The 248773-nt window shown below is 41.3% G+C and overlaps 1 protein-coding gene and 1 long non-coding RNA gene across 8 annotated transcripts; one reads left to right on the top strand and one right to left on the bottom strand.

Annotated features, from left to right (window-relative positions):
• Positions 1-5453: 5453 nt before the first annotated feature.
• Positions 5454-131935, bottom strand: SEMA6A (semaphorin 6A). Of its 7 annotated transcripts, none has more exons than XM_055699135.1 (20): positions 131317-131935; positions 80771-80908; positions 77989-78106; positions 72786-72846; positions 71267-71329; positions 70318-70419; positions 67664-67754; positions 66366-66485; positions 65187-65275; positions 64064-64281; positions 61095-61226; positions 58142-58297; positions 56530-56706; positions 55667-55807; positions 55491-55571; positions 53468-53526; positions 51640-51660; positions 51457-51507; positions 44354-44518; positions 5454-5773 (listed from the first exon to the last, which is right to left on the bottom strand). In XM_055699135.1, the coding sequence occupies exons 2-20, from the start codon at positions 80868-80870 to the stop codon at positions 5673-5675; spliced, it is 2046 nt and encodes a 681-aa protein (XP_055555110.1). In that variant the 5' UTR covers positions 80871-80908; positions 131317-131935; the 3' UTR covers positions 5454-5672. The 7 variants fall into 7 exon arrangements, with proteins under 7 accessions (XP_055555110.1, XP_005433004.1, XP_027667748.1 ...); XM_005432947.3 differs by lacking the exon at positions 5454-5773 and adding an exon at positions 18119-22240 and having other exon boundaries at positions 131317-131931; XM_027811947.2 differs by lacking the exons at positions 5454-5773; positions 131317-131935 and adding exons at positions 18119-22240; positions 129424-129985.
• Positions 131936-132115: 180 nt separating this feature from the next.
• Positions 132116-140452, top strand: LOC114017132 (uncharacterized). The gene is made up of 4 exons (XR_008730365.1): positions 132116-132270; positions 133115-133173; positions 138117-138226; positions 140301-140452. It is a non-coding gene; the product is annotated as an uncharacterized LOC114017132 (long non-coding RNA).
• The last annotated feature ends 108321 nt before the right edge of the window (positions 140453-248773 follow it).

Genomic DNA, 248773 nt, shown 5'->3' with positions numbered 1-248773 from the left:
TAAGTCACATCTGACCCATAATTTTGGTCTAACAGGAAAGATTCAGTTGATTTAACAAAGAGCTAATTCAAGATATTTGTGAAGTGCAACAAACTAGGAACAAAAGTACAGCTGTTTCATGGAAGTTTTCAAAAGCATTGGTTTTTTCTTCAACTTTTATCTGAATGTTGGCTGAAATGTTTCAGGAATAGGTTAAACACTGTTTAAAATGTCCCTTTTTAAAGCTTTCCATCCCCTAGGTTTTTACTGTCATGTCTTTAAATGAACACAGCTTCTGCTCCCTCAGTACATGAGATGTCTTTGAACTGCTCTTGTTGTGTGGTTTGTTTGTGTACTTTCGGAGGTTAAAAGCTGCCTGCATTCACATCTAACTGTGCTGGAAGTGTATTATTTTCCCTGAAATAAGCTTAGACAAATGCTTTCTGTCCTTCCAAGCCTGCAGTCCCTCAGGTATTTTATTCTTTAAATAATCCCTCCCAGTGGATGAAAAATGCTTTGTAGTTTCCCAGCTGGGAGCGCAGGTGAGATCATCTGGTGGGACACAGGCACAGGAGTTTTGCCTCAGCCTGCACCCCATCTCTACCACCCTTGGGTCCCCAAGGACGGGGAGGACTGTGTCCTGGCACTTTGTATAAACCACTGCCAATGTCATGCGGTTTTGAGCACCTCCACTGTGTGTGTTTAGACAACCTCCTCCTCTCCATCTTCTGCTTTGTTTTTCTGCTTACACTGGGACACCCACCTCAAAAGGCAGGTGATGGGCCTTCCCATGACCCCAGCTGCTTGGCAGGGGGGTCCCCATGGTCTTTGCAGCCCCTGACCTTCTCTGTCCCTCTGGTGTTCACAGTGAGTAGCTGTACAAAGGGTTTCCCTCCAGCGCAGCCTGCAAGGAGAGGTCAGGCTGCAAGCCTGTCTGGGCAGGTGGCAAAACGCACCCAGCAAAATGCATTCAAGCCCTCTGGGGACCAGAGATCTGGTTACAAGAACCACATAAATCCCAGGTTTTCTTATCAGGAGCCTGGCGGCAGCTGCTGGTGCCGGCTCTCCCTGTTCCCCCCCACCTCCCTGTGGGACGTGGGGAAGAAGAGATGTGAAGCAGGGCGGTGGGGGTCTGTGAGCCCGCATGTGCCTGCCCATGCGTGTGATGGTGGGGGCCAGCACGGGGATGAGACCCATTAACAGCATGGCTGCTGTGTGGAGGGCTTTACTTTTCCAGTGATTTAGCCCAGACAGTGTGATTTGACGCAGAAAGCTGTGCCTCACCTAGCTGATGCTTTATTAGGCACTTTCCAAGCTTGGCTTTGCATGGTTAAACAGACTTTGAACCCTGTTACGTGACCTCTCGGGTCCTTGCCTGTCAATTGAGTTGCTTCCCACATGCTGCTCTCCCCATTTACAGCTATCACCAGACCTTGCCCTCTTCGGAAAGCATCGTGTGAGTGTGACCTGCTGCTATTTTAAGTGAAATGCGGCTGTTACCAGTTATTCCTACCCATACTCCTCCTCTACTGACAGAGCAGGCAAAAACAGACGTGATCATAACCTACATTTTTCCCTTCCCCAAAGTGGTCTGAAACCCAAACCTTGGATTTATTTCCTCACACATATGCATACAGAGAAAGAGACACTATTGTTTCCAAATTGGTCCTACCCTGTTTAGTTTGGCTTGCACCAGTGTGCAGCACCCTGTTGAGCACTATCTAAATTCAAGGCCATGTGTGCAGGCTGGCTGGGACAGAAAAGGGACATTTATCCCCATATCTGTCCCTGGGATCTTCAGGCCATAGGTGTTTTCTCCCAATGTGCAAAGGCATGGAAAGAAGAAAGGAACCAGCTAGCAGACTTCTGGGGCCCCACTTTCCTCTCCTTGAGTAGTGTCCCCTTGCTTCGGCTGTCTCCAGTGCCCCAGTGCCAGGAATCACGCCAGGAATCACGCACTGATTGTACACTTTGCATTTCTGAAGGGCTGATGTTTGCATTATAAGGTCCTTTATGCCCTACTGCAATTTGCATGTTAAATAGTAATAAGATAATGAATTAATGATGCTTATTCTTCCTATTACATGCAAACAATCATTCAAAAAGACCTAAGCAAATAAAGCCCTTTAATGTGAGAAAATTATAATTACATCAATGTTTGAAGTGAATTGTGCTCTTTTCAGTGAGTCTGGAAAAGGAGTCTGAGAGTATTTTAGGTAAAGATAGGTTTTACCTCTGAAAAGTAGAATGAACAAACCCCACAGTCACGTTTATTGCTTTTTTTGCACAGCTATAAGGTGTTAATGGTGAATGAAAATACCGTTGATTTGAAAACATACAGGAACATTTTTTCTGTTCATTTGAGATGTACAACAAATGCCAAAATAAAGTAATTTTTCATTAGGGAAGTTCCTGTTGAGGGATCTGCAGTATCTAATCTTTCGACCACAATCACTGTTTGTACTCGTGCATGACACAAAAGAAAGTCAACAGCATTTTCCCATACTGCTCTGACATACAGCACCACCTGTCCACCCCACAAAATGTTTCGTGTGTCAGATGGATGCAGCTGTCCCACTCTGGGATCCCCTCGGCATTGTTCCCGTGGAGGAAATCCTGCATGGTGAAAGCAGATGACATGGGCGTTTACATCACTGTGCTATTTACTGCCTTATGTTCCTGTGATGAAAAAAAGTCCAGGCTTAACCTGTACATCAGTGCTGTCACAAATGTCTTCTAAAGGATGCCATTTTTTTCCTTTTTCTTTTTTTTTTTTCCTTTTTTTTTTTTTTCAGGTGCATGTTTGGGAAGGGGGAACATGAATGATATGGCTCCTTTGGTTGTGCAATGCTGCAGTGCACTGCCAGCCCTTTTGGCAGGCACTGCTGCCACAGCTGGGGACTGTAGCTGCAGCTTTCTGTGTTTAGAGAAGCTCCTCCTGTCCAAGGCAGAAGATTAGGCCTCCGCCTTATTTTAAATGAGCTGGCACAGTAGGCCTGTGTGCATGAAGAAGCTGCAAATTTAAAACTTTCCATATTAAAAAAAAATTAAGAAAAAAAATAAAGAGCAATCCTTTTAATGGCAAAGGTAACCTTGACTAGCAAATGAAGAATTGCTTTACAAGTTGCTGAAAACTACCATTATATCTAAGAAACCCACTTGATCACATAGACTTCATTAAAAGCTGGTTTTCTGTTCCAGTGCCACTGCTGCAAGGTCAAAGGCTCAGCCTGGGTGCAAGGCTGGGGGCAGGGGAAGTGGTTTCTGCGCTCGGCTTGGACATTAATGAGATCTAAAACCTTAGCTAAATCCCTTCATCTCTGTTTTGCTTTCCAGCTCCTTGGATTTCTGACCTTGGTGGGTGCAGCTTTGATATAAGCAACAACATCTCAGCAAGGCCCCGCAGTTTAAGTAATGAGGATTGAGTAATCTCAGCCTGGCCCCTGGTAAATCACAGGCTATTAAGTTGTCTGGTGGCCCCACTGCATGTCCTACAGGCAGAGGTTTTAGCCAGGCTGAGCTATCACACACCCCAGAGGCCACATTCCAGCAGCCAAGAAGCATGCAGCCCAGGCTCTGCACGACGCAGAAGTGTTGGGACACAGCTGTGGCATCCCTGGCAGCTGAGCCCTTCATTCAGCAAGGCCAAAAATCACCCCACTCCCTCTCTTGCACGCACTTGCACTGATCACCACTGTGTTTTCCTACGCAGACATGGCTCCCGCTAGCTCCCTTCAAGGTGGGGTGCAGACGGAGGCCGTATGACACATGGGAGCCAGTCTTCCCCTACATCCTGCCTGAATTACCCCACTGGGGCGGCAGGTTCCCGCATACCAGAAAATTTGTTGAAATGTGGCATTCAGTGCAGCTCAGCGAGCAGCCACAATCCATTCCTGCTCTCTGCTCAGTGCTGGGCACCAATACAGCATCTGCAGACACCGCTGTCGGAGATTCTGTATCATCTTTTGGAATATTGATTAAAAACAATTTAAATAATGTTGGCACAAGTCTTAGTCCTATGAGAACACTGCTGGATCCAGATCCATTAGTAACCATAATTTAGGATCTACCAGAGAGCCAGTTTGTCATTTACCTTCATGCACAATTAATGCAATATTGCATTGAAACTGGAACGTCCATGTCTAGACTTTACTGGTGTTTGAAAAACCTGGAGGACAACGTCTGCAGATGGGAACTTCAGCATAAATCAGAACCTGGTCTCAAGGCAAGACCTCTTTTCAGTACTTTTACTGCTCTACCACAAAGGTAATGTGATGTAAGCAGGGTGAGTGGCCATATCAGGTCTGCTAACAGTCACAATGGTCTGTGCTGTGGTTAAATGAAGGCTAACTAACAGAGGGAAAAGTTCAACGCTTCTAACATTTTCCCACAAACAATCGTTTTCCTCCAGGCTACTCTTTGGTATCTTGGTCTGATCTAAGAAATGCTGAAAGCTTGAACAATACTGATGTAAGCCCTACCAGGGACATTCAAGATGTGAAGTGTGTTGCCTGTGTCTGTGGGCAGGGTGAGCAAGGCAGTGGAGACTGTGGGGCTGTGGGGGCACGTACAAGCAGGGGGACACGCACAGGGGTGGCAGGAGCCTGCGGACGGTGTAAGAGAAGTGCAGGAAGAGGAATGTGCACCTTCCTTGCCTGTCTTATGCTTACAGCGTAATTAGGACCACATAAATGCCAGTGCTGTTAACAACCACAGTGATGACTGTTGTATCAGAAAAATCCCCCTACCGCCTGCCTCCCAGGTGTTTGCACTTACATATCACTTCCCATTAAAATGGCCTGAAGCAAGTGTTGGGGGTGTCAGAGCTGGGTGATGGAATTGAATTAGTTTGAATAACTGAATAAGTTTTAGATCTTGGATTGACAGCTTGTTCATATACATTTTAAATGCCCAGCAGCGGCTGCATAATTTGCATTACCCAGACACGGCTGTTCACAGCGGTACAGCAGGGCTGTACAGGGCTGCTACTTGCTTTTCACCTTGCTGCCTTCAAGATCCCTTCCTTATGGGGTGCTCTGAAAGATACAGACTCAAATGGTGTAACTCTAAATAATGAGTATATACATTTCTTTCTCTTTCTCTCTTTCTCTCATTTTTTTATGATTTATTTTATTTATTTATTTATTTATTATTTTTAGAGAATTGAGGCCTGTGAAGTTTCTCAGGTACAGGTGGCTTCAGGTCGCCTGGGAAGTGTCTCTGCTGTGCCTTGCAGAAAATGGCCTATATTCTGGCTTATTCTGATTGCCTTGTTCTGGACAGAACAGGCACAATAGCAAGGAGGGGAGAGTTTCATAAAGCCCCTTTGTGTATCTCACTCTGAAGTCTGGTATCAGTAGATGAAATGAAGACCAAGCAAGAAGATTTTGAAGAAACATTTAATAATTTATGATGTACTTGGCACTTGCACAGCACCTTTCATCCCTGGTTCTTAAAAGACTTCAGAGAAGTCAATAAGTGATACAAACATAATAATGTCTTATTATAATAAGGCCATTTTGCATGTCCATAAACAGGAAGAAAATGCATTCCTAGCAAGATGAATTGTTTTATCTATAAACAAAAAAGGGATTCTGTAAGAAAAAATGGTACATAAAAGCAGAAATCTTTGCTTCCATCTCTTCCTGGTAAACTTTTTGAGCAAATTCATAGCTTTAGGCACAAGAATTATTTCATACTTTACCAAAAATAACTTCTTGATTGGCATTCATTATCCAATGGTGCTTGTAAGGCTTCCTACAGATGGTGGATGCTTGCCCTCCTCCTTGGTAGCCTGCCAGCAGAAAGTAGTGATGTGAAACCTCTGTCTCTGCGATTAGGGTTATCTGCAAATATTTTCTTTTATATGTTACCAATAAATAAGATATTGTCTGTAAAGTCTTTCTCCCCCAAATGCAAAACAGGTAATGGACAGACATGAAAATCAGAGAGCCACTGTAAACTCATTGTCCCCTGGAGTCTTCGTTTATTTTAAAGATTGCATTAGTTCTCTATGTCATCTGAAGTATGTATGGGCAAGTATTTCAGGTTTTGAACCCACAATTTCCAACAGGTTTTTCAACTTTACAGACAGGAGTTTAGGCTTTAATAAGATGTAAAGCAATGCAAAGGAAGGAAGGCTGAGGCTCAGTGCATGTTACCACCCTGCATCATGCACTGCCCAGAGCAACTGGTCTCATTCACTTGGTGCTGCTGTATCCTATAAAAATGTCCTTTGACTGATGGCAAGTTCAACAGCAGTTCATCAAGTGTCAATGTGGTGAATGTAGCTATGGAGGTGATTTCAGAAAAGGTCTAAAAATTTCCAAATGGCCTTCAGTGAGATTTTGAGACTGTTTTACTGTAATCCTTTACCCTAAGTGGAGGGTAATAAGAACACCTGACTGTGGCTTGTGCATACTTCTACCACACACAGAATTAAATGAAAATGCAGAAGTTAAATGGAAGTATTCAGAATGACAATTCCTTAATGCACAAAGGTCTTCGAGTGAGAATGCTACATGCAGTACTTGCCATTAAAAACACTGTTATTCGTCAGTGCTTACCACACAGTGGCATCTGAGATGTTATTCTGATAAGCTATTCTAAACAGACGGATTAACTGTGGTCTCTTCAAAAATGCAAGGTTTTTAATTGCAGTAATATTACCTGCATTAATGGACATGGTAGGATGTGGGTGAATATTTACTTGTACATAAGGCTGCCCAACATTTTCCACTGCAAGAGGCTGTTTGCTACTGTTCGTAGTATCACCAGGATTTGTCCAGCAGGAACGCAGCGGCCTCAGCTAGGTGGGTGCTTCAAAGCAATGCTGCCACGTACCAAAAGCAATAGTTTGTGCAGCCATGATGAGGTGGCTTCTCTGTGCCCCATCTGAACACCTCTAATTCCTTCTCACTTTGAAGTTTCAGACATGCTTTGCAATAGTGCAAGCTTTTGAAAAGTAGTGAGGGATTAGGGTGGTGTTAGCCCAGTGAAAATCCTTTTCACTCTGAAACACACACTTTAGGAGGTATGTAAATATATGGCCTGAGGAAGTTTGTTAGCATCTGACAACAAATCTTCTTGATGATCTCATATGCAGACAGAAAAGCTAACTGTATTTTACCATGTAGCTTTGCATTTCACTTTGCTTTCCTGGAAGTTTTCCTCTCTCTTCCTTTATGTATTATTTGGATCATTTTTTGCTTCAGTTACAGAAGCCCTCTTTTATTTTTCTATTAAACATAGGGTATTAAAAAAATATGTATAAATATACAAATTCCTGATGGGAGGGATCCAGGCTCTTCTCAGTGGTATGCAGGGACAGGACAAGTGGCAATGGGCACACACTGAAATACAGGAACCCTTTTATTGCTGTGGAGGTGATCTAATGCTGGAACAGATTGCCAAGACAAGCTGTGGTGTCTCCATCTGTGGAGATACTTGAAACCCAAGTGGACATGCTCCTGGGCAGCCTCCTCTATCTGACACTGCTTGAGCAGGGGGATTGGATGAGATTGGCCTCTGGAGATGCCTGCCAGCCTCAGTTGTTCTATGAACCTGTGAATACATCTGGATTCTGTAACATGCACAAATATACATTAAAAAATGATGACTTCATGATATGGTCCAGGGACCTGGGCTTATCTCTACCAGCTCACACTGCTGCCTAGCAGAGCTTGCCCAGCCTGTATGGTGGTGTTACAACCCTCCAGTGCTTCCTCTCTGGCACAGCCAGGGTCACAGTGGGGACCAAAAACATCCTGAGATGAGAGGAAGGAGGAAAAGGATGTGGTCCAGCTCCAAGTTGCTGGGACTGAAGATCTTCCAGGCCTCCTTGGCAGACCTGCCAGTCAGGGATAGCAGGGATAGCAGGAGTCCACTGCCCCAGCACTGAGGCACAAAGCTCACCACCACACGGAGCAGCAAGGAGAGAAGGAAAAGAAAGGCACTGCTATGTGCATCATGCCAGTCATGCAGACAGCCGGCTGGCACTTCATCTGCAGGACCTTCCCAGCCCTCTCTAGCTGGGAACACAGAACAGCCCTGGGAAAGGGACAGCAGCTGAAATCGCTGTGCATGGTAGGTAGCCCTTTCATTCTGGCACTAACTTCCACTTAAAGTAAAAATAAACCCATACAAAACCTCCATAAATAAACAAAGAGAAAGGCTAAGTGAAGACCATCCAAGCTATTTGACAGCAGCAGTACAGCTGATGACTGATTAGAGAGGTAACTCACCAAAGCCCAATTATAATCCAGTGTTTAATTGCTCCTGGCCAGCACCAGCCCCCTGGGCAGGAGGCAGCTGGCTGCCTGCAGTCCTCATTCTCCGGAGAAGGGGAAAAAACTTTGCTGGCTTTGTGGGATTTTTGTCTTTGGCACAATTTGGAAACAAATCACTCATCATTTTTATTGCTGTAAATGTTACACTGTTTTTTCTTTTTCGTTTACGTGAGGCAACCTTTAATTAGCTGCACGAGTAAGACCACACCATCTCTGTTAAATTACTTAAATTCTAGCCTCATAAGGTTATTTCTTTTGTGGGAAGCAAGCAGTTTGATCAGCCCCATCTACTCCTACCGTCCTCATAGAAAAGGCTGCTGCTGCGCCCTGTTCCCCAACACTGCTTCCTTCTGTGGCTGTGACTTATACACTTCCTTTCTGTGGGAGAGGTGAGGTCTCTGAGACCCCCCGGGCACCCTGCTGTGCCTTGCCCCAGCAACAATGCTGCTCCTTGGGGAGGGAACCCCCTCCATGCACCTGCCACCCTCAGGCTGCAGCGCTGGGGCAGGTCCCTGCTGCCCCACACACAAGCAGCCCTTTGCTTTCCTGGTAAAGCCATGTGGAGCCAAAAAAGTTGCAAAGGGCTACTTTCTGCCAGATTTTCTAGAGCTAACAAACCTCAGTTTTGAAGGGATCAGGAGAGGAGGGGGAAAGAATTGTTGATCATCAGCTCTTGAAAAATAGCCTTCATAAATTACCCCTGCTACAAGCAAGTTGCTATACCAAGAAAGGAATAAAAGCAGTTTATTGTTGTATGCTATCAAGTTGAGTATTGTTTTTAATGTACATGAAAGACATGTAATATAAATGCAATATATTATATATGTGATTTATGTAGATAAATGTATATGTATATTATAATATAAATTATGTGTATGTGTATATATATTGGTAAAGTTCAAGTTTCATGGTCAAACTGCTGTTGGATGGTTTCTGACAGCAGAAATCCCATGATGCTGGAGGCATCTCCTTTACCTGCCCATCCCTTGGCAGCTGGCTGTGCTGTGAGCATCCAGGCAGTGCCAAGGGCAAGGCAGGAGCCACGGGGCACATGGGGGCTGGTGTGAGCTGGTGGTTTGGCTGGTGCCCAGCCCATCACCCACAGATGGAAACACACCTCCCCTGGCAAGGCAATGAGGTGCTCTGCAGATACCCCCCCTTGGAGTGACCCACAGCTCTTGCCCCCCAGGGCAGAATGCTGTTTTTCTTCCCTGCTTTCATAACAGCAACTTGCCTTTTTGATTTTATTTCACACTGTGGGAAGAGACATTTTTGTTCCTGGCTCCTTTGGCTTGAAACAGGAATACGCATGTGCCTGCCCTATTTGGAAATTCTTGACAAAAGAGAATACTTTTCCTTTCAGGCCCCCTTTTCCCCCCCCTTTGTTTCTGCCACCTGAATCTGCAGGCTCTGGAGCTGTGCCTTTCCTCAAACTTGCCGGTTAAACTGGGCAATTCAGAGGAGCACATATATAACAGCTATCTAGGACCTTGTGACTGTCCCTTGTCCCTGCTGGTGGTTTGCAGGCAGCCTGGGACAAAATGGCTTCAGTTCTTACTTTTCCTTCACATAAAATGGGTCAGCCAGCCTGTTCTCTGGCATCAGAGTAGTGCCAGTTGGGCAGGTAGCAAGATGAGAGGGAAAGGAGAGAGCAAAAGAGGATTTAAAAAGGAACAGCCTGACTCAAACCCTTTTTGAAATAGATGAACATTCCCTGCATTCTCCAAATAGTGTTGAAAGCACCTGTGGATGCCCACAGCCTTCCAGGACGGAAGGGAGTAAAAGCCACTTTTGTGCAACCACCGCAGAGGACTGTGAGCATCCTTGCCAGTGGCTGATCCTTGCACCCACAGCCATCCCCCTCCCTACAGCACTGAAGCCACAGGAGCAGCGGTGGTTCTCAGGCCTTCCCTGTCTCATGGGCTGAAGGTCCCACAGACGTGCCAAATCCTGTGGGTCATGACTGCAGTATTGGCAATGCGTAGAACTCAGGAAAGGCATTGCACTAGAGCACTGCCTGAGTGATCGGTGTTAATGGGGCAGCTTTTCATTTCCACTTTTAAAGCAATGAAGAAAGGCCACACACATCTTTATCTAGATTGGGAGGAGTTTATCCTTTTGCTTATATGATATAGTCACAGAATCCAAATATGATATATTGTTTTTTATTGCTTTTAGGCCAACTCTAATTATGAGTCAAGTCCTTCCCTGCATTGTAACACCCAGTAGCTTGATCTTCAGGTACACTTGTTTTTCTTACTTTCATTGACAAATTAAGATGAACAAAAAACCTACCAAGGTGCATTTATTCTACAAAATGACATGTTCATTTAAAAGCAAATATTCTGGAGACTACTTAGGTTTCTGCCAGTTAGCCTAATGCACTTCATATTCTGTGTTCCAGCATCACAAGAAGATCTTGTATCATCTGTGATAATGGGTGAGACTAGCTTCTGGATAGTCTAAATAAACTGTATGGTGAGCTGGTTACACAGGGAGACAGAACCAAAGCCCCAGCATCTCAGGCTGACTAACTCATGACTTCTCCATCTCAGAAAGTCCCTGCCTGAAAAGCAGGTTTCCCTGCATTGACTAATATTTAGTATGACTTACTCATATCAGTAAATGTGTTTGCCTGTATAGGGTTTTTAATCTCTAAATGCAGATGTACTGCAGTTAGGAGATACTTAAACACACAAGTTACACTAAAGGAGAGCTGATTGGATGTAGATGTGAATTATTTAAATCTTCAGTAACTGCAAATCCAGAATAAACAGTTTAGGACAGTAGGGAAGTGAGATGCATTTCTACTCAGAAAGTGTTTATATAACCATAGCACATCTCTGTGGGCTCGATTACCTGCTGATCTTAAAGATGACATCTCATTTAAATGCTTTTTAGTCTTATTAGTATAACAGAGCCAGTACAGCAGAGGGTGCAAAAACAGTGTTACAGGGTGCAATAGCCTAGCTGGTGTTTCTGACATGCCCCTGAGGAGAGATGGTGAGTACTGCACATCGTAACTGGTATGTCCACACAGAGTTAGTGGGAGATGAGCAAGGACAGTAGAAGGAAATCCTGAGTCTGCAATTTACCTTCATTGGCACAGTACTGCTTTACGCCCATTCAGCTCTGTTGGGTAACTCCATGAGATTTCCTGGCTTGAAGGGTGGTTGTTCTCATGGAGGGAGCAATGCATATGGGTGTCTCCTCTGGGTTGGTTTGGAAGAAGATCGTTCTTAATGTGGTTAGCATGCTTTCTTCAGGAGCTGCCCTGCTCAGAAAAGTGGTGGTTTGGGCCCAGTTTTAACATGGAAGCTCACTGGGTGAAATCATGCTTAAAGTTAAGTGTTTCCCTGGGTCAGCAGCTGTGTTGCCAGAGAAATGCGCTCCAGCTCTTCCAGGATACACATCTGGATCCAAGGGCTGCTCTCTCCCTTACCCACTGATCACCCTGCTAAATTCAGCCGTTCCCCAAAGTTCACATCTCTGCACTGACAGTAAACACCAGCCCTTAATCCACCTGCTGCTTGGGCCATGCTGTGCTTGTAAAGGTGAGCTAACACCTCAGGACTTTCTTCTGTGATTTCCCCTCTGCTCCCCACCTGTCTGTCAGTTACCTGCAGCACAGAAATACTCCAGGAACCTTCCCCAGAAGCAGATCTGGACACATCACCATGCATGCTCCAGCTTGCCACTGTCGCAGGCTCTGCTTGAGGCACGAAGGACCATCCACGGCAACAAGGTGGTAACATCTAGCAGTTGGGATGGGAAGGCAGCACAAGGGATCGGTACATGAGGTGTGTGCTTCTGAGACACAGCCCAGTTGACTTGGGGAGGTTCACTGGCTGAGGCTGCCTGGGACAGCCAGTGCTGCTCTGTCACCTATGAATGATGCTCTGCTTAAACTAAATGCTATTATTTCTGAAATACTGGATAGCCCTATTTCCAAAACAGGTGAAGGGAGTCCTAAAACCCAGTTCCTATCCCCAGCCCTGTTCAAATCTTTTATCCAGTGGTAGTCTATTGCAAAGCAACTTCTTGTATCTTGCAAGAAATTAGGTGTGCCCTCACTGCTAGCTATGCTGAGGCTTGGGCCCTGTTGCTCTGGCTTTGTGGCCTTGTGTGTACTGTCACAGTACTTCTGCAGTTGGGCCAGCATGCTTTTTCAACTGGATATAGTGCTGGGCAGACCTGCATGGGTCTGGGTGCCCAGGTCACAGCTAGAGGATGAAGGATGTGTGAGCAGCACTGCACAGGGGTCATGTATTGTCTGCCTAAGGACTTCACCATATCGAGGTCCTGAGAACAGTCGGGGCTGGGGGAAAGGGTTTTATGCACCAGTATTTCTGCAGCCTTTTAACATGCATAGGAAGTGCACCTAATGCTATGTCACTATTATCTGTGAGAGCAGTACAATTAATGAAAGAGGCACACAGCTGGGTAAATTCAGACATGGCTATCTCTTGTTTGGATGAACAGCTGAGCTGTTCCAGTTAGAAAGTTTGTGTTTCTGGGGTCACACTGCTTGCACATAGGGAGGGGCAAAGTCCTTCTCTCAGGTGGGCAGATTGTTAGGCTTTAAGTAAAAGGAAGATCTGGACATGTTTCTGGTCTTTCTGTAACACGTGTCCAGATCTCTGATTAGCATTGCGGGCTATTGGTTTCTGCTTTACTCCCATCAATTTATGTTGTGTAGTGTAGGCTCCATACAGACAAGAAAATGCACTGGATCAGGCACAAGAACTGTCTGAAACCTGAAATTTAGCTCACAATTTTCAGTCATTGTTTTTTCCTTATTCTGAAACCATGGTGCTATAGATGAAAGGACTTGGTTTCAATCAAATTTTTTTTCTGCTTACAGAAGACATTTGATTATCAAAGAGAGAAATGTCCTTCAGGTTGTGGGTTGCTGTGGTGCGGGGTTGTTCTGTTCTTGTGGTACTGTCGAAAGGTAAAACTGGCCAGCAATACCATACACCACAGTTAAAAAAAAAAAAAAAAAAAAAAAAGGGTCAGGAGAAGCACATGCTAGCATACACAAGTCCTTGAACTTCCGCAAAGAGATATTACATTACATTTTGCAGTGTTTCCAAGGAAACCATTTTAGTGTAAAAGGAACTCTTTGTCTCCTCTTTGCAAAACTGTTTCAACCACCATATCTCATAAAAGGTTGCTTCACAGGCAATTTATGCAGCATTAAAAAAAGCTCAGTCTGCAGTTTGCTGCACCATCACAGGCAATACCTCCATCAGCAGCCTGAATACTTAACAGTGTATTTGTTGAGAATTGGCAAGATTATATCATAATTTTTAAAAGTCAGAGAAATAAAGGTCTTGTTTCCTTTATTTTTTTCCCTTTTTAAATTTTTTTTCTTTCTCTTTTTTCTTCCTCTCTTTTCTTTTCCAACATGGAGTCAATTTAAAAAAGACAAGGGCAGAAAGTGTTTTTGGAAGCACTTATCAGCTCCTTTTTAGTAGCATGTTGGCTGAGGCAAAGGTGCATTTTGGTTTTTTTCCCTTTGACCACAGAAGAGGCTGAAACAGGATTTCCGCAAGCATGGCTCTTACACCCTGGTGCTAGCTGTCACATGGCTGTGCCCACACGCTGGTGCCACCTGCCAGGCCAGATACAAAGGACTCATCAGCCTTGCATCATCTGTGCCCTTCACTCCCGTGGGCTGAGCCCTCCATCTGTGCAAGGTGCTTCCCCAAACCAGGGCAGTTTCTCAAGGGTGGCAGCTCTGCCCCACCTGGGTGGCAACCTGGCCCGGCAGCCTCACTGCCCTGGGGGGTACAGCCACCCCAGTCCTGGCTGCACGTGGCGGGTAAGTCCTCCATGGGGCTGAATACTAGGGCAGAGCTTGCAGGTCAGAGAAAGATCTGGGCTTCCAGCAAGCTCCTTGCCAGTTACCTTACGTTATTTATCATCTTCCTTTAAATCCAGCACTAGACATCTGCTGTTTCATCTTAAGGAGGATGAATGTGAGGGCATGCAGTGCCTGTACTGCTGCTGGCAGGTTGGCCTGTGCTTCCCCTGCACTTTGCTTAAAGAGCTGACCTAATGAGTTTTGTTCCCTTCTGTAGTCCCTGTCATTTATAGTTGTTATAATTTCCTGTCATAGCTACTTTTTTCCTCCCCTTCTTGTGATATTGCAGGGTTCAGTTATATGACTGTTGTGCTCTGACTGCAGCCTGCTAGATTCATCTTCGTCTTAATATATTATTTATGATGCTATTATTCCTTGCAGCGGACTGCCAGCCACACTCTGCATACAGTTGCTGGTCTTCCAAATGCATCATGGCCAGCAAAGGAAAACACTAATCTAATTGAATTAACAGTGGTGCTGTTAGCCTTAATAGAGTTTGTCATGAAACACTAAGCAGATGTGACAATGATCTTGGTTAGTCATATTTTTGTCCCTACTCCCAGACATGGCAACTGTTAGCCAGATCAGTGGGGAGGATAATTCTCCCTTGCTGATCAGTAATTGTGCTTACCTAGACATGTGGCAATTGCTTTGGACTGACGGTTGAAGTAAACTAAGGACTTGAATAGCAGAAAGTTTTATATTCTGATAATAAACTTGGCTAATTAAAACAAGATGCAGATGGCACTGCCACCTAGCAATTTTCACCTCACTTACTCTGACTCCAATTATAGCCTTTCCCTACTGACTTACACTGTTTAAATTACAAAGTCAGGGGAGAGATGACTATTTACCTGTTTCTATTCATACAAAGAAGTCTAACACATCATCGTTCTCCTACACAAGGCATGTGATGATGGTCTTAGTACTTACTCTGACAAGACAAGTATCTCCACTCTTTAAAAAAAGAGGGAAAAAGGTAAAAAAAGACTACTTAGAGACTCATTAGCAGACACACGCATCAGCAGGAAGCATATGAATATTACACACACAATGTGTTTCTCTAACACTTGTTGGTTGGAGCAGGTGCCATACTTCTGGGAAATTAACTTTAATTGGATAAATAGAAAACTGGCCTTAACTAAGGCAGTCCAACCCACTTTCTTAGCCTATTATTTTCTTTAGGCACTCTGAGACACTTGACATTGATCCCTTGGGTGACTTTTGCTTCTTCCCAAAGTAAAACATGTTTACAAGGAGAGGTTAGACAACTGGCCACCAAGAATGGGCTAGGCTTGCTTGATCCTGCCTCATTGCAGTGGGGTAGACAAGACTACCATTTGAGGTCCTCCACGTTGCTTTATACAAGCTCTATAAGCAAACTTTAAGGAGCAAGAATCCATGTCCAGCCCTGCGAGAGAGCACGGAGTAGTCCTGTTAACTCTGTGACACAAGAATGATCTGGAATTCCATCCCAGAAATTACTCTGGCTGTCAGCTCGACCACTGTGTTGTTTCCAGTTCTGGCACTTTATTCTGGCATGCCCTTTCATGCCGAATCAGCCCTGTGTATTGCCTTCCTGCTGGCAGTAAGGTGCAGTGAACTGCCCATGCTTTTCCTGATTGCCTACATTTCTTTCATGCGAGGAGCTTTCAGGTGCAAAATATTCTTTGCTGTAGGAGCTACAATGGGGCAGGATTTGCAGTTACCTTTGGAACTACACTCCTGTGTAATTTGTAAAGGTATGCTTATTGGAGGGAGAGGGGAGGAACAAGGTGGTGGACCAGGCTGTATTTATGGAGACCTGGTTTTTTGAGTCATTTGGCTGGGTTCCATGTTGTGTAAAAATATGTATGCAAATTATTGCTGATTGGAAAGCAACCTCCATGCCTCCTCGATGACATGCTAAATGAGGTCAACATGAGTACAATTAATATGATGAATAAGGTGACACTAACTTGACTGAAGTGCTCAAAGCACCCCTGCTTTCTCCTGGTATCTTCTTTGCCCTGTTCACCCCAGGGAGTTTCTGCAGAGTGGCAGAAGCAGTCCCTGCAGGGGACAGATCTCATGATTCAAATAGACAGTGGATAGCTCAGAGGTCTCCTCTGTCAAAAGCCACCATACTGGAGGCCAAGGGCATCGCCTCTTTTGAGGAGGGAACTGTGGGTGCTCAGTGGAGGGACCTTTGCTTGGTGGGGTGCTGATGTGGGTGCCTGCACTGTGCTTGTCTGGCCAGGGAGTCTGATGCACACTGTGTCCTTCACTCCTCTCCTGGTCGTATCTGCACAGCAGCATGGTAGGACAAGTCTGTTAAGAGACAATGTGCGTGCCAGTGCAGAGGTGCACGTTCGGGGAGGTGGTGTGAGGGAAAATTGCTTTAAGGAGCTTGGTTCACACCTTCCCTTGGGCAGCAGTGTGTGGCCACACAAGCAGAGCAGCTGCAGACCCCATATGGCTCATGGGTCTGGGCATCCTCCTTACCGCCCTTCCTCCTTCATGCCCGTACTTAAATGGACCGTCCTTTCACTGGCAGCAGAAGGAGCTCTGCAAAGGAGGCAGCCAGTGCTGCTACCAGAGGCATTCTCGCACCCTGTCCTCCAGGCAGCAGCCTACAGTTGTTCATAGAAGAATACTAATATTAATGTTAACATAGAGGTGTATTAATCTTTGAATAGCTTCCCTAAATGCTGCTTATATGAAGCATTTCAAACAAAGCTGGAAAAGGTCCAGCTGCAGGACAGGTCTTTAAGCACCTGCAGAACTTTCGCTTTCCCATTTGCTGCAACTCTAGGAGCACGCAAGTCAAGTGTAGCAGTGTGGAACACTGTGTAACCATGCAGCACCCCCGGTCCCTAGACTGGGGGACCCTTAGCATCACTCAGGAGACCCTGCCAGGAAGCTCGCACCCGATAACAAACCAGAGACATGTATGTGGGCAAGGCACTGAAAAATGATGTTTGCAATGCTCTGCTCTTGCAGATGTGCTGCTGCTATGCCAAGGCCACCACCTTCGGAGCCCTGCTGTCCTTCAGGGTGGAGACGGGGAGATGCAGCTGTAGAGAGGCCTGATGCTTTCCACCAAGGAAAGTGTGCCAAGGCTTTGTGACCTTTTTTAAAAAATCCATCATGTCTCACTCCTGGAGGAAAGCTAATACTTCACCACTTTAAGCAGAGCCTGAGTCAGGGCCATCCATGTTGTGAGATGGGGAAGCAGCACATATTGGTAAGGCTCTAGATTCAGAACAGGGTGCCCTGGCATGGCAGGAAAGCCTGAGTATGACCTGAGCAAGGGTAAATTACTGGACACCTCGTTTCTACAGGGTCATAGGGAACTCCTGTCACAAAACGAAATCACTAAGCCCAGTAACGAACATAACCAAGTGTTTACCTGTACTGTAATGGCTGTGTGTAGGTGATCCCCATCTACACAAAATCAATGTGGAGAATGCAGGTGTTTTTTAATGACTCCCCTGACTAGGAAGATCACATACTCTTCTGTTTTTTATCTGTTTACTACCATTTCCTTGCAGAATTAGTCTCAGGCAACATCCTCTAAATCAGGCCTATGAAACACAATAGATTTATGCCTGCTAAAAGAAAACACAGGCTCCTCTGTTATTAATATGTAAAGCCTGGAGATGAAGTCACATCTGTATGATGATCTATTTTGGTGGACCACGCATGCTTAAATCCCAGCCTTGATCTTTTAAACTATCAAGTCTGCCATAAATATTTGATGATGAACAAGCTCATAAAAAGAAAATGCAGAATATGAATAGAGGGAGAACAAATGTGTGATTCAATTTTTAATTGCCATCACCTTACTCTAAAGTCAAGTTCATCTTCTGTAAGAGACAGAAAGTAACAAATGTATTTCTCACCATAACCTGATCTAAATGATCAGCATCACATTTGTTTGTATTTTTTTTATGGAGAAGGATAAATCATCACAGGAACACAAGGACCAGGACACAAGAAATAAAGTAGAACAGTCTGGTTTATTACCATATGTAATCAAGAGCTTTTATTTCCCCTTTTCTCCTCCTTCTTTCTTTCTTATTCTTTCTTGCCTTTTTTTTTAATTTTTTTTTTCAACATACATTAAGTTGTGAATCAGATGTTAGGGGGATGTGGAAATGAAGGGAAACTGGTGACATCACAATACTTTACAACTTTACAACAAATGAGAGTCTGAATTTGTTGCATCTACCAGTGTATAGCAAGGGTGGAAAGCAAAGGCACACATAGGTTCATGAACCCCTCGAAACAGAGGGTGGAAGGGAACCAGGGGTGGGAAAGGACAAAAAACAGAAGACCCACCAAGTACAAAATGCATGTTTCAAAGTCAGCCCAGTAACTGATGCGGTGTACATCAAGAAGGCAGACTGCTGCAGGAGCTGTTGCCATAATGACTCATCTCTACATTTTGGGAGAATGCTTTGTGGGGTAATATCAAGGGGACCTGCACATTTAGCGCTCCAGGGGTTTGGAGCTTCGTAAAAGGGTTGTGAGTTGGTTGTTTTAAAAAAAGATGACCTTGCTACCTACTGTTTTCAAAGGGTTTTCTGTTTGTTTTTATTAAAACAACAACATTGCTTTGGATACAGATCTATCTACTCCAGTCTGCATAGTTCACTATGGGTGAACAAAACTGTTTCATAAAGAAGCCATGATGAAGTGAAAGAACATGCAAGCACCCTTGTTACACACTTTGGTCTAGACCATCCAGACTTTATATATACCATCTATAAGCTAATGGACTTAAAATCTGTCTTTTCAATCATTCAGAAACAAAACCAAAACCCTGAAAAACAAATGGAAGTATAAAATTTTAAAAAACAAATTGAAACAGAAACAACCACCTTACTCAAACATACTGTTCAGTAGATATATATATATATATATATATAAAAAGCTTAGAAGCGATCCCCATCATTTTTCTACAGTATGTTGACACAGTTATTGTAACAGATTAAAAACACATCTAAGTTTTTGCATAAACTGAAAGACTGGAAAGGAACTTACACACCTGCGCGCACACACACACACACACGCACACACCTGTGCGCGCACACACTCCCACGCTAGCTACATGCACAGTCACACAAAAGAAACAAAGGAAAAAAAATTACATTTTTCCCCAAAGAAGTATATGCAGCATCCTTCTGGAGCAGCAGGTAGCTACAGCAGGAGCCCGCCTGCCTGTCCTAGCTCCATGTGCCCTGCATGCTGCAGGACGTGTGACTGGGCTATCTGCAGGTCTTGGCCCCTCTCGCCAGTACTCATCCCCAGCCGGGGTACACACTAGTCCCGTGGACAAGGGTGTTGGTCACTTCGCTGCTGCCCAGTGAGAACAATCGCCATACTGATGTGTGGTAAAGGAGGAGCAGGAGGAGGGGAAAGGCAGAACCCCTAGCATGGTGCCTTGGGAGCATTGCTGCTTGTAGGTGGTTTTGAGAGAGGACTTGGCACAGCTATAAAGTCAAATTGAAGTGGAGGGTATGACGCTAGCCTAATTTCTTGAGGGACATGGGGTTATGACAATAACCACCACTTTCTTCTTTCAATGTCTTTACTTCAGTTCTTGAAGGGGCTTGGAGGAGGAAGGATCAATAAATATTTGCATTACTCAAAGGGGAAAAAGAAAAAGGTTTTACATACTACAGCTCACAAGTATACACAACTGAGGGTGTAAGGCACAAATTTACATGTGGAAGAAAACAGGCTATTCACAGATATATTCCCACGAAAAACCCGTGTGATAAGACCATAATTTATGCATGGTAACAGCCGGCATATTAACTAGCTCACACTGTTTGAGGATTTTGTTTGCCGTCTCACATGCAAGGTGAAATGAGATGGCACATCACAAGCTGGTGCCTTCACAGAAAGTATTAGCTACTGACAAAGCCATGTTGATAGCAATGGTGCACAAATGTGCGGCTTTTTAGAGTTTCTCTTGCAGTTGCTTTAGAAGTTATGAACTTGTGGTATTTGTTGCTGTCTTAGGTCATAGGCCCAGCAGCTAATTAGCTGAGAGACTTAAATAGATATCCCCTTTTTTTTCAGCTAATCAGGCAGTCCAGGCACAAAGTTCAGAATTCCAGCTCCAACTTACCTAACTCAGTGAATTTATTGGAAAAATAAAAGAGTTTTAATTACTCCAGTTAATGAGTTTCACGTTAAATATGTATAACTTTCAAGGTACTTCTCTGAAGAGCTGCTCACAGGATGATATGCAGAAGTCATTTCTTTAGGAAAAACGAAAGCTGAACAATAAATAAGAGGAGTTACTTGCGTTAGCAGTCACATGTTATTTATTAAAAGAGAAGGGTAGCAGAAATCTATGACATAGTTTGCCCAACATGGCATTTAACTGCTGTAACCAAATGGCTGTAACACTGATGGGCATCATTTCACAGTACTTGCACATAGTAAACTTCTGCCATTGTTAAGTCAGAGTTAGCTTTATCAGTGGATTCTTTTTTCCTTCTTTTTTTTTTTTCTTTTTTAAATTTGTTCATTTTTGTAGTTATTTGTTTTGCTTTTCAGAGCACTCTTTCCCAGTTCAGGAATGCGTTGTGCATTTGGGGGTGGGGGGTGAAATGTCATAGTCATTTTTCACCTGTGTGCTTTTGGCTCAATGTTTGTGATCGAGGGTTAGTCTTTTGAGCAAAGAACTGGTGGGTTGTAGGGGCGAGTCCTGCAATTGCAAACCTTCAACCATGGGTCATATGGCTCGGGTTTAAAAAAAATATTCCACTTTTCCCAGAAAGCAGAAATCCAACACATTTTCAGCTTGCAACAACCATCTTCTCAGAGGAGCAAGTGATAACAGTTGTAGAACACTGGATTTCAAGCGCAACCTCTGCTTAATTGCCGTCCTCCACCCCCCTACCCCCACCCCCCAATTATGTACATGCATCATTGGGCTTCATGGATGCAGAGAGTGGAGCAAAGGAAGGTTTGGGAGGTACATCAGGCTTTAGCGAGGGCGTACGTTTCAACCCTGACCTCGTCAGTGAGTTGTAGGTGGTGAGACTCGGCTGCCGAGATACAGTCACAGCCTGCGCCTGAGCAGCATGGACTTGTATGGAGTCCACTCGCTGCGGGGCCGGTGGTGGGTTGTCACCCCGGCTGAAGCTCTGATTGCGGGAAAGGTGGGAAGAGTTAGAGGAGTTAGTGTTGTTTCTTTTGAGGGTCGACGTCTGGTGACTTCTTGTGAGAGAGTTTGTAGGGTAGCTTCTCTTGTAGTCCACGTTGTAAGCAGAAGAATGCATCTCCAGCCGCTTGCTCAGGCCACTCTGTGACAGCGAGGCGCTCGGGGGCCCAAGGGAAGCTTCCCGCTGGGGTACTTTTGGTGGCATGCTGTCAAGACTTTCCACCAGGTTAACTCCGTGGCTGGGGCTTTTGCTACTGAGATGGTCTTTGATAGTTTTGTACTCAAGGGTGGCATTCTGGTCCTCCACAGACATCTGAGCCCCATCGCTCATTTTTGGCTGGTCGACATATTCGTGCTGGTAGCCTTGCTGGGCTATGGGCAGGACCACAACACTGGGAATGTGGCTAGGAGAAGCCCTAAGCGGTAGGTCGGTTGGGATTACAGGCGAGGCCATCGGGGGTATATCCTTTGTGCAGGCATTGATAAGGTTCTGGTTTCTCTCCCATTCCCTGCTGCCACGGCTGGGCTTTCTCTTCTGTTGCAGGGTTGGGGTGGACTCAGGGGTTGGCAGAGCGGCCAGGTCCAGATGGTGCTGGTCAGCTTTGATTAGCATCTTGGCAGTGCTGCCTGGGGTAGCCAGCTTGCCGTTATGCATCAGAGGCGTGAGGATAGCTTCAGGCTTTGGCTCCTTGGACTGAGCATCCCCAAAGAGGCCACTGAGCTTGGTAACGCTGCTCATGGAACCACGTCGGGAGTGGGTCAGCTCCTTCTCCTTCCTCTGCGCAACAGCCACGTCTCTGCGGCGATGGTCACAGATGCAATACACTATGATTCCCGAAAAGACAGCCCCCATGACAAAAGCAAGAATAACAGCAATGGCCAACAGGGTGACCGGCACCAGCTGATCATGACCTTTCAGGTAACTTTCACGGATCACTCCTGCAATAAACAGCATACAGTGGTTAAACAAACTAAGGATGGGGAAAAACAACTAATCATTGACTACTTTGTTCAAAGGCACACCCTTTGAGGTAGACTTGTGTTTTGCAAGGTGATTTTTGATCAGCTTGCCCAAATTTGGAGACCTGCAAGCTGCATTTTGCACATGCAGCCTTGGGCTTTCAGTATAGCTTTCAGATCTGGAGTTGAAGGCTACAAAGTTCAGGAGGGGAGAAGGAATTTACTTGTAGGGCAAGTGCAACTGGTTTGAAATCTTGGCCCTGGGCAACTCACGCTGACTTCAGCATGTCAGAGCTATTATTTCTCCTCCTCTGACATACTGCTCATTCCTCCCCTCCCTCCATCCGATCTCTCCTCAGCTAATACCATCTTATTTTTACTATGGTAAACATTCTCATTGAAAAACTTTTAAAAGGAGACAGAAGCTCTGCAAATACCAGAGAAGTGCATCCCACATTGTTTAAGGCTTTTCTTTCTGCCCTTCATTCTTGTCAGGCTGGGGCTGCTCCTTGTTAAGCACTAAGAACAAAACCAGAACTGAAAAAACCCAAACTTTGTCATGTGTTTTAAAAGTCAGTGTCACACGCTTAAGCTTCAGGAGGATGCTTAAATAACTATGAAAAATAGAGCACAGTGCTGAAATCTGTTGAGCTTGGTAGATGACTGTCCTTGTTATTTTAATTTCAAAAGCTCTCTCTTGTTCTGAACACATTAATAGGTTGACCTTTGTGCTGAAGCCTGTGCCTTCTCATTTGAAAGCCCTGATTCTGAGGGCCTTATCCTGTAGTCCTGTGCTGCGGTGAGAGATCATTATCAAATCTTACTTGGCCCTCCATGTGCCTACTCTCAGAGAAAGCATCTTTGGCAGAGTGTACCTCCTCTATCTGAAGTCCCTAATATAGCATTAATCAATACCCTGAATTTCTGAAGAAAATAGTTTTTTTTTCTGACATAGCTGGGAACCAAGGCAGCAGCACAAATGAAACACAAGCACAGAGCCTCGAGTCTGCTTTTTTTTTGCATTTTTTATTTTGTTCGTAGTGCTTAACAAGGAGCAGCCACAGCCTGACAAGGACCTGAAGGAACATCTCTCCCCACCTCTTTGTCCAGAGAGTGTCCAAGTGCCAGGGCCAGGGCACTAAAAGCCCCACATGCTCTAAGGAAATGTAATCCTTGTCCTTATTACAGGAGAGACAGCAAGACAGAAAAAGTACCTCCAAGGTTCTCCTGAGACTCCGTGAATATACAAAACTTTCATGTTGTAAATCAACTCCTAGAGTAATGTTTTTTTCATGTGTTCGGTAGAGAAGGTATTGGTGACACAGAATCAGAACCAAATGCAAAATATCCTCAGTAAAGTATTTTAAAAGAGCATTGGAAAGTTGCTACTATCTCACAGAAACCTTTGATAAGTATTCTAGGTACATACAGTATTGCTTCTATAGCATATATTTTTCTGTCCCCATTTAATTGCAACTTCTAGGTGGACAACGGCTATTTGCTTACAAGATATGAACATCATATTTAAAAGTTCTTTAAAACGTAAGTCCCTGAGACCGATGTCACAACTGGTTCCCACAGAAATTATTGTGCTGTGACAAATAGAGGATTATGACTTGATAAGGAGAATAAATAGCAAGAGCTCATGATCACTTAGGAAAGTAAGATCCAGCATTCATATAAATATCTTAATTGTAAAAAAAGTTAGGAGAAGTAAAGTAGATCTTGGAAAACAATATACGATTAGAAACAATCTTCAAATTGTTTCTCAGTGAATCCTCTTCTAAAGCCCAGCAGCTTTTTAAGATGCATTTTTTTCTATTCTTTGTCATCACCACTTAACAAGCAGCAGTAGAACCTAGCTCTGTAATTCAAATCCACATACAAAATTGCTGTATGTAGACCAGAAGCACAGTCCAGTGGCTACAGCACAGTCAGCAGTAACTATGTATCACTACAAAGTTGCTGGTTTTCTGTGGACCTTCACCTGATGATATTACATGCTAGACTCTGCAGCATTTTGAGCCCAAATTTACTTACACAAACTGTCTCCAGTCATTAACTGGAGAATCAGAAATACAGAGTCTTAAATGGGTGGGAAGTATAGCCAGAGAAGCGTTCAGTCTTATCCAGAAATGCGTTGCTGGGTGGGAAGTTAAGAAAAGCTTAAACTTCAAAAGCCTAATTTCATGGTCACGATCCATGCACAAGCTTTGCAGAGGTATGCTCCTTTAAGCACTTAAGTCCAATTTTTTTGCATGAAAAAGACTAGAAATCCCTGCTCAGTGCCCACCTAAGGGTGTAAGCACCTACAGTCAAAGCCAGCATGGGTTCATGAAGGGAAAGTCATGCTTTACTAACAATATCCTTTTATATGTAGACTAGGGGACAAGAGGCTGGAATGCAGTCCTGCAGAAACAGGTTTGGTGGTTTTGATTGATTACGGTAAGCTCAAGACGAGTCAGCAATGGGCCCTGGTGGCCAGAAGGGCCAACCATATAAAAGTATTAGAATGTGTCCAAGGGCGGGCAACAAAGATGGTGAAAAGACTACAGGGCATGACTGATGAGGAGCAGCTGAAGGTGCTTGGTTTGTTCAGCTTTGAGAAGAGGAGATCTCACTGCCATCTAAAACTTCCTCATGATGAGGAGTGGAGAGGGAAGTGTTGACCTCTCTCTCAGGTGTCTGGTGATCAGACACGAGGGAATGCCTGACACTTCCTACTGGCCAAGTGAGGTTGTTCATTGCCCTCAGCCTCCTGCTTTAGGCTAAATCCTACTCTGTGAAGATAGCCTTAAGCACAAACCAGCATCACTGCATACAAAAGCAAGATGAAATCTTCACTTTTACATTACCAACAGATATTGAATCACTACAACTCACGTTACAAAATTACCACACAGTTCAGACTGAGTGACCATGTGTGTTCAAGAAAGAGGTAGCTGAAATGATGTCACTCATGCTGCAGGTGTTTTATCAGCAGAAATTTATGAGGGCCTTAAAACAGCCTGATTCCAGCTAGTTACTCTTGAGTTCAAACCTCCCTGAGGTTTATTATGTTTTCTCTACTAGATTTAAAGGATATTTAAATTAGTGGCTTTGCTCTAGGCAGGTGGATCTACTCTGGACACAATGCCAGGTTAATGACATAATTTATTTTTTATCATGGATCACATACATGTGTCTTTAGTTACGCAGGCAATCCCAATAATTTTAATTAACTTAAATGAGATAAACTGGGAAGGATTTGTCCCTGCATTAATGTTTATGGAATAGATACAATTAAGTAATGAAAAAGTATTAGGAGTGTTCAGCATCCTACTGTCATGACCACAGAGACAGAAGATCTGATACAAAATAGGCTGATAATTGCAGTCACCGTCAATCAACATCTCAAGTCCCTAGCATCAGTACTAACTGCCTTCACAGACTGGGATGAATAAGTGAGTATGCGATCCTAACTATGTCCCCAAAACAAGCCAGTTTGAAAGCAAACAGGATAGTGTTCGTGCCACTTTACAAACTGCATTGTGTTCCTGCAGTTCTTGAAGAACAACACATTCCCCAAGGCTCGGTTCAGCATCACCCATTAGCACTTATTATTCAAAGAATTAAAATAGATGGAGAAAATAACCAGAAAAATGTAGGGCCTGTATTTTTGAAAGTCAAGTAAAGCACTGGGACTCCCAGCTTTGAGGAAATAACTGCTGTTGAAAAGTCTTATAGCTATGTATTATCTGACAGTATTCTAAGACATTATGTACTGGAAAACTGTCTGGGCTGGCTGCATAAAATGCTATGGAACCAGACTGTAAAATATGTTTGATATTAAATATCACTATAGAAAAGAACAGGTATTCTAAATAAAATACTTTCACTTTTAAAATACTATGTCTAGTACTTTCCTGTTTGCAGTATATTCTTGCCAAATATGAAAATACATTGCTTATTTCATGTGGTTGAACTGCTCATCCATACTCTTGATTGTTTTCTGCAATACATGGAGACCTATCACCATGACTAATGACCAGCTATTCTTTGGAAAGCAATATTGCTGACATAGTTACCTGTATCAACGTTACACTTGGGAGGGGTCCGGTGGTAAAAATACTAGTGAAATTGAAAAAAACTTCAGAGACATAGATGAGGTTAAATATCTGCACCTTCAAGGATCAGACCGTACACGCTTCTAATGCCAGAGACATGCTGACACTTATCTGTCTCCCTTAACTCTTCCAGTTAAGTCAGACTGTCCATTGTAAATCACAAAGAGGCTTAAGAATTTAATGTCTTCCCATGTGTGATGTACTGTCGTTTCCGGCTACTAAACCAGCCAGGCTAGTCACCTGATATCCTCCACTTTTCATGGCCATTCTGATTCCTGTAGACAACCTGATCCTTCCTCCTCCACTAACTTTCTGTAATTTCATCCCATGTCCTTTTGTCTGCACCTCCTAACATCACCATTCATTTTCTCAGTCAGTATGCTCTGTACAGTAGTAGTCTGGAACATGAAAAATCACCTTTTCTTACTCATCTAATGAGAGAGAAGACGTGGTATGGTATTGTATTATTCTACTATATAATTAATTCTTTCTTCCAGCAGAGCTTGCAGGTAAGGTACACAGTATTGGTTGGCTGGGTGGTTAAGAAGACATTAAGAAAAATGTTTTCAAACCTTCAAAATGTTTCAATTCTGAAATAAGCTAGTGCTTAGATAAATCACATGAGTAGAGTATTGATCCTGCTTGTTCACTAAAGGTAGGGGGGGGGAAAGCAATGAGCCATTACATTTTATGTCAATAATACATATAATCTTTCTGAAGTTCTGGAGAATGTGAGAAGCAGACTTGTTGAATGTCTTTGGGTGAAAATAAGAGAGAAAAGAAAATGAGGTGTTACAAGGATCTACTGTATCTACTGGATACTAGATCATCATAAGCAGGAAGGTGGTAAGGCTCATTCTTTTCACCAATTTACAAAAGTATTTTGTTAAGGGTTAGGACTGACTACCTCTATACCTGCTAAAAAACAAGTTTAAAAGCAAGATGTGCACAGTGCTGAAAGTATTATTTTAGGAAAAAGCTGATGAACTTATTCTGGGCATGTTCTGCTCCTTCTAATTCTAATAGGAAAGAACTTCCAAGGGCAGAAATGTAATTAGGATGAAATATTTACAAAGGAATAGATTTCATCATTCCAAAGAATACATGGCATGAGCATAACTGAGTAAGAATAACAAGTATCAGTACAACAAACTTCAGTAAAGGAGGACAGATAAGCAAAGACATGGAGACTGAAGCATTTACTCCTTTTCCTGCTTTACTTTTCAGCAAAAATCCCCACTCTGATCTGTGATCAGAAATTTAACAAATCCAAGGCATGTGTCAACCGTGACAGAAGGAAGAGCTAGAAATATTTAGGTAATGTAGATGCTTTCAAATTCTCTAAAGGAATTCATCCCTGACTGCTAAAGGAGCTAGCCAAAGCTATTTCTAGTCACTGTGGAGTATCTTGGAGAACACTGGAGGAAGTATGAGCCCCAAGAGCTCTAGAAAAGGACAAGCATATCACCTGCCTTTAAGATGAGCCAAAGGGAGGACCTAACAAAAGACGGACCTGCCAGCACAATTTGCAGAATGGGAATGACACTAAAACAAGTGATGAAACAATCAATTTCACAGGCATTCAAAGGATGATGAAGTAACTTTAAAAAAAAAAAGGCCAAAGCAAGTTTCCCAAGAATAAACTACATTAAATCTGACAAACTTCCTTTCTTGACAGGATAAATGGCTTACTTTTTATTGGGAAACATTAAGCATGATACCCTTTGACTTCTGTAAAATCTTTTGACTAACCTTCTCAGAAACAAATGAAAGTGAGCTAAAACCTGCTGAAAAGCTGCAGCTGAAAAGTACTGATCAAAGGTCTACTGGGGAAGAGATCTGAAGAAAGGAGTCTGTCTCAGGAGAACAGCAATGAACAGACATCTGCAGAAAGGAGACCTCAGCTCCAGAGGCCCAGTAAAAGCTGTGTCCTTTTAGCATGTACAGGATAAAAAGAAACGTCCCATGATGAAGCCTAAATTCCTTTGTCTCACCTGTGATCAGGGACAGGGATGGCATAACATCAAGAAAAGCCTCACCATTACATTCCTCTAAGTCTAGGTTCTGGCATACAGTTCCAGTGAGCACAAACTCAAATTCTACCTTATAACCCTCCCAACTGCTTGATGAATGAAACCAAACAGCAAATGACTTCCCAGTTTGAATAGCTTAATGTGAGGCTGGTTTAGTGATACAACAGTCCAGGTGCTCCCTTCTTTCATAACCAAGCCCAATTCAGTGAAAATAATTCATGAGGCAGACAGCAATACCTGGTCCCCTAACTACAAGTTCCCATGTGCAAATAACCTAGTTAGCTGTCACCAAAAATAACACCTTTCAGCCTGAGCACTACAGTTAGCTGTGGCGTGGAGGCAAAGACAACTCTGTCCCAGGAATGAATTATGGCTGCGAGAGGCGTACACTGGACAACAAGATGACCACATGCCACGTGCACCAAAGATGCTCTGTGATCACCTCTGCAGGGAGCTGTCACTTTCCAAAGCTGCCTGCAACAGATGGTAAACTAATAACCCAAAATGGTGGCACACAAAAAAACTGAAACACAGAAGCGTGAAATGAAGAATGATGTTTTGGCAGGTAAGTGCAGTAATAACTATCAGGGAATAAGGTAATATTTAAGTCTAGACCACACATTAACAGCAGTCAGGGAGTGAGTGTCACTGGTGTCTTAAACTTCACTTTCTAGCTGAATGGGAATGAGCCCACTTCTATCTCCAGTATCTACAAAATCACTTGAGACTTTCCACAGAACAAGTCATTGTTCCAGAAAGGCACAATGATTTCTTTGCTGTTGTTATTTAAGGGGAAAATCTTGCAGTTAATTTCATTCTTCAGTGCGAGCTTCTCTGTCAGACGTACATCTCCTCCTGCTTAGACTTGCAAGAAGTGCTGGTATAGACTCATTATGAATGGAAGTTTTTATGGGCTTTTGAATATCTTTTAAAAATACCACTGAAAAAGTTTTCAACGTGTCTTCAAGTGTTAGAACTCTGTTTACAGGCAGTCTCATGCTGCTAAAATACTATTTCAGCCTGGAAAATCCCTGCAGGTATTAACAAGCTTTCTTCCTCCTTTATAGCCAGCAGTAGTAGGAACAAACAAAAAAAATCAGACTAATTTAGACTGGACACCCAGATTTAAAGTGACAGCAAACTGAGGAGCGACCAGAGTCTACCATGCATTTCTGAGATTGTCTCTCTAATTTTTCTTGAAAGAATCATTTCAAGGTTTGACATAACCAACCACTTTATAATCCCGATGATGTGATGTTTGCCCTTTTATTGGAGGGGCTTTGATGAAAAAAGTAAGCTTTCTCCTTCATCTTCCTTCTGTCCACAAGGACCTGTGCTGCTGACTCAGTGCAATTCTACCCAGTATCTGTTTTTCTCCGTGTCACCAGCTAGAAAAAAAAGAGCTCAAACATTCATAGTTAAAGCTGCTGGCAAATGCTTTTTTGCCCTCCCTTCGCAGTACAGCTGGATTGTTGATTTGAATGACTGTGCTGAGGAGAGCAATCCATCTCTCCCCAGATTCCACCCCATGGTTCTCAAAGCCAGTTGCCCAAGCTAGCAGTCTGAGATATCCAGCCAACAAAAAGCAGATGCATGTGCTTGGAGAGAAGAATGAATCTGGTAAAGAAAAAAACTTCACTTACAAGAGGCCTGAGGATCACTGGAGGTATGAGGAGAAATCGTACTTAAAAATTAGGAAAAGAAAATCAATACATAATGTGCCTGAGGTAACATGTAACAAAGCCTTGAAGAGGATCTAAACAATCAGATCAGCCATAGTAGCCTGTGTCAGGGCGGGGGCTGGCCCTTAATCAGACCTATTTCAGAAGCAATCCCTCCAGGATAGGTTTATCTATTGATCTCTAAGGGTGGTTTTATTTCTCCTTTCAGCTGGTCAAAATGATATCACTTCTTTCCACTTCTGATGAATGACTGTCAACATGACTACAGAAAAAAGATCATTGTAACTTACTAAAAGAGCGGAGATCAACAGGTGGCTTTGCTCTCAATGCGAATACAGAAAACTTTCATTCTTGTGTTTTTTTAAGTTAGAAAAGTAAGAAAGGTGAGAGAAATGACTCCACCATGTCCACGAGATAACCCATGAGTGTTGTAGTAATATTTTCATAGTGGATTTCAGTTATCTGGTTTTAGTTTGATTATGAGCCTGCAATCAAGTTCTTCTGCATACCACAGTGGCCATACAAAACCTACACCATGGCCACACTCAGGAATTTTGAGAAATTAGAAAAAAGCAGCTCTTTTTTTTGAAAGGGATCATTACAGATGGAAATTACAAGATCTGAACTAGCAAATTCATGCTTAGACAACTCCCACCCCCACTAAAACAAAGGGGAGACAGATCTGAAAAAGACTGGAATAGCAAGCTCTTAGAGCTTTTTTAATTGTATTGCTTCTAAGCTGTATCTCTGTAAATAAACCAGTTTATTAAGTTTGCAGGCATGGGAGAAGGTTTGAGATACACAGCCTCCTGATCTATAATATAATGATGAAAATCATTACAGTCCTGAAGCCAGCCCAATTTTATTTGTCCCAGAGGCTAGGCTCAAGGCCAGCTCTTGCACTAGAAAGCACTCGATAACCTTTCTTCCACTGGCAGGTGGTATGCAGTTGCTAATCATTTAGAACTTTCCTGATTTAAGTACTTTCATTTACCTCTCAAGCTTTCCTAGTAAGCAATAATTTTAGATGCCTCTGTGTGTTGGGGAATAAGCAAAAATAGAAGGTCCTTCAAAAAAGTAAAACAGGCATTCACAGTAGTTAAAATGAGACGTAGAAAGTCCAAATGTCAAGGAAAATTAATTCTTTTGTAGCTTGTCACGGCAGAAGAAAACTTTCTGCTGCTTTGCATCTTAAAACACAAGTTTCCTTTAAAGTCTGCTGCATTTCCTCTACTGACGTAAAAAAAGCTCAGTGCACATTCTGGGACCTTTCTACTATGCCTGGGATGAGCTTAAACATATCCAGCTGCTCTTTATTAGTTTACTTCAGGGGATCTTTCACAGCTGGGTTAAACCAGATTTACATATGTTTGGCTGAATATGCATGAATTCAGGGCTCCAGAGAAGTTGTTGTAGCCTGCAAAGTGATTCTCTCATCTTCACAGTTCCCATTGCCTGCATGGAGCTCCTCTGATGGCACAGAACAAATGCTGGGTGTTTCTTTGTTTCTTTTTTTTTTCTTTTTTTTCTTTTTTTTTTTCTTCCCCTGCTGTGGGCATTATGTATTCTGGGCAGCCCAGTGCCTTTCTGGAAGCAGTTTTTATGAACAGTGTCAAGGAAAGAGAAGCTGTCACTGAGAAATTCTGTGGCTTTTCCTCTGCTTTTTTACAGCCTGTTTTGAACTATGGCCTTTGCGCACAACAGGGAAAACCGAAGTTTGCTGAGTATCAACATAAGCAGATCTGCTTAGCCGGCTGAAGCTCAAAGCAGCCTTATGGAAGAACTGGGGTTAAATTTCAAACACTGCATATGACCTAAAAGAAAAAATTGTTTCTTCATCAGCTCTGATCTTTAAAGACACAAAAATGGAAATGCTAGTTTTGAGCTACTAGTGCAACTGACCACATCACAGCTGAACTAACAAAGGAGCCATCTGTTAAATATCCATGACATTTAAATAGTACGACTGTACCCTATATATCCTATTCCTTGAGATCCCTGGAAATGATTATTTAACTGTTGAACAACTATGTGACCAAGCCAAGGATGTTTACTTGTGCACAAAGAATGTATTTCTTAGTGATAGTGTTTCTGCACACAGCTGGGTTGCTGGTGCACATTAGGAACATGGCTGGAGCCCATGTTAGGTCTGCTCTTACATAGAGGAAGGCTAAAAACTCTTCTTTAATTAAAACACCAGCACCATATATTCTGTGACAGAAAGCAAACACAGTGGATTAACTCTTCATTTCTACACTCATGAACACTGCAGGTGTAGTCAAAAGACCTGGATTTAAGAATTAAAACATGCCCCCAGTGATCAGTAAAGACAAGACTGCTTTTTCTAGAAATATTTGCAGGGCTGGTGCTGTAGGCAACAAACAGCTTATACACATCTCATGTTAGGTTTATCATTTCCCTCTGTATTGCAGTCCCATACCATCAACTGCCTTTGAATACATTAAGTGACTGAGGAATTGCAATGAGTTTGAAACACTGGCCATAACAGTCAGCAAGACTAATTTTACTGCCGGTTCTTTTTCTGTACCTCATTACTCTTCCAGTATAAATACCAGAAGCCGCCTTTCCACTCAGCTACATTCATTTGAATCCACAGTATCTCCAGTAAAGCACGCATACTTACTCCAGCCACAACCTGAGCGTTTCCCTGATGGACTTCTTGTCCTGATGCGGCTATGATTTCTCTCTCACTTACTTCATTTTTTATCTTCAGTGATGGCTTCTTTCATGCATTTTTTTCTGACTGTCAGATTTATAGTTCTCTGCATTTTCTTACCTAACTTTTTTTATCACCTCCCCACCTTGCAGGCACTGCATGTACACTTGTGCTTTGATGCCATAACTGCACTGGTATTTCCTATCTGTGCAATTAACATGCTCAGTGATTACTATGGCCAGTCTGTTTCCCTGGGTAAGGTGAAACTGTAGCTTCATCTCAGAGGATATACTCTGACAAGCATGTACCTGTCCCAGCTCCAAGAAAGCTGCCCTGGGGCCAGCAGCAATCTAACCACAGCAGTATGTGCAAACCAGTGTCTTCTCCAACATACATTCAAAGCCCATCCAGACATCCTCTTTGACTGTCCAGTGGCAGGCCAGGCAAATGTACCTGTGTATTTGCTTTATCGCACGTCTCACAAACAGCATGTTTCTGGAATACAGCAACTCCCCCAGCCTTCCACTCATTTCTGGTACTGGACCAAACCCCAAGTTTCCGGATTTTTCTGTAGTGTTTGTTCAGTTTCTGCTCAGGCTCTTTCTTTAAGCCAGTATTTTGCACTGCTGCAGATAAACCAGGCAGCTTGCACAGCTAGTTAATCAACATGAAAGTAGCTGTTGTGACAAGGAACATGACTGGCTTTTTTGTATCTGTAGACTAGTTCTCAAGATATGTTTACTGATCTAGAGATTTACAAACTTCCATGTGAGAGGTTAAAGCCTCATTTTTTCCTAGCATTGGGACCCTAACAAATTTTATCACAATCTCTTTTCTCTCAGTGATATAAATTTATTCTCTCTCCTCCTTTCTAAACACAGTGTAGGTGAGACCCAACCTTTCAGGGAAGCACAGCTGATGTTATCAAGTCATCTTGCCATGAGCAAGCAGAGATAAACTGTATTGTCTCCAGGTCTTGATGCTGGGTATACGAAAGTAGCTGCTGGTTTGATATTAGTAATTTAGTTCAATGATTAAGGACTGCACACTGAGATACACAAATCCCCCTGGGTATGGAAAATTAATTGGTCTTACTGGACGAGTGCCTCAGGGCACTGTCTGTAGTTTGGTCACATTTAAACAAAAAGTATATAAAGTGCTGCAGGACTGTAAGACCTCTTTAAGACACTGAATAGAGACTAGTGTTTTGTAGAGATAAAGCTGAACGCTATCTGCAAAAAAAGCAGTGCTCTTTATGTTCTTTATTATGAGCTGTGATTGCCCCAACCTCTGGGCAGGCTCTGTGGTGAATGGAAGAGGTTCAGTGGGGAGAGCAGACAGAAGGGACAGAGGGCACTCCTGCTCTGTGCCCTCCTTTGAGAGCCCCTGATTGGGACTCATTCAGTCACGAATACACACAGAGAATTGTTGAACAGTTTGATGGGAGCTATAAGCTGGTGGCAGGAATTAAATTTCTCCAGTGCTGACCACAGGCTCAAAGAAACTAGCAACGGCCTTTTCTGCACCACACGACAAGACCACTTCTGTTAGCTTCTTTAAAAACAAGCAGCACTGTTTACTCAGCGTTATGGCTTCTGTCTCACTCACCCTGCTTGCTTCCAAACAGGAACTCATTGTAGTTTTATGATTTCAAGAATAAGGAAACACCTGGAAAATATGTGCTTCTCAAAAGACTTTTGGAATTATTTTAATGAAAGCTTCAGTGTGCTGCTGTTCAGGAGGTGTTTCTGTGAACAGTTATATTCCCTGTCTGTGCTGGTACTGTTTGTGTTTAGTAATTGCAGATCTTTCAGGCTCTCCAAAACCCCCACTCCGTTTCTTTCTACAAGAACATGATAGAGAATAACAGTAGCTTTGTAGGGCTTCAAAAATGTGCCTGCTCCCCAACCCCCCCCCCCCTTTTTTTTTTAACAGCTGTTCTTTTATATTCTGTAGCAATTGTGGGTAAGATGGGATTGAGCATGAACAAGATGGCGTATTATTGACAGCATGCAGCTGGTGTTATTTTCCAATTAAAAAAAATTCTTGTTGGGCATATGAAAGAACTGTCTAGTTTATGTCCAGTTGTGACAATGCTATCAAGCTGTACCTTCATCTGAGATTTTATTTCATAGTAGATAGCAATCTTCGGCTGCTGGTGGGAGAACTAGAGTTTAATATCCAGGGCTAACCACTTTGATAGACATGGGAGGCTGGAACTGCTCTGGAGGCTATCCACTGGGACTCACTGTTTCAGAGTATTACAGGTATTCTTCCCAGCCAATATCAAGTTGGTGACGAATGTGCTGCTAGCCATTTCCAAATGTTTGCTGTATTGTACAGCTCTGCCAGAAATGTCTCTTAATGCTTCGTGATCAACTTCTCTACAAACTGCCCTAAGCTCTTCTAATGCCAATGGAGCTGTTAAAATCTACTTCAGCAGGGACTCTTGACTTATGCTGCTCTGCTGGGGCATGGAAAGCTGTCAAGACTATCAGCTGGTGGCTAACGTGCTTATCAGTCACAGCACCAATGCTCAATGTACACACAGTTGTCTGTGTATTTAGTTGCCTAACTGTGACAAGTGTCTTCCGGGCATGAGGGACTGAGATTTTTCAAAAACTTATAGCTTGGCCAGTGAAGCTCTTTCTTCCCTCACAGGGATGTCAGGATGCACATTTTTGACATAATGGTAAAATTGGACTATCTGCTTCAAAACTCAATATAATGCCCTTAAGACTCTTTTTTTTTTTTTTTTTTTTTTTTTTTTAACATGAGAACAACAACATTATTTTTCCCTATCCTCTTTCTCAGCTACAGAAAATCTTGGAACACGTGATTAAAATCTAGCAAAAGTCATAGCAACAGTAATTGGACACCAGAGACTATAGTGTCTCACTAAATGACTATTAAAGAGCTTGAAGTAACACCTGCCTAAACACCTGACTAAACTAAGGCTATTCATAGGAACAACTACTTCCCAAACATGATGGCATTTGTTATCTGTATTTAATGTTCAATGAAATTAACATGGCAAAATCTAAATTATGCCCTCTCCAGGTTTTTCTGTTTTTAATTAACTGCATGCTGTTAATCAGTAAGCAAAAAGCCATCCTGATATAAAGAATTAAGCTTGCCTTTTTTACAGTCTTAAAGAAAACAAAGAAAAAAAGGAAAAGAGACAGTCAGGATCCTTCCTACATATTGAAGGGGATGTTGATACCATTTGCTAAAATGTTATCTATATAAGAAGAATGTAGATGGTGTTTTGTACAGAGGCATGTAATTAAACAGTTCACAGTCCACAGATCATATTAAAAGTGCTCTGAACCAGGACTGCCAATGTTTAGGTTGTTGTAAAATTACTACAGGACATCTTGCGTATTAATTAATACAATTATTGAAACTAGGCACATCCTATATGAGAAAAATGAATTATTCAAATATCTTTAACAGCATATTGACATTTTAATTGTACACTGGCATTAACACCAAAAGGCACTTTAAGAGTCTTCCAGCTACTAGGCTTTCTGCTCTTAAATCCCTTCAGATTTCAAAGCAGTTTCAGAAATCTCTTATTTAAAAGGGCTAGGTTGCCCTCCCAATTCAGCATCTTTGTACAGCACCACATCTCCCTATACTCAATATAAATGCCAAAAAAAAGAAACTGGGTGTTACTTAACATCCTGTCCACCAATTAGACTTTGCTACTTCCAGACAGAGTAGTAGCCCTATGGGGCCAGCATACCCTACAGGGAATTCCTAGTTCTTGATAAATATGTCAGTGCTACATGGGTCAAACAAGAGCACGAGGCAGCCTGTGCTCCTCCACCGAGCTGTCCTCACCGGGTGACTGTGGATGAATGCAGCTGGGAATCTAGTCCATCACACAATAGCTCTAATGCCCTGAACGCTCAGCAGCTGCTTTGACAAATTAGATGTGGCCTCTTCTATTGAAAAAGCAGACCAAGGTCCTGGGGCAATGACAGTTTTTCCCTGGTTTAGTAAGACAAGCTTCTATTGCTCATTGCAGCCTGGAAATGGATAGCCTGGCTTTAAATCTATGCAGGTGGACAATTACAGGTCAAGGATACCTGCTGTTTCCTGCAGCCATGTTTGACATTTGATGAGCTCTATTTTAAACTTAACCCTTCTTGTATTTGTAGGATCCACTACTTTTCTGAGGACAGAAAAGCTCTGTTGATAGTTTTCATAACCAGGGGTTGCACATGGACACAACCTCTTCTATTAGTAATGATTTTTTTTTTTGGCTATTAAATGGCAAATGGCTCTTGGTTCTAATCATGTTACTCACATTTCCATTTCTGCTAGTTAAAGCCGAAATCCATACTGTTAGTGAAACATAGAAACATTTTGATTTCTGAAAATTTTAAGTTAGTGCCAGGGCTGAAGTATAGGCATATCTTTAGGTGTGGCATAGGCAGCTGGTATATGTTAGAATATACCCCCTCCATTATTTTGATTTCCTCATCCTTACCCATCTTTTGCAGTGAAAACTGCTCTTCCTCTTAACTTTTCAGAAGGTTACTAAAGAAAATCTGTGACTAAATGAGCTGAGGCTTTTTTACATAAGGTTTGAAATGAAGACTTAGTCACAGAGAATACACACTAAATCACTGCACTGTATTCCATTACAATCCCCACGTTTGATTAAAATTAGTTTAAGGATGTGGCTCTGCCCAGGGACTTGGTTTCTGTCATCTTTTCTGCATGCCTTGTCTCCTCTCTGTCTCTTTGCTCTTGTTCTCATAGAAGCTTACAAAAACATAATGAAAACAAGTTGAATAAAGTCTGATGTCAGAAACATCCTTCCAGCATTCTTCTTTCATCAGTTTTATATATAATTTCCATTTTATTAATTAGCACCTAGTTTTCTACTGCCAGTGTTTGAACTTGAGGATGCAATCTGAGATGATTAGCTGTCTCTAGGCCTGCAAGTAGACAGCTTGTACACACAAGACAGAACGGAAGAAAAATCAGTGTCATTCCTCTGGACAAGTCTGATGTGTCCCTTTAATCCTGACTGCACAGCCCGCAGGTGCATGTCACAGGATACCAGCAACACTGGCATGGTGAGGTTATTAATATTCTGCCATGTTTGCTAGTTACTAGCCTAGTCTGGTGACACAGGTATCTGGCTATTAAAAACTGCTGAGAAATTTGGTCCCATTTAACTGCTAACAATGACTTTCTGGTATTCATCTGATACAGAGCTAAAATAGTGCTTCACAGCAAGTATGCCATGATTAGTGTCTGAGACATTCAGTTGCTGGACAAGTTGCTCATTAGAGCCACTCTAAACAAATACAGGGTTGGTTGGTTGTTTAAAAAAAATATTTTTTTTTTTAGTATTTCACTCAAGTAGCTAGTATATGTGACAAATGTAAATAAGCACACACACCCCACCCCATGATATTTACAGTAAGCTGATGCTAATTTACCTAAGAGCATTTTAGAAAAAAATCTGTAGGGCTTTGTTTAGCATACACTCATCCAACCAACCTCTGCTTAACTCCTAATGGGAAAAGTAAGTAAATTTTAATCTAGACGTGTTAGCTATAAAAGTTTAAATGGACTAAGTCCCATATAATCTTGTCTTGTGTAGGTGAAATCCCTTTGTGAAGCATTACAGATCCAAGTAACCACACCTCTCATATCAAATCTCAGCCAAATGCCACACAATCATAGACAGAGTCAGGGTAAATGCCCTGCTGTCTTTCTCACAACACTCATTTACTAGATAGTAGGCAAAAGTCTTGAAAGTATAGTAAGTGAATGATCTGGTCCAATTGGATCTTCATTGTTCCTCAACACTTGAAATCGTTAGTGAACTGTGAAGTACTTGCAATCTGCTTTACATTTGTGTGTATAACAATTTGAGACAGGAAAGAATAGAAATGTTTGTGTAGCTTCCTCCCAGGTACATGTTTGGAATTTACATCTCTGCCCAAACCCTATCCAGGCAGAATTGACTATTGTACAATTACTTCTCCCATTAGCCTAACACTTTTTTTAGGATCAGCCAGTTCCTTCTGACAGTGCCAGGATGATGATACAGATCAAATACAGAGTATTTGCTTCACCTTGAAAGTTCAAGCCCTCTCCCTTAGACCTGCAAACACTAACTCAAAAGATAAGTTCTGACAAATTTTGTTCCACTCTATATATCCTCTTCTGAATTATTACATAATGCCAGCAAGATAGTAACAACTTCTCCCGGCTTCCTCAGATAAAAAACACTTTGAATCTTTTAGATCCTCGCACATATTAGCATATAGCAATATTTTTGTGTGAAAACCTACTCTGCAAATGTACTTCCTGGTGCAAAACTGAGCCCTCCCATGCTGAACACCAGTTGTTTAATTTATGCAAAAAAGAGTCTGAATGTTTTCTTTGCCAGATTTTTTCCCTCTCATTTCATGTCTACTTGTAAAGTATCTTGTTAAATCAGCACTTTACATTCTTTATCACAACTGTACCTGAAGTTTCATACAATTCTGTCTCACTGCAGCACAACCTGCCTGAACACTCGCAGACTCTCCGGAGACTAGCATTGTCAGCATTTGGCAAACCTTTCAAGTAGCGATAATCAGAAAAATTTAGTAGCACTGCCACTTATGTACAATATGAAATATCTTCTAGAGTCAGGTTTTGAAATGAACAACCCTTGGACTCCTCAATAGTACAGCCTTCTCCAAATAGAGGAGTTGGCTGTTGCTAATGATGTCTAATTCTGTACCAAAGGCAGGGCTGCAGTTATTAATAATAATATAGATTCTACAATCTATAAATAATAGGTGCTACCACATACTGTATCTACAGGAATATTCTTGACACCCAAATACACCAGCAATTCTTAACTCTGTAAACTGTGTCCATCACATCCCACTTCTTTTTACCATCAGCTTTTTACCATCGTTACATGGATATTGACAAAAGGCTTGTTAAGGAAAGGAGATACCGCGTCACAATCTTCACTTAATGAGTGTTGAGATAAGTAAGAACACAAACATCAAGCCTGCTAACAGCAACACTACACTTTTGTCATTCCGTGCTCAGCTCAGCCACATCCACCTGAATGCTGTGGAGAAGCTGCAGCAGAACCATGAAACTTTAAGCTGGATTTGCAACCAATTTATCAAAACTGTGATTAAAAGGCAGGCTCCAGGCATTTAGGGAGCGAGTGAGAAAACAGAGCAGTGGGCTGCATTTGCGCTAATGAATCCAGGACTTTAAAAGCATGAGGCATTTCTGAAGGGAGGCAGGAAGGACAGGAGGCAGTAGAGAAGGGCAGCAGGGTAATGAGGTGCAGGGCCAAGGGCCAGGGCCAGCTGCTCCTGAAGAAAAACACTGTTTTCTTCACATATGCCTCTCTACCAGTGGTGTCTCCTTGCCCTTTCGTTAGTAGGATGACTACAGAGACACAGTGCTACAGCACTACTGGGGTGTAGAGGGTAAAGCCTTGGAGCGCTCCACAGGAGGAACTTCATGACTGCAGAGGGAGGAAGACCAAGTACAATGGCAGCAGGGGGGAAGGTTAGACGGCAAGGTTAGGGAAACTGTTTCAACAAAGGTGAGAAACACACAATTAAATTAACACTAAAACACAGCAAGAAAGGAAACAAAACGTAAACATACTCTAGAACATCGTTTTGTTTGTTTGGGTTTTGGGTTTTTTTTGGTTTGCTTTTTTTTTTTTTTTTTTCCCTGGAGAGGATATGGAGGAGAAGAGGAAAGGGGTGCAGTTTGCCCAATCAGAGCTGGCTTTTTTGTTCCTCAGTAGGAACATCAGATTCCTTAATGGCCAAAATGAAAATGCCAGTGGGATGGCAACGCATAGTTCCCACTCTATGGGTTGCACTACACATTTTCATCTTGGCAAGAAATGTGATGTAGCTCAGAAACAACAATCCCAGAGTATATTTAGCTACTAAAGCTGTGGCACACAAATGTCACATTCCCATGAGTCAACCCTTTTAAAGAACCCCCTCTTCACGCCCCCACAGATATTCCCCAAGATGCCTGCACTGAATTAAAAGTGAAGCATATGGATGGATGTGACATCATCAAAGCACCCGTGTTACAGAAAAGAAAGCAGCAAGTGGATTCTGTACAGTTAGTACAATCAGTAAGAAGCCATTTGTGAGCACAGGAAAAGAAAGAAAACACTGTCCAAAGGATTAGACACAACCAATGAAGAACACAAAGCACCTTGCAAAACAAAGAGAAAATGTTAAAAAAAAAAAAAAGAGTATTTTTTCATTGTGAATGTGTGAAAGTAAAAGAAATCACAGCAAAAGTGAAAACAAAACCTTGATAAAAGGATAGTACACGTAATATTTTCTGATTTAATTTTGTGTAAGAACTCTTTCCTTTGCCCTTTTAAAACAACAAATCAATATTAATTTTGGAGACAACTGGCTCTGACTGGGCAAGGCAAGGAGTAACAACACACAAGTAGATGGTAATGGTAAACAACCATGCGGTCACCTCTGCCGCCATTGTTTTGATTGCATGTAGACTGCTTCCAGCTTTGTCAATATTCATAATTACGCACCAAAGAATACATGATATTTAAATGACTCTGTCAAGTGCTAATAAGACTCTTTGGTAACCTCACTCCCTGGGGAGGGAACTATAGAATGTAAGCCACCTCATCAGTCGGTGAATTGAAGTGAAAATTATTATAAACCAACAGCTATACATTTATTAATATTTTCACTGCATGCTCTTCTGAAAGCTGCCACTGGCATACAAGATGCTTTTAAGAGCTAGCTTTCCATCTATTAAGCATTGCTTCACAAAACATTTGTGAAGTAGGGACCCACACATAACAAATAGTGCCATTAAAATGCATATACCTCTCTGCATTCCTCCAGGTACATAAAGGGCCAGATCTTCCACTATCAGTGGTTTCTGACACTGCTCCTCTGTCTGACGCCAGCAGAAGAGCTGGGTTCAAGAGTCTCTTCCTTCCTTACTTCCTCATCAAATCTGCTTAATGATATCCCCTCCTCTCAGGGTGGAGGGGAGAAAGATGCCACTTACTCTCAGAAGCAGGAACACTGGATTTTCTAAGAAATGTCCTCTCACCTGAAGCATTTTGAATACCAGGTGTTACTAACAGACTAGACAGAAAAAGAAAAAAGCCTTATTTTTTGACTGTCAGTATTACCACTGATTTACTCCTGAGAGGAAACATGAGTGCTAGGCAAATCACATGCCATGTTTAGAAGGGCATGCAGGTTTATCTGCCTTGCCTCCTCTACATAAGTGATACCCAGAAATCACTTTTTCTGAATTGCCCTTCTACAGCAGAAAAGCAAGGGCTGAGGAACTAAAAAAATGAGGATGATATCTCAAACTGAGCTTAAATAGGAATTAGGAATCTGAGTTTTCACCTTCAGCACCCTCAGTTCCTTGCACCCTAAGTTCAGGGTTTGAGTTCGAGTATTGCAGCTGCCTGAAATTCCTCCTCTGCCAAGGCTCAGCAGCCCACAGGTCTGCAGGGTGCAGAGGAACCCCATGCTTAACTCACATGTAAGCCTGATCAGGCTCTAGAAATTCACCTTTTATGCTTTAGATTTCCAGTTATTTTCCCCGAATGTCTACAGGATCAAGCCCTGAAAAAAAATGTTCAAACAGGGGCCAATTCTAAAACCCAGTTGAAGAAAGAGGAGAAAATGGCAGTTTTTCCTTTTTTATAGGAAAAGCTGATTGCTGGGAGGTGGGAGACAAGTCTGCATCCTCTGCCTGAGGGAATTCAATCTCCATATTCCATTTCCTGCCATCAAGCCTAAAAGCCAAGGCTACTAGATTAATATTTGCCATGGCATCTCAGGAAATTTTACTGCATCTCCTGCCTAATTTGACCAGCCTCCTCAGCTGGAAAAGTGCTTCAGGCTTTGTCTCTGCTGGGCCAGCCAGGTGACGCCCACTGCCTTCATGGCTAGAAACCGTGAAGGCTCTTAGAGGTCAATCCCAGGCAGTTCAGTGAGAAATCCAGTATATCCCAGGGCTGTGGGAGGCACTGTGTATCTGGGGTTGTTGTGAGTAACAGGCACCAAATTCAGTCTGGGTCCAGACTGCTGCCAGCTGTTTGTGCAGCTCTGCTGAAGACTGTTCTGTGATGTTAACGTGCTCATCACCCCTTGCTGAAAGTTGAAAGTCTCCATGGCCAATGCAGAGAATTCAAGATTCACTGGGTCAGATGGAGGGGAAGGAATACGATTTATTAACCTACTAGTTTGGGCAGACACTGCAAAGCAGCAGGTCTGGCATGCCAGTAGCTTCTCAGGAACAGCTGATGCTTTTGTCTAATGAGTTTTTCATGTAAAATGCATGAACAATAGAGACTGGAATCCACATTTCAATTAATATTTTAAGTGTTTTATATCAAGTATTCATAGCAGAAAGGACTGAAGCTCATGTGTGTTCCTGCCCCTGGTGAGTCCCCTAACCACTCAGCGAGTTTTGCCCATACCCATTGTCCTTCTGGCCCACTGACTACTTAATTAGTCCACAAAGAGTGAAACATCTTCAACAGAGAAGAGATTGAAAGAAGTGATCTAAGAACACCCTGGAGAAGAATAACAAGGACTCAGACCTCTCTAGACAGTGGAGCTATTTGAACCTAAGTCCCCTATTTACAAAGGAACCATTTTAACCTCTTTGAGACACAGACTGAAAGGAGCTGGAAGAACAATGGAGGGCCAAGATGGAATGAGAGGGCACCCCCATCCTTACATATGAGAAAAGCTTCTCCTCTAAGCATGTTCAAGTGGCAAATTTAGGCAATTCTCTGCCTAATTCTCTGTATGTATAGCAAAGGAGGACTGAAGGCCAAGGGACAGGGCTGTCATTTTTATTAAACCCAAGCGTGCTTCAGCACAGGGCTGAACCCTGTGAAATGACACCTAAGTCCCAACCTTCTGGTGCTTTAGAAATGCAACACAGAATCTCTCCCCATGAGCAGACATCTCCTTATCTTTTAGAATACGCTAATGACCTCCTCAGCCCCCACTCTCAAAGGTATTTGATGCTCAGGTCTCACTGGAGACAGCAGGGCTTAGGCCCAGCGGCCAGGACTACCATCAGTTTTACTTCAGTAGTTAAACTAGAGCACACCTTCAGTACCTCCGTCAGTTGTCATGAAACAGAAATAACATGAAATTAGTTGAGATTTGATGTGCTGCCCTGGGAATTCAGACAAAAGGGTAGTATAAAAGTGCACCCTTCAGAACAATGGGAAGCCATGGATCCTCCTCTGCCAGAAAACACGGTAGATCAAGTTTAAAGAGAGCTAAATCCCCATGGCTTCCTTCCTTCCCATACACATGCACAACACACTCTGCACAGGCATACACTTCTGTTTGTTTTGTGTGGTTTCCTCAGGCAGTGAATTATCTAGGACTGACTCTGAGATTGGCTGTTTAGTTTCAGGCTTTACGATAAGCTTTTAATTATAGCACAGGAGTTTCATTACATGTTACTCCGAGCCAGCTGGAAGCAGTTACACTTTAGTCCTCCCCCCCTCCCCTCCTCACCACAGGACGTCATTTCCAAGGCCTTACCCTTCTTGTCTTGATGGTTATGGGATGAAACTGCCACATATGGATCTGTATTTTCAGATGAACCGAGCGGATCCTTCCAATCCAGCATGCGTCCCCTAGCATCATAACCCTGTCGAGCGCGAGAGTCAGAAGTGGTGGTGCTTGGGATTAGGGAACTGGAGTGTCCTGTTTACATTATAAATACAGGTAGGGAAGACAAGTCTCATTAGTCACTTACCACACGACCTCCCCATGCTCAGGAACACACGCACTGCTTTGCTTCCGTGATGGGCAAACATCTTGTCTTAGGCTTAGCAATGTTTCAAAAGTCCTTCAAAGCATGGCCCCAAGGAAACAGGGGATTTGAATCTTCCTGATCAGGGTGTTAAGAGTTGCACACACACCTCAGGCTCCCGCTGAGCTGGCGGTTGTGTGCTGTTACTCAGCAGAGTTAAATGTGTTGTAAGAGGCTGAGCACACTTCATCTGAGTCAAGCATCCTTTGGCTGGATTCAGTACACATGCCTGACCAACACTGAAGTGTCGGTCCATGCTGTCTGGTACTGCTTAGTTAAAAAGCATTTAAAAAACCAGATTAAAATGGAACAACTTCTAATATGGCTGAAACTGAAGGGGAATGACAGATGAGCTACAAAACGGTGACATCAGTGGCTCTCTGCCTCGTGCCCCCGGGGGAATGAAGGCCTGCTCAGCACTGGTGTGCTCGAACTGCAGCAACACCCTACACATGAGAAATGTGCAGGGCCCATCAGCTGCTGAAGCCTGCACACACCTTCACCATTGGTCCTGTCTGAGCTGAGGGTCCAAAATGGCTCTGAGATAAGCATGAAACTGAACATGGTTTCTGCTCAGAGTGGCAGTGAAGACAACGCCTTACTACATGGATCTGCCCAAGGACCTGTGACTCCAGCAGCTGCTGGAGAGGTCTTGCCATGGCTTTTTTCCATTACAACTACTCTAGACATTGTTACTGTTGTCCTGAGTAAGGCTGACGAGCTCCTCACCTATCAAATACACCCCAGCAAGCAACATGTTCACAGGACATGCCGTGCTGAAAATACCACACCATTTCAACAGCAGTGTGGCTGTGGCTGAGAGGTGTTTGTAGACTCATACATACATTCTTTGCAGCTAGATCCTGGGAAGTATATCAGCACCCAAAATGCTTGTAGTCTACCATCTCTGACAGAGGGCAAGTGGCTCAGGCTACGCCATCACTGCTGGGGAGAGGGCACCAAAACACCATCCACACCAGAACATTCTGAACTCAAACCTGTACAAGTCTCTGAAAGTTCCCTTTTGGCATGTGCACCAAAATGAATTATTTTCAGCAGGACTCAAGGTGCTCTAGGCCTGGTTAATTTGATGTGGAGTAACCATATTTCCCCTTGCTTACTCTCCTGGAAGAGCCTGTCAAAAGAGGGTTTTTTGAAACATGCTCAAACACAAACTAGTAGAATCAGATTATTCAGACAGAATGGCAGATAACACTTTCTTTTCAGATAATGCTGGACCGACTGACAGCAGCCCTCCTTTCTCCTGCCTCCTTTTTTAAAAGCCCAGAAAATGAATTTTCCTTCTTTACATGTGAGTCTCCCTTGGAGAGGAGTCCAATCACCAGGCTACACTGCTTTAGCATGGACCCTCTCCCCACTCCTTGCCTTGATGTTGTTTCACTGCTCAGAAAAAAATATTGAGACTCACTGGGGCAGAGACAGAGAAACACAAGCAGCACAAATTTAAAGCCTCATGGACAGAGAAGGCACAAGAGACAGGCAGGTAAAGACTGTGCTCGTGTAGTTCATTTTAAACAGTCACTGGATAAGCACAAAGCTTTCAGAAGCTGCATATGAACAAGGCTGCTTTAAATGGCTTCTAAAGAGATGGCTTTAGCTCTCAGAAGTGCAGAGAGAGCTGATGAACCTAGGTCCCCAATTCCACTCCAGCAATCAAAAATCTAAATGTTGGCCACCAATGCTCCCAAGCTTTTTGATTCACCCATGCGTTTTGCTTTATCTAGCCCCTTCACCAGCTTCATGGGGTAGAACTACTGATAAAGTCAGCAAAATAGCTGTAACTTCTATTAAGATGCTTCTGTGACTTAAAGAACTGCTGAATATTAATGGTCTTGGAGGAAGAAAATGTCTGTGCTCCTCTGTATATTTTTGAGGAGCCCTTTTGATTTACTGCATAGGACTATATATGGCAGTACTTTGGATTGTGTTTTGCATGGGAGAGGGACACAACTAACTCCTGTAACTGGTACACTTAGCAGGGGAAATTGGTCAGATTTACCGTATTCTCACCAGGAAGCCAACCTTCAGCTACTGCAGCTAATCATTAATGCAATTTAGCTCTGGACCTCAGGCTAATGACTTATACTGACAAGGGCACTGGATTGTTTTTTACCTCTCATGATAGGAAGTGTAGTTTCTCCCCACTGCCTGTCTTTAACATGGCAAATTAGAGGCTGTATTTTGTTGAAGACAGAGCTTTTAATGTCGGTCAAATAGAAAAGAGAAGCCAAACATTATCCACTTCTAAAAGGTTTCCATAAGCCACAGAATGGCTGGGAGCATTGGTAACACAGTTAGATGGATGATGGACTCTGACCCGAAAGTGCTGCCTACTGCACAGCAATCCAGCAGCAGGGCTGCTTGTTTCCAAAAGGACAGGTAGAGGTCCAGCAACTGAAAACACATGACCTCTTGAAGCAAGAATTATGCTGGAGTGTGAAAGTGTTCACCCCTACACCATTTTATGCTTGTCAACTCCTGTGCTCATCTCCAAGAAATAAGAGAAACAATGGGACAGAGAACAGGCCATAAAATGGAAATTATGAGATTTCTATCTTCTTTTCTCTAAGGACTAAACCACAGTGCCAGCATTCATGGGGTTCCAGTCTACAAGTTAATACTCCAGTCAGCAACCACGATAATGTGTACAATACTTGGTCAGCCTACAAATAGTGATGCACTCAACATAAGAAAGCAATTAGTCATAGCTTGATAAGGAGGTAAAAGAGAAGAAAAACTTGCCAAGTAGCAATCATATTTTATGCCTGTGTTTGATATGCATTTATATGCCCACATCTCTGTCCAGACACTTGCACTTTAAGTGTGCTTAAAGGGGGAATTCTAAGGAAAAGCTGTAAGTATGGTTAAAGAAAAACTTTTCTTAATACAGTAATCTAGAGGAAATATATGCCTAAGGGACACATTTTCCGAAAGAAGAAAAAAAAAAAAAAAAAAAGATTTCCTGAACCATATGCTGCAAATACATAGAGAACTTCTTCGTAATGGAAAGCTAAGGCTTTGTGAAGATATTAATGTGTACCAGATGGTCATTAGGTAGAGAAGTGTTTCACACAAATGTAAGAAATCAGTCTATTCGCTTTGTTACTAATGTGTTAGTCTAGGACACACTGAGAAACAACCTTCCACACGTAATCGAGATAAACTTTCTTCCAGCTGATTTTGAGGAAGCAATGGAGGAGCAAATTAGATCTTAATAGCTTGTCCCACTTGTGTCAGAGCTGTATTCTGCAAACACTTACTACTGGGCAGCGGCTGCTCCCGTAAGCAGTATCATTGTGTCCTGTAACTGCCTCAATAGCCAGTCCCACTGGGTGAATTTCGTCTCTGAGCAGAGTGGCACTACAAATGTATAAGCTAGTTAAGCTTCCCTCATAAACAGAGAAAAGACTGAAGTGGTAGGCAATCCAGTCCTGGCCCTCTCACACACAGCCATTATTAAACCTTTACGATGTGCTGTACAGTTTGCAACGTGTACGTAGTAGACCTTTTTTTTTCCCCATTACACCATTTTTACCGTACTGACTGTGTAAATAGGCTTTGCTGCAATTTAAACAGGCTTTAGCATATCTGACATGTGGCCAATACCTCTATGTTAGTATCAGTTAATACCTAAACATCTAAAAAACAATTCTGCCTTTGTTTTAAAACAAACCATCTGAAATTCAGACACAGTGCTTTCCAAACTTCTTTGTTTAGAGCAAACATGTAAAAATCAAAATAGATTTTTAAAAAAACTGTTTCAGGTGCTTCCATATTTGCAAAAACTTTTCATTTGGAGTGCTGTAATCAAGTAATGGAGAGTAAAAGCACTTAGTGTCTACAGGCACAGACAATGATTCAGAAGGGCTGCACTTCTGTAACTATAGCTCATTCTGAAGTGCACTTGTAAAATATAAGGAGTTTTTTTTCAGGTTTAAAACAAAGACAGGTATTCAATACGTATTTGATAGTCGCTCTAATATGCACAGGTCATTAGGATCTAAGAGGTTAAGCTATCTGCACACTAGCCTATTAATAGCTATAGCAACCTAATTAGACAATTAGAGGGAAAGGCTAAATCAATACTACAGAGGGAGAAAGGACTATGGCTAGGGGGTAAAATAAGGGCCCAATTCACTAAGAATTGATGTTTCCAAAGGTAATTGAAGCTGCTAACAATTTTGCAGAGGAATCTAGCCTCATCTCCTTGTTTTAATATGTATCCCTTGCATCATTTCTCTCTGACCTTCTGCAGCCAGACCTTCAGACTGCTACCTTCTCCGTGGGTGTCAAAAGGGATGAACTTGAAAGTGCACTTTGTACTTGTTTACAACTCATCATGTGAGACTGCCCCAGAAAAGGGAGCCCACCTGCCAAATTCAGGAGGCTGATGCCAAGAACACAGACATTAAGGACTTGGTTCTCCTTTCATTCACACTGCTGCAGACTGGCAGTAAGTCTGCTGAAGTGAGGTGATTTATAGCGTAGTAAATCACGGGAATCAGGCCTTAAGACTTCTTTTGCAACTGGAGTTTCAGATGCCTTTGGATATATGTAGCCCACGATCCAAAAGCACCCTGATCACTCACTTGGTTGGTATTCCGGTATATTGCTGCATTCTGAGGTTTAATCTATTATGAAGTATCATTTGCTTATACATTTAACTGTACCCAATAACATTAAAATGTACCATTTATAAAATTCTCATTTTCTAAAAAAAAATTACTCAGAGCAGTCACTACCCTTAGCAAACAAGCATGTTTACTGAGACTGGCTTACTACCTCATGGTGGAATTTTTTTACACGCCTCGTATGGAAGATCAATAGAGATGGCTAGCACATTTCCTTTCATACTTTGCTATGGCAGGTGAAAAGAAAGCCTGGCTGCAGTAATATCAGAAGGGGAATTTATACTGAACTCATAAAAGGAAGAGCTGACTTGCCTATAGGACATGTTACCAGGACGTACCTGAGGAGGGCCAATGAAACAATCTGTGAAAGATGAGGCATGAATGGGAACAAGTGTTAATGTCGGGTCAGCATTTCTCTACTGCATCTGGCTGCAGGGTCCTACATTAAGAGCTGGGCTAATTCATGTAGTCTCTCTTTGGTCTTGACATGCCTGGACACTAGAACGGACTCCCCTTTGTCACCCGTACTCCTTGGGACAGCAGCTTTTTTCATTCTGTTTCTCACTTGAATCACTTTTCTGCTTTCTTGGTCAGATTAAAATACCAGTTTTACTGAAGTCTCTACTAAAATGGTAGCTGATGGGATCCAGAATGACAGTCCCACAGCTATAACTGTGCAGCCTATGAATGCACTTAGAAGCAGGAAACCTAGAACATTTCTGGCACATCAGCACTGTGCCCAACCGTTTTCTTTATCTTTACATTCAGCAGTACAGATTTTATTATTACTGTTCTTCAATCACTGTTCTGTGCATTGGAAATATAATAATTTTGAAATGAAAGGAAGTACAAGCTGTATATGCAGATGAAACCATGAGTCTTCCACACATTATGAAGTCTCAACTTGTCTTTGATTTTGTACATTCCCTTCACTGGTTTTCATTATCATACTTTCAAACAAGTTTCACCTGCACATTTTCCATTTCCTGGTAATAAACAAGATGGTAAATTTGATTTTATTTTTACAAATGTTGAACAGCATTACTATGCCTCCTGTTATTTATATCCTGCTGTATCGATTCTGTTTTCTACCTACATATTTTGCAGGTATAAGATGAAAAGATCAATTAAATGTTCATCACAGCTGCACACTAACCTACCTCTTGCTACATTCAGCCACACATACAGTGAATTTTACCAGCTCTGATGAACTGCTAGTCTTGTACACCCTGAAAGCAACTTCACAAGCAAGCTCCCATACCACATGGAAATTTGCCATTGAGTTCACTTGGAGCAATACCACACGTCCTAGCTTGTGAGTACTTGTCTTTGTTCAGGATGTCTATAAAGAACAAATATTGCAATATAAGTCTAGGTTTGAATTTAAAGCGATTATTCTGAAGTAATTCCTCATGAAGACATTTATTTTGCACTCCAAGTACCAGCATAATCCACTTCCAAATATAAAGAACAAAGCGGTGGAAAGTACCGTGAGCACAGATTAACAGCTGCCTCATGGGAAACTGCTATTCTAGGCTTGCAGAAATGCTCCTCTTCAGCTCAAGACATTTAATTTGCTGTGCAAATCACCCTTTTTTTTTACAGACCAGAGCCCATCTAGGAATAAAGATACTGCAAGGGTGGACAGCATAAAAAACTCACCCTGGAAGTGACAGGAACCTTCAGGAATTGAGGCATAACCCAGTTTCAACTCGCATGGGTAACAGATTATTTTTCCTTATGAGACATCTTTCTGTAACTCAGGGATTGTTCTGCTCTTTTCCCTAAGGTATCTCTGACTGGCTGCTGTAGCCTGGACGACTCATGAGTGGGATATGAACTACTATCTTGTTTTCCCTCGTGAACAGATAAGATGCATCACTGTACCTTTGTCTGAGTGTTCAGATGAAGTATGCTCTTAAGCATATCTGCTGTCATACCATTAAAATAGGCTGTATCTGACTTTCATTCAATGGAGACAGCTTTGAGGGAGGACTAGAAAAGAGGGATTGAAAATCAAGAGGTATGACTTGATCCTAGCTATGATTAGTGAATCAGGCCCTCAAAACCACGACAAAACAAGTGAAAAAGGGTAAGGGTAATGGCTATTTGAGTACAGGAATTAGTAGCTAACACAAGGATCTGGGGAGAATTTTTAAAAACACCCATAAACTGACCATACACTGTGTCGTAAGACATTTCATGATCAGGTGAAGCAGTTGAAATGTCTATGAACGAAATAAATTGGGAAGAAACATTAAATAAAACAAAAGTATGAAAATACTTAAAAGTTTAGTAAAAAGTGATTCCTCCAAAATGGATTTGCTGTCAGTAAATAACGAATCTAAGAACTTCCTTACCATTCAGGGCTACGAAGGAATCTGAAAGACAAATAACAGGGGAAAAATCATTATTTCTCTCTCATTTTTTCTTTTTCTTTTTTGCTGCTAAAAACTTTTTATGCTTCAGCTGAATTTATATGTATGTGATTGGTAACCTAGGGACCCAGGCAAAACTAATATTCAGACATACCTGAAAACAATATCTGGCTTTGAAAGCGTTCATGACCAGCAGCCCTGTGCAAGGGAAACCAGGTGGGAAGGCCAGTGTCCTCCCTGCCATGTCTTTCTTTGCAAGATCAAGTCCTAATCTAATGCAAGGCATGACAAGTGATGCAACTAGCAACATGAGTCAATGAGGACAAAACTCACATGATGCAAGAGCACATGAAGTAATAAGATCAGCTGGGTTAGCAGGGAGAGAAATCTACCCCTGTGCAGTATCAAGGTGCAATGCATTATTCAGGGATAAAGAGGAATGTAAGCTGGACATGGGCTTTGTTGCTCTCTGCACAGGAGCATATCTCTCTCCATGAACACAATGTGCTGTTTCTGAATATTTCCTACCCTTCTTTTATACTTAACTGATAACAGGTACACTCCACTCCTGTCTAACCTACTCGCCCAAAGACAGCAGGACTGGCTGAAAAGGGCAAAGCTGCACCAGCTAAGAACTGACCTGATTTTGGTGCTAACCCATTTCATGGGGAGTACAGGAGGTACTATGTGTACACCTCCTTCAAAAAACTTAAGAGACAGTGTACATAACCATACCTTAGGACAGAGACAGAGGGAGATGTGGGGCATGCAGAGGCTGAAATCCTTGTACACTTTCAAGCATAGTGATCACAGTAATAAATGGCTCTTGAACAAGGATGCACAAGGCATGAGAAAGAAGGCTCTGGCTTTTTCCAGAGCAGCTGGCCTGCACTGTATCCCATGGCGCACTCTAGCCCTCTGTTATTTTGCGCTATGCCAGAAGTAATAAGTCTCTCACTGTACATTACTTCCTTAGCTTCAGCAGTTTTATTGCAAATTGCACTGAAAAGAATGTGATTCTTGATTTCATAAGGTTTATAAATAAAATTTGGGTCTTAGAATTAAACCAACCTTAGCAAGAACATTTGGAATGAGAGCTGTCCTAAACACAGATGTTGGTATTCCTGAAGGCTTAGAAATCAGCACGCAAGGTTTCCTTGCATGCAGTGCAAGCTGTGCACTTTTAAGCACCTCAGTGCAAAATGTAATTTTTTAAAGACTGTTTAAGCTTCCAACTCATGCTGTCAGTACCTAACGTTCACTATTAAAATTTTTTAGGCAGGGTCAGTAGCACCTGACCCTTAATATCAACCACTATGTTGTCCAGCCTGTGAGCAAAATCCACTAAGTTTAACAAAGTAGTTGCCACTTTTTGATCCAGATCCAAAAGCTGAAGATGTATTTCATTGTCTGCCTGTCCTGCATTGGAATGTAGTCCAAGCCACAGTTTACACCAAGAAACCAAGCCACTTCTGTACATCTACATAAACAACCAAACCACTATGGCTAATAAAGACAATGAACACTCAATTTATTATGTCACTGCTACAATCAATATCCTCTAGAACTGAGGTTTTCTCACTACATAAATGTTTTGAAGTCTGCTGTTTTTATAAATCACACCAACGGGGCTATTTTCTTTTAATACATTTAAACAACCGTTTCTTTTCTGAACCTGCATTGTTAGCCACACTTGCTGCCCCTGTGGCTTCAATTGCTACAAAAGAATGCCCGACAGGTAATGGTGATTTGAGGCATTCAGAAGGACGCTGTGACACATGGTAAATAGAGGGTAAAAAGCTTTGCTTACTTTGGCAGTCACCCAGGCCATCTGTATTGCCATGTTCTATGTCCTGTTCAAATGCCAGTCTAAATAATAGAAAGAAACAAAACAGCATGAGTAACAAAAGTCACAGGCACCACCAGAAAGAAATTATCACATGTGCAACTGAAATAAAGTCCCATCACGAAAGTGGCCATTTCTTTGCAACTTCCACAATAAGGCTGAAAACTTGCAACATATACATTCAAGTTATTCATCATTGCTTAATGATTCCTTGGCTTCTGATGATGCTTTTTCTTTTTATTATTACATTTTTTTAAAAATCCACTGCATGCCTTGTTGTCAAAGGAGGCAAACAGTTTCATATTTTTTAAACTGTTAACTCTGTAATATATAATGTTATCAGGAGTAAATACTCTCACTTGTCCATACAGTAGACAAAGTGCACCAACACTTTGATGTGAGAAGGAAGCTAACCCATCGGGTGGGTGCTGTGCTAGGAGAAGGCAACCTGCATTTCAGCAATAATTTAGGTACTGCGCTGGACAAGGCAGCAAGGTGTAACGTCCAGTCCACAGAAGGCATTCCACTGAACTCAAGGGGTTCTACTGGAAAACGCTCACAGGCTTTTCTAGATGACATGATTAGTTTAGGCTCCTATCCTCTGACTATGATTCTGGATAACTAGTGAAGCTGTTCTCCCAGCTTCCTGAATGGTCAAAGGTGAATGACAAGAGCCTTGTAAAACTTCCAGTGCAAGCCCTAGTCTGCATTAGGACCCTGCCCTTGAGGCGTAATTACCTTTGCAGGGACCTCATTCCCAGCTCCGTGTTCTTAAAACTCCTGCTGAAACTGTCACCTACTCCAGGAGGGCACCTAACATCTCTGTCTCCTGTTGGCTAGTTTAGAAGTCCACCACACATCTTCACAGGTGATCTGGATCCCCTTCCTAAGTGCTATGTGCCGGACACAGAGCGACCTGCCTTGCTCATCTCTGGACTGAGCTGCCACAAGATGTGCTGCTTCTGTCTCGGTGGAGCTATTGATAAACATGGGAGCTGCCTCTAAGAGTAAGGTATGGAAGTCCCCTACAACTTGCCATGGAAGTGCAAAAAGACTCAAGCTCTTTGGGAATGCTGAGAAAACCTGACAAGGACATAGGCACATTTTAACATTATCCTACCAAATGTCCACTCAGGAACAGTCCACACTGTTGTAGTAAAGCATATACAGATACAGCATCCCCCCCCCCCCCCCCCCGAAGAAAACAATTCTAATTGAAATAGCAAATTAATAACAAGACACAAGCACAGGGATGGTAACTCATCCATTAAATACTGAAGACCTGTAGACCAGCAGGGTTAAGTGGGGCAGCTGAGGTCTGTGTGATGTTTGCACTGTATTTCCACTGCTACCTGGAGGAGGTTTAGCTGTTCCTCAGGGCAGGCAAGCATGAGGGTGTGCCAGATGTGGCCAAGAAATCAAGAGGTCTGAAGTGGGTCTGCCCCTTGCAAAGAGGCTTTAGTAACCACATTTAAACCTTCACCGACTTTTATGATTATAAAATAATTAAATTCTACTGCTAAGCATGGGGAGTTCCAGCACTTCTCTGAATCTGCTTTAAGCTTTTACTGGGCTCTGTGATTCCTCTTAGTAATGCACAGTAAATTAGAAGGACTGGTTTTGTTTTCAGTGGACAAATTGCTTCAGTAATTTAATTTGGATTCTATTGCCTCTTTAATCAGCTGTGATGGCTCCAGTGTGGGCTGGTCCAGACATACTCATCCAGTTCCCTCCTTTCAATAACATGTGGACCTTAGTACAGCTCTTTCATTTTCTTCTTTCTTCTCTTTCAGCAGTTACCAATCAGCTGAGAGTTCACATAAAAAAATGTGTGTGACATTTCAGAGGTGAATGCAAATAAGGTAGAAACAAACTTTTCCCACATTTTTCCTTCCCTAAGAGCCCCATGTTTCAAACAGCTCTGCCCAAGACCCCCTGGCGCCACTGCCAGAGCTTCATGGCCCATCCAGCCAGAGCCATTACTCACTTGGAGCCAAGGACCAGCTGTGTGCACGCCCCACTCTCCTTCACCCATCCGCAGTAAGGGTCTCTTGATGCTATGCAGGCCCTTGAGAAAGAAGAGCACAAGGTGGCATTCATAAGCACTCCCACCTTCCCCACACCTTGTGCGTAGCCTTCTGACAACCACCATAAAACACATACTTTTTGCATTTGCCGTGACGCTCGCAACGTCCCAGGGGAACCTTGATGACACAGGTGGAGAAGGCAACGTACAGGGCACTGCTGGGCTTGTCAAGCTGCATGCCCACAATCCGCTTGTCCTCAACCCCTTCATAGCTGCACCTAATTTGGAAAAAAGTGAGATAAGGTTGTAAATGAGTTCTGCTGGGAAACCAGATGAAAACTTAGTGATCCCTCGGGCTGAACTGCCCCCACAGCTGCCCAGCCCTCCTCTCCCCCTCAAACCTCAGAGAGAATTGAACAAACCAAGGAAAAAGAACAGACAATAGCCACGAAAAACACTGACAGACATATAAACAAGTATTAAAAATGCACGGGACAGGGGAACAAGAAGTGGAGAGAGACAGCACACCAGGCAAGCTTTCTGAGTGCCCTTCACTTTCTGTGTTTATTCTTCTCCAGCACTCAAAGTAGCTGAAATTTCTGCATGATTGTGGCCCACTTCAAAGGCCCCTTAGGCATATTTGAGGAAGGCTGGAATGCAGGAAATTTCCCTTGGAGAGTGGCTTGCTGGTTGTTGAGTTACTTGGAGAGGAATCTTCTTTTTTTTTATAGGATTAGAAAATTAATCTTCTTTTGCAGAATTTCACTTTTAATTATCCACCAACTGCTGCATAGGATGGGCTATTTTCTACACATACCGAACAAAAAAATCTTACTGCGCTGTAAAGACTGATAAGCAGACATCCCCTCCCCAAACAATTTAAAATTACTCAAAAAATTTGGCTTCTTTAACCACTTCCCTTTTCATGGGACAAACCACCCTCTGGGAAATCGGAAGCTCAAAGTCACCCATACATGAGTATGAAGAATCAGATACACACTTTTCAGGATTGTAAACGTTCATCTCCTCCAGGAAAAGGCTGTCATTTAGGAAACCACTGTTTCCTGTCCGTGCCAAGAACTTCAGGATGATTCCCTTCTCTGATCCCAAGAAAACCACGGTGTAGTTCTGATAAGGCCCAGCTGCAGAGTCCACGGCAATTTTGGTCAGGCGGTATCTAGAATAACAACACAGCATTTTGCATCACTTGGGATTAGATTGCCATTTATTTTACCACTTTTTCCACTTCAGATAACTGTGTGGTAGCCTTCTAGCAACCACATAACATATATCAGCACTTTTCCTAGCTGAATAACCCTGTAAATCAACATAGACTGCACCAGTTTAGCTCCCCAAATGGTGGGGAATTTTCCTGTGTTTGTCTGCATGTCTGTATGTCCAGGAGCTATCAAAAGTGTTTGCAGGGAGTTGAAGGTGTGCTAAGCGTCTGAGGCCATTTAGGAATTATACTTCCAGTCAAAAGCAAACTACTAGCCTGGTGACTTCTTCAGGCAGGGAAAGAAAATCAGCACAGTGCAATTTTTTTTTTTTTTTTTTTTTTTAATTTCAAGCTCTGTCACATTAAAAGCAGCAGTAATGGTAACTGATCTACATTCAAATTTTTTGGCAGAAAAAGCTGTGCCAGTGGAATAGTGAGATGCTAAACACCATTTTATCTCACTAAAAATGATCACACAACTGCCACTAAGCAAGTTCAGTACTGAGGTGATATTGAATCTTGGGATGACATAATTTATTGAAAGCAAGTACTGGTGATTCGGTATCAGTTATCTGGTACTGGCGATCAAAGTAAAGTGCTCTGGAGCGACTTCTGCCTTTGTCTTTTGTTGGAGGTACAGAAGCTGACATAAAAATCTGACAGAAGATACCTTACTAAAACTAAGTCTGCCCCTTCTCGAGCTAAACACTGCCTGACACAAAACTCTACCCTTGTATAGAAGAAAAGAGGAAAATACAGCAAAATTAGTCACATTATTTTGTTCACTACTGGAGGGTAGATAAGTAGTACAGTGACCACAGCAGAGAGTGGGAATGTATTTTAGTAGGAAAGGGATGGTGTATTTGAGGCTTGCTGATTTATGAGTCTTTGTTCAAATCTCTTCCTTATTATTTTTTTTTCTTGTTGTCACAGAAAGGATACGGATTATGTGACTACTTCTGCCTGTGCACTTCTGTAAACATTAAAATATACCAGTACATAACAAGACAGACATCTTCATATCCTGTGAACATATCCTGGTAGACATGTTTGTAGCCTGTGTACATATCCCTGGGCTGTCTGCTGATCCTTGCCCAAAGTTTTCGACAGAGCTGTCTCAAACCCTGACCCGCACACCAACAGGCGGGTCAACCTTCCCTGCACAGCATTTCCTCCAGGATCCGGTTTCAGCAGTGTGGTTGGAAAGGAGTTTTTTTCCCATCTTGAATGCTGCTCAGGGAGTTCGGCATTTGTTCAGCACTACCATCATTCCTACCTGGATTCATGCCCAGCGCACCAAGGATGTTTACAGAGTTTGAGAGTATCCTGAGCAAGACTATTGGTACCACTTGACAGCTACAATGAGGATGACAGTCCGTTTGAGGGTACGTACCTGACCATTGTTCTCAGGAACCAAGGTCGATTGACAATGGAAGGTACAGCCTCGTCCATCAATGGATGTGTTTTGATAAAGTTCAGGGTATCATCCGGGAACTCATTAGAGGTTACATATTTTTCTAATGATGTAGAGCCAGCACAGCAACCAGGCCTAAATAAAACAAGAGAGTAAAGCCAGAACACTTATTTGATGCCTAGGGCAAATCTCTTGTAATGAGGCCCTCGGCCTTGGTGAAATCTGATGTGCATTACAAGGGTTTAAATGAAGGACTGAGAAGTCTAGTGGACACCCTCAGGGGGTGCCTAAAATCCTACTCTGTCCTCCACTCAAAAGGACTTAACATGCCACCTAAAAGCACAAAAACATTTCTTCAGCAGGAGTGTGACACACAGAGTTCGTAGTTCATCTGCTCACATGGAACCTAATCACCGCATGTCTGCATCTGGCTTGATGCTGCCCACTGGCACAGGTGCTTTCTGTTCTGTAACTTGCCTAGTTGACTGCTCTTTCCTGAATAAAAGCATCCCCTAATATACAAAAGGAAGTTGTTGGGTTTTTTTTAGCCTGTGTGAAAGAATGCTGCTTTCAGTCCTGTCTGGTAGAAAGCCCGCTATTGGTGAAAACAACCCAGCAAGCATCCATGTAAACATTGGGTTTACCCTTCTTTCAATTTAGATGAGATGATCTGAGTATGGTAGCACACTGAGGAGTTTCACCGAAATGTTATCAACCATTTTTTGACAATTTAAATGCAAATCAGCTCACCATATTTGTAAAATCTACCCTGCTCCTCAGAGATAACTTAACCTTTCTGCTGGGGCAGGTCACCTCTACAGAGGAAGCAGCAAAATACCTTGCCCATTATTAATATTTTGTGGTTTATTTTCTCCAATAAAAGGTCTGTTTGATCCCATTTCCTACAGCATTATGATTCTTCAAGCCTTTGAGCCACTGTAAGATGGGAAGATGAAAGATGAGCTGCCCACTCACAGATACACCGCAGTGTTCAATTTTCATCTGCTCTGACATGGACAGAGCCACTGACATCAATGGAGTAATGCCAGCTTGCACAAAATATAGTGCTGGTCCTATCGTATCTGTTGCTCAGATTTAGGTAAATATTCAAACCTTAGGTAACTAGATGTTATGTAGGAAGGTAGCATAGGACTGGAGGGGACTAGCTGGGTCAGTGAGTCTGGTCCCACACAGCTGCACAGTGAATACTACATGCAGAGACTGTGTGCTCTGCCTCTTCATATCCAAAATACTTCCATTGTCTTGCAACTGCATATAGAATTAGTGACAGAGGGTGAGAAGGAGAAACCAAGGTCATCACTGGTTTCCTCGGTCCTTGCAAGGGTACTGATTCATGACATACCCAGAAAACTCCAGGGAACAGCCTACACCCTCTGTTAAAGTGGTGCCCAAGATTTTTGTATATCTAATGTGGAGGCCAATTTCCTCCTAAATACTAATCACATGTTTGAATTAATCCTGTTTCAATCTCAAAACTGGTTTAATCCAGTAAATGTAAAACCTTGTAAACACTGCTGTGCACCTTGGCCAAAAAGGGAAGCGAGGCTCCTGAAAGGATTCGGTATATTTCTGAGAAATGTTAGGATCAATAGGAGCACTAATGTTTCTGCACCATACTGAGACAGCCAAACAAAAATGACCTTATTTCAAAGGCGTCTTGTGCCTCTCATGCATTTCAACATGAGTTAGCAGTAATGATTATTTCTATTAAGCAGATTGATGGGCAAATGTTACATGAACAGTGTTCACAAATTCACTTCATGTTATCGCCTGCTTGCTTAGAAGGAGCAGTATTATCCCATCTTCATCATAACTGTTTGACTGCTATTGGCTCATCCCACAAACTCATAATGCAACTTTCTTTTCTTCCTTCCTACTGAAAGACAAGGTTTCTCTTTCTCCTTTCGTCCTTCCAGGCCAATACTCTTTCTCCAAGTAAGTTCCAGACTAATGAACTTGGAGCCCTTGCGCAGCCTTGCACTACAAGGCAGCCCACCATGTCAGTGAGTTGTTGAAACTCTGCAAAAAGGAGAAGAAAATCCAGCAACAGGATTTTGTAGCAGGCCAAATACAGACACAGAATTTACCAGATTTTTCCAGTCACCTCCAAGCTTCTCTTGAGTGACAACTTCAGAATAAAGACAGCACAGGAATACTATACTTGGCAATTCTAAAACATGATGGGCCAAATTTGGATTTAGGCAGAAGCTCGGTTGCCACCACAGAGCTTCAGATGCATTTTTTCTTTTGAAGTTATGTAAGATACCACAAACAATGTAAAACATGCATTAAAGTGGTAGAGCTTGGCCGAGATAAATGAATTTGCTTTATCTACACTCATATCAAATTCTCGGAGCAAAACACCACTGGTGTAAATGAGTTAACAAGTGGCTGTCAACGGCAACTTGTACGAAATGGGTGCTTGTAAATATGAAAGAGAGTGCAATAGAGAAGCCACATGCAAACCAGAGGGAAGCGGAAGTAGTGAAAACAACTCATAGGTGGAATGTGGTAAACCTCCATTTTGATGGAATGCTGGTTTTTTCTCCCCATGTTACATTGTCTGTGGCACATAAATCACATGTTAACTGCAGAGCAAACCACAGAACCGGCTTTGTAATGAGATATATCCGTTACTGAACCAATTTGCAACAGGTGTGCAATTCACACTACTCTTACCGGATAGATTATTCTGGCCAAGTGGATCTGACACTGGCCTGATTTATGTTACAAAATTCTTGTTTAAGTAGAAAAATCCTCACTTGTATACCTTAGATCCAAATGCAACTCAATTTCTATTTTACTGTTACAATACCTATCTTCAACTGTACCTGCACAAGGCTGTTCAAATTATCAAACCCCTCTGTTCTGCATGCAGGAACAGAACAATATCACTATACTTGAAACGCACCTGGGCTTGGGCACTCGTTCATCAGGAACTGGTGTCCATGTGGAGTCTGGAGACTTTTGTTCTTTGAATCTCCCAGTAAATACATTGGCGATGTCAAGCATGTCATAGGCACAGACTGCAGAGCCGGGGATGCTGCAAAGTGACATTTCCCAGAAATTGTTACTCATTCTGCAGTTATGCATAAAATCTTGAGTAAAAAGCATGCTGTATAGAAGTCTTCCTGTCACAGACTACTCAATCCTGAACCCTGTAACCTCTGAGTATTGACAGGAAAAGCCAGCCCCATGGAAAAGCCTGAAATATACCAATCAGCAGACAGCTCCTGCCAGTATAATTTGTTTCAGAGCCTCTATAGCATAAAGTACTTGCAATAATCTTGAAGAAGGGAAAGAATCTTGGAAACTCTGGGTACCACTGGCAAAGCATGAGGAGTAACAGTCAGTTTCATTCAGAGCCCGTTATTTGGAAACATAAGTTCTTGAAAGCCACAACATCTCTCAGTATTAATTATTACAGTCCCTGTCATGCTTCAGAAATAAACTGCAGACAGTTCAGAAGTTGGTGTTGATCAAATTGGGAGCAAGCTGCAATGTGCCATTGACTTAGCATTTACATGTTATTACTTGATCCTCCCACAGCCTGATCTCCATCAAGTTTTCCCAACTGAAAGGATTTAACTATGCTGAGGAATTTGCTTAACTCAATGAGGTGTAATGAGCTTATAGAAGGAAATTCGATTTTATTTTTAGTTCATAAAGTTGTAAATTTCAACATCTTGATTACTTGCATGCAACTGCATGACAGCATTGTTTAAACGTAATTATACCTTACCTATATACTTGCTAAAAGGCTTACAGGTTTCCCATGGTCAGTCACTTGGAAGCATGAATTATTAATTTGTCAACTTTTCATTTTTTTTAAACATGAACTACTGTATTTGTGTTTGACTTTTACTGCTTGATTTTATCAGGTAAATATCATGAACCGAGCTGGCTGAGGTTTTCAGTCCTGCTTTTAGCTAGTAGGTTATTATACACCTGAGAAAAAATGTAGGAACTGTAATACTGTTACAGAGAATAAAACTAAACTCAAAAAGGTAAATAAACTGATACGAAAATAACTGTTTGAATATTAAAATGTTTCAAAATGCTTATTACTGAATTACAACAAGTAAGGAGACAGTATTAGTCTTAACTTTGACCTCCACAGACTGTGTTTTTACATGGAAGGAAAATTCAAAGCTTTATATTAAAGTGGTAATAAACAGACAGGGTTTTAAATGGAGGCAGTCACATGTATGTGCATGTAAGAATTGGTCAAGGGTGTATTTGGCCACACACATGACCGCACCCTAAAAGACAGCTCAGGATCCACTCCAGCTAGATCTTGCACTTTGCTGAATTAAGCCCTAAAGAGAAAACAATCCTAAAATTTTGAGGTGTGCTATACAGAACTAGAAGTGCTGAGAATTGTGCTCAAAACACAGTGATGGAGGGATCCCTCTGGTGAGAAGACTGCAACAGCTTCCACTTTTGAGGATGGCAATTCACAGGTCCACAGTGTGATAAAGCCATAAGGACAGAGTACTGTGGGTCACAGCCAAGCCATCTCCCAACCACTGGATTACAACCCATCAGCAGCTCCTACACTGGGTGACCTCAGGTATACTGAATGTCTTCCACCTCACTCTAAGGGGAAGCTTTGTTCTAGAGATCAAAGATATTTGTTGTGGCTTTTCCTTAGTGGAGGAGGAATGAGAGATGCATCCACGTCAGAAGCAGGTCTGTTAACAGGGTGTCTTCAAGCCTATGTGCCTTCCTGTCATCTTCAATGTCTGGCAAAAAATGAGGCTTATAAAATAGTATCTTGATTTTAACACCAAGTACTTAGATGTCAAAATGCAGGGTTTAAGGAAAAGTACACCACACAAAATACTGGTGGAGCAAGAGGACAATCTCCATTTTGAGATAAACTCAAAACACAACCTATTTTCTGATGCTGAATCTGTTTGTTTACTTGTTTTTATTAAACCAGTTTGCATAAAAAGAGATCATCTTAATTTAAGCCTGTATTTCCTATTGGTGGCATAATTATTCCATAGCAGTTTCTATCGTTTTGATGTCAAAAGCAGTGATTACACATTACACAGCTGGGCTTACTCTTATTTGAAGTCAGTTCTGTGCATGACCTCACTGAGGTCAGGCTTTGACAAGAGGTGGCAAGTGTACAGCAAAACCAGATGAATTTCAGCAATAAAGTTCCCCTTTGAGCTCAAACGTTACTCTGTGAAACAGCAATATATTTTTTAATTAGAATGCTACTATTTTTTTTAACTTCTCTGGCAGACCTCACTAATTAGATACAGTTACTCTTCTAATAACTTCTGGAATAATATGTTATAATGTGTAATTGTAATAAATTCTTTTCAGATGAACCAATGCTTTTAGAAAACCACACAAACAATGAAAGACAGGTGTTCTGGGGACCCTCCTCCCCAGCCAGCAGGACAGCTCAGGATCTTGGCTCCCCCAGGAGAAAATGCAAGACTCAATAGATGCATGAAATAAAGGGAAGGAGTACTAACATGGTTCTTGGGGATTTAGATGTGAATAGGACACTCCCAGTCCTTTCTCTGTGAGAAAAAAAATACCACATTTTCTCTTTGGAATAGCATTCTGCAAGTTACATGCTGCACAACTTCTTAGTGGCCAGTCTAAATTATTCCCATGTAAAGAAAAGTATGTCCAAGGAACATGCCCAGATAGTAAATGGCTGAAAGCTGCTCTAAATTAGCAGATACAAAATGCAGCAAGTAATAAGAGGGTATCTTAAAATGAAACACAAACTATCAGTAAGCGCATGATACATAATAATTACATTGTATGAGCAATCAATTCTTGTACCTTTAAAGTAAAAAGAACCTGCAGTGAAAAGCAAATCGTAAAGGAAAAGGTTATTGCACCTAATACCTATTATATGGAGTGGAGAAGGTTGCTAAAATAACATCCCGGCCATTGAAATGGATAACATCTGTAACTGCCTGCAGTATGTTAAAGTAGAAGTGTGAATCGCCAGGAACTGAGCAGTTCAAACGAGCCTTGAGAAAGGAAGTCCACTGTTTTTCCAGCACTCTCTGAGATCCTCCCATGTCATTTTTGCACACCTGAGCCACCCTTGGGAAAACTACCTGGAAGAAGGAGAGCAAAAATAATGGAGAAAATGAAATGTTTGTTTGAACTAAAGACTTTGCTGGAATTCTGGTTTTAAAACATTTTGAATAACACAGCAAGGTGCTTAATTTAATCCCACGTTTCCATAACCTGTGACGAATAAGAAACAGAGAAAAATGCAGCTTTGGAACAGTGTACTATAAAAGATAAGGCTGTGGCATTTACTATACAGCCATAAATCCTTCAAGAGATCTGTTCTCAACCCATATAAAACTCATTTCCATACAGACTGCTTAGCTTTCTATTTCCCCAAACAAAAGCACATTTTATATTCACAATCCCTGCAACCCACACTGCCTGCTCTGACTCTTGTGTTTTCAGCACTTTAAAACCTATGCAAATCTTGCTAGGCTTTTCTTCCTGCCCTCCACCTTTGTGACCCTGGTCAGCTTTTCTGACTGCTTAGGCAGAAAGCTATTGTGAAACTACCAAAAATGCAGTAAGTGTTTAATTATTCTTTGCAGAATGGCAGAGCACAGAATTCCTGCCCCTGTTTACACAGTACTCCAATTTAGATTTCTTAAAGAAAAATATCTCCCTGCTTTGGGATCCATTTTTAACAATTAGCTACTATGCTGAACTAACTACATTTGCCTTGTTCTTTGTACGATTTGAGAAAGAGATGCCAGCATACACCATCACTGTAAGAAACAACCTCGTTTCCTTACAAGACAGTGCAATGTTTCACTCCAACCAACCTTTTGGCTTGAGCGATAGGAATCTTCTCAAAATTATGACCTTGTCATCATGATTTATGGTTCTTATTTCAAGGTCACTCCTAACAGCATTGGTCCAAGAATAGCGTATGTTTTCCTTGTCCTGAATCTGACAAAGTCATTCAAGGCAATGTTTTTGCCCTTACCTTTCCCATGCTGTTGTACTCCACTGCTATTTCCCGGAAGAAGAAGTAAATGTAATTGCCATAGTCCACTGCCTGCACAAAGTATGGTTCTATAAAAAAACCCAAAGACATCCTATTTAGGCACCATGTACAGCATATAGCGTGCAAAGAGAAGACAAATACATTTACACTAAACATCCAAAGGTAAAATGCCCACATTAGGCAAACTGGCTCAGTTTCCAGAACTAGCAAAATCACCACCGCAGAAGAATCACTGTCGGGACAGTATGGCTGGGGACAAGTCTGTGCAACATCATGGCAAGGTAGTTAAGTGTTTGTCACTAATACACCTGCCCTGCGTGGAGTACGAGGAAAAGTAAAGACACTATATATAATGGCATGCCTGAGCGGTCCAAGCAGTGCTCTTTATGGCGTGCAGGCTGTGTGAGGAGGGAATAACAAACCATGTAACTGTTTCTGCCCACACGTGTCTGTAGCAGCAAGCAAAATGGGACAGCTAAAGTTGACACCTGGCAAAACATTTCTGCATGCAGAAAAAGACTTCAAACTATGGCTTTGCTCACTGTTAAAATCACTCCAAATGCTAACTACTCATAACGCCTACGTGAAGCTAAACTACACTGTTCTTAACAATGAGGGCATTTAGAGCACAGAAATTGCCTAATTCAATGGCAGCTGTACAGTCCCTAAGAACCATAAAAGAAAGGCTTTATGCAACATTCCCATAATTTTATTTTCATTCCTCTTAATGAAGGATTAATTTTATTTTCATTGTTCTTCATTCAGTCTTAATGTTACAGGACAAACCCTCTATACTTAATGAGGCTTTCACTGTTACCTAACACAGGCCTGGGGCAGGAATATTTTCAAACAGAGCCCAAGCACACCGAACTCTGTAAGTTCCAATCTTTACATCCAACAGCTGTAAACTGATGGATTTCAGCTTGGAAAGCTGGCTGGAGTATATATCCTGATCTACCACGCTCACAGTTTCTGTCAGGTCCAGTAACTGGGGGTCAGGAGGAGAGGGGAAGAAATAAACAGATCTGTATAAGTAAGTGATGCAATCCAGTTCCTTCTTTCTGCCAGAAAGCATTGGCGAAATGAAACGACAGAGAGGTCTGTCAGGAATCCAAGACTCTAATCAGAGATGCTGCTTTTGTCATTTTGTTTATCTACCTTTCAGCCACTTTGAGTCATGTTTAACTGTCCGCAGAGTTGGGCTGTCTCCAAGGCTCCGGTATATGACTGCATCTATTGCAAGGAAGTCGGTCACCGTGGCAGAATACAGCTTTCCCTCTGGGGAGGAAGGAAAGAAGAAACAAGAAACAATCTCCTTAGGAACATGGCAGGGAAAAAATCCAGCCAGGTAAATGGGACCGTGCACTGAACTAGCAAGTCATCAGTTTTCAAAACAGTAATTTCAGAGGGATGCTGTGGGAGAAGAAATCTGAAGGAGTAACTCTTCTCTCGCTTGGGTTAAGTCATACTGAACTAAAAACCAAACTGCAACCTGCTATAAAACCTCTCCTTTGTGAGGCAGCTGATGCCACCTCAAACACACTTGTGCTCAATACAGCCCTTTGGCCACAGACTTTGTCAAGTGGCTGAAGTACCTGCACACTCCTGTATCTTCAGACGAATAGCTAAAGTGTTTCCATGTGAGCACCAAGGCTCTACTTTCTAGCATCACACCTGCTGAGGAGGACTGACATTATCATGGGTGACTTCTGTATTATTCTTACCACCTATTGTACAGCCAAATCTAAGAAAAGATCAGCAGGGTTCACACTAAGAGAAGTTCAGTAAAGAAACAATTAAATCAGGAATTCATGAAAAGAAGTACAAAAATACCACACGATCAACAGCCCCAATTGACCCCATTAGTAAGCAGTCACTTTTTTTAACTATTGTCATAGAAATCACAGTATTCTGCTGCATGCAGCATAAAACACTATTAATCAACACACTTCTCTCCTTTATCTACAGCAGCTGGTAACACCACATTGAGATGTTTTCTGCTTTAAAATAAAATCACCTTCCCTTTCCTTCTAGATCTAGAAAAGGGCACATCACAGCATGTTCCCTTACTTTCCTTTATTACTAAGGTTAACTTAAGCTTAGAGTTATTAAAGAGCATATCCTGCCCACTCCTCATTAAAGTTCACACAAGCCTTGACTTCACTTCTGTAGAAGCTGCATGCAGCCAGAAATGCTGCCTTACACTGGTCTGGCATCATATCACCATGAATCCAGGAAATACTGAAATATTGAACCAGGAAACTGAGGCTTCAGGCAATGTTTACGGCAGTGAAGTTAATCCCAGAGAAGGGAAGACTTCTGTGCTAGTGATTTCATTATGCTCCCTATTTTTAGTCATTATCCACTCCCTTTGCATTCTGGACTCCAGAGACACAGTGCTATGGCAAGCCTGGACTGCAAGACAGAAAGCAAAAAGTTTATCTCCACCACTTTACCTGCGAACAATGCAACGTTGGCATGCTTTGCGTCATAGGGGCACCTGGCCATTCCACTGAATTCATCTCCCAGGAACTCCAGGGTATCCATCTGGAAAAACAAAAGGGAGATCCTCAGCTAGAGAAACAAAACTTCTTACCCAAGATGAGGTTTATGACAGCGTTTCTTCTTTTCTAGGCAGGGAGGAAGGTCCTCAGTCTCTAACTGTGCTCCTGACTATGAATTAAAAACCTGATAAAACCTATAGTGTTAAATAAAATCAGTCTGAAGAAAGTGCGTCCAGTGAGTCAGGCACTCTTTTGGAGCTAATCACTCTTACCCTGACACATTTTACAAAAGTCTTCAGTCTATATTTTATCTGTACACAAGCTTCCTGTTGAACTGTAGCAGGGTATGTGGTCTGCGGTTCTGGCAAGGGTTCAAAATTTATCCTCAACAGTGATCCAACAGAAGCGCTCTTATACACAGAAAAAGACTGCAAGCCACAGTAGTCAGAAGAAACAACACTAGGACAATTATCTGTGTGTGCATTTTTCTCCCCAAAGTCCGGAGATCCTTCTGCTCTAGTCTCAACAGTGATGCTCTCTTCCTTGATTTGCATACTCAGAAGGATGCTCTTCAAGTCTTACTGTATCAGTTGGGTCTGTGTCACGGAGAAATCCTCTTACCATCAGGCAAGAATTAATCTGTGCTGGAATTGTAAAATCTGAAGCTTAAGTGTAACTCCTGGGAAATAAATTCACCCTGGGCACTGATAATGATACAAATATACAGATCAACTTTATGCTAAGTTCAAATGGGTTTAGTGACCTATGGGGGAAAGGTACAGCTCTTACTTCTTTAAGAGTCTTATACTACTGTAGTTTGGGAATCATAGAATCTTTCTAGCATATTCAAGTAACTTGAGCAGCTCACACCGTATAAATTACATACAGTACAGATTCACAGAGCGTGAAAACTAACCCACCCAGCATCATCTATTACTCCAACCAACTTTTAGCTTGTATGTTACAGCACCCAAGTCCTCCAGTGGACAATTTGTCCCTGTTTGTTTTCTGTCATGTATCCTTCCTGTCAAAATCTACTCTGAAGGGAATTAGTTGTGTTTACTCAGGGGCTGAAAAGGATTTCATGTGATAGCAAGAGGAAACGAGTTACAGTCCTGAGCAACTTTCCCTGCACTGAGCCCCACACCCCAGGCTCATCCACATTTCCACTGGCAGGGTGGAGGGACAACCCTGTTTTCCGTTTGGCACATCTTTAGTGCTCTTTCTAAATAATGCAGAAATACGTGGAGGAAAAGCCCGCACAGGTGTTGTGAGAGACCTTCTGCTGACTCCCCGAGGCACTACTAGCCAGCCCCCACAGCTCAGCAACAGGTGAGGCAGTCTGCAGAGGCCATGCATCACGGGGAATGAAGCACCTGCAGTAAGGGTAAGGAGAGTCATTTATATCCCTTGCATCAAGATGCCAATGAAATCTGTATTTGTATTAAGACAGCTTTCTAGAAAGGGGGTTGGCTGAGATTTGTTAGCTGCATTAACGGCATTGAGAACTGAAAAATGACAAAATGTGCTGGAAGACTAGATACAGTGCTGAGACCGAGAAGCTTCATTGCATGCTAGGAGCAGGATGCAAGGAAAGGAAGAAAAGAAGAAACGGCTGTTAACAGAGAAGCTACCTGTACCACACAGTTATCATGACGCAGGTCTGTATTTTTATTCAAATTTGATTCTTCCTCCACAGACTGAAGACTACCCCGAACTTCTCTCCTGTGCGTTTCCCAGACTACAGCTATCACAGTGGCTAAGCAAGGTAAAGCAGCATTGCAGAAAAAGCAAGGAAGAGCAGCAGTCATAGCAAATACCACAAAGGAAGGAGTTTTCCTGGATGTTAAGGCCTTGACTTTGTTTTTTACAATAATTCTCTACCCAATAAAATGAATGAGAATTGTGCTGTGACTTTATCAGAAGCAGCACTAGCAAAGCTGAATTTTTCAATTTTCTTTTTCCTGAAGAAGAATAAGAAATGACCTGCGGGACACAGCAGTGCCTGGAAAAGCAGAGCCTGGATATCAAGGGCCTAAGTAAATTCAATTCAAAGCCACCCCAGAGACATCCACTGTTGGGGGTTATATCAGATTATACTAGTGCAATCCTAAGAAAATGGGAAATAGTTTAATAAATGGGCCCCATTAAAATGCAGATGATGGGGACACGTTACGTCAAAGGAAGAAATTGGGGTCAAGGAATTAATGTTGAGTATCCACAGACCAGCACAGTTTTCTACACTGTTCTAGATAATGTTTTGGCTTTGCAGATCCTCAACTAGTGAGGAGGACATTACCTTCTTGCTGTACCTTTCCCTGTGGAAATCTGCTGTCAATCACTTCTACAGCACACACTGCCATAGGATCTCCACAGGTTCCCTGTCTGCTGGGTCCCCAACACTAATCTTCTCAGGTTTTGCTGTGCTAAGCCCTCAAGCATCTTGAGAACTGGCTTTGGGATTGAGACCAGTACAACAGAGACATTTAAAACATGCTACCCCAGAGGTAACCTGCAGCATCAGTTTATATAATCCATACAATCCAATACAATAAATCCAACAGAAAGACAAGGCATAAATGAAATCCCACAAACAGATCACATACCTTGTAGTTCCTGCAAGAAGGGTTGAATGCATTTGTTCCACAGATAAACAGTGTATCCTCATTTCTTTTTAGAAGAACCTTAATAAAATTATGACATTCATCCTGAAGAAAAATAATAAAAAGTGTTTCAACTACTGCATTTTAGGTATCTGGTTTTATTTTTATGCCACAATATTTCATTGTCAGGTCTAAAATGAAATTGGCTGGTAGCCACTGTGATATTCTGGGCTTTATTTCAACTATGTTTAACTGACAATGAGCAGACACAATTGATTTATATGCCAGTCGTTTAAAAATGGCTACAAAGAACTAAAGATACGATATTCATATTATAGCTCAGATTTTGCTATTGTTCACATAGGTGACTTTTGTTTGAAAGCTGTTGCTTTCCTTAAGAGTGAAAGAGCTGATCTCATCTGTGTTGCTGTAAGACAGTAGCACCACCATGCAATGTATTGGCATAAAGCATCTGTAATTAGAAGGTGAAAGAGGTGTAAAGAATCAAAGAGTCCGCACCTAATTCTGATACCACTTATGCTAGTCCTAGGTTACAGCAGGATAAAATTGGTGTAAGAAACAGTCCTTCTGTAACTGTACACATTCATGCTTTCTAATGCTTTATACAAACTTACCACTAAATTCCTGCAGGAGAATGGACAGCAGCATTTCTGAGGCAATGGTAAGCAAAATCAGTACACTAAGAATTATGTCCAAAATCCTCAGTGCTTTTAAGTATTTCAGGATATTGCTGTGGTTCCTGTCGTAACGTTTTATCACATTAAAAGTAAACTATTTTTGCAAATTAAAGCTTTCAGTAAGTTGATGGAAAAAGCAATTACTGGCAAGAAGTGAATGGCATGATCCATTTCACATCACAGACAGCAGCCTGGGATAATAGTGAAGCAACTAAACTAAAGTGGCAGATGCTGAAGAAATGAAAATCGCCTACCTTATGTTTTCCCTTCATTCTGCACGTGTCTACATCAGCTTGTCTAGATTTCCATGTCAATTTCTGCAAGAATCAAGAAAGAAATCAATTAGAGCCTAGAGGTTGTTGCATTTGATTTCAGAAGTAGAAGTCCCTTAGGGCAAAGTAGCTGTTGAATATATATTTATTGAAAGCTTTCTGTACCCTTTCTCCATGATTAATTCACCACAACAAGGAAAGATCTGTGATGTGGAGCATTCGCTTAATTTTGTGTTGCCATCTATTCATTAGACTAGAAACCTATCCCTGCTTTTTAAAGCCTAAACCAACAGAATTCAGCAATATGCCAACTTCCAATAATATGTGCACTTTTCTTAAAAGTACTAGATACTGTCTTCTTTTAATTTGATCTTTTTCTGCAAATCAGAAGAAACATTTACGGACTATAAATCCTAACGGGATTCTAAATCTGGAAGATGACATTTTAGATTAGCAAATAAATCAAATTCAGGTAATTCTTACCACTACAGTTCACCTGTCAAGACACTGCTGACTTTATCTGTTAACACTCTTCCTCCAGAACATTTAAAGGTAAATCCCAGCCTGGATTTTTTTGCGGTGAGTTTCAGGAATAGTATAATGTGGTAGGCTGATTAATAAAACTCCATTTAAAAACATATGGACTAAGACAGTAACAGATACTGTACTATGATTGTAACACTATTGCCACGATAGTCCTGACAGTGTTTCCCATCAGTAAACGGAGGCACTGTGTATTCATGAAGGGCTCTAAGCTGAAAGAGTAACCACAAGCCTGTGCTCTCACTCTTTGATCAGTAACTGGGCAAAAGCTCATCTTCAGCATTATTCATAGTTATAATGAAACACCCTCCCCTCCCACAGTGGTATTCCTCCGATGTCCAAATTCATGTATCTTCTGCTGGACAAAGGCTGTGTTTGGCATGTGTCACACAATGTGAATGCAATGCAAAGGAGCTGAAGGGGGATTATTTCTAGTATGTTTATGTTAATATACAATACGATAATGTAGACAGATCTTTTCTTAGTTCGAACGTAACTTCCCATGGAGATAATGTGCATACATCTACAAAGTGATGTTATAATAAGATTTTATTTAGTGAGTACTTGCATGAGTCAATAAAATTTGTGGGCATGAATATATGTAGATAGCATTTGCTTTTTATGATGAAAGTTTCAGTACACTTAATTGAGATAGTATAGCTGTTACAGAAAACTGCTGAATATAAATTAATAGATGTTTGACAGATGTTCCATCAGAGACCTCACTGTATTTCAGTACAGATTGCTTATCAGCCCAGCTAAATCACTTATCAGAAATTCACAGAGGACATGATTGCTATTCTAGCTTTCCCCAAATATGATTAGCAATGCCATCTTACTTGCTTATTACAGTTTTTACAGCAGCACTGGCAAGTTGTCTGAAACAATGTCATCTTCCTATTTATTTGAAGCTTGTTCTAGTGTCCTTGATATCTGGATGATGATAAAAGCTACTTACTTTGCTAAAATAAATTTCTTCTGTATGTGATGTGTCCATATCAACAGTATAAATATGGTCCCTGTAAACAAAGGCAAATGAACGCAAAGTCAAATGGAGTAGTCAGTTCATTTTCTATGAAGAGAGCTATCTATCACAGATAATCCATAATCCATTCAAAAAAAAAAGATCACAGGTCTTACCAGGGAACATTACTTACAGCATTGTCTGCTTCTCCCAGAGATGCACTTTCATATATAAACTGTTTTCTTTCCCATTAAGAAAAAAAGAAAAATGCTACAAAACTTCAAAGCAAGATTCTTTCCCAAAAGCAATTATTTGAACAAATGAGATTTTGGAAAGGAGATTAGTCTCATATAATGAGCTCTATAGGTCCTACAGCAGATGCCACGATCTAGCATGCAGATGTTTTTGCGCATCCTGAAATCAGCTGCAATAGCTCTTAGGCAGCCTTTGCCAGATTCCTGGGCTAGCAGCCACCGTGCCACATTTAGTCATTCTGGGTTAAAAAGAGGTTAATGCTGCTTTTTTTTTTTTTTTTTTTTTTTTTTAAATGATGTGTCTAACCTCAGCTGTGGTAATTTGATTGACAATGTGGTAGGCAAAAGGCTGACAGCCACAAAACTATTCCCAGAAATCATTCTTCTCTTCACACACTGGTGGCCAAACTAAACTGCAAAATACTCTTCTGAAAAAAGTTCACATTTCTTGCTTGCTCTTACTTTCCTGTTTTCCTGAGAACCTGTCACTCTCTACAACTAGCTGCCAATCCCTCCTTGGAAAGAGGAAATAGACACAGCTACTCAGGTAAAGAGAGAATTTTAAACATTCTCCGCTCTGCAAGATGAGAACAAGGATATTTTTGTATGGAACCTAAAACTTGGAAAAAAACCCCCACCAACCCACAACGCTATATTAACCGCCACATCAAATTGGCTCTGAGCACCTAATTTTTCCTTGAAATAACAATTGGTTTTTTTCAAAATGCAGGAAGCTGTGAAGCTGAAGCATGATGCACACCATTGGAGGGGTCTGCTAAAAGTAGGATATAGATTGTTTCCATTTTAGAAATCCAAGGAAGGTTAGCTTCATTTTATTGGGTTTTGGGAAAACAGTGCTAGTCTCTTAAATAAAGCAAACTCAACATACTGCTATAAGAAGAATAAGCAACCCTTCCCTCACATGGATGAAAGAGGCGGCATTGTTGTGGGGAACTGGCTTTTCAAAATCTACTGTCTGCTACAGCGCTTGAGGCTGTTTGCTTTGCAAGATACTAAACAGAGAGGTTGTGGGTTTTCTTCTCGGAGTCTGTAAAACCAGAGCTGTCATTTATTTCCAAGACTGGTTTAATGCTTCAGCTTATTATTTGCTTGACTGAACTGGCAGAGCAGCGGTCAGGGTTGGTGCTGGACTAAAATTACCTATTAGCATCATATCAGCTTCATAGGTTACTACACAGTTTCCGTTTTATGTACATCACACTTCGTTGCTGTCACTCCTGCTATATAAAGTAGAAACAAAATCTCTTGAACTGCAAACTAGGTGTGGCTGGAGCTCTAAAAACCTGCTTCCTGCACAACTCTTGATTTTAATCATCAGTCTTGCTTTTCAGGGGTTATGATTTTTTTCTTTTTAAACAAGGTAATTAGAAAATACAGTGGTGGTACTTAGAATGGGTCTTGAGTTACTTAGTTCCTTTCAATAAAAAAGCCTTCAGAGGACTCCCTTTCTGGTTCAAGAAACAGTCCAAAGAAAACTCGGATGCTAGGTTATGGGATCATCTGAAAGAGGGTTAGTATCAGGCAAATTACATATAATTTTCTCATGCTGTACATGAAACATAGTTGCTGATGTGTCAGCAGAGAGTGAAAGAGTTGTCATATTCAGGGGAGGGCTCTCTAACCACAGACAATGTGGGATTGTCCTTGCCCTCCTTTTCCCACTGCTGCTCAACTCCTACTATCTACTAGCTGTGGTATGTGTACAGCTTGCTGCTAATTAAGTTATTCTAACACAAATTGACTTAATCCTAGAGCTTCCGTTTTTCCCACCTCCAGTCAGCAGAACTGAGTTTTGTTGCCATGGCATAATCTTGTGGAGGAAGGGAATTTAAATAATGCCACTGGCTGTGCATGACCCTTGGCCACTCAGCCCAACGTCTGGAAATGTGTAACTGCAAATGAGGAGGGAGCCATCCCCGTGCTTCCTGGGCTCAATAAACTGTTTTGTACATACACATGAGGGGTGGCAGATAATGTGAGCAAAAGCTGCCACTGCACAAGACAATGGGAGGAGGAGACATGGCAAACTTAGAAAAGGGGGTGTGTGCGCGGGTGTGAGTGAGTGTGAGAGAGACAGCCAGGGAATACCCTTCCCACGAGAAAAAAGAAAACAGAGCTGATCCTTTGCAGACTGCAAACCAGATACTTGGACAGAATGGCTTCATGGGCTTTGGCTGAGTTATTCTAATTTATCTTGGCTGGATATCTCTGCCTGATAACATGAAATAAAGCCTCTCTGAAGTGACACAAAATTTTATTTGGTAATAGCTAATACAGGAGTCACGTATCCCCTTTGACAAAATAAGCAACTGACCGACTGAAATTTCGTTCTGTGCCAGTCACTCAGAAATAAAGTGTTAGCGGTTCTCAGATCTGAGTAAGTCCTCTCCTGCACAGTAAACACTGGATTTTCTAAAACAAGCAAACAAACAAAAAAACCCCAATAACCCCAAGCCAAAAACTCTCAATGTTTAATCATTTGTTTTGATAGTTTTTCCGATAGCTGGGCACAAACATCAACTTAGCTTCACTATATTTCAATGTCTAAAAAAAACCATCATGAAAGCAACATCTGATATGATAGCCAAGGAATATATGTTAGCTACAGTTTTGAATGAATCTTGCTACAAAACTCTTTGAGAAACACCTTTGATTGTGTACACATTTGCTTCAGTCTCCAGATTTACTACTACTTCTCAAGGAGATGTGGTATTGCAATTACAAACTTTCATTCACACTAGTTATCAAAGGATGACTCATTTTCTGAAGTTCATTACTTAAAGATAAAAATTACCTTTGAATTTTAACTTATATCACATGGACTTCTTAGCCCAGAAGGGGTTTTATTCAGTAACATGTATAGGGGGGGAAAGAATATGTCAGAGAGTTTTCGAGTTACCAAAGGAAAAAAGTGTAAGAAGATTTTTTTGTGCTTGTGTAAGTACAAAACAGGCCAGGTCTTTATTCTTTTTGCAGGTCACAAGACCCTAGGAGTATATAAGCACTCTCACTGTAGTAAACTGTTCCATACAAATATATAGCCACATAATATGTAAGAATGCATATTCACACACCAGCACACATACTATCCTACAAATATCAGCATTCTTTATACAATTTGTGCGCACAGTGGCTTCATATCCCAAAATGTTTCACTGGCTTTTCCTGCTGTAATGCCAGTTGCTTGGGCACTGTGACAGTCTAATTGCGTCAATCTCAGTCTGGGAACAAACTATGAATACAGCAGAGCAAAAATCCGCAAAGCGGATTTACCACCTTCTCACTGCAAATGATTTCCTAATTTAAAGGAAAACAAATAAGGAAAGCAAAGGGAATTCAGCCATGAAAAGGAGGAAATCCTGCCACTACCTTTCAAACCCCTTTAGTCTGCTCCCCCACCCTATTCATTATCACACTAAATGCAGCAAAAATACTAATCCCCAAGCTCAGGCAAAGCACAGGGAGGCCTTGCTGCGGGGATGCCTGCTCTTTGTGCCTGATGACCAATGCAACCGTGGCTCCCATGGAAGGATGCATGCTCTTTGCCCAGACATGATGCAAGGGCTTGGCATGAGTGAGAACCTACAGCCCTGCCACCCAGACCCCGTACAAACTGGCATATATGAGAAGCCCAAAGAAGCTGCCCTTGGCTGGTACAGCTGCAATGCCTGTGTAGAGGAACAGGTAGAATGTGGCCTTCTAGAAGCCAGTGCCATGACCATGTAAAAGCAGCACTCAGTGACTCTGCCAGAGTCACCAACTAATTACTTGGTGCTGAGTGGAAATCGACAGGCGGATCTCCACCACAAGACGCATCTGACCACTCAGAAGACAGGGAGTGGCTGTTTGAGAAGAAAGCCAGGCAGCTCTGGAGGCCACAAAGGGCTTTGAGGACAGGGCTGGTGCTAAGAGGCTGCCTGTTCAGCAGCTGTTCCTTCTCACCTCCTGGCCATCCCACTCACCACCTCTCCCATCTGCACCAACAGCTTGGCTCTCTGTGGCACACACAGAAGGGTGCATATTTCCCCGATGGAGGAGGATCAGAGAGAGGTAGGAAACAAGCTGCTACCAGAGGGGCAACTTGCGGGCAGGTCCCAAACAGGATCCGGGTCCAAGAGCTCCTAAACTGGACTACCCACCCTTGCTAACATGGACCCTTCCTGTGCTCATCCTGCACCCATCAGCCAATCCCCAGTCTATGATCATCAATCTCCTTTGCTAACAACAGGCAGGGAGAGAAGTGTTAATGTCTGATCTGTGCCAGGTTGGCAGCTGTATGAATTGGTGTAGCTCCACTGAAGCTGATGGTGCCATGCTGAGCTATGCAAACTGAATGGGTGGCTCTATATGCAATTTTTATAAGAAAGCATATGCTTGTATTTGCACAGTATAGCTTTCCAAAAAAACATCCAGACACCAAATTCACTTAACCTTGCTGAGTACATCAAAAGAACAGCAGGAAGCATTTGCCTGGTTTTTGTCTTAAGATACTAAAAACATGCCTAAATCAGCAATGTTACAGTTTAATAACTCCTATCTGAACATGCATTTGTGCACCAGAAGAATCATTCCCTAAAATATGTTGTAAATGTTGTGTACAAACAAAATACAAGACGAGGACAGACTCCTTCCTCCGTGGGACTAAACAATTTCTCTGGCAACTTGCCTGTTGCTGGACTTCAAAGGGAGGCAGAGGTGTATAGTCCTGAAAGGACTGGCTCAGCACCTTGCAAAACTGAACCTTAGTTATCAACCAACAAGGCTTCCAATATGTCTTACTAACAGGCTGCAAAGCTCTCTCTACGTGTGAGAAAAACTTAAATATAATGTGTCCAGCAGAAAGCAACTCAGAATATTCCTTGCCTTCTCCTACCTTCTCTGAAAGAAGCAAAGGAAGAGTGGCAAAGTAGGGAACTACTGACCTAGCAGCAACGTAGAGGGTCCTGTTCATGACCATGACCAGCTGGATATCCAGCCGGTGCCTCTGCGTAGTGTTCCGCCCTGGTTTGTGACCCACAAACACCGGATACTGTCTTGTATCTGTGCGAAGGGAAAAAAAGGCAGGGTCAGAAGAGAATCACAAACAGAGAAACACAGAAACAGTGTTAATTAACATGGAGCATCCTGGGGCCCAGCTATGGCCAAAATCTGTGGTTTCTGTTCTGCCCCAGCAGCACAGCCTAGGGGTTGGAAGGCATGAGCACAGAGCGCTGGAAGGTTCTTCAAGGTTACAGTCTTTGCAGCTGCAAAGCAGAAAGCCATCACCGATATAGAAGACAAAAACTGTGAGTTTTTTTCGAGAGTAAAGCTGTTCTGGAGTTCTTGGCACACAGGTACACAGCACTTTCTCACAGTTTTTCTTCCACTGCTTGCAGAGCTTAAATGCCCGCTCCTGGCTGCCAAAGTGTGTCTAGCAGGACAAAGCTGTTTCACAGTGGCCCATCAATCACCACAATGGCTAGACTACTGGTTAAAGCAAAAGACTTGGCTCTCCTTGGTTCAAACTGCCAGCTCGCTGGGTCTCCTACAGGACTGGACTACAGTCATAGAACAGCTGTGGGGATTTCTGAGAAGTGATGGGAAACCACCATTTGAATCTTATAAAATGGAATCACTGCATATTATTTTGGCAACCAGTCTGTTACTCCAGTTCTTCTGGCAACTGGACAACAATACTGACTGGAAGCCCTGTACTGAGCTTATGCTATCAACAAGTCAGCTTTCCCCCCCAGCTCCATCAGTCAGGAAAAGCACTTATTCATTCTATTCCCTTTTTTTTTTTTTTTTGTGAGACCTCAGTATACACGGGGTGTGCTGCTGCTCTTCAGATGACCTGTGTGTACAAACTATAATGACAGCGAACACTTCTGACCAAGGGCCACCTTGTTCTTAGACTTCATATGTATATGTGGTCATGACATACAGATGCACAAACTGGGGAGCTAGTTAAGTAAACAGAGTTAGAAGACAGGAGGAGGAGATACCTCTGACAAAACCATCATCAATGCAGACCTGCTGCATGTGCATGTTATATGGAGCTGCCTAGCATCTAGCTATGCCTGACCCTCTTCCCCATCAATAAGCTTTCCCAGAAACCTGGAGCTGTTTGAGAGAGTCTGTTTCTTCAGAAACTCATGTACTGCTTTTGTGTTTTCAGCTATTGTCCTCCAAAAGTATTTTCCCTGTTAAGCGTGGTCAAAGGATTGATTCATAGCATGGCTTCAGCAAAGCACCTGAAAATGCCATGTGTCAGAAAGCCTGGTGATAAAACTGCATAGGAACAGGAACTTCCCTGCAAACCAGACGCTGGGAACTTTTGAAGAAACAAATTAAAACAGCCCAGGCAGGATTTACTTTCAGCAGTGTAATCCTTCTGACCACGTCCTACATGCAAAATGCCAAGTTTACCATCAGGCTGTTCTCTGTCTGGTATCATTTCCTCTGTAACTCATGGATCTACATTAGCTAGGGGCCTGTACATTCACATGCATTTCAGCATGCCATGCCGCAGAGGAAAAAGTTATCCCATGTTCTCCAAAAGGATCAAGATTGCCTATATCTGCGTTGGCAAGGATGATTAGCTCTTCTGGAAGGTGAAAATGTTGATGCTAAAGACCCAGTGGTCACACTAGACATGCTTCAGCAAGGTTTGTGTCAGTGCAGTTCTGTCCTTTTACTGTACCTCAGATGCCTATTAGCATTTGGAGCACGCCCAGTGTGCGCCTGAAGTCGGTGTTACCCAAGGCAGACAAGTTTATGGGTGCCAAGGAGACCCCAAATCACAGTGAGCAAGGACAATCAAGAGATTCACTTTAAAATCAAATTCCTGGACCAAAGTAGGCTTAAACATAAGCCTACTCATTGCTGACATGCTACTCCTTAGCATGCTTTTAGAGACCCAGGCACTAAAGACTTCCTTTTAAACATCTGAACCTTTGGGACTTTGGAAAACTTTCCTTTGCACTAATCGTAATTGAGCTGAGGTAAATGTGAAAGAATTAGTTATGCTAAGCCTGACTTGCACGGCGAAATGCGCAGAAAGCTCTCCACCTGTTCAGCCAGCAAATCTCAATACTGATTTGCAGCTGTCTGTGCTACCCTAGATTTTGGAGTTTGCCACTTAATGCTGGTAAGAAAGAAGAGCCATTCTGTTACAAAAGATTCTGTGTTTTGATTTGTTTTTTAGCACGCTTCCAGCTTAGCAAAGAATGCCTAATGCTAAAGCAGAATCCATCAGAGCTTAAAGAAATTAAATTATTTATATTAGATCAACAGATTATGTTTTCAGAGTTCAGTTACATTAGTGTGCTATGCTTGATACTCTGAGATGCTTCACTGATCATCCAGAACTACATTTCTGCAAGTCAGGTGAGGGCCACTTTGATTACGGGCAAGGAGAGGGAAAAGTCTTCCCCCCTTTGCTGCTGGACAGAGTAAGGTATTTGGTTTGATTATGCTACTGAAGTGTCTCTGTTTGAGAAGAAAGGCTATGGTTTTGGAAGATCAAGCAGTTTACCAACCAGCAGTCATAAGTCAATGTGAAAAAGTTGTATTCCTGTATTCGTATCTGAGAACATAAATTGGCTGACCTGGGAGACATCAAGAAAAAATACTTAATTCATTGCAACTGCCACAAAACACTGCTGACTTGAAGTCCCCTGCTCAGTATTAGTCAAATGAAGGCCTCTGGCCTCTTATACTTACAGTTGCCATGCGAAATACTGATTGGCTCAGAATCTTCTGGGAAACCAGCCCCAGCAAAGTGTAGCAGTGTGAAATATAGCAGCAAGGCTTCTGACCTCATAGTAGTTCACCTGGGAGGCTTCACTTCTTCACTTCACCCTGTGGAAGACAAAGAAGAGCTGAAGCGCCTTCTGTCAATTCAGTTCCAAACACTGCATACAGAAAGCTAAAAAAAGTCAATGAAAGCAGAGGGAGCTTTCCTTCTCCTCAAGCCTCTCATTGCACCTGAGGAGGTATGTCATGTTTCTAAGCAAAAACTGCGCTACCAGGCTAGCTTCCCTTCAGCCCATGACCCCAGCAGTGCCACCACTTGCTTAGAGATAGACTTAAGTATATGCAAGTTGTGAAGACTCTTCTGCATCAGCTGCTTATATGCAATAAAGAAACTTCATCTCCTGTACTGATTGACAGCTGACAGAGTTTTCCAGGAAATATTTTGTTTCCCCCTTTTTTGGTTTACATAATTAGATGATGACATGATGACACACACCATAAATAAAATAAAAAAAAAACCCAAAAAAACAACCCACACTAGATTATTCTGGTTTAAAAGAGATTAAGTGTTATACTATGAGACTGATTCATGCCCTGCAGAGTTGTGAATCAAGCGAAGAAACACTGAGAGAGCTTGACAGAGCGTGCAGAACATGTCATTGGGCTCTACCATAAAAATATGTACCCTTAAATTTAGGTGCCATAAACCCAATACTCCAACATTCAATAAAATAAGGGAGAACAGAACTGTCTAAACCCAGCATTTTTTTCCCTGTGTTCCACTGACGTATTCACTCATTCACATCTCATGTACAAAAATATCCCTAAATCTTGAAGATAAAAGGAACCACAGGGGCCTTTGGATACAGTGAAAGAAAACAGCACATAATACAGTAAATAGCTCATAATTCCCAGGCAAATTTCACAGAGACATTGATCTGCAGGGGAAATCAGTGTAAAAGTGGGGTTTTCTTTTCATCCCTTCCAGAGTTTCAAACCTTTGATGCCTGTTCCTTTTGAACAAAGCTGTTTTACAGTAAGTCTGTCAGTCATTCAAGATTTACGGGCAGAAAGTCAAACTTCATAACCTACATAGTCTTTGAAACTTAATTTGGCAAACAAAGTGCTAACTTGCCCTTCTGCAACACCATTTAATATTAGATACCTATGTCTCCTTTCTCGATGCCAAAAAAAGCATTAACAAATCTCGAGTGCTCCATTTTCATTTGTAATTTCACAGACACAGCTGATTCTTCATCTTTTACCCAACTGAAAAATGTCACAATAATTAATTTGCTTTATCAGATATTTGCTTTCAAATAAAATTTCAGCTCCTATAACTGGATTGGAATAGGGACTCTGTTGCAAGGTGATACAGTCCATAAGGGCTAATGATTTATTATATTCTGTATTTGCCTATTATTACTCAAACACACAAATTGGAAATTTGGCTGATTCTCTATTTCTATTAACAAAATAACTGAGAGACAGAGTTAGACTGAGACGAGATAAAATCTAATGTCAGGCAATGACTGACACCTTATCTGAACAAAGTGTCAGACGGATGGCAAAGGATAATAATAGCAAGAATAAATGCAACACAATGCATACACTGTCTGTCTATTATACCTTATGTAACAATGCATACTAGAAGATAGTATACAGAAGCCCCAAGAGAAGCATTTCCATCTAGCACTGGTTAGGCTGATAGCTGTGTACGATTACTGACACAGCTATGTCTGCCTGCAGATACTTTCTTTACCTGTTTCCTCCATTTGTCTCTTTAATCAGCTCTTACATTTCCTCTTCACTGTTAGCTCTCTGGGGCAGGAACTGTTTCTTTCTGTTTGTTTCCATGCCCAGTGAAAAAACATCATTTGGGGACCTTAGAAATGCCCAAACTAGAAATAAGCAGCAAGAAATTAACATAATACTTGGAAATACAGTTTCCCTTAAAAGGTTTGAATTAAAAGTGAGTTATACACATTAAAGGGGTTAATTCCTTTCTCTCTATGCAATTTTTTAAAACGTAATTTTGCCACTTCAAAAATTTTGCCCCTCTAAGTGCACTGCAATGTGACAAAACAAAGTGCCTTATCTTAATGCACAAGTAGATTGAAATTCTTCCCTTCTTGTTACAGTCCGATGCAGAAGTCTTTCTGAAACATATTATGAGGAGCAACAGTTTAACAGGAAGAACTTATCAAGCAATTCAGTTCTTCTACTGAAACTGTATTCATCCACAGTATCAGTAGGCAGGCCGACAATTCAAACCACTTGGCTCACAAGGAGACTCTGGAGCGTAAGAATAGCTGCTTTCTGTTACTCCCTATCACCACATCATCCACTGTTTAACAAGGCGGTGTGCTATGAGTACATTATGGTACTGCAGACATATCGATGCCACTCCATTTTAGACCTTGAAACACTTTTCTGATGGGTGATTCTGCACCATCGTTCCCTACTCCTCATGCAGATGTGTACTGCCCCTCCATGGGAGACAGCTTCCTGGAAAATGAATAATGCCCAGCACATTTACTTTGTCATTTTATGTATGTTATCGGGCCATATCTTTTTTCTTTCACCTGAAGAGAATTAGCCGACAAATGAACTGATACACTGCCTTCTAACAAAGACTAGATTAGTAAGTTTTTAATTACATGAAATTCTCTCGTTCTTAGGGGTTGCTTCTGGGGAAGAAAAGAGGGAGAAGAGAGAAAAAAAAGCACAATTCTCTGTTGCTTTAGTACTAACATAGTTGTTTGAATTCATGCAAAGTATATGCAAAATGTCTGCTTTGATCTGTCAATGATTCAAGGGGACTACATATCTGTATCAATGCCTGTGCCAATAAAGCAACATCGAGAAGGACTCAAGTTGCATCCAAAGGCAGCTTTTTACTAGGAGGTAATTATTCAAACATAATGTTACTTTTGCTGTTCTTACAACAGTGGAAAATGCTATAATGTTTCAGTGCAATTTCAGAAAAGTGCTGATTCAAGAAGGTCACATTTTTAGTACAAATTTCCTTTTCAGCAAATACTCGGCTCTTCTTGGGCTCCTGGGAGTGATGCAAATGTTCTCACTTGCAACTGTGCTGAAACTACTTCCAATCAAAAGTGCTTGTGAAGGCAGTGTCTGATGAAGCATGAGTAGCTAGACAGTGATGCCGGGCAAGTATAGGCACTGTTTCCAAATAAAAGTTTTGCAAACATCAATGGAGAGATCTTCAGTTCAATCTGGCCTGCATTAAGTCATACAGGTTGAGAGAGAACTGGCTCTGGGAACTCCAGTTCTCCATGTTCAAAAAATGATTACTGCTCCTGTTGAAGGAAGCTAGTGTTGCCACCACAGAGAAGAGTGAGTTTTGGTGGTGTTCTTTTATTACACTTGCTAATAAAATACAATCCTGCAAACGTTTAAGAGCATGGTTTATAATCTATTTGTCTAATGCAATGACTTGGAGCCATTGAGCTGGTGGAATAGATCTGATTTCTTCCAGGCTTCAGAAACCACCTAACTAATCTGCTGCTTCTTGCATGTCTAAACCCAATGCAAATACAGCTTTATGCAAGATGCTTTGGTGCTCTGCTTCTTCTTTCTGAAGTTGATTCTCTTTCAAATACCTATATGAGATAATTTGTTCTGGTTACTTCTGTGTTCCTTCCTTTTTGTCATATTATGATTAAGTATAAATAAACCATATGATATTTTACCATATATAGAAATCAAAGTTTTGCCTTCCTAGACGGAATAATTTTTTCTGTTCAACACTGCAGCCCAAAGGTGAACATTGGATAAGTGGGGCATATGGATACTACTGCAAAATATTTGCTGTTACTATTATATTTACTCACTCAAAGCCTATATATACATATCCACACAAATACATATATTCATATACACATACATATAGCCCCCCCCCCACATAAATGCTTGACAAAGAGGCATTTAATTTTGTAAAAATCACGCTGCTGTCATGAAAGAGTTTCTGAAGCTGAGAAAGTAATTCCAAATAAAGGAAAAAAGTCTGATTTTTCTATGCCAAGTCCCTCCACTATAGCTGTCCATGGCTATCTGAGCCAACAAGAAGCCACCATGATGAGCTCTGCTTTTTGCTGTCTGTTTTTTTTAGCATTTCATGAACAACAGTCTAGGTGGAAATGCATATAGAATAGCTGCTTCGTTAAAGAATGATTACATGGCTGCTGCCATAATAACCTATTAACCAGCTTATTGTATCTATAGCTTGTAAGTTCCAGGAAGGTTATACAAATCACATGAAAAATCCTCAGTGGAAGAGCTAACTTCCTAGTAAATGCCATAAAAATGTAAGGCCAGACTTGATCTTGAAAATTCAACAGTAAAAGCAATGACTGAGTAGACACACCTATAAGTAACTACTGAAAGGGATGCTCTTCCATGTTAGAAAACCTCCCACCCTGTTGCTTTGGCCTCACTGCACATTCAGCCAATCTCAGTGTAACTCCAAGTAAAATCAATGTATGTAACCATATCAGAATTTTCCCATGGCACGCTAAGCCTGCTCAGTAATGGACAGATCTTGTTGTATTCATTTATTACAAACCTTCTTTATAACATGATGGGTTGTGTTCATATACGACAGCTGCACTTCGATCCACAAATTACTAAACTTAATGTGAGAATTTACCAGACAAAATTCAATGGTCTGTGTTATGCATGAGGCAAGACCACAAAACCTAACGGCCATAAAAACCATGGACTGACCGAAACAAAATCTTTTGTTTCTACAAACGTAGAAATAACTTACCCCTCCAAAAGACAGTAAGTCTAGTAAGAGGAACAGCATTTAACCACAGTGAGGAAACTAAAAACTGGATCCAGATGAATTTGAACTACTGCATATGGAAAAATGCACGACCAGAAAAGTAGCTGCCTCTGTGAACTGATCCTGGAAATACTAAGCAAATAGCCCTTCTCACCACGTTCAGCATGCCTTACCCTGGGAAAAACAAAAGGACCGTAAAAAAGCAGGGAAGAAACTGACGAGTTGCGTAACAGAGGTAACAAAAAGATCTGAGATCCTTCTGTGGTAAGAGCTTTAAAGGCATGCAAAGTGAATCAGAAACCCAAGTCCTACTTCAGTGTCTCGTCAAAAGAGACTTACAGAGCAAGATTTATCCACCCATACATAAAAAAAGCATGTATTGATCTCCACAGCAGATGCCTTGCCACGCTGAAGGCAGAGCGCACAAACCAGTCGGCTGACCTTACTGCTGTTCCCTGCTATGGTACAGATTTACCATGCGATGCTGGCAAGCATCCTTCATCTCCTTTGACTAAGCCTCTGGAAATCTCTGAGCGGAAGACGCTGTTACTGCTATTTACCCCCTTAAATTCACAGTTCCTAGAAAGTGAAAGACAAGAGTTCTGTGCAAGTCAGAGGAAGGAATTAGGAATAATGCAACAACAAAAAGAGAGGAATACAACCTGCAGGCAGCAGCTTCCAGAAAACAAGGAAAGTTAGGCCGGCACAGCAGAGCTGTTCAGGAGAGCATCCTTTGTCTATGCCTGTCTGGGTGGTGGGCTCGCTGCTGATCAGCCACCCCACAGGCTGCACCTGGCAGCAGAAGTGATCATGCAAAATGCCCGGGCTGAGTGGTGCCAAGGGGATCAGACAGGTGTGAGTGAACAGAAGCTCAGCGGGTGCTCGGGGAGCTCAAGGGAGAGGAGACACAAGTAGCTATCAGCAAGACACAGCATGGAATGCCAGACATTACAACTGAATTGGCATGTGGCAGGACAGTGCCCAGGACAGCCAGCTTTTTTGCTCATGTTGTCCTTTCTCTAACAATTGCTGCTCAGTCACCTGAATGGTGGTGCAGGTGGCCACAGAGACTTAATGCCAGCTCTGTGCCCATCACCACTACCAACCTCCCAACATCTTTTTGTGACTGATGGTGCAGCTACCATTTGTCTTTCCTCTCCTGTCCTGCTCCTGTTGTCTCTACAGCTGGCCATTCATTTCATGTGGCCAAAAAAGCACTCTAGCACTCTAGGTAGCTGGCCCTTAAGCCAGAGAGGCTGGTGCACGAATGCATGGGGGTAATGACCTACCTGTACTCCTTTCGATCATGCGATATGAAGGGGTTGCTCCTGAATGCTTTTGAGGGGAGGGAGGCAGCGGCCAAGGGAAGCCCTCAACTGCCTGGCATCCCTGTTGACCCTGAATTATGTCCACGAAGCACACTCTCTCTCATCTTTTGTGCATATAAAAAAATTCTACCTCACTGTAACAGGAATGCATGGGTGCCCTCTGATATACATGCTTTACTACCATTTTAATTAGATTCAGTACTGCTTACTCACTGCCCAGCTGCTGTGGGCTGCACGCCAGATGTGACAATTAGGCTCAAGGGAATGACACCGATGAGAGCGATTTTGCCTCGTATAGCAAGCAACAGCATCTACCTTCATTAAAAAGAGTAATACAAACTTCATTACCAGTTTGGTGAAACAAAGATACCTGGATCATGTGAATCTTCCCACTAAGACGTGCAAAATGCACATCTGAAATAAAATTTCAGCCAAAATACAAAGTAGTCTTCATGCAAGTTCCAGGGGTACTTGCTTATTTTGTTCAGGTCTGTGCAAACATGAGTTCTTACCACCTTTCCTCTCCCCTCATTTGCAACTTTACAAGGCCATACATCATGCACAATAATGTCAGCTATGATAAGTAACATCACCAGCTCTTGCTTCAGTAAGCGATAAGCTGAAAAGATTTGGACAACCCCCAAGCAGCAGCGATGAGCCTCGGCCTGCTGAACAGTAGTAGCAGGTGTCAAGTCAGTAGGCAAAACTCAGCATGCTTAACGCTGGCAACCTGTCTTGTCAAGATCAACATTACTGCTCCATCCAGTGCAGTGCATAAAGAAAATGTAAAGAACAAATGGAGGCCTAAGTAGGAGAAACCTTCTGCTGACCCGAGTGAGACATCCCCGATGACTGCAGCGTTAATAGGATGCTGCTGTTCAGAGAGGGAACAGTCAGATGGAAGATGAACATCTCCCAGATGGAATTAGAAGCATCGCAGGCCTATCGATTTTGGTTGTAACCTTTACTGTAAACAGTCCACTGGGGCCTCATCAGCCACCTGTTCAGTGATATTTGCATTGAAATACAGAGCCAACACAAATGAGAAAATGGCCACAGTTCCTTGCTAAAGCATCTGCTCTGTTCTATCCCTCTGTCTGTGTATCACCACCAGCAGCAAAGGTACAGATTTTAGAGGAAGGGGTAACGGAGTGGCACTAGTTGTCTCACATGGCACCAGAAACAATGAACGCTCCATTTGTCATGATGTTGATGGTGGCGGTAGTGGTATTATATCATGCAATATTTCACTTTCTAATAATTGCTCAGTTTTATACTGAAATCAGGCTTGCCAAAACTGGGAGGAAAGCCATCTGTGGCTGGAGGATGACTGCCAGAAACATTAGCAATTTTATTTTGGGGTTATAAACCTGAAGAACGGAACAAAGGCAATGCCTAAATAACCTCTTTCACTCACCACCCCCAACCACACAGAGCAACAGACCTAACTCTGGAACAGCTTGGCCGGTCATTACAAAGATGTCTTTTATTATTTTTAAAAGCCTCACTCATTTAACAGATAAAAATAGCTCTATTGATTATTTGTGGGACTTCAGCAAACCTCTGTCAAGCTTTTGAATTGATTTAAGAGCTAAATGTAGCAATCACTGTCTTTTGACAGAAGAGAATGCCATCTCTAATATATATTTTGCTGTTTCATCTCAGCATGCTTAATAGAAAACAGATACACTACCAGCAACACCATTACTCTCCCTAACCCTCACTTCGCCTGGGAAATATCAGTGCCAGTCAACTGACCTTCCATTCTCTCATCTGATGGATGGAATAAGAATTATGTAGCTGCAGGTGACCCAAAGCTGTATCAGGAAAGGAATGTGGCCTCCCTTTGTCTTCCTCTCCTTTTAGATAACAAAGGTGAAACATGAAGCCAGATATGTTTTCAATACAATACTGACAATTGTCACTGATTAAAAGTTTGATACAGCCCTGTGGACATTGTCTCAGCTGCCACATGCTTGCTGTAAATGTACCATTAGAATCAGGCAGTAATCCTAAAACAATCCCTACAGCTCAGCCAGCTCTTCAGGTCAGATTCCCTCAGATACTTAGCATTTGCTTACTTTTACTGCTGGTACATACTTAAATGGATTGCAGCCCTTCTTCAGCCTCTAACTAGGAATGAAAACTTAATTTCCAGTCCTCTTACGTCTGCATAACAGAACAGATCGATATAAAAGGGCATAGGTTAACTCTGAAGAAAAAGTTAGGATCCCATAAAACGTATCACTATGTTTAAAGCTCTGTGTAACCACAAATGATTCTCCTTTGCTTTTTGTTAATGCAAGAAACACTCATGCATTTAGTGCATGAACTCTGGCTGTATTCTACAGGAAATTTATCCCATTTATTGGAAAAGCGTCCATTTTGTAAGGTGATATAACAGTAGAGAGATGCAAATCCTCACTTCTGAGTCGGCTGTCAAGTAATCAGAGCACATGGCTTAGTTTTCATGCAATTTGGCCAGTTCTGGCCCTAAATCCATTTTTGCTAAAATTGACTTATTAACCTGGCTTCATTTACATTGAATGGAACAGCAAGTTTTTTCAGAGTATTTTTTCAAAAGGCACCAGTCAATTCTGGTGTGAAGTGGTTTGATCCAACACCAAAATGTGAATGAAACCCACAGTAATGCTGCAAATGCTAGGAATAAGACATTACCATTTATGTATTATTTACTCTAGCTGTGGATGTCATACTGCCCAAAAGTGCTTTACCCCAACAGTTGCCTCTGGAGAGCCCACCACTTGTTCCGCACTGCAACGGTCATGGCAGCAGGAAAACTCAGGCTAAAGCTCAGCATTTTATGCTGGGGACGGCTGCGCAGCACAAGGGCATGCAGGTACACTGTGGTCAGGCAAGCTGACTCCTAAGGCAGGAAAAAGGGTAAGGCTTTTCCCTCTGGAAGTCAGGCAAACTCATCAGGATAAGTTATGTTTGTCCCTGACAGATAAAAAATACAGGTAAGCGAAGAGTTCTCAATATGTATTCATAATTTTAGCCCCTAATCTGTTTATGGAATCAGTTTTCTGAGGTTTCTCTGCACCTTGCAGAAAAGCATTAAATAGATAACTGCAAAAATGAAAAACGTCCACAAAACAAATGTAATCCCTGAGGGAAATTTTAAAAATGCCTGTGGATAAGCACAGGCAGGTAGGGAAAAAACCCCAGAAGACTCCCAGTGCCAAGAAAACAATCAAATTAATGGGGAGCATGGTCTCTCCGCACCTCCTCTCACATCTCTCTCCCTCATACATCATCCACTCACATACGCCCATACTCTCATAGACATTCACCCAAATTTAAAAGGCTCAGATACCACAGGAAAGGTTTTTTATTAAAACTTTAGATAAATTTCCTAGTTCTCTTATCTTTCATGATTACTCGTTGTTGCCTGATGTTTTTTGCTAGTATTTTTGGAAACCCTGAGTAGAATAAATCTGACTCTTGAGTCAGAAAATCTATGTAGTACGCTTTTCCTCAGAGATGAGCATGATGCTTGCAATAATGCAGTTCCTGCAGTTTGCTAGTAATTGCTAGCTGCAAGTGGCAGACTCGGAGCTTTGCTCTGCCTAGATTCATGCACAACAAATTCCCAAATTTTACATTATATATAATCCAAATAGCTTTATGAACAAGTTAATAAAAGAAAGTACCCTATCCTCAAGACAGCCGTTTGTATAAAGGGATCACCTCAATACTCCAACACAGCATTTTTCACTCTTCTCTTCACTCCACCCTTCATGGTTACGAAGAAAACAGAAGGCAATGCAAGAAGCCAACAGATAGCTAAGAAAAAAACCTACTTCCAGGATACTGATGAGACAAATGATACTGTGTGTTAACCTGGACATAAGGTTAATTACTGTAATACAATTTAAGGGAAAATGCTATATGCAGATATAATCAATTAACCTCTGAATATAAAAATCACAATTCCTGTAATTAATAGAATACTGCAAGATCACTTTAATTACTGGGTGTCTGTTATTGAAAGGAAACTTGAACTATCTGATGTGATTTCAAGGGTAAACTTAAAATTGAGGTGGTGTGGGTGAGAAAAAGCAAAAAAAAAAGAGATTGCAGTTAGACAGAGATGAGCCCCTGCACCACATAAATACACTACTCTCTTCTCCTGACACACATTCACCCACATACTGAAGAATACAAGCATCCTTACACATTTGTTCACACCTGCTTCTTAGCACAGCATGAGGGAATTAGAGCAGCATAGAAAAGGAAGTCAAAGCAGCATTGACAAATGCCTGTAGTACAAGTTACAAAAGCAATAGCTCTGTTATTATGTACTTTACTTCTTTGGAAAAGCTGTGGAGAAAAAGGTTCAGTGTAGCAAGAGAGAACAAGCCCACAGAGTATGACTGCCTGAATGGGGCATGATGGATGAGCTTCGTTGCAAATAGGAAAAGCCTCTAATCCGTTCTCTGGCTCACTGGTAGAGCAAGGAAAAGTCATTCTCTTCTGCAGGAAATACCCTCTGCCTTTTTGATACCATGTGCAGGGTTTTTGCAAAAGACAATCCAGACTGTCACCCAGATGAGACAGTAGCCTGTTTCCAGGTCCTGACCCAGGGCAGGCTCAGCTACGCAGCCCAAAACCCCGCAACAAGACAAAGACATTTCTATATTGCTCGCCCTTCCTATGGCTATTTTAGGAATGATTGGCTGCATTCAGGTTCCAACTGCAAATAATGAGATACATGGGAAAAGAAGTCATTTTCATGGCAGCAGCACACAGCTGATGCTGAAAACATTATTACTAGTACTCCAACTGATTTTGTGGCATTGAAAAAAAAAACATGCTGCGTGGAACAGACAGAACACAGACATCATCCCACCAAAGAAACAACGTCCACCAGTATCAGGACAGGAAGATTCTTGCTCAGGAGTTCACTGAAGAAAGTTTGGCTCTAACCAAAATACTAAGACTTTCTGAGACAACCAAAGGTGTATTCCCAGACCTCCTCCTTTTCTCCCCCATCCCCTGCAACTTCACTCTTTAAAGGTGGCGGGTGCAGGAAAAGCAATGGTTCATCAGCTGAGCGCATCCTTGTGATTCCAGCAAGACTGCTTGATGAGTAGGCACACAAAGTTACAGGTTTTTAACAAGTCTGCCAGGTGTTTTTGAACCCAAAAGAATCCCTCCTAGCTTGCCTGAGAACAGAAAATCCAGTGCAGGAGGAAGAAGACAACATAGCTGGCAAACTGCTGCTGTTATTTCTTACTCTGCAGTTCTGCCGCTTAGGTGATTTATATCAAATGCTGCAGAGAGAGTTTCCTCTATCTTTGGGTTGGCCTCAATAATGTGGACTTTCAGCTGATCAGCTGCCAGGAGCTGATCTACAGCCAAGACCCAAATTCCTGCCAACAGCAGATAGAATAGAAAAAAAAGCACAAAAGACGTTGGACCTGAAAATCAAATTCCTTTTAAATAAGACTGAAGGCTGTATGCACAGATAATGCTGAACTCACTAGAAAAGCCTGAAGAGGTCCAGGTTGGCATCAAAGTGTGATGCTCTCAACTGGACTCCAGTGCAGCAAGCCCGTACCAAGCCTTGCTTACATGTATGACCGATGTCTCACAGATCATGCTTCCCGCACCACTGAGCAGCGACTCTTCAGCTTGCAGCACAGTCACACAGCTAGCAGTTGCAACTAAAGGGCGTCGGGTAGTTTTTATTTATGCCAGTGGAAATGCTGACACTGATACCTGCTTGTTTGTGGAGTACAGATTCCCACAGGACTTCAGAAAGGCCTGTAGCTGCTCTACAGCTCATACCACCTGCATCAGCTGACAGGTGATATTGCTTTACCTATTTATAAGCCTTCCAGTTATAGAGAACTGTATGTATGTAATACTTTCATCCTCATAAAGACTCAGTTATCAGGAATCTTTACATAAAGGCTCGGTTAAATTCCGCCAACTTTATATGGCTTTTGGGCAAAGTCTCCCATCTAATGTGAGGAAATGTAAATACCACATCAAAACGTCCTGTGAAATCTGAGGTTATACTTAAACTTTTAAAATAAGAAATCCTTTTGGTTTGAATTCTTGCTTTCTTAGAGTAAGCAAATTAGACGCTCTTGGTTGTATCCAGCACTGTATTTCTTCTTGTTAAAATCTGCCTGTGAGCAATTCAAAAGAGACTTTTCATGGGTATTATTCTCCTGTGGTAAACATCACATTTAAGTAAGACATTATTCTTTGCACATGCATGCCCCTATATTCAACCTGTGCTTGTGAAAAAGTCGATTTTGCAGTGCCTATGTCTATATATATTGATAATTTCTCGTATCCTCAATAACAGCACCAACATCACCTACAAAATGGTCTGTGCTGGCTCAATTAAACAGCTTTTTGGAAAAAGACTTCTCTCAATGACTTTCAACAACAAAGAGATCCCAAGGACATGCATTTCCCCTCTTCTGTGGAAAAATGTAACTTCAAAAGAAAGCACTTAACCTACAAAATCTTTTCTGGAAGCTCTGAGGAACCTTGTTACCTGATAATCTTCTTTATCTCATACTTGTCAGCAATCTCTTTTTCTAGACACTAGCCATAGAGGTGCCTCAGTGGGACAAACAGCCCAGAGCTTCTCCATGCTCCCACAAAACTTCCAGAAAGGAGGAACACATTCATTTAGTTCACTCACCAGTAACCTATGCTTACTGCATGTGGAGTCCAAAACATGTCCAGCCAGAGAACAAATGGCACTCTCAAAAAATGTAGAACAATTTTATTAATTAATTAATTAATACTATTGAGTATGTTCTCACACATTTAAAAAATGGGGGGGGAATCAAAATTCAAAATACATTGATAATTTATGATTGCTTCATTGACTGTTGGTGCCTATCACAACTCCCTTCCTTAATTCAGAGTAGAAATTAATTCTTCCCCCTCAGCAAATTACCATACTTCTCTCTTCTTGGTGTCCTGACAGTATTACTTACTGCCCCAGACAGGAAGAAACAACCTGCACAGGGTCTGTATGGAGAAGCAGGCAGTCAGGAGGGGCAACACAAACAGACGACTAGCAAGACAAAGTTGCAGACAGTCAATGCTCTACCATAAAGTGCTTTTATAAAGAATGGAATTGGTTTGTGAGTCTAAAAATTCCAATGCCTCCCTGGTACAGGTTATAAGAAATAATTGTATACTTCCTTTTCGAATCCTAAGGAATTTCCCATGATCCCTTCCCTTTCCAGCACTTAGATACAGGGTCCCTGTCTTGTAACAGGGCTCGGCTTTCCTCATGCAAGAACAGATCTGACTTTCCTTACACCTGAACAGATTACTCCTCTTACACACACCCTTACACTCCCCAAAAGCTGAGAATTATTTCTGCTGCAAGCTTGTGGGGACAGATGGTACCTTCCCTCCTTTTTTGGACAGCTTTAAGAAGATTGCTAGTACTTCACATAAATAAAGAAAACCAGCTCTTGATGATCAAAGTATGACTAAACTTGGAATATACCTCTTAATGTACATGTTGATAAAATTGACTTGTGACATAACTTCTCTTAGCTGAGTGCTGGTAAACTCGGAAGGCTGGTGTTATAGGCAGAAACTGGGATAGAGAGATGTAGTAGCTTTCTTCCAGGTGTTGGACAATGAAGAAGCTGGCGAGCAAGCTGCTTCCTCCTGGAGATCACCAGGCATGTTCCTTCTTCTTCCATCACGGAAACAGATCAACTGCCACGCTCTTTTTCAGTCAATAGAGCTAGGCACCCTCCTCTCCCCTGACCTGCCAAAGATAACCGTTTCCCACTGCCAGGAATGAAGCACATCACCCTGGCTCTGCACTCCCCAGGGCAGGACACAGTCATCCAGAAGAATTTTGCCTGACTGGAAACACAAGCGAGGACAGAGATCTTTTCATCACAACTTCCACTTCAGTCTCTTCTCTTGCTGCCCACGCTTAGAAATACATAAGGTCAAACGCAGCAGGACAAGAATGCTACGCCACACATCCTCCACAGTGTCATCCTGCCTAGATCTCTCTCAAGTAGGATTAATTGTACTTGCATGAACCAACTCACAAACTCTGTAAAAACTTTCATTTCCAATATGCTGCTTTCAAGGTATTTCTAATTCAAATGCAGATAAAAGGTATGCTGTCTTTTATTGCAGGCCTGAAATAAAGCAGTTCTAATCAGCAAAACCAGATATGACTTCCGAGGTAATACGGGTCTGAATGCAAGGATAAGAAAACTCTCCTTCAAGCTTATTCAGCAGCAGTCTTCCACCTTTCCTCCTTCTTATACCCTTTCACTTTGACTCTGCAAATCTATACAATGGATGAATTGATCTCCTGCAACATCAATTTGATTACTGATTGCTGTTTTGTCACAGACCAACCACACATCACCCACAGTCAACCAATGCCCTGCATCAGCTGAATGAAGTAGGGCACTACGCAGTCCTGTCCATGCTATCGTTTCTACTGCTGGCTGGACCCAGCTATAAACAAGAAGACTGCAACCTACTTTCCACCTGTCACTGGTGCAAAAACAAAGTTTGGGCTACAACCCATATGGCAAAATACTGTTGGGATTAAAGTAGTGCTACCAACAGAAAGAAAAAAAGAAGTATCTTGAAGATACTACTGCACTGGAGCTCCTTTTGGTTGCTTTTTCCTGAACTTGTATTTTAGAAGAATGACTGATGTTGTGCAAATCCTAAGCAAAAAAGGCCTTGTACTGCAAAGTTTACAATCCACATAGACAACATGTAAATATGTGGACAAAGGAGGGTTTTTTAAAAAATTTTTGCAGGTACAAGAAAAACTGTTCTCACCTGCAGTTCTCCTGATTCAGATACACAAGTCTTCTTTGGCTCTGTTATTTCTCTTTGCAAACATTTCAGTTACTAAACTGTACAGACAGCATATCTACAGCGTAACAGCATCCATAATAGCTGGCTTCCAACATCCCAAACTGCCGTGGTTTTGGCTTGAACAAATACATTCAATTGCTGACTTCCAGTCTAGCACCAAGTCCTTAAAAATTGAATCACGCACACATGCACACACATGAGATGCGTTCCCCAAGACAGATGAGTTATTACTTGCAGTTTCTGTTTCAGCAGGGGCATGGCTTCAGAGCACAGTTTTGCAAGTTCGAGGAGAACAAGCATGATGATCCATCTCGCTGGAAATATTCAACTCTTAATCATGCATTTTAGTTTTTCTGTCACTACCAACTGGTTAGTCAGAGCTACATTTTTTCTAGGTATACCTACAAAAATTACCCAAATACCAAAAGAGTTGTTACCAAATCTTTTCCCTAAACAGCAGACTTTAGAAACACTGATGTCTGAAAAACCCTGGGCAGGGTCTGGGAACAGACTGCAGAATGAGCAATTCAGTCTTGGTCCAATAACAGGAGAAATGACATCCCACATTTTTTTCAGTTGTCTCCTTAAAGTTCTCCTTCATTCTGTCTAATAATCAAGTTAAATTCATTTAATTATTTAATCTAATAATTAAATAGATTTAATTAAATGTATTTAATTATTTAATATTATTATGTAATTTAATAGTAGTTAAATACATTTAATTATTAGACTTCAACAGCTGGACTTAACCAGAATTATGTAATCATCACAACAAACGTAAAAGGAAACCTCAGTCCCAATGTCTTGGGCAAACTGAAGGTTTAACATGCAGTCACCAGATGATACAAGTAAAGGAATATGACTTCACTCAACAGTCACTAAGTTTCCTTTCTAGCAGTAATGAAAAGGAAGATATTAAGCATTACCTTTCATTTTTAAACAAAGAAAGAAAGACAAAAATTCAGTACTGAAACAGGACAGTGTCATGAGCACCAGGGACAAAACAGAAGAACAAGAACAGCCATCTCAGCACATCACAGCTTTCTCTTAAAGCCACAGCCAGACCTGGTACACTGTAAACAGCAGCAGCAATTCCCCTGGGACTGCAATGTAGTGTGAAGCTACACAGAGAACACTTCATTTGATGTCTCTCGGTGATCAGAGGAGGCTAAAGGTTTATTTTAACTAACTACTCTAATTCTCCCATCACCTCCTCCCAAACCAAGACTTACCTCCTCTTCAACAACAGTGGCTAAAAGCCTAACTACTCACAGCTTTGAGGATCTTGCACTTAATAAAGCTCTGTAAGTTTGATTTCTAACTAGAAGTTACCAAAAATAAACTTCATAAAACTTACTATTCTGTATCTTTGGTATCCAAAAGCAATGAGGGCTCCTGAGAGACTAGCAGTTATCACTGAGAAAAGGAATAAACACCGCCCCATCTCAGTCTTGTATTGCTTACCATTTACTCCTCCCCCTCCCCTTATTTTGCTGACAGCAAGATGGACAATACATGAAAATTTGATTCTTGGTAAGCCGAGTCATGCAAATTAGCTTAATGAAATAGATGACTTTGTGTATGTCCCTTTGATACTGATTAAGCTCAAGTATCCACTCAGCTAATGACTAAAGCAATACCATGAGAGCTCTTGTGGAAGTGTCACAGCCTTACTTTTTTTTTTTTTTTTGAACAGCCCTTTACTCAGCACTTAGTTCTGTCTCAGGCCCTCCTGGCCAGGAAAACAGGCCTGATTCCCATTGGTGGCCTGAAGCTGTTAACAGCTTAAGACATGACTGACGTAACGTAAAAATCTGCAGCTACTTTGCACAGCTTGGGCCTCAACATCGAAAGCAGTCATGCCTTCGTGCCCCCCGTTTTCAAAGCAGATTACCAGTGTGCTGCAAGGGGCTGCTTTGACTCTGTAATTATAGCCACCTTAATAATGATCTGTTCGATGGCTGCCTACTGGTGGTGCCCAGACAGTTTAATCACTATGCATTCGGCTGTAGAGAACTAGCTATCCTTCCTGTCATTTGAAACATGGGACATGTTGTCTGAAGGCGGTGTAAATGAGCTTCCCCTAAACGAGCTGGCTAATACACTTTCATCATTTAAAGCCTAAATTATAAAATAGACCAATAAATGTGATAATGCATTGCCTCTTATTACAAAAAGATGTTTCACCTCAGCTGCACTAGATGAACAGTTAGTCCTTACCAAGCCTATACATATATTATTTATTGAGCACCAGCTGTGTGCTCGGCACTGTACAGACACAGAAAGATGCGCTTCCTACTCCTGGGAAGCTTTTCTACTCTAAAGCAGTGCCGCCTGGCACTCATTCTGCATGTAGAAATCCCATTGACTTCACTATGGGGAGCAGTTGCAGAAGCAGGTATTAAGGCACTCGTACAAGCCAGTATAGTGTCAAGTGGTAGGTATGGCAAGAGATAAAAATCAAGCAGTGCTACGTGGACTGCGTTTTAGGCCTTGTGGAAACTACTGTGGAGACCAACACAGAAGAGCTATGAATATACCTGAGCACATATGCAGATGCAGAAAAGATGATGCAGTGTTACACGGTGGGCACTAATGTGCACTAATGTCTGTCAATGGAAGATCCTATGTCCCATGTCCTCTGCTGCCAGGGATTTGTTAGGACTCCTAGCTCAGTGCTGAGTGGGCCTAATGTGAGAAGGAGGCATGAATCACCACCACAACCTCCAAAATCTATTTTATATCTGAGATGAAATCCTACTCTCAGATTCCTACAAACTTTCCCACGCTAAAGAACAGAAGTGGCTGCAGGTACAGTTATATTTACACACAGGGGATGGAAGAACCTAGAAAAGAAATGGGGAAGAGCAAGGCTAAAGTGGGAAAAAAGGGACCAGACCTGAGTACAGGCACTGGGAAGCAGAGAACAAGGACTGTGAAAACTGGGAAGCTGGAGGTTCTAATGGGTGAATCAGGCTAGGGAGGGACAGCTGTCATGGCATCTGGGCATGGAGGGAGAGAAATGATCAGTGAGTGGGAGACACAGCAAAAAATATGAAGATTAGAAGGACATTTCAAAATAGCTGTAAAAAGATTGTGAGGCAGAAGGACAGATGCAGATACATGTACAGGAATCTTTAGAAGTGGAGGAAGGCAATTATGGGCAAAGGGAGAAGAAAAGGAAAAGATGCAGAGGAGATTCCTAAGAAAATGCAAATAAAAGAAGGACATCGGCTGTATAGAAGGAATTGAAAGAGTAAGAAAACACATCGTTAAAGCTACTGTTGTGTGTCACACTCATTTCCATTTGGAGTCCGTGCTTGGAAATTAAGTCTCATGGATGTGTGTTACTTTGTTCCTTTATGAACTCATCCAACTTTTTCATCTTACAGAAATAATTCAAGGAGAAGGAAGGACACAAGGAAGTCTTCTGCGTATTGACTGATGCCACATACTAAGGAGGCAATGCTGCTGCTCTCCCAGCAGCTGGCTCACAGAAAGACTGCAAGTCCCTATGCTATGGCTACATCCAAACACAGGTTCAGTTTGTGTCCCATGGGGTCACTACTAGATGAAAAGACAACTCCCCATCACTTTTGTCACCATCTCTCTGGTCATAAGTCATCTAAATACATTAAAATACATTAAATACTTTCTTATATGCACTCTTCCATGTCAGCTAATATTGTCTCAGACATGCATTTTAATCATAAATGAAAGGGAAAGTAGGTTTTAGATCATGGGTGGGAAGGCAGGTGGTCCACCAAACAATACCACTCTTGCAAGATCCAAACTAAAAAAGCCTGGAAACTTACTGAGCCAAGGGAGTTTTGTCTGTGTATGAGAATTGTCCTTGTATTTCAGAGATGGAGGATTTGGAGTCTGGGCCCAGCTCCTTGTGTGCATCCACTTGATTTATACAGTAATCATGACTGCTGCCTGCAGCACAGGGACTTGTTATAAAAGCATAGGAAAATGTCCTCCTGCAGAACACTACTACTGTACACCTCAGTCAGCAGCTGCATTGGAAAGCACTGACAAAGGGCCCACAAACAGGAGAAAAGACTTCTAAGCCTCAAGTTGGAATGGAAGAAAAGCAAGACGGGAAGTTGTGGGAGTTGTAGGAGAAGCACAGGCAGATAGGAAGGGAACCTGCAAGAAGTAAGAGGGAGCAAGGACATATATACAGAAAGCCCAACACAACATGTACCTAAGTTGCCTTACGGGACTTGGGTAGATAAATCTAAATGGAATAGACCTCTATTTTCATACAGCTGCAAAGATAAACATCCTTCCCATGAAACCACTATAAATCCCTCATCTTCAGGGTTGATTTAAAAATTGTAGCTCAGCTGTTGCAATTTGTATCGGACTGGAATTTGGCAGTCCCAGACATCAAATTTATCCCATGTGAGAACGGGATCTACCATGCTCCATTTTGCACCCTGAAATTGTACTTTCAAGGGTTTTAAATGTTGTCTACACCACTCCAAAGTGTAAGAAAGACTAGGTTAATTTTTAAATTGAGGGATCAGTTTAGCTCTCAGTAGAGTCAGTGGAAATATTCTCACTGGATTTAAAGGATCCAGTCAGAAATACAGATGACATACCTCCAGTATTCTTTCTCTTAAAAACAACCAAAAAAAGAAAAAAAAAAAAAAAGACAAAAGCAACAAAGCACAAATATTTCAGATGAGAACATACAACTCTGGAGCACATACAATAAATATTTGACATTAGTATATCACTTACTAGCCTGCCATGCTGTTATCCAACACGTTACTGTTGCTTGCATACAGCCATTCATTGATTTCCATGCATTTTTCCATGCATTTTTTTCTAATACCCTCTTATTTTAATGGGGTTACATCTCCCACACAAGGTGCACAAGGTTAGCATCCCATATGGCAAAGATCAGGAGCCATGCACTGTTATACTTTCAAACTTAAAAACATGCAAACTGTGGGTCTAGATCCTGAAAAACGTAGGCAGACAAAACTGCCATTTATTTTAATAAAGTCAATGGGAGTGTAGCCAGCAAGTCAGACCTTACAAAATTAATATTCTGCACTAGCTAGTCTGCTAGTTTATGTTATAGGATGTGTCGGGCACTGTGAAATGCAACATACCAAATTCAGCCTCACACAACCCTACAGCAGGAACGTTCTGTTTATTTATATGGAAAGGTTACTACTAAACAAGCACTGGAGCCAGTGAAGCCCGGTTGTTAGGAATTTGTGTCCTAATACTTAAGTCTTTAAAAGGACAGAGTTCCCTGCACGCCCTTTGCCTCTCTGAAACCAACTTTTTCACCTGCTTGCCTGGCTTCAGGAGGGACCTTGGAAAGGTCTTGCAGCCTGGGCTAAGTCAACCCAAAACCTCACAAGTTACTGGGAGCTGACAACTGTGCATGCAGACAATATAATCACACAAGTCTTGTTTCTTTAGGATGCCAGGCTAAAAATACAGCCATTTGCATTAATTGCTCAGAGGAATTTCAGCCCTGAACTAGAGTGGGAATTGTACCCCCAGTTGCACAGAACCAAATTTAGCCCTGGAGGCTGAATGAGGCTGAGCCTATCTCTGATTCCCCTCCCTTCTGTGGATTTCAGACACTTCCTTCACCCTGTCCTCACACAGTTGTTTGTGCTTAATGGGAAACAGTTGAATTCCCTATTAACCTGTAAGCAAACAAAGCACCCTCTCCACTGGCACTGGGATCCCTGCCTGGCTGACTTTAAATAGAGGAGGCTGACCAGATACTGACCATCAGTTCAGTAAAGAAAGGGCCGTTGTGCAAGAAAGCCACGTTCCCCCCACTGGGGACCCAGGTGGCACAGCACCACTATCACCCATCACAGCCCTGCTGTCAGCTTCGGAGAGGTGGGTTTGGATGACAAGAAACATGGATCTTCATCATGTTGGGAAGAAATCACCGTGCAAAAATCCTGTAACACATGCTGGCGGGTGGACAAAAATTTGTTACTTATTTACAAGGCTTTTAGAATGGGAAAGTTGTGGGGAAAGAAAATACCTCAGCTTTCCACGCAGTGATCTGGCAAACCCCCAAGCCCAGCTCCTCCTGAAAAGCACAGTGTGCCAGTGTTTCCTGCAGGTACTACTTCAGTGTCGACAGCAAGATGTTCTCAGCAGCAGAATAACAGCTGCACAATACAAGCAGCAACTGAATGGCTGAACAGCTCTTTATACAGGCATGGTGTGATAAAAACCTGGTGTTCTTTTGTGCTTCACAAAGCCCCTACTTTGCTGACTCCAAGTTCAAATCTCACGGGCTATTAGGAGAAGGAAGAAGTACAATGCATTAACATGCATGGTGGAAAAGAATGTGCTTTATTCTGGAAACCAAGCTTGCGCTAGGAGCTGTGTTACATCCTAAATACCAAGCCAGAAGCTGCTTTCATGTCAATTAGAAGGTACGCATTTTGGCACGCAGGGATCAAGCACTTAGTCACAGTACAACTCAAGCCTGCTCCTCATGATGAGGTGTAAGTGGAGCATTTTCCCCTGACTCGCTGCACTCCCAGGAGGGGTGAACACAGCAGATTTAGAACTGTAACCAATTGGTGGTCTTGCAGCTTATTTTTTAAAGGTTGGTAAATGCATGATTTTCCCCAGTTCCCAATCTTCTTTCCCCAAAGAATAAATCATAGCCAAATAAAGGAGAGGTGGGAAATTCCCTTTAGACTGCTGACTTGAACCCTGTGTTGGCAGAGACAAGTTAGGCCACTTCCAACTCATTTGAACTGCACTGGAGGAGCAAGAGGAGAAACAAAACCAAGTATCAGAAGAGCAGGGCAGAGCAGGACTGGAGTGTCTGTTCAAAGGGGGAAGCCAGAAGCCAACTGAAATACCAGGTCTCCAAACTTGCTCTGTTTTGGGGGGTTCCTTAATGTCTTCCTCTTAACATTCAAAGCCCGTTTTCTCCAGGAGAGGGATGCCAGACAGCCATGCTGAATTAAGACCGAGCACTGCATGGGTGGTTCACTGGTAGATAGCAGCCCACGGTACCTTAGCTCATCTTTGCTACTCCTTCCCAGTCTTCTCTTGAGAATATTTATGACTTTGCTGAGAGTCCCAGGATTGCACAAGGCCCTTGTTTATTCATCTGCAAAGCAGTATCGTAATGCAGTACCTGCCTCATAAGGAAGTTAGGAAGCTCCATTAATTCTTGTAATGTGCTACAAGATAATCAAATAAAGGATGCTAGCAAGTGTATGGTAATGTTATTGTTCCCTGGAAATTCCCCCTTTTCCTAGTTGGCACAACTCTCCCTCTTCCCTGCTAAATTTTAATCTCTCTTAGCCCCTGGGCTACAGTTTATTGTTCTGTCTCTAAATCGATGCCAAAACCTCTCCGCAAATAAATTTCCACTAGCAAAGTTGAATCAGTGTCACAGTTTTTAGTGTAAACTACAGGAATTAAAACAAGCTATACTGACAGTAACAAAAAACCTCAGTTCTCTCATCTCTGCTGCAAAAACTCTTTATAGAGCTCTCTAAAAGATGACAAAGTGTTTGAAGGTTAACAATTGGTTTTGTGCTGTATGGGCTGAAGGCTGAGTGACTCTGTCAACAGTTGCACAGATTTGGGGCAGGGGCGTCATGTGCAGGATGTAGTCAGAAGAAGCCCAGCAGTAAAGGAAAGCCTGAAATACATGCTGGCCTTGCTGAGGCAAATTACTAATCAATTTGAATTCGCTTAGTCTAAAAATCCCAAACTTGTTGGGAGTGAAACCAGACAACACAGACCTCCCATCTGTCAGTCTTATAAAAACAAGGTGTCCATTTTGAGAAGAAAAAGAACTGCAGAGAGATTTCATTTGAAACTCATGATGTTCTGAATTAATAAATCATGTAAGACATTATACTAAAAATATAGTTGAAGTAACTGCTAACAACGAGACTGCCATGGATGCAGGAAAGGGTTAATGATTATACACTGAGGATGACAGTCCACCCACATAACTTTTGTCTGCCAGTACTTAACACATGACTGTCATTACAGGTTCAAACACTGTAGTAATTCTAGCACACTTGCTGCTATCTTACACGCGGCTGGATATCTAGGGCAGGAAAAAGCTCTAAGTTCTGTAAGCCTTGAAGAAGATTGATTTATCCACATGGGAATTCTCCAGTGTAGCAGTATCATGCCCTTGTTCCCGTTTTTTGCTTTCTGTAACCCCCATTACTAAATTAGTGTTCTCTTATTTCAGTGTTATTTCACTCTGCCAGATTTCATAAAATCCATTCAATCACCAAAAAAAACCCCCACCAAACCCCAAAAAACCACCACCATTCAAAAATGCGCAGCAGACCCTTCGCTGGCGGACTGCAGAAAGAGGTTCTGAAGGCTCAGAGACTCTGCAGACAATCTCAGCCCTCATGCACATTTGTTCACTGACATGGTGCTCCTTTCAGCAAAACTAAAACAAGTACTTTAAGCTTCAATTTAACAAAAAATATGCATCCTGCTATTCCCAGCGAAGAATACCAGGCTAGCAGTAGTGAAAACTATGCAGAAACTCTCACTGTTTAAATTCTGCTCTGCAGGAAAATTCCACATTAGCTTCCCACTGAAATAAAAGATTCTTACCTAACTGCCACCAGGTTAACTCATACTCAACAATGACACTGGCTTTGGTGGTATAATTCCCAACTTCCTTTGCCGTGAGAGCAGAACGAGGTACAACATGCTTCTTACTAGAATTCAATGGACAGCTAACCGCCACAGTTCTCATCATAACGCGTACATTTTTTTAGCCTTTGCAGTGCATAATAACACCATGTTTTGCTAAGCCAGCTTTGGGGGTCTTTCCCCCTGAAATAATAATAAATAATGCACCCTGTCTATTGCCTTCACACTGCAATTTATTTGCTATTTTTCTCGTTGCCTAATGAACTGGAATGCCTGGTTTACAAATGACTAAGAAAAATACCTAAGTTCAAGTAGAAAGAATCTTTTTTTCCCCAGTAATTGTACACATGAAGGCCATAGTATCTCCCACGTCAAGGAACTTTCAGAATACCTAAATTTCATATTTTTTTTCTAACAGGTTTTGAACTTCATTCCTTTCTTGTTCAAAAGTTCAGTTACCCAGTTAAAAGGCTCCCTTTTCAAGACTGTCTGCACCTACATTTGTTGATCTGCTTGCGATGAACAATTAACATGTTAAAACAAGCTAATAAATCTGAGTTTCCATAAATCCAAGCATTGTGACTAGAGACCTGTTTAAGCCTAAATGGCATTTTTATTTACTTGAAGATTATAAAAAGTCATGCAGATGAAACAAGGGGAAAAGCATATGCCTTCACCTTTTAGCAAAATGTTCTTTCGAAGGCACTGAAGGTGATGACAGGTTTGAGTAAGTACCAGCTGCAACTGGCGCAACTTTAAAGAGTACCAGAGGATCTGCTTGTTATTTTTTTCTGGCCAGACCTGAGCAACTGTAACTTGGATACAAGCCTTGCTCATGTACTGAAACAACCCCCGTCACTAGGGATTCCAGCTGGACCATTTCTGGGATCCACTTGCAAGCTGAACCTGTGGCATGAAAGGTGATATGACTCTTCCCGTTTTTCCCATCCTCTCTTTCTCTTTCCCTTCCAAGAATTTATTTTCAATCAAAGGGTTACCTCCATCTCTACTTTCACCTTTGCCCATCGTTAAAATCAACAGAACAACCTGCAAGCTTAGTACGCTCCAGAGTTAATATAAAAATGCTTAAATTACTACAGGTTTTCCAAACTGGGGAGCAGTACATACTGCTCTTAAACACACAATACCCATGTGCACTGCATTCCAGCTTTCAGAACAGGAGAGAAAGCAGCCTTGATCTGGCCACAAGCAAGAAGAGACGGATCTGCACCAGCGGCCGCTCTGACGGCTGCCAGTTCAGAGGGCTGAGAGCACAAACCCCTCCGACAGGGAGTAATGAAGGGCGCCCCAGCTGTTTCATCCCAGGATAAATCCACACATGTTCAAAACAGTCTGGCAAGAAACCTGGAACAAAATCACCGTTGGTGAGTTTTTCCACTGACCTCACAAGAGCAAGTATTTCTCTTTTGCTGTGAGGATCACACTCACTCTGCCACCAACAGGAAAGTACTCATTTTTTATTAAGATGAAGAACAGGAAAGCACCCATTCTTTTAAGATGGAGATGTGTTGGTGGATATTTCTGCCTATTTTGTACATAGAAGTTAATGACATAAACAAAAGCTTAAAAAGGTACAAGTTTCACAGTTAATCATGTAGACAGACCTGTAGGTGACTGGTTCCTCTGATGCTCATTCCCAAGCACACACTACAGCTAACGCTTTCTGTTGCTGCAAGAACAGGCATTATTAAAAATCATTTAACTACCAAAACAGCGCTGCTAGTGATCATTTTATTCATACTAGCAGACTATTTATTGTTCAAAGTATTTTCAATGATACAGAAAAATGAACACAAGTCTTTTCCTTCAATACAACATTAAATTTTTGGTACAGTTAGCAGTAGTTGCTTTTCTCTGGGGAAAAATTAAGAACCAGCTATAACCGGAACTGCAGCTCAATTCCTGAACCCCATACACATTTTCTTCACATTTACATAAATAATGGTTCATCTCTATGCCAGACTCGTTATTTACAAAGAAAGTATGTTTAGTGGGGATAAGCAAATACAAAGTTGTCTGCTTCTCAGGGATCTCCTAAATCTCAGGTGATTCAGGTTTTCCTCAAAGACTGATGGTACAATGCATCAAATAACCTGAAGATCAGACCTCCTGAAATGTTGTCATGTACTGGAAGATAAGGACAAACAAACAAGGTAAAAAGTCAGAAATTGAGCAAAAGAAGAATAGGGAGAAGCAGGCACCACTGCAATCAAGATGTAGAGACAAAGGCAGCTGCAATTACAAGGAAGAAAGGAGAAAGGCTTGAAATACGAATCCTTCAGAGGAAGAAGGGATTCAGTTGAACCAAAGTAAAGATTAGGAGTTTGTCGATCCTGGGATCCTGAGAAAAGTCAAGAAAATTGAAGAAAGATGTGAATTCGAAGTTAATTCTTAAAACATACTAATCTTCTAAAGCACGCAGAGTTAAGCTGAGGTAAGGCCACTTCAGAGTAAGGTCACTCGTACAGGTATTAATACATTTTAATTAAAGTATGCTTGTAGATAATGAGTCTTACCTATCTATATTCTGGTGAATAAGGACATGGTGACATACAGAAAAGAAGATATGAGATGATAAAAGGCAGAGACAAGAAGAGACTTGAAAAAGTTTGGTTGGCAAAAAAATGGTGAGACTTTATCCTAGCTGGCCAGATCTTTGACACCTTCATCTATACTGACTTTCTCCAAAGCCCTTGTATGCAGGAGTAATACTTGGCATTGTGGGCAAGTTGCAGAAGTTTATTCTGCAGGTTCAGCAAGAGATTACATCTCAGAAGGTTCCTGTAGATGTTGTGAAGATCACATTTTACTGTGGCTAATCAGCTGGATATCCTGTGCATTACTACAGGAAACAATGAAAGCAGCAAAGCCATTTCAAGTTAAGAGGACAGGATATTTCACCTCCCTTGTTCCTGTTATTTAAAAATTTAGCTGAGGCAGTAAGACTGCAGGACTTTGACACATATTGGACGGTTCCTTCACACATGAACCCACTTCCCATCTCAATCCTGCCAGCAGCAGTTTGCAAGTTCCCCTAACTCCTTCACAGCAACCCAAACCACATATGCCAACACAAGGTGTTTGTTTCCCTTGCTCCTTGCAGACAAAGCTTTTTGAGATTTTTTTTTTTTTATTATGAACTACAAGAGCTCACTGAACAAATAATCGTAGAAGTACCTCTTCTCAAGTAACTGTTGTTGAATTCTGTGATAAGGATAAAGCTAGTACAAGCAACTGCCTGATGTGGGGTGACCCCTTCCACCATTTCCAGCCAGCTATGTCTGGAGTCTGTTTACCCTGGTAGAAGATGGCTCCAGCCCTATCGACAGAGAATTCAGCCCTGTGGAGTGCAAGTGCTGTACTCCATAAGGCATGCAAAAATCCTGAGGTCTACTGTAATTAGTTTTCAGATTAAGTCTGGCAGTTTAGTATGTTTTATGTGCAATAAGTAACAAAACCAAAAAACATGTTCTAAAATTAAAGGGAGTATTAAAAAGCCACAAAGCTAAGAAATATTTCCTTACCCCTTCTTGTTTCACATTAAAGAAATATTTCTGCTTTTGAACTGCAAGCATGAACAGCAATTTTTTGGCCAGGTCATAGAAGAATATTTTTTTTTTTTGGTTCACTCTTTCACTGCTGTCATCCTGACTCTCAGGGTAAACTGCGTACAGAGCTGCAACAAGACTTCTCCAGAAAGGTAGTTGTCTGATCTTGGCACAGAGCTGCCAGGTTCTGTACTTAACTGTTGCTTCCCAAAACACCAGTGTATGAAAAATAAAGAATGGAAAGATGCCATGAACAATGCATCTTTGTGTCCTACAGGTTTCCAAGAACAGTATGGCTGGCCCCAGCTGCGACACGGTTTTCACACACCTCTCCCCTGCACATCTCCGAGCCAGGCTTTCGTAACCAAGGGCTGCTCTAAAGGCTCATCATGCCACATGCAGGATTCCCGCAGGTTTCTGCCACTCTTGATTACCTGACAGGCTATTAAAGGCAATGGGAACTTCCTTCTATAGAGTCTTCAGTCAGGGTCTATAGCTTCCCCCCTCCTTTCAAACCCTGAAAATTACAGTATTGTTACTTCTCTAAAGCAAGGAGTTTAAAAAACCTGCAAATTAGTGACATGAGACTGGATTGAATAATACCTTCTAAGCACTGTGAATTCCAGTAGGAAATTCATTCCCACTGACTTTATTTCAAAAGTGTTCATACACCACAATTGTTGGCTGCAAACATGGTTTCTACGTGGAATAAAGAAGTAGGTTTTTTTTATGACAAGTAATTATCAAGTATTTGCTCTTTCTATAAGGAAGAGCAATACCACTCAGCATCAATTTAACGTATCTACTTTACTTGTAGACTATATCCTGTGTTTGAAAGCGGGTGCAAAATCTTGATATCCCTAACATCCATAAGCCTGACTCATTGGTGAACATCACCAGAAAATACTTCTGTTTACAGGGTTTTTTTACTCCTTTTCACTTTCTGTACAGAAATACTCAAGGAAATAAGTTAATTTACTGGAGTATTCCATAGAAACAGTAAGTATTACTTTGTGTGAGCTTCATATATAAGGTAAAACAACAGTGAGCCTAGATCTAACAAGGGAGTGAGCTCATTACAAGACCCCAAAAAGCAGAGTTTATTCACCCTGGCAGAGCACTGTGCTGACAAAGCCATGGGGCTTCCACACAGAATCACCAAACACCCCTTGGTAAACCTCTGTACACTGAGCCATGGTGATGCTCCTCTTGCTTCTACACTCCCGTGCCTGCATACAGGGGGTTAAAAACACTGCTCCTTGTCAGTTTGCTCTATAAGAGCACCTAGCTGGTAAGAACAAAGGGCTGCTGCAGATCTATTCACCAGACAGTGAATGTACTTGCAGCAAATTTACTGGACCAGCTCCGAGCTCCTTAGCAGATTTTTTTTTTGTAGGGTCACTGCTAGATGTGCTGGTGACTATGTAAGTACTGTAAGCCTATTCAGAACGACCTTAACTTCCAACATTTTTTTTCTAGGTCAGCCCTGATTCAGTAGCTTTGGTTCTTACTTTCCAATACAATACAATTGACAATCAGATACAAGTTCTGAAAACTGCTCTTTTTTTTTTTTTAAAAAAAAAGAGGCTTCACTGCAGATGATACTTGTTTTCCCAGGGACAGGCTGATACCTGATGAAAGCCTAAATTTCTTGTATAAAGTTCAAGAATCAAACTGCAATGTCATACATATTCTTCATAAGTTGTATAGAACTATCTTCCAAGAGTCACACTCTTCCCAATTTCCCTCTTGTCCTGCCCTAGCACTCCTAAATTTTTGAAGTTATTCTTAGTTCCCTCTGAGAAATACACACACATTGTCTGGAAGACCCACAGAACTTGAGATGCTTTTTCTTTTTTTATTTTGCATTTAAATATGCAAAGCAGATGCAGATGTCTGCTTGCATTCTTCAGCCATCTGCTTTAATAACTACAGGATGGACTCTACACTGACCTTGCTTTCCAGTCCCATATCTACAAATAAAGCTGTTTAAAACCTGACTTAAACCCAATGACTGATTTGCAAGAAACCCATCACTAAACAGGCCTGGAGTCTGGAGGCACACCATTAGTCTCACATGCTGTATGCTCACAGGGAATGTCTCCTTGTTTACTCTGACATACCTGACAATGAAAGAACAGTAACACTGAAGTTTGTAAAATCTTTATTTCTTTATTCATCAAATCATCTTTTTGTGTTGGGTGGCAGCTGACAAAAGCATACACCTTTTTGAAGATCACTGAAGAATCACTGGAAGATCACTTGCCAGCTAATGCAATGTATATTTACACCTTTAAAGAAAAGTTTTCCTGTGTGCCAGTGTTGCTAACTCCAATTTTTATCACAAGGCTGCATAGCATTGGGTATTTTTTTTTGATGCTCTGTCTTCTGGAATCACAATATTAAATGAATTGCTAGGAGTAAGAGAACCTTTTGGTCCCTTGGGATGTGTTGCAAGCTTCCTTAGTTCATAATTTTGAAGACCTCACCAGCAGAGCTCTGGCAACACTTGTGCCTCTTCAGATTTCCAGAGACTCCAGAAAAACAGCACTCTCCTATGAGTCTTACAAAAGACTCAGTGACGTATTTCATCGCCACTTGTCAGATTCTGGTAAAGGAATTCAAATCACTGATAAAAATGAGCTTTTTGAGTACCACTTCTTGCAGACAGAGGTGAGCTTGGTCTGGCCCTTGGGCAGACCTCAGTGCAACCCAACAGAGCCAGGCGAGGGGCAGAGCAAGCTGGGATGGCTGCACCAGATGGGCTGATTTTACCTGATGCCCATGGTCCATGGGGATTTTGCATCCACAGAAGTTGCAGGAGCCCGTTAAAAAAAAGACCTGTGCTGCCTATTTTTGTAATCGAAAGTACAGCTCAGTGGCCTGCCCTTTGAAAGCATGCTGCACCTTCCAGTGACACCAACTGCACAGAGAAGTCTTGAATATTCAGCAGTTCTGAAAGTCGTGACACCTCTCTTAAGCCTCCACAAATGCAAACGAAGCTAAACTGTAAGAGCAAACCCCTGGAGAAAATAAAACATTAAAATCTCTTTATTTGCAATTGGGAAAATTATCAAATGCATGTCCAGTAAAACATTCCCTTCAGCATTAACCTTTATTATTGAGCAAAATACTAAAACTACTAGCTCCTTAGTATTTCCATCAAAAATACAGGGCAGACAATTAATATTACACCTCTTCATGTCCCTATATAGAAAAGAATTTTTTTTTTCTGTTTTGAAAAAGCTAGACAATATATTTATGGTCAGCACCAAGTCACGATCACTGAAAGGATCAGAATGAAAATAAATCTACTAGCAGTGGTTTCCCTGCCAGTCCCACCCTCCCATGTACTGCCTGTAAACAGGTCTCTGATGATTAACTCTCATTCCTCTTCTACATAATCATCAAAGAAAAATTATTTAGCCATATTTCTATTTTACTTTACAATGTCTAGATCAGTTCTCATACAGCGTATTAATGACCTAAGAAACTGAGAGATCATCCTATATAACACACCTCTATCCTTCAACACCTTTCACCTGAACACAAATTTTAAAGTCTGCAGATTTTCATAATCTCTCTTGATACAATCTGTTCCTAATGTAGATTTCTGAACTTGCAATTTTCTCATTCAGAAGACACAAATGTAAGCAGCACTTGTTTCCATTTAATAACTGCAACTGAAACAAGCACCTAGCCTGACAGTCTCCAGGCATTCAACACCACTTACCAGGATCGCCACAAGGTTACAAGGAGATCTGCTCTCTCAGGTTATTACTTGCTACCAGAAGACCTGCAGTCCTTTAATTCTTGGCTTTAAATTAGCAGTATGAAGTAGCTGTGGGAAGTCACAAATCATTCTGCTGCATGGCAAGTCTGTGAAAATTGCTGTGCCACCAAGGTGGCATATGATTATCTGAACTTTTCCTTTATTATTTTGTTGACCTGACCCCAGCAAAGAGCCGGAGTAGTAACATTAATTTTTTTCATTTAGCCTGCACACAAACCTGCACCAGTTACTCTTTTGTTGACCAGCAGACCAAGGCACACCCCCAAAACTTTCCACACCATCAAAACATTGGAAAGGACACACGTTATGAACAAACTCCAGAGAAGAGCCACAAATAGAAGCAGCATTAGTGAATGCTTGTAGCATTTCACATACTTAAACTGTCTTAGGCCTTTTAACCATTTTTCACATATTTTTATGAATATCCAGCTTCAGTGCTTTAGCTATCTAGCATCTGTCTACAGAGGTGGATAGAGAGGAGAACGAAGGAAAAAACAGTAACTAATTAATAATTACAAATCTTGGAATGACCCAGCATGGGGTTTTTTTAGGTGCATTAATGCTTATACATTCTGATGCCTACGTAAGTCACACAACTAGGAGGCAAGCAGTGTGTTTCTCCTTGGAAGTACAGAATCTCCCACTCTGGATACTGCAGAGCACTGATGCTTGACAGGGAGCACTGAGTGAGCAGATACAAATCACCTGGGGGTCCAACCATCTGCCTCTCACCCTAGCAGATCAGAGGATCTCAGCTTTAAACGTGTTTCCTACCTCATCAAAAAAACACGTTTTACCCTTGGCAAATGTATATCTATATAGGAGACTCTTCATGTGCTGGGTAAAAAGGCAACCTTCCTATCCTAAGTTAGATTGTTGGGGCTTTCTTCCCCTGAAAAAAATGGCAGCAACCTTATGCTGCTCAAGAAGGCTAAAACGGTTAAAGTAATCTTGGGGGAGAATTAGGACGCAAAGTGCAACTAAGGTGGTTAAAAGCGTGTAATAAATGCTATGTAACCTCTGACTGTAATTCGTCATGGATGTCATTGAGCATGTGTGGCATAAACAAAACCACTAATATTGATTTCACAAAAGGCCTTTCCCACATGTTTTTTCTTCTAACTGTAAATTTGGTCTCAACAAAAGGCCTTTCCCACATGTGTTTTTTTTCTTCTAACTGTAAATTTGGTCTCAGTTAAGCTTCACTTCTACTTTAAATTATATTGCATTATCTGGCTTAAAAGAACAAAACTGTCTTTTAAAAACTTTATTTCAATGTTGATAAAGCATAATACAAACTCTGCAACTGCTTACCAAATCTCTTCCTTCAAGACCACCCTGCAACTCTAAACAAGTCAAAAGGGCCACACTGAGAATAAATATCAAAGATATTGCCAACTTCGCCTTTCTATTTAATTAGCAGACAAGCTCATTAGTCGAAGAGCTGTACAGGAGAGTATGCCTGCAGCCCTTGCTCACATCAAAGACTGCTGAGAAGTAGGTTATGGTCACAGATGCAGAAAGCCACCCAGCACTGGCAACAACAGCAGTAGATGGCAGAACTGTGGGCCGGGAAGCCTGCCCTGTAATGAAGGTGAAACTCTGCAGCACACTGTGCCATAAAGTGCGATTTGGCATCTTCAGGGGGAAGCCAAACAGTGGATTCAGCAGCACAGCGTACAACTGGCAGAGCACATCCCGGCTCCACTAACCAGATTTATTTTCTGCATGAGGGAGGAGTGGGTAGGAAAGACAACCCATGCCCTCAACATCCGAACGCTATCTTGTTCCACAGAGCACCACACCGTGAACAAACCAAAGCAAGCATGGGTGGTAGACAAACATTACCATTAGAAAACATATGCAATATATGTGTGTGTGGGAAGGGGTGAGTGCCTGTGCCTAGTTTGTGCAGGGGGGTCATTCACAATGCAGCCGCAGCAGCCTGCTTCTGGGTTCAAACAGCCTGTCACTGAGCAGCACCGTTTATAACTTTGATTTTAGTACTCATTCAGCACACAGCAGCTAATACTCACAAAGTGCTCCAGGAACTGAAAAGACTGCCTGAACTAAAGGTTGTTCACTGCAGCCTCTCCAAGCAGGAGCGTGCCCACCTAATTACTGCTAGGACACTGTCAAGCACATTTTAGCTTAAAATACAAACAAAATCTTCAGTTACAATAATTTGAGGATTTCAACTCTTTTCTATTGAGAAAATAAAATTTGGAGGACTTGAGGAGTCACAGCTGTTACTAATCAAATTTATTTAAGAGAGTAATGTGAAACAGCATGTTTGTGAAAGTTCATAATCACACTAGAATTAAATCATTTTTACAGAGCGTTTATTTGAAACATTCTGTACACAAACTTTGATTATGGCAGAGAATACTTCCCTTGCAGTTTAGGTTTGATTTCATTCCTGGAAACCACTATAAAAATCCTGCTCACTTGCAGCAGGGTTCTTTATTTACACTTGGGTTTAGTTTTAAGACCTGTGACAAACACCAGATTGCTCACGTTCATCATGACGCAGGGAGAGCCGCCACACATACTACCCTGCCTCCTGGTACTACGCAGCCGGTAAGCTGCACTCCTGGCTCACTTCGGAGCAGCCACTCGGCAGATTTTTCCTCTGTAGACATCCAGAGCTGGAAAAGTGGCTTTGAACTTCACACGCCTCCTGGCACATCAGCAGTTACCACCACAGCATGACAATCACACCTTAACAAAGTGATCCTTGCGCTGATGTTACTCTTCCCTTCCACAAAGACCAACACTATGCTCGTTGCCTGCACAAGGGTCAGTCCTGCTCATCTCAGCAAGAGTTCTGGGTCCAGCAAAGACCTGGGGGCCTTCTGCCTCTAAAGCCACCAGTTCTCCCTTTCCATTCCCCACCCACAAACCCCCCCTCTTCAGAAATACAGGCTGCCATCTTTTTAAAAAGGTCTAATACATCAAAATCTAACTTATAGGGTTTTCAGCCTCTGTGTTGAGCTAGGCTTTGGCTTCCCCATTGAGGCTACTGACAATTTTCCTAAACAGTGCCAGGTGCAGGGATATTTTTTATTTTTTTTTTATAAAGGAAGTTTTATTAGTTCAGTGGGAACTGGCCAAAAGCCATGATCTTGTTCCAGACAGCTGACCAGCCAGCTGCAAAGGGGAATGCCAGTGCCCTTCCCTCATGGCTGCAAACACGTCAACTCACCATTAGCCTGGCAGCAAGAAGGTCTTACAGCCCAGTAGCAGCTTCCCTCAAAACCATGTCGTAAAGCCTCCTTCCACCTCTTTGCCCAAAATTTATTACAACAAAATTGCTTACCATGCTTATTTTCAGTGCCTCTTTACTCTGCACTGCTACATGTCAATCTCTCTTCCCCACAGAAAAAATGCTTTTTCAAGCCAACCACTCGAGATGCTCAGCAATGATGGAAAACCACCTTTTCTCTACCAATAGCCTGTGAGAGAAGTTGAAGGAGTCTTGTGAGATTTCCCAGGGCAAGAAGGAGGGTGTGGGGACAGAGCAGGGTCCCATCTGAACTTTTTCACTCCCTCACCTACCAAGTTCTGTACAAAGGGTAAAGAAATCAGGCAGAGAGACAAACGATGTCACTTCCATCTCCCATATGCCATCCAGGTTTTTTCACTCCAAGCTTCCTATATACTTTAGAGGGCGACAGCTTATCAGAAAGGAGTCATCCCACTGCGTGCTGCTAATTTGTAAGGTAGAAGGCAATGAAATGCAGCACTTTCACCCTGCCCTCCCCTCCTGTACCTTGGCACTTTGGCTACCCCTCTGCACCAGCATGAGTATGTAACTACAGCTATTCCTTTAATCTCTCTGTTCCTAAAAGCCTTCCACCCCGCAGCCCTGACATTACAGCTACTTTCCTTGCCCCCTATAACCATTTTTTCCTTAGATGTTACTCTACATATCTGTGTTTGTCCCACCAGCTGTGGGGGTAGCTGGGATCCAGCAAGAGCAGTATGGTACCACAGCTGTATCCGCTCATCATTTCAAGGTTTATGGGTTTCTTGTTGACTTAGTCATCATGTTATCTTTTCAAAGACAATGTTTTTGAGAGATTACACATACCAAGCACTAATATGCCTCCATAAATTTAACTTGAACTTAATTAACTGGGGAGCATCTACCCAAAATATCTTTCTCTTCATTAAAATATTCTGAGTGAAGCTTCAGTCAAAAAAATGTTGTCAAGATAAAGTGATACCTCAACCTGGACCATCTTAGTGGTTTTGCTGGGTGTGTATGTGTGGGTGTGGGGGCAGGGGAAAGCCTGCAAATTATTCATAGGTTTCTTGTAATCTCTCTCACAAGCTCACAGAGCAGGCATTAATCTGACATATAAACTTCTCCAAATATTAACACCACTTCAAAGACACCACAAATAGTGAAGAAGATAAATTCTCTATTACTTATTCTCCTCCAATGTATCCTTCAGCAGGACAACACAGCTTCCCATCTTTTGCCTGCTGAGTTAATGCCAAAAATATGCATTAGGTATGAAGTACTCAGTTCAAGAAGAGGGTTTCATTTAAGCTGATAAAAAGTGAGGATTTTTCCTGCAGTTAAGGGAGACAACTTGTCCTTAATTTTCCATTTAGTCTTGCAGGTTCCAGAAAAGTTTTTAATCTTTTTATATCTCACACTATAACATAAAATTGCAATGGAATTTAAAGCAGAGACTGACAGCAGTGACTTTAAGACATCCTAGTGTTTTCTAAGCCAAAGCTGTGGCCAAAGACAGTGTCCTTGCTTCACACCTGTTGATGTCAATGGAAATACCACATATGTTCCTATGAGATCACAGGTTCCATCACAAGAATGTAACATAATATTTTATGGAGTCTTCCACCTCCACTCTTTTTTTTTTAAGATAATCAGTCTAGTTAGTGTGAGCTGCCTTGTTACTACTCAGTGGCACCTCTGTTCCATCCTAACTAGGTTCACCACAGAGCTGCTGAAACGACCTTTCCTTGTCTGAATCATTGAAACCTGAGCTGAAGTTGGCAGCATGTCTACAGGGCCAGGGCTGCTAAGACACCACTCTCAAACAAGATGAGCTGGTGCTACAACACATTCCCCATGTCTTCACACCTTGTGTTGGTCTCATTGAAAATCCAATGCCCTCTCCAATGTACAACCTCCCTGTTTTCCAGGCTATTCAGTAAGTACTGAGATGGGCTTGGGACAGGTGTCTACAGAGTATGCAGTTTGTACTGAGAAGAACTGGAGGCTTCCAATCTTAACTTCTTAAGTTACTAGCACACACAAAGTAGAAATCTAAATAAACAATTGCCTGGTCTGAAAAGTCTGGTCTACCAGCAGGTAACAGGTGTGAGTGAAGCAATTAGGCAACATCTTTATTTGCAGATACATTTCCAGTACATCACCATCATGATGTACCCAGGAAGAGAACTCTTGAAGCCTTTCATAATTCTTTTGGAACATCTGATTTATTTATGAATTCATTTGAGTAGTTTCTGTTCTAAGTCTCTAGACGTTTTAGCCATGACACATTTCAAACACACACAACTCACTATTTTTTTTCCAATAAGTGAGACCTGATCAGATGAGCCTGAAGAACTGAATGCTTTCTTTGTGAACACACTGCCTTTCTTCTACACACAATGCCAGCTGCTTGACAGCAGCCTTCTGCCCAAGGCTCTGCCTAAAACCAGCACGCAGCCTTGAAGATCAAGACTGAGGTGCAGATCGAGCGGCAGGCAAAGGTGTGAGCTGGGGTTAGAAGCAAGCATCTGTCCATAGCACAATCACAGAATGCAAATACAAACACACCACTTTTTCAGAAAGGTCTTCCCCAGATGGGAGTCCACTGTACCCTGGCAAAACGGATTTTGGGGAGGCACAAATTTAAAGCCACAAGGAAAGTCAAGAGACCCAAAATCAGCACATGGACACAGGCATCTTGATCAGCTTGCTGTGCCCTTCTGCTGATTTCTCAGCCTGTATGGATCTCAAGAGATCAGCAGGAGTGGAAGCAGAATTATTCAAAACTATATAAAACTCTCACCATGAGTATTTTGCTTTGAAGTAAAAAAAACAACCAAACAAAAAACTTGCCCAAAACATGCTAATCTCTGCAAGTTCTTTTTGTCAAGACTTGAGCACTTGGGCTTGAGTCCTTAATGCAAAAGTAATTCTCGGATGGCCAAAAGAACCACTTCCAGAATCTGCATTTGACATGTTCCAGATCCGTAATATGACTATTGTTAAGAAAATGAAGGCTCAAAGATGCTGTGTCTCAAGCAAGACACAAATGAAATTGTTTAAAATAAGCACTGAGTTTACATGGGACTGACCTGAGACAAAATCCAAATCCAAGTGCACACTATTTCTCAAGAAGTTAAAAAAATCGATTGGAAAATTGAAAATTAAAATGGCCTTAGATTGGTGGGTCAAACCTATTTCTAGCTGATTTCTAAGTCACTTTTCAAATAAAGAATTAATTGAATTACTATTTATTTGTCTAAGCACTAGGACAACATACAGCTGCTGCAGTCTTATTTTTCTGCATCCTGCAGGAAGTTCATATAATTATAAATTCTGGAAGCGCTTTAAACATAAGAGTGTATTTAAATAATCTTTTGAGGTACAGAAAATATACTTTATACAAGCGAGGGGAAGTGCCAGAACTACTGCCAGAAACTATATAATAGCTTGAAGCAATTTCTACCTTCCCGTTTGAATAAGAGGTGGTGGTGGGGGAAACTGTTTAAAGGACACGGAATCCTTTTGTATCTGCCCTTCTCTCTCTAAAATCCAGCTAATTTGCCTTAACTTAATCTGTGCTTTTAGCCTCCCTTCCCTGTGATTACTGAAGAACTAAGCAGTAAGAGAACAGGTGCTCAATGTAGACAGAACGAATGCTAACCTGGGACACCATTTTGCTAACACACACAGCCACTGTTTCTGCTCAATGCATATTGCATTATTTTCTGTTCAACTGGTTGCACTTGCATAGTTTGATTGTCTTATCTACTCTGTAGGTCTGAGGAAAACGGTGCAGCCTCTGAAACTAAACATGAATTTATTTTCTGTAAAAGCAGGTCTGAGACATGAAAGCTGTGAAAGAATCTTGTTAGCAATTCCTTGTGTAGGCAGCAGTCTCACTTTAATCATATGCATTATGGCCTTTACCCATCACTGCAAATTCACTCCTAGAGCTTTTCTGCACATCAGTTTGGCTAACCCACTTTCTAATGTCTCTGTCTCCGTTTAAGCAAGCTGGAAACTGTATTGCTTCTTATACTGCAGACAGCATGACAACATACACACACAGACAAACTCAATGCCTTTGAAGAGCATGGCTTGTGTCCATCAGTTCTTGTTCTCGTTCCATGTTTTTCACTACCCTCGTTATCATCTGGACGCCTGAAGCGTCTGCACTGAGATTCTGGAACACAAGAGGGCAGACGACATGCAAAGGAAAAAACACAGTGCATTAGTTTTCACAACGTAAATCACCCAGCTGAACAAGCTGCCGGAAAACTTTAAAAAGGAGAAGCACTTCTCCCTTTCGGCATAAAAAATACGTGACCAAGCTCTTTTTCTGTCTAGACAGTATAGTATGTTTTAGCTGTACCCCTGTATTCAGAAACTGTGCCAAAAAGTGAAACGTCTTTTTCTCTTGAAATCTGTAGCACTTTCTAAGGCTGCCATGTGTCGGTAGGAGAGGTGACTTGCCCTCTTTCCAGGCTCTGACATGCAATCTCACGTAAATGTAATGGATTCTCTCTCACTAAATTCCACCCATTGAAATCTTTAAGGCCCTTCCCCCACAAATGTATTTCAGTAAACGTGTTGTGTTCCTTCTTACACAACCCTGTTTTTTAAATGCGTAGAGTTGTTAGAGCAGGCTGTCATATGATGGCTGTCTACAAGTAGGCAGCGCAGCTGTGAAGTAGCACTCCAGCCCCCCTACTAAACATGTTCTCTGCTGGTTTACTGCTGAAAAATCTCCAGTACTAGCTAGACTCTTTCAAGCTTAAATACCAGCCCAATGTACAAATGCCATTACAGTACAATGCCTTCTTGATGGTTTTGGTATTAATTTGCTTTCAGTAATTAACTACTCACACTGAAATCAGTAAGGTTTATGTCAACGAAACGAACCACCCAAAGAATAGATTTTCTAGACAAGTCCCATGCCTGATGAAATAAATATGGACGTGCAATCTGAAGCAAAACTGTGCTTTCGTTTTTCTGTTTGATGTTAACAGACCAAAGGTTAGATCCTGCTAACTTACATTTTTGTGCCTTGGCCCAGCTCCTCTGCACTTACCTGCATGAGCAATTTAATTGGTTCTGAAGACATATTCATGTGAGCTAAGGCAGCTTGTTTGAATAGAGGTTTACAGTTGGGAAGCCAGATATTTGGATCTTGGGAGCCTGGCATAGAGGAGGAGGTCAGGATTAGCCCCTTCTGAAAAAGCACTGATGTGTAGGTGTAGGTGCTCCAGGTTTTGAAAAGTTCTTTAAGTAACTTTAATGTGAGAGCAATGAATTCTCTCATCTGTTTCAAACTAAAATAGATTACTGACCATTTATGTGCGAAAAGAAAGAGAAGAAAAAGAAAAAAGTTTGAAGAACCAATTTGCTATTCAAGGTAAATCAATGCAAGCATTCTTACAGACCCCTTACCCAACATCAGTAATCTTTATATAGGCTACACTTTACACCCTTCTGCAGCACATCACTAGCATTTAGTTGCACCAGCATGCACCAGAAAGGGCCTGGCTGAATTGCCTCTCTCACATAAACACCACTTGAGTTGGGTGCTATTTGGATTTTTTTGCAAATGATACTACCTCCAGGATTTCAGCTACACAGGAAAGCTTATGAGAAACACAGATGGACACAAACAAAAACAACTGGTCAAAAATGTCAAGAGTGCACGAGAAGGAAAAAGTTTCTCTCTGATAGATACTTTAACACATATATGTCATACTCTAAGGAAAATGTTCTGACAAATCAAAATGACATTATTCTTACAGTCAGCCAGTCAATCACCAGCCTTCATCACACATCTTCAGGCTATTAGCTCTGGTTTGGCTAAGTTTGCCTTTTGGACTACACATACTGTTGAACAAGAACCGGATATTTTTATTATTTTTTTTTCCCTAATCTTGGGAAAGGAAGTGTTCTGGCAGTATCTCTAGGTCTTATGCTTAGAACAGGATAAAGCAAAAAAGACGACACCACCCTACAATATATGCGTCTCGTGACAGAATTAGTCAGTGTATCTGAGCATGCTGGACTTCCCTACAACAGAATTAAAAGGAAACACCTTGCAGATAATAATGAAAAAGTGTAGTAGCTCATGCAAAAATCTTTCCTCTTCCCACCACAGCTCTTTAAGGATTCAGTTCTTAATTTCTTTTTAAAGCAAAACAAATTCCTTTTCGAATTAAAGAATAATTTCACTGGGAAAGAAGAATCCCAAAGAATCACTAGAAAAAAGTTTGTCTTCTTACTTCTTCATGAAACTTGGAAAGATTCTCCTCTTTAACTCCTTTCCAAGAACAACAACAACAAAAAAAAATCTGCACGATGCCTTTCTATAAAAGAAAGTCTTCTTGCATGGACACAGTTCTTTAATAATGTTATATGATCACCCCCCTATAACAGTCTACAGCAAACTTAAAAAAATCAATTTAACGGTGGTCATTTCTGATTAATACGGTTAGGACCAGTAAGTTGTAATTGCAAAAACTGTGCATTTGTAATAAATGAGTACAAATTACTCAGAAGCAGAATGGGTTTAACACTCCTAGAAGTTTATACACACAGTATGAAATTCTGTTCATACAGAAGACTAAATTCAAAAGGTAATTTTAATGCACAACGCCTTTCTTTTATCAGAGAGATACGATGAAAAGCCAGTACTATAAAGACTACAACCCAAGGTTCAAGATTGAAGTTAAACAGCCTGTGAGCCTTTCTATATAATAAAAAAGGCATTTTGAATCAAACATCAGGCAGCATTTTGCCATGCTCATGGCATGAAGTGCTACTCAAGAAAGATAATCCTGTGGGATTCAACCTCTCCTTTGCCATCCGGTGACAGACACTGGGCTGTAACCTGCATGTAGAGCAAGTGGCAGAAAAGCAGCTCCAGACGGCACAAAAGGCATTGCATGCCATCTTTTTTCTTGCTCTGGCATTTTGGGACAGGATGCAGTAATACTGTCCTCGCCCGTGCCGACTGCAAACGCAGCGTTTCCCAGGCAGACCCAGGCGTGCAGCCAGGGCTCTGGCCGCCCTCCCGTCATTCCTTCCTTTCCACCCGCTCAAAGGACCAGCAGGCAGCAGTTTACTCTGCCCACAGCCAGGGACCAGCTGCTGGCACCGGGGACCTCTGAGGTTGAACGAGGGACAATTTTCCTTTCTTTCAGATCCCTTCGCAAGCATGCAGCCCAAGCCAAGCTTTGGCCTTCCAGGAATATTCAGGCATTAAGATGCCATTCAACATGTGCAAGGTTTGCGAAGTAAACTCTGTAGCAATGCTAAAAAAGCACAAATGCAACAATTACTTTCCCAGAAAAGATTGTTTTCTTTCCTTGATGAGATTAGTACATTTGATGCTAAAATCCAGGTGCTTGGGGATGCAAAAGAACTTCTACGACCAACCACAAAACCGAAAGAACTATACTGAACTATAAATGGAGTAAGGGCGTTTTTCCTTAGGTGTTCAGCAGAAATGTTTTTATTCTCCAACATTAACAAGACTGGGCCTCTGACTATACAATCACTTACCACTCACTTCTCTGCTTCTTGAAGGTAACAAATAATATACAATAAAAATCATTAATCAATGTTAAAGAAAGTACAAATGTATTTGACAGAACTGCTTAAATTGATTTCTATGCAGAGCAGTTCTATACCTAACCTGAAACTAAATGCAGTACAATGAATTTTGAGAAGAACACAACTGAATTTTTACCTTTACAGCTTTGACTTAAGATAGTTTTCCACTGTAACAATTTTCTTAAGTAATCACCAGCTCCCTTCCAAATGGAATGACCAGGGCATACTATTTGTTCTATCAGACTGTCAATCCACTAGATACACGCATGCACATTGTGAGTTTAACGGAAAAAAGGCTGCATTTAATTTAATGTGAAAAATGCATATACAGCAGAGTATGCAGGAGCCAGACTATAAAACAGAAACTTCTATACTATGTGAGAGTATAAAATTACAAATACAATTTTTCTGTGCATCTACCAACAAAAAAAGCTTTGTCATCTTTAAAATTCATGTGAAATTTTTGGACTTCCATTTGTTCCGTTGCTAGGGCTCCTAAGGGTGGATTACAAATAACAGGCACATGTTTTCAATATGCTTGTTGATCCCACATCCCACTTCAGTAATTGACAGGACTGGGTAGTAAAGTCCCAAGCCGAAGCTTTAAAAGTCATCTCTGAATGCAAGCTAATAACCTGGAAGTAAAAAAGTGGCTAATTTTCCAGATTAGTTCAATTATACTGAATCCTTTAATCTAAACCGCACAGCTTTTAACATGATTCTTTGCTTGATGTGAATATTCAAGGTTGGGTTTTTTTTTCCCTTTGTGAACAGAAGGTATGTATCATGCTTATCTGTGTAAGAACTAAACTGCTTTATTAGAAGTGGAGGGAAATCACTTAATTCTGGAGACACTGTAAAGTGCGAAAGAAATGGAATTTAAATACCTGCTAAAACATGTGGCTTAGTCCTGCTCACACAGAAGCGATGAAAATTTTTTCTCAATGGGAAAAGAAAAAGGAGACCATGATTTGCTTAGGGAAAAGATGCTTGTGCATTATTTTGTATTACGCAAACGATTAATATTCAGCTTTACATTGGCAAGTCAGTCTTCCAGCTACTTTCCTGCTAGACCTATTTACTACTTTACCACTTTCCTCATTTGTCAAAAAAGCTATTTCTGACTACTCAAGGCTCCACATTTCTGGAAGCATCCATGTTTTAATGCTGAATTTGTGAACAGATATTGAAACATTATTTTAAAAAAATACTGCCAATGCCAACTCAGTGCTGAAGGAGCACTAGTTCTGTCTGAAAAAAAGTTTATTTCCCCTTTTCTACTGTGTAATTCAAGCTGCTCTGCAGTTAACAAGGGTGCTTATTGTCATTTTATTAAATTTAAGGTAACAATAAACATTAACTCAGTCTCAAACATGATGTCATGCTTTATGTAGCTAGGTTAAAAGAGAATGTAAAACAAATTACTTGGATTGCTTAGGAAACCCTAAATGCACTAATTTGCTGAACCATTTATCAGCAGAACTAACGAAAAGTGGGTTTTGCTCTTGCAACGGATAAAGGTAGCCATTAGTTTCTGAAGTGTACAATTTTACCAGCCAGACAAAACAAAAAGCAAATCTTGGGAGTAAATATTAACTGGACATTCACATAACAAGATCCAAAGAGACATATCCAGAAGTTTCCTCTTTTAATCCAACTCTGAATAATGTTGGATGCTGTTTTCCGTTCCTTTAGAGCTCTTCTACTGCCAAAATAACTGCAAGGTTTGCAAGTCCGAGTATATCTCAAGCCTTTCCCAAGGCACCCCAACACTATCTGAGGCACTGAAACTATGGCAACCGAATAAGAAAGCAGCTTCCATGATTAATAGATGAAGATCCCAGCGACAGTGCCTAGCTAGGCCATAATTCAGGAATGCAGGAGGAATTAGCATAGATTCCATCTCAATCTACCAATAAAAAGTAGATTTTGAAAGGCATCAATAAAACAGCATTTTTTTTCTGCTAACCCCCCCGAAACTATAGAATTATAAACTGTTCAAATTCTCATTAACATTTCAATGAACAGCTGCCCTGACTGCAAGTAATGGATAAATGTTCAACGAACAATGGTGAAGGAACCAACACAGCCGATTTCCCATTTGACTATCAAAGCCACATGTAGGAATACACAATATATAGAACTTCTGAGTGAAGCTGAGCAGAGAGAGATAAGACAACAGAAATAATGTTTCCTGCAGTCAGGAATATATTTGGACACAGTTTTTCCCATTGTGTTCGGGATTCATATAAGAGAGTGCTTTTTCCATCCGCTGAACTGGAACACCCAGCCATATCTATTATATACTCCACACATTTTCATTACTATGAGGCCCTCTGAGCCTGTCAGGTTCATTGCAAAATTGATGAGGGTTAGGAATACCTTTTTTTAAAGTGCATAATCAAACTTGCAATATTATCTCCAGCAAAAAATAGTAGTGTTATAGTCCTCATCCACTAGATGGTCTCAGACTAAGGTAGAAAGGCATAATAAAAATATTTCTTTCCACTTTCATAAAGTTTTCACTAAAGGCAACAGGCTACTGAGATGATAAAAGCACAAGGATGCTTTTTTTGCCTGTATCACACAAAGAGTATAAGCCCACAGCCGAGGCATGGCTTTACCTGAGGAGGGTGAGGGAGAAGGAGCCAAAGGCTTCCCATACCAAGGACAGCCCACATGCTCCCACATTGCATGATGTGCTGCCGTGCTGTGCATCTATCCCCTGAAACTCTTTTAACTTCAGCATTGCATGAACGTTGTAAAACCTTATTTTGGTAGAAAGTTCCTTGGTAGCAGTTTTCTTGGGGGGGGGGGGGGGGGGGGGGGAATAGCATGTCATAGTCCATGATATGTGAATTTCAACCATCTAGTATAAGTGCTCTATATAGAAATGCCTATTATTAACAATACTTTTAAAGGAAAGGTCATCACTGAATGTAGTGAATTAACATATGTCTTCACTCTGGAGATACAGCAACTGGCAGTTCTGTTAATAGCTGGTTTATCTACTTCATTTTACATCTCTATTTCAGCTACTAAAGAAACACTTTGGGGCTTGGGGAAAATTCCTTTCATACAAAAATGACTCTGTATTCACAAAGAGCATAGTACACCCGTCCTTTTGACTGATAAATAACTACAGTTCTATACTGGGAAAGACTTCAAGAGGTTTGCAGCGAATTATGGGATCATTCATGATGGTGTTTTCTCATTTTCTTCTTCCTTTTTTGAAAGCTGTTTTTAAAAAAAAACAACTTGCTATCTACTTCCTTTTTTTTTGTTAAACTATAGCTGGAGGTAAACTGTAGATATCAGAGGGCATAAGTCTGGCAGCCTCATTTATGTTCACCAGGTACATTACAGTTGAGAGCATGATTATTTTATGGAGGGAGGCATAGATCTCTCATCCCCTTCCCTATTTCCAGTGGCCCCGCTATTAACTGTTAGCAGCCTTTTTAAGTCTGAAGTGACAAGAACTGCAAATGCCTCTATGCCTTTCAGTGAACCCCTCCTAAAACCTCCAGAATACTCTGATGCTGTAGGTGCACACCTCTTTTCTTCTGGTTGGTTTTTTTTTTCAGTTCCCACACCACATTTAATTTTTAATTCTTTCACATATTCCAGCTACTAAAATAGGATATGCAAGTGAGCAGCCTGGAAATTCTGGAAGATAGGAGGGACACGCAATATATATGTAATTATAACACAGTAGGTGGCACTCTTCCCTTTAAATCCTAAAGCCTTGGAGCTGTGTTGCCATGTTGCCATGTTGCAATCAAGACCCAAAGCCAGATCATCATTCACCATGGACAAATAAAGATCCCTTAACACTGTATAAATATGAATATTCAGTTATTTCCATGGCCACAGGTAATGGTTGAGTTGTCTCACAAGACAGCATATAAAGACACGCAAGCTCCAGTCTGCCAGGTTTGCACTTGAACCAGGTAAGTCCCCTTCTGCCTTCACAGACTCTACGCACATCTAAACTGTTTCTCACTCAAGAGATTGGTGCAACAGGCCAAAACCAAAAATATTCCTATAGAGGGGTGTCAGGGTCAGGCCCAGGCTTTCCTCCAGCTGCTTGTTTCTGCCTTTGAACACGGTTCATAGTTGCTGCATTCTGCTGACCAGCAGCCAGACTCCATGCTACTACGGACTGTATGTGACAGACAAAATGATATCTGTGTATGTCTCACCCGCCTCAGAGTAATTCTGATACACAGAATTAATGAGCATAAAATGCTCAAACAGTCATCAGTAGAAGCCTTGCTTATTCCTTGTATTTTTCTGTTGCGCTGTCAAAACGTAGCTTGTCACAATTTGTCAGATGCGGCTTGCTCCAGAACACACAGACCTTGGTCTGACCTAACACTGAAGGTCAATCCAGAGCAAATGTGCTCACACCACAGCTTCAGGTCCTCACCAAGTACTGATTCCCAACAGAAAACAATATTTTCAGGCTGGGGCCTTAACTTGAAAAAAAAGTCTCTATTTGAGTAATATTTCAGCAACTGCCTTTACTCAGAAAAGTACTCAGGCAAGCACGGCTTTACAGGGTGAGCAAAGCATATTCGGATGAATGAGACAGGGAAAGATAAGGGCTAGAGATTTACCTCCTCAATAAATGATTAGTAGGAGGTAAAATACTGCAGCATCTGTATTAAATTAGGAGAATGAAAACTTCTGTTTTTAGTACAGTTCAACTCTTCTCTAGCATATGCTGCATCTAATAGAGTTGAGCGTTATTTTCCAGCCTTCACCCGGTTGTTTGTTTTCAGCACTCTGCAACAGCGTATGGGAATCAGGTACTACACACAAAACATTTGTTTGGGTAGCACAACAATGTGTTCTTGGAAACAAGTTGGATGTGAGGCATGTGTTAGCTCAGGTCAATTTAATCCTAAAACGTTTTATGTCTCCCCTGCTGTAAACCATGCAAACTCCTTTCATGTGTATTTATGTATGGCTCTTCAAAACAAGATGACAAATTTCCCCTTCCCTTCACAAAACATGCACAAGCAAGTTCACAATCACCTACTTCCTTTTTAATGCAAACAGTTCTAGTCTGGATTTATCACAGGTCATTAATTTGATCTCTCTCCTTTTCTTCCCCCCCTCCCCTTTTTTTCTTCTTTTCAAAAATGCAATGAAGGCAGGTCCTCATCCTTAGCCTGACCTACCTCCTTCTTCAGTCTTAAATTCCAATAACTGTGATTCTCTACTTACAAACATTAAGAGGGGTTTACGGCTAATATTTGCTTTTATCTTCAAGTAGCTAGAGATTGTAGTTAGTACTGTTTCTCATAGATGCTAGTGCCCAATTATTTTTGGTTGAAGTAGTATGTAAGGTTGGTTTTCTAATTAAGTAAGAATACAAAAATTTTAATGCAGATTAATTGAGAATACACAGAACATCTGTGACCATATGATTCATCCTCTCTGAAGTATTCACCCATGCATGCTTCAAGCATTTGATTCCTACTACATGAAAAGCAAAAAAACCAGTATTACTTACTATTTTAAAATTAATATAGCATTTGTACAGAAACCTTATCTGGGCATTCTGCTCCTGAACTAAAATTTCTATGAAAGCCAGAGATTTTCTCCAGTGAAGAGTGGTGGAGAACAGAGATCAAAATTTTTATGCACAGGAAATTATTTGGCTTTAAAGAGTGGTAGGTCTCTTTATCTATACCTTATGAGAGGCTACAATATTAAAAACAGGTTCATTTTAGATACAATTATACCCTAGACAGTGAAAACGCCTTGGCAACTGCACTTTTTTTAACAGTGATGAACCTTCCCGATCTTACTGAAGCTAGTATTTGCTTTCAACCACATACAAGGCAATTTTCCTCACAATGCACAACAGTCTTATAAAAAACAAAACCAAAACAAACAAACAAAAAAACTCCCAACAAACCTAACCAAAAAACCCCACCCAGAAGTTAACCAAGAAAGTTCATTTTCCTTTTCTGGTCTGAAATCAAATGGCAAAGGAAGCCCTGAACATGATAACAGCTGCATAAATCTTACTCTGAGAGAAATGTCACAGACTCCTCAAAATCTCCATGAGTTCTGTGATTAGAAGAGCCTAACCCTGCTGGACTTTCTCACGTTGATGCCAAAGGGTTTACCAGCCAAGTAAAGATTACTTGGATGAGAATGGCTCACTGGATGACACTTAATGAACGCAAACGGAAAGCAGTCACCGAACTAATTTTTTGCAAAGACTGTGGGAAATTCGCACCTCTAGCTACTATCTTTGAGGTTAGCTTAAAAATTAATAACGTCAATGTATGATACTAAACAAAAGTTAGCAGAATCAGTGTCAAATAATAAGCCACCACACGCAGCCCTGTGACAGAAAATGGTTGTGGGCATTCAGCTCTTCGTTATTTACAGCACCTGCAAGCCGCGTGCGTTCCTTGGGGAGACCAAGCATTCATTCACCTTGCAGAGTCAGGAATTTGCGTCTTTTACAATTTATTACGATCTGACTAAAGCCTTTACTTGTGCCGTTCTATTAGTGAAATAATTTTCTGCCTCCAGCAGCTCGAGATCCGCGCTGCATGCACAGGCGCTGGCACAAGCACGCATGTTTACAAACTTCAAAAGCAGCAATTAGCTCGGGAGAGGAACTGAACAAATTCCCCTCTGGCCAAGCGGTCAAGGTTAGAAGAAGACAGAGCCATCTGCCTAAGGAACACCCAGCAGTTACCGCCTTGCGACTCACCCTGGGAAGAGCCAGGCAGGACAAAGGCGGTGCCGGCGGGCAGAAGGGCATCTCCGTCGCGACTGACCGGGCTGCAGCCCCGCTTCCCCCGCCAGCCCCCCACCCGCACGCCGGCCGGAGCCACCCCCGGGAAACGCCTCCCTCGGGCGGGAGGGAAGGGAGGGAGGCAGGCAGGAGGCAGGCGCGGAGGGGCGGCTGGGCGGTCGAGCCCTCGCAAGAAGCAGGTACTTTCTCCGCACGTGAAGGAGCCGCAAACTTGGCGGCACCCTGCCCGGCGGCGCAGCGGGGGCGGTGCTGACCCGCAGCCAGCCCCAGGGGCTGCCCGAGCTGCCGCCGCCGCGCCCCCCGCGCCTCGGCCCCACGACCCCAGCAGCACAGCCCCGGGGGGCGTGCGGGCTCCCGCTCGTCTGCGGCCGCAGCAACGGTTCCTCACGCACCTTGCCCTCAGCCGGGAGCCTTCCCCGCCCGTGCGTACATGGGGACGGGGTGTGTATGCGTGTAGGGGGAAACGCCTCCCTCCTCAGCATCCTTGCCCATCGGCAGCATCCTGTCCCTCCGCACCGTCCCTCCCCACCTCCGCAGCAGCGGCGCGAAGGCGCCCCGCCGCCGGCCCCCGCCCGGCTCTGCCCGCACCCGGTCCCGGGGCTCCCCGGCGGCGAGGGGCGTGTGCGGGGCGCCGCGCCGCCAGCCCGCAGCCCCCCTGGGAGGGCCGGCCGAACAGCAACGGCTTTGTGACGGCCGGCCCTGTCATTCCCCCTTAGAAAAACTTTCTCTTTTCCGCCGTTTCCCCCGGCGCCCCCGGGGCCGGAGGGAGGAGAGGAGATGAAGCGCGGCAGGGCAAGGGCGCGGGCGGAGGGAGAGGAGCTGGGCCGCCCCGCGATGCTCCCCGCTCGCCGGGCCGCCCGAGGGGTCCGGTCTCCCCTGGGCTCTCGGCGCCGGGGTCAGCCCGCCTGCCTGCGCTCACCAGCCGGGGAGAAGCGGCGGGCAGAGCCGCCGGCCCGCGGGGGAGAGGCCGGCGGCGTCCCGCAGAACGGGGTGAGAAGCAGCCCTGCCCCAGAGCCGCCCTTCTCCACGGGGCTGCGGGAGGTCGGCCGGCGGCCGCCCCGGCCGGGGCGCAGGGGAAGGCGGGCGCTGTCCGCGGGGAGCGGGCGGGGAGGGCAGCCCGCAGCCCCAGCCCACGACCGCGAACAAAGCCCGCGGCTGCGCCGGGGGTTGCGCCGCGCAGCAAGTTTCCTCAGTTCCCGGCCCCTGCCCCCCAAACGCAACCCCAACCTTGGGGGAAAATAAAATAAATTAAAAATAAACCCGAATAAATCAGGCGGGACCCAACTAGCCCCCACACGGGAGAGCTGGGACCGCGGCGTTGCGCCTCTGCACGGAGCGCCCACATTGTCCCTGTAACAAAGACGACCCCCCCGACCCAGCTCCGCACGGTGCCCGGCGGCCCGGCCCCAGCCCCGCCGGCGGCGGCCCGCGGCCACCCGGCTCCCCGCGGCCACCCGGCGGGCGCGCCCCCCTGCCGCCGGCCCGCTGCGAGCAGGGCTCAGGGGCCCGGGCACCGCGCATGCAAGCCGTGCCAAGGGGCTTGGGAGGAAGGCTAACACGTTAAGCAGTCGTAGGGGGTGGGGTGGGGGGTGGGGGGGTGGTGTAGAAAAGAAAAGAAAGGCGAAGCCACGAGCTGCCTGGAAAGTGGCAACAGCAAGCGCAGCGTGTGCACTTGCAGGCGGCTCTTCTCCCCAGGCGCTGCAAACGCTGTCGAGGCAGAAAGCAGCAGCCAGCCTTACACCACGCACCGTCCTCGCTCCTCCCGAGCCTGCCGGGGCGACCCGGGAGCCTTCCTTTCCGAGCAACCCCAAAAGATCAGGTAGGGATACGGACGAGGGAGTACTGTACCTTTTCGGTGCATGTATCTAGGCAGCTAGAGGACAACTAGCTGATGTAGTGTCCCATTTAGTAATCCATTTAAGGGGATCTCTCTGGGAAACTGGAGCCACTCTCTCCTTTGCAATCCTTTGTCATTACTACGTGTGTGCTTCCCGGGGGATGGAGTATTTAATATTTCTACTTTCTGAATTGCAAATGCAATTTGTTCATTTCCAATGATGGGCGAAAAGAGGGGAGGGAACACGGAGAAGAAGGGAAAAAAGGGAAAAATAATAATAAAAAAGCGTTAGCAACTCCTCTCCAGACCCAAATTCCACTACGGTTCCACTCCAGGAAGTCCCCTTCAGTCGCGCCTCGGGAGGTAAGTCATTTCGGGGTCTTCTCCTGCTCCCTCTCTACCAAAAGTGCTCCCGGTGCGACAGCTGCTTCAGGAAAACTCCTAGGCTGGAGGCACTCGCCGTGCCACTGCAGGAAAGCGAAGTCGCTCCTCGCCCCGGGCTGCCAGGCATTGGACTATGCGCGGCGAGGACTGGGGAGCCGCTGTCTCCCGCCGCCTGCCGCCGCCGCCGCCGCCGCCGCCGCTGCCCTGCCTCCCTTCGGCGCCCGCCGCCCGCCTCCCCTGCCCCTGGGACGCGGCTCCGCCAGCGGAGGCGGAGACAAAGCCCGGACTGGACAGCGGCGGGCGGGCGGACGGGCGCGCCCCGTTCCCCGCCCCTCCGCTCGCCCCGCCCCGCTCCGCCGGACGGGGCACACGCCCGGCAGCACCGCCCCGTGGGCGGGGCCTCCGGGGGGGCGGGGTCTGCCGGGGCGGGGCGGCCACCGTAGAGCCCCGGGCGGGGGCGACGGCGGCGGCTACGCGGAGGCGCTGCCTGCCCGTGCCGGCGGGGGGCGGTTCCTCTCCCAGCGCTTCCTCCTCGCCGGCGCGGGGCCGCTGCCGAGCGTTACCGGGCTTACGCCAAGCAGGTGCGAGCGGAGGGGACCCGCGGCCTCTGGCCCCCGCCCCCGGAACTGCCGCCGCCCCCAACTCCCCGGCCGGCGGCGGCGTGGCGGGGGGCCCGAAGCGGGGCTTGCGGAGCCGCCCATGAGCGGCAAGAGCAGCCCGGGCAGCCCGCGGCGGGGCCACGGTGCGCGGTGCCGGGGACCCGCGGCTGCTCCGCGGGCTGCGGGCGCGGCAGTAGGGGCCGCTGCGGAGTGCGGGGCGGCGGCGCAGCCCCGCGCATGTCGCCGCCTGGCAGAGGGCGCCGGGTCTCCCGGGCGCGATCCCCCGTGTCCCTGGGGGGCGCGGGGGCTGGAGCCGCAGCTGCCGGCTGGCGCGGGGCTCGCCCTCCCGCCTGTATTCCTGCCCCCCTTCCCTTCGCCCAATCCCGCCTCGGTGGTCGCTCGCTGCGGTAATCCCCGTCTCGGAGCCGATCCAGCCAGCTGCAGGAGCAAGCGGCGCTAATGCATTAATCCCCCCTTCTCCGGCCCCGCGCCGAGGCCCCCCGCCGCCGCCGGCGGTAATCCCCCCCGCCCCGGGCCGCGGGGACTGTGGCGGGCGCCGCTCTTCCACCCGCCGCGCACGGCGGCGGAGCCTCCCGCGCCTTCACCCTGGCCCCGCCGGCGCCGCGGCCCCGGGACGGCGGCCCCGAGAGCGGGTGGTGCGGGCTCGGCCGCCCCCGCGCGGGTCTGCCCCACCGCGCCGCTGCTGACCGCGGGGCGGGCTGCGGCGTGGAGCCGGCGGGGCGGCGGAGGGTCGGTGCGCTGCGCACCCCCCGCACGCCTCCCCGCCGCGGCGCGCAGCCCCTCCAGTTGTAGCGTTAATTTCCAGCCTCCAGATCTCGCCGGAGTAACGCCGCAAGGAGAGCCTCGAGTTACTGCAGCGCGAAGGTATCCAGTTTCCAGAGGGTTCATTTACATTACATGTGCAATTGCTTTAACACGATTTATACTTGGGGGTTTTTTTCTTTCTTTTTTTCCCAAACCAGGTAAGTGAAAGGACAGACTGCAACTAGGGGTTTTGCTGCCGGGCCACTAAGTGTGGCATTAAAATGAAAGTAATTGCTTGTTTACGACAGCTGTTTTTCAGCCTTTTATTTTCAGATAATGAAAAGACTCTTGAGAAATTGGTTTTGGTTTGGTATTTGATTTGGGATCTAAAATTACACACGCATTCATTCAGTTTCTAGTTGTTAGATTACAAAGGAAAACATTCATCTGTATCAGGGAAAAGTTTCTTCTTTCCTTTCAGACAGTTGAAACTGATTGTATACTTAGGGTAATTTTCTGACCAAAGGAGCTGAGACTTAATATATATTTTCTTTCTTTCTTTCCCTGAAAATCTAAAACAGAAGCCAGTTCTGCACCAAACAGAGTAATTGCTGGGGACGGATAAATTTTAGTGGAACAAACTTACCCTAGATCTGAAAGCAATTAGAGAAACTGAACTGGTACAAATAATTTCTGGGCACCCAAGCGTGTGTCAGGGGGGTAAACCAGATGAATGTACCATGATTTGCCAAGACCCCTAACTCCATTTCCACAAAGAGGCCCCCAGTCATCTCATGCTACTTTTCCCCCTGTCAGGAAACGCGAACTGAGACCAAACACAGTCAGGATTTGTGGGAAATGCCCATTCAAGAATACTGAAGGCTGACATTCAGTCATTACATTATGCTCAATCACTACGCAGTTTTGAGGTGTTCAGAACTTCCACTGACTTTGTTGTGGGTTTGAACTGTAAGCAGATCTAGATTGGGCCCTTGCTGTGTGCTTCAGATACTTCACAAATATTTCCGCAATACTGAATGGTTTATTTTACACTTGCATTTCTTCATTAATCAAGAGGCTCTCTGACAGAGAAGGTTTGCCCCCCTTTATTTAGGGGTTTGAAAAATACAGACCAGATTTTTATATTATGAAAGTTCTGCAAGAAGCAGGGAGCACAAAAGAGTTATATTTTCCAGACACTGGTACTAGCTAAGGCACCAGTTGCTAGTAGTTTCATATTCAAGTTCTTTTACGAAAGTTTTTTCTATTCAGCCATTTTCTTTCCCTGTCTTTAAATTCTTATTTCCAAGCCTGCACTGCCTAATTTCTTCACTTCAGTCACACATCATAGCCCTTTTCATTTAGCCTTCTGTCAAAACAAAAGTCAGCTCTGCTGTCCTTCATTCCCTCACTGCTGCTTTTGCTCTTAACTCACTGGAATTGATCTGCAAAATCAAGATGTGTCTTCATGGCTTAAAAAACGCCCTCTTTTCTTTTACCTGACTCCCTGTTCCCTTTCTGTCTCTGTACCCAGTCCTGTAAATTGTTGTCCTGATCTTTCTCTCCCACCAAGTTTTTTAAGCTGTTTTTGTGGAACTTTAATATCAATCTCAATTCTCCATGCTGTCAGATTTTCTGAAAACAGAGACACAACCTTATTTGTTTTCCCTGGACTAGTTAACAACTGTGGGCTACTCACACTGGCTTGGGGAAGGGAATTATTACCCTTGTTGATGGGAAAAGACATATTTTTTCACTGGCTGCTTTTTGGCAGCTGCAGAGGTAGTGTACAGTGGGTTTTCCAGTCAGGAATTCTTGGTAAGGTCTCCATGGAGCTGTGCATTTTAAAAGCCTTGTCTGGGCAATTCACACGAGCTATAGAGAAGTTCTCCAACTCATTCCAACCCCTCTTCAGAAAAGGTCTCTACCAAAGGTGTGACTTGAGTGTATATGAAAACGTTACCTCTACCCCTCCCTCCCAATTACATATGAAATATGTTGACTTGAAGTTTGTCGAACACCTGGCCTACATGAGGGAATGGCTCTTGGGTGTCCTTCACTGGCAGCAGCTGATTCTTTAAATTGGGTTTTGTGAAGTTCGACGCTGTTGACTTGGCAAGCCCAACACTGTATACTTTTCCCATATATTTCCCACTCTACCAACTTCCCAGAGCCATGTGACTGTAGGAGCAGCATCCCATTAGATACAGTCCTGAGGAGCTGGAATACTGCAGGGGTGCGATGGCACCTTGTCATTAAGCACATCCCATTCCTTATCCTCCCATGTCAGAAAAACCTGTGCAATATTCCCCAGTTTCTGTATCAGATGTTATTGTTAGATTCAGTTCAGTTCATTCTTGACCCCGTTTCAAAGATTCAAAGTGCAGCAGAGTTTCATGTTGACAAGAAGCAACACACAAGAGTGACAGAGCTGAGGATTTTGACAGCTGTCTGAGAAACACTCTGGGGTTTTTCCCCTAAGAAGGTCTGAGACAGTTTTGATGTCCAGAAGACACTTGAAGCCTGTAATCTTAGGAGGGCTTGTAACTCCTTTTTCCCCCTTTCCCATTCTGGCATCAGAGGAGATGCCTTTACCTGTCAGGATGTATCTCACCACAAATAAAAACAAAATGTTAAGTACAGGGACATCTTAACGTAAAGAAGCGTTGACTTCTTTAATCTTACAGCAATAGTGAAAGCTCATCAAAGTGCAAATATGATTTTTGTCAAGACAACATTATTGAATGCCTGGCAAAGTAATTACTCCTACACAGAGAAAAATAAGATCTTTCTTTTAAGCAGTTCAGAGGAAATCGCCAAACTGAGCTGTACTCTAAAAATGTGGTTGAAAGGGAACAGGTTTTTAACCAGCATGTAGCTGTTCTTGGGCACACTGCAGCTAAAGGAAAGAAGAGTCATAAAAGCCAATATGGACCCAATTCTCAGTCTTTTAATGTAAAATGGCAAAGGCTCTTTTGCCCAATTAACTCCTGCAGAGTCAGGCTCATAGTTTAAAATTATGAGTGCTAGACATTTTGCAGACTGCTGTAAGCATGTAGAATGAGATTAGATTAAAAACAGTTAGGTCACGAGTTTCCTCCATTGATGAGATTTTTAATGGCTGGTGAACTCCTGCAGAATTCCTTCTATAACTAAGGACCTTACTAGAAATGCCACATTTTTAGGCTGCGGGATGGCATATATGTATTTGCTTTTCTGAATCAGTTTGTTCAGACATTTTCCGAATGAACACCCAGGTGACTGTAGGCTGACCTGGGGTGCGCTCAGCAGGGGTGCCCAACATGTTCAATATTCAGGCAAGTTGTTCAAAATGCTTACTGGAAATACCAGGAGCTCCACTGAAAGATTTGCCTGGGAACTGAAAGGGAGCCTGTCTGTGCCAATTGTGTTCAGGTTGGTCTTTACAGCTATGGAGGATTTTGGAAGGCAAACAAGGCTGTGGAGCAGATGTTTTATGCAGAAGGCTGCCCTGGTCAGCCCCTGCTGTACTGTGCCAGAAAAATCAACAGAAATTCATGTTGCACCGTGAGCAGTATTCACATGTCACTGTGTCATCTACTTCCCAGAACCGGAGAGTGTTACATGATGGTGAAATAAGCAGAGAATACTGTGGATAGCGGCTGGACCATATGGTGAAGGGAGTGGTTCCCTGTTAAAAAGACAGAATAACTGAGTGTGGAAGATCAATATGGGAAAGTGATGTAAAATTTAACTGTCGTTAAAACCAACAGAGATTTGCAGAGATTCATTGTCAAATTACTCTAGCCACATATGGGCCAGATCCTCCTCTGGTGTAAATTAACACGATCTTGTTAATGTTAATGTGTCTGTATCAATTTCACCTGCTGCTGATCTGTTTTATAAAATTTCACCAGGAAGGGAGTGTATGGTAATTTTTAACTAGCCTATGGAGCTCCACAACAGAAAAATAACAGATCTGTTGTATTCCGTAGGTAGTTGTTTAAGTCACTAGAAAAATTATTTGCTATTGAACTCTATCGGATTTTCCATAAAGGGAAGCTTACTTTCTTCACACGTTGGATGTTGATGATCTCACATTCATCTCTTCTCGTAGGGTCTCTGAGAGGAGAATTAATCAGAAACTGCAGAGAGAGCATCTAGAGAGAGTTTTCAGGGTTTCTTTCCCATCAGTTTTAATATGGAAGGAGACCGTATGCTCCTCCATTACTTCACAGTGGTTTAGTTTCAAGTATTGTGCCTTAAATTTTTAGTTCACTACTTCAGAAATTCACCCACCCCACCCCCTCCCCGAGTTTTTCCAGCATTGTGCTTAGATGTTGCATCCTTTTTGAGTACAGTGAAGAACTGAATGGAATAAAATATGTCTCTCAGCTGCTGTTTCTCTTTATATGATTAAGGTTTGACACTGAGTTGTTTGGACAGCAAGCAAAGAGGTGTAGAGAGACTCAGAAAACACGTAAAAGATATTTTGATTGGAAAGTTAAGTCAAATTCATAGAGTTTTCTTGGGGTGAATCCTCTGTGCTCATCAGGACTCTAAAATCAGGGGCTTGATCAAGAGCTTAAGGCAAACAGTGAGAAAAGAGATTTATTTTGGCTTTGCCTGTGTTCTTGCAGCAGATAAATATGAACCACCGTGAACCATTTCAGTGGCTCCCAAAAAAAGCAATGAACATTTCAGATCTAGATGGAGGAACTAAGTGTAAAATTATTATAAATGAGAAGACTGCACTGAAAGAAGTCAATATTATAATAAAAGTGTTTTAAATACAATTACAGCATCAAACTGAGAGCAAATCCAATTTTAAATAATAATAAGTGGTTAGTTTAATAAGTCAAAGTCATTGCTTTCAGTGTCCGTTCAGCTGAACTGAGCCCTTAGGAACACTCAGTAAGTAGAATTACCAGGCAATACAATATTACCAAAGAGAAACCTTTAATGGTTTCAGTATCTGAAATAAAGAGGCTTTATTCCATCCTCCTCCCCAACACACACGTACTTGAATTCATAACATTAAATCTCATCCAGCTGACTTTATTATTTTTTTTTTTAACCCTCAGATTCATGGCAGTGGGAAGAAAAAAGGGCCTGCAACTGACAAACAAAAAAAAAAATAAATAAAAAGGAAGGAGACAGAGGGGACAAGAGCAGCCAGGACAAAATGGAAGAGGTGAGGAGAAGGCTCCAGCTGAGAAAATTTATGAAGCAGAGTGTGCAGTGTGGGTGGGAGGGAGGGAAACCAGAGACAAGTGATGGGGGAAGGAGAAAGGAAGAAAGAGGACCAAAGTAAGAGCACAGCAAATAGTCTTTCTGTGAAGCAAAAGATTAGTGAGATATAGTAAAGCAATGCAGGAAAAATGGGATTGGTTAAACCTTGACAAATGAGCAGCTGTTGGAAAATGATCCTTTAGTCAGGTTTTGTCCTTCAACCCTGCGAGATTACTTAAGTAAAACAAGTAATGAGAGGCTGAGTTGCCCTAGGTTTACACTTGCTTTTAAACAATATGAATATTTTTACATACTAAAGGAGAAATTAATGTCAAACACATTATGGCCTGCTAAGATACAGAAGAGTGACTGTAAATGTGTTGAAAGACATGACAAAGTATTGGGGAAGAAAAAAGCGTGTCCTGCTCTTGGCAAAGCAGTTTTCATTAGTGTCAGTCACCTTCCCACACAGCCTGATGAGCTACTTGGACCTAATTCTGTGTGGAAAAATTGACAACAGGATAGCCAGGAAATAACAGTGCTCTGGGACAGGGATCAGATGGTGGATCAGTCTAGAAAGGCACTGGGGTGACCAGCTGTCACCATCCCCAAGTGGGCTGGCTGTAGTTCACCTTCTCTTGGCTCACACCTGCGAGCAAGGCAAAAACAGGAGACTAGTGGAAACTCCTCTCTCCCACCCCCCCTGTGCACCTGCCCTAGCCAAGGGTGAGTTAATGTCCTTGCTGTGTCATGGGTAAGAGCAGAAAATTATTCCTCTCCAAGGGAGGACATGGGATGAGCCACCAGTTTGTAGCACAGTGTGGCTTTTGTGGCATACAGTGGGGAATTGGCACTGGGGAGTTGATGGGGTCTTTTCAGTGTTTTCTGAGTATCCTTTATCTGACCAAGAAGTTATTCAGGAAAAAGAGCTGAAATGGTTATTTACCTTTGTCTGCTTGTCTGTAATCATTCTGCTAAGAGGAAAACTGTCAGGATGGTGTTTCTAGCTCTAGTTCAATTAACTGCCATGGAAAGGGCTCTCTCTTCGCTTTTCCCTGTATTGCATTGGGCCAGAAAAGGTAATAATATGAATGCTGGAGGCACAAGTTCAGTAGTCTAGATTTATCCAGGCAGCTATCTGTACTCTGCCAATAGTACTTGTATTTAAAAGGGTTTTACTTGGCGAGAAGCTGCAGTGAAGCTAGTACAGGTAGCTGTGGAGCTAGACATTTCTTATGTGTGCAGAGAAGACAGCTTCTGGCCTGTCGGAGGGTGATGGTGACTACAGCATTACTGCCAGGTGCAGCCTCTCCCCGGGCTGGCTGCAGGCTGGAGTTTCCTGGTGATTATCAGAGCTGAAAAGCATTTGCTAATGAAGCCTGCAGTATTACCAGGGAATGAGGGAAGGGGAGTGGAGACTTCCTGTGTTTACTCATTCCTGGCAATCTTTAGCTACCCCCTGCTCCTGAGTGCGACTGTCCCAGGTAAACCACAGCCGAGACATTCCAACCCTGCCTAAGTGAGTTTCAGTCACTCCGCTGTGACTGATACTAGTGCAGCAAAGTTGAGGGGAAGTGACTGAAAGCTGTTTGGAAGATTTATCATTGATCCAACAAAAAGGGCAAGAGACCCTGCTGAAACTGACTGCTAGGAGAAGCCTGTTTGACTCACCATGAAAGTAGGATATTTAATTTCTGAGTCAAACCATTGTCCTTTCCTTAAACCATCATGCCAAATGTAGTGTATTAGAGCGTACTTAACCATGCGTGTGTGGAAGTTTAGTAGATAGAGAAGGATACCTCATAGGTGCAGAAGTGGCAGGGCTATATATAAAGAAGAAGAAATGTGGAGAAAAACATCAGCTTGCATGAAATAAACCACAGGTGTCCTCATTTATGCGCCATCAGCAATGAAACTCCCACTAACTGAAAAATAATTTCACCTATTATTGTCCAGGGTATCATTTATAGCAATATTCTTGGTGACTAACTCTTTGTTTTGTCTGTCCTGAAGACATTATTCCTCACTTTTGGCAGGGATTTCCTGTGGATGTTGCTTGAATTGTGCATTCAGCCCTGTGTGGAATATGCATTAGTGTTCACAGATCAGCAGAAAACACATGTGCATTTTAATATCTACTTACATGCTATGTTACAGACACAAATAAAACTTGATTTAAGAGTATTAATTTTTGCTTGTGTCTATGTTCTATTGAAATCTTTGAGTGTTCAGCTGAATAAAAACCAAAGCAGATGTATAAATAAGCGACGTTTGATGTGGGTTAAAGTGCTTGGGGTGAAGAGGTGGCCTTACAGAAGTCTTCGGGAGTTTTGTCACTGACTTTCACAGGACCAGAATATCACTCAAGATGCGAAATCCATTACATTAACCGATTTGTAACCGTACATTCTAACTCTATGAAAACAGAAAATTAAGAAGACCATAACTGTAAAATAAAATAGATAAAATAAAACAGGCATTAAACTGGAAAGTCTGATTCAATTCTTGGTCTCACTGGAGTCAGTGGCAAAACCGTAGCTGACTTCAGTGCGGTGAGACACCGATTTTCAAGTCCAAATCCAGAATTTGGCAAGGTCTTTCTGTGTATCAGGTAACACATATACAAGCCACCTTTTCCCACAATCTGCTTCATGCTAATGGAATGAATATCCCATTCCTGCCTTTTGGGAACTGGTTTCACAGTGACTTTACCTGTGCTATTTGCTCTCAGATCAGTGTCTGACACCAACAGATAGATGTTTTGTATGTATGGTTTTGTTGGTTGGTTTGTTTGTTTTGTTGCTTTTGTTTTAAAAGGAGTTTATGTTGTTATTTTTCATTTTGGCCTGCCAGAATTTAAAAATAGGCAAGACCACTGCATAAAGTACCTTTGATACCCTGAAATTTTCCAGCAGAGTTCTAAAACCTTTTAAGTAGGGGGCTTACAATGAAAACTCTACAGTGACCTTAATAATGGTGGCAGATTATAATATGCAGGTTGCTAAAATGTCTAGTTAATGAATGTCAGTAGGATTGGAAAATGAAGAGGGCACTTCTTAAGGTCACCATGCTGTGATAGATTTCTATCACTAGTAACAATGAAAAATGCACAGGAATCTATAAACACTGCCTCTTTCCTCCAGAAATTGGCACCATCTCTTATTAATTAAATTGAATACAGAACAATATAAATCTCCCAGTGCTTATTCCACTGATTTCATACATACTAATGAGGATGAGCTTCTGAAGCTGGTGGTTGGGATCATTTATTCAGCGGTGGGAAAAATAACATCAGAATTCAGACCCCCTGCTGACTTTGCACACTGTTGTGCTAGATTTATATTGGCCTACTAATAAGTAACTGAATACATTAAACGAGGCACTCGTCACTGCAAGGGTTACAAGGGACTCCTTGTTTTTCTTCCTTGTGTATTCTTTGGTGAGGAGATTAGGGGAGATGGGCCCATTATGTAAGTCTCTCCTCTTCGTATTTCATCCACTAGTTCAAAGCACTCTTTTTCCAAACAGAAACTATGCCAAAGCTCTCATCAATCATTGAGTCCCAGCAGTTGCAAACTCACTGATTTTGATGTGAAGTGTGACAGTCCTGCCTCTTTTTCACCTAAGAAAGTGAATCACACTATGCTTAGCAGTTCAAACTCTACATTGCACAGTATGCATGATTAGCGAAGAGAGAAAATACAGGGCATTCAGCAGCCAATGAAACGTCCCTTTAGTGCTCTTCTCTGGGAGAAAATACAATGGAACAAGTAAGCTGGATATTCCAGTGCTGCATATGTTACTGCAAAAAACCTGGGAGAGTCCTGTATATCCACATTTAATTTTAAACTGAGAGACTCAGCTTCTCAGTCTTCTAGATTTAGGTTAGAAGGCAGTATGCACTGTGCTGCCAGACAAATGGTTTGTGTTACAAACCTAAAATACAACACTATTACCACACTCTATAGCAAATGCCCTGCGTCCATGTGTGTAAGTTTGGCAGGGAAGTATTGAAAACAGTGCTGTATGGCAACTGGCAATAAATGAAGACTTTTAAAAATCTGTGACTGCTGTATTTTCTCTGTCCACCACTTGTTAGGAGACAGGCAAAATGCACCAGCTACTTCAATCAGCAAACTCATCCCTTCTACAGATGAGTTTACAGCATGGTGTGGGAAACTCGATTAGCCTTATTAGCTCAGACTGTTTAACTGCACAGGTAATTAAGAGTGGCCACCTCTTCAAAAAGCTCCAGCTGCACTATGGCTGTACTCAAGAGTGGGAGGTGCTTTTGACATGTTTTGCAAGCAAACTGATGGAAAGAAGACAATTTCTGAAGAACAGGTGACATATTGGACACGGATTTGTGCAAGTGGGGCTCCCGTGTAACCATCGTCTCCAAACTGGCTAAATGGTTCAGTTTCTTCAGGTGAGTTGCAGAAAGGGTTCCAGTACACAACTCATTGCCCTCATGTTATGTGGCTGGAAGATCAGGCCTGAATGAATTCAGTGGTGAACGAGGAAATAAAAAAAAATAGTGGTGGTGAAATACAGTCTATTCCTTATTTGTATTGTGCGTGGTAATATATAGGTGAAGCTTTGCGAAAGATTTTGTTATATGTTCCAGTTGACTTTATATGTTCCAGTTTTGAAAAAAAAAACCCTAAAAAATAAAAAATCCTTAATTTTTGTTGGTTTGTGTTTTTTTTTGGTTGTTGTTGTTTTTGGGGTTTTTTTTGGGGGTGTGTGTGTGGTTTGTTTACTGAAGTTTCTGTATCCAGTGTTAGAAAAGCAAGACTATAACATTCTTCAGAGGTAATGGGCGCAGAGCAGGTGGAAGTTCTCCTTTGTATATCATGAAGGAGATCTCAGTCAATTTACTTTCCATTTTTATATGCATCTTGCTTGCTACATTTCCTTCCACCTGACAGCTCTTGTTGGTGACCTGTTTTGTGAATGGAGATATTCTTTCCTTTGAAGTTGTAATTTGTCTTGAAGGAACTACCTAGGAAGCAGTCTTTACTGTTAGACCTTGAAGCAGGGTGGGGATTGTTAGTCACCTCTGAGCATGTGGGTAAATCACAAGTAGTATATTTTACTTTAGGAACTCAGTTTTACATTATAACTTTCTCCTTGAGAGGTCATGCTCTTGCATATCCTTTCTTGTTTGTGGAACTTAACATTCCAACAACAGCACTAAATATGTTTTATTTGTAATATACAGTGCATCAAATGCTAGTGCGTGCAAATAGTAACTATGATGTGAAACAGCATTTGGAGGAATGGGTGAAATATAGAGAACAGTCAAATTCATTTTGCTATACTGATAGGAGAAAGATGTATTTTTTTTATATAAAGCAGATCTTATCTCACTGACCTTACCTCTTTCATCTCATTGCTGGGCTTTTTTTCTTTTTCTTTTTTTTTTTTTTTTTATTGCTACCTTTTAGAATCACAGGGTTTATGTATGTTTAACTATATAGAGGAGGCACTTGGTAATAAATGACTTTTCAAAACCATGACCTCTTTGTTCTGGTGCCAGTAGCTGTAGGACAAAGTTTTTATGATGCATCAGTTATATGCCCATGAGAAAAGATGTAAAAGAAACTTGAGAAACCTCTGTTACTTAAAGTATGTGTACTGAATATGGAAATAAAGCCTTAACACATCTTTTAGTTCACCAATCCTTTCTTTGCAATCTTAAGAGTCAGTTGCCCTATGTATTTACTGGAAGTAAATAAGGGGCAGAAGTAAAGCAGTCAGCTGCAAGGATGAGGTAGAGATGGAAGTTGCTATGCTAAGTCTGTAAGAAGTTGTAGGAGCCTGAAGATCTTCTTTGGATGATATCCAAACCAGGGATGCAAATTTTCCTGGCTGCAGTTTACAGCATTGAGAGTCTAAAATTATGGCAGATACTTAGTACTTTAAGCTACCTCCTACTCAAATATCTGATTCCTAGACTTTTGTACCACATTGAAATTACACCATTGCATGCTGAAGATTATCTATTCTCCTTTAAAAGAAAGTCCATTAAAACTACATATGTTATCATTAATCACTTATACTTGGCAAGTCTTCTACATCTGTGCACTATTTACCTTTTGATTACAAATGTAATGAGAAAAATGGTGTGTAGGGATTTGCTTGGCAAAATATCCTGTATGAATGGCACACAATATACCTAGGGCAGTAAGGTGGAGACAGATCCAGAAAGGGATGCAGGTATCTAGTATGCAGCCAAGATCGTGTCCACGCTGTAACCTGTATTTGTAACTCTCCTTCTAAAGCAAGGTACTTAACTATCCAGAATGATACTATTGCCAGTTACCTTGTTGAAACTGGGATTTAATTCACTGTGTTTCCCTGAACAAACGGATCATGCAAGAGAGGAGTCATACCTAAACATGTAAACTTACAAATGCTGGAATTCTGTGTTTCAGATAGGACAACTGTAAAAAAAACCAACTGAGTAGCAAAGCTGGACCCAGATCCAGTGCAAATTTCCATAAAAGAATGAACCTATCCAGATAAACAGCTTAGAACAATTTCTGCAACTCAAATGTGTTGTAATCATTACCAGACCTGTTTTTATATGGATTTGAATCCATTAAATTCCTTGGCATTATTCCTGATTTCTACCTCTAGCGATATACGTTGTATTATTAATATCTCATACTGGATAAATGCTCAGTTCTTTCTGCCTCCTTCTATTTTATGTGTATGCATATACTAAGTGACATCCAGGAGATGTCTTCTTGTCTGTGGGTGATAAAAATTCTTAATGCTTATATTGTGACTGAGTTCACCTGTTTATTCAAGCAGCACACAAATGTCACTTTGCTGGTTTAGGTCTCCTCCCTTGGCTGCTGTTTTCTGCCCTTGCAACACTCATACACCTACTAGAAGGATGAGATAGGCAGCTCCTCTCGTGGCCTTCATCTTATTTCTCCTTCTATTAGGAAGCATTAAGGTAAGAATGTGCCTGTATACATGATCAATAGGCCTTGCAGGAGGTGAGGTGTTTAAACTCCATGACATGTGTCATGTCAAGGAGCCCTGGGAGCTGGGATTCCTGACACTGGCCATTTGGATATGACTACAAGGAAAGCAGGCTGGACTGACCTACAGAAAATAATTTTTAACTGCAGCTAATAGCAAAACGCTGTCAAAGTTTCAAAGGATTTAGCAACATTTCTGTAGGAAACATTTAAAGGGTCTTGTTAAATCAAACATTCCCATCTAGCTCCAGAGGCATTCATGTCCCAGGTCTGCAATGTTTGGTTACACTTCTATTGTTTGATGTAAAGCCTTAGATCTTCAATTAATATGCAATTCAGTGTTCACTGAGACAATGACAGGATCTACTCAGCATTTTGGCAGCTTTGTGAAACTCAGATAAACTCTAACCTTTGCCAAATACAAAGGATGATAAAAGCAGAAGTTGCTCTTTCCAGCTGAATTAAAATAAACTGCCAATGACTTTGTAGTCCTCATCTTTTTTGCTGCTTTACTGTGGTAACCTTCAGCTGGCATTGCATGGCGCCTATAAAATACCCACTGCAGAATTAATAAACAGAGCTGCAGCAGCACGCGGGAAGCCAGACACGTGAGTCTGCCCTCAACCACTTTTCATCCATTAGATTCAAAGCGAAGCATATGTTGCTAGATCTCTCTAGGCTGCCCCTGGAAATAGGTAAGGAGTCAAATGCTACAACAATCTACTTAAAATGCCTTTGAATGCAGTGGGGCAGGATTTCACCGAGCCTGTTAACTGGGAGCAGAGCGAGATAGCATCATGAAGATCCTTTCATGTCCATATCTCAGGGCTGAGATGTTGAAAGAGCCAAGTACAAAAATTGTATGAAAACCTGGTTTCCTGTAAAATTATTTGAATTCTAAAAGACCATGATTTTCTGCAAAGAAGAAAAAATGTAATGCTACTCTTTACGGAGTCAATAGACAGTACAGAGGCAGAAAAAAACCCCAAAAGCAAAACCAAAGACCTAAAATATTGTTGAGGGGTGGTTTTCTGCATCATATGAAATCCTGTGTGTGTGATCTGACAGTTTATGACTGTATCTCAGGGCTGAGATCTAGTTCTGCATAAAACAGGGGAGCATATTTATGATTACTTTTCACTCATATTACCAGACATGGCGGGGGCTGGGTGTGTGTGGGGGGGGAAGTTCCCATGACGTGCTATTTTTAGTCACTCACGAAGTCACAACAGTTCTACATTTCTACTGCTTAGTGCAAGGTCTGTTTTGTCTCTGGAAGTTTTTCCGAGAGAATAGGTGTGAAAGGCCCTCATATGCCTGTTTAAACAGTGTTTTATCTGACTTAAACAATTCAAGTGGTAGGGTTTTGTCAGCCTGACACATCCAGGTTGAAAAGTATTTAAGAGAGAATCACACAAACAGCTCCCGTAGCAGATTGAAGAGGGTGATAATCCAGGTGAGCTGCAGAAAGCTGGCCTTGGAGAGCTGGGGTGGGCACTGGGTGGTGGAGTTTTTAAAAGATCAAGTGATTAACCGTGGTCCTAGGACTGTGCACCCAAGGCTTAACACAACGTGGGTTACGGCCTGGATAAGCAGTCCTGTAGGCTAAGGGGTGAAAAGAGGAAAACCTCACATGCTCTGCTTCAAGTCAAGTAGTCTCGTTCGTTAGGAGGGGTTTTGGGAGCGATATGTTGGCATTGATGTAGTTGCAGTGGCAGCTTCATCCATCCGGTAGTCTGGGGACTGGTCTACTCAACAGCTTGGGCAAGGCTTGGTTGGGTTGTTCAGTCCTCTCATCTGTATGAGAAGACTCGGAGCTCCAGGGGAGTGCTGCTGCTGCCATGCTACTGGGTCTGTGACGCTGAATTACTTACAGCCTCATTTATGACCCTGTTTCACTTCACGTGACTGATCTGAAGAGCCATTGCACTGAGAGCAGTGAGGCTGACAAGATATGAACAGGGAGATTGATGACTCTGGAATAAATTTTGGCATGTTGATAGAGGCAGCATGCTGCAAAACATGTCGGCTGAAATCCCTGTCAGGGGCACGAGGGAGCTGATCTTGAGTGAGCCACGTAACACCAGCCTGTGAGACGAAAAGGGGCATAGGTAGTATCAATATCACTTCCTCAGTTTTCTGAAGCCTACTTTCAAGATTACTTTCTTTTTCTTTTTTTAAGTCAAAATGATTTAGCAAGTTTGTAACTAGTTTCAGGACCACTAAGCCAGGGTTATGGCTTAAATAAATATGCTTTTAACTGTTTTCAGAAGAAAAAATATATCCAGACACAGTTTCATTATTGTCTATTTCCTGTTAAGTGATTGTATCAGAAATCATGCTACATGGAAACCATTTTAGGCCTATAGCTTATCCTGAGTTATTTCACTATAGGGATAAGACATCAAATGCAGGCGCTTATGGAAAAATATTTTAAGATTCTTTTTACTCATAGAATGTGTATAAGTAGCTATTGCACCCATAGTGGTCTTGAAGAAGTGCTGGCAGGAAGCGGCGTGAATTTCCCATAACATGTCCATGATCAGAGGAGATATCAGTTAAATCACTGGCCAATTAATTCTGTTCCCCTTTCCTCTGTTGATTTGCTGCTTTAATTTCCTACATTTGATTTCTCCAGTGATTTTAAATTAGCTCCTCTTCAACTTAAAAAAAAGGCTAGATTGTCAAGCTTTCAAGTGAGTTTGCTGAATGGAAGAACCTCTTAAGAGGCTCACAGTAAATCCAGTGGAACAGTGCATTTTGTTTAAGTGCTTGTCGTTAAAGGTTGCAGTGCACAGTAGACTTGAAAAGAGTTTGGAAAACTGATTCAAGTACCAGCATTATTTTTCACATGAGTGCATCAAGAAAGAGCATAAAGGGTTATAAGTAAAATTTGCAACCATGGAAAATAATCAATTCACATTTTCATCTCTTTTTAATTAACTTGACTTCTTTTTACTCTTTGTCATTTACACATGGCTAGTAAGGCTTACCTTGGGTCCCACTGATTTGACAAATAGAACAAGGGATTCATTTACAGCAGTGATTCTTCCTATACAATAATTATATCACTGAGACAGGGAAAATAATCTATGAAGACTTGAACATCAAGGAAAAGAATTCATCTAGAATAAACAAGAAGATTTTGCTGCTTGACTGACATGAACGTGTTGTTCGCCCACTGGATATCTTTTCCCTTTCTCTTGGTTTACAGTGTCTGAAATCAGTCACTGAGCATCTTTTCAGCTTCTTCCTTAAGAAGTCTTTACAATGAAGCTGTGAAGTCTCCAGTATAAAGCTTTACTCACAGAACTAGCACAAATCCTGTCATCCAACATCATGTACTTCAACTGGTGCTGATGATTTCTGACACAAACCTGTGTACCTAAGAAACCATAACCCCCTGCACAGCGCAGCACAGCACAGCACTGCACAGCACAGTGCGTTACTGTAGGGGTGATTGGAGGAGCTTAAGCTGTTGCTCTGGTGATGGTAAATGATGGGGTTGCTAGTGGGACAGGCCTCTACGTGTCCTTACAGGCAAGAATTTCCTTCTCTCTTTCAGTCCACTGGTTCTCTGACTATTTTTTTATACCCACCCAGTGGTACTGCAAAGCCTGCCTTCTTCAGGCTTGTGGGAGTGATAGCTGCGAGCAGTGCAAGCAACCACAGTAGCAGCTAGAGACAGAACCACATCAAAACTGATGCCGCAGCCAATGGTTTCAACACCAGTGCCTTCAAGCTGCACTTTCTGTCTCTCCAGTGGAGCTCCTCATAGCTGACTGCTGCTAATAAGTTGCTTTCCCCTGTCAACCACTGCTCCTCCTGCACTGCGAACAATTTTAAGCTGCTGACTCCTTTTCTCGCTCTTCTCTCTCTTATTCTCACTCTGTTGCTCTCTCTTTCTCCTGCTTACCTTCTCTCTCTCTCTCTAGTGCCTCATGGTGACTAAAGGGGATAAATGTTGCATAGCCGTACCAGCTGGTAGTGTATGGTACATGTCCAGCTGCACAAATACACAATCTTCCATTGCACTGCCTGTTATCTACCTTTCTCTGACGGTATGTTATTGCTGCTTCTAGCCTTAAACCTGGCAGTAACCACAGGGATTAAGTGAAAGGCATTCTGTTTAATATGAAAGGCGTTAAATATTTCCCTATTAGTACAGCATTTAGCTCAGTGGAGCTCTATACTTGATCGGAAACACCAAAGCAATTGGTGACTGATGCTATACGTGTATATGTTTATATAGTAGCTATTATGGAATTAAAAGATCATTGCTTTATATCTAGATACATACACTGATTGATGGTTCATATTATAGACCTTTACTACATGACAAAATGTGCAGAGCTTAAAGACTACAAAATAGGTGGATTTGTAAATCAAAAAGAAATAAAAATAAATTTACCTCAACAGGTTCACAGTCCTTCTGCTTTCTGAATAAAACAACACAGGATAGTACACCTGTCTCTAATTCAGTTTGTAACAGAATTATCGTTCACCATTTTCATCTGACAAAATTCCCTGCTTTGCAGCATTTGGTTCATCCAGTGAGTCAGTAAGTAAAACACAAATGTTTCAGTGAAACAGACACTTACCCCCCCAAAATGGGCTACTTATGCCCATGATGCCCCATCCTTTCTTGCTGTCCAATATAGATACTGTATGCATCTGTCTAATGGATACTTTGTGCCATTTAAAACAATTTTCAAAAGCCAGTTTGTTTGTGTGTTGTAGAGTGGTACTGTTACAGCAGTGGGGATAATGATAAAACTTGATGTAATGGGAGCCCTTATCAGAGATTTTGTCATCATAAAAGACTCTTAAAAAGAGAGTTACACAGTTATGGAAGACTGATGGTGGCTAGGTTCTCGAGAAGTGTTTATGGAGGGTAAGCTAGAGCTGGGAACTTACTGAATAGGTGCAGATTTCCAAAAGCCAGATATCTGGAGCTGGTTGTATAGACAATGGCCCACCTATTATAAATCTTTTGAAAGGGAGCCTATATACTGTTAAGGGAAGTATAGAAAGTGGTGAACAGGAATAAAGAACAAACCTCACACAAATAGCTCCAATAATGAAGGAAGGTATCTGCTGCAGCTTAAGATTTGATTTATGGATATTTTATCTTATCTCTGAAAATTAATTACAGAATCTTCTGTTATGCTCTTCAGTTTTCAGATCTAAAGTGTAATTTTGTCAGGATATTCTTATTGTCAGAGCCAATTGCCTGAAAGAGAAAACCAGAATGGAGATATGTCCACAACAGAATAGATTATGAAGAGAGAAAGTACTCTTAAACCATATACTTCTACAATGTGATTAAAAAAATACCTCATAACATGACATGATAACCTAATGATCCAAGATCCCAAAATCAGCCATTTATATTCTCTACTTCATGAACAAGCATTGTCTAAAAGATCTAAATATATCTTAGGAAAACCAGTTTTAGCTTCAGGTATTACCTTTAAAAGGTAAAGATGTTTATATTAAAAAGTCATTGCTTTTTCATAGATACAGGTCATGAAAGAACTCAAAAAGGACTCTTTTTTATTTCTGAAGGGTCTTGTGGGCTCTGATTTTTAATAATCACCATCATGACTTTAGTTTGCTGAATACCAATAATATTCATTTCCCGTTCCAAGATCCTTATTCAGTTTTACTTACAACCTCATAAATCAGAGTCCAAATTTTTGTTTAATTTTTTTTATTATTATTATTATTTTTAGCTCCTAGGGCTAAGACAAAAAAACAGCTTGGCTATCAACTGTGAAAGGAAAAAATGAGGGACAGGCACTGTGGGGACGGGTGTGAACAGATGAAGGAAACAGAACAGCTCCCCCAGAACTTATGAAGTGTCATGAAACCCTGTAAACTTATGCTGTGGATTTCAAGGGATGAACATCTGCAATTAGCTAGGACACTTGGTGGTTGTAACTCTGATCCCTGTATTTCAATTCCCTCTGCTAAAAATGCAGGAGATTCACAGCTGTTTGTGTAGAAAAAGAGGTACAGCAATGTGTTTGTGGCAGAAAACCCATCTTTCCCAGTCAAATGACACAAAGAGGCTGCTGTTGCTGTGCCACGTATCCCAGCGTGAGCTGACCTAACAGTAATGCTAGGCTGCAAACATTCAGCTATACCAGCATAAATCATATAAGAGCATTCTCTGGAATCTGCCCAGGCTGCCATACAGATACTTGCTTCCTTGCTAGCTGCTCTCTTGTTGAGCCTGTGTTTGCTGACGACCAGGGAAGACAACACCAAACAAGTCTTTGCAATGGATAAACAGAGACCTTCATAGAACACAGGAGAAAACTTGCTCAAGCATCCTGCTTATTTAGAACCATAGAATCATCTAGGTTGGAAAAGACCTTTAAGGTCATCAAGTCCAACCATTAGCCCAGGACTGCCATGTTCACCACTAAACCATGTCCCTAAGCACCACATCTTCATATTTTATAAACACTTCCAGAGATGGTGACTCCACCACCTCCCTGGGCAGCCTGTTCCAATGCTTCACCACACTTTCAGTGAAGAAATTTTTCCTAATACCCAGTCTAAAACTCCCCTGGTGCAACTTGAGGCCATTTCATCTTGTCCTGTCACTTGTTATCTGGGAGAAGAGACCCCACCCGCCTACAACCTCCTTTTGGGCAGTTGTAAAAAGCAATAAGGTCTCCCCTGAGCCTCCTTTTCTCCAGGCTAAACAACCCCAGTTCCCTCAGCCACTCCTGATAAGACTTGTGCTCCAGACCCATTACTCTTCACCCTTCATTTCTAGGCATGGACCTATTATCAAACCTTGACTGCATTCTCATAATGCATGCAAAATACAAAACCTCTTTTGCAACAGTATTTTTTGAAGATGATTAGTGGGGATACTGAGAAGAAAGACAATTGTTTGGACTATTTGGAACTAGAGGGAAGATAGATCTTAAAACCCAGAGTGGAGATGGTCTTGCATTCACAGCTCTGCAGACCACAGCCATGGTATCAGCAAATTTAATAAGGCAGGCAGTGTACAAAGCAGTTTTTACAGTCAGGCAAAAATCCTGATAAGAGATGCAGCACTGAAATTACATAAATACACATACATCATTGCCCAAACTGGTAACAAATGTGTGACTTTCATTTGCTGTTTGTGAAGATGTTGAGTGTAAGTTTAAATTCTGACACCTACTGTTACTTTCAAAGTGATCTGTTTCTTTTAAAACCAGTTATTTCACAAACAAGGTCAGAATTATAGGGTTCATAGTCCTTGGGTTTAAAAAGATTAGAAATCTCCTAATTCCCCTGACAGTTCCAGAAAACATTCTCACTCTGCCTAACACCACAGATGGTCTTACCTCTTTATAAGCCTTCCAATGCTTTAGCCAGAGAGCTGAACAATACCATGCAAGTAAGAAGATCGCTTCAACACTGAACAAGGACAAAGGTATTCTCAAAATTTTCAGCAGGAGAAAGCTGAAAATGTCCAGATGTCTTGCAAGAAACTTTGTGCTTCCTGCAAAATATATGAAAACATCAGTACTTCCATTTCTATAAGTGAGCTAGCCATTTTGAACTTATCTATCCCCGTAACATCTATGCAACTTTTTTTTTTAATGGGGTGGTGGGGTGGTGGGGAGGAGAAGGGTAGAAAATAGCATCTCCTTTTAAGTTTGAAGAATGAGAAAGTTTGCGTGATACACTTTGAAACATAAGAGTGAAGGAGTAGACATTACCTTAAATAAATAAATAGATAGATGCCACCACCCAACACAATATATTTTACCTTACCAAATAACAGCAGGGTTAGACTGTGCCAAAGGAAATCATTGATTTCTCTTTAATTTGCAGCATCAGTCTGGTGTACTTATTGTTTAGGAGGCTGTGAGGCCTATAAATTTCCACCCGTATGGCATTACGCTATTCAATCCAACGCACATAAAGTAAAATATAAACCCCAAACATTTAGATCAGTAGGCACAGAGATTTCACTAAGAGAAAGCAGAATAACAGTATTATTTTTTTTAGTAGCGTTTATCCCAGTTCTCAGACGGAGCCTGTGTCATTTAGTACCCACAGCAGCAGTGAAGCTAGTGACAGGAAATGACCAGGTGCTTGACAGCTTCTATTGGCTACATCAGGTTGTCTTCCTGTAGGATGCAGCTGTTCACGTATTCTTTAGTGAAAGCAGATGGGAAATTCATGTAGCTAATTGGTACTACTGACACAGGAGTCAAAGAAATGTTGTTACTTCCGCCCTGCCCCGCGCACCACCCCCCCCCCTTTGACTTCCTTTTCTTCATGCCGAGTATTAGCATTCCAGATGGGGAACATTAAATTATCTAGAATTTCAAATAGAAAATGTCTGAAAGTTGATGAAAAAATGTCCATAAAATAAATAAAGGCTGCTGAAGTGAAGACACATGTTATCTATTTCTTCAATTAGTAGTAAAGTCCTTGTGGTATTCTTAAGGAACTGTGGGAGCTCTGACTGAAACATTCATTATTTTTGTGAATACCACTGTTGGATAAAGAGAAACTAAAATCCCCAAACGGATCCATGGAAAGACGCTGCTTTGTAGATGCAGAGGTGCTGGTAGTGAAGCTTTATATAAATATGCTTAATGAATTACTTACAAAATTCTTTCTCAGTAGGACCCTCAGAGATTATTTTATTCTGCTGAGTTGAAAGTAAGACAGATCACTTGATTTCACTTTCAGAGAAAACATGAATTTATAAAAAAAATTATAAAAAACCCCACTTCATAAGTATACTGTGTCGAGAACTTATTTATAATACCTTTTTCAGCTTCAATATGTAAGATCATTAAGGAGAGTTCTAGAAATAAAATTATGTGACTGGTCTACCTTTGCATATGATTTAAATACTCAAAAATATTAATAAATTTTGTTTTCTCACAATGCCTACAGTTTTGATTTCCTGTATATTTCTACAAACATCCATTTGTGGAAAGCTTAAGACCCAACAAAGACTGCTAACAACTGAACAATGAAGATAACATTTAGCGTAAATGCTACCTTAGCTAAAAATACTGGAAGTTAATAGACATATAAGACTTCTTTTCTTTAACAACCATTTTTAGTGTCATGATTTTTCAGTCAGAAGAAAATGTTTCAGTGTATTAGTTGAACTGATAAGACTGGGTTTTCTAGCGCCTCTATGGCTTTCTTCCCTGTTCAGCCAAAATAAAGTTGAATGGAATTAAAACAGAAAAAGAATTCTTAATTATTTTTTTTTATTTTCTCTTGTAATGAAGTCCAGAGAGAAAAATCACACAGCCTCATTTTCACATTTTTCAACAAAGTGCCTGATAAAGCTGTTAGCTTTACTTGCATGCTGTATGTTTCTTCTAGTTACTTGGAATCGCCATCTAAAACACTGAGGTATCTTGGAAACCACAGTTGTCATTTACACTGAGGGTCTGGATTGTTCCCCTGAGAAACCTGTAATGAAGTGACCTGGTTTTTTTTAACCTCAGTGAAGGGGGATCTTAATGACCTCCTCCTGCCTTCCCCCACCAAATCTGCTGGAGGTCTCTCTGCAAGAGGGGAGTGTAATAAGACAGGACAAGGCAACGAATAGGAATGACAGCATTTTTTCTAGTGTTTTCTTGGACTGCAGCTATTCCTCAAAAAGAGTCATACACCCTATGCTTCTATTATTTTGATGTGTTTCTGGGAATGAAGGAGTCATCCCAGAACTAATCTTCCACGGAATGAGGGAATGGAAGAAATAAATGTCTGGGAGACCTCTAGGCAAATGTACATCTTATTTGGGATTTATACAGATCTTGGAGAAGGGTTTAGTGTGATGTTCTGCAGGTGGGCAAGATGTGTGGTGTGAAAGTCTTCGTAAAGGCAGGCCAGCAGAACCAGAGGTGTGATTAGCTAAAGTCAGAGAGAAATTCTCTGGTATGTTAGTACAGTACTGATAATATTGAAAGTGGCAATGGCCTGGCACAGAGTTTTAGTAGAGTTTTGTTTCTTTTCAAACCTTAGTTGAACTTGCCTAAATATCTTTGGATGAGAAACAAGACTGCAAATTTCTGTAACTTCACTAAGATTTTTATTTTTTGCAACGTTTTTCTGTTTGGTATGGCTGAAATTAGAAAAAAACAGTGCCCTTAAGGAAAAGAAAAAAAAATAACCAACGCAGGAAATCCTGCAACAAAACCCCTACTTTTGTAGAAACAGAGAAAGTAAACTGAGTTCAGCAAAACCAAGCACACTCACACACTTTCACAATCAATGGAATTCTAATGAATGTCAGGAATCATCAACCATCAACCTAGGGCTAATTTTTAACTAAACATACATCCAGCTCCATTAAGAAGTCAAAGTTGTCAGGAAATACAGTCCAAGGATACAAAATACCTGTGCTGCAAGCACAATAGTAGGTCTGGTAGCCTATCCAATGTCACAATAATGTTCTGAGGGTGTAACAGATCTAATTGATGTTTTCACAAACTAGAGATGAGTAACGTTACAGAACATGGAAAAAAGATCTTCCTTCCTTCCTTCCTTCCTTCCTTCCTCCCTTCCTTCCTTTTTTCTTCCTTTTTTTTCTTTATTTCTTCCTTCCTTTTTCTCTTTCTTTTTCTTTTTTATTCTTTTTCTTATTTTTCCTTTTCCTTTTCTTTTTCCTTTTTCTTTCTTTTTCTTCTTTTTGTTCCTTTTCTTCTTTTTCTCTTGCTTCTTCTTCTTTCTTTCTTTCTTCCTTCCTTTCTCTCCATTTCTTTCTTTCTTTCTTCCTTTCTTCCTTTCTTCCTTCCTTCCTTTCTTTCTTCCTTTCTTTCTTTCTCCCTTTCTTCCTTCCTTCCTTTCTTTCTCCCTTTCTTCCTTTCTTTCTTTCTTCCTTTCTTTCTTTCTTCCAATCATTACTTCCTTTCTTTCTTCCTTTCTTCCTTTCTTCCTTTCTTCCTTCCTTCCTTTCTTTCTTCCTTTCTTTCTTTCTCCCTTTCTTCCTTTCTTTCTTTCTTCCTTTCTTTCTTCCTTTCTTCCTTTCTTTCTTTCTTTCTTCCTTTCTTCCTTTCTTTCTTCCTTTCTTTCTTCCTTTCTTCCTTTCTTCCTTCCTTCCTTCCTTGCTTCCTTCCTTCCTTCCTTGCTTCCTTCCTTCCTTGCTTCCTTCCTTCCTTCCTTCCTTCCTTGCTTCCTTCCTTCCTTCCTTCCTTCTCTCTTTCTCTTTCTCTCTTCCTCTCAGAAAAATCCCAGGAAGGAGCAGCTTGGAAGTGCTATACCTCACTGTCTGCATCATTGTCTGGTGTGCTGGAAGGCAACGTATGGCAACAATCAGACATCCTGCAGTGCAGTTTTGGAGTGATGTAACTGAATGAACACTCTGGATATAGGTCACTATAATCAAATTCCTTTAAGTTATTCATACCTTGCAAATGAGCCAGCAGGAATTTAGAGCAGTCTGCCTTATTCTTCCTGCTTAGTTGTATTTTACATTCAGAGGCCATTTGATAAAATATCTGATGTCAGTAAGCAGAGACGGAAGTCTTCGTATGACAGATGGGCACACTTGCACTCACTACCTGTCCCCACTTTACTTTGACATATTCAATAGCAAGTGGATCAACAATGGGAAAAACTGATAAGGGCGTCCCTCTCTTACCATGGCAGGTGACAGGAGAGGAGGGATGGATCTGGGCAGATAGATAGTTTGGGACCTTCTCAGGTATGAAAGAGAACTGAAATAGGTCTTCCATGAGCAGCAGGAGTAGTCCATCTCTGTCCATCATCTGACACAATTAGGGGCCTTGCAATGGCCATGCCTTCTGCAGGACTCTGTCTGGAAGACGCACTCTCACAATGCAGATTGTACTGAGCCACTTGGCAGACAATAGATCTGGACTGTGGGATTCAGTGGGGCTTGTGCACGAGATAGAAATTGCTGTGTGGTACTGCCAAGGCTTCCCAGTCATTTTGGGAATGACCATAAACTGAGGCTTAAGTCAGTGTAATGCTGAAAACTTGAGCACTTTTCAGATTTAGACAACAGCTGAGTGATGTTTCTGAGGACTACAATTTGTATTTATGCAGTTAAAGCCTATCTTAGATCCCTAAAAGCTTTTCTGGATCCTGGCTTATGGTCTGTGAGGCAGGAAGCACTTCATACAATAGGGCTTTACACAGCAGAGCCTAATCCAACTGGGATAGTAGGAGGGACTTGAGCAAATACACAGAATTTCCTCAGTGCCTGCTGCCAACAGCGTCACTTGCAGACTTTTATTTATTCTTTTTTTCAAAGAAGAATAGATAATTTCATATTGTTTTTAGGTCTGAGGGAGAAGCAAGACTACAGAGAATAACTAAAAAGTGAAGTTCTGGAATAACATATCCATTTTTAGGGCAGTAATGGCTTAATTGTTGGAGATCTTCTATGGACTAGTTATAAATGGAGCTCAGTCTGCCATAAAACTTAATATGCTCATGCTCAAAGCAAGTTATGCTCAGACACACCTCTGAGATTATTTTCATCCAGTTTGCTTTTAGCACTAGAGAAGGTATTACAGAGTAGATTACAGTTGTAATAAGGTTTTCTTATGGGGATTTAAAAAGAAAAGTGCATTGCTAAAATATTTGATAATGGTTTTCTTACATGTGATATTACAGTTTTTCTTACATTCTTATGTGTATCATATTAGGAATTTTATTTTTATGCTACATGCATATTTTGAATACTTAAAAGGGAGGCATTTAAACACTGCAGAACACTTAGCCTCAGAGGTCAGTTTAAACTGAAAATGAACTTTCAGAACCAGCTCTCTGTGTTACCCATTACTATTGAATAATATGCAATTAGTGTGAAAAATACATGTCTCTCTTCACATGCATCAGTGATGTTTGGAGGACTCATCTCACAATGACCACAACTAACAATTCAGAAAGTACGAGCACACTGTGGCAAGGGGAATTTCCACATAGCTGAGGAATGAATGATTTCACACCTTGCATTGCATATGTACTTCCTGGAATGAAGCAACTTCACGGTTGTTCAAGGAGAATCTTCCAGGGCATTAGTCTGAAGCACATAGGTGAACATGAGGTGGTTTCTCTTTCATAGGTCTTCAGAAAACGAAATGTATATAGGTGGTATTATTACAAGGAAAGAACAATTACATAATTGCTGGTAGTAATTTCAAAAGCCATGCAATCAATTGCCCTTTAACTATGATATTTTCAGTGTGTTTCCTCTCACATGATGGACTACATAGAAGGACCTTCATATCTGACGAACTACTTTGGTCTTTTCTTTGAAAAATATTATTAACACTCCTCATCCTTTAATTAAGCGCTTATCATCAGGAAAGATGCTGAGGTTTCCTGTCCTGTAGTTTTCTGTATTTAAGAATTCTTCAACATTTATTCTGGAGTTAGGAACAGAAACTCCTCGCTGAGATGACTCGCTTAAATGAAACTAGCACTACTAGATGCTTTTCTGTATGTCAGTTCTCATTTTCACCTCTTACCTGTAAATTTTCATCCAACCTCAGTCTGAACTCCTGAATGGAACATATTCTTCTAAGCTTCTGAAGAAGTTCATATTTTATGCTCCTCTCCCACCCTGATCTTTGGCCTAATTCATTAAAACTTTGTTTTTCTCATGCCAAAGCAGGCCTAAATTGTGTGGAAAGATGAAACACTTAGATATCATACAACATTGCCTGGGGTTTTTATTTTGTATTTTTACCCAGGTTTGGGTTGTTTGGTTTGGATTTTTTTCCATTTAGTATTTCTGCATTACAAATGGATGACAGAAGAACACACCAAACAACATTAACTAGAGTTCTGTGAAAATGCATTTTGGCTATATTCAGCTGAAAAACCAAACTTGCAAATGTTTGTCCGAATACAAATCTTCAGCGAGAAGTTCTCATTCATATTTTACTCCACTCTTGCAAGCTTATCTGCAAATAGAGGGTCTAGAGCTCATTGGAGATCCATTGGCTTAAGAGACCCCTTGGACCTGCTTGCCAAGCCACAGCTTCACTTAGAAATTAAACTATTTTAGACAGAAAATTATATTCCATGTCATTATATCATCTTAAGTTACTAACAGAAAACCTCTGCATCTGGCATTTATGAAAAAATCCAAACTTACTGTTTCCACTTTTAGAATACAACCTATATTTAAAACTTGAAAATGATTTGTCATCAGAAACAATATGCCAATACCTAGTCTGGTTTGCTGTTTTAAAATGATTGACAGTTTTTCTTAAAAGCCTTTGAATTTGATCATCTTTTCATTCTGGAAAAACATAGATGCTTTCCCACCTTTGAACACACCAGTATTTGACAGTCAGGGAGAATCCACATTTTTGAAGAGGCTTTTCCAATCTTTGTCCAAGGCAAAGGTAAATGTTAATTTCTCTGCAGGATTTTTCCTTATCTTGGTTGGGTTTCCCCTTTTTTTCCAAAGCATCTTGTAGTTGCCTACTGTATGTACTTTTACTTCATGACCATGAAGAACACCTAAGGGGAGGACATATACAGGCTTGCCCCTGAGAACTGTCAACATTACTGATGTATTAGCATATGTTGATGACCCAGCTGTCTCCCTACTCATCCATAGCAGGCTACAAACTGGCAACTTCTTATCTAGTCCAGGCTTCACAAGAAATAACACTAAAAATCAACCCTGCTGCTTTTAAAGACACCTCTTTTCTGAAGGCTATAATCATGTGCTGCCATTGATGCCACAAAGTGAAGAATAAGACTCTAAAATAAGTTCAGCTGGTTGCAGGGCCCACTTATATCTGTAGATCAAAAAATAGGAAGCTTTTTATACCTGAAAGTTAAGTCTTTCAAAGAGATTAAAATCAGAGTCCATGAACAGGGAGACAGACGGTTGCACCTGGGCATGCAGCTCCTCCTGCACCTCTGTTTTCCTTGGCTCAAACTAGGCAGTTTTTACTTGACAGTGACACTGAACCCCCGAAATGCTGTTTATTTGTTTTCAAGTGGTGGAGAAGGCACCTTCATAGAACTGGCACTCAGTACAGAGCCGCTGTTTCATTTAGGGTAATGCATTCCCTATTATACTTATTGTTCTGCATTTATTCTATTGCCTGGTACTGTAATACACTGCTCTCAGTATGCTAATGGGATTTCATGGGGCTGCCATCACCAGCTTGATTTGTAACAGGAAGCCAGGACAATAGAGGCTTTGAGAAGATTAATGTGAGAAATGCATGCCTCTGTAGAGGGGCATCAATGCAAAATGAAAAACAACACTGCCTTCCATTGCTTGTTACTGCCATCTCATTTTCACCAGTAAATAACTAGTGCATTTCTTTCCACAATGAACACCAACAAAAGGAAGACAGCCTTTACCAACAATGGGTGTACTGTAGGAGGGGACAGAAAGGGCAGCATTCCTCTCAGGCGCTTCATATAGTTACCTGTCTTTCCTCACCACCCCCAAGACCACTGTGTTTAAAGAAGCTCCCTCTAGTTTTACTTCACTGAGCATCTCCTGACAACTTGCAACTTTCTGTCAGAAAATTCATAATGGTAACACAGGCTAGGGCAGTTTAGGAATAGGTTTTGACAATCTGCTCGTGAACATACTTTAGTGAAGACATTTTGTCTACTGCCATAGCTTAGATGATAAACTGCATTTGGTAGCATCGAGCACACAACTGTGCTCTTGACTTAAAAACAGCCAGCCAGCAGCAAAGTGAGGTGGTCTCGGGAAATGGCTTCTTAATTTTCACTGGACATATATTATCATTACACACGCTGATCAGAAGTCACTGGCTGTTTTCTGAGTCACACTGTCTTGCATTAACTTGGAAATTCAAAGAACTAAAAGAAGAAAGGTATTTTTATTAATTTCTGTCTTACCCATTTGCATTTAAATTATGTTGTTATTTCAGGGCAAAAACTACAGCAGGGGATGGAAAAAAAAGGGGAAAATGATTAATATGAGGTTATTTCCCTTGCTGAAGACCAGATTAATCTTTCAGGAGCCTTTGGCAGGCCACATTACAGGTGCCATCTGAAAACATGAAAACAGAACCAGCTGGTATGGCAGGCATGCAGAGGCAGCGCAGAGTGTATATGGCCCACAGGCTGCCAGGAAAGGGATGCATCAATGTGCAGAAACCAACATTACCCTGTACCAGTTACTCCACAGTTTAGGCAGCCCTGGAGTCTTTTACTCTACCTTCCCTCTTGGAGTCCCACAACTTTGGGGTGGTGCAAGGAATGGCCATGGTCCAAACTGATTGACCTGGACCACAACTGCTCCTGCTTACATCCCTCCACAGCTATCACTATGCTCTGTTATCTCCAAGCTGCATGTTATTTGCTGCTTCCAAAGCCATTTTTTACAGTGCCATTTCTGTCTTAAGTCTACTTCTATTTAGCTTGGGAATTTCCTAGCTCATGTATCTTCTATGTCATTTATCTAATTCTGTCCACATGCGCTGACTTTGGGAAGCTCAAGGAGCCATGCGTTAGTGGGAGGCAGCAGCTGTATCTGGTATGGATCTTCCTGGTTTCCATATGTCCAGCAGTGTCAGAATTTATTGACCCAAGACACGCAGCTCACAAGCTAGCCCAAGTCTGCTAGAAGGAGGGCTTGACTGTGATAAATATAAAAGTATTTTTGAACAGTGCCTGTCTGTTAATAAATTAGCATGTAAATAAATTAAAAAGGAATGAGGAATTGGGAGAACATTTCTGCCTCCTGTCACAATAAAGCGTGCTTGAAGACTGCTGTGGTTCATTTGCTATTTCTGGTCACAATGCAGTGTGCTGAGGTGTCACATTTCTCATGTACCCTCGACAAGTATGCATGGTAGCAACACCTGTAATCTACTACAGTAGCTCTGAAAGTAATAACAAACATGCTAGTTTGTGATATATTTCTTCCCTTAAGTCTGCTAGAGAAGTTATAAATTGATTTAAGTGTGACTTAGTTAAGCTGGCTTAAGGTCTATACTCCATTAAAATATAGTCAACTGATGTGCCTTGCAGGAATTTTGCTTTATGAACAGGACTATGCTTTAAAGATTACTTTTTCCAAAAGATTGATTTAGTCTCATTTTTTCCTCATCAGCAACCTGCAATCTAGATTCAAATGAATGCATGAGCAAATAATTCAAACCTGTGGCTGTTTTGCTGTTCTCCTCCACAGCTCTGATATCTCTGTAGCTTCTCTGCCCTTACTGCATGGGTGTGCAGATGTGCATGACAATAGACTGCCACAAACCTAGGAACTTTTTTGATTTGATGAGGGTGAATAGAGAGGTGACAAAGTTTGCTGACAAAACCAAGTCGCTGAGGGTAGTAATGATGGAACTACCTGTGCAGAACTGCAGAAGAACTTTATGGGACATCATACCTGGGGATTAAAATGACAGATGAAATTTAACGAGATAAATACAGACTGATGCACACAGGACCTTGTCTGGCTCTCCTTTTCCCCATGAGTTCGTGGGGAAAATATAAAATACATGGTCTGTGAGCTGACTGTAATGAGTCAGGAATGAGATCTTGAGTTTATAACAGAGTTTCATGACAATGTCAGCTTAGTGATCAAAAAAGCACACTGACTCTTGGGAATTATTAGGAAAGAAGTAGGAAAGCAGACAGGGAATTAGAATTTCACCAGTATAAATCTATAGTGAGTCCTATAGTTTTTTGCCCTCCAAAAATTTGTTATAGATTTAGCAAATGCCCTGAGAACAAGTCAGGACAATCAGAGGAGGTGAATCTTACACACAGTAGCTAATTACATGGTGGAAATTCTTTACTACAGGATGCTGTGAAACCTAACATTTCACATAGGGTCAAATTAAAATTGAACTAGCTCCTGGAAGACAAATACCTGAAGACTTCTAAGATGTGAAAAATCACCTCTGACTCGGGAACCCTACAAACCACAAATTCTGGGAAGCCAGAGAAAATTTAGGGGAAGTCTAACTATATCCTTGCTTTGCTTTGAAGATGCTTCTCTGGGAAGCTGCTTTTGACTCTTCTTACAGAAAATGTAGCAGGCTGAAAGTCCTGACCCACTCGGGCAATTCTTATAAACATATGATGTGAAATGCCCTAATAATCCTCCTAAAGCCCCTCCACAGAGGGGCGGCACAAAATTACCAGAAAGGCTCAGGCTTCTACATCTGTGGCTCTGATAAGGTTCTGAAAATGTATAGGAATGCAAATAAAACCTGAAATTCAAACTGGTTGTAAATCACTGATAACATCTGAGGTTCTTTAGACAATAATTCCTCTGAGGGACAAAAGTTGCTTGACTATTGCAGTACTAGTTTGCAGTTGTGGATCTTCTGTGTAAACTAAATGTTTATCTTTGAAAATATTAAGCCACCACAGAAGATCAAGCTGACAAGGATTTGTCAAATGCTTGTCTTTAAGTGGGGAAAAATATAAACACAATGAAGAAAGAATCACCATGTTGTTGCAGGGAGCTTTGGTTTTCTGCCAGTTTGTTTCCAAGTGCTATTTGACGTATGCCTGGCCAGGAAATATTAACAAATAGAGCTCCAGTGATGGTGTGTTCCTTTTTTTTAACGATGTACTCATGGGAAAGTTATTTTTAATCTACTAATAATTATTTATGTAGCTTCTATTTTCCTCTGTATATAATAATTTTCTTGAAGACTGCAAAATTTATAATACTGAGATCCTGAAAATTATAAATATTTTGCATAAAACCAAGGAGACAATTTAAAGAATTCTGTTAGTGCAGAACACTTCTTCTGTTCCCTTCTCTTTTTTTTTTTAAAGAAGCAGAGAATATTTCCCTGTATATTTCCATATATATTTCATATATAATATTTCCCTATGTATTTCATATATAATGCCTATTTTGACATAGACACTTTCTTCAGTGAATGTCCATTGATGAATATCTTAACATTTCGGAAAGACAATGGCTACAACTTCACCAAGACATCAAAGGTTACTTTCTTCCTAGAGTTCCTAGTAGGTCCGAGTATGTATATAAAATCTAAATCTAATATAAACACATCATATTCTCATGTTAACTTTTTTAATTCTTACTTTTAAAAGATAAAACATCTGGAAACACATCAAACATCTTGAAAAATCAGTGAAATTAGTTCATCCTAATTTGAAGATTCAGTTATTTGTATCAAGATGAAAGCATGAACTATACCCAATGAAAGGCTTTGATAGCTAAACTACAACCCGGGTGGAACTGTGGCATGGAAGTGTAAAATTGAGGTCCATATACACCCTCTTCCAATCGCTGCTTAACCCTGTGCCCTTTCTTTTTTGACTTCAGAGTCCCTGGTTTGCCCAGAGCTCTGCTTCAGAGATCCTTGTGCAGCTCTCTGTGCAGCTAGCTCCTTATTTTTGTTTGCTCTGACACAGGGCTCCACTCAGTTGCTCTCCTCCAAGTATATATGGCTGCTTATTGGCAGGATCAGATTCTCATCCAAATCAATTTGTTTGTCGCAGGAAAGAAGGGAGCAACCACTGCTCATTGGATAACAAAACCAGTCAGCCGGCTCATGGGAGGCTTTGGTTCAGTCCTCATCACAGCCTGGGAAAGCTTGCATGTCATTTCCCACTCCTGCGCATCCAAAGCAAGAAGGCAAAATGCTGATCTTCCTCCAGTCTTCTAGTTGTGAGAAAGGAGGCTACAACAGCGGAGGCTGTGCTTGGTGAAAGCACAGGGTCACTGTCTCTGCACAGTGCCATGTTATCTCTGTGACAGCTGAGGTACTCAGCACTGGAACAAAACTGTGGTGCTGTGGTGAGAAAGTTTCTGTAGAGAAAACAAGAAGTTACAGGGAGGGGCAGAGATTGTCCATCCCTCTTTATTTGTTTCACCTTTCAGAAAAATGCAAGTATACTTTCACCTACTCACTAAAGCCAGCTTCTGAGCTGAAGTGTGCAGCCGTGTCATGGTTTAACCCCAGCTGGTAACCATGCAGCCACTCGCTTACTCCCCTGCACCTGGAGAGGTGGGGAGGCAAATCAGAAAGTAATGGAAAACTTGAGGGTTGAGATAAGAACAATTTAATAATTTTAAAAGAATAAAAAAGGTAAGAACAACAACAATAGTAACAACAGTTTTAATGAAAAGGTGGGGAAAAGGATGAAATCCAAAGGAAAAGGGAAAAGGAAAACACGTGATGCACAGTACAACTGCTCACCACCTGCTGACCGATGCCCAGCCAGTCCCCAAGCAACGATCCCCCCCAAGCCAAACCTCCAAGTTTATATACCAAGCATAATGTCCCACAGTATGGAATACCTCTTTGGCTGGTTCAGGTTGGCTGTCCTGTGTCCCTTCCCAGTCTCTTGTGCCCCTCCAGCCCTCCCACTGGCAGGGCCCAAGAAACCAAAAAGTCCTTGACTTAGTATAAACATCACCCAGCAACAACTAAAAACTTCAGTGTGCCAGCAACACTGCTCTCGCATCAGAGCCAAAACAGAGCACTGTACTAGCTACTAAGAAGAAAGTTAACTCCATCCCGGCTGAAACCAGGACAAGCCAACAGCCCTGACTCTGACATCTTCATCTGAATTGAGTGAAGTGTCAGGCACACTGATTTCCTAATCACTTGCTCAATTTACGAGATGCTCAGATGGTCCTCCTGAGGAGATTCTCTCTCCCTCAGCGGTACATATGAAGCAGAAAGCATCTAAGTCAGAATTCCAGATCCCACTCCAGGGGCCTGCATGTTCCATATCATTTATTACATTTAGTTGTACATGGCTTTTTTTGGTGATTTATCATTCTACATATTGTATAATTTTGTGTTTTCTGAAAGTTCTCAAATGAAATGCAATTGTACAGTGGAAGTATCCTGCTCTGCTATGTGGACGGTGTGTTGTCATTGTTTGACTTTCATCGCAAATGCATGAATGTATTTTTTTTATTAAAACTTTGTGACATAGCAGTTATACTGAAAAAAAAGTAAAAAAAGAAAGAGACAGCTAATAGCCAGCAGTCATCTTGTGAGCCACAATGTAGCAACACTGTCTCTAATCTTACCAAAGGGATTGTGTATACCCAAAGCGTTCGGTTAAATTGCACTTTTAAAGCCTACAGGTTCATCATGTCTATGGAGCTGGCTCTTCTTTCACTTGTGTTGGCAAGAACTGAACTCAGTTGACATACATAGATGTAAAAAAGTAAATAAAATAAAGTTCATATATAGCTGCGCATAGACTCCTAGAATTGTTTAGGTCAGAAATGACCTTTAGAGATCATTGAGTGCAACTGTTAACCTAGTTAATCTAGCACGGCCAAGTCCACCACTAAATTATGTCCCTAAGTGCCACATCTACATGTCTTTTAAACACCTCCAGGGATGGTGACTTCACCACCTCCATGTGCAGCCTGTTCCAATGCTTGACAACCCTTTCAGTGATGAAGTTTTCCTAACATCCAACCTAAATATTCCCTGGCACAACTTGAGGCCATTTCCTCTTGTCCTATGGCATGTTACTTGGCAGAAAAGACCTACCCACATGCTTACAACCTCCTTTCAGGCACCTGTAGAGAGTGATAAGGTCTTCTCTCAGCGGTCTTCTCTCAGCCTCTTTTACCCAGGCTAAACAGCCCCATACCAACAAATATATTTGATTTTACACATGGTTCAGATACAAGACTGAGTTACTGTGCCTACTATGCACCGCTGAGTTGTGCTAGGTGATTATGTGTATGGTTATTTAAAATGTGAGGTAAAATGTGTTCTCCCTCAAGAAATCTGAAACTATGCTATTGCATTTCACTGCATGTTTGGGGCAGGGTATGTGTTTGCATGCGGTCAGTTTTTCTAACATGAATTATACTTGGTTCAATGTGTGAAGTGAGGGTAGCATGCACTGTCGGCCATCTAGGACCTCATTCCCACCAGGTGGTGGTATAGCTTATGGGGAAGCTGGACTCATTTTGCAGAAACCTCAGAGCACCTTCTCTTCTTTGCCAGTTAGATGGTGCAAGAATGATGTCCAGTATATCCATTACCTACACCTTCTCTACAGCATTTCTTACAGAGCAAATACTGAAGGCATATTGAAGGCAGGGAGAGGTCACTAGAAGGGGTGACTGGAAAGTAATCTTCAGTTGCTAGGGATAACTCCATATCCTGACTAGTGACAGTGTCCCAGGCTACAGGCAAAAGGAAATGGCAGGCTGCCTTTGCAGTGCTAGGCAGGGCTTTAGAGGCTATAGCTAGTTAACAGAAGGTCTTTCATACTTAAGGTAAGATGGAATTAGAGAAGCCTCAAACTCTGCAGATCTGTCATTGCAAATATTAGTTCCTTCTTAATTTCAGATATATCAGGAGAATCACTCTAAGAGGTAAAGCCCTGGAATTAAACAACCTTCCCAATATTTCTGTCTTTAAGTAATGAAAGGCCTGAAGTGGGACTGCCTACTCCACACTGGTGTGACAATCAGATGCTGTTTTCTGTTGTAGCTGCTTTCATCCTTGTGAAATGCCCAGAAAGTAACTACTTCTGGATGTTATACCTGATTCTGGAAAATCTCCACTCAGTTCATTCAATCCATGCGTGCAGCTGCACAATCAGCACAAAGCACTTGTGCATCCACTGCTCCAGGATCCGTCTCCCACAGTGTGTCCTGACACTGGCCGTGCCTTATGAGTTAGCTGGTTTTTGGGGTGTGATCTGCATTCTTCTAGTAATGCTGGATACATTGGTAGGAAGAATTAGAAGGTGTTTTGTGATTATGAAACTGAATGCCAAAACTAAATCAGCACTTTGGTGCTTGTGCTTTGAAAAAGATCAGTACTGAAAGGTCAGCAAGTCTGTGGCAGAGAAAAGTTCTTCTTTACAGAGCTAGTTGTGTGGGGCCAGAGTCTACCAAGGAATAGAGTTACACTGTTACACTGAGTGGCATTTTACTGCCTGAGATGGTGGTTCAGTTGTTTTCAACTTGTCTAAGGCAAGATAAGATAAAGTCATGTGAAAATCTGTCCTTTAACACTACTCTCTCTGTGGTGGGCTGACCTTGGCTTGCCACCAGGTGCCCACCAAGCTGCTCTATCACTCTCCCTTCATCAGCTGGACAGGAGGACAAAACATGACAGAAGCCTTATGGATCGAGATAAGGACAGCGAGGTGACTTACCCGTTACTGTCACAGGCGATACAGGCTCGACTCGGGGAAATTAGTTTAATTTACTGCCAATTCATTGTAACAGAGTAGGATAGTGAGAAATAAGAGTAAAACTAAAAAAAACTTCCCCCACCTTTCCCTTTTTCCCAGGCACAGCTTCACTCCCACTTCTTCTACCTCCTTCCCTCAAGCAGCACAAGGGGATGGGGAATGGGGGTTGCTTGGTCTCTGCTGCTCCTTCCTCCTCATGCTCTTCTCTGTGGAGTCCCTGCCATGGGATACAGCCCTTCAGGAATTGCTCCAGAGTTGGTCCTTCCCACAGGCTGCAGTTCTTCAAGAACATCTCCAGCATGCGTCCTTTCCATGGGATGCAGTCCTTCAGGAGCAGACTGCTCCAGCTGTGCCTCCCGTGGGGTCACAGCTCCTGCCAGAAAGCCTGATCCTGCCTGGGCTTCTCTCCATGGGCTGCAGGTGGGTATCTGCTCCAGTGTGGTCTTCCATGGGCTGCAAAGGGGAACAACCTGCTTTACCATGACCTTCAGGAGCTGCAGGTGAATCCCTGCTCTGGTGCCTGAAGCACCTCCTCCCACTCCTTCTTCACTGACCTTGGTGACTGCATTTGGTAAATATGGTAACTTGAGAGCGGTTTCTCTTGCGTTTTCTCACTTCTTTCTCACAGCTGTTGTTGCATGGCTTTTTTTACCCTTACTTAAACACATTGTCACAGAGACACTACCAGCATTGCTAAGGGACTCAGCTTTGGCCAGTAGTGGGTCTGTCTTGGAGCTGGCTGGAACTGACTCTGTCTAACATGGGGAGTGATACCAAAACGTTGCCTCATAAGCCCAATAGACTAGCATAAAAATTACACCATAGAGGTCAAAAGGAAATGCACCAGCATAAAGTCATGCATTATAACTTGAGGATAGCCATTTGTCCTGGAATAGCTGCTGTCATTTTGCATTTGACAGTGACAACCCAGCCCTTGCAGGAACCTCTTCTGCACTAAGTTTAGACCTCACATTTTTCTCAGAGGACAAAAAGAGTGTGCCCTACACATTTTGCCGACTTGTTTCACACAGCAGATGATGTTATGACATGTATTGGCAATACTTCTAAGTTGTGTAAAAAGAAATAGTCTTTAGTCTATTGTCCATTCCAGGACTCATGCTGTCCCTGACGAATTTCCTCACAGACCTCATTCTGTGCATATATGCAGCATTTAATGTGTATTCCATATTAGATTTTAGCTCTGTCTATCCAATATAGCTGCAAGGCTCATGTTTTCTTGCTCCTTTGTAATACAGTGAATACATTATAGATGGGTCTCAAGTCTCAAATCAAGCTCCTACAAGAATTCCAGCAAAACTTGTTTGCTGACTATCATGTTACTGTCTTACTTTCCACCTTCTTAAAGTCACCTAATTGTCATGAATTACCAAACGAACATGTCATGTAAAAAGCTTAGCAGTTCAGTTGACCCTTGGTTCAGATTCCTTCCTGCTCTTTAGTTCCTGAATTTTGATACACCGTGTCTTGCTTGAACAGAAAGTTTTAATCTCTCTCATAGAAGACTCTTGTGACATTTTATTATTTCTGTGTTTCCCGCTCACACCACACACTTTTCCTGTGTGTAATTTGGGTGAAATATTTTTTTCCCTGCTGAATGGCACACACTGCAGAACTGGAAGGATTTGAAATACGTGTTCAGTTACAATTTTAACAATAGTGAGGGTGCTGTATTATTTCAAGCCTGGTTTCTGCACAGTATTTACACTGGTTAATTGCAGAGTGGTGATCTGCTGTTATTATTATTAGATAATGTTATGGTAAGGTATAAAGGTACTTCATGTACCTTTAGCTTACTGCTATCTGTTACAAGACTAAGTTCCATGGATTTACATACTTCTATATGAAGCTTTTGTCCTTGTGGGCAATGCTGCACTTTAATGGTATGGTTAAACACTACAACTTTTGTGTGTAGACAAACCCTCAGGGCTCAGACAGACGTTAAAGTTACTGCAGCTCAACAAGTTAGTGCACATCAGCAGAGCCACAGTTACTGATCATATACATGCACTTAGCCTGTCCCAAATGTAAGGTAAAATATAAATGCTTAAACCCCTTTTACTGAGTCTCTTCTTTCTTTTTTTTCTTACCTAGCCAATACTAAAAGCATGATTAACTTCTGTACAAGCAAGAAACAAGAGAGACTGAATCTATAACCTGAAGTGGATCACTTTTTAAAAAGCTGAAGGGGACAGAAGTTCCACGTGACAGAGCTGCTCCATTTAAAAAGAGATACTGGAGGAAAATAACTGGAATAGAAGTTGCCTTTAAAATGAGTTTACTGACCTTTTCTTCCTGATGGTAATCAAATTTAAACTCTGGGTCTGGGATGCACAGCAGTTATAGCATGGGAATTGTACGACTCCAACCTCTAGTTTTGGTAAAGGTGTAGATCTCTCATGTGGTGCCGAGGCTTGCAGGGAGAGACAAATATTTTTCCCCCCGATTTGTTCCCTAACTGTATAAATCATCCAAGCAAATTTAAAATCAATTGAAACTCTGAAAATGAGCCAGCGCCATTCCCTCAAGATTAGTGTGACGTGCTGAGACTGCTCACTCTGAGTTAAGACTGACAGCAGCACTTTGCACACTTGAGTTTAGGCAGCGTAACACAGAAAGCCATAAAGTAAAGCAGTACAATAGTCCATCTCACAGATCACTACTATGTGTACACCATCTGTCTGTGACGATAGCTTTGGCTAAACTCCACCTGTGTTCTGGGAGAGACCCATTAGACAGACAGGCTGAGTGTAAATTTGCCCACTCTTTGCAGACAGAAGTGGTAATCCATGGTAATCCATTTGCAAGCAACACATTGAGGAAGGGCCGCCTTACAGCAATTCGAAGCAGGGAGCAGGAAAAATTAGCAGCTGTCGAAGCACTAATTGTCTCTTAAACAGAGAATGGTCCTAATGGACCAGTGATTTGAATAAACAAACTGTGCTGGTAGCAACCTGCCCTTAGGCTGTTATCAGACCAATTCTGCTCTTGCAGAACCTGAAAGTCCCTCTAGCTGGCCTAAGTGCTACATGAGCCTTTCTTAAACTGAACCAGAAATATGCTTAGGAAAAAAAACCCCTACCACTTCCATGAAATAATTGCTTTTACACCATTTCTACCTGCTTCACATTCAGTTTTCTCTTTAAAAGCCTTCTCAAGCTCTTATTGTCCTGCCCTGTGATCAACTTAAAGGAAATAGTGTAGACTATTACTACCACTTGCAGTGAAGCCAAAACTGTGGGATGCAGGGTTTGAAGTTTTTTTCATGTGTCTACTCACCAAGCCTGTTCTACATATTGTAGGAGGATCCTTTAATAAAGTACATTAAAGTTGCTGACAGTCTCAAACTAATATGGGGTAAAAAGTAATGGCACATCTTCAACATACTGAGCTCACTACTACCGTGCATTCTCAGTACACAGTGCAGAAATTTCTAGCCAGATTTTTCAGTCAGTTGAGCCTATTTTTAAAACACTAATTCTTCTATGTTCTTTTCCATATTTATAAATTCGGACAGTCTCAGGTACTAAAGCTTTATAGTACTTGTTAATATGTCAAATCCAAACAGTATGATGGCTTGTTTGGAAATTGAAAAATGCAGATTTGAGACTGAATTATTAGTATTACTCAGAAAATGACTTGAAAATGTTATCTGAGACTGGCACAGCATAGCTGCTATTCTTGCAGATACGTAAGTCTGCTTAATAGCTACATTCAATACTTTTAATTTCTCTTAAATATCAGGGAAAGGTTTCTTGCAATGTAACTGAGCTGGAGTAAAGGCAGTAGAGTAAATATGGTAGGATGTAGGATGAAAACATTATAGAGGTATCTATTGACTATGTGTACAAGCCTGCATGGTTAGAACCAACTATCAAAATCATTTCAAGACTATCAGGCATGTATTCTGCTGTGGACAACAGACGAAGTGTCACATGAAGTTAGGCTCTTCCACAGACCATGTGAAATATCTTGACAATTAATTTGTGTTGGCATCTGTGGAAGCTGAAATGCATTTGTATCAAAAGAATAGAAGACTCCATAGTTTGCATAAGAACAAAATCGGATCTTCTCATATGAGCCTATAAGGCTTCAGGCAGGATTGTCACAGATATGGGAACAGAAATGAATTAATATTCAAAATTACACAGGGGCATGTGGGGATTATTTTACAATAAAAATAATTTCAATCTATTAAAAAATTATGGGCATGAGAAACATTCCAGGCTAATGACGATCATTACTGGGAAAAAAATGTAGCTGTTGATTTAGAGTGAAATCGTTTATGTGTAGTATATATTTGCTCAGTCTTAATTAACATCACAGTAATCTAAATCATGATTAAATATTAAGGTGAAAGCTTGAGGTCATGGAGGGCTCTGTTATATTCTCCTTCAAGAACTCATGGGACAAACAGGGTAAATTATAAAATAAAGTTGCACACGCTACTTCCATTCTCCCCTCCCCTTCCCACATGTCAATATTCCCCTTGGGGACTCTTCCCACAGAAAAACAGCATGGCAGGTGCTGTCCACATTGCTCCTCCGATTGCTGTGATCTCCAGAGCAGCAAGCACCAGGCAGGCCAGGTGGCAGCTCTGAATCAAGCACCCTGTGCCCCAGCTCAGGTGCCCCTCTCCTCTGGGTCTGCAAGAAAAGAGCTCATCTGAGGCTCAGAAGAAACAAATTCTGTCTGCGAAATGAGAAACCAGAAAGGCCTTGCCTGGTTTTAAAGGCAGGGGAAGCCTTTCTTGGTAGTTGGTTCTTTCAGTGATAATAGAAAGCACAAGCCTGAGGGCGGTAGGAAGAGGAAAACATCCCCGTGTGGAATTACATAGGACAAAAATAAGGGCTTGAATCTAAACCCATGGCTTCTTTGTCTCTTTTCCTACCTCCCACAGAGAAGTGGGTAAAGCGCAGAGAGCAGAGCGAGTGTATCAGTTATTGCCACCAGAGAGCTGCCAGATGTCTGCTTTGCAATTGGAAAACAAGGGAAAAAAAAAAACCAAACCACCCAGCCCAGAGACACGGGGGTGGTGGAATTTGATAGTTAGTATCAGAACCCAAGGAAAATTAGCTAATGTGTGTGTCGGAACAAGAAATCCTCCATTCGTTGCAATTACTCAAAGTCTTGGCTTGCCAATGAGAATGTATTTTAGAGCCTGGCATAATTAAATGGGGAGCAGGAGCCAAAAGGGAAATTGCAAACCCCTGAAAAGGAGAGCTAAGAGACTAGAACCATACCTCATTTACATATTTTGCCACAATTTCAGCAAGCTGAGCCAAATTGCATCTGGCCAAATTGATACTGATGTTAAACAGCAGCAACTCTACTGGCTTAAAAACTTGCTCTGAACTTGTGCTGTAAAACTGAGATCAGAATTTGGCCCAGTGTTTGAAGAGTGCTTTGATCGTATATAAGTTTCCTGGTATTACGGAACTGGAATTTGCTGAAGAGCTTGTGGCTGAGCCATCTTTCAGACTGCTTCCCTGCAGGGAGGAGCTATTTGTTCAGCAAGCATAGCCTGACTTCACCCCTTTTTTCCTTCTCTCTGGTGGTCATCATACCAGCCCCCAGGAGTAAAGAGTGACCTTACTTCAGGTCTGCATTGTGCTGACTTTTAATTTTGTCTCGCTGACTCTTAAGCTAGTGCAGGCACTTGGAAGACTGTGCAGTGCATCTGCATCCAATCCTGACACTTTGGCTGGGAGATGGAAGGAGGAGTCTGAGCTCCCCTGTCTACTGGCCAAGAGCTCCCCAGGGCTGCAAGAACCCTTTGGTCCGCTTAGAGTTCTGCATTTAGCAAAGAGGGCTCAGCAGAGAGGAAACCCAGAGAAACTGCAGGTTTGGGGTAAATCTGACCCCAGCTTTTGTTTCATAATTCTGACGCCAAAGCTAGCCAGAGTGGTTGCTTTACCAAAGCTTAGCTATGAGATTTGGGAATTCCTCTGCAACTCCCACAAACATGAAAAAACAAAAAATCCACCAACTTCTGCAAGTCAAAAGCCTAGCATTTCACATAGCTATATTTAAAAATCACACCGAAGGACCAAATTGCAGGGTTGCTTCAAAGAACAATATTCTTTATATTTTTGCACTGGAAAGGTTAAGAAAAACAAAATCTTAACTGGTTCTTTTCAATACAAAAGACTCAGTCTTCACCCACTGATGGTTATAGCAGCCGAGAGTCAAAATTCAAGTTTACCACTGGCATTTTTTCATTGCTGTTTTCAGTAGTAGGATTTGATTTCTTTCTGGCTTAACAGCTTTTCGTATTTGTTTATAGAACTGGGAAGGGAAGTAACTTTCTAAATATTATAAATGGTTAACTCATTGCATAATGTATACTTTCTAGGCCCTCTGCTTGTTACATATTGAAAAGACACTAGAACAGACAGAGCTGTCTCTTCTTCAAGAAACAAAAAGAGTTAGTAGAAGTGAGTCAAAAATGGCCCATTTTGTGAGATTCTTAGAAGGCTAGGGGAAAGGACAGGCAAGTGGTCTTACCAAGGACCAAGTATAAGCAGAAAGAATAAGATGCATTTTTATATCACACAGTGAAAGCTCTCCAGTCCCACACAGGATTTATTGTTTGTGTTACTATCAGTTAAACGGACTGCTAATTTTTCCTTCTTCTGGTCTCTATCTACTGGATTGTTATTTCTGTTCAGCTGCAGAATTTATTCATTAAATCTCTCCTAAGGATTTTTTTTTTTTTCCAAAGATAGCAGTTTATGCTATCTTTCTTTATAGATTCGGTATACTTTGGTTGTGGCTAGGCTAATGGGAGGGATGCTTTTGAATTATTATTGTGCACATTAAAGAACATGTAAATGATCTCCATGCTGGGGAATTAGTAGGTGAACTATTTTAGTCAAGGTACAACTATTGCAATAAAATCTTTTGAGCTTGAGGCCTAGCCCTGGGGCATTTAGTTTGCAGTCATGAGACAATCATCTATATCAAAAGGAATTACAATGGGGAGAAGCTGTAGAAAAAAACGAGGTTGGAATGTGATACAGAGTGCACCAGAGCCAACATCCACGTATGAAGGGCCTCCATCCCAACACACAAAAATCATCATCAGGCCTTCACCCTCCCAGGCAGAGGAGAAGAAGACCATACCTCGTGTTTGAAGGTCCCAAAATTATCCCTTCATTGCAGGGCAATCCAGCTAATTACAGACAGATCTGGGGAGTGGGCAGGCAAAGGCAAGAAACAGCAATATGGCAAAGCACCATCTTCACTGTCATTCATAAAAGTAATTTATAAATATTCAGAATACACAACTGTCTGGTGTTTGCTGCATACTCAGGGACCCTAAGAGTCCCTCCGTCCTGAGGAGCTGCCACAGCTGGGCAGCCAACCTCCTTCCTTAAAGTTTCTCCTTGTGCTCAGTTACAAATGTCACCTGGTACTGGTTAAGAAGAGAAGCTCTGGGAAGTAGATTGCACGTTCCTCTCCCATTAGTGCACTCACCTATGAGAAAGGAAATGGGCTCCAGCATCATTCAGATAATTACAAAAAGCTTCTGTACAATTCAGTTATAATACAATGTGCAAACATGTAAGTGGAACAATACTATTTCATTTTAATGTGTAAAGTTTCTCAAGTAATAGCTGGGATGAAACAGAATCAACTGTAGGTTAGTAACCTAATTCTGTATTAACTACAGCATTTTTCATGGTTCCTTTAACTGTTGCTTGTAATACCCAGAGCTGTTCAGGAGACAGGATGCCTGCATACAGAGCAGAATCCCAGCAAAGTTTTCTGTACCATCCCACTTTCTCAGGACAGTTGTATAGATCTGCTTCTTACTATCAGCACAGAAGAGGTAACTGCAGCATATAAGACCTTTTTCATTCAAATTACATGGAAACAAAACCACAAAAAAGATGCACTTACACAGGACCAGATCTTCATGGATACAAGTTGTCAGAAGTCTTTTGCAGGATCTGTCCCAGACTGTGGGGTTCACATTAGTTTAGGCAATTCAAGGAAGATAATCTTGGCTTGGCTTTACACTCTCTGCAGAGTACCTCTCATCTTTGAGTTTATTGATCGGTTGTGTTTGCTGTGACTCCCATCTAAGCTTTAGGCCTGGATTTCTTTTCTGTAAAAGCACAATCAGAGGTTTTGGGGGACTGAGACAATGTACACTTGGAATAAGCATTTGGAGGTTATAGCTTATAAGTTCTCCTGGAGCCCACAGTTAGACCCAGCCTTACCTTCTCTCAAGTGAGAGGCATATCATTCCAAGGCATGATTTAACAGTGCTTTCAACTGGTCTCTGGAAGAGCTGTTTCCCTACAGAACAACTCAGACTTCTTTGCTGACTGTGTGAAATGAGGTGCTGCTTGGTCATTTCCACCTTCAGCACTGACAGACTCATGCAAAGTCAGGCAACAAGGACCACTTGACCGACACCTGGTGAAGGAAAAAGAAACAAGCAGAAATGCAAGGAGCAGAGCACTTCAGGTCCCTTGCCATGCTCAGCAGATACTCATCCATACCTGCCAAAGGCTTTGGTATGCTCCAAAGAGGAATGTGGCTGAACAGGATGGTCAGAAACAGGAGACATGGGTCAGACTAGAAGCTGGTGCACTCCTCAGCAACTAGGGAAAGGCATACCTGCGTTTGTAGGAGCTGCTCTTATACTAACACCTTTTAATTGCTGCCCTGGTTCTGTGGTCAAAGGCAATAGGACCTGGCTCCATGAAATGGGCTACCACAAGGCTGGTGCTGGCCGTGGGCAGACTGTGCTGGTGGTACAGATGGGACACCCTGGGGGACCCTCTGTGGACAGACACTGCCACACTGAAGCGGCAATGGCCTTGGTGCCTGTACAACTGCTCCCTACAGCTGAACATGCCTCCTTCCCCACCAGGCATTCTCCTCCTCTCTCTGGGTGGCATTTAGCAAGGGCAGGCCTGGGCTACTGCTGCTGGATGAAACCAAGCAGCAGGCTGCTAAGCCCTCTTTTCAAAATCAGGGGCCGTGGAGTGGGCAAGAGGTGGTGATGACTTTCCCAGGCGCCATCCCTGCTTGAGTGCCTCTCAAGTCCACAGTTCAGGGAAAGGCAAAGTCCATCCAGTCTGGCTTGTCTCCATTCCCTCAGAGGAATAAGGGCTCTGTTAAATCTGGTCAAACTGAGGATCTGTCCAGCGAAGTGATTTGCTTTCTATCTGTGCGCCAGCAAAATGCAGTTGGCCTATACCACTGAGGAAACTTGGTAAACTAACTGTTGGGTGCCTCAGGGCATGGGCTGGGGGAAATGTGACCCAAGTCCCCAGTTATTCCTGATGGGTTCTGGATGCATCTGGACAGACAAGGCACCAAAGGTGATACTGGCAGCTCCTTGAACTTGTAGCAGAATTATTTCTGCTCTTTCCCTCTCTGTCCTCAGGCCAACAGGCTCAAAGCTGGGAAGTCAGGTGAGGGCTGCAGGAAAGCCATGGTGCCCTGATAGCATAACGTCCCTCTTAATTGTGCTCCAGTGCCTCTTCTGTACCATAAACTTTGCATCACTGGGAGTTAGTATGAGCTGTTTGGCTTTGGAGGCTGGTGTTGTGATGTCCCAGTGCCCTTAGGTGTAGTGAAAGGGACTGGATCATGGCCACCATGGATCAGCAAGTCTGTTCAGAACAATGTCTCCTTAGTGGTGATACAACTGGGATCACTTTCAAGTGTGATGTGGGGCTGTGATCAGAAAAAACTTCTTGCTATACACTTGTGCCATGTTTAGGATATGCTGATGAAGTCACTGTGTGTTTTGTGCTGAATTAGAGCTGGTCTCACAGGCAACATGCATTAGCCTGTGGAAGGGCTGGTCTAAACCCAGTTCACTCCAGTGGTTTTGGATAAGGCTAAAAGAAACTTCCAACCTCTGTAGGCAAGAAGTGAGGAACACCATATTGTATTAATTTTCCACAAATTGCTCAATATGGAATTTGTCTACAGTAGGAAAAATGTCTTCCCTTTTGTGGAAAAGATCTACAGGACCACCAATGAACTCTATTTTACCACTCATGAAAAAAAATAGCACTGCTATGCCAAGCATAGTAGTACAGTTGCCCTAGGCAAACATGCACATCCATGTTTACAACTGGCCAGCCTTCTCTCACAGGCTTTAACACTGCTCTGGTGATTCTGAGAATCAGCATCTCACATCCATAGCTCCCATATGAGGAGGAAAAGTCATGGCTCAGTTTACATCTGTATGCCACATCTCTATGGATACCTCCAAAGGCTCCCGGGAAGAAGAAAATTAAGATCAAGTATTTCTAACAGAAGAAAGCAACAAAAATGTTTAGCTTGCTATCTAAGAAGAAAAACAAAAAACCCCACACATCCTGTAAGCATGCCATAAAGAAATAACACCAAGAGACTGAACAAACTGTAAAGTTGTTGTCAATGGGTTAGATTCCCAGTAATTTGTGCAGTGTTGTGGAAGAAGATGATGGAAGTTTTTACTGCATGAGGTATCTGGTGTCTAAGTTGTTAACAGTGCCAAGGGGGATCATACACTGTCACTGTCATGAAAAGGTGCTTGTCCAAAGAGCTTGAAAATGAAGAATTTTGTGGTCTACAGTCCATGGGTGAGGCTGCATGCAGCCACACAGGCCTAACTGGGATACTGAATGGCCACGCTGGTCTTCTAATATGGATGACGTTGCAGAACTGGGATGCAAGCAGACAGGAAAGGTCATGAGAAGAAAAATACAATGAAGAGCTGCCTGCATGTTTTATGAGCCTGGCTTCCTAAGGAAATAAGACTTGCATAACAGTACTACTAGCCCATTTGTTTTTCTGTCCTGCCCTCAAATAACTTCTGATTCTGTTGGCTTATTTCAACTAAATTTAACAGAGAGGTATCAGCCTTAGATATATTATGTTCCTCCAGGTTTCATGAAAATTGGCAGCTAGACAGGGAAAAGAGAGCTAAATTAGTACTCCCAATGAGGGGAGGGTTTCAGTGTGAATTAAACAATTACCTACTCTGTTTTGCCTGCCAGCTGGCCAGCCAACATGGCCAAACAACCTCAGGCCCATCAGGGAATAATGAATCAGGCTTTTTTTCACTTGGTGTAGAAGGGAACTGGAAAGGAGGCAAGAGGTAGGTGTATGGTGCCTGAGGGGAGGTGTGGAAGAAGCAGGAAATATTAAGGAGGGAACGGGGCAGGGGATACGTGGAGGAAGAGGAGGAAGTGTAGGCTGAAGGGGCTCTAGAAACAGAGCGTGGGGAGCTGAGGTTGCAGAGGTGAGACAGGGCCGTGGTGGAAGGACTGGGAGTTATTGCAGGGCAGGCAAGTACAAACACAGTCTTCCTGAAATCAGGCCTAATTAGTGCTGCCGCTCACAGGATGGCTTGTATATACAAAGCCTGTTGTGAATACATTACTCGCCTACTTTCAGAAGTGATAAGCACCCTTAGCTTCTATGGATTTCAGTGGGAGTTGTGGGTGCTCAGCATCAATAACTCTCAGGTCCTGTCCATATAATTTTAGTTAAAAAAATTTTCAGCAGCTATACCTGACTGCCCTGCAGCATGAGAATTATTAGATCATTACAGTGCCTTATACCATCACAGTAAAAGCAGATCTGCAGAGGCTATTAATTTACATACACAATTAAAAAAAGAAAAAGACATATACCACATAAACTGTCATCCTGATTATCAGAGGTCTGTAGACTACGTTGTACTGCTAGATACTCAATTCTTATTTCTTTAATTGCTGTAAAATATATATATCTAGTTCAAATCAATTAAAAAGAAATGTTTGGGCAAAATCAACAGCGAGTCAGCCACAGCAAGATGTAACAGCCACAACTGAGTTGAAAGCATTACGGAATTGAGAGAGCTGATTCACACCTAACTCAAGTTTTATGTTGGAGTAACTTCACTCGGTGAAGCATAAACTAGGGCAACAGAGAGGTAAATAAGGCCAACAGAATGAATGAGCCTGGCAAGAGACCTCCAGAAAGGACTTTATCCTCTGTGTTATTGCTAAAATCCATTATCCCTTGAGGTAGCTGATCAGACACCCACACCAAGGTTTCCATACTTAATTATTTTGCAGCTTCTTTTGGAGACATGCAATCGTGTAACTTCACAGTTCTAAAATGAAGATGTGCTGGAAAAAAATTGTTCAGGGCTTGGAGACCTTTGTAACAATTTTGCCATCAAATAAGTCTGGACTTGCCCTGAGCTATTTCTCTCTGTCTCACAGAGTTCATCCCTCTGGTTACAGCTAAATGATTCTTGCCAGAGAGGACTTCTCCCAGGGGTTTGAGCTCTTGCTGTCAGAAAAGACTGACATTCATCAAATGTCACATGCATTACCACATATTGCACAGGTAGAGTATTTCTGTTTCAGAAGATTGACACTCAAACCTGCCTTCACATTACAGGTTGAATGCTAGGCAGCATAGTTTGGTATACCTTAAGGAAAAATATGTCATCATTTTCAGAAAGTCCTGCTAAGGCCTTTCAAAGGGCTTTGAGGGATGAAGAACTGAGTTATGAACAGCTCTCTGTACACCTCTTTCTCAATTATTTTAATTGTTCCTGCAGTTACACACACAGAGGAGCAATTTTTCTGATTTACTCTTGTATTTAAATTGCAGGTGCAAATTCCTCCCATGGCTGAATTTTGAAAACGATCTAGGGCTGAAATTAGATCTCCCCATACTGCTTGACATGCTTATATTACTCTCACAAGCAAAAGACCTCTGCCTTCAGAAATTTTACTCATTTGACAAACTGTGGTGTCTGCTTTTTGGTTGAGGGAAAGTGGTTTTGTTTCCATCGAGTAAGCTTTCCAGCAATAAGAACTCAACACATAAGACCTTCAGCTCACCAAATACAGAAGTGCATGGTAGCTCTTGTCAAAATGTTCATCCAGTATGAATCACTGTTTCAAAGTTTCTCCTACCAAGACACATGTATTACCAGATACCAAATACAGAACTGTAATTTACACTGGAGATTGTTTTGCAGGTAAAGTAAGGATGCACTATTTTGTCAACATTTCAAGCAGCTTAATTGAAACATTTTGTGCCACAAATTTTATCAGCATGCCAATCTGATAACTTTTCAATATATACATTCAAACATGCTCCAGCAACAGCAATGATGCTGGATTCTTCTTTGCTGTTTCTTATAGGTCTCAGAGTTTGAGAAGACTGTCATATGGGACTTCTCTAGGGAGATGGATATTAATATATATATATATATTTTGCAGATGAGTAAGCACTGAAAGGTGAAGCGGCACCCCCCAGATGCAGAGCAGTTGATTCATAAACACGGTAAGAAAACCAGTGACTCAGCCTCGTGTGACCTGCAATAGTGTGCTGCCTCCATCAAGGGAAAGAAAAACCGAATGAAGAAATGCAGCTAACTAAAGCTGCATTATCATTTTCAAACTGACTAATGCCCTGGTAGAGCACAGGCCAATCTGGATCTCTATTAAGTTTTCGAAGAAGAGATTGCAATCTTTATTTACACCCAATTAAACTTCTGAAACTCTGATGTATTCTTAGAGGTTCCTACTTGAGTGTAAGCAAAATCAGAATCAGGTGTAGGGACTGCAGCTGCATCAATCTCTTTTATGTAATTAGGAAGTCATCAAGAGGCAGTGAGGTGTATCATGGTGTGGATGCTGCACATAGTATACTCAAAAAATAAATTGATTGTGTGTACCCCAAAGCAGTCCTCAGCCCTAGAAGCTGGCTAGATTTGGGCTAAGAGCTAGGGCTAAGATACCTGGGAGTAACTTTAATTATTAGTTTGTTACTTTACTGGAAAGACTGCCACAGAGATGTGGATCTACTTGCTGTGCTTCACAGTGTCCAGCGGTCATGACAACCTGCAATGCATTCCTTAGAGAGCTTTAAGGAAGATGCAAATACAAGCTGACTTGATCTATATATAGCTCTGAAAAGTGGATGTAAAACATACTGGCCATATTCTTAGCTCTTAACAGAGATCCTCTCATTTCACCAGCCAAAAAGCTGGTCCTGAAGGCATGTGCGTGTGCATGCATGGGCCCATTACTGGAATACATGCACACACATAGAAACTTGCAGCAAGTTTCTAATTGCATCTGTAATTCCAAATAACTTATTTTATACTCGGATTACAATTCAAGAATCTTCCTGTTGTCGCTTAGTTATCCAAGTCACCCATTCAGGCAAAAAGAAACAGTATCATGTAATTTAACTAATTAAACGACACATCTTCATTTCTGAATATTTGTAGTGAGCTCTAGATTAAAAAAAATATTCATGAAGATCAAGAAATACATCAAGAAATACCTTTGCCTGCTTTTGAAAACAATTCCTGTAGATAACACCTGAAAAGACACAATATTAGTGAATTAAATTTTTTAAATTACTCACCCTTGTCTATGAAATACATGCTTGTGGAAGATTTAAGCAAACATACCTACTATGGGTCAAAAGTGCTTTAAAGCCACATTTTAAAATTGCTTTAAACTTCTAAAAAGGCTGCTGATAAGGGGCCTGTTTGTGTTTTCAGAAACATCCACATTCCTGCTTTCTTTAGAAGCTGGATGCTTATGTGTGTTTGAAGATACCTTGTGATTTTTATATGCAGGTTTTATTAGCCAATGAATGGAGGTGCTTGTGTTATCCTAAATGCTCTCTAGGTCAATATTGAATTATAGCACCCTGAGCTAGCCTAGGCAAGAAAGATCTAGCAGTGCACATGCAGGCAATTTATTATGCTGGTATGTCTTGATTTGCTTATTCACAACAACCTGTTTGTGTATCTGAGATCATGTTTTAACTTCTGAAATCATGTCTTAGGCACTTCTGAAAATGTTACCTCATGGTCAGGATTTTCTCAGCATTCACAGATGTTTTTCTCATCATGTTAAATACTGAGCTCTTTTGAAAACATGGCCACAGATACCATGCAGGGGCAGCGCTAAGTACTGAATGTTTTTGGAAAATTCAGCTTTCATTTTGATGTCTGGCTTTTCTGAGCACGCTGGCCTTACTGGGGAAACTGAGCTCCTGCAAATGTAATCATGTTAAAACACGTGTCTTAAAATTAATGGGAGACGTGGTCACAATTTTGCTTCTGGTTAACAAAAATGTAATCTTTGTAATATCATGAGGTCATACTGTTCATGATACAATTAACTGTATGTGTGTGGTTGTGCGAGTCTAAGTGATGGATGTTGGTCTTATCACTTTCTCATTGTTTAATTATTTGTGTAATTGAACCAGAGTGTCTTATGTTTAATCTGAAGGCCTATTGTTGCGTTACTCATGAATAGTTTTTACATGGATCTCAATAGGATGACTCACATAGTAAGTTATTCCCAGCTGTCGTAGCGCAAGATGTTGGAAGAATTGTACCTAGGGGGATTATATAGTTAACAGTGGCCTGTATCAGATATAATACCCACCTTCTGCAAACTACAGATTGCATGGAATTTACATAGAATTAGACTAATCCCAAGCAAAGTGACTATTAATTTCATAGAACTTGCAGATATGACAGCTCCTGTCTAATTAGAGAGTAAGGGCATCTGTGTATAGCACTGTAATGCCATGCTGCGTTTTCATTGAAGTTCAATAATATGCTGTTGGACTTGTTTTCACAATGCCTTCTTTCCCTTTTTGCATCTTTTTGGACAGCTTCTCAGTAAATTCTTATTGTCAGACATTTCCAGCATGTGAGGGAAGGAAGAAGAAAGGCTCAGGAATCACGAGGGATTCCCATGCACACACCTAAACAATCTGAATTTTCAGCCAGTTTAAGACCAATTAAAAATATTTTTCATTTAAATTGATCTCCTAATTTCTGTGGTTACAAAAGGAAAGGAGGCAGAAGGAAAAAAGTTGTGTCTAATTAGGACTTAAATAGCTAATGGCTGTTGGGTGTATTTTGTGTTGCTCTTTCTACATTTGTGGACTCTTGTTAATTGTTGAGTGTTTCAAACACCATAAAGTGAATGATCCATAGACTTCTGTCTAGAAAAATACTGGCACAAAATACAGAAAAAAACCCCCTTTCTCCTTGAGCTATTTGCCTATGTTGAATAGAGAGGCATTAATACTGTTAGATACTACATACTTGCTGTCACTCACTGACATCCTGATATAAAAGGCATGGTTCTGTGCTGCAGGCAGAGAAACCAATAGAAAATGAAATAGTCCTCCTAATTTACTTTGTTGAAGTGGCAAATGACTTCTAGAGAGTTGCAGAGGAAATAAAAATTCTTAGTGATTTTCTTTAATTAGAAAAGTAGATAGGTCAGTAAAACACTCCACAGTGGTGTTGTCGAACATACACAACAGCATGCTGCCCTCCTCATGACCAGCACTTAACAGCAAGCACTGCTGCAAAGATGCAAAACCAAGTTTCTTAATGTCTCCGTTTTCGCCCTGTTCACTGGGGCTTGAACGATGGCTTCGACTCTCCGCACAGCTGTATGGGTCTCCACAGCCTGTGCCTTGGGCTTCACTGCAGTGGGGACTTCAGGCTGGACTGCATGGGGCATGCAGCGAGCAGAACTGTTTACAATCTGTGAGTGGTGGACTATGTCCCACTTGCCAAGAAGGCTGTCTTCGTCTGAGACTGCCAAATGATATGACCGGCTGAAGAGTTACTCTCTGAGCCAGAGGCAAATATTCACTTGAACAATAAAATAAACAAATTATTATAAAATGTGTTATCTGTTATAGTGGAGTACATCGTAACGTTTCACAGTCTAATTTGCTATTGCATGCCAATGATTTGTGGCATATTACTTCACACTCATGTCATTTCACAAAGTACAGTACTACACTACAGTCTTACAGGAGGGAAACTGGGGAGAAAAAAAAAGGCATGCCCTAAGCTGATGAGGTGCTGAAATGTCTCTGTTTCTTATACTTAGAAAAGCATCCCCTTTTTCCATGACATTACATGTCTTGGCACATAATTAACCTGCATTTAATTATTTTTATTCAAATGGAGGTAAGTATCATTAATATTGGTATTACATAAAATAAAATATAGCTTGAATAATACAGCATTACTGAGCTCTAGAACAACTTGATGATAGTCAAGCTAGCCTCCACATACACAGCAAAATATTCTCACATTTGCTAGGGAATGTCTGAAAAAAGCCCCTGAAATCACTAGAAATCTTTGCAGCAAGTACTGTGGATTTTGATTCAAGGCAGAAACTTACAGAAAAATAGTTTTACATGGTCAAATAGATGTCATACTAACATAATCCCCTTAATACTTCCAAAATCCAGTACTACAGTTTCAGGATGAAAAGTAAAAAGAAGGAATGCAGAGGTACTAACACAGAAAGATGAAAACAGTTTTTCATCTGTTTTGAACTTAAGCCTCTTTAAAATGCAAGCATGTAAAGGGCATGTTGCCTCACGTGTGCCTGCTGTGAGTTCAGTGAGAAACACCATGGACCTCAAGCTATGTTAAATTAAACTGCTCCTAAACTCAAGTAAAAGAGGTACTCCTGCTAAGCACTAGCTAAATTGTGCAGTGCAGTTCCTCCTAACAACTGTCTTTTTAGTAAGCATTTTTGCAGAGGACAGCACATAATTTATGAGTGGGCCCTCAGGCTCAATAATTTGCAGAGCAACATCAGTAATAGTCAGAAACCCTTTCTAGGCCAAAGGAGATGCAGAAATGAAGGCTTCTTTGCTGCTGGAAACTGGTGGACACATTAGGTTAAAGAAAGGGAAAGCTAACTGTAAATATCTTAAGAGAGCTGGAAGTGGGAACGTTTTAGGAAGGTTTGGTTTTTTGTTTTTCATTTTGATGTAGATTCCTCACCCCCACCACCCGCCACCACCCCAACACCCCCCTTCGAATGAGAAAGACCTATTTTAATAGCATCTGAAACCAGAAAAGATGCAGCAAAAACTTGGGTAGGATATAGGAATGCTGGTTTGCTAGTTTGAAAATCTCACTAACAGAGGTTGTGATGGAGCTGGCTCAGTGGAAATAACAGAGATAAGCAAGAGAAAAGATTTTCAGTAACTAATGTTTTAAACTAGAGGTAAAATACTAAAATCTCAGTTTCTTGTCTCAACTTCTTAGTCCATAAAATGGATATAGTAAGACTTGCTCCCACCTTATAGGCAGTGCTTGTTAGGTGTTTTCAGTGGTAATATTATATTAAGTGCTGAAAGTTATTATTATTAGTCCTATTAGGTATTACTACCTAGCTTAAAAAAAAAAAAAAAAAAAAAAAGGGAGTCTTTCCATGAGCTGTGCGTTTCATAACCTTGAAATCTCTGTGTTAGTAAAGCATAGCTAACGGAATCAGCCTGAATGAGTAGTAGTTATATATACAAAATTATACCCAAATAAAAATCATTTGTTCCAAAATTAAAACTCTTATGCAAGAATAAAGAATATAAAAGAAAAAAAATCATGTTGGGGGGGAGGGGGGATGGTTGCAAATCCAAGTGCTCTTGCTTTTCTGTGTTGAAATCTGTTTCCCACCCAAGCTATGCCACAGTTAAACAAAACAAAATGTATGTTGGCTTTTACTTGGGTGCAGCTCATTAAACACCCTTACCCAAAGCTTTGCAGCCTATGGTGCCCAGAAGCTTTCACAGTTCTCATGAATGCAGGGTAGCCTGGTTCACTGTGTGTTGTCCCAGTACGCTGAGCGGCATAAACATCACCTTTGGCCCAACAAATACCTGGTGCCTTTTTAACATCTGAATGTTTCACAACACTGGAGCAAGTGGTTTCAACAGTTCAGGTGGGAATATGATTTCTCCTCTGCCTGCTTCATCTCCTTAACTTTCACCATTGGGTCTTTTATTATCCTATGAGATGAAACTGCTGTGAAAGCTCCTGTGCTTGTGTATAAAAACTTAACCAGAAGTAGTAAGTAATTACATGAGAAAAACCTGTAAATTTGTTTGCTTTTCTGAGGTCAAGGCTCAGTGTTTCTGTTTGGGTTTTTTTTTGTTGTTGTTTTCTGTTGTGTTTTTGTTTGGTTTTTTTTCCTCCCACAGTGAAAGAAAGAAAACCAGGATTGCATTTAATTATCCTGTGACCCCAGGTGGCTTACACTTCTCCATGCCTGTTAGCCACCGAATGCTATCAGAATTGCTTAGCTGAAAGCTGCCTTTTGCGTGTTGATGGGCATTGCAAATCCTCCTGCAGAGCTGTCTTTCATGTCTAGACAATATCAAGAACAGCAAAACATCACCATATGTCCTTCCTTCCAATTCTCCCTGTGCTTTGCAGGTTGTATTCTTTTTCTCCACCACTTGATCAGTTTGCTTCCTTAGGGATGAGTATGTCTGTGTGCGCGCACAGGCGCATATGCATGTGTGTGTTCACAATGTCATATTGCTAGGGGGGGTGAAGCACACTGCCTGTGCTGAAGATACTCCTTTTTAGCTAAAAAGAATAGCCACATCTGCTGCTTTGTCCACACAGTGCCTACTCTAATTGCCAATTCCAGTTCTGATTTATTAATATTTAGATCCTTAGATACAGAAAATCGTCTTTCAGAGCAGATGAGTGACTATTTCCCACCTTTTTTCCCTGCTGATTAGCAAGTGTCATGGCATTCTTGTTTCTTGACAGCCAGAATTAATCGTGCCACAGAGGCTGATTCTTTAGGGGGAGGAAGTTCCTAAAAGCACCAAGGAAAAGATGAAGGAAAACAACCTTGGATTTCTTTAGTCCTCTTCTTATTAACCTGATCTAATTTTGGACACAAAAATTTTCTACAAACTCTAATTTAGTGTTAGTACTGGAATGACAAAGATTAGAAGGAGGAGAAAAGAAATCCCACTTGGGAGCTTTTAAATGCTTCTATTGGAATTATGCTGAATTTTTCATTTCTGTCCATTTGATTGAAAATTTAAATCATTTTGCATTTCATGATATTGGCCACCTCATAAGATACAGAATTTGACAGTTTATGGCCTCAATCCATGGTGTCTTTAAAGGAGAGGTAGTAAAAATGAAATTAAGAAAAACAGATAAATGCAAAATCCTATGATGGTGCATCTTGTAATTATCACATCTGCTGCAAAGCATCTGAAAAATAGCTTTGGAAGCCTGCCATGCTGCAAACAACTCACACAATGAAAAGAAGCAGGACAGTAAAGGACAATTGATAATGAGGTTTTTAAATGGACTTTTAACCTTATAGCAGGAGCTTTTACCCATTCTATCTTCTGTTGTAGCTCCTTTTTGATTTAAATCTAAAGAAATATTTTAATCTTTCATGATGCCCTGTGATGTCGCATTTGGAAATGTGGCACGATAACAAATTAATCAGTGACAAGAAGAATGGAAGAAAGGGGTGAGGATGAAAGAAGGAATTAATTCTGGAAGTTCCTGCCTTGGAAAAGTATCAGTTGCTACCACTGTTGGCCTTTGGTTTTTTCATTCATCTTTTTCCTAAGAGTTATAAACTCATCTGCAAGTTTTCTTAGCATAAGGCACTGTGCTTCTGGGACCAGCTTTATTTGCCTTTTGTTACATTATGTTTGGAGTCTGAGTTGCTGCTAGTAGCATTATTCTGTGACTAGGGAATCTGCAATACAGTTTTCTGTGGGAAAGCATACTGGAATCACTAGCTGAAAAGAGCTGGATGTAAACTTTAAGGAAATTTGTGATCTCAGCCCATGATCCTCAGATTAACTATCTGTGGGGAAGCATGTATATTTTGCACATAATTGCATGTTCAGAGCATCACTGCAAAGCATCTTTGTTCACAAATGACTCATCAGTGATTTGGCCTCATAAGTCCTTTCAAAGGAAAAAAATTGACAAGATAGTAAAAATAATAATTACCACCCCATCCCCACCCCTCCCTCCCATCAAATAACCAGTTGTTTTCAGTAACGTTTTCTACACAGGGTATGACTTTGCTTTTCCTGCTGCCACCATTTTGGTATCGTTAATACATGAGGAAGTAAAGTACTACTTGTTTTTGAGTAAAACTAGAAAGATTAAGGCCTGGGGGCTGGGGTGGGGTGGAGCTGAGAAGGAAAAAAAGGTATACAAAGTATCAGCAGAAGAGCTACTCAGGCTTATTAGCAATATTCTCAACATCTTCCATTATGAAAATTTGTTTTTTTACCTCCTGTGCTCAGACATGTTGAATTAATTTCCCATAGCGGGAAGGAAGAGAATGTCCCTCTGCCAACACAGAGAAAACTTGTAAACCTTCTGGGATAATACCTTTGTTCCCCTGGGAAGAGAAGAAACAGACTGTGCATGTTCCTCTTCTACTCCTAATGCTCCCGATAAAGGGTTAGGAGCAGCACTTCTTTTTTCTCTTCTTTTACTGGCCACACTCCAAAAGAAAGGAGTGAACGCTGCTCCTTTCCCCATAGTGAGAGGGAGGTATCACAAGCCCTGGAAGATGTGGAGTCTGAGGGTAGGGATGCATGGCTTGCCTCTATTGACTAGAGCATTATAAGCCCCACAGAGAAGCAGGGTTTCCTTTCCTCCCCTTTGGTTAAACTTAGGTACCTCCTTGTTCATGGGGCAGATGCATTTCTCTGTATTTGCCCTTGTAGATTGCCTCTTTCAATGCTTGCCTCATGCCACATGTTATTCAGGGGACCTAGTCAAGCAGCTCAGCATTTGGCAGGGTAGGACAAAAACTTCTGAGGCTGAAACAAAAAAATTTCTTTGTCTCTGGCACTAGATTTTGATGAGCACCTCAGAAAAGCCCATGAAGAAGTAAGCAACCCTAAGAACAGAGCAAGGCTTTTGCACTGCAAGCATCCAATAATGGCCTGGGGCCAGCCATGGAACAAAAGAGAGGAGAATATGGAAGAGCCATTCATCAGCTGAGTACTAATTATTCACGAACAAGACAAATCAAGTGGAAAGCACTGTGAGATCATACAATTAACAAATTTATCATAGTGACCACACAGGTGAAAGACAGACAGCTGGTACTTCTGAACTTTGGATCCTTGACTGTACAGCACTGAGTTCTCCCTCAATGTAATCTTGGCGTGCTTTTGTATACACAGTAGTTGCATTTTATGGCCACCCCTCTGCTTTTGGAAATGGAACAGGAAAATGTAGTGTTTAGTGGAACAGAGAAAACCAAATCCCAGTGTACCATATGGGCTATGGTTCTGCACATGATTCCCTCATCCATCCCAGCACACCATTCAGCCCAGGAATGTCACCACAAGAACAGTTCCTGTGATTCCCTGTCTGGAATGACTGCAAATGTAACAGGTTTATACAGATTCACACAGACATGGGGAGTTTTCTTCAGAAACTTCTGTAAGGACCTGTTACACTTCTGACTCAAATCTTTCAATGTATATTTGTACTGCAGATTTCATCTAAGGCATCTGAAGCCGTTACTATTTCATTATGTTGCTTCAATAATCTGCAGTCAGTCTAGCAGATTTCTGGGAAGGAGATTTGGAAAACAACCTACTTTTGTGTTGCACTGGTCTCTTTCTATTAATATCTTAGATCATTTTGGCAATATTTCTAAATAGGAACAAAATATTAATCTGGAGATTAAATACTAAGACCTACTTTGAGCTCAGTTGTGCTACAATAAATCAGGTAGGCTGAAGAACTGCACTGGATCTATACCATGTAATTTAGATCAGAATTTGTCCAGCTCTGATACTTTTATGTTGGAACTAAAGCTACTGTATTTTCTCTGACAGTATAACAATGATGTTCATGATAAGCTGTCATAAGCAATTTCAAAGACTTTTTTATTAAAGCCTTTACTCCTCTCACAAATTAAATAAGACTTTGCTGCTTTTACAATGTAAATATCCAAGGAGTATATGCTCTTCAGCATGCACAGCAAGATCAGGAGTCAATGCAGAAATGAAACAATGTAAAAGGGTCCAGAGACCTTGGGATGCAAGGTTTGTATTTTTTTCTTGTCTATCCTATAGAGGTGCTATGGGAGCAGATGAACACCCTCTCTTCTTGCAGGCTTGTGTGTAAGTGCATGACAGGGTACCATGGCTGCAATGGTGTGAGTACAGAAGAGATTTAACTATGAATTAACTGGTTTAGTGCAGAATTAAAGAAGACACGAGAGAGCCTCAGAAGTTTTCCCTTATTTGATTATTAATTACTATTTAACTATTAGATAGAGCACAGATGTGACAATGAAAGGAGCAGATCTCAACAGAAGCAGAAAAAGGAGCATCATACAGACTCTGTATCTATCAAGCTCTTGAGGTCAGGGGCTGTCTTTATACTTCACACTTATGCAATGTTCAGTACAAAAGAAGTTCAGTCACTGGCTGGGCTTCCAGGCAGAACAGCAAAATGAATAATAAATGGTAACAGCACTCAAGCAGTGTAGGGGTTAATTCCTAGCTCTGACTACTAAGGCTAAGGTTGCAAAGTAAAATCAGGAAGTTTCATAGCTGTTGGTGCAGGAAGATTATTTTCTGCTGTAATTGTTGTGGTAATCTTTATTTTTTCTCTCCTTCAGCTTTTTTATGGGAAATCCTAAAAGCTAATTCTTTGAAGCTGGAGACTTGGCAGGAAGACAGCAGAAAATGCTGCCCCATTCCCATCCAAGTGGTTTCTCAGGAAACAGCCATAGGAGTCCTTTGTGCTCAAGAAATGACTGAACTTACTACATTAAATCAGAAAGTTAAAATCCTGGAATGAAATAAAGACAACTCCCTTGTTGCTTGACTTCTGGGAACACTGAGCACCTGTGTGTTAATGATCGTGAATTTATACTGCTAGTGTAAAGAGTAGAAAAGGAGAGGTGAAAAATATGGTCAGCTCACTGTTGTGATATATGAGCCATCTTTTCACTTGTAGGCAGACATATTTTCCTAATTCTGATGGTGAAACTGTAGATTTTCAGAAACTGCTTTCTGTCTTCTTTTTCCACAGAAGAGGTTTGTTGTAATCACACAGTAATATATAATTGCTGTGAGGAAAACTGGCAATGGCACAGCACAGAAGAAGTGCTTGAAGTTACTTGCTGATAGGAGTACTCAGGTTTCCTAATCTCAGCTCCTGCTCTAACATTAGTTGCTGCAATGTTCTCTTTAATGGGCCCTACAAATAATGAGAAACAGATGGGGAATAAAACTGATGTTGTGTTTGGTTTTGGAAAACAATCATCATCATCATCAGGAAAAACAGTTCAAACCAGTCAGGTGAACCAAAAAATTGAATAAAGTCTTCCTAAAACAAAGAAGCATGGATGAAGCTAACAAGTTCTGTAGAGCTAAAGTTTTACACTGAAGTTGTCTGTTCAATGCGGTTGGTCCCTTTTGCCCATCTAGGATGCAGATCACAGAGGCAGGCACCATTTTTGAAAATGGGGTAACCTGCCGGAGGTGTGTCACTAAAACATGCACCTTAGGACTGCATCTGTGACCTAGCTGGGTATTTTGTAATCCCTTTCAACTGCCCCCAATTCAGTTCTGCTGGTCATTGTCTTGTCTCTGCCTTTCCCTTCGTCTCAAAGAGCAGGAAACAGAAATGATTCTCCCCGTGACATGCTTTCCTCCCACAAAGCCACAGCTCCTGCTAACTAAGTACATCCCCACCTTCACCTATGTTCCCGTACCTACTCCTCCTACCACCTGAGTATTCCTAAAAAGCTATAAGCAGCTAACAGGAATATGGATGATGAGTTAGGACAAGTTACTCTGGGCTTATGTCTCTGAAGATGAACTGGTCCTCTGCAGGAAGGAAGGGCCAGAATTAACACTCCTCTCTGCATTGCAGCTCATGGAGCCAGGTACTCCCCTGTACTTCTTCACACCAGCTGGGGCTGGCATCTCCCCATCCACGGCAGGTGGGGAACCCTGACTGAGAAGTGGGGAGCAGATGGGCAGGGATGTCAGGGCAGCCGGGTGAGCCTGCAGGGTAGCATCAGCACAGATCAGTTAACAGCAACAAAGTACTGCCATTTCCTAACCTCTGTGAAAATGAGGCTGGTGGGCTGTATGCAATAACTTAAGGACTAATGATAGTCTCTGCTCACTGTATAGCAGAGACCTTTCCCCTGCCTAAGGGAAGTTCATGGGCACTTAAGGACGTAATTAGCATAAGTAAGTTAATGTTGTGTTCCCTAATGTGATGGTCTAAACTTTAGTAACAGGATAAAGATCTGATGAGCTCATCAGGAATTTGAGGGGGTAGGACATCTTCAGGAACCCAAAGGAGTGGTTAAACTCTGCAGACTTAAGGAAACTGCAAACCCTTGTCCATTTTTCACCATAAAGTCATTAGATTTTAATGAAACAGAATTTTTAGAATACTTGCATTACTTTCTTACCCAGGGGAAAACAAGAAATATAAACTTCATTGTTGAACTAGTGGACAGAGTTTTTTTCATATTTTCTCATTAAGCCCAGCAAATGTGCATCTATCTGTGTTTTCTGTGCATCCATACACAATTTCACAATCCTATTTTAAAGGTGTTCTAGATCACCATCCAAGCAGAAATACTACCCCAGTATCTGAAATTGTGGCCTTTTCCTAGGGGGCAAAACTGGTGTAAAATACCTTCTCTCTGCCCTATAACAAGCCGTTAATCTTGCCAAGTGAAGAAGCTGAATGACTGATCATCAGTTCCTGTGACATACCGTCATATCACATCAATCATATGTATCATATCTACATGTTTGTGATCGTGAAACTGTACTTGTTCAGTCTCTGTTTCAGAAAATTTTGTATGCAATCAGGAGAATGCAGAGGTTTCATTTTAAATATTATTTTTATATTTATTGAAAAGCATTTGCTTTCAAAAGCATTTATCAAAATATTTGTTAGACTGCAAGAAAATAAAACTGACTGTTATTTACATGTTAAAAAAATTTCCCATTATGCTGTGGCACATTTTCCTCACCTAAGATTACCAAATCATCTTGCCTGTTAGCATCAGTTATGGAGAAACTCTGATCAACAGCAAAATTTAAGTGCCAACTGCTATTGAAATATGGTTGGAGATATGAGCTCAAGTTTATTTTCTTTGTACCTATAAAAAATACATTTCCTCCAGTCTTATGTAATTGCTTAAATACTTGTTGTGAGTCTCTAAATCTTCTTTCTTACAGTTTTCACTAAAACCTTTTGGACATGTGACAGCAGAGCAGAGGAACCACTGACCTCCAACGCAAAACCTTTTTATTTTTAGCACCCAACAGTCTCAACACAGAAGCTAACATCCAGAGCTGTTTTCTCATTCACAGGGGGTCCCCTCCCAGTACAGACATGAAGCATGTTGGCAGGAGATCATGTGAAGGTTCCCTGGGTGGCTTCAAACTTGATTTGTGTAAATGACGCTCACAGCCTTATACCACAACTGAAGTTACACCACTGGGAGGGGTCATAAAACCTGGGAAACACTATAGTACCATGAGCAAATACTCGTTGGACAGCAGACAGACCCAAAACTCTTGGCTGCTCTGAGACATACCCTTCCTGTGGAAATCAGGCTTCTTTGCAACAGGAGTCTTAAGTTACGCAGCTAGGAGAAAGAGAGGCACCAACATCCCTGCTCACCTTGGACAGCTTAGTCTTTTTCATCTGTTTGCATCCCTCTCAACTTCTTCAGCTGCTTTGGTACACAGGTTATGACATGGAAGTCTCAGAAAGCGGCTGACTTTGAGACTGTGAGCAGCCAGGGTGCTATGCTCCACGCTGTCTCTCCTGTGCAAGCCTAGTGAGCCGGGTGACTGGAAGGCACACCCTCACAGTCACCTGTGCAGCTTCACAAAGATTAATGGAATCAGCTGAGGCAGCAAAAACGTTATGACCAAATCTTATGCTTTCACTACTCAGCACTGTGTCATTTAGCCCCAGAAAATGTAAATAAAGAAGAAAGACAGAGAGGAAGGAAATAAATAAGTTAGTGAATAATCCCTTCTATTTTGAGGACAATAAAATCTTTCCCCTTCACCTCACTTAATAGAATCAGTTTGGTCCAAATCTTTTTTAAGAATCAGAATAATTTTTTCATGGTAATTTTATTTCATTGCAGCAAAGCAGAAATGTTTCCTTGCTCATTTTTATTTATATAATGTCTTTTCCCAATTTATTTATATTAAGAGATGCACTTCACATATATGTCAGGCACCCAGACCCATGCATATATGCATCAAGTTCTCATGCCTTTCAAGGTACATATTTTGATGCAAAAATTTATCACATAGCAGATTAAGCCTGTGATGTGAAATTACTTAAGCCTTTATATCTTAATTTTGAGACCCATTTATTAAAAAACTACCTTCACTCCATACCCCTTTTCTGAAAATTCTCCCCTAGTGTTGTCCCTCAGTGTAGGATTGCTCAATTTGTCTTATTTTTAGACATTGAATAGCTCTTTATTAAAGTGAATTATTCACAAATATAAGGCAGCAAACAACAGATTAAATGGAAGTATGAATAATCTAAAGTGGATGTGGGGAAAGGCTTGAAAAACAACCATATTCCCTATGCCAGCTTGGTCTGTGTGTGGTCTCTCTGCTCTGTTTCTTTCCTCCTGTTGGTGAGAGGCTCTGACAACCCTTTTAGTAATAAACATCCGCATAAACCAGTGTGTCATCATCATGCACAAGCTCCAATTCCTTTCCCGTATTGCTGTACTGTGCACCCTGTATGGCAATTTCATTTTGTCATTTTGCACTGTATCTGATACATAATCCCTTTCTATGGAAGTTTATCAGCCTTTGCAGGCTGATTCCAGGAGCCTTTTGGCAAATTTTGGTCCTATGCTAGCTCTGATGATAAGGCGACACTGTATAAAGCATTTTTCTGGTATCTTCTGACCAGCCATAGCTAATTAGCTACAAGCTGGAAAAGCATTACAGTAATGAAATAGCTAATCAAGATGAAATAACAAAACCCAACCAACCCTCTTTCTTATAACATCCATCACTGTCACATTTCTTCCAATAACTTGTTCAAATTTGTAAATACATATGTATTATTTCTGTTTATTTTACCCTAAACACAGAAAATTTTTGCTTGGTATTTTTCATTGGCCATGTCCATTCCCAAGTATGTCTATTTATACATAAGAAACAATAAATAGATGTTCCACTGGCTATACTGTTATTTTCATGTAACTGTAGTTCCTGACTGCCTAAATACATTAATTAAGCTGAGAGCAAGCTCAGAAGCCAAAAGCTAGTTAATGTCAGCTTTACTCAATACACAGGAATATTAGAAAAGCATTTACAGATATCACAGACTGTCAAAACAGTGACAAAATAAACCTTGAAATCTAGATACATAATCTTTTTCATTAGCAAGAGACCTATTGTTGATGGATACTATCTCCTTAATTTACACTGTAAGGAAAATACTCTTTTCAAAGCATTTCCCAGTGTGAAATGAGTATCTTTTACTTCTCACGCTTCACATAATTGTCTCAGGCAGTATTTTCTGTAGGCTTTAAGCTTGCCATATCTACCAGCAGTGGAAGTTAGAGTCTTACCTTTTCTGACTTTGCTCCCATGCCTCACCCCGCAACCCTTTGAATAAAAAAAAAATCTGAAAGGTCTCCTTACAGAGAATTGATCAACCACAGCTTTACCAAATGGCAACGTGTGGATGGTTCTGGGGAGGACGGGGGGGACAAGGCTAACATAATGTAACAGTTACAAAAAAAATGTAATAATAAGGAAACCCTTCTGAACTTCATATTTCCTAGAGCAAAAACAGGCAGGCAAGCAAAAAGCAAGACCACAGCATACCTGAAGAAAGAATAATCCCGTCTGGGTGATCTACTGTAGCAATTTAGTGTCTGTCCCCAGCAAAAAAATTTTGCTTATTTTGATAAAATATTAAATAAGCAGTTACATTTCCTAGAAGTTTACACAATGGGTAGGTGTTCAGTAGCTGTCCTCATTAATAGTTTCCTTTCTTTCACCTTTGTTTAGCACTGACATACAAAGAAAGCTTCCTGCAAATTAGCAAATTATATATTTTGAACATTTCAGGGATGATAAATTATTTGTTTAGGAGTTTACAAGAGTTATGTAGCAGGGAACCAATCTGTAAGATTGATTTTGGGTTTGTTGTAATTTCTAGTGCCATCAAAAAAGGTTTGGTCCATGGGCTAGGTGTACAGCTACCTAATGCTCTAGCAAACGAATGAATTTCCTGTTAAACCAAGACAGAATTTTAATGAAGGAATTACCTGTGCATTTGTAACTTTCTGTAGCAGTGAATGGATCAGCCGTAGGTCTGGAAGCTAGGATTTCCTCTGTTCTAAGCTTGCCACTCATTTCACAAACAAGTCACAGAAGATCATGGTTTTAAAAACAGGGAATCTCTGGTCTGCATATTTTCAAAACCAGCCTGTGCAGCTCTTGATTTGTGGAAACTATATACATACTGAATTTGATGATAATTATGGGTTCTCAACAACTTTGATGATTGAGCTATTTGTTTATGTACCATAAATCTGATTACAGAAGTCTAAATACAAACCTTCAGGTCCAGAAACTCTGGGCTTAGTTTTCCTCCGAAGAATAGTTTCAAAAAAGAAAAAAAAACAATTAAAAATAAAGCAAACACATATAACTTAGCAGAAATAAAAAAGAAAGCATAAAAAAGAGAGTTGAACTGGAAATAAATGTGTTACTAACGCTGCAAAGAACAGTAACTTTCTAGCAGGAAGTGGAATAGGAGCCAGATATCACAGGTAAACATCCCCTGTACATAAGATTCTTCAGGTAATGATGATACATGTAACTGGAAGAACATCATCAGCCCAGTTCAGAATTCCTTGTCCCAGCAGTTTAGTGTGAGACACATTCTAGACATCTCTCAGTGTTGATCACAGCTCTGTATGTTTGCATATGTAATTACTGGATCTGCATTTACATATTACTAAGCACATATGTAATTACATGCAAAACTATGATTTACACTTGCAAGTATGTTTTAAAGGGGCTCTTGATTGTGTAATTCTTTGTGTGAAAATATAATGGCAGTAGATTTCAAATATTCAAGGAGTTTTGGCCTTTATAGTCCCTAAGTAAGTTCAATGATAACAATTCTGTTGCTCATGAGCTGAAGGAGGTTGTGGATCCCTGACCAAAGTCAAACCAAAGAGTTCATTCTAGGATCTGCATTCACCTGGCAAGAGTAACTGGTACATGTTCTGCTCTACGGTGTAAATTAATTATGTATAAGGTGTTGCAAAGATGTACTGCTTTCTGACTGATGATGATGTACCTTCCCATCTCTGCGGATCAGTTAGACAGTAAATTAAGTGCATACTCTATGATCCTTTCTGCTTAGCTCTTATGGCTGCTTGGGTACCAAAGAACTAACCTCCACTCTTTCTAAATGGACCAGTGACAGCACGATAATTTTGGCCAACGTCCCTTTTCTCCTTAAAGGCAATTTCTACTATCTGCGCATAGTAGAAATATAATTATAGTGTCCATAGTGAGCACTCAATTCACCAACTCAGTGGCATGACATGCCACTGCACATCCAGATCTGACCTTCTGTCTGTGCCATGCACCAACATAATGCCATGTATGTTGGTGATGTGTCTGCTCTCTTAAGTTGAGCAAAGCAAGAACAGAATCAGGTCTTTGCTGCTTAATGCAACAGTGTGGAAAGCACTGCAGTATTATAATAAAGCTTTTCTTTTTCAGCCATTCTACCATACCACTATATGTGCTTAATATATTAAATAAGAGCAAACATTTAGCAGTCAGAAGAGTACAGATGTCAATACCTGGATTAGTACTGATGGATTAATGGTTTTACATGTCAATATAACAGCTTGGCTAAATAATTAAATGGAAACTGATACATTTTTAGCAGGGAGTTTTTAAAGTTGACTTGCGGAGATTTTCTGAGGTTAGTCCATAATAAACTCCACTAGGTTATTTCTTTGTGAGAAAATGAACACTTTGTTGAGGCTGAAACTTGTCCACTTCCCAGTTTCCTCAAGAAACCATATTCTTCTGGGGAGCACCAAAAGATTATCAAACCAGTCTCTGAGTGAACTCCACGTAACTTCACATGAAGTCTACACAAAATCAGGATGACATATCCTATAACAAACTTGCTTCTCAGGCCAATCAAGTAGAGGGGAGTTTTTAAAAAGGCCATAAAATCATTAACAGTCATCATCAGGTAACTGTATTAAAAAGTGGTGATATGTAAACAGCTCAAATTTTTGCAGCCCTTATGGGAGTTAGTACATGACATACACAGACTCCTCTATCCCTGCTGAAATGAGCTCAGTGCTCTTGCAGTGAGACACAAACTGTGGGGGTTTGGGCTGAATTCACAGAAGAGAAATAATAGGGATAAGTAACAAGAAAACAGTGTTGTCAGTTGTTAGAACAATTTGCCCAGAGGTGTAGTGTAGTCAAGAACAGATGCCTTAGCTCAAAAAGGACTACAGTCTTGATAAAAAATGGCTGAATGCTGTAGAACAGCTTATGTCATAGAGATGCAGTGGTGTCAGGAGAAGCCTGACTAAGTAAACATTTTGCTTCATGTCACCCTGAATTTGATTGATCCCTCAGTTTTAGTTGAAGTTACATAAATTAGAAAGGAATTGGAACCTCTTTATATATCAGAGAAGTGAAGCTAATCCCCTTTCCAGGGTTCTAATTACAGTTCTTAAGGTTTTCTTGTAAGTTGCTTGGGAACTATCCACATATACCTCATGAGAAAATCAGTCATAAAATCTATAGTCCCCTCAAATACATCCAGAACTATATTCTGTGATTCACAAAATCTTGTGGAACATTCCTCTCTTCTTTGTTCCTAAATATAAGTGAAAAGAGTGTGGAAACAGGTAGAAACAGCTGGAAGAGATAGTTTCCTGAGCTAAAGATGCTGGTAAATACCCACCCTGCCCTTTTCCCTCTGTGCTAAATTTTGCTCTCTGGGTTCTGAGGATCCGTGCCAGAGTATACATTAGCAGCATACTTGTCCTTCTATCCTCTTCTCAGATTTATTAGCTGAAGCCACCACAGAGAAAATGCTTGGATGTTGGCATTTTTGGACTAACCCTGGCACACATCCTGCTTAAAAGGTGATTTGTATTTTACTAATTAATTCATCAGTGGTAAATGTGCTTTAATGACAATGTTTTGGATGAAGTTCAGAGCCTTATTAGCCTTAATCATATTAACCTAATACAGTTATTTATATCAGGCAGAACAAAGTGCAACACTTCACCACAGGATGTTCTTCTTTAAAGATAATACCAGTGTGGGAATTAAAGGAACCTGGAATACTTCTTGCTGGTTCAGCCATATGGAATGATAATGTCAGACTAATATGAATTCACCATCCCTGTTCCTTAAGGGTTTCCATTTAAAAAATTCAGCATGCTGGTGAACTGGTTTGTCCTTTTAATTTCTTAAAGTCAGAAATTTCTTAAAGTCAGAAATGGGCATTACATACTTCCATAAAAATTTACAAGTCCTTACACGCGGTTGAAGATACTAAGTACACAGTGCATCTCATAATGTTTAGTTTGTTTAAGTTTAGATCAGGTGATCTCCCAGATGTCTAAGTGATATTATGATTTTAGTGTCCCAGATACTGAAACAAGTCTGGGGTGGGGCTAAAAGGAATAAAAGGAAGCTCATTCTAGACAAAAAAGCAGCAAAACTGACAAGAAACACCCAAGAGCAAACCAAGCTAAAGATTAAGTTTTTTAAAAGACGGTCTCTCATTAGTAATGGATTCATTGCAATTTGCTCACTCAAACATATGACAGGCATAAACATATCATTTGTTCTTCATCTGTAATTTGTTCAGAAGCTGTTTCTCAGTTAAACAAGGCTTATTTAATTGTTAACCCTTAAATATCAAAGCTAGGGTACAATTAAGCACTTTAATCAGGACTACTCTTAAAAAGTAAATGGAAGCTTCAGGTAACCGAGTTTGCAGCAGCTCATTACTGATATATTGTGCAGTGCTGTTTTTTGCCAAACCTCATTTCCAAGCCATTAAATCTATGAAGTCCAAAAGGTCTGTAACACAAATGTCTTTTAGCTGTCCATCATAGTGGTCTCATTCTGTTGGGTGCTGCCAGTAGAAGTAAGGTCCACGTGATTATTCCACTCCCTGCAATGTTTGCAGCTCCTAAGTCTGGCAGGCTCAAAGGGTGAGAGCTGTCTTTGTGACCTGCCTTTCTTGCGTGTGTATGACTTATTAGAAATAAGAACAAAACATTCACATGGGGAACCTCAGTTACAGACTCAAATCCATCTTTTCCTTTCTAAATAAACACCTTAAACATTAAAAGAAAAGTACAGATCAATAAGCTTAGCATTGCAATCACAATTATAATGGAATTTAACATAGCACAAGTGTCTGGCTTTAAACACTTAGGATAGGTCTTTTAATAACAGCAGAGCTTAAAGTAACCAAAATAAGAATTAAACATTCACATTTTTCCTGAAGCTTTGAAAATCTCATCACTAAGTTTGTAAGCCCTAGTCTAATAGTTGTGAGACACTCAGAGGACAAATGCCATTTAAAAGTTTTGAAGTCCTGAAAAGTAACTAATCAATTAGGAATAACACAAAGGTGAACTGAAAATAACCTTCATATGGTGCAGCCTTCCTGGTTACTCTTTCCTTGTTATACATGCATGTTTTTTTCATTTTTCTGGTTGGAAAAAAAGTCCAGCTTCTGAAGCAATACACTTTCTCAACGGAAATCTATATTGTTCTATCCATTTCTGGATAAAGGAAGAAGAAAGAGGCTGATTTTTTCATAAAGAATACTGAAGTTTGTCATCATTTGTAGTACAGAAAGTGTTTAATATAGTTTTGAGTGTGTTGAATCACATTTAATGAAAGTTTTCCCCATTAAATCTTCAGCAATGCCTAATATTTCACCCTTTCGTTTGTTTAATGTGTTACTAGTGTTCTGTGTTTCATTTCAGCAGGTCAAGAGACAAAGGGCTAAGTGACAAGGTACAACTGACACAAACCTTCAGGCAAGATGATTAAAAACCAGAGCAAAATGATGGTCTAGGAAAACTGCATTCAAGACTAATACAACAGGTCTGTTCCTCAACACATCACAATTGTCAGAGGTCTAATTATCATCATTCTTTGCTCTTTAGCTAGGTCTTCAAACAGATTTGCAGGAAGAATGTTTCTAAGTCTTGAACAAGAGAAGATTTTGAATAAGATAGTTTGTCACTGACTCCTAAAGTGATTTCCCACTCATCTTGTCCAAAGCTGCACTCATTGTCATACAAAATGTTGTGGGAACAAAGTCACAGTGCCTACCGTGCCAGCTGGTAAACTGAAATGATAAAAGATGAATTAACAGAGTAAGCTGGAGACTGTGGTCTCCTAGTGCTTTCGTCTTGACCTCCAGAGTTCCCCTGACTCTGAAGGGCACCAGCACCCTGGTCAGACTCCACCATGTTCTCTAATGTTTTTCATGTTTGGAAGGCACTGTGTGAAATGGGAGCGAATCCAACTGCTGTATGTCAGAGGCGGGGGGTGGGAAGAGAAGGGAGCTTCCCACCCCAAGATCACACCCTGTATACATCCCAGAGCTGCAAGTCACGCTGCTCACTAAAGGACAGAAGGCCAAAAAGCTCAGTTCAGTTGTAAGCTTTCTGGAGACGAAGCAGATGTACACAGAGTCACAGCTTGCTCTCCTCTCCCCAGCTCCCACAGGGATCCTCAGCACATTTAAGTTACCTGTTCCTCCTTGTTCCTCTCCCCTGTCCTTGCTGGACTGTCCCCTGCCAAGGATGGTGGGTAATTGCAGTACTGTCTCCAGCAATATAGTGTATGCTGCAACATGCACACAATGTGGCCATGCATGCTTGGGAGGAGCAGCAGCAAGCCCCCAAAGTGAGTGGTCTAATTCTGTAGAAATGGCAATGCACAGGCACAGCGAACCTGAACATTAATCTACAGAGTAGCAGTCCTCAGCCAGTGACCTTTTATACCCAATCTTTTATTCTCTTGAGTGCAAGAACTGGGCTTCCTTTTTGTGTTTGTTGTGCAAGAATTTGAAGTGAAACAAATGTGCTGTTGGCTGCACTGAAGTTTAGAAAAACAGGAGGCTTAGAAACGATGGCAAGCAGCAGCTAAAGCAAGATGCCCCAAGAGGCAAGCTCTTCTGCAACAGCATTCAGAGCAATGGCTGCCCAAGTGCTCAGAAAGGATAGTTAGGAGAATAGGAATTCCACACAAATATCTGTTCACACTGTTAATGCTTATCTCTCACAACCTTTTCCTCACCTACTATTATTCATTTTGGTCACAAAGCAAGGGAAATGCAGTTTCTACATTTTATGTGAGAGTTCCTTGAAATTCTGGCTTACAGGAGAGCACAGCAAGAAAGATGCAGGGCAGCTCAGACACAGGCATTGAAGCATGATTTGCTTTCTTTCTATATGAAGCTTTCTGTGACATGCCATGCTATGAATGTCTCTATCATCAGATTGCTGGTAGAGAGAAGTGTAATGAGAATTGGTCCTAAGAGGGCAGCTGTGTTGCTGCCTGCTCTGTGAGCTTGTACCTACCTGGCAAGTTCCAGCATCTTAAAACTAAAAGGCAGACAGCTGTAACAAGCCCAAACCCCAGATGACTTACGTCTGTTTCATGATATCCACTTCTCTGAACTCAGGCTTTGGTGGACAGTCATCAACTGGGTGATGACAGTTTCTAAAAGTACATCTGCTTTTTTCCTCTCTCCTGCTGAGCTGGGTGGGTCAGTACAAGGGACAACACTCATAACAGCCGCCTGTGCATTACTCCACCGGGCTGAATTGCACAAAGCACTCTGGTCCAGCCCTGCACCTCCTGCCCCTCACCTGAACTGGTCAGGCAACAGAAACTTCCTAAAAGCAGCAATGCCAGCTTTCAGCATTCTGGGAGTTCTCCGGTGCTGCCCCTGCAGGTGTCCCGTTGTCCATCAGGGCAGCTTTTATGTCCCTTTGGTAGTGATGGCTGTGCAATGTGACATTAGTCAAGAGAAGATTGTAGCCATCCTTTGTGCTTTAGATTAAGTTTCTTTTATAATTTTGCAAACATCCTGCTCATCTTTGCTTCATTTCTGGACATCATCACACCTTTCCCAACAGGAAGTGGCAAGGTAGCTCTGACCTGAGAATCTGGGGACATTTCTACCCTTTCACCCCTGCTTCTTTAGAAGGGAAAACCAAAAACATGCCCTTTCTCACCCAATAAACCCTAACAATGGGAAACCTTTCAACAACAGAGCAACTTGGCAGTGCTCACTATATACAGAACTTGTGGTAGATAAGGCTCCATGGTTAAAACATCCAGAAGGATTATGAAACAAGACTGTTGTCATCTCTGGTAGTAAAAGCCGAAATTCCCTGCTGGGTCACTAACAGAGTTACTTGATGCTGAGTGGCACTTTCATCCAGAGTGTGCCCTACTGCTATTTAATTGCGACTTGTAACCTTTGTGAAACATTGCCATCAATCTCACTGAAGCCAGTGGCTTAGTAGGATTCAAAAAATAATTAAACATTTATGTAGATAAGTAGACTATCCACAGCTACATTAGATAGGTTAAAATTGTAATCAGGTATAACTCTTCATGCTTTAAGGTGTGTTACAGCTGGCTTTTATCTTCAATCCATCTGATGGTGTGTGTTTATGCAGGCAAACAATTGGGATCGTTTAAGCCCTAGTTTGGAAACCCATCCTTAATGACTGTGCTGCTGTGTTTCACTCAGGGACTCCCAGCTCAGTTTTCCAGATGCATTTCACAGTTTCTGGCTCCAAGATTGTTATCAATAGTCCAGATGCTGCCTTGAGCTGAGAGGGAAAAGTAATGAGTCTTTCAGACAGACCGTCCACAATAAGCCAGGTTCTGATCTCAGACTCACTGATGTAAATTGAAACAACTCAAAAGGCTTTAAAATTCAGAATTATTTGACTCTGCAGCCACGTAGCTGAGAGCTGACTCTGGCTGAAAAGATATAGTCCTCAGGAGCACTGAGGATCCAGAGCTGGGGGCCGAGAGGACCCTGCCCTGCCATGGGACTGCAGAATCCCTCTCCAACAGCTGCCAGCAAAAAAGTTTTCTCTTTAGACCCACACTCCCTTGCCATCCTAATGGGCACATTCAGGCTGCATGATAAAGAGTTTTCTTCATGGGAAAACAACATTCAGTTTGTGAACTTAGAGGGGATTGTTTGCTACATTTACTGTGGAGGTGAACAGTTCACTGGAGCTTTCATGCTCACCCAAATTCACCCACATGGTATTACACGGATTACTAACAGCGATTCTTATTTTTTTAATTGTGTATGCACAACCCAGGCATTAAACATTCGGCTATAAATCTGACACTGAGTAGAGAGGTGGCATTTTTCTAAATTCATGGTGGGAAAGGTCAGGAAAAGTAGAGCATTTTTTACAGAGAGGATTCAGACTGACTGTAAAACAGAAAAGAAATAAAACTGTTTCCTCCCTCATCTCTGTGTGTTATAAACCTAAGGAAATGCTGAGTCTTACTAATTTTTTTAATGGCTTGGCTTTACAGTTCAAGAAGTAGGAACCCATTTGACTCTCAAGTATGGGAGAAAAAAGTATTTTCTGAACTTGTCACCATTCTTTCCTGTCTTTTGTGTTTGCAGCTAAGGCACACTGCCAGCTTTGTGCCCATGGTTTTCAGCAGTTTACCAAGAAAGATAAATATGCAGATGTGTATAGGAAGAAAACATGGATTTTGGTCACACCTGTAGAAATCCAGTTATAACTCCACAGACGTCAATAGCAGAACTCCAGCTATTCACCACCGTAATGACACCAGAAACTGTCATGCAAACCTACTTGAGAGAGAAGTGATTTATATAGAAGATTGTTTGATATCCCCTACTTTTCCTCCCCACAATCTACATATGTATCTGTGGATTTATAAAGCACTCACAGAAGGAGCTGAAACTGAGTGACAGCTTGTGAGTAGACCCTCTGCAGAGACACATCCAGCTTGGCCAGTGAAATCTATCTGTGTGGCACCTGTTAGTTACGCACAGCAGGACTGTCCATCATCCCTTGTAGTAGCTCTGCATTTCCATAGCACACTGCAGCACAGGCAGAGAAGAAATTAGTCTTTAACTATGAGACAGTGAATGAAAAATTTCTGTCCCTGTTTACTCTGTCAGACCACCATCCAGGATGCTGTACATCAGCTGGATAGGGGGAAGGGAATGTAGTTCATTTCACAGGCAGCTGCCAAAGCTTACTACTCAAAACAAGTTCTTAAGCATTTAAATTACTTTCTACCTTGTGAGATCCTGTAAAAATATTGTTACCAAGTAGACAAATGTTTAAAGGGGAATGTGGAGCACCTCATGTGATTTAAAAGGGAAAATCACCACATGGTGTAAACAGAGACTGTGGTAAAACAAAGAGCATACAGTGTCTATCCATTTTGTGATCGGATGCCTGGAATGAACTGCAGCAAAATGTCCTTGGGAATGCTTGAATTGGCTGCTTTAGCATGAGGAACAGAAGGAAAAAAAAGATTATCCAACACATGGAAATACAACAGAAGAAAACTTGCCCAGGTCCCTGCAGCTTGGAGAATTTCAGCTTAGTTTCATAAAAATCACAACGAAATATGGAAGTGAGACTGCATACGGTTTTATCAGTTTTTTCAGATAGGAAAGGGAGGGCAGAATTCCTTTTGAAGACCTTCACTGTGGCTCACCTACAGGACCATCCAAACAACTCCAAAATTTTGCCCATCCTGCTGAACTGTTCTCTCATGCATCTTACACTGATCTTCATTGACTTGTATAGCTCAGCCGCTCTGTACTGACTCATATTTCTCCCTGATCATGATGGACTGTGGCTGCAGCTCCTGGGATGAGCAGAAACTCATCGTGCTACTGTGTCATCTCCAAAACAGGACACTAGCTACTTTTTCTCTTTGTGACCTGACCAAAGAAGTGTGAAGAACTGATGACTTCTTGCTCTGTTTTCTGTGGTGAGTCATGGTTTCAGTGTCTTTGAGATACCCCACTGCCACTGAATGATTACTCCATCGAGAAATTAAACCATTAAGACAGCACTTGTTACTGCTATGTATATTCTGAGATTCATGCAAGCACTGCACTAGAAGGCTAGACTCCTATTCAAGACCTTAGTATGACTGCAAATCATAAAGAAAGAAACAGAGGTAGGATGGGGAGTAAAGGCAATATTTGGGGTAGAAGGGTAATCTGTTTCAAATTCAGGACAGAGCACCTGTATTTTGAGGCACTGTCTTGTTATCTTTCATTCACTGTCATGACATCCTTGTTAGATAGCAGTACATTACTAATACAGGAATAAGAATAGACTTAGGGAAGTACAATATTCCCGTTTACCATTGGGGACTGAATCCCAGAACAATTCATGAATCTAAGCAATGTATATGCTCTTCTGTAGTCTTTTCTTTTGACCTGAAATTACAGTCAGAAGGTGGTCTAGATTAAGAATCCTAAAAGCTGTGGAAGGTGTTACTGAGAAGGAAAACCTAACTTCAAAGAGATTATTCTGCTTTTAGCTTTTAGATAACCCATATCTCATGAGCCAATGCAAACCCAGCCTGTTCAGATATTTGAAGGAGACTGCATATGTGTCACTGGGAAAGTTAACTGCAGTGAAATCTCTGATTTTCTAACAGATAATCAAATAAACAAAATTACTAAAAAGAAATGGATTACAGAAGTGATCTTGCTACTGCTAACTGGTAATTGTTAATTGAAGTGTAGCAATTCTATTAATAGTACATGTGAAAGATAGCAAGTAACAAAATACAAAAAAACTCCTATGGAAAAATTAAATGTTATGATCTTCCAAGCTCTGTATCCTGTGACTGCTAAACAAGATGATGTGAAGCTTTCAAGTATGAAAGGAAGCTTGCAGCAGGAGATAAAATGCTATAAATATCCACCCTGTATGATTCTGATAGAAACTAGCAAATTTTAACCAAAATCTTGAGAAATGCTTCTCAGATTTGCAATTGTCCTTACACATTCAAAGTGTTGCTGGAGGGTTTCAGTGGCATGATACCAAGAAGGAAGAAGGCACATGATGTAACTTGCAAAATGTTTTCCGAATGTAAACGTTTGTATCTGCTGATACATTTTTCCTTCATATTTTCTCTGAGCCACAGAAATAGACTACACCTAAAGTGCATCATTAGAATGTGTGTGTGTTTTTTATTTAGCTGTGGGTTTAAGTTGAAACTATACCACTTTTGTTCTTGTGGCTTATATTGTTACTAAAATCCTTTGATCAAAATCCAAATTCATATTATGCTATTGGGCATGGTTTGTTTGAGGAAGCCAGAAAATAAACAAATGACACCCTTGAGAAAGCACTTGAGCACTGTGGATTACAAAGCCTGATTTATGTGTTAAGGAGGGTTGGCTGTTCTCATAGACCTTGTCGAAAGCTCTTATATACTATACACATGCTTGGAGGATAGATTAGAAATCAAGATGATAAACTTACTTAAATTATAGGAAAAGGTATTTGTAAAATCAAAGCAAAAAAAATACTCTGAGAAGTTCAAAAGCTTTTAGATCTGCAAATTTTTCTCAGTGGAGTTTTGTTATTATGATTACTGACTCTTCTCATACGTACTAGGCACTTTGCAGTACAACAAAGACATGGCCTTTCTTTCAAGGGACTACAATCTAAAATCCACGAAGTATCAGTTAATATGATCCCTGAGGGCAGAGGAGCAGTTGTCAGCAATTTGGGACTGAAGTTGCAGAATTGGGATCAATGTGAACCATGCCAGATACAACAGAGTGTAAACTGAAAAAGCAAAAATCCCTTCCTCCTTCCCTGTCTCCTCCATGCATACATAGCAGGAAGAATCTAGGAGCAGCAAAGCATCAATGAAAAGAAAAACAGGATTACATGGTCACTAAGGATAGTGTAATGGAACAAAAAACAATTTTGTTGGTAAAATCATGTCTTATAAGCATTAAACAGTTGGCAATTTAGCAGATGTACTTGAACAAGCAAAAAGCAACAGTGGGAGAATATTTAGTCAAATTGATAGGTAACATTTTTTCATATGCACTGGACCATTATTAGGGTGCACGAATGAAGAATGCAATCTACTTACCAGGGATATTTTTAAAGCAATTACCCTTTAAAAATTGCTAAGATATTTAACAGGATTTTCACACTAGGACATTTGCCTAGTGAAAATGATCTGCCATATTTGTGCTTACTAGGTACATGTTAACCAGGAGCACAAGGGACATCTTTTGCTTTACAGTATCTTCTCAATAATGAAATTAATGCCTAATTGTGTGATTGATTTTATCATCCGAAGTTACACAAGGCAGTAAGTACAGGCACAGCAGGCTGATCTCTATCAGTCTCCTCTGTGACTCTGGGAACTCCTATAATGATGCATGGATAACCAGCTGTAGCTCAGTTACAGCTCAATTAGATGTCACCATTAATCTAAACTCAGAGAACAGGTTATCAGCTGTAGCAATTTTTAATGGTGAGATTTAATATAAAATAGTTTAATTATATTTTGTTCTGTCATACATACTAATTAGCAATGACACAGAGATAACACACACACGTAGACAGCATAGAAAACACAAGAGAATTCACAGGATGTCATTCATGCATATGAAAATACTGTTTCTGCCTTGGTTTAAGTGCATTTCACTGTTTTCAGTAGAAGTCACCTACTGCCCTTTTTTCTCTTGATTAGCACACTTGTGCTCTGAAAGATCGGCAGTTCTGTATCCCTTTTGTCTTAGCTATGCTCTTTGCCATAGGTGTCATTTCTCAGGGCTGAGAAGAGACAGACATATCAGGTCTGTGCCTGTATCTACACTCTTTGCAGCTATCATGATTCCGACCCAGAGAAGAACATTTAACATCTATCAGAACTTAATATCACCTATAGTTTTGACGACACGCTGTCTTGGGGGTGTGGGGTCTCCTCTCTTCTGCATTGCTCTGTGGTACTCCACCAGATTCTCTCCAGTTGTACTTGAAGGTGTTGCTGAATTGTTAATCTTCCATTCACACCAGTCATCTAGAATGTTTTTCCCTAGTGCTACCAAGGAGAGCGAACTGGAGAAAATCCTACAGCACCAGCGTTTGAAAGAGTTTAGCCAGAGACACTGGGAAAAATTAAGGCTCTGTTAAAACCAGTGTGTGGGAAATGTGAATGTCTCTCAGCCATACTGGTATACCTCAACTGCAAATAAGTTGAAAAGTCCCTCTTCTAGGAGCTTAATTAAATAAGCATAACATTAAAGAACTCACCACATCCCTACAGCAAACGTATGCACACACAGTCATATATATATATATATTTGCTCCATAGTGACAGTGTTACAAAATACTTTTGAAACAGTGAAAAAGCATATCAAGCCCACCACCCCTTTAATGTCACCTCTGACAAATATTTACTATTAAATTCAGTAAAGAGATTAATGATCTAAATTCCTTGTCCTGTGTCTTGGTAGAGGTCAAATTACATGATGTAGGAGTCCCATTTTGGTCTTAAAATCTATGACTTGACCTCAGTAGGATTACAGTGACTTACATCACCTGAGGATCTGGCCCTCTGCCTTTGTTAGAACTAGGTAAGTAATTTGCCACAAGGTAATCTTTTAATTTCAGCTCCTTCCTCCTCTCATGCTTGTGATGTCAGAAGACAGCTTGGTAGTTGCTGTGATTTATTCTGTACTCAGAGATATTAATCCTGTGAGTAACTCCTAGGCTGGCCCCAGCTTGCTGCATGGTAAGCATTTGCTATTCAGACGTAGACTGGAGTAGCTGGTCATTTAAATCAGGTGGTGAATGTAAGTTAGAAAACTTTGAGAGATGACAGCTCACACATGCTCCACAGAGACTTGTTAGGGCAGGAGAGTCATTTCTCATAGGAACTCCTCTGTGCTGTGAATGCCACAGCCTACAGCTACAACCTGAAGCAGCCAAATTTTCTACATCCTTCCTGGGTCTGTCCCTGAGGAGCCAGGGTGATATCAGGGGCTATATTTTGGAAGTAGAGGAATGTGCCTCTTGTGCTCTTCCTGTAGATGCCCAGACATGCAGTGCTTACATCAAGGAGAAAAAATGCAACACTAGCTGGGAGGAGGCTGCAGCAGCAGCCTGGATCAGGACAGGGGCTTCCTTGAGGTAGAGTCTGGGATCAGCTGGAGAGGGCGTGGGGAGCCAGAAATTAAGGGCTGTAAGATAGCAGAGCACTGAAATCAGAGAGTGGCTGATGCAGGACAAGAATGCTGGACAGGCCTGGCAGAAAAAGGGCGCTGACAGGAGGGAGAAAAATGGCAGCAATATGAACTGACTGAACAGAGGGAGGTCTGTCCCAGCTGGGGGAGGGAGGAAGACAGGCAGTGATCTGGGTGGGACATGATCTTGAAGTGATCCCTTCTTAAAGCAACTGAGGTGGCATTAATGCAAACTTGTTACACTGTATCAAAGTGAGAATGCAGGGTGTGATACTGAAGCAACCTGTAACCTAGCTCTGGAAAGGCTGATTCTCTGTGGTTGCTGCTACACAATGAGCAGAAACTAGAGCAAAAGCACTAATGTAAGCACAAAAGGAAGAAAGTTTTTTGCTGCACTTGTACTCTGCACAGGTGTAAATGACCATGTAACAGCTCATGCCAACGAGGAACTGACTCAGAAAGGTCATCAATAGATTAGAAGAACGTGTCATTTCCCTTTCAAGTGAATTATGTCAATGTGTTTTTCTTGCTAGTGTCAGTAAAAAAGTGTATTTTTTCTTAATCTATATTCTGTCCAAACACCTTTTTTTTTTTTTCCTGCTTTCTTGCCTTGACTTTAGTTCAATGTTTGTACTCTGCTTGCTGTTTCAGCTGAAAGTCTGCAGAAAACTCAATGTAAGAGGTTTTCTCTCTCTTTATGCACCCTGATACACACCCACAGAGACCACCATGCACATACCCCCTGGGACACAATAGTTTTACGCACAGGATGCTCTGCCTGAGGAGGGCAGGTCACACAGCCCTGGGCTTGGCAACATCAGCTTTAGGGGACATTTTAAGGAATAGGTTAGCTGCTATCAGTCAAAGTCAAGTATCCTGGAAAAGGAAATCATAGTCCCCAGTTTTGCATCAGGAAGGAATCTCCCATCCTGAGGAAGAAAGATTAGCTTAACTCAGTGTGCAATTGCTCAGGAACAACTTCCCAAATTACAATGCATGAAAAGATCCCAGTTTAGTACATTATGGGAGCAAGAGGACAGGGCTGCATGCAGATTAAAGCTTACATTCATTATTGTTATTAAATAATCTAATTTTAGGAAAAAAAATTACATGACTCAAAATCACAGTGATGTTAAAGTACATTAAGCAGAAATTTCAATAATAAAGGTCATATCTGCATATGTCTCAGAAATAATCATATGGTGTAATGATAATACATGATTAAATATGAAAATGTTCTGTGTTGACAGAGCTAGTGACTGAGTACATTTTCTTAATATCTTCCTTGGATAAACACACATACACACACAAATATAATGACAAACTGTACACACCCAACCCCATTTTACAATGAAATCTGATAACAATTTGTTCTTGCAATAATGAGTGATCCTGGCAGATAAGAATCAGGTAACCAACCTCTGTGAATGTGAAAAATCTTAATAAAATGGAAAACCTTGGGAAAACTGACTTGGAAAAATTAAAAAAAAAAAAAAACCAAACAACAAACCAGAAGCAGTGGATAGTACGGAAGCAAATTCAATGCATAAAGAAATTTCTGCTCAACAGAAACAGGTGCACTGCACAGTGAAAGAGCACAGAATATTTTTCAGTCCAGAAAGATATTGAGAGCAATGATTTGGCTGTCCTTCCCCACCACCAAGTCTCTCTTCGTTCAAAAATTACACTTTATTTAGGTTAACTAGAAACAAACTGACTAATGAGAAACGAAAGGCATAAACTGTACTCCATATACAACCTGTGTAGCTGGACTTCCATGACATGTTTGCTTCCCATGAAGTGTAATTCTTCAGAGAAGAGCTGGAAATGGTCAGGCTACTGTGAATGGACACATACCATCAGTCAAGGTGAGGACATTTCCTCACTAGTCCTCCTTCCCCCACCTCACCCCCCACCTCACCCCCCAGTTAAACCCTGTTTTTAGCTAAGATCCTGCCTGAGTTGGGACAGTCCAGAGGTACCATTGTAGTTCCAGTGCAGCCAGACTGACAAGGTCTGGCATAAACAGGCACAACCATGCCATATGGGACCATGATAGATACTGTATGTACAGCCAGCCCTGGGGCAGACAAGCTCTTTAGTGAAATCTTTTGGGAAAGAGCTCACTAGCCTGTATTCAAAGATTTTGCATTGCCATTAGCTCACAGAACAGCAAGAAGCAGCATAAGTGATGGATATATTACCCTGCCTACAGTGTGCTTTTCTGAAGCACCAGCATCCTTATTTCAGCACTGAATTTGCAGGTTCATGGCATTATCCTTGAGAATGATAGCACTGGTCACAGAAGCAAGGAACCAGATCAGTTGCCTGGCAGCTTAGTCTGTTAGCAGAGTGATTATTACACTGGAAAGGGTCAGCATAGCCTTTCTTAGGTTTCAGTCCCTTGTCTGTAAAACATGAGCAGTAATCATAACCTGTGCTTCCTCCTACACTTTCCCTGAACTCCCTATTCAGGTAGTAATCTCTGTGAAGTGGTCTCTTACACGTATTTTTAGAGAAACACATTGTTTTAGAGAAACAAAGGGTCCCTGATCTTGGCCACAGCTGTTTTAACATAAATAAAAACATTAGATTTGTAAAGATCTCCGTCAGGTCCATTCAGATAAACAGTATGAAAGCAACTCTGAAAGGTACCCAAGGTCAGGAATATTGTCTCTTGCTGGGTAAGTGACAATTTTTTCAAATCTCTCATATAGTCTCTCTTTCATTATAGAAATTGTCTTTTCTTTCTGCCTAATTAAAGAATGTTAAGACAAGCACTTTAAGATGGAAGGTATATACCTAATGTTTGTAACAGAGCCAATGGCTATTAGTATTGGCTGATTAAAGAAGCCATAGTTCTCAATGATAAATGGCTTCAAGTCTGAGATAAGGCAAAGACACTTCCAAAGAAATCTTTCATGTCATGGAAGAGGAAGCAAATTTGCGAATGGACATTAAAGATTGTTATTGGATGCTCTTTATAACCAATGGTACAGGAAATTCATTACTTGGTTTTTTTTCTGTACTCAGTAAGTTAAATCAGCTGGATGTGACAGGAAATAGATGCATGAGAGTTTGGCTCAAAATACTAAAACAAAACAAAAAAAGGAAATATTGTTACTACAGGCAATGATGTCACAGTATGCTACCTGCTACAACTGTGTGAAAGCAAAAAGAGAAAAAACAATGCAGTGGCCGAACAGTGCACATTTCATGTAAAATAATTGAAAATGTACTTTCTGTTACATTACCTTTGGAAGGAACATATATTTCACATTAAAAAAAAATATCCGAAATTGGATTTGTGCTAGCCTGTAATTTCAGATGGAAAGAGGGAACAGTCTAATGGTGATGATGACACTGCAAGTCTTAAGAAATTAAAATACCAGTTCCTATCATAAAAAGTAAAAATTCTGAATCTGTGCTGGACTGGATCCGAAATCCTTCAGAGAGATGAATGAGAAGGGGTATAAAAGGGCTTAGCTCAGAGAATACTCCTTATGATTTCATGCATCATTTATTTTCTCAAGAGAAGTAGGTAGGAAATACAGTCCTTTCTGTGAGTAAGTATATAGGGAGTTAGCTTCTCCTCTACCTTGCATAGTCATTTATACATTGATAAAGTATGTCCAGGTCTGTGCACAAGACAAAAAAATGCAAAATCTCTGCTCATGGTAATGGGGCCATTTTATACGGGCTTTGGAAAGGCCCAAACAAAGTAAGGCAAGAGATAACAAGGTTCTTATCATGAAGAAGTCACTTCAAGTATAAAAAGTCATGTAAACATATTTAATTTTTACTGTACAGAATAAAAAGCTACAGTAATACTTTTTATCCTGCTGGTCCTGGTCTGTGCCTTCTGCCAGCTGTGGACAGTGTTTGGGAGTGAGGAGGGCAGCTATCACTAATCTGTTTCTCAGCTGCTCCTTCCATAAGAGAAAAAAACCCTATTCCACCAAATTCATCACTGACTGTAAGCATACCAGGTTACCAGCTTTCCTTGGAACACTCTTTGAAAGAAAAAATTCAAGATGTATCTGCTATTTGGGAGAGTTTCCTAGATGATGAAAACATCATTTAATTGAGTCATTTCCAAGTGGGGTGCCCTCCCAGTGCCACCAGTAAGGTGGCCTTTTGCCGGGCCTCTGAGCTGCCGGGCCTCTTCCTCAGGGGTGTTGGGGGTCCCTGGCTGAGCAGGCCCTGCCCTGGCCCAGAGCAGAGGGACCTGCCGCCTCTTCCAGCTCCTCATTAGGACCTGGGGACAGGGATGGCAGGGGAAGCTGAGACCCCCATGAATGGCCAAGGTGCCTCCAGGAGAGCTTCTCCATGGGCTGGACTGCAGGAGGGCCAGGCCAGGAGCAGGAGTGCCCCCTGGGGAGGCAGCAGGGCAGGGGTCCTCCATGGGACAGTAGAAGATGGACATGGAGAGGCCCTCCGTAGCCACCCAGGCCAGGCCCCAGGGTGCACCCACAGCTCCCACTGCTGCCAGGGCAGTGAGGGCTCAGTGGTCTCTGGATGCTCCCAAGGAAGAGCCACCCAGGCCCCCCTGTCAGGTCACTCTGGCCATGACATAAGGCTCTGGCAGAGCTTTCTAAGAGGACTGTTTATCTTTGAAAGGTCTCACTGACTGTAACTATTTCCAGCCTCACAATAACTCTTTCCAGAAAGTGACAAATCCTCAACATATAAAAAATCACTTGGTTATTATTACCAAATCCACCGCCCGCCCCAACCCCACTACATGTCCACTGTCATGAAAATGAAAGAGCTTAAAGTTTTTGTTTCTGCCTGAAACTTTCTCTTCACACTTGGCTAGTTAAATGGTGACTCAGTGGAAAGAAAGCTTTGCCACAACCAGCAAAAACGTACTAATATCAACACCTCCTCATTACTTGGTAGGGTGCTGGTAGAGACACTGTCTCCCAATGTGAGATAAAGCATCTGCAAAAGCTTCTTTTTATGCTTATTCTTAAAATGCTTACTTCTCAGCAGTGCATCTTGCACCCCACTCCCTTTTCAGAACTTCTACCTGCTAATACACACCTGCCCTAAAGTCAGCTGTCATGCTTTAGTAGAATGTGCCTGGTACTGTCACCCATCGTTAGCCCTTTAATGGCACAGACAAGTTATTTCTGTTCCATTCTTATTCCTACATGTGCACCTAATTAGTTCTTACTTAAACAACAAAAAAGTAAACTTGAAGAACTGTATGATAACATAGATCAGAAGGGAGTTCTGCAGGTCCAACTGCCCACTGGGTGAACCAAAGAAACAATGAATTAATATTTGGAGGCAGAAAAGAAGGCAGCAGCAGAAAATATTTTGCTTGGTTCATAGTCAGATAGTGCGTCTGTGTCAGTATACACTTTGACCAGCTCCACAGATAATATTTTTGGTTGTAAATGAAAACACTTAAGTATGCAGTCAGCTACTGATATGCACTGATTGTCTAAACTGGTATGCTATGTATTTCAGTACATCCACATCTTCTATAACCAACTCTCTTTCATCATCTTTGCTGGGTTTGAGGCTGATGCTGTTTAGCTGGTGTTTTGGGGGGTGGGGTGGGGAGGGTGGTGGCGCACAAGGAGGAAGCAGTGCCCCACTTTGGAGTATCTCCTTCAAGTACCTCATTTATAAGAAACAGTGGGGCACAAGCCGTGGTCAAGACTTTCAGTGATAAAAATGGGATGCATTTTGAATCATCTTGATTCTTGAATCAGTCTTGTTTCCCTAGAAAGCTGTCTGGAGAAATGCAGCCACCATATGTCCCAAACAAATTATTTTCTGCAAAATTTGACCGATTTATGAACACATCTGTGAATTTTTCATGTTGTTAAAGTTTTCAAATAAAAGAAGGAAGTTGATAAATCAGAATAACAGAATGTTTCAAATGGGAACATTTTGGCTTAGAAATGGCTTTGCTTTTGATAAGATTAAGGAACTTAATTTTTTGTCTTTCACTTCAGCTGACACCACATTTTATTCATCAAAACCAGAATACATTCAATTTGAACAATGTCTAAGCAGTAATATTTAAAAACAATGCAATACTTCTTTATCAGAACTCCTATAATATAATATGTTATTGGTCTCCTTCAGCATTACATATCTGCTAACATAAAGTAGCTGCAAGAATTAATTTTCTAGGTTGTTGTAATTTTTGAGCTGATTCTGTCTTTGAGAAAATGATCTCCTTCTCTAGTAATTGTCTAATGACAATTGCTAGGTGGATCTAGCACACCCTGGTAAGACACATTGCTTACATAACTCCATCCTTTCTGTGACAATTAGAAATAGGCCAAAGCAGCAACAGACACCCTGACATCATCAAGCTCTATGAAAACTGGTTTCTGTATTTGTGGCTTATTTTTACTTCTAGTGATAAGTGAAGGATGTCCTGTGTGTTCAACCTGTTACTAGGTGTTGCTCAACTGGAATTAAATGCTTGCCTGAGCAGAGAGCATAAACAATAAAAATCCATCCCTTTTGAGTTGCACTTACTCCTCACATAAAATTATATGGAATATAGGTACACATGGGCCTTGTGACCAGTGATGGACTGTGTTGTTAAAGTAGCTGGAAAGGGCCCAAGTTTTCTGAGGAAAACTCTCCATGGCTACTTTTTTTCCTAGGTTTTATTTTAATGCTGTTTTTGTCCCCTGCTGCTTTCACCAAGGAAACAAGACCTGTATAACCACATTGCTTTCTTTCCTTGTCTGACATCCCCTCCTTCCCCACTGGCAGCTCTGAATCCATTAGCCAATTTCTATCAGTCAGGCATTTCAGAGTTATCACACATAAATTACCACACGTTTCCAAAAATTCAGTGTCTGGGTTTTCTCAGTTTGTGCTTGCTTGCTCTCTTTCTGCCTCTTTCTCATTTTCTTGCACTCTCAATTAGTAAAAGAGCCAGTCAACATGCTTAATAGGGCAAGTCAGCAAATGCAGATACCTGTAAATTAAGTGTGAGCCTTCCTGCCCATTTGGCAAGCAAACAGGCAGGAAACTCTTAGCTGGGTGTAATGTGATTTACATCAGGAAAGGGCACAGTAGGACCACTCTGCAGTGAAGAGTAGCTCCAGTGTTTCACAAGAACAAGCAAAGACTGAATGAGGAAATTTTCACATTAAACTGCTCCATCTCCTACAGGAATTACCTGCACTGTAATATGTATTCAGAAAACAGGTTCTTGTTACTGTGTGGAGATATGGGGCACTTCTACAGGATCTGTTGTAATAACAGTAGTGATCTGTGATAGCAGAGTTATGGTATTGGACTCAGGATGGATCCTACTTTCTGTTGCTCTCTGAGCATGCTGACCTACGGGCTGCTCCCAAATTGCAGCTGGGGCAAAGATTCTTGGTGCTGGGCTGCGGCCAACCACAGTCCCAATGTGTTTAATAACCACAAGACAAAGAGAAGCCAAGGATGAGTCACAGCAGCAGCAGTGTTGCCATCAGTAAACAGCTGAAGGGCATTCTGGTGATGATGCAGTTTCTGCTCTGCATTCTCAACTGTAAAGAACAAGCAATGAATTCACCATAATGCTTGCTGGTGGTTTTCACTCTTCACGGTCCTTCATCAGAAGATCCTCCTCTTTTCCCCCCGTTTTTACCATCCTCAATGGGTTTGTTCTGATTTTAAGAGGAGAAACCAGGTAGACTCCAAGGAGAACCTCCCATTCTTGCTCTGGAGTTGCCTATAAAGTTGTCATTTTCCTGCTTGTGTGTTGAACATCATTGTCTTAGGCAGTCCAAAGCAGAAATAGAGTGGAAACAAGCTAAGCTACACTCTGATTTCCTCATGAGTCTGGGGAACCAGCACATGACCTTGCAGAAAAAAATTACACACGTGATCAGCCTGTATTTTTGTGATAAAGGTAACCAATCTTCTTCATATCAGCTATATACCAGCTATATTGAAAAAGACAGTAGATCTCACTGTTTCAGCTGAATGTTCCATTGTACACCAGCAAACCCATACTGATGATGAGTACTGACTATATAAACCCTACAAGAATGAGTATGCTGCATAATTTTCCTTGCAGCTTGATTAAAAATGCTAAAAATACCTCTATACCTCACCTACCCTAAAGCACTTTGCAGAATTACTTCCTTTTTTCATTTTTATCCATACATTTTTACTGTGCTTTGCACCTTTGGCAGCCCAGTTCCCCACAAATCCCAAATGCAGTGTTATATAGACCTTTGTCAGCAGATGATAATTTTGGTATTTCATTTAACCCACAACTGCACTAAAGGCACACACATATAGGGCCTTATAGCCCTCCAAATACCCACCTGGAGGAGCTAAAAGCTGGTGGTTAGCTATCTACGTAAAGAGTTGGACATTGCTTGTGCACTGTATACCAGTATGCCCTCATCTATTTCTTTCATCACATGAGAACTGTATAACAAGTAGGATGGACAGGCTATAATGAGACAAAGAAACTAGTCCACAAGAACAGGAAGGCTCCAACACGTTTCAAAGACAGGTGGAAAGTCTGATCCTACAGTATTCAGTAACTCTAAAAATATCCTCCACTCAGTACAACGGCAGAGCTTCCTTTCTCTCAGATTAAAGAAAAGGTTTTAAGTTGCTCAGGTAAAAAGAATTATAGTGGTGCTTTCCTAATCAGAGATAAATATCAGCTACTTCTGATCTGCTACATTGTCAGCTAAGTAATGACTCATTTTCTGCATTGTTCTCAGTATGTGAAGGACAACAGGAGAGCAAACCTTATCCACAGGCTCCTGTTACACTCAGGCATTTCCTTCAATCAGAGGCAGGCATTATGAGACACAGCACATTCACAAATTAAAAGCAGAAACACAGTCAGCAATTACAAAGGCTGTTGATACACTTAACTGATTGTCTCGTGGCATTTCAAGGCTGTATGGCCTTGATTGGCTAAGGCAGGAGACAGATGTAGTAAGTAGGTCTGCAGGTCAGTTTAGTGCCTGAAAACTAGTTGTTCTTTTAAGATGGTTTCTTTTCCATTTATTTATACACATAATGTGCAACTTTTACCAAGACAGGCAGGATAGGCTTTTTCAGCAACCTTTTGTTAACCCATGCCTCATCTGCTCTCAACTGGATTGTCAGCTATTTCCCACTGCTAGTGCACACATGCATCCCAGCTCATGTGCATTCAACTCAGAAAAAGGAACAACTCAGGGTGTCTTCCCTGTCTGGAAACAGGGACAACTGAAGGTCCTGCCACTACTGTTCACTTTGATGCTTGGAGAAGTCAAGGAAAGAGATTTATTGGGCAGCTGCTATGAGACAAGTTACTTATGGAGCCGTGCTACACATAAAATGCCTTTATGCAGCACTTCTGGCACCTGAATAGAGATTAGATTTAGGGCTGGAATCCAAGGCAAATCTGTCCATTGCATAAGAATGAAGCAGTAGATATTCCTGTGGGTATTCTTGAAAAGCTGTCCTTATCACATTCCTACCTATCCTATAACTGCTTCATCTAAATGGCACAAGCTAAACCTATGAGTGCTACCTGGTATTTTCTGGTAACTACCAAGTGTTTAAACAATACTTTGACATGCGTTAGATGGTCTAGTTCCATTCCTCACCTAGCTCACTGTGTAGCAAGTTGTGTCCTGAACTGATGCTCTTCCTACTTGGGAAGAGAACAGCCTTCACAGACCTACCTGATCCTTTCACCCTTTGCTTTTGAAATCAGGACGAATGTCATGTCACCTCCTGAATTACAGTATTTGATTCCAGTCTCCCCACTGTTTTGCTTCATTTAAACTCACTGATAACTACATAATACACAGATGTTAGTAATCTGGTATGTGCATTGTCATTCTGCTGTCATACTGCATTATACTCCCTGGTTGTAATGCATACCCTGTGTAAGATGAATTTGTGCCGTGGTGTGATCTATTTCAGAGACTCACAGTAAACTAAGCATACTGCTGAATCCTGTCCTTCAAAAGTATGGAGAGTTTAAAACTGTGACTGCAAGCTCTTGCCCATGCTGCCAGAAACTGTTTTATCCTGCAGAATAAACCATTAAAAAAAGGGACAGTAATTTTTGAGCCAGTGAGTAACTGATGGTTTATATACCACCAATTGGAATATGTATTGCTGGCAAGAAAATGGGTTGTGATTATTTATATACAAACATCCATTTGTTTTCATTTAGAACAACAAACAATTATTCAGGTAACCAATAGTGAGAGCAAGTAGATTTCCACCCCAATAGCTTTTGTTTTTACCTGAGAAGAAACACAAAACAATTTTGATAATGTATGATGTGTCTACTGAAGTAATGTCCCTGTTCCTGGCTTTCGGTGAGTATTTGCAATTAAATAATTCAGAAGAAGGTATTATAAAAAAAAAAGTAGCCAACATAGTTACACATTTATTTACTTTGGGAATGCCCCAAATGGTCAGGAAATATTGGCTGTATCTTGAAGGGCTCTGAGTGTTCTTCCTAAGACCTTTGCTACCTCAGGACTAAGCACTGAGAAAATACCTGAAGATGACCTTACCAGACAGTACTAATAGTCCTGCATAAATCTAGGCCATCTGTTATTCCCCTTCTTCCTGAAAGGTCAGGTTTGACTAGGCATGATCTTGGAAACTATGCATGCACTTTGGTAGGATAGTAAGGTCAGATTGTGAGTCAGGGCTGCTTGACGTTACTTATAAAGGCAAATTTCTATTTTCCTTATTTATGCAATTTGAACATGTGTTTGTTCCATGAGGACAGCTTGCTTTCTGGAGGGCTAGTACAGGCCTCATACAACACTGAATGACATAATTTGAGGTTAACTTGTATTGGGAGATTAAACTTCATGCAATACTGCTGTCTTCCTGTGGAAGGCTGATCTCTGCCAGCATTCTAATATACCAACTTATATCCAAGAAAAGCTGTGAAAGACTGTATTTAGAAGAACAAAAAAGTTAAAACTTCACTTGCTTTTTGAAATTTGATATTTTCTTAATATTTGATGAAAGGACCCTATCAATATGAAATCAGCATCATATCATATTAGATTATGTGTCATATCATACCATACCAATGAAAGAACCAGTTAGTCAAACACGTTTTGAAAACACGTTTTACAATACTTTTGTTATTAAGGTAACAGTCTCCTTGGGACAATGCAAATAATAATAATAATAAAGTGTTCATTACACTTCTGAAAAAAAAAAAGTATCTAAACCCAACTTCCTTCTAAACCCTGTTTGCATATATCATTAAGAACACCAGAGGCTAGGTATGAACAGGAGACTCATTAGTAATGAAATATGATCAAAACCAAGGTTTATTGCAAATGATGCAAAACTTCAGGAAGCCATTTTTAGTGTGTGCAAATTAAGTTCTGCTGTTCTGATGAACTGACAGGACTGTACCAGGCAGCAGAAAGGCAGAGGCAGAACTCCAAATAGTACCTACCACTGCTCGTTCTTGCCCTCATTATAACATGACCTGAGGCCTGGAGTGTGACTTTTCTTTTTTTTTTTTTTTTTCTTCTTTTCTTCCCAGACCGTAATGAGCTTTGTAGATCTGTACTGTAATGAAAGTGTTTGGAACTGATTTGACTGCTACTGTTATAAAAGTTCCAGATCAAAGAGTTCAGCATCCACCCAAAATAGGGTTAAAATGTCTTTTCAAAATGGCTTTGAGTAAGAAATATAACCCTCATCAGGCCCACTGATCCCATCATGTTTATCGTGGCTAACTGTAAATCATTTACAAACTACCAGATTGTGCTGGATGAGTTTGAGAATCATTATTTTGAGGAATATTCTGAGTTCTTGTTTAATTTCAATCTCATTCCACAATGTTTTTACATCTCTCCTTCTATGACAGTCATGGCCACCCTCCTGTGCTAATTTGTAAAATGAATTTTACTGAATAACATCTAATCTTATTGCCATAGTTACAACCAAAAATTTGAAGATTGCTATACTGAGCTGAAAATGGCTGACGATACAAGGAAGGGGACTAATTCTTATGCAAATCACTGTACTCAAATACAATCTCTTACTCAAAAAACAATGGGAAGCTTGATCTCTGGAAGCACGGCCTTCTACTGTCTTTTCATTCTAGCAACAATCTTCAAAAAAGGATGAATGAAATGCATAAAAATGGTGGGAGAAATACAGTGCTGTGGCTGAATGTTTTTCATACATGTTCTTTGCCAAGAGGAAAAAGAAAATGAGTAGCAGAAGAACTTCTTTTGTTAAAGGGCACAGTTGTTAACAACTGAGATCCCACTGACTGGACGAGCAGTCACACAGCCTTCCCCCTCCAAGTCCCCTCTGCAGGATATTTTAAACAAGTAGCAGGAAGGGTTGGATTAAAGCCAGGACTTTCAGCATTTGAGCTTTTGCTGATTTCTACACCATCTCTTTATGTGTAGCTTGCACAGGTTTGTTATATTATGAAAAGAGGATGGAAAAGTTTTATCACATATTACTTCAAATACCCTTGAATCAAGTGGGGGTGTTCCAAGAGATATATGGCCAAAATGCTGTATATCTGCAGCATTTGTCCTTTGTGCAAGGACTTCCTGAGGAGTTTCTCTGTGATGACCCCAGAGTACAGAGAAAAGGCCTCGTACCTAGGCTGTGTGCAGGAATGAGTTGAGGTGGCAGCTTGTGTGACAGTGGTAACACCTGAATCCACCACAGACCCTCTCATTCCAGCTCTGGAAAATGTGACAAGCATAGAATCAATCACTATGTTTCTCTGCGCTAGAAAAGCAAACATATGATGAGGGGGAAATATATAATGAAAGGAAACAGAGAGGACAAGAGGAGCATTTAAGAGAAAGGAAAATGAAGAGAGATCTCAGAGAGAAAAAAGACAGGAAAGGAGTGAAGTCCTAAAGAGATACTGAAGTGATCCAGAAAACCAAATCATAACAAACAGCTGAAGGCAACCAGAGTTTTCAGAAGAAGAGGGACGCAGTGTAATAAGGATATAAGACATAATATTAATAATAAAAACCCCCACCAAACCAAATCAACACTTAGAAGAAGGAAAACAGATTTTACATTGTCCCTACAGATTTAGAATTTAATATCTACTGGCATTTCTTATGTAGGACAGTATGCCCTTTTTCTGGATGAAAGAAATCTCATTCTGTGGAATAAAATAATCTGACATATTAATAAACTGTTACAAGTCCTAATATACTGCTTTAGTGGTGAACAGCTGGGATAGGAAATTTTACACTTGGTTCTGCAAACAGGGAGAGCTGGAGGAATACAAACCTTTCAAGAGGACATTGCCTCACAAAATCAAGCTCCATCTGCTACAACTACTTCAGTCTTCCACAGTACTCTCTGGCCTCTCCACTACTCTTTTGTTTCACTCCTTTCTAATTTTTGCTCACACCACCACCAGTCCTCTCCATGCCTCACAAACATGGCAGCTGAAAAACAAGAAACATTAAGCTATTTAAGCTAGCTTGGTGCTGCCTAAAATAACAGGATCGGCATAGTTTAACTTAAATCAGATCTTTGAACATAAAAGAGTTCTTACAGGAGCAGCTCTCCAATGCAGAAGTGTCTAAGAGACCTCTTGCTCCTGTTTTCTGCAACATGAATTGTTAGATCACCCACTGTCCTGAGAGCATGAGCAATAATCACTACAGAAGGAAGCAGCATTTGGATAGTTGCTCTGCAGACATTCCCAGTGCAAAAGGGTAGAGTGTAACCAAATATTGACCTCAACTACCCAGATCCATCCCTAGAAGAGGCATTTAAAGTAAAGATTTTCCTTTTGTTAGAAAGTTGGGGGTGTTTGTGCATGGTAGTGATACTTATTCTTTCTTACACAGAAAGTGATCAGAGTGACCTGAGCATATATTAAGAACAGGGAGAACAAATAGCTCCTCGAAAACTTTTCTGGGGCATAACCCTATCCAATTGTTACTCAAACCAGTGCAGAGAACACTTGTACTAGCACAGAGGAGAAGTGCTGGTTAAGGCCTTCTCAGCAGTGTGGGAAAAGCTTATATTCTGCTGCTCTGGAGGAAGAACAAAATATATTTCCTGATCCAGATGTCACTTTTTTTCCCCTGCTTATCTGTATTGACCTGGATAGTCCACTGCCATTAGTGCCCTGCAGGGATAAAGCAAATCCTTTGGCCCTCACCAGTGTAAGACTTTCTCCTCTGGAAGCATCAGCCCTGGAGAGCTGCAGACTGTAGCACCTGTGGTCAGAAGCCCTCTTCTTCTGGCTCCTTTTCTTGCAGGGAGCCATCCCAACAGTGCCCTGCTCCTTGCAGGGTGGCAGGCTCCTCTCAAGCTCCTCTTCTGCCTCTTGTCTCCACCACTAGTGAAGAAAGATGGAAGATGTGGCTGCACGGGGATTAAATGCCTCTTGCTGGAGCAATCTGCTACCCTGAGCAACAACCCCCAGGCTAACACTGGCGCTGGCTATTCCTCTCTTGCAATTTCTCTCATCAGCCATGAGACTTAGGAAAAAGGATGAGTTTTACCCAGGGGACAGTAGCAGAGACCACTAAATAAAACATGTTTAGAAACGTTGTAGTATTTGATGTATGCATTGGAAATTAACTAAAACCATTTCAATGAGAAATTTGCTAAGACCAGGAGTTCATGGATATTTACACTAACTGCAGCTGAAACAAACTGCGACATCACTGTGAAAGTATATCTGGAGAGAGACGTCAGCTGTGCTTCCTTAGAATTTTATTGGGCAAAACAAAACCTACAAAAATAATATTTTGAAGGTTGCCATAAAATATATCAAATTGTACAGAACAACTGACTAGCACAGAATACTTCGGAAAAAGCTACAACAGCCAGAAAGAGAAAGGGGGTGGAAGTTTTTACAGTGCTGGGGATCTGTGGGGGCCCTAGCAGATTAAGGCAATTTGAAACCACTATTTAATAACATGCTATATTGTTGGGTTTTATTACACCATAGCCATTCCAATCAGCATTAGAAGTGTGTGCTGAAAAGGAGAAAAAGGGTGTTCTACTCTTATATAAGGCAGGTTGTAAGAAATTCTTCCAATATTGCATCCTAAATCGTGCAGGTGAAATGAAATCCTTTCTCTGTGTTCTCTTCCCTTCTTCCTTTTATTTTTAAAAAGAAAAATAGAAAAGCTATCAGATTTTATTTTCTAGATATTGAATGTTTAGAATTAGAAAGTAGTGCATAGCTGTTTGTATCTAGTATTTTGGCAATAATTTAGTTCTATAAATATTTACTCATTTGCTTAACCTCAGCCAGCAGCCTCTTGTTACAGTAAATGAGACTACTCACATACTTGGAAGATAGGCATTTGGGAAAATGTGTGGAGCCTCAAGTTAATTGTCTATACTCATAAATGACTTAATCTAGGGAAGCCATTTCATTTAAATGTCTTGTTTACTAAGTTAATTGTGGGTGGACTGTCGTTTGGAGGCTTCTTTTGCACTTGGCATCTCCTGAAAACACTGACATGTTCTAAACTACATAAAGCCAAGGAAGTCTTATTAAAGTCTCTCAGACCTCTAATATCTTTGGTTGAGAAAACAGAGCTTTGATGTATGGTCATCAGCTCTTCTAGTTGTTGCCTGCCTAGGTAACAAAATATATATACAGCAAATATATGTATAGCAAACAATGACTCTTCAAGGGTTTAGAAATTAGATGTCTGCTTTCATAGCTGAGATCCACTGCTCAAAGCAACAGATATGCAATATCATAGACCAGCTTGGGCTGGGAGGGGACTCGGGAGGTCCACTTTGTCCTCAGGGTAAGACCAATATTACATTAGGTTGCTCTGTGCTTCAGTTGTTTCCATGAAGTATTTGGACCCTCCTGTAATTGTAGGGTGTGGAGTTTGTTCAAATGTTTTGTTCAAGTGTTTGTTTAATTGAAAATTCTTTAGAATACAGTAATATAGAATCCAATTCCTGTCTGTTTTATACTTTTCCTAAGTTGTGTTCACTCAAAGGAAAATCAGTTCAGTGATTTAGTCTTTATGGCTTCTTGTGTAAAACAGCTGGATATTTTTGATTGGGTAATACTTAATGCAAGTAGAAGCACTTGGCAGTCTTTGAGGAATGGCTGATATTTTCAATAGAGGCATTTAAGCTTCTTTTGAAATTTTGTGTACATGTATTGCTGTGTAGGACTTTTAATCAATCTGACAATAAAAACCATTAAAAGGCATTGTGTGCAAAATAACTCAAGGCAACATTATGTGTAATTGCAGTTTTGTTCAGGGAGTTTTACTTAGCTGAGATGGGCTTATGGTACTAAGTGAACAAGCAGTGGCCATTTCACTGTTTCACTAGCAGTATTGTCCTCCATCCAGTTTATCTTGAGATTTCATCTTCATTGTTGCTAAGGCCAAACACAAATATTCATGTAAGGATGTGATGAGAAGAAGCTTCAGGATGATCCTTGTGGCACCTGCTATGTCACACTACTCCTCTTTTGTTTTCAGCTGAACTGCACAAGGAGTTCTGAGTTCAGATCAAGCATCACTCCACTATCACTGGGTAATTTGCCATGGTGCTACCTTAGCTGTTACACTGGTGAGATAGCTGTCATTTTGTGTAAATAGGTTTTGCATCCAGTCATTGTTCTTATTATTTTCAGGGAAGAACTACAACAACTGACGTTGGGCTGTAACAACATTCTTTTATTTTGATTTTTATATAATCAGGTGTCAACTTGCTTTCAACTAAGAAATTGTCATAGATTCCAAGTTTGTCAAAGATATTTCCTTATACTTAATAAACAGAGAAGCTTCTTGGTGAATGCCTTAATTTTACAATAGCTATGTTTGTCCTTATCTTCTGAAATTGTGGTTATTAAGTGAGAAGAAAGTATCAGAGGCCAGCAATCTGGCAAGTTATGGATAATTTCTGGTTAAATTTCAAGATGATGTGCAAGTCAAGGAAAAAAAAAAAAAGATATCAGTAATAAGAACTACAGTAACACACAAGTACTTTGCCTCCAGAAATATTCAGAAAACACCGAGCAAGAGCTTTTGGGATACAGTCATGGGTCCATTAATACTTGGTGTTTGTAGGGTTTCTTTAAAAATGGGAGAATTCTTAATGGCATTCCAGAAAGACAGCAGAAAGGCAAGACTCAGGGGACCTTTTCTGTTATTATGGGACACCTCACTTGGGGATATTTGCCTTACTGTCTAGCTTTTCAGATCCCTTCAAAGTACCCAGGCTGTCATGGGTTCACTACCTACCAATTATTTTGAGAGATTTTTATAACTAATCTAATTTTTGCTGAGATTTTTTCCTTAAGCATTCACTGTTTTTTTTTTTATTTTAAAAAAAGACTACCTCTAGTCTGAAAAAAGTGTCTATGGAAGGTTCTTATATTCTAGCAGCAGATCTTTTCAAGGAGGCAAAACCAAGGGAAATATCAAACTCAAAATTTTCTACAGTTATGATACAATTGTCTTTCAGTTAATTTTAAATATTTTTGTTCATACTATATTTTTGTGCCATCATGATCTGAACAGACGTTCAGTGCTTACTATTTTAAAAGTGTTTAGTTGCCACTAGTCAAACACAGTAATCTCTTCCATCTTCTGTTAAGTAAAACTTCCCAAATACTTTTCTTGTTGTGACTGATTTGTATAGATACCTATTTTAAAAATTCAGTTTCTTTGAATCTACAACAAATAATCATGTCAGTTCTAAGACTGTTTAAATGTCTCCAGATGGTAAATGCTAAAGAACCTTGAGTAACATTGATGCAGCTTTTTTTTTTTTTTTTAATTAATCGGAATATTTGTTGTGTAACAGGGTATAATCTAATTCTTGCTGAACACATTCTGTATCATCCATTATGCTCAAGCAATGTCAAGTATTCCATGGCACTGCTGTAGATATTAATGTTATGGCACTGTAAACATCATCCCTAAGTACTTCCAATTCTCTGTGATATATTCATTGACAACTTTGAGAAAAGATGAACAGCTGTGTTAGGAATTAACCCAAACGCTTATTGGTATCAAAAAAAAAAAAAAAAAAATCCTGTTGATTTGTATGGCTATTGGATGAGACCTTTAATAAATGCTAATAGAAACTGCTAAGTCTGTTAAGATTTGCTTTGCTTTCTTTATATGGTCTTTTGAAAAGGAGATTTTCTGTGCCAGCAATGTAAATCCTGGCTTATGTGTAGAGCCAGGCACAGGCAGCCGAGATATGTGTTGCTGCCACATGTTTAGGGACTTCAATAGATGAATACAGTGTTGCCAAAGACATACATCTGCCCAAACTGAGCAAAAATGTGAAGATACACCCACATCAGTGAAATGCTGATGAGCAGGAATCTAACTGTGTTGAAACAATGTTTCATAGGGCAGTGGAAAGTGAGAAGTGATTTTATGAAGCTGCTTATATTTGCAGTGACATATTTCTGCTCTGCTGTTGTATTACCTTCTTCCTGTAAACATGTGTTTACTGCAGCCACTCTACAGTGAAAGGGAGAGGTCACACAATTCATGCAAAACTTTTTCCTGTTAGTTCTACTATAGAGATGCAACAGATCAAAACAAATCAAAGCTACACCAGCATGTATTTTTGAAGGGTGTTCAGTGAACTTGGGAGAGAGCAGGTGTTGGTTACAGTGATATAGCAAGCACATTAGAAACCTTTTGTTTGTGCAATTAACTTGACATCTCCCAGTAGCATGAAATAGGGACAGTTTTCCAGAATTTTGTATTGTTTTACTTTGAAGACTTGATTAATTATTTGAACAGCAGAGTCACTCACTGAACTTCAAAGTGACAGCAAAATTTTGAAGGTGTTATTATCTTTGATCCTCAAGATTTTAGTCAGTCTCTATTAGCAGAGATCAAGGGACAGTTTATTCAGCTTTGGCCTAAAACTTCCTTTGGAGCATCTGACATTTATCAACACCAACAGGAGACGTACACTGTTAGATGGACCTCAGGGCTGATTTGATATGATGAATGGTGTCCTATGTTTCTGTATTGAACATGAAAATAGATGGGTAGACAAAAGAAAGACAATTCCATGTCCGTAAGAGAGCTAAATGAATATTACAAAAGAAAAGGCTCTTTAAAAATTCCTTTTCATTTTCAAAGGAATTTAACTCAACCATGTCTATAGTTTTGTTTATCTTACACTTGTACTGAAGAAAGTTTATGAGAAATTTAACTATATTCACTTAAAAAAAGGTTAAGTGTCATCTCTGTCTCTTCATAGATGAGAAGTCTGATGCAGGAAGACTGCTCAGAGAGCTGTATCAAATGCTGACACAGCAAATTGCATGCACTTTAACCTACTGGATAAATAAGAATGCTGCAACCAGTTAAAAATTATCAAGACCACTTGTCATCAACAATTGCATCAAGTTTCTCTGATTCCTTGACTAATTCTGATTCACATATACTGAAGTGAGATGCTATATTTTAAACTATACTTATGCACTGGATAGAGAGAATAAAATTACTTTTTATGTAGGACTCAAACTAATTTCTGACAGAGAAATAAAGCTGAGAAGGTATTCACTGGGGTAAATACTGAAATTATATAAATCTACTGAAACAATTAAATCGGTAAATGCTGCCATTTACTGCCAGTGGAGACCCTTTTTCAACAATTCTGCTAAGTACAGAAGATCTTTTAGCTTGAAAAGACACATTTCAGCTGGCTGCACTGTTTAAAAAAGTCATAAGACACTAAAGCTTGAGATGTTCATATACATATTCCCTGTATTGGATAGAAGTGTTGATAGTGACTTGTGCTCCTAGTCTGCTGGGAGAAACACAGATATATGAAGGTATAAATTCAGAGCTGTTAGACATGCAGAATCAGTAGCCTTTGCCTTTTGGTGACTGTAAACAGTTTTTGAGCAATAAAAGAGCAGATAATGCAGCTGTAGAACTGCACTGTTTGGAAGATGATGTCACTAAGAGAATGTCACTAATAGATGAAGGAAGCCAAGGGTTCCTACAATACTGCGACAGTAGTTATTAATTTGCTGTTTCTCTGATGACTCAATGGTAATGCTGAAGAAATAAAAGAAGTTGTGTCCCACTTGGATACCTGATGTGCTGGCAGGTGATTCACCCAAAGGAGAAAAAAAACAAACCCACTTTGCTGTCAGCCTAGGGAAATGCTTCTCTGACCAGTGCTGGTGCAAGCAGTCTGCTGATGGCACCACTGAGGTGCTCCTGGTAAGAGTTTGAGGGACAGGTAGAAAATATATGTTTTTTCTGTCAGCATGTTGTTTAGGAGTTTGTCTCATTAGGAAGAAACTGGCTTAAGCTTTGTCACAATTGCCTTTCAAAAATCCTTCTGACTGATCGAAATGTCAGGGGGTATCTTATCCCTCTTAGGCATTACAATACCTTTGCAGAATAGAGATTAGGAAGTGGAGCCTTGCAGTTTCTCTAGCATGGGTATTTTGTTCTGTATTTCTTAATCCCTGTCTTTTTTTCACTGTGCTTTTTACAATGAAGAATTTGGTGCTCCGTGATGTGAAGAATGACTCCTTTGTCTCTTTCTCTCTGTTTTGTTCTTGGGCTGAGCTGCTCAAATTTGCTTTCATATGTTGACGAGCTCATGGGTTTGATGCCTTAAATAAGGGAAAAAAAGGAATGGACTGATGAACTTGATTACACTGAAAAATCAAGACAGACAATTTAATTTAAAGGTTCCATCATTACAGATTCATTGGAAATACTGCTGATCATAATGAATTTGTTTAGTATTCATGGGATGCTACATACATTTCCATAGATTATACTCTTGTGAGATATAGCCTCACTTAACCATTGGCTATTCCTGCTGAGTGAATTAGAGTAAACAGTTTTATCAAATGGTGAATTCCATCTATTGCTAAGTGTTCAGGGTACAATTGTTATGCTTGACTAGCCAGATATTTAGCTTCTCTCTACTACAGAAGTGACTGACCTCCTGCATAAACATGTGTAATTTACCTCAGGATTACAGCTAATCAGGAGGCTACTGCATGCTGTTTCTTTTTCCCCATGATGATTTTCTTAGCCATTTTGTCTGTATTAAAAATTATGGGGGAAATCTGCACAAATGTTTAGGGAGTCTTTGTAGGCATCATTAAAGTGTGTGCTTACTAAGATGCTTTGTCTCTTATTTCCACACATTTCCAGGAATCTGCAGTACTTGCTGGCCCATTGAACAAACATTTCTTGAAAAGCTCAACACAGCATCTTATAACAAGTTACACTGTGATAATTTTAACTCCTTCTGCCTAAGATCATGTGTTTTGCCTTTCCTTTATATTTTATACAGCCACACCACACCACACACACACACACACACACACACACCACCCCTCCTGGTTACATGTTTGTAGGTGGCACATATGCTAGGATTTAGTAGTAGAAGCAGACACTTTCAGGAATCAAAAGTCACAGCATTTTCCTCCTTTGTTACATTTTTCCTTATCTAAAAGCTGTAAGCTCCCACAAACTCTCCAAGACCATGTCAGTGAGAGACAGAGGTACAGAAGGCAGCTAACAACAGAAAATGGAGAGAGTAACTATAAACTGCCTAACTGCTGACAGGCCTGTTTTGCCGTCCTGAGGCTGTGGAATATTTACTTCCAAGAGCAACCCACTACCGTTTTGCAGTATACTGCTACTTACAGACAGAAAAGGTTGAACACATAGATTTATGTCTTTATTCTCTGAGTGTTGTCATTCAAGAAGTATTAAAAAGACCTCTTCTGCAATTAAGTCCCATATTTGATCTATAAAGGTGAAAATGTTGTGTCAAGAGCATACTTACTTGTCTATATACTTAAAATATACAGAGCATCTAAGTCCATCCTCTGCCACCCACTGCCACTGAGTGCTCTGCAGAAAAGCTGCATAGAGAGCAGGAATTCTGTTGCTAACTGTCTTAGTGCTGCCAACTGCAGTGCTACTATTACTAAAACATAAATTAAAATAAGACCACTATTCTAGCTACAAGTGCATTGTCAGCGTGCCCAAAACTTACTTCATCAGCGTCCTGACAAGTTAGCTTGATTTCAAATGATTGAGAGGAGAAGGCTGAGGTAGATAAAACCCACCTCTTAGTAAAGGATAGTGAGAATAGCCCAGCTGCTGCAATGGAGCTGTTGCAGAGACATGGGCTATTAAAACACTGAAACCACATTAATGTCAGTTCTGTGCTGCTTTTCCATTTCAAGACCCGTCCACCATAGTCTAATTTCTTCATGGTATATGTAAATGAGAAACACCACCAGCTATCTGTGATGCACTGCAAAGCACAGCAACTATTTTAGCTTTGTTTGGTTATTCCACCGAGTCTCTCTTCCATTTTTCTATATATCATTGCACAGTGCTATCATATACACAAAACATTCAATTAAGCTTGCTCAGTCAGTCAGCAAACATGGGTGACTTAGGACAAATGTTCTCCTAGAACAGCTGGAAGAAACTTGCATAGCAATGGTAGCATCCTATCACTTTCTCCTTCAAGGAGCTAGCAGAGTGAGACAGGGAATGTGTATTACTCATTGCCCCCCAGTCTGCATAAAATGAACTGTTTAACCACTCACATATTGCTGCTGTTGATGAACCTGCTGTGCAAGTCAAATCCTCTGGTTAAACATGTGGCTAGACAATGCAATGTCAAAGAGGCTGCTTGAGATTAGTAGTCACCAGCATACACTGAACTTCAACACGTATCTGTCTCATCATGGTTATGATGCTCAGCTAAATAGGGAGTTTCACAAATATGACATTGGTAAGATGATACTTGATGGAGTATCTGGTATTCTGCTGACTAAAGGGCATGGGTTTATAGTCCAAACCAGCATTGCCATGGCCCTCCATAGCACTTTGATTTTTCCCCGGCTGATTTCATTTGGTAAAAAACAGATTTTTTTTTTTTTTTTTTTTGGTGGTTGGGAGGGACATCACAGATAACCATTAGAAGCTGGATATTAACAAAGCCCATGGCATTCTTTTATTAGTGTAATATAACTGTGCCAGGGATCTCACATCTAAAGGACAGAACAATTGAGGTAAGTAATTCAGATTCCCAAACACACATGCTGAAGATATATGTACAAACGGGATGTGGGTAAATGACCCATAAAGAATAAAGACATGTATCAACACACAGTTTATCACGAACAGAAATCCTTGTATCTTCAAGAGAAAACTTAGGAGAGTGAAATATTGTATTATCCATATAGGCAAAAAAACCACCCTGCAAGAAAGCCACTCGCAGAGGAAAAATGTGTTGGTCTTACACAACTCACATAAACAAGCCAGGATATACATGGATATATGCCCTTTCCTAAGCCCTAAATATTGTGTGACATGCCAGGGACAATTCATATTCAGATGCAAACTTTAATACCAGACTCTTAAATATCAGTCCCTAGATGGGCTTGCACAGACTCAATCACTCCCATATCCCAAAGTCACTTTATTATTGCCATCTTTCTGCATATATTTATGGATTTAGTATCAAAGAAGTATTTAACACATTTTCACACCATTTTTTCTAAGAAGTAAAACAGTAGATCAGCTTCACCTTGTATTACATTTTGTTTACTTATGGAGTTATGAAGTAAGGAGTAATTTTTGTCTGAAGTCAGCATTTACACCTCACTTTTAATTACGTTCCCTCTATAGTTGTTAATATGATTATTTTTCTGAATAATATTTCTATTCCAGAATAGCTAAAAGTACAGCCAGTACAGCATAGAGGGAAAAAATGGACCCACATTACCAAACCATTGTATTTGCAGCAGCTCTCTGCCAAGAGAATTTTCAAAGCAGTCAAATAAATTCATTAGAATGCCAAAATGAGGCATCAGGGGCCATACCCTGATCCCATTGAAATCAGTACCTGGTATGCTGACTATTGCTAATATTTGGCCCTTAAAACTTCAAATCTCTTTGGTTCAAACAAAATAACAGACTATTACTTCCAATCTAACCTTAATTAAATTTTCTATGCACTTAGATCTTTGTATGAATTGGGGAATAGGTTTTGTTTGAACTGAATACTACTTATATTTGATCTTTAAAATTATTTTAAATGTTGTATTCACTCCAGATTTCTAATATTCTCAGGGAACAAAAGTGCATATAGTAAACTGATATATATATATATATATATATATATGTATGCACTCCCATGGAGACCAGGTAGCCAAGTGGATAACAGCTTTACTTCTTATTTCAAAGGTTGCAGGTTCAACCTGACTGAGCTCTGTTTTAATTAAACTTTCTATTTGCTTCTCCACAAGCTATGACATATAAAAGTCAACCATGGTTAAAAAAATGGCTGTTTACACTTACAGTTAGATGGAGTCCATTCCTTTGTGCCTAATACAGAAAGAAAAAGATCAGCAACAGTTAGCACAGACAATTCTTTAAACAAACCACACAGTTGTTTAAAAAAACCTGAGCAACCTTCTGGTTCCTAAACTGTGCATTTATTGGAAAAGAAGAATCTCAACATGGGCTCTGTATTTCTGCTTTCCTATACTGGTTTAAAATATCTATGGGCTGTGAATGCTGTTATACTAAAGGTTGGAACTGCTGAGAACACCATTTTCAGTAGTCAGAGTTATTGGGACTTTCTAGTGGACAACATCATTGTGAGCAGTTTCAAATGACTTGTGTTGTATGGGACATTGGTAAAATCACCGCATTTGGTCAGAAGCGGATATCTGAAACTTTTTGTAACTCAGCAGTCTTTGGGAAAGGACTTAGTCTGTGGCAGATGACAGCAGACAAACAGTGCTATCTGGTCCTGTGGTAACTTGTTCCAGTAGGGATAACAGTGGTGAGTAAGAGTGGTGCCAAACACAGACCTTCAGATATGTACAGCTTCAATGTATCTTGTCAGGGATACCCAAAATTCAGCTCAACTTTCCAAGCTATTTGCTTACTTTTACCTGAAGGAATGGTATATGGGACAAAAAGCAGTGCAACTTAGTGTATTTCCTATCTGTATGTTATTTTAGGAGTATGAGTGGACAGGGGAAGAAATTACTTGTGGAAATAAAAACTATTGGCTTTCATAGATTCATTTCTATGATCCAAGAGAATAGACTTTAATTTATAAGTGAAGATACAGAGAAAGAAATTTTCCACAGAACAGAATGTGCTATATCAAAAAATACCAGAAATTACAAGGCACACATGTGCCTCATTGTACAGTATTCATCAACAGACAGATGTTTTCCGTGGTCCGAGACGTGCTCTCAGTGGAGAAAGCAGCCTGTCAAAAGTGATAAAGATGCAATGTATTTGCAACTGCACATAAAAGTGATGTGTCCCAATGCAGACTGGAGGTGAAGGAAATGAATATTACCTACTTCATTGACAGAACGAGGACTGATACAGGTACAATTAACCCACATTAACATTCAGACAGAGTCTGCCTAGTATACCTACCACTTCTCCAAGCAAAAGAAAACAATTTGACCCAGAACTTACCATGTGCAAAAAAGGCTGAAATAATCATTCAATCAATTTGCCCATTTAATGAGCTCTCTTTAAAAGGGTGGCTGGTTAAATGGTGAGATCAGATATGCAAAGTTAATAAGAAACTTAAGCCACTGATTGATCTAAAGCCCACAGAATGCAACTGCAGTTTTGAAGAGACTTGGACAGGGTTTGCATGCCCAGTTTCCCACATTTCTGAAGGTCAAGTCCATTTTGTTGTGGTTTTTAAGGGAGTTTTAGAGGACTCAAAATTAATTAAACCAGTACCTGCAAGTATGTTGGTTTAGAATTGCTTTTGTTGTAATTTCTATGCTTTGTAAACCTGTATGGTTTTAAACCACTTTTTTAAGTTCTGGAAGTAGTGGTGTTTTAAAACATACCTTGTTTAAGAAGGACCCAAGTCTTACAGTTTATGTTTACCTTATCAGCTTGAATACAGCACTTTATTTTAGTGATGTATATATCTTGCAACTACATGAAAGATTGTTTTACATGTTAGATGATTAATGCCAATTCCTCTTTCACACATTGTAAAATAGGTCCAAAGCTAAAATACTGTATTCACTAAATATTTTGGGATAGCTTAGAAGGAATTAATAATAATCTTGTTTCATTCTATGTTATTACCTTATTATCTAATGAAAATTTTCAGAGAGAAGCTCAGTTTTATTTTCTCTGACCTGGCTGGCTAAGTCACTCATTAGGATATGAGGCATTTTAATAATATGGAATAATCTGAATGTACCATTTATAGTCCAGAGACACATGTGCTGAAATATGTTGTAGCAAGGTACAGTTATGCATTGTGAAGGTCTATGCATTACTTCAGTTTGAGAGCTGTAACGATTTAATTAACTGTGCCTGTTCATTTTAAACTGAGCTGGTTACATGGCTTGCTCCAGAAGCAGGGAGCCAGATGACACCTGACCTCCTGAAAAAGTGTATTGAAGAGAACCAGCAAATGCTCGGTAGGTCTTGCATGTGGAGGAGACTCTGGATGCTGACCACCTGATCACTCGACTTTGTGCACAAGCTGAGGACCAGGACCAGGTGATAGGCTAGAGGAACAGGGTTTTGCCAACAAGCCATAGAGTGATTTACGTGAAAGGTTCTTCTAACCACATGCAACAAAGTAATTTGTATAACATTTGAATCCAGAAATTTTAAACAGCTAATTATCTCTACTTCCTGGATCATAAAATTTTACGAGAAATTTAATTTTGACTGTGTTTCTGATGCTTATTAAAGTCAGGACAAGAACAATGCACTTGAATGGGTAGGTTTGAATTTTTGCTTATTTTTTGAGTAATTTTACTTATTAGAGATTACGTCCCAAACTCCTACCCATTCTTTCTTCTTCCAGAATTAAATTAGGAACAGAAGTATTTTAAATTGTTTTGGATACTTGAGACGTCAGCTGCTTCAGAGAACTCTAGCCACACTGGGCAGCCATGAAGAGAAATGCATTTCAAAATGCAGTAGCAAATTCTACCCAGGTGCTGGATTTTGCAGTGTTTTATTTTTGTTGTTCTCTTCATGCATTGTTTTTTAAGGTCTTGATGCTCTTTCTCAATAAGAAGTGGAGCACTCAGCAGTTTCCAAGTCAGACTCTCGTGTTAAAAATGTGCCAAATGTGTGTGTCAGGTGTAACTCACACACTCTGGAAGAGATACCTGCCAGGTCTGGAGGAAATTCAGAATAATTTGTCCACTTGTTCAGGACCCATAAGTCCAAATAAAATGGGTTAAGCTAAGTCATGGTACAAACTATGTGAATAAAAATTGCCAGCACTGGCCCTGCCAATCAACAGTAGTTTAGGTTTCAATGCTACAAAAAGTAGGCGATTTTGAAAGGACATTTTTTTTCCCCTATGTGTGGGTTCTCATGTTAATCTGAAACATGTGGAGTAATATATTTGTAGTGGTTTTGGCTTCAGACCACTGGACCAAAAGCCAAGGATTTATTCTTTGTTTTTTTGTTTAAACAAAAACGTCCTACCTTTTTTTCCAGCATACAAACCCAAAACAGTGACAGATAACTATGCTGGACAGTAGGTATGTGTGTGCATGCATGGAATGACAGGAAAAATAATTAAATTTTCTTGACAGCATATATCAGCCTCTGCATTTTCTGCAATACTTATTGACTCACACAGTGAATAACTCTCAACCTAGCTTTGAACATATTCCTCTAAGATACCAGCTTGCTGATGCTTTAGAAACATTAAGGTTCCCTCCACTCAGCTAAACAATAACCAGTTATGAATGAGGTGTTCATATATGTGTGTGAAAGAAAGAAAGAAAGAAAAAAAAAAGATTAAAAAGATCTGCCTGACATTCAGGTCTGATATGGGCTGTCTGGGTTTCACAAAGGTTGCACAGTGTTTGCCAGGTTACTAGGTTAGAAAGCAACTCATCAAATGTCAGCTGCCAGAGAGGCTGCAGCAGCTGCCGGATGACTCACGCTGGGGGCCTGGGGGTGGCTGGGCTCCTGCAGCTCCCCAGACCCTTGCTCCCAGACCAGCTGAAGGATATTCCTCCTGGCACTTCTTTGCCACAGACTTGGCAGGAGCTGGATGCCCCACTAGTCACTTGTAGAGGGCAGAACTGTGCTGGCATGGTTTGAGACCAGACACATCTTTAAACTTTAAGACAAAATCACATTTGCTTTTGTGCTTTGGGACCAAATATTTGCGAGGAGCAGGAAGCAGTAAAGCAGTTTCCACCTCCCTCAGATAGCCCTGCTGTCTTTTAACTTAATAAACTGACGTGGCTGACACAATGACACTTAAAATGTTTTGAAGTGTCTTTGGAGAATGGACTCCAACCCTGTAATGGGTCTTAAACTGGAAATGAGAAAGTTTCATTGTCAAGGATAGCCAGTGCTCAGTTGCTTTTCCTGACTCTGTTGCAAGCACTTGGAGACAAATGATGTGCTTTACATGAGCATAGCTGTGGATTATTTTGTTCATTTCCTGAATGGAAGGGAAATTTAAACCACATTTGGCTTAGAAGCACAAAACTGTTCGTACATCTGGAAACAAAAATGAAAACCACCTCAAAGAGCTCCAAAAAAAGTGTGAAGGAAATGAACTTTATCCTATGATGATCAGAAAGGATATCACAGGACATACTGAAGAATTAATGAAACACACTTCAAGAACCAAGGCTGCGTGACAGGAGGCTGGCTATAACCAGGTTTGCTCAGTAAAATATTAAAGGCCATTTCTCCCTACCCATTTACTTTGACTTACAACAGAGCACTTTAGGAAGGGTAAAAGACTAATAGATACTGAAGAGGCTGTGACTGCAAAGTGCAATAGAGGGTAATAGTATGAAAGTTCTGCACAGAAAATCTGGTCAGAAAGTGTAAATCAAACACGGTTGCCCTGGAAACAGGCCTTTCAGTAAAGTTGACAACTTTCAAGCAGTATTTCATAGATCAGCATTTGTTTTAGAAACAGAATTGATTTAAAAATATCAAAAATGTCATATTGCACCATTTTATTTATTTTTACTTTGAAAAGGCTTTCAGTAATGTTAAAATATTGCAAAATTTATACAAATATTTTGGGGATTGGAATGTGATCACAGCTTTTTTACCAAAACAGGTTTCCCCCTGAAATGAACCTCATGGATCATTTCTGAACGTTGACTTTGTCTTCCCACTCTGTATAGACATAAATAAATAAATAAATAAATAAATAAATAAATAAATAAATAAATAAAAAAAAGGTTTGGTGAAAATTAATTTTCTAAGAAGTTCTTCTATGTGATTTAGCTGCTAGTCTTGAACATGTACTCTGTTGTATTTTGTAAACACATCCAGACTGTACCCTGCTGCTAATCAACTACCCAGATAGAAACAGGTCACAGAAAAAGTATCTAGATGAACAGCAAGGTTTGGTCATGTTCCTCCAGGTCTTAGGATGGTGGTGACCTTAGGTGACCCTGAAGTGGGCTGAATCATTGAAACACCCAGCTGAAAGAAGTCGAACACACAGCAAGGGCACTGCTTCATTCTTCAGCTAGAGCTGTGCATGGGCGCCTTCCTAACTGCTCAGAAGATCAAACAAGAAACCTGCCTCTCCTTCAGGCATGGTCCTTCCCAAGGCAGACGATCATCAGACCTGCCAGAGGGATGTGCATTCTCCATGAAGGCAGAACACTCAGAAATCAGTATAATGCTCACATGAATAACTTGTCCCAAAGCTGTCATTATTGTGAATATTAATCATCCCTTCTTAGCCTTACATTGTAATGATCAGTATATAATGTTGAAATAGACAGATGATATATCAAAGCCTTAAATGTGATGGAATCCTCTGGAAATGTGAAATAGATTTTTTTAAAAGTAATAAAAGCCATCCAGCACAGCACCTGTGGCTTTCACTTTTATACTCAGAAACAAGAATATTTTTAAATGATCCTTTGAACACACACTATTATAAGGCTGGAAAAGAAGTAGGAGTTCACACACAGGATTGTGGTATAATTTTTTTTTAAAGTGTACTTACTGTTTTGAGAATGACCATGCTAGAGAATAATAGACAAATCACTTCAGCCTGGAACAAAGACTTAATTCTCCATTCCAGGCAGCAGATCTTCAGATTTTTCTAAATCCTGAGCTGTACTGAAATGTTGGAAGACACTTTTGTTAATTTTTGCTATATCAAAGTTTTTTGAGATACCTCAGGGTTTCTTGCCCTTTGATTGGTGATGAGTGAAAACTGATAGATTTAGAGATCTGAGTGACTCACAGGAGAACTGGAATGGTTAAGGTGTTTTCTGAGCAACTTTGTTAACTGTGAGATCTGTAAAGGAGCATTCAATAGAGTGAATTCAATGTGGTGGCATTGCTTTCAAAAAGTGACACTGTGAAAGAGCCATAAAAGTAAATCCTATGTGTTATTGCTTAATTCCATTACATATTATCACACTTTGGTTATTTTGAATTATACTTGCAGTAAATATATGAGATTTTAGTCCTTCATTGGCAATTCAGTGGTATACGAGAACTGTAGAAGAGAGAAAAAGAAACAGAAGATCATTCTAGAAATATTCCTGAATAAAAAAGCTAGTGATAAGAGCGATGGACTTTAAAATCAACTGTTTTATGCTTGATCTAAACTAGAAACTAATCTTCCTAAACTTGGAGCTTCACCTCCCCAGTGGAATAATTAAATGGATATTCCTAGCTAGAACATTTTAAATTATATCACAACAGATTAACAGTTCACTATGTCTAGGATTGACCGTGACTGTTCCTAATTTGGCTTGAAGGATGAAATTGCTTTGTTAATTTTTTTGCTTTTTTTTTGTTTTTTGGGTTTTTTTTGTTTTTAAATTGGCACAAGCAAGACTGTTTGAAGCCACCCAGGGTGTGTAGGATTTTAGAAGAAGTTCTCCTACCAACACAAGGGAAGTGAGGATGAAAATGCTGTGAAATAAAATGTAGCACACAAAGATGGACACGGTGAACACAGCGTTCACTGGGCGTACCTTACCACAACACATGGCTAGAGGAGTAGGTTTAGTGCAGAAGAGCTGTTCCAGCTGGCAGGTCCTGCTCTTGATCTCACAAGTGCCAATGGTAAATATGGTGAGACACAGCAAAGGACAGGAAGTGGGATGTGGGTCTGAGAGCCAAAGCCTCCTGAGCTGCCTTAGTGCTGTCGGCACAGGCTTGCCGGTATGTGGGCATGGCATCCCTTCTGTGTTTCAGTTCCTACATCTTCTGCAGGAACTGGAAGGAAATACCCAATTGAAACTCCCATCCACTGTCAGGATCTCCTGTTATCACTTGATGCTGTTACTGGTGTAGTCTTTACACCCCTAATACTCTTCGTCTGGCAGCCCCTGCTGATGACATCTTTAAAAGGGAATCCTTTAGAGAGCTGCCTTTTTTATTGTCTGTTCCCACTCTCAGCTCTCAGTGCTTCCAACATCAACTAGAAGTTATTATTTCTTCCCTAAATCTGCAAGTTACTCCTATACTACTCCATAGTCTCACAGTTTTTAAACTGCCCAATACCCCACAGCTCTGAGCAGTGACCACACAGACCATTCCTTGTGCAGGATGTGAAGCCCACCATGAAGGGCTGTGACCTTAGAAAGGAATTGTTTTCCTTTAAGTACAGCCTTTCATAAGTGAGTTAAAGGCCTAAGCAGTAAACAGAGGTCCTGGCCCTGGAGATGTTTTTTAAGATCTTTGAGAAGCCTGTTTATCAGAGCTTGAAAGAAATCTCATGGTGGTCTTACAGTAAATCAAATGATCCCTTTCCCTGTGTGCTCATTTGAGGTTTGACTAGTTTACAATAAGCCTGTTTTCAGAGGCAGAAACAGGTGGTTGGGGTGGCGGTGGATAAAACTCAAAGCTCTTTCATGAATGCAGCTTCAGAGGAAATATGGTAAAAGAGCTATGACTGACCTGCACATGAAAATACAAGATAGAACAGAAGGTGCAGGACAAGCTGGCTTGTAATCAGTTCGGTCTGATAGTGAGCACAGTCTTCATTTGAAAATGTGCAAAAAAGGACAAAAAGCCACAAACAGTGACCTGGAATATTGGCTGTGTTACAACAGCTTCATGCTGACAGACCAGCATGTGGGAACCATAAATCCAAATCCGTAGAGCTCTGCCTGCCAAATCAAATCCTCAGGTGATGCTAGCCTCACACACCACCTCACGGAACATCTTTCTTCCAGTTACCGGGACAGCTAAGGAAAAGACAATTCTGGATTTCTTTGGTGGCCTTTGCAGGCCTCTGGACACCGGCTCAAGGCAAAGGCACGGTGTGTCTTCTCTGCTCTGCTTGGGACTGTGAGTGAGCAGCCAGGCAGTGATGCTGTTGAGGGAAGGTGAGCACAGGCTGGACTCTGCCCAGAATCAATTCCACAAAGTAAATCTTTTTCTTTGGTACAAGGTATTTGCAGTCATTCAGTACTGTCAATTCAGGAGCGTGAGAATACAAACAACTGGCTGTGTCACAGCACTATGGGAGAGATACCTTTAAGAAACTGGCAGCAGTGATAATGCTCTGATCTTCTGCGACCCAGAAAAGGGACCACACCCTCTTCAGTGCCAGATATCTGAGATGCCAGATCAATCAGTTTACTGATTTTACCTTCAACAGCAGTTAAAAATTAACCTAATTCATGAAGTCTTCCCAAGTCATGTTATGGGCTAGCCCTTGCTTTCCAAATCTTCCCTCTGCTCCTCTGAAAGGCCACTCCTTTCATACCATAAGCTTGCAGAAGCAGCAGTGCTTATTTTCGCACTGGCCTTAGTACTAGGTGCCTGCTTTTAGCAAAGATGTTGGAATGTATAAGCAATGTGCCTTCTAGGAGGCTCAGACTTCTGAGATGTTTAAAGTTTGGAGCTACATGGCAGAGGTTGCCAAAAAATAATCCAGCAAAAAGAAGCAGTGCAGAAGATGAAAAATACATTCACAATGCCTGAAGACTCCTACAAGTTTAATACAACATTATTTTGTAAAAGTAGTTCATCCTCAGTGACAAACAGCAAGAAAACATGAAATAACATATCATCCATTAAGCAGTACTTTTTCACACATGCATGCCATTATAAGAATAGGTTGCACAGAAAAGTCAGAGGAATGTTTTTTTTTCCAGAGTCACATTAAGTTGCTGCTAAAGAAATTTGAACTTAAAGGCTGGGTTGGACTTTGTCTAGAGAAGCATGCAAGGCTGCACAAAGTCTCTGGTAAGTCCCAGCATAGGCTAGCTATGCCTTAGACCTGAGTGTGCAGGATAAGAACGTGCCGTGTATTTGCAGACTCCCTCCCAAAGCAAGCAGATGGTTGCCACAGACGGAGAACAAATGGAAACTCAGTTCAGTTGACCTCCACAAGCAACTGTGGCAAATTGCTTTAATGCTGATGCTGGTGGTATTGCACATATTTGTCCCAAGCAACAAGCAGGACTCTCTTTTTGACTGGCATGTTAAGGCCAGATGTCTCCCTTCAAATATCCCTTGCCAAAGTCTCAGTCCATCCCTGAAAAGTGATGCAAAGAGGATAGGCAATGCTTAACTGGGAGAAGTGCTGATTCTGCACCAGAGAGGCTGCTGGGCATGGACTGGATCCTGGGAACTGCATGAGCCAAGCAGTACAGTGCTACACTGAGCACGAAACTTGGGACACTACATCCTTACCCCAAGTTGCAAATGTCACAAAGCCTCCAGTGTTTTGGGACATTTGCAACTGAAGTTACTGAGAGCTTCTGGTTAGTATTTTGCATGTTTCAAAATAAAGTGTTCAGCAGAGCTGAAATTTATTAATTTTGAAAACTAAGCCATCTGGAGCATTAGCTGCTTAATTACAGCAGAAAGAGTCATGAATGAACAATGTGAAACACTTTCTATTTTCCACTGCAGGATTCAGAGTGTGTTTAAGCCTTTTTATTCCTTGATAAGAAAAAAAAAATACACAAACAGTCATGTTATGACATTCTTTCAGCTTTGTTTTCTTCTTTTCACGAAGTAAAAAGCCAGAAAACCAAAGACAAACCCTTCTCCCAAACCCCAAACCCTAAACCCTAACTATGTAGTGATAAAATCAGTTTCTCTTTACAAAGCTGTGATGTCAGCAATCACCACATATAGATGAGTATGAAAGAAAAATGATCAATGAAAGATGTTTTCTTTCTCAGTTTATTATTGCATTTAATGTAAATTTTCCCCACTGGGTTGTAAATCACTGGGCTTTTTGTGCTTTCACTCATTCTAACCATTTCTGATCACAGGGTAAAATCCAACTTGAAACAATGTGGACTTGATGAGTTTACTCTGCTTGAAATAAGGAAGCCTTTGTCCTGTATGCCTTAGGCAACACAAAACACAATGCCCCTATCTTCCTTTGCCATGAGATATTCAGTCAACATTCCCCATGGTTTATGACAACTGAACCAACAATTAGGCCTGAAGCATTCAAACATGACATTTGAAATAGAGGGTGCATTGATGTGTATGAACCCTGTAGTGTGCTGCAGTTGTCTCTTGCACTATAAAGGTACAAAGGTAAATTTAAAAGTTGCTGCCACAATCAATCATTTTTCACGGCTCGTTCACCATCATTGCTGTTTTGTGCAAGTGAGTGAAATCTAGAATATAGCACGAGTTTTCCTGCATTTTTGAGGGAGGAATTTTACTAAACCCTTACAAATGTCTCCCTTCTCCCACAAGTGATGCCACAGCATTAACTAAGCACTCTTCCACAGTGTCCCAGGGCATGTCTCAGCCCTGAAGCTGTTCCCTGTTACATGCTGATAAAGTACAAATGCTGCCTAACGGGTTTGTCCTGAAGAGAAACTGTCTGATACTGCAGATTCCCACAGCTTGCAATGCCTGCTCCACTGAAATCCAGAAGCCCCAGGTGCTAGTGTAACTAGTCAGGGTTGTTCAAAGTGAACCCTGAGATGTTCTGCATTTGTGCCACCCCTCCATGCATGTGGTACCAGAAGGAGGGAAGACTGAATTCAGGTATGACCAGCTTTTAAGGAGGAGGACACAAAGCAGGATAAAACACTGTTTATGCACCTGGGGATCTCTACTTGAAGGTCACTTATCAGACCCTGGGGGAAGGAGGTGGTGATGCTGTTGCCAGCTTCTCCATGCTGGCTTTTCCATGGTCATTCCTGCCATGCAGTGGCGAGGACTGACAGCTCTCCTACTGGCAAGGCCACACCTGGATGAATGGTAGAATGTAGATTATCAACTGTATAATTTATATGGTTATTTACAGAAAGAATAGTTTTCAGAGTGTAAAAAACATATTGCGAGATTCTAAGACAGCACAGATCACTAATAATCAGCATTAAGACAGCACAGATCACTAATAATCAGCATTAACACAGGATGGGAAAAAACCAAAAGCCTATATTTATCAGCTGACAGATTGACAAGAGATGATGATTTACTCAACATTGTAAGGGAAACTGATGCAAAGAAAAAAAGCCATAAAAGTTATTTCAGTGCAGATAGCTAATCACCAATAAAGCAGAACTAAATTCCCCATTCCTTATGTTCAGAGTACTAGGTCACCATGCCTTGTATCCTCTTAGGTAATAAATGTCTTGTAGATCTCTGCTTCATGCCCATCTGGTTATAGGCCCTAACTAGTTCTGAAACTTGTATGATATGATGTGTACCGTGTAACATTCTTCAAAGGCTCAATTTCGCATCATTCTAGCAGAGTGGCTGAAAGTCCCCGACTTTTGATAATGGCAAAAAATACTTTTGCTATACCTGTGCAGTGCTCAAATAGGTGAAATCTCTGTATTTTTCATATTTCAATCAGCCTAAACATTCAGATTATGTGCTGTTTTGAGCAAGTCAGTGCAAAATTTAATTTGCACTCACCCATCTGATTCAAGGGGAGTGTAAAATATACTTGTCGTATCATTTTCACATGTTATAGTAATTTGCTCAGCACGACTTCCTGGAGTTGAACCAAGGGCTGAAAACAACTAGCATTCAGGACTCCTACCACAGTAGACAGTAACAAAAAAACCCTCCCTAGAAACACTGGAAAGAAATAGAACAGAAAGAAAAACGGACTGAATAGAAGACAAGCATTTCTTCACTCTTCATTAGCTTTTCTTTAACATGTCTCCAAAACAAAGCAACACCTGACACATGGGAATCTATGTTGCAGAAACATTTGACAGATAAAATAACTCAGAAATCAAATATCCTGCAATGATATGAGTTTTCTTATGGTTTGCTGTGGGGTGTTCCAAGAGACACTGAGCAAATCAACTTCACAAGCTTTTACTCTCACTGTGCTCCAGTTTATTCTTCCATTTGCTAAGGCTGTGTCTCACTCAAATGTATCATTTTCATCAGTGTAAACAGGGTAACTGAGAATGCAATGCAGTGCTTAAACACACCTCATGTGCAAAGCACACAGGAATATGCTTGTCTTTAAGAAGGTGAATCATTCCACTAAATTAAACAATGCTGAAACTGAGTGTTTAAAGTCAAGCCTTGCTTTTGTACTTGGATGGGCCAGGTTGCCACTTATGTATTTTTTCCTTTCTGCTCTCATGTGAGGCTTCTGCTTAAATCACCTGTGCTATTAGCACATGAATCTTGTTTAGGTGAAACATGCAGCTGCCTCACTGAAGTCACGGACAGCATATTAGCTCTTCGGGGTACTGAAACAAGTCTTGGTCTTTTCAAATCATTGATTCTCCTTGAGATGACAAAGGCAGGCAAAACAATCCCTTTGTAACGCTCAAGAGTCTCTTTTGTTTCTTAGGCTGGCAAACAACTGCTGCTAAGCTTTTTTTCAGCATGTGTCATTTTGCTGGATGGTTCCCAAGTGTGAGTGGAAATAGCAGTAACAGCGGTTGAGGTTTTTCTGCAATAGGATTAGCAGTTTTCCTATGACAGTTCTTGGAGGTGGATGGCTCCATTGTGCTCCAGTGGAAGAGATCTGAGAACTGCTCAAGAGAGGGAAGTCTCCACTGCAGCTTTTATTCAACAGCATTCAGAGGTTTTTCCTACTGTGTTGCACAAGCTGCTGCCTTTGCCTTCTCACCTACTCTGCCCTCATGTGCCTCTTTTCCGTTATTCTGGCACTGGCAAGGAGCTACTTAATCTTTTGGACTGCTGTGCCAAGATGCTCCACC

This window comes from Falco cherrug, chromosome Z (assembly GCF_023634085.1).
Source record: "Falco cherrug isolate bFalChe1 chromosome Z, bFalChe1.pri, whole genome shotgun sequence".
In the NCBI taxonomy this organism is placed as follows: domain Eukaryota; kingdom Metazoa; phylum Chordata; class Aves; order Falconiformes; family Falconidae; genus Falco; species Falco cherrug.
The sequence above is the reverse complement of the archived record's forward strand: the minus strand, read 5'-3'. Positions and strand labels throughout refer to the sequence as shown.

Excerpts from the sequence above, each read along its gene's own strand:
- SEMA6A (XM_005432947.3), bottom strand. The coding sequence starts at position 80,870 with ATGAGGTCAGAAGCCTTGCTGCTATATTTCACACTGCTACACTTTGCT. Across the intron at positions 66,486-67,663 it reads CAACGTTGCATTGTTCGCAG|AGGGAAAGCTGTATTCTGCC; the intron begins GTAAAGTGGTGG and ends CTTCCTCCCCAG. Across the intron at positions 56,707-58,141 it reads TTCCTGAGAACAATGGTCAG|ATACCGCCTGACCAAAATTG; the intron begins GTACGTACCCTC and ends TTGTTATTCTAG.